This window comes from Oncorhynchus masou, chromosome 22 (assembly GCF_036934945.1).
Source record: "Oncorhynchus masou masou isolate Uvic2021 chromosome 22, UVic_Omas_1.1, whole genome shotgun sequence".
Taxonomy (NCBI): Eukaryota; Metazoa; Chordata; class Actinopteri; order Salmoniformes; family Salmonidae; genus Oncorhynchus; species Oncorhynchus masou.
In genome coordinates this window covers 47,918,153-48,206,510 of record NC_088233.1, presented here as the reverse complement: position 1 = coordinate 48,206,510, position 288,358 = coordinate 47,918,153, and the positions used below count along the sequence as shown (strand labels likewise).

The following is a 288,358-nucleotide window of genomic DNA, read 5'->3' as shown; positions in this document are numbered from 1 at the left end:
ATGTATTAAATTGTTTTTTTTTCACTCATCAATCTACAAACCATACCCCATAATAACTAAGAGAAATTTCTGTATTAAAAATAAAAAACTGAAATATCACATTTACTTAAGTATTCAGACTCTTTACTCCGTACTTTGTTGAAACGCCTTTGGCAGCGATTACAGCCTTGAGTCTTCTTGGGTAGGACGCTACAAGCTTGGCACACCTGTATTTGGGGAGTTTCTCACATTCTTCTCTGCAGATCCTCTCAAGATCTGTCAGGTTGGATGGGGAGCATCGTTGCACAGATATTTTCTGGTCTCTCCAGAGATGTTTGATCAGGTTCAAGTCCGTGCTCTGGCTGGGCCACTCGAGGAGATTGAGACTTGTCCCAAAGTCACTGCTGCATTGTCTTGGCTGTGTGCTTTGGGTCGTTGTTCTGTTGGAAGGTGAACCTTTTGCCCCAGTCTGAGGTCCTAAGCGCTCTGGAGCAGGTTTTCATCAAGGATCTCTCTGTACCTTGCTCTGCTTATCTTTCCCTTGATCCTGGCTAGTCTCCCAGAATCTGTTGCTGAAAAACATTGCCACAGCATGAAGCTGCCACCACCATGCTTCACTGTAGGGATGGGGGCAGGTTTCCTCCAAATGTGACGCTTGGCATTCAGGCCAAAGAGTTCAATCTTGGTTTCATCAGACCAGAGAATCATGTTTCTCATTGTCTGAGAGTCCTTTAGGTGCCTTTTGGCAAACTTCAAGCGGGCTGTCTCATGTGCCTTTTACTGAGGAGTGGCTTCCGTCTGGCCATTCTACCATAAAGGCCTGATTTGTGGAGTGCTGCAGAGATGGTTGTCCTTCTGGAAGGTTCTCCTGTCTCCACAAAATAAATCTGTTGCTCTTTTGTTTCTTGGTCAACTCCCTGACTAAGGGCCCTACTCCCTCGATTGCTCAGTTTGGCTGGGAGACTAGTCAACTCCCCAAATTCAGGTGTGCCAAGCTTGTAGCGTCATACCCAAGAAGACTCAAGGCTGTAATCACTGCCAAAGGTGTGGCCAGCTCTAGGAAGAGTCTTGGTGGTTCCAAATGTCTTCCATTTAAGAATGATGGAGGCCACTGTGTTCTTGGGGACCTTCAATGCTGCAGACATGTTTTGGTGCCCTTCCCCAGATCTGGGCCTCGACACAATCCTGTCTCTAGGCTCTACAGACAATTCCTTCGACCTCATGTCTTGGTTTTTGCTCTGACATGCTCTGTCAACTGTGGGACCTTATTATAGACAGGTGTGTCTTTCCAAATCATGTCCAATCAATTGAATTTACCACAGGTGGACTCCAATCAGGTTGTAGAAACATCTCAAGGATGATCAATGGAAACAGGATGCACCTGAGTTGAATTTTGAGTCTCATAGCAAAGGATCTGAATACTTATGTAAATAAGGTATTTCTGTTTCGAAATCTTTTATAAAATAGCAAAAATGTCATTATGTGGTATTGTGTATAGATTTTGAGGAAAACATTAATTTAATATATTTTAGAATAAGGCTGTAACGTAACAAAATTGGTTAAAAGTCAATACCTTAAAAAAAATAGATAGGGGCGTGGATCAGAAATCAGTTAGTATCTGGTGTGACCGCCATTTGCGTCATGTTGTGCGACACATCTCCTTCGCATCGTGTTGATCGGGCTGATTGGGGCCTGTGGAATATTGTCCCACTCCTCTTCAATGGCTGTGCGAAGTTACTGGATATTGTTGGGAACTGGAACACGCTGTTGTACACTTCGATCCAGAGCACCCCAAACAAGCTCAATGGGTGACATGTCTGGTGAGTATGCAGGCCATGGAAGAATTGGGACATTTTCATCTTCCAGTAATTATGTACAGTGTCTTGCGACATGGGGCTGTGCATTATCATGCTGAAACATGAGGTGATGGCGATGGATGAATGGCACAACAATGGGCATCCAGGATCTCGTCACAGTATCTCTGCATTTTAAATTGCCGTCAATAAAATGCAATTGTGTTCGTTTTCTATAGCTTTTGCCTGCCCATACCATAACCCCACTGCCACGATGGGGCACTCTGTTCACAACTTTGACGTCAGCAAACTGCTCGCTAACACGACGCCATCTGCTCAGTACAGTTGCAACTGGGATCCATCCGTGAAGAGCACACTTCTCCAGCGTGCCAGTGGCCATCGAAGGTGGGCATTTGCCATCTGAAGTCGATTAGGACGCCGAACTGCAGTCAGGTCAAGCCCCTGCTGAGGACGACGAGCATGCAGATGAGCTTTACCTGAGACTGTTTCTGACAATTCTTTGGTTGTGCAAACCCATAGTTTCATCAGCTGCCCGGGTGGCTGGTCTCAAACGATCCCGCAGGTAAAGAAGCCAGATGTGGAGTTCCTGGGCTTGCGTGGTTACACATGGTCTACGGTTGTGAGGACGTAATGCCAAATTTTCTAAAACTACGTTGGAGGCGGCTTATGCTAGAGAAATTCACAATTCAATTTTCTGGGGAAAAGTTCTGGTGGACATTCCGGCAGTCAGCATGCCAATTGCACGCTCCCTCAAAACTTGAGACATCTGTGGCATTGTGTTGTGTGACAAAACGGCACATTTTAGTGGCCCTTTTTTTGTCCCCAAGGTGCACCTGTGTAATGAGCATGCTGTTGAATCAGCTTTTTGATATGCCACACCTGTCAGGTGGTGGATTATCTTGGCAAATGAGAAATGCTCACTAACAGGGATGTAAACAAATTTTTGCACAAAATTTGAGATTTAAGCTTTTTTGCTAATGGAACATTTCTAGGATCTTTTATTTCAGCTCTTGAAACATGGAACCAACACTTTACATGTTGCATTATTTTTTTGTTCAGTGTAGATACAGATATTTGAATGGCTGCTGTGTTGGTGTCAAAAGTTCCAAGACAAGAAAACACTTGGAAATTGGATTGCGTCCTCATCTGTAAAATGTCAAAACAACTGGAAGCACATGTTTTTTTGTCATGTTATTGACACAAGTGTTACTTTAGCCACCACTCCTGCACCCTTTTACTAGCTAACTAGCTCTAAATAACTTTAGCTAGTTAAATAATTAACTAACCTGGCTAACTGTGGGGCGAAACATTTTAGCTAGTTAGCTACTGTACGGCTTTCTTTGCTAGCAAGCGTAACACTGCCTCCAAAACTGGTGTCTCCACTACTATTTACAGTTAGACTTTTGTGATGTCTCCACTTTCCCTAGCGTTCCAGTAAGATTTCTTTGTTTGAATGTAAATGGCATTGAATTTTTGGTGCTAACATGACCGACAGTTCAACCTAACTATATAGATTCTATACAGCTCTGAGTATCTTTGCTAACCGTTGAGCGCTCTGTCTGTGTTGGGGTGTTGAGTTAATTCCCCCATTTCCTCCCTCTGTCCCCCGAGGGACACACTGTTACACACGCAGCCTGAGGAGCTCACCCTCCTGCTCATTCAGCTCCGGAGGCATCAGGCAAAGATGGCCGCCGCTCGCCACCACACGCTAACCCAGCTGCAGCACTTCAACTACAGCCCTTCTGGCCCCCACTTCCTCACCACCAAAAACAACCCTCTCTTCTCCTCTGGCACTTCTTATCTGGGGCCCTTCCTAGGCCCCATGGGCCACGACAGCAGCAGCCAGGTGGGGGCCCCCAGTGCGCCTGGTCTTCTTTACCCCACCGATGTGAGCTCAACCTGGGCATGGCTGTTTGTGAGCGTTGGCCTGTGCTGGCTGCCCCCCCCCCCCCCCCATAGTCCCTTTCTATGCTTTTTTTGATTTGTTTCATTATTATAGTGTCTTGCATCTTCAAGATGCCCAGCCCAAATTAGCTTATAAAACACTGTATCCACAGTAGCAAAGAAATTGATCATATACACACGCAGAAATTACACTCATTCATCTACGGTGCCTTGCAAAAGTATTCAGGCCCTTTGGGTTTCTTGACATTTTATTGTGTTACAAAGTGGGATCAAAATTGAATTGTCTTTTTTTTTTGTTAATTAACAATCGATTCAAAATAGTCTGTCACAGTGCAAGAAAAAGTATTTTAAATATTAATAGAAATGAAATAACTAAAGTATAGTGTTTGCATAAGTATACAGCTCCCTGAGTCAACACATGTTAGAAACACCTTTGGCGTCGGTTACAGCTGTGATTCTTTTTTGGGTAAGTCTATAAGAGCTTTGCACACCTGGATTGTGCAATATTTGCCCAATTTTTTTTCTTTTAAAAATTCCTCAAGCTCTGTTAAGATGTTTTGGGATCCTGGCTAGACAACCATTTTCAAGTCTTGCCATAGATTTCCAAGCAGATTTAAGTCAAAACTGTAATTTGGCTACTCAGGGAAATCCACTGTCTTCTTGGTAAGCCACTCCAGTGTAGATTTGGCCTTGTGTTTGTAGGTTGTAAAGAAGACTAAAGCAGGTTTTTCTCTAGGATTTTGCCTGTGCTTAGCTCCATTCTGTTTCCTTTTATCCTGGAAAAACTCCCCAGTATTTGCTGATGTCAAGCATACCCATACCATGATGCAGCCACCACCATGCTTGAACATAAGGAGATAGTTACTCCAATGTTTTGGATTTGCCCAAACATAAGGCTTTGCATTTAGGCCAAAAAGTGTGTTCCTTTGCTGTGTTTTTTTTGCAGTATTACTTTAGTGCCTTTGTGTACAAGATGCATGTTTTTGGCATTTTCATTCTGTATATTTCTGTTCTTCATTCCACGCTGTCATTTAGGTAATCGTTGTGGAATCACTTCAATGTTGTTGATCCATCCTCAGTTTTCTACCATCTCAGACATTGAACTGTGTAGCTTGTTTTAAAATCACCGTTGTCCCGATGGTAACATCCCTGAGCAGTTTCATTCCTGTCCTGCTGCTCAGTTCAGAACGACGGCCGTGGCTCTGATGTGTCTGGGTGGTTTTAATATACAGTATAATCCACAGCATAATGAATAACTTCATGTCTGATTTTGTTATTGTTACCCAATCTACCAATCAGCGCGCTTCTTTATGAGGCTTTCGAAAAGCTCCCTGGTCGTTTGTAGTTGAATCTGCGCTTGAAATTCAAAACTGGACTGATGAATCTAACAGATGTTGTCTGTATGGGGGACAGAGGAAGACTTAGTTATTCAATAATCATGTCCACCGTTATTAGTCTATCTAACTTATGTGATTTGTTCAGCCAAATTTGACTCCTGATCTAATTTAGGCTGAATACTTATGCAACGACTATATTTTGGTTAGTGTTTTATTTTTTAAGTTTGTTTGGCTGAGATGTTGCTAGTTGGCTTCAAAGTGGCACCGTTTTTGGGCTTGTGATCTTGGAGCGGCTGCTTGTAGTGTGCTTCCATTTTGTATGTGCACGTCTTGCCTCTCTGGGGTTATAACATTGAGAAGCTCATAATAAATTCAATGTGCCAATACATACAGTTTTTCTCTGTGTGTGTGTGTGTGTGTGTGTGTGTGTGTGTGTGTGTGTGTGTGTGTGTGTGTGTGTGTGTGTGTGTGTGTGTGTGTGTGTGTGTGTGTGTGTGTGTGTGTGTGTGTGTGTGTGTGTGTGTGTGTGTGTGTGTGTGTGTGTGTGTGTGTGTGTGTGTGTGCGTGCGCGTGCTTTGGATGACAACATGAACATTTTCTCCATGTTGATATTTTACTCATCTTATAACAAGCCTAACGGATGGCAATCATCCAAAAGCATATTCTTGACATTAGGTTTACAATCATCTCACCCTTAATTCCTAATCCAGTATGGATCATTATAGATGATTATAGTAGAACGGACAAGTAATTATTATAGCACATCATGGTAGATTTGCCGTTAATGAGTAGCGCCATATAATCATATGTATTATCAGTGATTCATTCGGCAACTAATATCCACTCTACAGTTAGATCTATAATATGGAAGCGTATACCTGTCGAAATCCTGTGGGCTTCCATACTGTATTGCCGTAAAGCTTTGATTGACTCTTCTTTATCTCTCCACTCTGCCCGAAGGTTGACGATACGTACATGCAACTGAAGAAAGACCTGGAGTATCTAGACTTGAAGGTGGGATCTCTCTCTCTCTATCTATCTATCTACACTCAAATAGAGTAGGGTGAAGTTGCCCCAAGGCACTGATCTTGGATCTGTTTTGCATTTTCCCCCCTACAAATGGTTAATTAAGGTTAGGATTGGTGGAGGGGAAGCCGATCATGGATCTGTACCTGGGGGAAACATCACCCTGGAGCCAGGCCTAATGCCTGGCCAAAGCTCTCTAACATTAACACACTCCCCTCACTACTCGCTGGATGACCAACACACACCCTGCATCTCAGGGTAGAGCTGAGAACGACACGGCATAAATGGGGATGAACAAAACGGCAAACTTGGAAAAAGAACAAAGCGCATGGGATGTTTTAAAGAAATGTATGCGTGAATAAGTGTAAGAGGTAGCTGGTCCCAGCACAGGCAGCGTGGTCCCCTGGTCTTCTGGTCCCAGTGATGCTTAGCGGGGGGAAGACACACATGTACTGACAGTTTATTGATATTTTGGCTCTATATAACACACTGAGTGTACAAAACATTAGGAACACCTTCCTATTATTGAGTTGCATCCCCTTTTGCCCTCAGAACAGCCTCAATTTGTTGGGGGCATGGATTCCACATGGCGTCGAAAGCGTTCCACAGGGATGCTGGCTCGTTTTGACGACAATGCTTTCCATAGTTGTATCAAGTTGGCTGCATGTCCTTTGGGTGGTGGAACATTCTTGACACAGCGTTGCAGTTCTTTACACAAGCCGGTGCGCCTGACACCGACTGCCGTACCCCATTTAAAGGCACTTAAATATTACACATTCACCCTTTGAATGGAGCACATACACAATCCATGTCTCAATTGTGTCAAGGCTTTGAAATCCTTATTTAACCTGTCCCCTCCCCTTCATCTACACTGATTTGAAGTGGATTTAACAAATGACATCAATAAGGGATCGTATCTTTCACTTGGTCAGTCTATGCCATGGAAAGAGCAGGCGTTCTTAATGTTTTGTGTACTCAGTGTATGCTGGAGCTGCTTACCAAGACAACATTGGATTTCCTGAGTGGCCTAGTTACAGTTTTGGCTTAAATCACTGTCTACCATTGATCAACAACCAACTTGACAGAGATTGAGGAATTTTATTGTAAAATTCAGGTGTGCAAAGCTCTTAGAGACTTACCCAGAAAGCTGTAATCGCTGCCGAAGGTGATTCGCTGCCGAAGGTGACTCGGGTGTGAATAATTATGTAAATAGGATATTTCTGAATTTATTTTTCAATAAATTAACTACAATTTCTTCAAAACATGTTTTCACTTTGTCATTATGGGGTATTGTGTATAGATGGTTAAAAAATATACAATTTCAGGTTGTAACAACAAAATGGCGAATTAAGGCACTGTACATACAGTGCATTCGGAAAGTATTCAGACCCCTTCACTTTTTCCACATTTTGTTACGTTACAGCCTCATTCTAAAATGTATTAAATCATTTTCTTCCCCTCATCAATCTACACATAATACCACATAATGACAACGTGAAAACGGGTTTAAATTTGAGCAAATTTCTAAAATATAAAAAGAAGTACCTTATTTACCAAAGTACACTGCTCAAAAAAATAAAGGGAACACTTAAACAACACAATGTAACTCCAAGTCAATCACACTTCTGTGAAATCAAACTGTCTACTTAGGAAGCAACACTGATTGACAATAAATTTCACATGCTGTTGTGCAAATGGAATAGACAACAGGTGGAAATTATAGGCAATTAGCAAGACACCCCCAATAAAGGAGTGGTTCTGCAGGTGGTGACCACAGACCACTTCTCAGTTCCTATGCTTCCTGGCTGATGTTTTGGTCACTTTTGAATGCTGGCGGTGCTTTCACTCTAGTGGTAGCATGAGACGGAGTCTACAACCCACACAAGTGGCTCAGGCAGTGCAGCTCATCCAGGATGGCACATCAATGCGAGCTGTGGCAAGGAGGTTTGCTGTGTCTGTCAGCGTAGTGTCCAGAGCATGGAGGCTCTACCAGGAGACAGGCCAGTACATTAGGAGACGTGGAGGAGGCCGTAGGAGGGCAAAAATCCAGCAGCAGGACCACTACCTCCTCCTTTGTGCAGGAGGAGCACTGCCAGAGCCCAGCAAAATTACCTCCAGCAGGCCACAAATGTGCATGTGTCTGCTCAAATGGTCAGAAACAGACTCCATGAGGGTGGTATGAGGGCCCGACGTCCACAGCTGGGGGATGTGCTTACAGCCCAACACCGTGCAGGATGTTTGGCATTTGCCAGAGAACACCAAGATTGGCAAATTCGACACTGGCGCCCTGTGCTCTTCACAGATGAAAGCAGGTTCACACTGAGCACATGTGACAGAGTCTGGAGACGCCATGGAGAGCGTTCTGCTGCCTGCAACATCCTCCAGCATGACCGGTTTGGCGGTGGGTCAGTCATGGTGTGGGGTGGCATTTCTTTGGGGGGACGCACAGCCCTCCATGTGCTCGCCAGAGGTAGCCTGACTGCCATTAGGTACCGAGATGAGATCCTCAGACACCTTGTGAGACCATATGCTGGTGCGGTTGGCCCTGGGTTCCTCCTAATGCAAGACAATGCTAGACCTCATGTGGCTGGAGTGTGTCAGCAGTTCTTACATGAGGAAAGCATTGATGCTATGGACTGGCCCCCAGACCTGGGACATCATGTCTCGCTCCATCCACAGATCCAGTCACAGATCTGTGGAAGGGTACCAAAACATTTCTGCATTATTGAAGAGCCCCAAGAACGCAGTGGCCTCTTTCATTCTTAAATGGAAGAAGTTTGGAACCACCAAGACGATTTCTAGAGCTGGCCGCCCGGCCAAACTAAGCAAACGGTTGAGAAGGTCCTTGGCTAGAGAGGTGACCAAGAACCCGATGCCAAAAGCCAAAAGGCACCTAAAAACTGGCCATGAGAAACAAGATTCCTTATTCTGATGAGACCAAGATTGAACTCTTTGATCTGAATGCCAAGGGTCACGTCTGAAGGAAACCTGGCACCATCCCTACAGTGAAGCATGGTGGTGGCAGCATCGTGCTGTGGCAATGTTTTCAGCGGCAGGGACTGGGAGACTAGTCAGGATTGATTGAAGGATGAATGGAGCAAAGTATAGCAAGATCCTTCACCTTCCAACAGGACAACGACCCTAAGTACACTGCCAAGACAACGCAGGGAGTGGCTTCGGGACATGTTTCGGAATGTCCTTGAGTGCCCCAGCCAGAGCCCGGACTTGAACCCGACATCCAACATCTCAAGAGAGACCTGAAAATAGCTGTGCAGAGGTGCTCCCGATCCAACCTGACAGAGTTTAAGAGGGTCTACAGAGAAGAATGGGAGAAACTCCCCAAATACAGGTGTGGCAAGCTTGTAGCGTCATACCCAAGAAGACTCGAGGCTGTAATTGCTGCCAAAGGTGGTTCAACAAAGTACTGAGTAAAGGGTCTGAATACTTATGTAAATTTGATATTTCAGTTTTACATTTTTAATACATTTTCAAAACTTTCTAAAAAACCTGTATTTGCTTGGTCATTGTGGGGTGTGTAGATTGAGGGAGGGGGGAAAAAACGATGTAATCAATTTGAGAATAAGGCAGTAACATAACAAAATGTGGAAAAAGTCATGGGGTTTGAATACTTTTCCCGAATGGACTGTGTGTCATATTTGTTATTTTACTTTTGTCAATTTCGACCAGCCAACCCAAATAAGATGGTCCGGCCCTTCTGTCATTGGCCAGATTTGCCAGACGGCCAATCCGCCCATGCACAACACCACCATAATGCTGACTCACTACTGTTGTAAATATGACATAGGGCTTCCTGAGTGGCGCAGTGGTCTAAGGCACTGCATCGCTAGCTGTGCCACTAGAGATTCTTGGTTTCAGTCCAGGCTCTGTCGCATCCGGCCGCGACCAGGAGACCCATGGGGCAGCGCACAATATCCCAGCGTCGTCCGGGGTAGGGGAGGGATGTCCCTGTCCTATCGCGCTCTAGCGACTCCTGTGGCGGGCCGGCACAGCGCACGCTGACACGGTCGCCAGGTGCACGGTGCTTCCTCCGACACATTGGTGTGGCTGGCTTCCGGGTTAAGCCGGCATTGTGTCAAGAAGCAGTGCGGCTTGGTTGGGTCGTGTAGGACGCACGTTGCAGCGATGAGACAAAACTGTAACTACCAATCGGATACCACAAAATCGGTGAAAAAAAAGGGGTAATTTTTTTTTTTATATGACATAACAGTTGGTATACAAACAAGTATATTCAAATGAATGGTCAAATTGCTAACTTGCTCAGCGAATGGCAGCCATTTTGTAACAGTGGCTCTCCATCTCCTATTTGACGCAGATCAAAAGTTTAGAGCCGTTCATCCTCACGGCTCACAGTGTGCTACTGCACCTCACCGCCGGGCCTCTCGGGCCACTATGGAACGTAAGAACTGTGGACACACTGTGTGTGTGTGCGTATGTGTGCGCGTGCATGAGCGTGTATGTATACATGTTTACGAGGGAGACCATCCCATCGCTTAAAAACACTTTCTGTGTCCATGGCTGTGTGTGGGCACTAGCTTGGCATTGACCCCTCTGTCACCCCTGACTCTCGGCTCCTTTATGATGTGATTGGTGGTCCTGGCCTGGGATGGCTCTGCAGTGCGTGTGCTGTGGTGGCTGTGGTTGGTTCGGGGGTTGAAAAGCTAGCCGGTTGCACCATCCTCCTGTTGATCTATAAAACACATCTCCTTGATATATCCCCAGTACAACACAGCATGTTTACCCTAAACCCAGTTGTTTCAGAATATACTCTAGGAATACCCAAAAATATATATTTGTACAATTTATGTATTTCCAACACTGGGAGTATTGTAAGGAGTAGCCTAAGCAGTGTCTCATTTCATTTTTTTGTTTTAAAATTGGTTTGTTGTCCCATCTTTTTGTGATACAGGGACATAAATCTATGGAGATGTCTTGAGTGGCGTTCATGCAAAGAACTTCTTTGTCTCTGTGTCATATAGGCTGCATTTGTCAATGGCTACTTTCTTACTTTCTCTAAGTCATCATGGTTGGTTCACGGTTGGTTTCCTCATTGTGCTTTCAGTGTAACTTTTTAGTATCACCAACAGCCAATATCCCTACCAGAACAGGGGCCAGTTTATTAGGTACACCCATCTAGTACCGGGTCGGACCCACTTTGCGTACAGAACAACTAGAATTCTTTGGGGCGTGGAAACGTTGGTCAATTGGTATCAAGGGACCTAACGTGTGCCAGGAAAACATTCCTTACACCACCGCCACCAGCCTGTACCGTTGACACCAGGCCATGGACTCATGCTGCTTAGCCAAATCTTGACTCTACTTTCATCATGACGCAACAGGAACCGGGATTCTTCGGACCAGGCAATGTTTTCCCACTCTTCCATTGTCCAGTGTTTGATTGGATGCCCCCTGGAACCGCTTCTTGTTTGTAGCTGATAGGGGTGGAGCCCGGTGTGGTCTTCTGCTGCAATATCCCATCTGTGACGAGGACCAACGAGTTGTGTGTTCCGTGACGCCGTTCTGCACCACTGTTGAACTGCGCTGTTAGTGATCCACCTGTTAGCTTGTACGATTCTTGCCATTCTCCTTCGACCTTTCATCAACGAGCAGTTTCCTCTCCCAGGACTGCTGCTGACTGGATGTTTCGTTTGTCGCACCATTCCCGGGATAAACGCTAGACACTGTCATGCGTGAAAAGCCCATTAGGCCGGCCGTTCCTGAGATACCAGAACCGGTGTGCCTGGCAACGGCGATCACACCCCGCTCAAAGTCGCTTAGGTAACTCGTTTTGCCCATTCTAACTTTCAATCGAACAGAACCGAGATGCCTGTCTGCTTGCTTTATATAGCAGGCCACGTGACTCACCGTCTGTAGGAGCGAACCATTTCCGTGAACGAGGTGGTGTACCTAATAAACTGGCCACCGAGTGTACACAGAGCAACCCTATTTGAAAATGTATTTCTTTTCTGGTCCCAAGGTGGTTGGAAGTCAGACGTTGAAAGAAGCAACGAGACCCGTCAGAGTAGCCGAGAGTGACGTGGATGTGAGTATGAGCCAGCAGCATCCCGCATTGCTTACACATGCACCCCCACAAATGCGCACACACACACAGACACACACACTCGCTCTTTCTCTCTCTCTCTCTCTCTCTCACAACCCTCAAGGACATTTTCACTCCATCTCTTGTCCCAAGGAAAATGTTTAGAGTTTTAGCTTCAAACCTTTCTGGAAGGGTAGGTACAGAGATGAGACTGATACACTGACTACCATTAGATACTTAAGGGGATAGAGTGAGCGATAAAAATGTAATAAAATAAGTCATCTAGGATTTAGTGAGTCTTTCAGTTCTATATTAGCATTTTTCAAAGTCAATTTGTTCTCCTTTCAGAGTGTAACTCCTCCAAAAGGAGTTGAAGAGTGTAGCGTTGACAGCTCCGCACGTTTGCCCTTTAACAATTTATAAGGAGGCCAGGGTTTTGCCCCTATCCACACTGAATATTTCACAGCCTCAACCAAGCAATATTACTGCGCGTGAAGACATCACCACAAATAAATGATGCGCTCAACAGAGTGGCAAATGGAACGTAAACACTTATGCGTATGTTTTGTGCCTTTCGAAAGATACCATGCGACCATAATCTAGCTATTTTCTCTCGTTTTCAAAACCACAGACAATTATTATGCAACTTTGATGGACTACTATTTGTTCACGTCGAGGGGTTGTGTTTGATCTTTACTGCCCTCCAGAGATGACCGTTTTCCACAAATGGCCCGTAAATTGAGAAATGAAAATCAAGCTGATCCATCCTTTGTCATGTTTGGGTTTCTTACCCTGTGTCCCAAATGGCACCCTGTTCCCTATACATTGCACTCCTTTTGACCAGGGCCCCAAGTAGTGCCCTGTATAAGAACTAGGGTGCCCGTTGGTGACGCACCCTTAATCGGGGATTCATTTAGGAGGACTCAAAGGTTCTGAGACACTTTGAAAAAAGGGTAGCGTGGGGTGTGGCGTATTTGCGTAAAGGGTTTGCTCTGCATAATTATCAGCTAATGAGACAGGAGAGAGGGATACAGACACACTTATGCAGGTAGACTTGCACGCACGTACACACACACACACACACACACACAAACAGGTGAGAGGGGGAGGATATACATGTACATGGAGGAAAGTGATGCGCACACACTGTAGGAAACCGTAGGAAAGATTGGTCTGTAAACAGCCCTGTTTCTCTCTCTCTCTTGCTGTCTCTGTCTTGCTGTCTCTCGCTGTCTCGCTCTCTCTCTCTCTGTCTGTCTGTCTGTCTGTCTGTCTGCCTGTCCCTGGCCTACAGGTGAAACTCAGTCGGTTATGTGAGCAGGACAAGACCCTGAAGGAACTGGAGGTCCGGATCTGCTCACTGAAGGAGGATAAGGTACTGACACTTCTTCACTATACTCATGTGTGTCTCATTGCATTTGGGTCCGTTTTGAATTCATCAGCCAAGGAATCAATGTCAAGTCAATGTGTGAGGTAAAAAAATAATATTTTTTAATGATTCCAATTTAAAGGGTTTTATTTTGGGTCTTTTCTTCTGCTTTGACAAAAACATTTACATCGTCGTGCGCATTTCCCGAGTTGAACTGGAATTGACCTCGACTCTGCGGTCTCTGATATTGACCTCCTAACCCCTGACCCATCAGGACAAGCTGGAGTCTGTGCTGGATGTGTCCCACCAACAGATGGAGCTGTACAGAGACCAGGCAGCCCACCTGGAGAAGATAGCCTACCAGCAGAGACTCCTACAGGAGGACGTGGTGCACATCAGGGCCGAGATCTCCAGCGCATCCACGGTGAGATCATCCCAGACACGCCTGAACTTTAAGCCTGGGCCTTACCCGTGCCTGCGATGTTTAAGCCCTGCCTTACCCAGGCCCGATTTGCTTCTGCTAAATTTAAGGCCCCCTTGGCCGAAATCAGAAATAACTTAGCTGCTCTTCTCGGTCTGTCACAGGCTCGCTGCGTGCGGGTCATTCTGCATGCGCGCTGCTCATGACGCCTCGGGGAGTGTCTGAGTATCCATGGCAACGGCTCGGCTTGCTCTGCTAAGTGAAGAGACGTGAGAGCGCAGTTAGCGACTTTTCGTCACTCTAAACTCCGACAAAAACTCACGGAACATTATTATTTTCTATGGAATGTTCTCTCCTTCTCTTGTATTATGACGAGGTTGAAGCACTGCGTTATGATCTTAGTCAGATGTGACTGTATTGCCCAGTAGAGCACGAGCAGATGACTTCGCTTTCAGAATATTACTGATCAATTTAGTGATGCCCTGCCCGTACCCTGGTTATTGATGAAAAAACGGGCCCCACCTGGCCCTAACCCGATCTACGTCGGGGCCCGTTGGAGCTCGGGTGAGGTAGCAATCAGTCAATCGAATGTATTTATAAAGCCCATTTCAGCAGATGTCACAAAGTGCTTATACAGAAACCCAGCCTAAAACCCTAAACCGCAAGCAATGCAGATGTAGGTGTGTGGTTCTGGCCAACACATTCCACTGTATATGTTTACGGAAACTGTCTTCCCCTGCTGCCTCATGTTATATGTAGGAGATGGCCCGGGCCTGGGAGGACTACAGCAGGCTGGAGAGCTCTGTGGAGCAGTTGAGGGCCGTGCTAGAGGCACACATGAACCACAGCGCCACCCCTCAGGTCAGAGCCGGTACTGCACCTCAGTGCTGTGCAGTGCTGCTATTCCACTCGATGGGGACAATGTCCACAAGCGTAGACATGAACAGAACATTGAGTTGTTATTCACTGTTTTGAAGCGTGTACTGTAGATGGGGTGGGTCTACTGGGAAAAGCCTGTTTTGTGTGTGTGTGTGTGTGTGTGTGTGTGTGTGTGTGTGTGTGTGTGTGTGTGTGTGTGTGTGTGTGTGTGTGTGTGTGTGTGTGTGTGTATAGCACAGTAGGAACCAGCTAAGATGTGTGTGTGTGTGTGTGTGTGTGTGTGTGTAGCAGGAGAAAACAGAGATAAAGCGGGAGCTGTGGAGGATAGAGGACGTGATGGCAGGACTGAGCTCCAGCAAAGCCAACTACAAGATCACAATCGACTCAGTGCAGAACCCAGGTGGGAGATATCACAGACTGTCCAGACATCCACGCCCGCCCACTGTGTTTTACCATATTTTACTCAATTCAATTCAGATCAAACAACTTTATTCGTCCCCTTAGGGAGATTCCCAACTACAAAACACCACATGGGAGACAAAAGACTAGGGTAGCTTTCCATGGCAAAAAGACGAATCTAGTCTCTCCATACCATGTGCTCGTGTTACGAAACCAACTGCACCAAACTATCTCCATATCCTAACACTTAACCATGACAGACCAACCAGCACAGAGACCTTCATTTGTCTCCTATGTGTGAAGTTGCACATCTTCATTTGTCTCCTGTGTGTGAAGTTGCACGTCTTCATTTGCCCGTGTCTTTCTATCCTCCAGAGAGGAAACTAGTGGCTTCAGTGCCGGACCCAGCAGTGCCTTTGCAGAGCGCGATGCCCCCCGTAGGGGAGGTTAGGCCCCCTCCTCGCAGCTCCTACACGCTGCTTCACAACCCCGTGCCAAAATGGGTGAGTGGCAGTTGAGTTTGTAGATCTGGGTTTGCTGGGGGATGTTAACCTAGACATGGACCACAGTGGGTTAATAATAACAGCAGTTCGGCCTGAATTAAAGTGGATGTGTTCCATCAAAGTCGAGCTGTGTGTGGGTTTGGAACTACAGTACAAAGTGATAAAAAAAAATAATAATAATAATAAATGTTTGAAGTAAATGAGTTGAGAACACTTGACCGGTGCTGTGAAGGGTCAGAATGCATGAAACACATTTAACAGTAAAGCTGAACATGAAACCTAGAGAGCCCTGAGTAGAATGACTCCCTTCTAATCAGGGGATGTCTGAAAGCGTTTCCAGCTGACAAATCCTTGATTCCTCCCGCTTCAAGGTCCCTCCCCCTCAGGCTTCTTCCTCCAATGAGCTTTGAGGTACTTGACAATAAGAACCAATTGTGACTGACTTCCTGTATGGGTGTGGCTCTGGTACAGGCAGAAGATGAGGCTCCTCCCAGACCACCCCTGCCCTGCCTCTACGATTATGAAGACCCGCCCCCCGCCATCCCACCCCTCCCCAAAGAGGCGTCGGTGGTAGTACGACACACGTCGGTTCGCGGGCTCAAACGCCAGTCGGACGAGAGGAAGAGGGACCGAGAGAGCGGAGGGTGTGTCAACGGAGACTTTAAAGTCAGGACAAGCCTTTTATTTACACTTATTTTGTTATTGATTGTTAAGACGAGCCTTTGATGTGCTTGCTGTGCGTACAACAGTGCTTTTATCGGGTACCGCTTGTGAAGTTGAACGGTCCATGGCGGCACTTACGGTATCAAAACCAACACTGCTGTTTTCAGCTATTGCCATCGAAGCCAGTCTTATAGGGCAATATCATACTGTCACGCAGCCGTGTTAACGCCCTCATCATTGAAATCTCACTGAGATGCATCAAGGCTGCATTCTATTCCAAAAGCTGCCCTCTTCCCTCACTCACTAATCTTCATGCTTCTGAGAGACCTGAAGAGGCAACATAGCGGGAATGAGTGGCTAACACACCTTTTCCAGTCGTCTCTGAAGGAGGGTTGAGGGAAAGGCAACACCTTTTTTAAGTGGAATGCAGCCTTTACCTCATTGAGAGCAAGATGTATTGTATTGAGTAATAAGTTGACTCAAACCTCGCTGATCTAGTTTGTGACAACTGCAGTATGATTGTGTGTCAGGTGGAGCTGCGGTCATACCTGAGTGAACCAGAACTGCCAGGGACGGACCAGAGCAGCACAGGGTCTGAGGGGGGCTACCAGACCCTCCCAAACAAAGGTATTGTCAGCTAGCTTGCAATTCAGACCTGTGAATATGCTGACATTCCACTCTTTGTCACTCCGTGTCTCTTCGGGGCAGTGGTGCTGTGTCAGAATGGGTGTTCCCCCCGAGGCATACCACAACAGTGTTTCCTGTTTCCTGTCCGTAACAGGTCTGTCGGGCTCATCGCCAAGGCTGAACCAGTCCAGTAACATCTCCTCTTACGTGACCATGAGGAGGGGGGCGGCCGTCTCTGCAGAGAGGGTGAGTCACCAAACAGAGCCTGCTCTGGTCGAAAATAGTGCACTAGGTAGGGATTAAGGGGAGGGTGAGTCACCAGTCACGACACAGGGAAAGGAACGAGATATGAGCTTTATCCAAATCCATCAACCAATCAATCGGATTTATAAAGCCCATCAGCCGATGTCACAAAGTGCTTGTACAGAAACGCAGCCTAAAACGCCAAACAGCAAGCAATGCAGGTGTAGAAGCACGGTGGCAAGGGAAAAACTCCCTAGAAAGGCAGGAACCTGGGAAGAAACCTAGAGGGGAACCAGGCTCTGAGGGGTGACCGGTCCTCTTCTGACTGTGCCGAGTGGAGATTATTAAAACCCTATTTGCTATTCAGTGCACTCCGTTTGACCGGGGCCTATAATTCTCTGGTCAAACGGAGTGGACTATGTAGGGAATAAGGTGACATAAGCCGTGCGGTAACCTCTTCTTCTTCAGGAGAACATTCACCAGACCGATTGTCTGTCTGCGCAGTCCTGGGACGATTCGTTTGTTGTTTTTTTTTGCTTGCTGTTTGCGCGGTGTGTTATAGGGACCACCCCTCCGTTGGCGACTTCTGGCTGTCATAGAATCTGTTTGTAAATGACATCCTGCACTCTGTTCAGAGGTCCGTGGAGGCTCGACAAAACCTACCGGTCAAACCTACCGGCCTTTACACATACACTACAAACACCACCGAGTTGTGGAGCGTACGCCTAACTCGACTAACCTGGGAGCTTCATTTAGTACTTTATCCTGAGACTGAAGAGGAATTAGTGTTGAGGATTCATTGTTGTTTTTCTTTCTTCCTCCTTTCCTTTACCCCTCTTCATATCACACCCCTATGTCACGACCCATCTCTTTCACTATGTTTCTCTCTCCTATCTTCATCTCTCTTTCTATCCTATCCTTATCTCGCTCTCTTTCTCTCTCCTTTTCCCCTTCTTTCGCCCTCTGTCCCCCTCTCTCTTTTTCTCTCCCTCTTTCTCTCTCTCTTTTTCTCTCTCCCTCTTTCTCTCTCTCTTTTTTCTCTCTCCCTCTTTCTGTCTTTCTCACTCTTTCTCTCTCTCCCTCCTTCTCTCTCCTTTTCCCCCTCTTTCCACCTCTTTCTCTCTCCTTTCCCCCTCTTTCCCCCTCTCTCTCTTTCTCTCTCCTTTTCCCCCTCTCTCTTTTTCTCTCTCTCCCTCCCTCTCTTTCTCTATTTCTCTCTCTCACACACTCACTGTACCAGGAGAGACCTAAGAGTGCTTTGGAGCAGCTGTACTCCTCTGGCCAGCAGCCCCAGCCTCTGGCCCAGGCCCCCCGGGGCCGCATGAGCGCAGAAGAGCAGCTGGAGCGCATGAAGAGGCACCAGAGGGCCCTGGTGCGCGAGCGCAAGAGGAACCTCAGCCAGGGAGAACGCCACTCCAACACTGCTCATCGTACCTCCTCCTCCACCAGGGCTCTTTCCTCCACTGACCTGGGCTCAGTACGTTACCCCCGCAGCAGAAGCAGGGACCACTGCCACTGTCGCGCCCCCGCCGAACCCCCCACATAGGCGCCGCCGCAATTGCTAACATGCTAACATCCCCTACTCACCCTCTCCCCCATGTGTAACCAATGGCACTAACATGAGAAAGCGTTAGCATCGTGCTAGCACGCGCAGGGCCGGTGGGACTGGATGGGACAAAGCCGTGGCTGGCTGGGCTTATAGAGCGGTTGGACTGTGCGTGGTGGAGGCGGCTTGGGAGAGCAGGGGAGGGGATATCTGTCGAAGATGGGGACTGTAAAGACAGAGCTGTTTCCCATATTAAGGTGTATGGGTTGCGTTTACCCGATCACTGGCGCCCCCGTGCGGTACCTCACTGACACACACTGAATGTATTTCAAGGAGAAGAAGAGGGGGATTGGCTACAGGCATAGCTCTGCCTTCCCCCTCTGTCACGAGAAAAGAAAAGTCCATTCTATGTACATTTACACTTATGTACATTAGTATTTATTTACTGAAGGATATTTTCAGTAGCCTATACATTTGTAAAATTATATTTTATAGAGATTTGATAAAATGAGGGATGGGGAAATGTGTATCACTATTTGAACAAATCAACTCGGTGGGAAGTGGCACAAATCATTATCAAACCGCCCTCCTCCCTCCATCTTTCAAATGATATGAATCGAATGAAATCAAAGTGCCTTTAGTTCCCGGTGAATAATCATTCCTCTTCTCACAAGATTCACCTTCAGCCTCACCTTTTTCCACCCTGTTTGTCTTATGGCGTGCTATGGCTACCACAGAATCCCATTCAAATGAGCTTTCAGATAGTTGTCTTTACGTCTGTTGAGGTTTGTAGTGCTTGCCAACGTAGGAGAGTCAACCTTACGAAGACTAATTTAACCATCTAATATATTATCTAACACACAATCTTAACCAGATTGCTGTGAGATCATCAATACCCTCAAACTCCTTGCTACATTTGCCATCAACCCTTGTGTTCCCAAGCTCCTACTAACATTTGGCAACACGTAGTTCAACTCCTGCTGGTTACTAAATGTCATTTTGTAACGCTTCACCATAATAGCCAAGAGATTTTAGGCTCCCTCTTTTTTGGGGGGGGGGCATTTGAATCATCTTTTCCCCACCATGACACACTAAACAGTCGCTTATTCGCAGGATTTAGTTTTTAGTTTCTGCTACATCGACATTATCACAGCCTTTTATCACAAAGACTTTTGTACTTAACCGTGGTTGATTGCTACAACGGCCTACTTCTACGGTCAAGGTCACAGTGAGAGAGTATTAAGCCTATTTGATCTGCTTCACTGCAAATGAAAGGACAGGAGGGGGTAAAATGGCTGCCGCCAGCTTACCGTCAAGGCAGGTGTAAATCCCACCATGTTGCTTTTCCCCATCCCAATTGATTGATTGATTTTTTTTTTTTAGCAGCGAGGATGTACAGAAAATTGCACAGAGAAAGGAAGTCACTAGAGACACTAGCAAATGCTAAATTATACTGAGAGGCAACGCACAGCTCCATTCACGCCTGTTATTTTCCAATGTAGAGATTTGCGCTCGAGAATAAAATCATTTTGCTTCAAAAAAACAAATAAAATCACCTCTGGCTGTGTGTTTCCATTTTTGCTGGGGTTTGATGAATATGTAATGCATGTATTTCCCCTGTGGGGGGGGTTCCTCTGTCCAGTGAGCACAGTAACGCATGTGATGCACTTTCTCCTCACATCATGGGAGGCCTACACGCACTGGAGTGGCAATGATGCATGCATGGGTTTGAGGGCTAGGACACACACATAACAACACGCATACAGTACAAACAGATATTTACTCACAACACAAATGTGTTTATGTATGTGTTTGGAAAAGCAAATGTGTGTGTGTGTGTGTGTGTGTGGTAACAGGTTAATCAGTATCCTTTTGGTGGTTGCTTCTTTCTGTTCATTAATCTAATAATGAAATCCTCTTTCTGGTGATCCTGAAAACAATTAAATGCAATGAAGTTGCTGTTGGTGGAATGGAGACGCCGTAGGGACGTCCTGTGGTGACAATGCAGAAGCCAAGAAAGACAAGATTTCGGACGCATGGTCCTCACTCCTCAAGACTCCATTTGTCCCCGCAACACAGAAGCTGTCCATCCTCATGGGATTTGTGCTGTGAAATCAGCTCCAGATACAATATACATTACTTTACGTGGTTTTTTTCTCTGGGTTCTACACGGTGGTGGTGTTGTGTTGTCTCTTAGTGTGAAATAATAAGTCATTTTTAAAAATGTATTTTGCCTTTGAAAATCAATCAGATAAAGTAACTGTTGTGTTTGTCCCCGCCAGTGGTCAGATAAAGTAACTGTTGTGTTTGTCCCATCCAGTGGTCAGATAAAGTAACTGTTGTGTTTGTCCTCCCCAGTGGTCAGATAAAGTAACTGTTGTGTTTGTCCCCGCCAGTGGTCAGATAAAGTAACTGTTGTGTTTGTCCCCGCCAGTGGTCAGATAAAGTAACTGTTGTTTGCCCCTCCACTAGTGGTCAGATAAAGTAACCGTTGTTTGCCCCTCCACTAGTGGTCAGATAAAGTAACTGTTGTGTTTGTCCTCCCCAGTGGTCAGATAAAGTAACTGTTGTGTTTGTCCCCGCCAGTGGTCAGATAAAGTAACTGTTGTGTTTTTCCCCCCCAGTGGTCAGATAAAGTAATTGTTGTTTGTTCCCCCTCGTGGTCAGATGAAGTAGAAGTCTGTCTCCCTCGTGGTCAGATGAAGTAACCGTTGTTTGCCCCTCCACTAGTGGTCAGATAAAGTAATGGTTGTATGTCTCCCCCTAGTGGTCATATAAAGTAATGGTTGTGTCTGTCTCCCCCTAGTGGAGGCGAGAGCAGCAGGACTTTGATTTGCAGCTGGTGCAGAAAGCTCAGGTGGAAGAGCGACAGGTTGCCGAGGGCCAGAGCGATGAGGGGCGGAGCGAGCTGAAGGAAAGGGAGAGGATCCAATCAGACGAGTGGCTCTCGGTGATGGCCATGCCCACGATTGCCACACCCATGAGGGAGACGGACATGGAGCCCCTCGACTATGACCTGGATCTCAGTCGTGAGGTACGTTGACCGACGGCCCATCAGGATCTGGCGCCGAATATTCTCCTATCAATACTCTCCGTTATTGGTTGAATATTACATCCGTACACAAGTGGTTAAAGAGAAAGTTCAATATTTTAAAACTTAATGTTAGGTGGTTCCTGAAAGTAGTCTATGTGCCTGGAGAAACTGTGATCTATGCTTGTTTGTTTTTTTTAACTAAAATACTGAACTTCCCCTTTAATATTATGCAGTTATGGTTTTGTATTAGAGGAAAGACTGTAGCCTGCTGCACTCGTACTACTTCCCATTTACCACATACAATGACCTGATGCTTTCAACTACAATCACATAACCTTGCCTTTATGGAGCCTTCGTAACTATACAGAGCCGCAAAGTATACATTTATCTGACCCTGACAGTGTGACCACCGAAACAGATGATTGGTGAATATTGTTCTAAGCCTGAATACGGATTTGTTGGTTGACTGGACATCTTCACTATGATTTGGTCTATGTAGCTTTCCAAGCCTCAAAAGGTGTCTATCCCAGAGCGCTATGTGGAGTCGGACCCCGAGGAACCTCTGAGTCAGGAGGAGATGGAGGATCGTCAACGCAGAGCAGAACGCATCAAAAACATCCTGGCCAAATCCAAGTACTACTGACTTAGTTTCAGCCATTCAGTTCGTGTTTTGAGACAATGAGGATGATGACGACGATAATAATATATTTTGTTTGATATCAATTCTCCTTATTGGGAAAAGGGTAACACTTTATTTGGATAGTCCATCTGTAAATGCTCTACAGCAGGGATCGTCAACTAGTTTCGGCCAGGGGCCAATTTCTTTTCTTGGGCGTATGGTCAGGGGGCTGGAACATAATTCTAAATCATTTGTAGACCGCAAATTGACTGCAAGGAGCCCAAACAGATACAACATTTGACTAAAACAGGTTATACCTTGCTTACATTTCTATATCATCACATACATCTCTCTATTATGTATGGAAATACTTTGGAACAGATTTCCAAAATTAAAATGACTTGGCGCTGATTTGCTGTTCTTCTTATTTTTTTTAAGTCTTATGTCTCGGGCCGGACCGCCAGGTGGGGAACCCTGCTCTACAGATTATAAGCATAATTTCAACACCATGCTTGGGCCTTTCAGTAGCAACAGTATATATCACATCATTTTCAAACAAGGTAGTTTATAGTCCATCTATGGATGTTCAACAATCTGAAGACAGTCAGCAGCGTTTTAACAGAATGCCTTTAGTCCTTCAGTAGCATCTCCACTGTGTTTTCATCATTTCAACATGGAGATGACGTGTTACTGTTCGTCTGTAGATAGTTTGTAGAGCATCTACAGATGGACTATCCAAATGAAAGTGTTACCTAGAAAGGAAAACATTAACAGTATCGCATGCACCATCTCATGGGTCCCTGGATCCTGTGCTGTGGCTGATTTGATAAAAAATGTACGGATTAAAACAGGGGTTCTGAAAAACCGGGTCCTGACTTGAACCTTAAGCAAACTACAAAAGCTTTAGAACCCGTTACAAAAAAAGCTCACGCAATAATCACCTGTGTCCTAAATGGCATCCTTTTCCCTGCACTCTATTCCCTATGAGCCTTGGTCCAAAGCAGTGCACTATATAGGGAATAGGGTGCCATTTGGGACACTGGTTTCCTTTGTCCCTCATTGTTTTCCTTTGTTTCGGTCTCTCTTTTCTGTGATGTGTATTTCTCTTCCCACCGTGTGTGTCAGTTTTCAGAACATACACCCGTCGTCTGGCGCGTCTGTCCCACTGAACTTCACTGATTTGGACATAGCCATGCAGCAGCAGGAGAGGATCATGACTGTGTCCCACGCCTTGGCCTCGGAAGCCTCCGTTAAGAGCAAGCAGTTCACAGGTCAGCTCATACATGCACATGCTTTAAACACGCACACTGCAAATGTGCATATCGCCCAGTTCTCTCACACACACTCATAGGTGACTCTGTATACTCGCGCGCGCACACACACAAACAAATAAACAAACCCTTTTTCCACTGAACTGCCTACAGTATCTTTGATCCCAACATAACCATGAATTCCTTCATAAAAACACTCCCAATTCTAAATTGGCGTGAACAGAGAATCCTTTAATATTCTTATGCAGAGCCTTCGGAAAGTATTCACAGCCCTTGACTTTTTCCACATTCTGTTATGTTACAGCCTGAATTGAAAGTTGATTAAATTTCAAAAAAATGTTGTCACTGGCCTATACACAATACCTTAAAATGTGAAAGTGGATATCTGTTTTTAGAAATGTTTACAAATGAATTACAAATGAAACGCTGAAATGTCTTGAGTCAATAGGTATTCAACCGCTTTGTTATGGCAAGCCTCAATAAGTTCAGGAGTAAAAATGTGCTTAAGTCACAAGTTGCATGGACTCTGTGTGCAATTATTGTGTTTAACATGATTTTTGAATGACTACCTCATCTCTGTACCCCACACATACAATTATATGAAAGGCCCTCAGTCGAGCAGTGAATTTCAAACACAGATTCAACCTTCGCAAACACAGATTCAACCTTCGCAAACACAGATTCAACCTTCGCAAACACAGATTCAACCTTCGCAAACACAGATTCAACCTTCGCAAACACAGATTCAACCTTCGCAAACACAGATTCAACCTTCGCAAACACAGATTCAACCTTCGCAAACACAGATTCAACCTTCGCAAACACAGATTCAACCTTCGCAAACACAGATTCAACCTTCGCAAACACAGATTCAACCTTCGCAAACACAGATTCAACCTTTGCAAAAAAGGGCACCTGTTGGTAGAAGATAAAAAAAGCTGACACTGAATTTCCCTTTGAGCATGGTGAAGATATTAATTGCACTTCGGATGGTGTATCAATACACCCAGTCACTACAAAAAGACAAGCGTCCTTCCTAACTCAGTTGCTGGGGAGGAAGGAAACCCCTCAGAGATTTCACCATGAGGCCAATAGTGACTTTTAAAAAATTACAGTTTTAAGAATTGAATGGCTGTAATAGGAGAAAACTGAGGATGGATAAACAACATTGTAGTTACTCAACAATACTAACATAATTGACAGAGTGAAAAGAAGGAAGGAAGCCTGTACAGAATAAAAATATTCCAAAACATGCATCATGTTTGTAACAAGGCACTAAAGTAATACTGCAAAAAATGTGGCAAGGCAAGTCATTTTTTGTTGCACAATCCAGGTGTGGAAAGATCTTAGAGATTTACCCAGAAAGATTTACAGCTGTAATCGCTGCCAAAGGTGCTTCTACAAAGTATTGACTCATGGGTGTGAATACTTATGCAAATTAGATTTCTGTACTTCATTTTTAATATATGTGCAAACAATGCTAAAAACATGTTTTCACTTCGTCATTATGAGGTATTGTGTGTAGATGGGTGAGATTATTATTTTTTAATCCATTTTAATTTCAGGCTATAACACAAAATGTGGAATATGTCAATGGGTATGAATACTTTCTGAAGGCACTGTAAATATCTAGCAGGAAACCGAGGCTATCACTGTGCTGTTGATATATAGCCTCCCTTCCGAGAAGCCAAACTAGTTCACAGTAAACTATTTAGACATACTACTATGTGTGAGGCAGAGCCTGCGTCCTGATTCTCCCTTGTGAACTTGCACACTTTCTCGTATGGATTTATCAATGGTGGAAACTCCCTCCAGCCAATGCTTGCACACTCAAGTGTCATAGAATTGATGTAAGTGCGCACATAGTCTGTGAAGGGTACAGCACACTCCGGGGTGAAGTTTCCCTAGGCACAGATCTAGGATCAGCTTTCCCTCCCCCAATCATAACCTTAACACACTAGTGGGGAATATGCAAAACTGACCCAAGATCAGTGTCTAGGGGCAACTTCACCATACAGCACAGTAACCGGACCCTCTCTCATTGTCCCTGGTTGTGCAGAGAGCGAGATGCTGGGGAGATGAACAGATCTAGTGAAGGTACACCGCATCTCCTCTGAGTGTCGTGGCCTTAAGATGCCTCTCTGTGATGTTTGTGGTGGCATAACTGTAGTCTTTAGGTGTCATTTCTGCTCTCACTAGATTGGGTGTTTTGGTGGTTGCTTTTCTGAAGTGTGGTGGCTTTTCGCGTCCAGATGTTCTTGGCTCATGTGTTTTGAATGTGGAAAGGTTGTGCCTCATTGTTTCCACACAAACACGTTTGGATAATACTTGGGCTGTTTTAGAAAGATGGTTTAACTATAGATTGAAGGCAAAGTCTTTCACAAAGTCTGTATTTTCTTCCCCCCTTCCCCATTTCAGCTAAAGCTCAGCTGAGCTCTGACTGACCGTTGACTCACAGACGCCAAGGCACCAACAGGACCTCCGTGTGGATGAAAATTGTTTGTGGAGTTCACTGACAAAAGTGAAGTGATTTTGTATTAGGCTTTTTATTAGAGCTAAAACGAGATGTTTTGAAGAACCAAAAATAGTTATTTGAAACTACACTGCGTGTACCTAATGTTAAGGTTGAATTGGAGTTGTTTTTACATGCTTTTGCACTTATGGTGTGTTGTGTGGATTTATTAACACCTACTAGTTTTTGCAATAGAGAGTAATTAGCTGTTTTTTTTGCAGTGTGGTCTATATTTAACAAATTTAAGTTCAAAGCAATATTTTCTAAGGTCGCAGATAGGTAAATGTATTTATTTTGAGTAATGAAAGGATCTTGCACCAAATATAACTTTTTGTAGCTCAGCAATGCCACCTAATGCTTTGGCCAATCAACTGTATTATATCATTTAAAAAGGAAAGAAACCATACTGGTGTTTTATTGAAATAAAGGTTTTAACAAAACATGGTGTCTCTCACTATTTACGTTACATACTCTCCATGTGGGTCAAATGTACTCACCAAAAATTATACTGAGTTCATATAAGGAAATCAGGCCCCAATCTATGAAGTTTGACTGGGCAGGCCTATCAGAATGAGGTTTTTCCCACAAAGAAATACTCAGTTTCATCAGCTGTCTGGGTATCAGACAATCCCGCAGGTGAAGAAGCCAGAGGTCTTGGGCTGGCATGGTTACATGGCATGGTTACATGGGGTTGTGAGGCCGGTGGACATACGGCCAAATTCTTTAAAACGACTTTGGAGACATGGTAGCGAAATGAACATTCAATTATCTGGCAACAGCTCTGGTGGACATTTCTGCAGTCAGCATGCCAATTGCAACTGCACATTTTAGTGTCCTTTTATTGTCCAATGAACATGCGCAACACCTGACAGGTATATGGATTGTTTTGGCAAAGGAGAAATGCTCACTAACAGGGATGTTGAGAAATAAGCTTTTTGTGCATGTGGAACATTTCTGGGATCTTTTTCACCTCATGAAACATGGGCCCAACACTTTACATTTTTGTTCAGTATAGTTAACTATTTTCTCCCCCAGAATTCAGAACCTGAGAGAACTGTGGTGCTTCAGTTTGTCATTTTAAGTACCTTTTATTACTGATGGTGAGACATTGAACAGGACTGTAAAAGAGCTATCGAGCCAATAGGTTCAACCCAGTTTCATTCAATACAACTTAAAGCCTTTGCTTCATCTCAGATCCATTAAAAACACATCAGACCAGTCCCTCTTCCAGTTAGGAAAATAATGGGAAGAATGTCTCAATCAACGATTACATCACCACCTACAGTAGTACACTACTCTGCTGCTCAGCATTGAAACATAAAAAATAAAAAAATACATTCTTAAACCATGAAGTTACCAAGTACTTCAGAGACAAAAGAACATATTTACAAATCTGTGGTTCGACATTAGAAAAGTGATTTAGTTTTTCGCCCATTCTTAGGATGACTTCACAAAGGCCATTTTGTGTTTCTTGTCTTCTACCCTCTTGTCTTTTGCGCTGGGCTCTGTCCTGCCGTTTGGGCTCTGTGAAGGGGATTTCTCCGGTGACTCCTGGTTTTCCGAAGGGCTGTCTGGGGCTTTGGGACTGGCTGGTTGCTCTGCTTTGCTTTGGCTTTCTGCAGGTGGGGAAGGTGGGGCTGGGTCAGGCTGGGGGGGGGAACAGAAGAGAAACACAATTAATACCTGAAGACTGGGGCAACACGCAGATGTGTACATGACATTGACTGTAGCAATCATGCCCCTGTGACTTGAGCCAATCACAAACAGTCTTACAGAGCTACACATGTCAAATAACTTAATCTGCTGTCATTAATCTTACATGCAATTGAAAATATACAGGTCCAATAAGAAGCACTGCCCCTAACTAAGATCTCAAAATGTAGATCATCCATCAATCACTATAACATCGTGGTCTAATCATGTCATTCTAGCCTCACCTAGCTGTAACAGGCCAGAGTTGTGCTCATTCGGAAAACAAGTGTTTCTTAGTACCTCGTGCTTCAGCCATCGAACACCATAAATTATGAGCCTTTAAGCATCAGAATGTAACAATTTGTCATCTTTGCTAGGACCTGTTCTCAATCATCAACAGGAACTTATGGCAGAAGTGGCATGCACGCTCTGTATCGATGTTCAACCCGTCTCTCCATGATCTCTCACCTCACTGAAGCCCAGGCCGACGTGTCTCCTGTTTCTGCCTGACAGCTTCCCGTCCAGCCCCTGCTGGTACTGCAGCTCCAGCTCAGAGTTCATCCTCCTGTCCTCCGCCCCTGCAGAGGACAAGCTAGTGAAACAACAATCATACCCAATACAGTGCTATCCGGTCTGAAATAGTGCTGTATGGGATAAGATTAAATGGATACATCCCTAAATAAAGAGTGATCGAACAGAGTGCAGAATAGGGTTGTCACGATACCAGTACCATGACAACCCTAACATATAATTCAAAGAGGGTTCCTCACCACTGCGGACATGGGATGTTGACTTGTGATCTCCAATGACTAGGCGTCCAGTGTGCTCTTTCTGCAGAATCAAACACGTTAAACATTGGATTCTGTAATACCACAGTTCTGTTTCTCCTTTGACAAAGCTATATGGATAAGGTGTAGCCGACAAAATGTAATCTAATACTGGAATAGAGGTAAGTCAAAAACATTTGTCCAGCACCAGATGTTTTACATATGTTTTGCTCTAAAACTGCCACACTTGATTCAACTAGTCACGTACTGGGTGATTCGTTTACATTGAGCCAGGTGTGTCAGTGTAAGGGCCACAACAAATGTGAACACCTTGTGGTCCAGAGGGGTGGGAAACCTTGTAATAGTCTACATAGAACATGACCAAACCTTCCCTGCACCCATCAACCGCAAAAACTTCTGCTTTCTCTCACTGTCCCCCAGATCTGCAGCTTCCCATGGTGTAGGTCCATCCTGCAAGAAACCAACACAGAATTGGCTACAGTACACAACGAATGGGATCCCAGAATATAGCCTAGGTCTATTGCACCTTAGCCTCAAAGATCAAACTGCCAAATTAGCTACATCACATCTTAATCTAACGTTAGCTAGTTACATCATAGGCCTAGTAGTAACGGCATGGCGTTGATTCGTTTATCAAAAAATACATGTCAATCTGGCCACCTAACATGGTGACTAAATTAGCTAAAAACTAACGTTACTTTTCAAACGATTTGTTGACTAACGTGGCTATCTATACTAATTGTTGTTTACAATTAACTAAGTTAGCTAGCTGTTTTACCAACAATTTTTATAACTGGCTTTACGCTGTAGATATGGCTTTGTTGGGTTAGTTATGAGGACGCACACTGGCTGCATGCTTCTCTTTGCTGAAGCCAACAAGACGGGCCTTGCTAGCTACCTGAACCGCAAGGTAGTCACGTTTCAAAGACTTTAGCTAGTTAACCTACTTCACTTGGAGAGCCAGGTCTTTTTGTCCCGTGTCGATTCCCTGGAGAACTCATTTTCACAGCAACGCTTCAGCTGGCTAAGTCAACAAAATATTGACATAGCCCTTCAGACTGGCTAGCTATGCTACTGTCAACAAATAGCAAAGACCTGTGGCTGCAGTGTGTGAACGCGACCGGAACAAAGCGATTCGAACTTCCGGCTGCAGTGTTTTGATCTTCTTCTTTACGTTTTTATTGCAGACTACACCTATTGGTGTATTGCCACCCACCTACTGTACAGGGTATTGATTCCATTGCGGGGAGATGGGCTGGTGACCCGAAATAATAAAAATAATTTTAAAAATCAAACAACCATCCTACTTCAATCACAACCATAGGTGCATTCATCGACTGGATTCCGTGTAATGCCGCTGCAGAATGAACGCTCAGCCGTTTGCACGCTACTAAATCCACCTTCTTTTTTTCTAAATTTATTTAACTAGTCAGTTAAGAACAAATTCTTATTTTCAATGACGGCCTATTAGTGGTACATGAGCGCACATTTTCGTTTTAGCCCGAAATTTCACACCTGATTCTAATCAAAGACATGCTATTTGATTAATTTAAAAAAAAATGTATACTGAAAAGTATGCAATGGTTAATGTATCAATAATATCTGTCTCACAATTCTCATCACCCTAACAGACATTCCAAAACAAACAACCACAAATTCAAATCAAGTCAAATTTGATTTGTCACATGCACCGAGGACAACAGGTACCTTACCATGAAGTGCTTACAAGCCCTTACCAACAATGCAGAGTTAAGAAAATATTTACTAAATAAACTAAAGCTAAAAAAATGGAACAAAATTAAAGTAACACAATAAAATAACAATAATGAGGCTATATACAGGGGGTACCGGTACCGAGTCAATGTGGGGGTACAGGTTAGTCGATGTAATTTGTACATGTAGGTAGGGGTAAAGTGACTATGTATAGATAATAAACAGCGAGAGGCAGCAATGTCAATGCAAATAGTCGGGGTGGCCATTTTATTAATTGATCAGCCGTCTTAGGGCTTGGGGTAGAAGCTGTTAAGGAGCCTTTTGGACCTAGACTTGACGATCCGTCACCACTTGCTGTGCGGTAGCAGAGACAACAGTTTATGACTTACAGTGGGGCAAAAAAGTATTTAGTCAGCCACCAATTCTTCAAGTTCTCCCACTTAAAAAGATGAGGCCTGTCATTTTCATCATAGGTACACTTCAACTATGACAGACATAATTAGAAAAGAAAATCCAGAAAATCACGTAGGATTTTTAATGAATTTATTTGCAAATTATGGTGGAAAATAAGTATTTGGTCACCTACAAACAAGTAAGATTTCTGGCTCTCACAGACCTGTAACTTCTTCTTTAAGAGGCTCCTATGTCCTCCACTTGTTACCTGTATTAATGGTACCTGTTTGAACTTGTTATCAGTATAAAAGACACCTGTCCACAACCCCAAACAGTCACACTCCAAACTCCACTATGGCCAAGACCAAAGAGCTGTCAATGGACACCAGAAACTGTAGACCTGCACCAGGCTGGGAAGACTGAATCTGCAATAGGTAAGCAGCTTGGTTTGAAGAAATCAACTGTGGGAGCAATTATTAGGAAATGGAAGACATACAAGACCACTGATAATCTCCCTCAATCTGGGGCTCCACGCAAGATCTCACCCCGTGGGGTCAAAAATGATCACAAGAACGGTGAGCAAAAATCCCAGAACCACACCGGGGGACCTAGTGAATAACCTGCAGAGAGCTGGGACCAAAGTAACAAAGCCTACCATCAGTAACACACTACGCCGCCAGGGACTCAAATCCTGCAGTGCCAGACGTGTCCCCAAGCTTAAGCCAGTACATGTCCAGGCCCGTCTGAAGTTTGCTAGAGAGCATTTGGATGATCCAGAAGAAGATTGGGAGAATGTCAAATGGTCAGATGAAACCAAAATATAACTTTTTAGTAAAAACTCAACTCGTTGTGATTGGAGGACAAAGAATACTGAGTTGCACCCAAAGAACACCATACTTACTGTGAAGCATGGGGGTGGAAACATCATGCTTTGGGGCTGTTTTTCTGCAAAGGGATCAGGACGACTGATCCGTGTAAAGTAAAGAATGAATGGGGCCATGTATCGTGAGATTTTGAGTGAAAACCTCCTTCCATCAGCAAGGGCATTGAAGATGAAACGTGGCTGGGTCTTTCAGCATGACAATGATCCCAAACACACCGCCCGGGGAACGAAGGAGGGGCTTCGTAAGAAGCATTTCAAGATCCTGGAGTAGCCTAGCCGGTCTCCAGATCTCAACCCCATAGAAAATCTTTGGAGGGAGTTGAAAGTCTGTGTTGCCCAGCAACAGCCCCAAAACATCACTGCTCTAGAGGAGATCTGCATGGAGGAATGGGCCAAAATACCAGCAACAGTGTGTAAAAACCTTGTGAAGACTTACAGAAAACGTTTGACCTCTGTCATTGCCAACAAAGGGTATATAACAAAGTATTGAGAAACTTTTGTTATTGACCATATATTTATTTATTTTCCACCATAAATTCATAAAAAATCCTACAATGTGATTTTCTGGATTTTTTTCTTCATTTTGTCTGTTATAGTTGAAGTGTACCTATGATGAAAATTACAGGCCTCTCATCTTTTTAAGTGGGAGAACTTGCACAATTGGTGGCTGACTAAATACTTTTTTCCCCCCATTGTAGGTGACTTTGACTCTTTCACAATTTTTTGGGCCTTCTTCTGACACTGCCTAGTATATAGGTCCTGGATGGCAGGAAGCTTGACCCCAGTGATGTACTGGGCTGTACGCACAACCCTCTGTAGCATCTTATGGTCAGATACCAAGCAGTTGCCATAACACGCGGTGATACATCCGGATATCTTTCAATACACCCAGTCACTACAAAGATACAGGTGTCCTTCCTAACTCAGTTGCCAGAGAGGAAGGAAACCACTCAGAGGGCGATATGGAGGCGTCTCAGTGAGATTGAGATGCTGGGCGACCCATCCTCCCTTACCGAGGATACTACTCGCCGTTGTTCAATCATTAGTGAATAAACTTGACGAACTCAGAGCGAGGATCTCCTTCCAGAGGGACATCAGATGCTGCAACACTCTGTTTTTCGGAGACTTTACTTTCCACTGACATCCAAACAGACTATGTACAATCAGCGGGTTTTACAGTTCATCGATAGGAATGAAGTGGGCTTTCTCTCTCAGATAAGAAGTGGGCTTTCTCTCGCAAGAACGAAGGCAGTGGTGTCTGCTACATGACCAAGTGGAGTGATGGAAACACAGGAACTTGCGAGCTTCTGCTCTTCCTACTTGGAATACTTGGTAATCAAATGTCATCCGTTTTACCTTCCGAGAGAGTTCTCAGGGATTATCACCAAGGTGTCCGACACCGAAAATGCTCTCAAAAAGGATCTTCATTGGACCCTGAACAAACTGAAGAACGCATACCCAGAGGCAGCATTCAATGTCGCGGAGGTCCTTGCTCCCAAAATACTATCAGCACATTGACTGTCCAACTCGTGGAAATTCCACTCTTGACCACTGATACACGCCTTTTCAATAACGTTATAAGGCTCTCTCCAGTCCTCCTTTCGGCAAATCTGACCACAAATCCATTTTGCTCCTCCTCACCTACAAAGACTTGAGGGAAGTTCCTTCCAGTCATACCTTAAACTTCATGTGGATGTTGACCCCACTTGGGAACTTTCCCTAACACCCTCAGCTGGAATGTGGGGCATGGAACGCAAAAAATATTCTTAAAAATATTTAACCTCCACACATTAACAAGTCCAATAGCTTAAATGAAAGATAAACACCTTGTTTATCTACCCAGCAAGTCAGATTTCTAAAATGTGTTACGGCGAAAACATAGCACATATTTATGTCAAACCACCACCAAAGACACAGCTAATTTGCATAGCCAAGTTGAACAAAATATGCAATCAACAAACGCAGGATTAAAAGAAAAATAAATCACTAACGTTTTGAAATCTTCATCAGATGACAGTAATATAACATGTTACACAGTACATTTATGTTTTTTTCAATAATATGCTATATATATCCATAAATCTCTGTTTACAATTACGCATTGTTCAAAAAATGCTACTCAAATGTCCGGAGAAATGACGATAGCTCCGGCAGATAACGTCAGATAACAAGCAATACACATCATAAACTTTAACTAAATATGCATGTTCTACATATATATAGAAAGATACACTTCTTCTAAATGCAATCGCTGTGTTACATTTATTTTTAACGTTACATAATTCGTTCACTAGGCTATAATATGAGTCGGCGCTCAGAAATTAGCATGATGGCTCCTCTATCTTGGAGTCCACAGAAACCCAAATTTAACACATAAATATTCCCTTACCTTTGCTGTTCTTCCATCAGAAGACCTGGAAGGAATTATACTCACCAAAAACATCGTTTAGTTGTGAAGTCTGTGTCTTTCGGTTATCAAACACGGCATATTTCGGTTGAAATGCAGCCAAAAGTCAAGCGGATGCGCACCAAAACGTCGAATTTACATATTATATGTCGACTAAACTTGTCAAACTATGTTCATAACCAAGCTTTAGCATGTTATAAAGGTGCACAACAATTCTCAGGACGAACAGAAACACACGCGTCGTTTAATTAGTCTAGGAAAAGAGTGAGCATCGGCGGAGGGCGCGCATGAATGTGACCTTTTTTTTCGCGTGACCGAAAGGTTTCAGGCGGCCAAAACTCTCGTGAGCGCCCTATTCTCACAATGAGAAGCCCCATTGAAAGCAGACATCGCGCTGAAGACATAGAAACTGTTCCCAGGTCTGTAGGCACTTGGGAAGGGTGGGGGCGATGACGTCAAAGTTGGGCCAACTTTTATGATGACAAGAGAGAGTTTGGGAGAATGACTGCCCTGAGAGTTCTGCTTTACATACAGACATAATTTCAACGGTTTTAGAAACTTTAGAGGGTTTTCTATTCAATAATATTTTTTATATGCATATATTAGCAATTTTTGAAAGATGTTTTTTCTGTTTAATATGGGCACGCAATTACTCTAAAGGGGGCAGCAGACAGCCCTATCCTTAACAGGTTTTAAGGGAACATTTTGACATTCGCCATGTGGTTAGTGAGAATGTCCATATTGCAAATGTACGGTCTCTTAACAGACGTCCGAATACGTTTGTAAAATTTGCGGACGGTGTCGGGCCGTGCGGCAGGGCCGGATCTACCGGGAAGTCATCAAACGAACTCTCTCGGACATTCGGTTTCCATTTTATAAAATAATCAAATTTTGGTAATTTTTCCGCTGTCCCAATAAATCCCACAAGAAGTCAGTTCTTAACATAAAGACTTAAAACTCAAAATTCTATAATTGCCTACCCCAAGGAGGATATGTGTTCAATTTCAGCTTCCTGTGTAAACCGGAAGTGCCTTAAAATGGTGTCATAGGTGCTGTTTCGGAGGGTTAAAAGGTCAGATCTTTTCAAAACTTCATATGTGTCATTAGGAAAACCCCATGAACTGTAAGTCAGTAATTTCTCCCAACAGATGTCAAAGAAAAGCTCTCTCTCACACACACACACACACACACACACACACACACACACACACACACACAGCAAGGATGGAGTGACAAAGTGCGGTGCTTAAAGACACACAGAGCCTGCAATGGCATTTCCATATTCTCTAGGCCGTGCCGAGTTCAACGAGATGCCCCGCTTGACCGTAGCTCGCTCTGAGTGCAGCGACCGTGAAAAAAGTAGGCCCAAAATGAAGCCTGGCCCTAAATGTAATTTGCTTTTGGGTGACAGTGAGAGAACCGTTAGGGTGAGAAGCACTATTCGACCTCAGATACGTTCCTGAGGTCCTCCCGATCTGTGCAAGCCTAACCTTGACCGTGTGGCATTAACCCTTAACAGTAAAACAGTTTTTTTGATCTCACAGATTACAATGACATCTCTCCCCATAGGAATACATTGCCTGCTCCTCTAAAGTCAACCTGAAGCCTATGTGGGTTATGCATGCCTTATGAACCTGTCTTTGATGACCGTCCATCAGGACACTATGAGGTCTACCTGTGTTGATTCTAAGCTTCCTGAAGCAACCGGAAGTGGTTAAAATCACCCTAAATGTGTTTTTCCATACCCAACCAGCAGTTTGTGATAAATAGTGCATTCAACCCTGTGTAAATCGGTCAGTTCTTAATGTAAACACTTAAAACTTAGGATTCTGTAAAGGCATACCCACATGAGGATATGTGTTTACTTACAGCTTCCTGTGCCAACCGGAAGTGACATAATTGGTGTCACAGGGCTGTTTCGAAGGGTTAAAAAAGTCAGATTTTTCCAAAACTTCATATGTGTGATTAGGCAACCCCCATGAACTGTAAATCAGTCATTTTTCCCATAAAATTTCAAAGAAAAACTAAATCGCACACACACACAGCTTGGAAGGAGGGATGTATTGAGGCGTAGAGACAGACAGTGCCTGCAATAGTTAGCTTTGTTCGAGCTAAAAAAGAACCGTCAGATCTAGAGTTCTGAAACTTTAGAAACTTGTTCTTGACCTCAGGTCGATAGTGCGTGGTGAGTTACTTAGCTCTAGATGGTTCTCGGACCGAGAAACAGCCTCGTACATTTGCAATGACATCAATTCATTTTGACCATTACGAAAATGACGACATTTAGAAAAGTCTCAGAGACGCAAAACGAGGTGCATTGAAACCGGCTCGGCCCATAGAGACGGACCCCAATGTGTCTGTACGATAGCTCATTCAAGGACCCCGTAGCAAGGCTTGGAAAAAGTGGATTTTCAGCACCAATTAGGGTCTTGCTCGGGCACCGAATGACCTATCGAGCCGAAACTCGGGATTTGGGGTCGCCTCACATAGGCCTACACATAATGTCCGAACTGGACCCGCAGCTAGAATGTAACTATGTGTTTTACGTTTTTATTATGTTTTAAACTGAAGGCGCTGTGAATTATGGGCCTGCTCTGAAATATGTGATAGTTGGCTTCTAAATGAGTTGGAAAAACTGGGTTTGGTGTCAATTGATATCAGTTTGGTATCAGAATGACGTCTAATTGACTGATGGACACTGACTTGCTAGTTGACTTTTGTACAGTTGCAATATGTTTAAACAGTGAGGTACCATCACCAAAGTGACATTCTGAAATCAACCCTAACGAGCGATTGAGAGGAACCAGAATCACTGCCCAGCCATCCCGAGTTCATCGGGCCAGCCAATTTCGCATTCCTGCAGGATTTTTATAGCATGACAAATTTGTGATGGTAAATGCCCATTGAACCATATTGCAAATGCACAGTGAATTTGCAAAAGTGAGAAAACATTATCAAATGGACATAATGAAATCAACACAACGAGCGATGGAGAAGAACCACTATCAATGCCCGGCCATCTTGTGTTCATCAGGCCAGTCAATGTTGCATTTCTGCAGGATTTTTGAGCATGACAAATTCGTGATGGTGAATGCCCATTGAAACATATTACAAATGCACGTGCATTTGCAATATGATTCAATAGTGAAAAAAACATCACCAAATGGACATGATGAAATCAACACGAGTGATGGAAAGGAACAACTATCACTGCCCGGCCATCCCGAGTTCATCAGGCCTCATTTATAAAACTATGTGGAGGATTCACATCAAAATGTGGCATACGGAGGAAACAAAGAAAGTGCTTATGCACAAAAATATTCTGATTTATAACACAGTTCATACACATGTCCCACGCTGGTTTCCCTTTATAAATCACAATCAACTCCAAATTTGGCGTACGTGAGCATCTTGTCCCACCCTTTTAACGCACATAGTTGCCTATAAATAGTCAGTGAAACGTCCTTAATTAACATTTATTCATACTGACTGCATGACGACAATGATGGCAAATCCCAACAGAAAAGCTAAAAAATATATATTTCACCCCGTGTGAAATGGAAGTTTTGTAGGGGGAGTTGAAGCAAGAAAAATATATTGTTTGGTGGACACAGTGTGGGCGTTATAAATACCAAAAAGGCGTTAGTGGCAGCATGTGGCAGACGCTGTGAATGCTGCTGGCTCAAAAGGTCGGACCATTTCAGAAATAAAAATGAAGTGGTCTGACCATGTTTGTGCCACGGATGGGGGTAAGGTGACACCGGAGCTCAACCCCCTTGATGAGCGACTTGCCGGTATTATAGGGGAATCCCTCCCGAGTGGAGTAGTGTCGGAGGGGGACATGCAAAACGCACCAAATGCATTCAAGTTGTTTAAACATTCATTTACACAAACAATTGACATTTTCTATTGTTTATAATCGCTGTGTGTTCCAGCGGGGTCGGTGGTGTTGCAGCTGAGCAGGAGCTGAATGCGCCCAGCCCCAGCTCAACCCTTCAGCGGCCGTGTCCTCACAGATACAGTCCTGCAAACGCAAAGAGACACCATCGAAGCTTTTAACAAGGTTGCCAAGGAGTTGAAGTGGGACAGGCGCTCCTTGGTTTCTGCGGTTGCTTCTCTGTAGAGCTGGGCCGACTACAGCACAGAGATCCAAAAGAACAGCTCTTAGTAATCGGAACCGGCTCATAAGCCACTCGTCATCATTGGCCAGTAAATCTTGCCTGGTCTGAAAATTCGCTCTCTCCGAATTCTTCCATTCGCTAAATCTTCCTACAGTGCCAAAATAGCCATTGTGTGTCATTACGCATTGTAATTGCACGCCTTTTTATACCCACCCATTTGATTGTCAAAGCTACCCAAATTGTGTAACACCTTCAGGTGTGGTAATTAACCTGATTGTAGCTGACAATGACAGGGCCATTATCACAGTGATAGTTCTGCGCAACGAACATGTGATACAAATGCACAGTTTCATATATTTTTATCTGCCCGATTGAGGCATCGAAAACGGCATCAGTTTAAAGTAATTTGTCCTACTGTTCACCTTTATTATTTATGAGAATAAAATTCATAAAATGCAAGTATTGGTTAATAATTACAGAACCAATTAAATATGATTCCCAATTAAACTGTACAACATATGTGAGGGGTTTGTTTGTATTTATTATCCCAAATCATGTTTTTTGTGTGTTTTTTTTGTGTGCACTCCAGGGAACTCTTCATATACAGTGGCTTGCGAAAGTATTCGGCCCCCTTGAACTTTGTAACCTTTTGCCACATTTCAGGCTTCAAACATAAAGATATAAAACTGTATTTTTTTGTGAAGAATCAACAACAAGTGGGACACAATCATGAAGTGGAACGACATTTATTGGATATTTCAAACTTTTTTAACAAATCAAAAACTGAAAAATTGGGCGTGCAAAATTATTCAGCCCCTTTACTTTCAGTGCAGCAAACTCTCTCCAGAAGTTCAGTGAGGATCTCTGAATGATCCAATGTTGACCTAAATGACTAATGATGATAAATACAATCCACCTGTGTGTAATCAAGTCTCCGTATAAATGCACCTGCACTGTGATAGTCTCAGAGGTCCGTTAAAAGCGCAGAGAGCATCATGAAGAACAAGGAACACACCAGGCAGGTCCAAGATACTGTTGTGAAGAAGTTTAAAGCCGGATTTGGATACAAAAAGATTTCCCAAGCTTTAAACATCCCGAGGAGCACTGTGCAAGCGATAATATTGAAATGGAAGGAGTATCAGACCACTGCAAATCTACCAAGACCTGGCCGTCCCTCTAAACTTTCAGCTCATACAAGGAGAAGACTGATCAGAGATGCAGCCAAGAGGCCCATGATCACTCTGGATGAACTGCAGAGATCTACAGCTGAGGTGGGAGACTCTGTCCATAGGACAACAATCAGTCGTATATTGCACAAATCTGGCCTTTATGGAAGAGTGGCAAGAAGAAAGCCATTTCTTAAAGATATCCATAAAAAGTGTAGTTTAAAGTTTGCCACAAGCCACCTGGGAGACACACCAAACATGTGGAAGAAGGTGCTCTGGTCAGATGAAATCAAAATTTTACTTTTTGGCAACAATGCAAAACGTTATGTTTGGCGTAAAAGCAACACAGCTCATCACCCTGACCACACCATCCCCACTGTCAAACATGGTGGTGGCAGCATCATGGTTTGGGCCTACTTTTCTTCTGCAGGGACAGGGAAGATGGTTAAAATTGATGGGAAGATGGATGAAGCCAAATACAGGACCATTCTGGAAGAAAACCTGATGTAGTCTGCAAAAGACCTGAGACTGGGACGGAGATTTGTCTTCCAACAAGACAATGATCCAAAACATAAAGCAAAATCTACAATGGAATGGTTCAAAAATAAACATATCCAGGTGTTAGAATGGCCAAGTCAAAGTCCAGAAAGGAATCCAATCGAGAATCTGTGGAAAGAACTGAAAACTGCTGTTCACAAATGCTCTCCATCCAACCTCACTGAGCTCGAGCTGTTTTGCAAGGAGGAATGGGAAAAAAATACAGTCTCTCGATGTGCAAAACTGATAGAGACATACCCCAAGCGACTTACAGCTGTAATCGCAGCAAAAAGGTGGCGCTACAAAGTATTAACTTAAGGGGCTGAATAATTTTGCACGCCCAATTTTTCAGTTTTAATTTGTTAAAAAAGTTTGAAATATCCAATAAATGTCGTTCCACTTCATGATTGAGTCCCACTTGTTGTTGATTCTTCACAAAAAAATACAGTTTTATATCTTTATGTTTGAAGCCTGAAATGTGGCAAAAGGTCGCAAAGTTCAAGGGGGCCGAATACTTCCGCAAGGCACTGTATAATACATGAGAGGAAATATTTTATATATAAATTTCAAAGTGTTTCTCAAGTTCCATCCTTCTGCCATCGCAGTCGCAGTTTCTAATTTCTCCAGTTTATGTGCATACCTATGGGTCAAAGTGTCCGTGGAGGACCTGGCAGTCTCCTGTCAAGTTTGTTTTTTAAATAAATCCCTAAGTTCGCTTAGAAAGTTGTGTAAGCCTTCTTTTGTGCCTACACAATGTTTATAAATGAGGCCCCAAGTCTGTACAACTCTGGTGTGACCGCTCCAAGTGTTTTGATCACGTGGACTGGAATATGTTCCGGAGAGCCTCTGGGAATAACATCCATTGATATGCAGACTCTGTCACCGGATTCCTAAAAGAATGCATAGGGGATGTGATTCCAATGGTGTCTTTACAAAACTCGAATCGAAAACTGTGGATTGATGGTAGCCTTGGCAGGGAACTGGAGAGAGATGCTGCTTATAAACATAGCAAGGTGACCGGGGACAATTGTGTGGTTAAACAGTACAAATATGACCCATGCAGATCGATCAAGATGGCGAGACAAGTCTCGGGACAAAGTGAAAGAGCAATTCAGCAGGTCGGACACAAGGTGTATGTGGCAGGGGCTTCTAACGGTCATGGATGACAAATAGAAAGCCAGTCATGTCGCGGGACAATGGGCGAGCTAAACAGATGTTTCTCATGCTTCGAGCATAACAACTCTTGAGGTGCTTACGGAGGACGTATGTAAGTCATTCAAGCATGTTAACCCTCGCAAGACTGCCGGCCCAGACGGTATCCGTAGCCGTACCATCAGAGCATGTGCAGATCAGCTTGCCGTTGTGCTTTCTGACATCTTCAGTCTCTCTCCAGATCAGGTTATTATCCCCACCTGCTTCAAGATGTTCACTATCCCTGTGCCCAAGAAAGGGTAAGTAATTGAATTGAATGACTACCACTCACCTCCGTCATCATGAAATGCTTTGAGAAGCTTGTCAAAGACCACCTCACCCCCCTCCTACCCGAGACACTCAACTCTCTCCAATTCACCTACCGCCCCGTCAGATCCATGGATGACGCAATCGCCATTGTAATGGACACTGCCCTCACCCATCTGGATAAAAGGAATGCATGTGTGAGGATGCTGTTCATTGACTACAGCTCGGCCTTCAGTACCATATTGCCCTTCAAGCGCAAAAACAAAGCTCACAGCCCTGGGACTGAACTCCTCCCTATGCAACTGGGTCCTGGACATATTGGCGGGCCATCCCCATGTGATGGAGGTAGGCATTACCTCCTCCATACTGATCCTCATCACGGGGCCTCACAAGGGTGTGTCCTCAGTCCCCTCCTGTACTTCCTGAATAGCCACGACAGTGTGGCCTCACACAGTTCCAACTTTATTAGTCAGTTCGCTAACGATAGTAATAAGCCTGATTACCAACAATGACAAGACGGCCACAGAGAGGAGGTAGGCACTCTGACGGCGTGGTGCCAGGTAAACAACCTCTCAAAACAAAGGAGCTGATTGTCGACTTCAAGAGGAACCAGGCTGGGCATGCCCCGATCCTCATCAACGGGGCTGCCGTGTATACGGTCAATAACTTCAAGTTCCTCAGTGTACACATGTCTGAGGAGCTGAAATGGTCAAACCACACGGACACCGTGGTGAAGGAGGCACATTTTGTGACACTTCAACCCAATTTGGCCTGTCCCCGAGGGCCCTCATAGTGCTCTACAGGAGCACCATCGAGAGCATACTCGGGCTGCATCACAACTTGGTATGGCAACTCCACCGCCATTGACAGCAAGGCCCTACAGAGGGCTCTACTCTCAGCCAAACCCCCCCAACTGACATTTACCCCGCCCCCCCCCCATTAACATTTATCATTGTACAGTTGTAAATCTGTATATTATTTTTATTATTGTTTCATTCACTTTTCACTTCCCCCCTGCTGCTCCCCTATGAATGTTCCCTCAGGAACATTCTACTGCCCCCACCCCCAATGTTTGTAGATATCTATATATTATCATTTTTATTCACTTCTCCTTTTGACCTGCACTGTTGGAGCTCAGAGCTTAAGAATTTCACTGTACCCTGCAATGACTGTCCAGGTTCACTTAGTGGACTTGTGTACCTGGGATACTTGAAGAACACATACGATTGTGTCACTATTGTTATTGGACGTGTTGTGGAAGTGTATACTACATCCTGTATGTGCTAAAAGTTGATATTAGCTCTTCTTACCATTTATGTTCCTTTTTCGGGTATAGCTTCACTATGTTCATTGAATGTTATTAGGTAACATGTTTATTATTAGCATGAGAGCCAGTTGTGACTCTTGTGTTACTATGTGATGCATGGTTATTTAGATACAGTCCATAGCTCCAGTTGTTCTATTCATTATCATTTCTTCACGCATAGCTTATCCCATTCTATTGCACTCTGCACATATCTATGCGGTGTATTTATCTCCTGTACAGCATGTTGATTATCTCTGTCTCGGTTGTCCCTTTTTACAGAACAATCCCTATGTACATCCCCGTGTTCGTCTTCCTCGGTGTGTGTAAATAAAGTTCCCTGTGTGTGTGTCAACTCTTGGACTGCCTTTATTCCCCTCCAACCGGGGGTGGTTGTCAGTGGGCCACAAGCCAGTAGAATAAATAGAGCCGGTTCGCTCTCTTTCAGACTGTAATTTAGCCATTTCCAGTGGATTGAATGTATTAAGTTCACTGTGTCTGGCACAAAATCCAAACAAACCTCCAATTCTACGCTCTTGTTGTCTTCCTCTTTTGTGTTTGTCAGCAGGTAGCGAGCCCCAACAATGGGACAACCGTGCTGCCAGCTGAATAGATAAAAACAAACATGTCTTTTGAAGGGTGAGATGGTGAATGACAGTGTACAGTCGTGGCCAAAAGTTATGAGAGTGACACAAATATACAATTTTCACAAAGTTTGCTGCTTCAGTGTCTTGAGATATTTTTGTCAGATGTTACTACGGAATACCGAAGTATAATTACAAGCATTTCATAGGTGTCAAAGGCTTTTATTGACAATTACATGATGTTGATGCAAAGCGTCAATATTTGCAGTGTTGACCCTTCTTTTTCAAGACCTCTACAATACGCCATGGCACGCCGTCAATTAACTTCTGGGCCACATCCTGACTGATGGCAGCCCATTCTTGCATAATTAATGCTTGGAGTTTGTCAGAATTTGTGTGTTTTTGTTTGTCCACCCGCCTCTTGAGGATTGACCACAAGTTCTCAATGGGATTAAGGTCTGGGGTGTTTCCTGGCCATGGACCCAAAATATCAATGTTTTGTTCCCCAAGCCACTTAGTTATCACTTTTGCTTCATGGCATGGTGCTCCATCATGCTGGAAAAGGCATTGTTCGTCACCAAACTGTTCCTGGATGGTTGGGAGAAGTTGCTCTCGGAGGATGTGTTGGTACCATTCTTTACTCATTGCTGTGTTCTTAGGCAAAATTGTGAGCGAGCCCACTCCCTTGGCTGAGAAGCAACCCCACACATGAATGGTCTCAGGATGCTTTACTGTTGGCATGACACAGGAGTGCTCACCTTGTCTTCTCCGGACAAGCTTTTTTCCGGATGCCCCAAACAATCGGAAAGGTGATTCATCAGAGAAAATGACTTTACCCCAGTCCTCAGCAGTTCAATCCCTGTACCTTTTGCAGAATATCAGTCTGTCTCTGATGTTTGTCCTGGAGAGAAGTGGCTTCTTTGCTGCCCTTCTTGACACCAGGCCAGCCGCCAAACATCTTTGCCTCACTGTGCGTGCAGATGCACTCACACCTGCCTGCTGCCATTCCTGAGCAAACTCTGTACTGGTGGTGCCCCGAAGTTTAATTGCTATATTGTAATTACTTTGCACCATGGCCTATTTATTGCCTTTACCCCTCTTACCTCATTTGCACATACTGTATATACATTTTTCTACTGTATTATTGATTGTATGTTTGTTTATTCCATGTGTAACTCTGTGTCGTTGTATGTGTCGAACTGCTTTGCTTTATCTTGGCCAGGTCACAGTTGCAAATGAGAACTTGTTCTCAACTAGCCTACCTGGTTAAAAAAAGGTGAAATAAAATACATGTAAAAAAAATCCCGCAGCTGAATCAACTTTAGGAGTCCTGGCGCTCGCTGGACTTTCTTGGGCGCCCTGAAGCCTTCTTCACAACAATTGCACCACTCTCCTTGAAGTTCTTGATGATCTGATAAATGGTTGATTTAGGTGCAATCTTGCTGGCAGCAATATCCTTGCCTGTGAAGCCTTTTTTTGTGCAACACAATGATGACGGCACGTGTTTCCTTGCAGGTAACCATGATTGACAGAGAACAATGATTCCAAGCACCACCCTCCTTTTGAAGCTTCCAGTCTGTTATTCAAACTCAATCAGCATGACAGAGTCATCGCCAGCCTTTTCCTCGTCAACATCCACACCTGTGTTAACGAGAGAATCACTGACCTGATGTCAGCTGGTCCTTTTGTGGCAGGGCTGAAATGCAGTGGATTTTTTTTGAGGGGGGGGATTCAGTTCATTTACATGGCAAAGAGGGACTTTGCAATTAATTGCAATTCATCTGATCACTCTTCTTAACATTCTGGAGTATATGCAAATTGCCATCATACAAACTGAGGCAGCAGACTTTGTGAATATTAATATTTGTGTCATTCTCAAACCTTTTGGCCACAACTGTAAATAGTGTACAGCTGAATCATGGAATAGCTCATCGACTACACATTTTCTATCTGTATTATTGTCTGTAAATGTCTTAGTCTGTGCTTGATTATGTGTTTGAATTATGTGCATAGAGCTACAAACAAAATGTCTCCATGGGTATAAGTCATTATCTTATCTTCCATACAGTACATTTTGGGAAAACTGTCTCGTTCTCAACTATCTCAAATGTTTAAATAAAGGTGAGATAAAATACATTTCCCTGCATCTCATAGAACATCTGACCTCATCATGACCTCAGTGTCCTCCATGGTAGGCACGGCCCCGTGTTACTAGTTGCTCATAATTGCTGTTTACCTCTCCACGATAAGGTATAGCCAGCAGCCTACCACCCTGCATCCCACTGCACTGCTGGCTTGCTTCTGAAGCTAAGCAGGGTCGGTCCCTAGATGGGAGACCAGATGCTGCTGGAGGTGGTGTTGGAGGGTCAGAGGAGGCACTATTTCTTCTGGTCTAAAAAAAAATATCCCAATGCCCCAGGGCAGTGATTGAAACGTTACCCTGTGTAGGGTGCTGTCTTTCGGATGGGATGTTAAATGGGTGTCCTGAATCTCTGTGGTCACTAAAGATCCCATGGCACTTATCGTACGAGTAGGGATGTTCACCCTGGTGTCCTGGCAGAATTCCCAATCTGTCCCTCACATCATCATGGTCACCTAATCATCCCCAGTTTACAATTGTCTCATTCTTCTCCCCTGTAACTATTCCCCTGGCCATTGCTGTAAATGAGAATGTGTTCTCAGTCAACTTACCTAAAATACAAAAAATATACAGTGGGGCAAAAAAGTATTTAGTTAGCCACCAATTGTGCAAGTTCTCCCACTTAAAAATATGGTGTAATTTTCTGTAATTTTCATCATAGGTACACTTCAACTATGACAGACAAAACGAGGGGAAAAAAATCCAGAAAATCACATTGTAGGATTTTTAATGAATTTATTTGCAAATTATGGTGGAAAATAAGTATTTGGTCACCTACAAACAAGCAAGATTTCTGGCTCTCACAGACCTGTAACTTCTTCTTTAAGAGGCTTCTCTGTCCTCCACTCGTTACCTGTATTAATGGCACCTGTTTGAACTTGTTATCAGTATAAAAGACACCTGTCCACAACCTCAAACAGTCACACTCCAAACTCCACTATGGTCAAGACCAAAGAGCTGTCAAAGGACACCAGAAACAAAATTGTAGACCTGCACCAGGCTGGGAAGACTGAATCTGCAATAGGTAAGCAGCTTGGTTTGAAGAAATCAACTGTGGGAGCAATTGTTAGGAAATGGAAGACATACAAGACCACTGATAATCTCCCTCAATCTGGGGCTCCATGCAAGATGTCACCCTGTGGGGTCAAAAATGATCACAAGAACGGTGAGCAAAAATTCCAGAACCACACAGGGACCTAGTGAATGACCTGCAGAGAGCTGGGACCAAAGTAACAAAGCCTACCATCAGTAACACACCGCCAGGGACTCAAATCCTACAGTGCCAGACGTGTCCCCCTGCTTAAGCCAGTACATGTCCAGGCCCGTCTGAAGTTTGCTAGAGAGCATTTGGATGATATAGAAGAAGATTGGGAGAATGTCAGATGAAACCAAAATAGAACTTTTTGGTAAAAACTCAACTCGTTGTGTTTGGAGGACAAAGAATGCTGAGTTGCATCCAAAGAACACCATACCTACTGTGAAGCATAAAGGTGGAAACATCATGCTTTGGGGCTGTTTTTCTGCAAAGGGACCAGGACGACTGAACCGTGTAAATGAAAGAATGAATGGGGCCATGTATCGTGAGATTTTGAGTGAAAACCTCCTTCCATCAGCAAGGGCATTGAAGATGAAACTTGGCTGGGTCTTTCAGCATGACAATGATCCCAAACACACCACCCGGGCAACAAAAGAGTGGCTTTGTAAAAAGCATTTCAAGGTCCTGGAGTGGAGCATTTCAAGGTCCAGTCTCCAGATCTCAACACCAGAGAATATCTTTGGAGGGAGTTGAAAGTCCGTGTTGCCCAGCAACAGCCCCAAAACATCACTGCTCTAGAGGAGAACTGCATGGAGGAATGGGCCAAAATACCAGCAACAGTGTGTGAAAACCTTGTGAAGACTTACAGAAAACGTTTGACCTCTGTCATTGCCAACAAAGGGTATATAACAAAGTGTTCAGAAAAACTTTTGTTATTGACCAAATACTTATCTTCCACCATAATTTGCAAATAAATTCATAAAAAATCCTACAATGTGATTATCTGGACTTTTTTTCCTCATTTTGTCTGTCATAGTTGAAGTGTACCTATGATGGGAATTACAGGCCTCTCTCATCTTTTTAAGTGGGAGAACTTGCACAATTGGTGGCTGACTAATTAAATACTTTTTTGCCCCACTGTCTATAAAGATTGGAAAGCAGCTGCGGTCATCCCCCTCTTCAAAGGGGGGGACACTCTTGACCCAAACTGCTACAGACCTATATCTATCCTACCATGCCTTTCTAAGGTCTTCGAAAGCCAAGTCAACAAACAGATTACCGACCATTTCGAATCTCACCATACCTTCTCTGCTATGCAATCTGGTTTCAGAGCTGGTCATGGGTGCACCTTAGCCAAGCTCAAGGTTCTAAACGACATCATAACCGCCATCGATAAGAGACAATACTGTGCAGCCGTATTCATCAACCTGGCCAAGGCTTTCGACTCTGTCAATCACAACATTCTTATTGGCAGACTCGACAGCCTTGGTTTCTCAAATGATTGCCTCGTCTGGTTTACCAACTACTTCTCTGATAGATTTCAGTGTGTCAAATCAGAGGGCCTGTTGTCTGGACCGCTGACAGTCTCTATGGGTGTGCCACAGGGTTCGACTCTCTTTTCTGTATACATCAATGATGTTGCTCTTGTTGCTGGTGATTCTCTGATCCACCTCTACGCAGACGACACCATTCTGTATACTTCTGGCCCCTCCTAGGACACTGTGTTAACTAACCTCCAGACGAGCTTCAATGCCATACAACTCTCCTTCCGTGGCCTCCAACTGCTCTTAAACGCAAATAAAACTAAATGCATGCTTTTCAATCAATCGCTGCTCGCCCGTCCAGCATCACTACTCTGGACGGCTCTGACTTAGAATACGTGGACAACTACAAATACCTGGGTGTCTGGTTAGACTGTAAACTCTCCTTCCAGACTCACATTAAATATCTCCAATCCAAAATTAAATCTAGAATCAGCTTCCTATATCGCAAACAAAGCATCCTTCACTCATGCTGCCAAACATACCCTCGTAAAACTGACCATCCTACCGATCCTCGACTTCGGTGATGTCATCATGGTGCTTGCCTACGGAGCTGTGAGGGGAACGGCACCGCAGTACCTCCAGGCTCTGATCAGGCCCTACACCCAAACAAGGGCACTGCGTTCATCCACCTCTGGCCTGCTCGCCTCCCTACCACTGAGGAAGTACCATTCCCGCTCAGCCCAGTCAAAACTGTTCGTTGCTCTGGCCCCCCAATGGTGGAACAAACTCCCTCACGACGCCAGGACAGCGGAGTCAATCACCACCTTCCGGAGACACCTGAAACCCCACCTCTTCAAGGAATACCTAGGATAGGATAAAGTAATCCTTCTCACCCCCCCTTAAATGATTTAGATGCACTATTGTAAAGTGGCTGTTCCACTGGATGTCAGAAGGTGAATTCACCAATTTGTAAGTCGCTCTGGATAAGAGCGTCTGCTAAATGACTTAAATGTAAATGTTAAATGTAAATCTATAAAATAGCCTCCAACACTCTTAACAAACTGGATGCATTCTATCACAGTGCCATCTGTTTTGTCACTAAAGCACCATACACTACCCATCATTGCGACCTGTACGCTCTCGTTGGTTGGCCCTCGCTTCATACTCGTCGCCAAACCCACTGGCTACAGGTTATCTACAAGTCTCTGCTAGGTAAAGCCCCACCTTATCTCAGCTCACTGGTCACCATAGCAGCACCCACTCGTAGCACGCGCTCCAGCAGGTATATCTCACTGGTCACCCCCAAAGCCAATTCCTCCCTTGGTCGTCTTTCCTTCCAGTTCTCTGCTGCCCATGACTGGAACGAATTGCAAAAATCTCTGAAGCCGGAGACTCACATCTCCCTCACTAGCTTTAAGCACCAGCTGTCAGAGCATTTTACAGATCACTGCACCTGTACTTAGCCTATCTGTAAACAGCCCATCTATCTACCTACCTCATCCCCATACTGGTATTTATTTATTTAGTTTGTTCCTTTGCACCCCAGTATCTCTACCTGCACATTAATCTTCTGCCGATCGACCATTCCAGTGTTTAATTGCTATATTGTAATTACTTTGCCACCATGGCCTATTTATTTCCTTAACTTACCTCATTTGCACTCACTGTATATAGACGTTTTGTTTTATTTTGTTCTACTGTATTATTGACTGCATGTTTGTTTATTCCATGTGTAACTCTGTGTTGTTGTATGTGTCAAATTGCTACACTTTATCTTGGCCAGGTCGCAGTTGCAAATGAGAACTTGTTCTCAACTAGCCTACCTGGTTAAATAAAGGTAAAATAAAATAAAATATATATAAAAAAATCCTTACATGAAAACAATTCATTTCTTTAAAGGTTCTGAAGGACTTCTTCTGGCAATTTGAAGGTTCATTCAGTAAACACTTTGATGCATTTCAAAACAACAACCCCCATTCATATGCCATTCACATGCTAATTCTAGGCTGAGCTGGAACATTTTCAAGTGTCTTTCTGAGAGGGCAGCCCTCTTCCCATATTTAGAATCCCCATTCACTGGGGTTTCCAACATTCCTCTGACCTCCTCTGAGGTTAAGAAGTTTGATAAATGTTTACTGTGTTTTAGCTCATTGGGGGTCTTAAAATACATTACTAGATAAAGTCGTAAAATGTATTAGAAATACATCAAAACACGATCATGGACCCTGCCAACTAATTTGCCTATCTGAAATATTGCCTAGTGTCGCATCATTCTGTTACCAAAAACTCACATATCTTTAAGATATTGTTTAGCTTCTCTCCCTCATGAGGAGGAAGGATAATGAAAGTTAACAGAAGTAACAAGTAAAGGTAGACCTACCAATTAGTTATAGGGTTTTAAGTGATTAAAACGTGTCACTCTGTTACCAGGTCGGTAACAGAATGACCGAAAAATCTGTAACAGAATGGCAGCAATTGGGCACAATGGGAAATCATCGTAGTCACAAACCACAATTGCAGTAGAGCACCGTACAGTACAGTAGAGCATAGAGTACAGTACAGGACAGTAAAGTAGAGTACATTTACATTTACATTTCAGTACAGTAAAGAATGTAGAGTAGAGCACACTAGAGTAGAGTTCAGTACAATGTACTGTATTGTAGTCTACTTTGGGACAGAGTGGAGCAGCGGTCTAAGGCACTGCATCCCAGTGCTAGAGGCGTCACTACAGACCCAGGTTCAATCCCGGGCTGTATCACAACCGGCCCGTGATCGGGAGTCCCATAGGGTGGCGCACAATTGCCCAGCGTCATCCGGGTTAGGGGAGAGTTTGGCCGAGGTAGGTCGTAAATAAGAATTTGTTCTTACCTGACTTGTTAAATAAAGGTTAAATAAAATAAAATGAGACGTCTGTACTGAACTCTACTGTGCTCTACTGTATTACACTTTACTGTACTATACTGAACTATACTCTTTTCTTTACTGTAATTTATTCTACTGTACTGTACTGTACTCAACTCTACTCCAGGGCTTCTGAAACCTTTTGAAATTACCTTGTTTTTGAAAGAAAAGCACTTTTTGTCCATTTAAAATAACATCAAATTGATCAGAAATACAATGTAGACATCGTTTATATTGTAAATGACTATTGGCAGATTTTTTATGGAATATCGACATAGGCGTACAGAGGCTCATTATCAGCAACCATCATTCCTGTGTTCCAATGGCATGTTGTGTTAGCTAATCCAAGTTTATCATTTTAAAAAGTCTAATTGATCAGAAATAGAAAACCCTTTTGGAATTACGTTAGCACAGCTGAAATCTGTTGTTCTGATTAAAGAACCAATAAAACTGTCCTTCTTTAGACTAGTTGAGTATCTGGAGCATCAGCATTTGTGTGTTCGATTACAGATTCAAAATGGCCAGAAACAAAGACTTTCTTCTGAAACTCATCAGTCTATTGTTGTTCTGAGAAATTAAGGCTATTCCATGCGAGAAACTGCCAAGAAACTGAAGATATTGTACAACGTTGTGTACTACTTCCTTCACAGAACAGCACAAACTGTCTCTAACCAGAATAGAAAGAGTGGGAGGCCCCGGTGCACAACTGAGCAAGAGGACAAGTATATCAGAGTGTCTAGTTTGAGAAACAGACGCCCCACAAGTCCTCAACTGGCAGCTTCATTAAATAGTACCCGCAAAACACCAGTCTACACGCCAACAGTGAAGAGGCGACTCTGGGATGATGGCCTTCTAGGCGGAGGGAGTTCCTCTGTCCCGTGTCTGTGTTATTTTGCCCATCTTAGTCTTTAATTATTTTGGCCAATCTGAGATATGCCTTTTTCTTTGCAACTCTGGCCAAATTTGTTTCATCTGTTGTTGTTAGTAATATTCATAAAAAATACAAATACATATATCTGGCCACGGACCCCCAGCACCCCACTTTCAGAACAGCTTGCTTTGCTCTGCTTTGGATATGGACCCCCAGCACCCCACTTTCAGAACCCCTGCTTTGCTCTGCTTTACTCTACTCTGCTTTGCTGTACTGCACTCATGTCCAAACTTAGACATAGACATACAGGTGTATAGGATTTGGACAAATTTGGTCCGGTCTGGACGGGTCTATACGGACATGCCTGGTGCACTAAACTGATGAAGTACAGTGCGTTCAGAAAAGTATTCAGACCCCTTTACTTTTTCCACATTTTGTTACATTACAGCCTTATTCTAAAATTGATTTAGTCATTTTACCCCCTCAATCTACACCCAATACCCCAGAATGACAAAGCAAAAACAGGTTTTTAGAAATTGTAGCAACAAAGAAAACAACGTAAATATCACATTTACATAATATTCAGACCCTGTACTCAGCACATTTGGCAGTGAATACTGCCTTGAGTCTTCTTAGGTATGACGCTACAAGCTTGGCACACCTGTATTTGGGGAGTTTCTCCCATTATTCTCTGCAGATCCTCTGAAGCACTGTCAGGTTGGATAGGGAGTGTTGCTGCACAGCTATTTTCAGGTCTCTCCAGAGATGTTGGATCGGCTTCAAGTCCGGGCTCTGGCTGGGCCACTCAAGGACATTCAGAGACTTGTCCCGAAGCCACTCCTGCGGTTTGGCAGTGTGCTCCAATCAAATCAAGTTTTATTGGTCACATACACATGGTTAGCAGATGTTATTGCAGTGTAGCGAAATGCTTGTGCTTCTAGTTCCGACAGTGCAGAAATATCTAACATGTAATCTAACAGTTTCACAACAACTATCTAATACACACAAATCTAAGTAAAGGAATAGGAATACATACATATTATCACGTTTCAGGTAAGACCCAGATGCAGACAGTGTCGAAGTAACAAAAGTGTATTACTAGTACAGGAGCAGGCAAAATGACAGGTCAAGGGCAGGCAGAGGTCAGTAATCCAGATAGGGTGCAAAAGGTCCAGAACGGCAGGCAGTCTCAGAGCAGGCAGGGGTCAGTAATCCAGTGTGGTGTGGCAAGGTACAGAATGGCAGGCAGGGTCAGGGTAAGCAGAATGGTCAAAACCGGTAAAAACTATAAGACAGGAACTAGAACAGACAGGAGCAAGGGGGGGGGTAGGTTTCACAAAAACTGAACAAACCGGCAACAGACAAACAGAGAACACATGTATAAATACACTGGGGATAATGGGGAAGATTGGCGACACCTGGAGGGGGGTGGAGATAAGCACAAAGACAGATGAAACAGATCAGGGTGTGACACATAAATATTTGGATGGGTAATGACAGAGTGGCATAGGCAAGATGCAATAGATGGTATAAAATAAAGTATATACAAAGGAGATGAGTAATGCAAGATATGTAGACATTATTAAAGTGGCATTATTAAAGTGACTAGTGATACATTTATTAACGTGGCCAATGATTTCAAGTCTGTATGTAGGCAGCAGCCTCTCTCTGTTAGGGATGGCTGTTTAACAGTCTGATGGCCTTGAGATAGAATCTGTTTTTCAGTCTCTTGGTCCCAGCTTTGATGCACCTGTACTGACCTCACCTTCTGGATGGTAGCGGGGTGAACAGGCAGTGCCTCGGGTGATTGTTGCCCCCCGTGATGCGTTGTACAGACCACACCACCCTCTGTAGAGCCTTGCGGTTGTGGGCAGTGCAGTTGGAGGTGATGCAGCCAGACAGGATGCTCTCAACTGTGCATCTGTAAAAATTTGTGAGGGTTTTAGTTGACAAGCAAAATTTCTTCAGCCACCTGAGGTTGAAGAGGCGCTGTTGGGCCTTCTTCACCACACTGTCAGTGTGTGTGGACCATTTCAGTTCGTCCTTGATGTGTACGCAGAGGAACTTAAAACGTCCCAACTTCTCCACTGCTGTCCCATCGATGTGGATAGGGGGGTGCTCCCTCTGCTGTTTCCTGAAGTCCACGATCATCTCCTTTGTTTTGTTGACAAAGGGTCATTTTCCTGTTGGAAGGTGAACCTTCGCTCCAATCTGAGGTCCTAAGTGCTCTGGAGTAGGTTTTCATCAAGGAACTCTCTGTAGTGGCCTCCCGATGTGCCGCAGCGGTCTAAGGCACTGTATCGCAGTGGGGTTCGATCCCAAGCTGTATCATTACAGGCCGTGACCAGGAGTCCCATAGGGTGGTGCACAATTTTCCCAGCGATGTCCGGGTTAGGGGACGGTTTGGCCGAGAGGCTTTACTTGGCTCATCGCGCTCTAGCGACTCCTTGTGGCGTGCCGGGTGCCTGCAGGCTGACTTCGATTGTCAGTTGAATGGTGTTTACTCCGACACATTGGTGCGGCTGGCTTCCGGGTTAAGCGAGCAGATGTTAAGAGGAACGATTTGGCGGGTCATGTTTCGGAGCACACATGACTCGACCTTCGCCTCTCCCGAGCCCAATGGGGAGTTGCAGCGATAACATAAGATCGTAATCCCAGACGCTGAAAAACTTCCCCCCACCATGATTCTTCCACCGACCATGCCTTTTGGCAAACTACAAGCGGACTGTCATGTGCGTTTTACTGAGGAGTGGCTTCTGTCTAGCCACTCTACAAAAAAGGCCTGATTGCTGGAGTGCTGCAGAGATTGTTGTCCTTCTGGAAGGTTCTCCCATCTCCACAGAGGAACTCTGGAGCACTGTCAGAGTGACCTCCCGGACCGAGGCCCTTCTCCTCCAATTGCTCAGTTTGGCCGGGCGGACAGCTCTAGGGAGAGTGTTGGTGGTTCATAACTTCCATTGACGAATGACGGTGGCCACCTGGTTCTTGGGGACCTTCATTTCTGCAAGTATTTTTTTGGTACCCTTCTCCAGATCTGTGCCTCGACACAATCCTGTCTTGGAGCTCTACGGACAATTCCTTCAACCTCATGGCTTGGTTTTTGCTCTGACATGCACTGTCAACTGTAGGACCTTATATAGACAGGTGTGAGCCTTTCCAAATCATGTCCAATCAATTGAATTTACCACAGGAGGAATCCAATACAATTGTAGAAATGTCTCAAGGATGATCTTGTTTTGTCATTATGGGGTATTGTGTGTCGATTTATGAAGATTTTATTTAGTACATTTTAGAATAAGGCTGTAACGTAACAAAATGTGGAAAAAGTCAAGGGGTCTGAATACTTTCAGAATGTTCTGTATGTCGAGCTGAGTTGAATGGAGACAAACATATGGTTCAGTCAGTCGGGCTAATGAGCCATCCCCAGGGCATGCGAGGTTGGTAAACAACAACGTAGCTAAGTATTTAGCTGGTCTTTCGAAGAATGACCGTCGGCTCATAGCTTTGAGGATTGACACTCTTGCAACTGTTAAAAGCTATTAAATTAGGAGCCATGCCGAAGTCAAAGAAGAACAAGAAAAGTAGGAGCAATGATCATCAGACAGGCACCCAAACACGGCATTTGAGAGGGAAGCCTACCATGGTGGTGGTCAAGAGATGCAAAGGAAAAGTAGCAGTGGAAAAAGGTGGAGACATGTGGAACAAGGAGTCCGAGAGTGAAAGTGATAAGGATTTTGCTGAAAGTGTCATTCCAAGTGTGTTGTCGTTGAGAGATGGCTGGAAGTCGGTTATATGTTTTCCGATGAAGCTAGCAGTAATGAGGGAGACTGGGGCGTCGAGGATGATTGGGGTCAAGTACAAACAGAATGAGCCATACTCCAATAGCTCTGGAGGTGAATTGGAAGAGAGTAAGGATCAAGTACCTGCGGTGGCAGGTGTGGTCAAGATCTCAGAGCTCGATGGTCCAATGGTCAAGTGTTACGGATACCAGTATCCTGTGTGTGTGTGTATCCTGTGTTCTTTTCTCTCCTTCTCCCCTCACAGGTGAAAATCATCACTCCCCAATCAGTCAACAATCAATCATCAATCAGAAGACACACCTCCTCCTGTTTCCTACCCAATCACAGTTCCTTTCCCTTGGTTTAAAAACCCTGTCAGTAGTTTGCTCAATCTCTCTGTAAATGCCATGTCTGTAGGTCTCTGAGTGTCACTCTCTCTTTGTGTATTAACCTCTCTTTAGTTTGAGCACCTCCATTGCATTTTGTCCTCACCTGTGAGTATTGTTTTTGGTTATGGTGTTTGTTTGTTTGCTGGTGGGAAAAGGGGAAACCAAGACAAGTCACCCATGGGCATACACTACCCGTAGGTAGACTTTGTTAAATACACTAGTTAGAACTGGGCGGACCACCCACTGTATTTTTGGTTAGTTAGTTAGCTGTTGTTAAAGTAGTCTAGCTTAGGGGTGTTTTTGAATACTTATTGTTTCTTTCCTTGGGTCCAGCTCAGCCCCTTTCCCTGTCCCCCCCCCCCCCCCCCCCATTAGTGTGTTTTCAAATAAACCTTGACTTTGATGGTAGATTTCAGTTGTCCTGGTTATTTCGTTCATACTTTTACTTTGTCACTATTATAAATTGCCTGAGTTATGTTACGGGTCTCATTACCATCCCCCCTAGACTGTCGGGCCAAAAGGGATTCGTAACATCAAGATAAAGAGGAATCTAGTCCAGTTATTGGAGAAAGTGGACCCCTGCCTTTTGGCTGAGCCATATGTTTTCTCAGGGTGAAAAAAAAAATTGTTGGCTACTGTTGCGTTGGTGAAAGTAACCCGAAGTGGACTTGTGATTATTTGTTGTGCTTCTTCTGTCCAGAGGGAAATACCTGTTACTTGCTTTGCTCTCAGGAACAGGGTGGCATTTAAAGGAGTGATTACTGGTGTGAAGGTGGATCAACTGAAGTTGAAGATTCCCGGTGTCTCGGACGCCGGCTGTTTGGTGCAACGCAGACCCGGTGGCAAAACAAAAGTCACTGTCAGTCCTTTACCTGACAAAGTCATGTTAGGATATATCAGTTATCGCGCAATAGCTTTTTTTCCGAAACCGCAGCGGTGTTTCAGATGCCAAGCTTGTGGTGATGTTGCAGCAGTGTGTAGGAGGGAGATTCCTAGATGTGAGAAGTGTGCAGGAGGGCATGGTACAAGGAATGTGTCGTTTCGGCAAAAGAAGCGGTATGTGTTAACTGTAGGGGTGCCCATGTTGATGGGGATCAGAAGTGTCCGGTGTGAGAGAAGCTGGTTGTGGTTGCCAGGGTCAGAGTAGTACAGAAGGTGTCCTATGCTGAGGCAGTGATGAGAGTGGAGGAAGATGGGTCAATGTTGAGGGATCAGCCTACAAATGAAATCTTTAGTAAGGTTGGCTTTTTAGTGTTCATCACTAAAATCTAAAATCGACAGTAATGTACATCGTACCAGCTCCTTCCTGGCCTCAAAAGAAAAACAAGCCTTATGCCGGTAATAAAATCCTATTTTCAGCTTGAGCTTCCTTATCAAGTTCTCTACATGCACAGTGAAGCTCAGCTTCTCATCAAGCCACACACCCAAATATTTGTACACTTTAACTTGCTCTATAGTATGTCCAGCCAATGGAGCAATGACATGATTTGTAACATGCATTTTGTTTTACCCGAATTTAGAATCAGCTTTAAATCACACTGATTATGTTATATGATGTTAAATGCTCTTTGGGCATTTTCAAAAGTTTAAGATAAACTACTACCACTTGAATAAAGAACAGTATCATCTGCATAAAAATGAACATCCGCTGTTTCAATAAGATCCCCAATTTTGTTGATATACAAAATGAACAACAGTGGGCCCAAAATATAACCTTGCGCAACACCTGAGCACACCTCTATGAACTCAGATTTACAACCATCCGCCATTACACATTGTGTATGATTTGATAGGTAATTTATAAACCAATCTAGAGCATGACCAGTAATTCCACAACATTTTAACCTTTGCACTAACACAGCATGGTCCACGGTGTCAAAAGCCTTCGACAAATCAATAAAAACAGACACACAATGTAACTTCTTATCAAGAGAACAGTGGATGTCATTTAAAACCTTCAATGTTGCTGAAACAGTGCTGTGGCCAGACCTAAAACCTGATTGCATTCCATTTAAGATGTTGTTTTCTTGGAAGTAGGCCTTATAGCTACCTGATAACTAAGGACTCCAGTACCTTTGACAGTACAGACAATTTTGATAAGGGTCGATAGTTGTCAAGTAGCGAGGGATCTCCGCCTTTCAGGAGAGGCTGTACAAAAGCAGATTTCCATAACTTGGGGATTTCCTTAACATCAAGTGTGAGGTTAAAAATACATGGGGGGAGCAATGATGTCTGTGGCTAGGTGTAGGAGGCGGGGGTCTAGTTCATCAGGGCCAGGGGAGTTTTAAAAATCAATTTCTTTCAGGGCTTTACACACTTCTGAAACAGAGAAGGATGAAAAGGAGAACCTGGTGAAGGAGTGCACAGGGGTGTCAGGTACATTTATAGGGGGCTCAATTATACCTTTGACCTTTTCAAATAAACTGCCATCTATAAACTGGCATCTAAAAAAAAGTAGATTTCAGGTAGTGGTCTGCTTTCAATTTACGGATCATAGCCACACCCATATTTCAAAAACATATTAAAGCCATCCAATCATCTGCCAAACCTGTCCCTCTTGTTTTAGCCCACATAGCATTTCGTTCCCTGATGATTTTTGTATGTTCCTTAGTAAACCAAGGGCTCTCTCTGCCCTTAATGCTGATTTTTTTTTTTTAAAGGGGCATGCCTATTGCATACAACCTGGAATGCGTTGTGGAAGTAAGAAAAGGCTAGTTCAACATCAGAGACTAATTCCATTCTATTCCATTCAATGCCAGATACATCATGTAAAAAAACCTTGAATATCAAACCACTTCCAGTTTCTTTTCGTAATAACACGTGGCGATTTCTTAGGAATTTTACCATCTCTCACACAGGCAATAGCACAGTGATCACTTATGTCATTTGCAAAAATACCAGAAGCATTAAAACGATGAGGAGTATTGGCTAAGATCAAATCAATCAAAGGGGATTTCAGAGGATATTTTATATTCAACCTAGTTACACTGTTGACAATCTGAGTGAGATTGTAGGTATTGCACAGAATTTTAAGGTGATCAGAGCTAGATGTTAACCAGTCCTGATTCAGATCACCCATCAGGACAAACTCAGAATTGACATTCTGTGATAACAATTTGAAAATACAATCCAGAGAGCCAACAGTAGCAGATGGAGGTCTATAACAACAAGATACACCAATATTTAAAGATGAGCCAATGTTTAGGTTCAAAGACAGATATTCAAATTGCTTAGGTTTAGTAACAGAAGTCAGATCGACCACTGAGAACTTTTCTTTTACATATACAGCAACACCACCACCCTTAGATTTACGATCTGTACGAAAAACATTGTAACCATTTATGCCAATATTTTTTTATCTGTAATAGATTTTTTAAGCCAGGTTTCAGAAAGCATAAATACATCCGGGTTGGCAGTTTTTATCCATATATTCACAAAATCAGGCTTTGGCAGAAGACTTCTTACATTCATATGCAAAAACTTCAGGCCACTCTGACTACTTAATTCGGCAGGGGTAAGAATGTCAGGACCTGGATTAGACTGGACATTTCCAGACTAAAGAAGCAGCAAGATAATGGCAAGTCTAGATTGAGGGTTACAACATTTGGAGTTACAGACAGCAGTTGAACGAGAATCCATAGTCACCAGAGTCTTTAACGCCACATATTTCAGGAGATGTGTAAAGTCCAGAGACATGGTTAAGTACCAAGAGAACAGTCCTGACATGTAAGCGCAAGATTCCGATTTCTCCCATATTGTTCGGGAGAAATGTGCATTTCCGGAGCAAGCGTGGGGTTTCTCACAATACTCGAGGGAGAAACAATCATATTGTAATGAAACAGCAGGGAGCAGGTCTCGAACCCTCGACCTTCTAGCCCGAGGTTCCGGCGTGCTATTGACTCTGCCGCAAAAGCATACTCGTGCGGCAGGGTCGATTTCCGTGCTTATAAACCCAGGGTCGTTACAATATATTTCCTCATTCACAGTGCAACAGGCTCTAAATGTATCACCAACATTGTAAAAGCCAAGGGTAGACACCAGCAAAATGAACAACAGCATCATGTTTGTTAAATGCCCTAAAAGTCATTAATCAAATAGTTCAACCGCTGATCAAAAAAAAGTAAACGATGTATGCGTATAATGTAGATGAGCAAAGGTCCGAGAGAGAAAGTGGCGAAGGCACCTGTACAATAATGGTAGAGACAGACCAGGGCAGGCGGGGAGAAGGCAGGCAGAGAGCTCTGGTCAACAGCGCACATGGATCCTTGGTCGGCAGGACCATTGAGTGCTCATGTTTGTTTGTTAAATCGTGCAAGTCGTTGTACGTCGTTTGATACTGGAGCTCCAAGGCAAGCGTCGAAATTGCAATAAAGCAGCTTGGCTAAAGCTGATGAAAAAAGCCCAAGCCTCTGGGTAGAAGTAGTGTAACACTCACACACACTGTGCACATTTGTTGATATAGTTAGCGAGCTATTAGCCCAGTTATTGATAAGTATACATCAGCAATGGGGAGGTACTGTTTCCTACAAGAGCACAAAATGTGTAGGCTACATTTCATGATGCAATCTCAATCGCACTGCCCTTCCAACCTGGGCAAAAGGAAGGAACACCTATGTAAGAGTGCTGTTCATTGACTACAGCTCAGCGTTCAACACCATAGTGCCCGCAAAGATCATCACTAAGCTAAGGACCCTGGGACGAAACACCTCCCTCTGAAATTGGATCATGGACTTCCTGACGTCTCCCCCCAGGCACTAACACATCTGCCACGCTGATCCTCATCACGGGGGGCCCTCAGGGGTGTGTGCTTAGTCCCCTGCTGTACTCCCTGTTCATCCACGACTCTGTGGTCAAGCACGACTCCAACACCATCATTAAGTTTGCTGACGACACAGTGGTAGGCCTGATCACCGACAACGATGAGACAGCCTACAGGGAAGAGGTCAGAGACCTGGCAGTGTGGTGCCAGCACAACAACCTCTCTCTCAATGTGAGAAAGTCAAAGTAGCTGATCGTGGACTATAGGAAAAGGAGGGCCAAACAGACCCTCATTAGCATTGACGGGGCTGAAGTGGAGCAGGTCGAAAGTTTCAAGTTCCTTAGTATCCACATCACCAACAAACTATCCTGGTCTAAACACACCAAGACAGTCGTGAAGAGGGCACAACAACACCTTTTCCCCCTCAGGAGACTGAAAAGAGTTGGCATGGGTCCCAGATCCTCAAAAGGTTCTACAGCTGCACCATCGAGAGCAACCTGACCGGTTGCATTACCACCTGGTATGGCAACTGCTCAGCATCTGACCTTAAGGTGCTACAGAGGGTAGTGCGTACGGCCCAGTACATCAAAGGGGCCAAGCTTCCTGACATTCAGGACCTATATACAAGACGGTGTCATAAGAAGGCCCAAAAAATTGATTGTCAAAGACTCCAGTCACCCAAGTCATAGATTATTCTCTTTGCTACCACCCCACATGCTGGAAAGGAGCGCCAGGTCTAGGACCAAAAGGCTCCTTGACACCTTCTACCCCAAGCCATAAGACTGCGGAACAATTAATCAAATGGCCGTCCGGATTATTTACATTGATACTAAATCACCATACCAAAATTAACTGGAAAGCACACTGGGTATTATTATTGGCCTTGTTTTGGGGTCATGTCTAGATGGGATACAGTTGAACCTTATTCGTCTAACCTGCTACGTTAATTCTCCTAGTCTGTGCTACAGGACAGCAGTAACAACAGACACCTCATTCTTTCTGCAGACATTTTTTAAGCTGAGTTCTGAGTAGATATTCAAGTGTGGTCACAAAAAACAGGGACATTTTTTTTATTCTGTTACCAAACTTGAACCGCTCCTCAAGTAAGTGTTTCAAAAATACCCACGCTATAGGCGCGCAAAGCACAGAGACGACAAACGTGTTTAAACTAACCAAGCTTCTCACCACATAGAACCCCCCCCCCCATAATTTTCTGCGGCACAACCAACCCCAATACAACACACTAGGTTCATTTTCTGATCCAAATCCTATGATTGGATGGACAACATGTCAGTTCACACTGCAAAAGCATTGATTGGTTGGAGGACGTCCTCCGGAAGTGGTCATAATTACCATGTAGGTCTATGGAAGGGGGTGAGGCCTACAAGCCTCCTAGGTTTTGTATTGAAGTCAATGTAGCCAGAGGAAAACGGAAGCTAGCTGTACTCCGGCTACACCATAGTGCTACCCCAGAAAGTGTTGTTGAAGGTACTATAGACCTTCATTGCAAACAGTGTGTTTAAATAAATTATTTGGTGACTTATGAATATATTTAGTATAGTTTTTAATGAAATTTCACTGAGGAGTATAATCCTCCCCTTCCTCTTCTGAGGAGCCTCCACTGGTGGAATTCCCCTACTACTTGAGCAGAGCATGGGTTGGGCCTCACACGAATCAAAAAAAGTAATTAATAGTATTATTTTTTATTTATAATGCCGTGCTCATGAGGCCCTTTGATGTGAGGCCTGATGGTAAGTGCACGCTTTCTCAACATGACAATGGTTGAAGAGGATCAAGGCATGTTTGATCCATCTACATGGTTTTTTCCCGGCACATTATTGTAGGGAAAACTTCCATTTTTATGACTCTTGTCATAAATTATTCTCTTTTCTGGCCATGAAAAGCTACGCACTCATTGGATTGGTGAGCTTTAGAGAACAGCCATCCTGCGCCTTGTTAAATAATGTATTGATCTGTAATCTTTTGCATAACTTTTTCATAGCGTTAACTCTGTCATACTATTTTCTGCACCGCCGCACAGTGGTTTTTGGCTGATGGTGCATAATACATCTGAGTGGTATGACAGCTGTCCTCGTGAGCTCTCAAGATGACTTGAAACCTCAAGGCGACAGAAAGATACGTGGGTTTTTTTGCCACAGCATCCACGAACTAAGAATAATGACTTCCAGGTGTGTGCAGCTTTCCTTGGTGCAAAGCTGGTGTTGAGTGGCAGTGTTGGTCGTGATTGCTATGTCCTGCTCAACCTGGGACAAAGTGCTGTTAACCAAGCCACTGCAGGACTGGTGTGACCCTACAATTGTTGAAGGATCTATGCCGAAGGAAAAAGTACTGCTCTCCCGCCCTCGCATCTGCTCCGGTTATGGATGCATGTGCAAAGTGGCTCGCAGAGCCGCTGTGGTAAGCCAAGTAAACAACCACCATGCCTGTAGCACTATAGCCTTCTACCTCTGCATGTTTGTAATACAGCTGCTGCCATTCATCTATAGTCTAACCTCTATACTACTACAAGAGCAAACTATGTCCTTTCACTTGTCTCAGCAATGGAGTATCCAGCATGTCAGATTTCTGGTGTTGCTCATGTTGCCTCAATGCATCAACCCTGTTGTCTGTATACTCCGCAACGACGTGGTGAAGAATGCACTGTTCCGTCTCAACAAAAGCAGGTGGAGACGGCATTTTAAAAAAGGCAGGTGCAGGCGGCATTTAGGAGGAGAAAGATTGGGAAGAGGAGACAGCTTGGGAGGAGTGGAGAATTCGGGAGGAAAGGAGCGACTCCTCTCTCTCCCAGAGGCGAACACAGAGGGTTGGATGAGAGCAAGAAAGTGTAACCGGACCCCTCTGTCCCTCCATTTTTCCCTGCCTCAAATTGAGGTGTGATTTAGTAATCTTGCAGAGTCAGAGGAAAATGTCTCATAGTATATTGCATAGATGCCATATCTGTTACGTCTCTCGTCAGAATGAGGATCGGACCAAAGCCCATTGTGGTAGGTGTTCATGATTCTTTATTACTCAAAACACTCGAACAAAATAACAAAGAGAAAAACGAACCGTTCTGTAAGGCAAATCAACTATACAGAAAACTACCCACTAAAAACCAGGTTAGAAGGCTGCCTAAGTATGATTCCCAATCAGACACAACGATAGACAGCTGCCTCTGATTGGGAACCACACTCGGCCAAAAACAAAGAAATAGAAAACATAGATATAAAGAAACTGGAATGCCCACCCTGGTCACACCCTGGCCTAACCAAAATAGAGAATAAAAGCCTCTATGGCCAGAGCGTGACAGTATCTGACAGATCTGGCATGAGAGATTAGTTAAACTCTTAAATTGGTTAGGGTGAAAATGTGTTTCTGGAATCATTTAAATAATACATTTTTGTAAGATATTTTCGACATTTAGAAAACATTGTATTTTTTTTACTTGATTACCTCTGCCTTTCTTAAGTGTTTGTGATTGAACAATTTCATGTAACATATTGATTGGTGTCATTCCACAAATAGAGTGCCTTTTGGGTTGTTTTGTAAAGAAATTATATTTATTTAATCTAAGTTTAACCTTCTGTCATGAAGTGCACATTTAACTTCATAACAAACATGTTTTCCCATCTCAAGAGGTTAAATAAAGACAAATGACTATAAAAGTTGTGTTGATGGTAAATATGTTTGACAATTGGAAGCTTGTTGTATGCAACAGTAGTAGTGCAGTAGTAGTGCTAATCACATTAAATAAGTAATTTAAAATAATTTATACAAAATGAATAAATAATTTCTTGAGAGAACTTCATCAAAGCAAAAAAATAATTAGGGCTTTGCAATGGGGGAAACTTGGCAAAATCATGTAATGAGACAAACATGACGAGGTACATGCCAAAATGTGGATTTTCGGGGGGGGGGGGTCATTTATTTTAATGAAAACATTTTTTACATGGTTTAGTTAGAGCAGATTTATTTGATCCAAATGCCAACTTGAGTGTTTGATCAAAATGTAAACGCATAATGTCTGAGGGACATAAAAGGAACTCAATTTGTGAAACAACCCATTGAGTGAAATGTTTCATTAGTAACATGTTTGAAATGTGCTTCTCTGCTGTTATAATACTTTACCACTTGCCATTACTTTTATTTTATTAAATCCAGAAGCTCGAGCTCTTAAACTGCTTGTAGAAAATTCCCTTCACATACTGACTTCTACCAATCACCCCTTCCAGTTTCCTGCAGGGGCAGGACTTCCTTCTCCAACACACCTTAAGTAGCCTCACCTGCTTCTAATCAAGGCAGCTGGGAGATGCACGGATGATGGCGGAAATGGATGTCATGTTTGAAACCGACGATGCTTTGTGTGAAGATGAGAGCACAGAGAGTGAGAATGAGTGGGGTTACAGTGGTGAAAAGGAAAGAAAATGAGAAGTAAAGGTGTAGTGAAATCCAAGTCTAGTCTAGTTTTTAGTTAGTGAGTTTTTGGCCCAATGCTACCTGGGAGATCTGTTGGACATCTCAAGGAAAATCTGGGATGTGTCAAAGGATAATGTGGCGTCGGTGAGAGTAACAAGAAGTGGTATTATTTAGATTTTGTCTGCGGAGCAGAGGAAGCTAGTTTGCGCCTGAAAAAGAAATCGGAGTGTAAATGCCTATCAAGGGGTGGCAAGTAGCCTAGTGGTTAGAGCGTTGGGCCAGTAACCGAAAGGTTGCTAGATCAAATCCCCAAGCTGGCAAGGTAAAAATCTGTCATTCTGCCCCTGAACAAGGCACTGTTCCTGGGCTGTCATTTTAAATAAGAAATTGTTCTTAACTGACTTGGCTAGTTAAATAAATGTTAAATTAAATAAATTAAATAATTCAAGGGGGTTATCTCTGGGGTGGCTCATGGAGCAATTCAGGAAGTATTCAGACTCCTTAAATTTGTCCAAATGTTATGTTACAGCCCTCTAAAATGTATTTAAAAATATATATATATTCTCAACAATGTTCTTAAATGGAAGAAGTTTGGAACCAACAAAACTCTTTCTTGAGCTGGCCGCCCGGCCAAACTGATCAATCGGGAGAGAAGGGCCTTGGTCAGGGAGTTGACCAAGAACCTGATGGCCACTCTGACAGAGCTCCAGAGTTCCTCTGTGGAGATGGGAGAATCTTCTAGAAGGACAGACATCTATGCCGCACTACCAATCAGGCCTTTATGGTAGAGTGGCCAGACAGAAGCCACTCCTCATTAAAAGGCACATGACAGCCCACTTGGAGATCATGCCTGACCATGAGAAACAAGCTTCTCTGGTCTGATGAAACCAAGATTGAACTCTTTGGCCTGAATGCCAAGCGTCACCTCTGCAGGAAACCTGGCACAATCCCTACAGTGAATTATGGTGGTGGTGGCAACAGCATCATGCTGTGGGGATGTTTTTCAGCAGCGGGGACTGGGAGACTAGTCAGGATCGAGGCAAAGATTAACGGAGCAAAGTACAGAGAGATCCTTGATGAAAACCTGCTCCAGAGCGCTCAGGACCTCAGACTGGGGTGAAAGTTTACCTTCCAACAGGGCAATGACCCTAAGCACACAGCCAAGACAACACAGGAGTGGCTTTGGGACAAGTCACTGAATGTCCTTGAGTGGCCCAGCCTGAGCCTGGACTTGAACCCGATCAAACATTTCTGGAGAGACCTGAAAATAGCTGTGCAGCAAGCACCCCATCCAACCTGACAGAGCTTGAGAGGATATGCAGAGAAAAATGGGAGAAACTCCCCAAACACAGGTGTACCCAAGAAGACCCGAGGCTGTAATCGCTTCCAAAGATGTTTCAACAAAGTACTGAGTAAAGGGTCTGAATATATATGTAAATGTGATATTTCCGTTTTTTATTTTTGAATAAATTTACTAAAAATCTAAACTTGTTTTTGCTTTGTCATTATGGGGTATTGTGTGTAGATTGAGGGGGGAAAACTATTGAATCAATTTAAAATAACCTAACAAAATGTGGAAAAGGTAAAGGAGTCTAAATACCGTGTAACAGTCAGATGTTAGCATGTCTTGGGACTATGATATTTGTGCATCTGTAATTTTTTCACTCATCATTATTCACAATTCATTCAGGATGATCTGTAATCATGGTAGCATCCACATTAATGTAGAAGTGTTTGAAACATATGCTATGCTTATTTACAATAAAAGTGACTTCAAAATTACACAACACATTATTGACCCTTCATTTCTATTGGGCACAAAATAATCTCAAACACATCCAAATCTAAAACACAAATTAATCCAACTCATTTGTAGTCACAAGCTTGATGTATTCATTCTGTGCTATGAATATGGGACGAAATTCTTAACATTGTACTACTTTAATACACATGAAGAATGACAATGAAGAAAAAAAATACTTGAACTGACACATGTGAATTTGTCCCAATACTTTTGGTCTCCTTAAATGAGGGGACTATGTACAAAAAATGCTAGAATTTCTACATTGTTCACCCGATATGGATGAAAATACCCTCAATTTAAAGCAGACAGTCGGGGCTTTAACCTCATAGTCATATCATTTCAAATCCAACTTGTGGAGTACAAAGCCAAAACCACAAAACGTGTCACTGACCCAATACTTTGAGCTCACTGTGTATTTGGTCATGGTTATTTTCAAGCCTGTCACGCCTAATCCCGCTCCCTCTCCAGCGCTCGATTTCGCAGGACCACCGCTGCGGAGCCAGGCACCGCCAATCAGAATGAATTTTTCTCCAGAAAAAGAGCTTCATTACAAACAGAAATACTCCTTAGTTTCATCAGCTGTCCGGGTGGCTGATCTCAGACAAGGATATGGGTTAAGGTTAGGGTATGGGGCGTCCCAAGGATTCCAGATTGCATTGACCGTTTTGATACATCACCCAAAAGTGTGCATTACTGGCAGTCTGTGATCGTAGACACTGGTGAGTTTGAGCTGAGCTGTCTACGTTTACCACAGGGTGGCGTAAGAGGAACTGCATTTTTGTCTGCAATTTTACCAGGCATATCTTTCAAAGGCACTCATATTTAAAGTTTCAACTCCAAAATGTCCCTATCAATAGTCTAGTCAATCCATCATCTTTGAAGGAAATAAATAACACATGTCTCGTATTTTAAGATGGGATTGAATAGGTTGACAACCAAAAAGCCTACATGTCCGTTTTTAATAGGCTACAATTAATTTGACAATTTATACGAATATCAAATTTATATAAATTCGATAATTGCTCATAGGCTATAGGCTGATTTACAAAAGCTTTGATCGTGAACATGCATGCATTTTAGCATATTTATCTTATTCGTTAAGGTACATTGTTCTGAAATGTTACTAATTTAGAATATAGCCAAACATTTAATCATGCAATAGCCCTTTCATTCTATTAAAATAGGGATATAATTATTCAACAGACATTTAATCAAAAATGTCGTCGACATGTCATGATATTCTTAATGCTTGATAGAATTACATTTTGATCCAAAAGTGAAACGCCTTCATTTGTTTATCTTTTATAAACAGCGTCATACAAACTAATTAATTAAACAAGTCACCCGGGAACCAATATTTGTTTTAGATAGCCACTCAACGAATGTGTGCCATGAAAGTCATTGACATTAGACAACGCACGGTTGGTTGCATTGACGTTGCTAAAGTGGTGGTAGTCTGATTTCCTTGCCAAATCGTTTCGTTTTTATAAGAAGCAGATTATACACTTCACATATTAAAAATAACCAAAATGAAAACTTGTTTTACTGAAAGCAAACGAGTTATGCACTGTGGTCGTTGTATTTTGAAGCAAACAAGTGATCATTATCATTATAGAAATACCAATAGACCAATTTATTAAACGTGACACACTCTCCCGCTCTCTCTCTCTCGCTCTCTCTCGATCCTTCTCAATGCTTTCATTCTCAGTTTCTCTCGTTGCATCCATTAGGGAGAATGAGTACTCTCCGTGCACGACAACAGTGAACACTCACTCACTTCGCCTCACTTTCAAATTGTTGCACGATCGGAAATGCTTAAAATAGTTATGGGTAGCCAAGATTGACTAGTTTAACAAAGTTACCAAAGAGCCTCTTAAGCGAACCTCACTTCGCGCACCAGAGTGTTAAGTGGCCCATGGCCACACAAGTTGCCTGTATTGCTTTCTCCACTGATACAGACAACATTGTCCTTTGATAATACAACGTGATGCCCACAGACTGGATACACCAAGCCAAGGTAAGAATAGCCCTATTGCTATATCCCAACATTTATATTAATGTGGTGCTTTGTCTGGCCGTGGCTGTGTGTTGCTTTCCAGTCGAAGGCCAATGTGTAGCTTAAGTCCCTGCATCATAGGTTATTAAGAGGTTATTACTGTTTTGTCATTGAGATTGATAGGCTACTATGCCTACACTTACATGTTATTATGAAAGGGAAAATGTCAAATGAGGCGAGTTTGGTCAGTGAACAAATTTCACGTAGCCTAATGATTTGCAACATACGCCTATTGTATTTGTCATTTGCATATAACATTAACAAAATATTGTGCCTACATTGTATTTCAGACTGAACTACTTTGCTAAACTAAGTGTTGTTAAATGCTTATTGTAAAACGATGTCTGTAGCTTAAAGTGATATAATTCCGTACAAGCTGGTTTATGTCAGCACGTTTCACTGTAATAGGCCCACAATCCGTTTAATACAAGTCGTTTTTTCTGCATTCCCCGTTAACTTTGTGAGCGAGCCCCGCAGCATGAAATATAGCTGCCCGGTGGTATTGCAAGCTATTGTAATAGGACGTAGTTTCATGTTCGTCCACATAGTGGTAGCCGGCTACTATTCATCGAAACGACGTGCGCTTTTCTGGCCACAGGGCCACCACCTCAACTGTAAATGCCGAGCCTTTCGGAGTTTGTTCACTGTGCGCTCGGTTGACTTCGGCGCCATGTCCAAATCAGAATTAATTTGATTCAGTTGTAATCAACTGGAAAATGGGAATATTGTCGACGCTGCCGAGTAGGGGATGTCTCTCTCACAAGTTTACTCTCTCTCGGGTCATGGAAACGGACCTTAAAAGAATGCGTGGTGAGTCATAAATTAAAATAGACGTAACCCTTCGTTCTAAAACGGTTCCATTGGGAGACAATACAGAAGAAACAAGACGTTGGTCCCAGCGAGAACACGGTGCGAAGCAAGGGGAACTTCTTGAAGTAAGTTGTTCTCAATTGGAATTCTGATTGCCTAGACTATAGCCGACATTGAATTTTTTTTTTTTCGTGAACGTTTTCAAGTTGAAAACAGCATGTAGCGTAGCCTATAGACTAGACTACTTGTCTCTATATATTTTCTTTTGACTTAGGCTGTTGTTATAGATGATTGCCAAGGCAATACCTATTATGGTGGACAATTACGAAATGTCATTTAATTAATTGTCATATGAGCGTAGCGATTTAGGAGGAGCGTTTATTTAGCCATGCTTCATACACTTCGACTGACATTTAGAACTGTACGTTCTGCCTTGCACTTAACAGTATGGACTTTTTGTAGTCTATCTTGTGAAAGAGTGAACGTTTCTTTGAGGTTTCGTGCGGTGAACTTAATGATACGTTTTACTTGTCAGTGTATAGGAGGACAAGGCGCACTGAAGCATCATAGCCTTTCTGGAAAAGCGAGATAGGTCATCACTTTAGGGAGTTTCCCACATTTACACGCACACACGTTCTCAGATAATGCGTCTCGGAGTGCTGCACGCCGGGTGATAACGTTTTGAAAGGGAGCCCTCGCACGCACTGGCGGTCGAAATGAATTCACGTGCCAGTGACGCGGTTTTAAAACAACAAAAACATTTATTAACTGGATTGTGGTAATATCCGGATCAATGCCACACATATTTATTTATTTTTGATCCCTCTAACTTGTTGACACTGAGAGTGACATCCAGGTAAGAAGGACACGCAACGTTCCACCCCATTTTTCTTCTAATTAACCTAGCATATAATTGAAATGCAGCAGCCTCATTGCTATTTGGACACATTTCAAATCCATGATCTAGAATTTAAATAGTGCCTTTATTCTTCAGTTTAAGTTTAATTGTCTGTGCTCTCTAGCTAGCCAATAGAGAAGCACATTCCCGTTGTAAGCGAGAGTGTCCGTTTGAAAAACAATCCGACGACGGGACCCTTCGCTGGGGTGAAGTTGATCTCGTATGCCAATTTGTTTTGAGCAGGTGCTGTGGGTTAAAGTTCCCTCATAAGGTAAAGTGGCATTAGAGTGCAGTCCACGTTCAAATGGCAGACTTATAAATAGGCTGCCAATTCAGCACATTGTCCCGGGACGTGCTACCCACTGTCTGAGCAACCATACAGTCGCGGCGCACCTGTAGCTCGCCTGGATTTAGTTATGGACCGTTCATTTGTCGTTTCAGCGCACAAATACCGCCTCCCGCATCGTTCACACTAAACCTTTACAGTATATAGCCTATTCATTATGTCAGTCCCATCAAACACGTTCATATAGGTTAGCCTTCTAAGTGCCCCCAACTATGTAGGCCTATTAAAACACAGAGCTAATATGATAAATACCTTCAAGAAGTAATACAAAAAAACACAATAAACCTTGCATTGAGAAAACTGTGACTCATTGTCATTTGATAATTAGGCTATGATTAGCACCAGGCCTGGAATTTTTTGATTTTAGGGGCAAGGCCATTTTCCATCAGGGGGTTCCTAATCTGCCAGGTCACCAAGGTCATCTGCTGGGGTACCAAGACCATTAACAAACATAGGCAATTGATTTGATTTGATTGATTTGAAAACCAAAAAACGTACATAAATAGTTAGCCTACATGTCAAAGTGTAGGTGATAGACATTGGCTACAACCTGTCATGTCCAGACTTATGCTGACATGAGGGAGGTGCTTGAAAATACATGTTGGGAGCCAGGCCCAACCAATCAGAATGAGTTTTTCCCCACAAAAGGGCTTTATTACAGACAGAAACACTCCTCAGTTTCATCAGTTGTCCGGTTGGCTGGTCTCAGACGATCCTGCAGGTGGAGAAGCCGGATGTGGAGGGGGTGGGGGGGGGGGGGCGTGGTTACACCTAGTCTGCGGTTGTGAGGTTGGTTGGACGTACTGCCGAATTCTCTAAAACGATGTTGGATGTGGCTTATAGTAGAGAATGATCATTCAATTCTCTGGCAACAGCTCTGGTGGACATTCCTGCAGTCAGCATGCCAATTGCATGCTCCATCAAAACTTGAGACATCTGTGGCATTGTGTTGTGTAACAAAACTGCACATTTTAGAGTGGCCTTTTATTGTCCCCAGTGCAAATTGCATCGGTATAATAATCAGCTTCTTGATATGCCACGCCTGTCAGGTGGATGGATTATCTTGACAAATAATAAAATGCTCACCAACAGGTATGTTAACATTTTTGTGCACAAAATTTGAGAGAAATAAGCTTTTTGTGCTTATGGAAAATGTGTGTGTGTACAGGTCATGTGTGTGTATGTAAATATATATATAGATAACTTAAGATGCAATTTGGTTTGTGATTGTGTAGATAATATCATATAAAACAACGGTTATTATATATATTTTTTAGATTCTCTGCACTTGACCTTCAATACACTTTGCTTTTCAGCATTTCTTCACCAGAATATATCAGAACTTCAAAATAATTGAAACAGTTTTTGAAGTTCAATCTATAGTGCTAAGTGACTTGTACATTTTTAAGGCTCAAGTTGTCTTTTAAGAAAATATATGATAAATGCTGATGTCAAATGAGTTGCTATTGGCAGCAGAGTGAAAGAGTAGATCCTGTTAGCTTTCTCTTTCATCTAGGGTGACATTCTCTTGGCAATAGGAAAAGGGGCAAACGGTTGCAGGCGACTTACAGGTGAGGGCATTTGACAGCTGAGAGAGAGGGGGAGAGAGAGTGAGAATGTGAGTTATGGACTACTTAGAGATTGGTACAATTGGCTGCACTCATTAGCAGCTTGCCTGCAGCCTTGTTGATGGTTATAACCATGGTAATAACATAGAAATGGCCACAGGTGTATTTCATTAAGACACAATAGTTTTCGTAGTGCCTAAAACACATGTGTTAATGAATACATATTTATTAATGTTGCAAGTTTTTTCATCCTTATTCTGACCCTGTTCTTTTGTTGTCATTTTGTTTGGCTTATCCTTATTTGATTAAGCGCATGCTGCTACTAAACACTATGCATTTAATATATTTGTATTACTTAAATTACGTCCACATTTGCACTTTTTCCCTCTGCGTGTTGTTTTGAGATTAAAGGTGTCATTCAGAAAGCTTTATTCTTGTTAGTGACAGAGCCAGAAAGTCATAATTATTGGTTGTTGATCTCTTTCAAAGGACACCAGAACCCAAATTGGACATGTGTTGTACAAACAGACATTAAACATTTAGCAGTAAGTATTTCTCTCCATCTCGTAAGTACATATTAGCCAGCCTATACTTATCTGCGGCTGTACGACACACCCAAATTGCAGTCTTGCTGCTGAAAAAGAAAGGATGAAGCTCTAGTGAATGAGCACTTGAAGTACAGTGGCACATGCCTGTACCTTCTTTACCCACAATGCCAGTTGAGGGTGGATTGAATTGCTTTCTATTTTCCCTCCACCATATAACCTTGGAACCCGATTTCCCATTTTGCCAGTTTTATTTTTCCTGCTCACTTTCACTGGCTGTAATGACCCATACTTTTTGTGGGTGCTGCTCTTCAGAAGTAGGATCTTAATTTGATCATTCAGTTGCAGGAGAACTTTCTGCAATGGAGGAAATATAAAAATTGTAGTGTATTTGAGGTTTATTAAAAGAGAGAGCTTTGTATTAGAGGTTGACCGATTATGATATTTCAACGCCGATACGATACCAATTATTGGAGGACCAAAATAAGCGGATACCGATTAATCGGCCGATTTTTATATATATTTTTAACTATGACTAATTACAGATATACTGAATGAACAATGAACCCTTTAATTTTAACTTAATATAATACATAAATAAAATCTATTTAGTCTCAAATGAATAATGAAACATGTTCAATTTGGTTTAAATAATGCAAAAACACATTGTTGGAGAAGAAAGTAAAAGTGCAATATGTGCCATGTAAAAAAAGCTAACGTTTAAGTTCCTTGCCCAGAACATGAGAACATATGAAAGCTGGTGGTTCCATTTAACATGAGTCTTCAATATTCCCAGTTAAGAAGTTTTAGGTTGTAGTTATTATAGGAATTATGACGCCTCAACTATTTCTCTCTATACCATTTGCATTTCGTATACCTTTGGATATTGGATGTTCTTATTGGCACCTTAGTATTGCCAGCCTAATCTCGGGAGTTGATAGGCTTGAAGTCATAAACAGCACTGTGCTTCAAGCATTGCTAAGAGCTGCTCGCAAACGCAGTAAAGGGCTGTTTGAATGAATGCTTACGAGCCTGTTGCTGCCTACCACCGCTCAGTCAAACTGCTCTATCAAATATCAAATCATAGACTTAATTATAATAAGCACACAGAAATATGAGCCTTTGGTCATTAATATGGTCAAATTCGGAAACTATAATTTTGAAAACATAACGTTTATTCTTTCAGTGAAATACGGAACCATTAATCTAAAGTTGCGGCCGGCTGCAACAGAGCCTGGACTCTAACCAGGATCTCTAGTGGCACAGCGATGCAGTGCCTTAGACCACTGCACCACTCGTGAGGCACGGATAACCTGCTTTTTAAGTACACCGACCTTGCTGAGTACACCGACCAGTACACTGACCAGGAAAAAATGTGTACTTACATCTAAGTACACCGACCAGGCAAACCAAATCTGTTTTAATATAGAAAAGCTGTCAGGTGAGTCGGGCGGCATTGATCTGTCCCAATCCAACAGACAGATGTTAAACTCAACTCCCCGGCCCATAGGAATCTGGACACTCGCAAAGCGTAGGAGATTGGGGAGGCAGTCTGGCCACCCTTCATCTATCCGAGAAGATCCGATCCAACTATCAAACAGCTTTGCCCTGCTTGAGAAGGACCTACCAGCCCCCAGGAGTCAGCACGGATCCTGGGTGTATACCAACAGCCGGCTGCCGCCCAGTGGCCCCCTCCCCCACGAGCACGACAGTTCAGCAGGTTGGTGACTCAAAACAAAAGGGTCTCGGGCCATCCTCCACCTTCCTGGGGTTTCCGACGCCATCCTCTGTGGCTGGCGCAAAGAGTCAGGCTAGCCTGGCTTGAAGCCTCCATCCCCCCCTGCCCGAGTCAGTCCCAAACCGCTCCCCCTCTTCGTTCCCCATCGGATTCCATCATGACCACCATCATTGTGGGCAGATCAATGATAAGAGATTTTAGCCTGCCTACGGTCTGTAGACCGACCAAGGTCCACTGTCACCCAGGAGCCGGTGTCCATGACAGGAACTCCCTCTTCTGGCCAACTACTCCAATATTGACACCATCGTCACTCACATAGGTTTTAACGACCTTTGTTTTAGGCAGTCTGAGGACTACCAAAAAAATGTCAACAACCTGCTAGCACAGGGTAGATGATTATCTCTGGCCCCTCCCATGCTACTGATAGGGTTTGGAACTTTTCAGCCAACCCGTTGTTAAAAAAAAGAGATTGGATTCACCCTAACCACAGGGATTCCCGGATTATTTCCAGTAATATCACAAACTGTTTTTGAGATTGACATACAGGGTCTGGTAGTTCTCCAGTTCTCTCTGTCAGAATATGCAACAGAGGACTTGGAAAGCATATTAACTCCTGTAGAAATGGCAGTTATTGTGAGTAACCTCTTTTATGTTCCTTTAACTCCACCTTCTGGTGAGTTTATACAAACTGTCATCTCCTACTATTCTGATAGATTAGAGACTGTCAGAAAGTGTGGTAGTACCGTTAATAATTCGTTTGTTATTCCACTGGTTACCTCGAGGCAGATGCCTCAGGGGCAGAGTGGCCCACCCATGGTGCTTTTACATGTTAGAGCAATCACTAGTAAAACCTTTCTCGTGAATGACCACATTACTGAGCGCAATGTTGATTGTATATTTCTCACTGAAACATGGCTGTCTTCAGGCTGTAGTGCCACTCTTATTAAAGCCCCCCTCCGGACTACAGCTTTTCATACTCTATCAGAAAAGGGAAAAGGGTGGGGTGACAGCCTCTATTTTTACTAATGATCTCAGCTGTAAGGACATTTCGTTTGGCGATGTCACGTCCTGACCTGATATCTCTGTATTCTTTAAATTTTGGTTAGGTCAGGGCGTGACGAGGGTGGGTACGCTAGTTTTTGTATTGTCTAGGGTTTTTTGTATGTCTAAGGTTGTTTTTATGTCTAGATTTTTGTAGGTCTAGGGCATTTGTATGTCTATGGTGGCCTGATATGGTTCCCAATCAGAGGCAGCTGTTTATCGTTGTCTCTGATTGGGGATCATATTTAGGTAGCCATTTCCCTTTTGGTGTTTGTGGGATCTTGTTCTATGTTTAGTTGCCTGTCTGCACTATTCATATAGCTTCACGTTTCGTTTTGTTATTTTGTTCAGTGTTTCATTCTGTAAATAAATAAGAAGGTACGCATACCACGCTGCACCTTGGTCCGATCCTTATAACGAACGTGACAGAAGATCCCACCACAAAAAGACCAAGCAGTGTGTTCAAGAGGAGTGGACATCCTGGGCTTGGGAGAAAGATGAGTGGAGGACATCCTGGACCTGGGAAGAGGTAATGGCAGGGGACAAGATCCTGCCATGGAAGCAGGTGGACATAGCACAGGAGGAATGGCGATGATACAAGGGGACATGGCTAGCACGGAAACCCGAGAGGCAGCTCCCCACATTTTTTGGGGGGAGGCACACCGGGAGATTGGCAGAGTCAGGGGTTATACCTGAGCCAACTCCCCGTGCTTACCGTGGTGAGCGTGTGACTGGTCAGACACCGTGTTACGCAGTGATGCGCAGGGTGTCTCCAGTTCGCATTCATAGCCCGGTGCCCTCTATTCCAGATCCTCGGGCTAGAATGGGCATCCAGCCAGGATGGATGGTGACGGCTCAGCGCTCCTGGTCTCCAGTACACCTCCTTGGACCCGGATATCCTGTGCCGGCTCTGCATACTGTGTCTCCGGTGTGTCTGCACAACCCAGTGCTTCCTGTGCTAGCGCACCGCACTTCCTGGGCTCAAGTGAGCATCCAGCCAGGACGCATTGTGCCAGCGCTATGCTCCAGATCTCCAATATGCCTCCACAGTCCAGTACGTCCTATACCTGCTCCCCGCACTCGCCCCGAGGTGCGTGTCACAAGCCCGGTACCACCTGTACTGGTCCCACGCACCAGGCCTCCAGTGCGCCTCCAGAGTCCAGTACGTCCTGTGCCTCCTCCCCACACTTGCCATGAGGTTCGTGTCCTCAGCCCTTCAGCCATTTCCCTTTGGTGTTTGTGGGATCTTGTTCTATGTTTAGTTGCCTGTCTGCACTATTCGTATAGCTTCACGTTTCGTTTTGTTATTTTGTTAGTTTGTTCAGCGGTCCATTCTCTAAATAAATAATAATGTACGCATACCACGCTGCACCTTGGTCCGATCCTTATAACGAACGTGACAGGCGACTTTTGGTCTTTTGAGCATCTGTTTGGCCACTCTACCATAAAGACCTGATTGGTGGAGTGCTGCAGAGACTGTTGTCCTTCTGGAAGGTTCTCCTGTCTCTACAGAGGAAATCTGCAGCTCTGTCAGAGTGACCATCGGATTCTTGGTCACCTTCCTGACCAAGGCCCTTCTCCCTCGATTGCTCAGTTTGGCCGGGCGGCCATCTCTAGGAAGAGGCTTGGTGGTTCCAAACTTCTTCCATTCAAGAATGATGGAGGCCACTGCTATTTGGGACCTTGAATATTGCAGAAATGTTTTGGTACTCTTCCCTAGATCTGTGCTCGACACAATCCTGTCTGGGAGCACTACGAAAATATCCTTTGACCTCATGGCTTGGTTTTTGCTCTGACATTCACTGTCAACTGTCTGTCCTTATATAGTCAGGAGTGTGCCTTTCCAAATGATGTCCAATCAATTGAATTGACCACTGGTGGACTCCAATCAAGTTGTAGAAACATCTCAAAGATGACCAATGGAAACAGGCTGCACCTGAGCTCAATGCTTGTGTAAATGAGATATTTTAGTTTTTTATGTTGAATTCATATTAAAATGTATTTTCACTTTGACATGATAGAGTATTGTGTGTAGATTGATGAGGAATGTTTTTAATGTTTTATCCATTTTAGAAAAAGGCTGTAACGTAACAAAATGTGGGAAACATCAAGGGGTCTGAATACTTTCCGAATGCACTGTATCAAGGCAATTAGAAATACCAGACCGGGCTAATTTTTCTAAGTTGATCACTAATAATCAGAAGTGTGCTCTTCTCGACCATTGATGGTCTACCCCCGCAAACCTATGTGAACTTTCCTCAAAATCTAAATGTGATTAGTTTGCGGCATATTTCAGAGATTAGATAACAAACACTAAGTTAGGTATCAGTCACGCAAGATGAGAAGTTTGATGATATGTGCCCTACCCTAACACGCAAAGGCACTATAGATTTATTTTCCCAGGCTGATGCAGACATGCTCAGGAAAGTGATCACAACTTAAGCCTTCTACCTGCCTTCTCGATCCTATCCCCACCACCTTCTTCAAAATGGTTTTAAATGCAAGCTATTGTTAATCACAGGCACTTTCCTCACTGCACTAAAAAATGGTGAAATGGTGAAACCCCTTATGAAGAAAAGTCATCTAGATTTTTCAGCTGTTAGCACTTTTGGGCTAATCTCCAACCTTCCATTCTTAATCAAAATTCTGGAGAAATTGGTTTTCGGACAGCGAAATGATTTTGTGCCAACTGTATTTAAAAAAACAAAAAATCCAATCTGGTTTTCGTGCCCACCACAACACAAGACACAGACTTAGTTAAAGTGATACATTATCTTATAGCCGACATAGATGCCAAACAGCTCTCTGTACTCTTGGATTTAAGTGTTGCATTCGATACTGTTGACCATGAATTCCTTCTGGACAGACTGGAGAGGTGGGTTGGCCTTCACAGATAAATTATTAGACTGTATTAGTGATTTAAATACTTGGATGGCTCACAACTTCCTCCAACTAAATCAAGACAAGACCGAGGTACTTATTGGTTGAGCCAAAGCACAGAGCGAGAATCTGGCCGCACATTTTAATTTGCGGGCAATAAAGATAAAACACCAGGTAAAAAAAACTAGATGCCATTTTAGATTCTGAACTCAAATTCAAATCACACATTAGGAATGTGACCAAAATAGGTTTTTACGATCTGAGGAACATTGCCAAGGTGCGGCCGTTTCTCTCTCAGGCTGATACAGAGAGGCTCATCCATGCTTTTAATTCAAGCAGGCTTGAGTACTGTAATGCTCTCCTGTCTGGTCTACTCAAGAAAGCCATTGGTCAACTGCAAAACATATAGAATGCTGCAACTCGGGTGCTGATCTAGATCAGACAATGAGCACAGATTACACTTGTTTTAAGGTCTCTGCACTGGCTGCCTGTGAGTTTTAGAATACCTTTTAAGATTCTTCTATTGGTTTTTAAATCAATCCATGATTGTGCACGATGTCAGACATGCTTTTAAGTTGTATTCCGAGTTGGTCCCTCAGGTCCTCTGGCACTGGCCTTTTAACTATCCCAAAGCCTAGGACCAAGAGGCATGGAGAGGCAGCCTTTAGTTATTATGCCCCCAGCCTGTGGAATAACCTGCCAGAAACCCAGAGGGGGGCCCAAACTGTGGACATATTTAAAATAAATCTTAAAACATACCTTTTTAGCCTTGATTTTCTTTAGGGTGCTCTTTACTCATTCAGTGTTTGTCATTATTTTGTTTTTTTATCCTCTTGTGTTTAATTGTTTTTATTAGTTTTTTCCTGTGAAGCACATTGCATTGCATTCCATGTCTGAAATGTGCTGAGTAAATAAAGCTTGATTTGATTTGATGAAAAGGCTTCTGAAGTTTGTCATTGCCACTTTGAAATGTCAGACTTGATTTTCCATTACGGAAAATATATCAACCCCTACAAAAATGTCCATTAATTATAATCCCTAAATTCACATTTCCTGTTGCTACAGGATTATTTTCCTGCTGTAGCAAACTGGCTCAAATTAAGATCCTGCTCCCCCCCCCACCATCCAATTATAAGTCTGAATGGGATCATACCTGACAAACCAGTAATAATGACAACCTAAACTGTTTTTGGGCCTCCTTCTGCGAGAGTCACTTAAGTGCGTTTGCGCCTCTCTCCTCAAATGTACTTTGCTATTAGACATCGAACATGCCCCTTGAACTCACCACAGCAATCAAACCAGTACTTTTCCGTCCCCCAATGTATGGCAGTAGTTCTCCTGCGTCTCATTTATTTCTCCTTTTTGTGATCCCCTTATCTCTCTCCTTCACCCCCTGTCTTCCTTTGAAAACATTGAACCCATGGTCATCTTGTCTTTAAGGGAATCCTCCAATCTATTCTAAGCATCCCTGAAGCTAACCGTGGCAATGGGCTGCACCTGCAGGCTGCAGCATAGGGCGAATAAAGCAGTACGTTTGAGTGAGTGGTTTTAGACAACAGGCCTCAACAAAGGACCGTGGCAGTATCAACACAACCTTTAAATCGTGACTTCCACCACCACCCAACAGGGAGAAAACCGCTGGATCAGCAGCCGTCTTAATTATCAGTTTATTTAGGCTTGTCAAAGATAATACCTGGAGGATTCCATGTAAAGCCCACAGGAAATGACATCTTGAACCAGCAATGAAGGAACCCAAAGCCAATCCAATGATGAGTAAAAAATACAACTAATAATCTTACCCTACAAGGTACTGCTGGTTTTCTCTTCTACCTGATAGTTAATTGCACCCACCTGGTGTCCCAGGTCTAAATCAGTCCCTCGTTAGAGGGGAATAATACTGAGGGGAATAATACTGTGTGATTCCAGATTTGAATTTGAGGAACATCTAGAGGCACTCAAAAACCCTCTGAGAACCTGCCCATTCCATGTACTGTATCTCCCAATGCATCCTGCCTAGACAGGCAGCACATAGTCTGATGCTTGCATGGGGTATGCAAAATAGATCAGTGTCCCTTGTTTATATTCACCACTGTACTGTCTATAGCTCCCGTCAATGTAACTTTATTAGTACATTTTTTTCAAAGACTGAATCGTTGTAAAAGAGAAACAACATAATTCTGCCTGGGATTTTCTCGATCGTTCGATGACTGACTTCTAAACGTGGTGGTACAGCCGAAAGGACATGTCAAGGAGCTGTCCTCTGGAAGTACACTGTAGGTAAACTGCTGACAATCTTTTTTTTTTGGGGGGGGGAGGCTCCTTAAAAGCCAATGGAGTGCTGACTTTTGGATCATTGACAGAGTGAGATGGCCTAGTAGTGACTGACACTTGTGCTTCAGTTGTCCCTCTTATTGCACTGCAGCAAATTCTTTGTTTATTAATGGAAGCCTCGAGGATTTACCACAGTGGGAAGGAACACCCGCTAGGCTAGCAGTTTTGCTGATATCCAATAGATCTATTACTCCCCCCCCATTTACTTCCCCTTGTAATGTTTCAATGTTTTGCTTTCCCTCCCTCTCGTCTTTCACTTTTCCTTATTTCATCTTACCTCGTTTTACATCAGAGATTTGTTCGTTTGGTACGTGCGTTAAAGCCTTAATTAACCTTAATTAGGAGGTAATTGGCTAATAATTCCTCTAGCTGTTTAGGAGGCGGAAGGCGGCAGCATGTTTAGTTCCAAGAATGTTGCTTAGCATCTTCAACTACTAGTCAATGTAATCGTAAAGGATGAGACCTGCAACATGAATGGGTTATGAGCAGATTCTAAAACAGACTATGAACAGGCTATGAATGGTCTCCAGACCAGGAAGCTTACAATCTCCGAAGCTGTCTTCCACGAGCACCCCAGCCACAAGGACGCACAAAGGAAAACTAGGAAAATATGAACACTTGACTTGGATCGAAATGGGATAAAACAAATCATAATGAAGTTAAGCCTGGCTTTCTTTCCGGTGTGTCAAGGGAGAGAAATGGCCTTCCTTCACGAAACAAAAGACGCGCCACAGAGGAAAGCTGTGAATGAGTTACCGTATGAAATAACAAAACATAGACCAGCTTTTGTTAGGCTCCACTCCCACACATTTCATTGTGTGCTTTACGCACGGTCAAAAGGCTGACACCAGACGTGGCGAACAAAAGGGTGAGAAGGTGTTGATGCTTGTCTGTCTGCGCCACATTGCCTCTAGGTGAGTATGTGTGTCACCTCGAGTTCTCTTGGGTTGCTGGGTCACGTGGCCTTTGGCTCGATCGTTTCACACCACAGTGTTGACCACCTGCGAGACGGTCTAAGAATTATTACCAGTTATCATGTTTTTTGCTAGTGTTACTACCGTTTTGTTTAAGAACAATGGTTTGCAAAAATGTTGAGTTAAGAGCTTGAGTTCATGAATGTGTTCCCAGAATCCTATTGGCAGAGCTGGATTTGAACCTCCAATCAGAGTAAAGTGCACAATTAACAAACGCCTTGACTCTTTTATGAGATTCTGTGATTTGTTCTCTGTGGTATTGACATACTGTACATCTACAGTTTGTCTTATTCTGGATGGGGTTGAAAAAGGGAAATGTGCTGAAATGTTGTGGTGAGGGCTTGAGGTTTGGCCTCCCATGCAGTTCCCATGAGCCTCTCTGACCATCTGAAAGGGCTGCTGAAACTGGCACACGCCACAGACATACAGATGCACTGGCATAACACACTTGCACACACACACTTGCCCTCATACACACACGTATACATAGCACACGCACACACACTTGCACACATACACCCAAGCAGGGTATACTGTATGTATTGATATGTATCACAGTATGGGGTCATGTCGAGATGTTGTGTAACATATTTTGGTGCCTGGATGAAATGCTCCAGCCTTCAACTCCCATGAGACCACACTTCACCACTCTCACAGAGGCTGCTACTAATGGGGCGTGGCGGCAACGCTCGGGGCGTGAGGCCTCCGTGGTTGGACCGCCAGGGGAAGGACAGTGGTCCCATCCACCCATGACCCTATAGCCGACGCTAATTGGTCGGTGGCCAGCAGCTGTCGACGCAGGCTGTTCCCGTGGTTTCCAGCTTGGAGAGAGGCCTTTAATCAAACTGTCGTCATTACGAGGTGGTGGTGAGAGTTGGGCCCACAGTAAGACTGGCTCTGTTTGGAGGCCTGAGAGGGGAAGTGAGACCACGGGGAAAGGGATGGGGCCCACAGTAAGACTGGCTCTGTCTTGGAGGCCTGAGAGCGGAAGTGAGACCACGGGGAAAGGGATGGGGCCCACAGTAAGACTGGCTCTGTCTTGGAGGCCTGAGAGGGAAGTGAGGCCACGGGGAAAGGGATGGGGGTAAGACTGGCTCTGTTTGGAGGCCTGAGAGGGGAAGTGAGGCCACGGGGAAAGGGATGGGGCCCACAGTAAGACTGGCTCTGTTTGGAGGCCTGAGAGGGGAAGTGAGGCCACGGGGAAAGGGATGGGGCCCACAGTAAGACTGGCTCTGTCTTGGAGGCCTGAGAGGGGAAGTGAGGCCACAGGGAAAGGGATGGGGCCCACAGTAAGACTGGCTCTGTTTGGAGGCCTGAGAGGGGAAGTGAGGCCACGGGGAAAGGGATGGGTTCGGGAAACCCAGAATAGAAATGCACTCGTACGCTTTGATTGACAACCCTGAAATCTCTTCATGTGAAATACGGTTGAGCGTTACAAGGTGTGTAACATGGTATTCTGTGTTTTAAGAGTCCAACCACAGTTCAAGAGACAAGCAATGATGAAGCGTTAAAAATTATCAAGGCTACATGTTTCTCTCACATTGCCTTATTTGTGTACAGTGTACTGTACAGCCTTGTTTAAGCAGGAATCCTATTCGCTGGGCTGCTGAGGCATACTGTTTCTGGATGACGGAGTATTGAAGAGTGACTTTGGCACCAGTACTGACTGGGTTGGACTGCTGCAGGACTGCATGTGACCTCATGTAATCTAACAGGCTGTGTACGATATGACCGATAGCAGTTAAGGTTCACTGACATCTATTGAAGAGTTTCTCAAACGCTCCTCTCGTCTCGCAACTGTAGCGATGTGTACAGCAGCCCACCTGAAGATAATTACAGACATTTCACGGGACCCACCTGTTGTGCAGTCAGCACCGCTAACGCAGCCCTCATGCTGCCAGGCCTTTCGGCAGTAGTCGCAACGCTAGCCTTGCGTTAGCATTCGCAACTCACCTACAACCACAGAGTTGTTAACCCAATAACTCAAAATTGATGATTGCAACTGTTTATGTCAAAGTATGTCAAAGTGTTTTGTGTTCTAGTTGTAGCCCTGGTTGTCCTGAAAAGAAAATGGTAAAACACTTCACTTTTCTAACGAAAAGCAGAGTCAGTCTCGGGACTGATAGGGTTATGAAGGGAGATTTGGTCGGTCTGGCTTGCCGGACTTACGCTGATTTATAGAAGCAAGTGTAGCCAGAGGAGAATAACCTTTCTCATGGCTCCCGACTTATTCTTTCCCTTTCGTAAGGGCCTCCCTTCAGTAGAACTGGAAACTAGCTGCCTCAGCAGGCTGTGGTCATGTGTAGTCTCCTTTTCGCAGAGCTTACACGGTGTCCCCCTTTTTAATATGGCAAATATAGGCTGACTTGTGATGTCAATTGTTATTGCTGGGTCCATGCTGTAGGAAAAATCTCATTTGCTTTACTTAAGCTCCTGTCATAAAGGCGCTATTGTGGCACCCATGGCCCACTTGTTGAAGTGTTGCTGGCTCTATTCGTACCATACATTGTTAAACTTCACGTGTGTTTTTACCCCGCCAGCGTGCCGCCAGTCTCAATGCACAATGGACTCTGTGCCTGTTTTGTTCACGGTGCACACCGGATAAGGGTTAAGTGCCAACCTCTTTACGAGACAGATTCATGAATGAGAGCAGCCATGGAAGCCGCGCAGATGATTGTATGTTCTTGTGCTCGTTTGTCATCGTGTTCTTCTATAGTACTGGCGTACTTCTATAGTACTGGCGTACTTCTATAGTACTGGCGTACTTCTATAGTACTGGCGTACTTCTAACACACTTCTATAGTTGGTGGTCCGGATGAAAGAGAATAACGACGAGTGCTTTCGATGGTGTCGAACGACTTCAAAAACACATACACCCCCTTTCTGCCAGGTAGGTTTGTCATGGGCAATTGACCCCCCCCCGCCAAACAGCCAATCAAGTTGAGAGGAGAGAACTCACCGCGTTACACGTGCACAGTATTAGGATCCGCGGGAGTGACGAAGGTAGCTGAAGCGGATGGGTTGTGGATCAATATGTATCTTTGTGTCTTTCTTTGCTTCTTTTCTAATCATGCCTTCTCAAGCACAACCATTCCTGTTTAACTTCAGGTTACGGGGACGTTCTGCTGAATGTGCATTTCACTTGATTAAAGCAGTGGTCAGCACGACAGAAGCTTGTCTCTGGTGAAAAGGTAGACGAGACAGTTAAGAGACAATGGAGATCCGATTAAACCGTTCTCACCCTTTTCCCTGATCTAAGAAAGCAGCTTCAGCACCCCACTGTGAAGACGAGGAGGACTTTTGGAGTGAGCACGTATGGTTGGACATTTCCTGACTTAAAGGAAAACACCACTCAAAAACAATCTTTTGGTATTTGCTCCATTAGTCCACATGTCCGCAACAAGTTTTCAAGATATGGAACTTTAAAAATACAGAAAGTGTCACGGTATGATGCGTTTTGAATCATATGAAAGTAACTTTGTGACGAGTTGATGCAAAACGCATCATCATGATGATGTGGCAAGATACAATTTGCTTTTGGAAAGTCCTATAACGTGATTTCTGACACGCAAAACATTTAGGGACTCTATCAACAGGGGACCAATGAAAAACAATACCTAAAGATAGTTTTTGAGTAGATTATTCCTTTAAGAGATTAAGAGAGACCTGTCTAACTCCCCAATCTCAATTCCACAACACACTGTACACCTCCTTCCTTGAGTTCCATCATATGATAGATTTGTGTTTCTCCACTAAATCATTTCCCTCTCTCGTAGATTAAGCCCCCCCCCACCGTTTCCCACTGGATTCATTTACTTTTACGCACGCAGCAATTAATTATAGACCTGAGCTGCCCTTGTAAATTAAAGCATGCCAGTTGCTATGTTAATTGCCCTGACAGTTTAAATAGTTGGTGGGGCCATGACACAGTCAACATCAGGTTGATGCTGTGCAACTGTTCAGTACAGTGCTGTCAAATCTTTAGAGTTCTGATACTGCTCTGGGATCAGTCCCCTTGGTTCTGTGTTTTGTCGCCTTCATGGGTTCTTACGATATCTCCACACAGGTCAGGAACTGTTTCTTTGTGTTTTTCTCTCTCCGACTTTGTAAGTTCAGGGCCGCCAGAAAAATTGCGGTGCGGCGGCATTTGCCACAGCACTTTCCAATCGGGTGTGGCAGCTCCACACCACTTAAAATCTATCGACGCAAAGCATTAAAGTGCTGTTTTTTTTAATTGATTTGCCTCATGATTTGTCAACTCACGTACAGTTTCTCTATCCTTCACACCGGTGTGCTGCTGCAGGCTCTTTGCTTGACCAATCAGATTCACAGAAATCGCGGATTGGGCGGGCCGGGCACAACACACAAAGCTCAAGGCATGCTCGCCAATTTCCTCCAGGATATTTATTTCGCAAGCGTGATAACACACCACTCCCGACAGACACAAGCAAAAACTCTTACATAAATGAACCTGCCTATACATCTAAACATTAGCGATCTGATATGCTGTATTGCATGGAAACAATACTATTGTTCAGTCTGATCAACAGTAGGCTGCTAACAACAGTAGCTGCATAGTCTAGCCTACTATGTGTTATGTTTGTTCCTTGTATAATGACAAACTGGGGTGTAGGTTTAACTACTTTTAATGAACATATACTTCAGCTAAAAAACTCCTTGTTTAGCCATGCAAGGCATTCTTCAACCAGCCGATATAGTGTTAACCAGGTCTTTTGTGAGCCAGCACCATAGCATTTCAGTTATGCAAGGCATCCCTTACCTTGTTCCCCTCATGAATGTGTTGACTTGGAGTTTTCATCCATACTGACATCTGGGTCGTTTTCAGTAGGTACGAAACAACAGAAAGCAGCCCGAAATGGGGAGATCCTATTTGAACCCCATATATAAAAAAGGCTTCTTTTCTGAAAACATTTTGCTACAGTTTGTCCAAATGAACACAGCCCTGGTGTATTTATAGCCCATTTGTTTGTGAGAAAATGCGAATGGGAAAAAATGTGGTTTATACTCAGACTTGGGCTGACTAGGCTACCTAGAACTTTTCAATCCAAATTGATGAACTGGAATGAATCAATAAACACAATAGCTGTTTTTTTATTTTTAAATTAGGCCTACAGCTGCATGTGAGTTTTATTGTCCAATCATGTTGCTTTCTCCATGTCTGTGCGTAGGAACCCCCTAGGCCTACTTTGAAATATAATTCATATAAACAAGTACAAGGTTGCTGCAGTTCGACAGGATTTTCATCTTCCTCGAGGCCAGGAGTTTTTCCAGGAGTTTAAAAAAAAACCCATGTGACCTGATTAGAGAAACTCACGGTATACCGTATAAGGTCCAGAGTTTTACCTGGTTAGGTTACCAGATCAGGAAAAACAATGGGCCCCAGAATTATTTTTTTATTTTTTAACACCTCACCACTCTTGGACCTGTGGTATATATCTGTTTTGGTAGTGTTATGACTGTTGAACTTTTCATTTACGGTCTCTACGAGCTCACAGGTCTGCCTTTCGGGGTCTGTCAGGGGTCTGTTTTCCGAGAACATTGTCTAGGCCCAAGAAGGCACTTCTTCTCACGATAGGTATTTTCATGCGAAGACCGTCGGGCTCCTCGACTCCCTCGACTCCCTCGCAGGGCCTCCTTTCTTCTCTCTCACGCAGTGACGTGTTTGTGCATACCAACAAAAGAAGAGAAATCCTATTCATGGCTCCCTCTGACATTCACCCTTGTTTTTACAACGTTCAGGGAGAGTTTGCAGAGTGGAACAGGCTTTGTCTTGAAAACCGGGAAACAATGGTAGCGAGCATAATGTAATCTTGCCTAAGTGTACCGAGCAAGGGTGAGGTTGAGACTGATGTGTTGCCACTTGCCCCCTTTCCCCTCACCTCTGCAATATTTCATGTTAACGACGGCTTCAATAATGCTTGTTGTCAGTTAAGTCGATTCAGTGTTAATAACCAGGTCTTTTGTGAGCCAGCACCATAGCATTTCAGCCATGCAAGGCATCCCTTACCTTGTTCCCCTCATGAATGTGTTGACTTGGAGTTTTCACCCATACTTACATCTGGGTCGTTTTCAGTAGGTACGAAGGAAAAGAAAGCAGCCCATTAAACTTAACTTGTAAAAAAAACAATCAATCTTAACATAATCACTAGTTAACAACACATGGTTGATGATATTACTAATTTAACTAGCTTGCCCTGCGTTGCATATAATAAATGTGGTGCCCGAAATTGTGTCACTTCTCTGGCGTTCAGTGTAAGCAGAGTCAGGGTATATGCAGCAGTTTGGGTCGTCTGGCTCGTTGCGAACTGTGTGAAGACCATTTCTTCCTAACAAAGACCGTAATTAATTTGCCAGAATTTTACATAGTTATGACATAATATTGAAGGTTGTGCAATGTAACAGCAATATTTAGACTTAGGGTTGCCACCCGTTCGATAAAATATGGAACGGTTCCGTATTTCACTGAAAGAAAAATCGTTTTGTTTTGGAAATTACAGTTTCCGGATTTGACAATATTAATGACCTAAGGCTCATATTTCTGTGTGTTTATTATATTATAATTAAGTCTATGATTTGATATTTGATAGAGCAGTCTGATTGAGCGGTGGAAGGCAGCGGCAGGCTCGTAAGTATTCATTCAAACTGCACTTTCCTCCGTTTGCCAGCAGCTTTTCGCTATGCTTGTAATACATCACTGTTTATCAACTCCCGAGATTAGGTTCGCAATACTATAGTGCCTATTAGAACATCCAATAGTCAAAGGTCTATGAAATACAAATGGTATAGAGAGAAATAGTCCTATAATAACTACAACCTAAAATGGCTTAACTAGGAATTTTTAAGACTCATGTTTAAAGGAACCACCAGCTTTCATATGTTCTCATGTTCTGAGCAAGGAACTTACACATGAGCTTTTTTACATGCCACATATTGCACTTTTACTTTCTTCTCCAACAATGTGTTTTTGGATTATTTAAACCAAATTGAACATGTTTCATTATTTACAGTTGAAGTCAGGAGTTTACGTACACCTCAGCCAAATACATTTAAACTCAGTTTCACAATTCCTGACATTTAATCCTAGTAAAAGGTCCTGTCTTAGGTCAGTTAGGATCACCACTTTATTTTAAGAATGCGAAATGTCAGAATGACAGTAGAGAGAATTATTTATTTCAGCTTTTATTACTTTCATCACATTCCCAGTGGGTCAGAAGTTAAACCTACACTCAATTAGTTTTTGGTAGCATTGCCTTTAAATTGTTTAATTTGGGTCAAACGTTTTGGGTAGCCTTCCACAAGCTTCCCACAATAAGTTGGGTGAATTTTGGCCCATTCCTCCTGACAGAGCTGGTGTAACTGAGTCAGGTTTATAGGCCTCCTTGCTCGCACATGCTTTTTCAGTTCTGCCCACCAATTTTCTATAGGATTGAGGTCAGGGCTTTGTGATGACCACTCCAATACCTTGACTTTGTTGTCCTTAAGCCATTTTGCAACAACTTTGGAAGTATGCTTGGGGTCATTGTCCATTTGGAAGACCCATTTGCGACCAAGCTTTAACTTCCTGACTGATGTCTTCAGATGTTGCTTCAATATATCCACAATTTCCCTGCATCATGATGCCATCTATTTTGTGAGGTGCACCAGTCCTTCCTGCAGCAAAGTCAAATCAAATTCAATTTATTTATATAGCCCTTCGTACATCAGCTGATATATCAAAGTGCTGTACAGAAACCCAGCCTAAAACCCCAAACAGCAAGCAATGGTGGCTAGGAAAAACTCCCTAGAAAGGCCAAAACCTAGGAAGAAACCTAGAGAGGAGCCAGGCTATGTGGGGTGGCCAGTCCTCTTCTGGCTGTGCCGCTTGGAGATTATAACAGAACATGGCTAAGATGTTCAAATGTTCATAAATGACCAGCATGGTCAAATAATAATAATCACAGGCAAAACAGGTGAAACTGGAGCAGCAGCACGGCCAGGTGGACTGGGGACAGTAAGGAGTCATCATGTCAGGTAGTCCTGAGGCATGGTCCTAGGGCTCAGGTCTTCCGAGAGAGAGAAGGAAAGAGGTAATTAGAGAGAGCATACTTAAATTCACACAGGACACCGGATAGGACAGGAGAAGTACTCCAGATATAACAAACTGACCCTAGCCCCCGACACATAAACTACTGCAGCATAAATACTGGAGGCAGAGACAAGAGGGGTCAGGAGACACTGTGGCCCCATCCGATGACACCCCCGGACAGGGCCAAACAAGGAAGGATATATCCCCACCCACTTTGCCAAAGCACAGCCCCTAGACCACTAGAGGGATATCTTCAACCACCAACTTACCATCCTGAGACAAGGCCGAGTATAGCCCACAAAGATCTCCGCCTAAGCACCCCCACAACATGATGCTGCCACCCCATGCTTCACGGTTGGGATGTGGTTCTTTGGCTTGCAAGCCTCCCCCTTTTTCCTCCAAACAGAACGCTGGTCATTATGGCCAAACAGTTATATTTTTGTTTCATCAGACCACAGAACATTTCTCCAAAATGTACGATCTTTTTTCCCCATGTGTAGTCACAAACCATATTCTGGCTTTTTTATGGTGGTTTTGGAGCAGTGGCTTCCTCTTTGCTGAGTAGCCTTTCAGGTTAAGTGGACATAAGATTTGTTTTACTGTGGATATAGATACTTTTGTACCTGTTTCCTCCAGCATCTTCACAAGGTCCTTTGCTGTTGTTCTGGGATTGATTTGCACTTTTTCGCACCAAAGTACATTCATCTCTAGAAGACAGAACGCATCTCCTTCCTAAGCAGGTATGACGGCTGTGTGGTCCCATGGTGTTTATACATGCGTACTATTGTTTGTACAGATGGACGAGGTACCTTCAGGCGTTTGGAAATTGCTCCCAAGGATGAACCAGACTTGTGGAGGTCTTTAATTTTTTTCTGAGGTCTTGGCTGATTCTTTTTGATTTTCCCATGATGTCAAGCAAAAACTGGTTCTGCACTGAGTTTGAAGGTAGGCCTTGAAATACATCCACAGGTACACCTCCAATTGACTCAAATGATGTCAATTAGCCTATCAGAAGCGTCTAAAGCCATAATGACATTTTCTGGAATTTTCCAAGCTGTTTAAAGGCACAGTCAACTTAGTGTATGTAAACCTCTGACCCACTGGAATTGTGATACAGTGAAATAACTGTCTGTGAACAATTGTTGGAAAAATTACCGAAACTATAAATTGTTAACAAGAAATTTGTGGAGTGGTTGAAAAACGAGTTTTAATGACTCCAACCTAAGTGTATGTAAACTTCCAACTTCAACTGTATTTGAGACTAAATTGATTTTATTTATGTATAATATTAAGTTAAAATAAAAGTCTTCATTGTTCATTCAGTATTGTTGTAATTGTCATTACTACAAATATTTATCAGTATCTGCTTTTTTTGGTCCTCCAATAATCGGTATCAATATCGGCATTGAAAAATCATAGTCGGTCGACCGCTAAACTGGGGTACAATTATGTACCTGTAATTAAAAGTTCAAAGGAGGACCTTACAGGGTGCTGCCCCTGTGACAAGTGGCTGTACCCCTTTAGGAACAAATCTTAACATTTCTTTCTGAGAGTGTAGCACAGTCAGTGAGTGCTCAGTGAATCCACTGACCTAAGCTCGTCATTTCCGGATCAATTGACCTCTATTGTAGTTTAATTGACTGTTGCTGTAAAACAGTATCTGAGTAGTGCTGTGTTTAGTACTGCATTGACATCGCAACACCGAAGCTCAGGGGCTACAAGTGTTATTGAGATGCTCTCTGTCTCACAGTGTCTCTTTGTCTACTATTGAATGTCTCAGTGTTTTTTTTCTGAGCAGAATTGACAACTTGGGATGAAACAACACATGAATGTTTTGGTGTGCCGGCAATGTACTGTATTCATGTGTTTGTCCAACTGCATGCCTTGCACCATGTGTGTATTTCTCCACATATTTACCCTGGTTGTACCCCTGTACCGTCTTTCGTTGGTCAATGTCTCTCTCTTGACTCACGATAGGTATTATCTCACAAACTACCTGACATTTTGCCAAACAGGTTGCTAGCTACCCTATAATTGAACCCTTTTCAGATCCTCACTCAAACAGGTATGTTCTATAGCTGCCTGAATGTTCGCCTAGCATGGACAGTAATATTTGACAGCTGATAGAACACTTGCCAAACAGGTAGCAGCCTTTTCCCAGTTCTTAGGGAGGGCCTGGTACGTGTATGTGTGGATGGGAGAGACTTGTTGTCGGTGTGTGTGTGTGTGTGTGTGTGTGTGTGTGTGTGTGTGTGTGTGTGTGTGTGTGTGTGTGTGTGTGTGTGTGTGTGTGTGTGTGTGCGTGCATTATGTGCACAGGAGAGTGTGTATGTTTGTATGGATCCTCACTTTTTGCCCAATGCTCCCACCAGCTGTGCAGGAGTTGGACTGGATGGGGCCCAGTAACTCAATGACCTGGTGGATGTTCTCTGAGGGGAAGGCCTGTCTTTTGTTATTCTTCTACCTCAGTGACAGACCTCTGTGTTTTCCTGAGCAAATGTATAGACCTCGATTAGTTAGGTTATCGTGGCAGGGTCGTGAGCCTCTCACCCTCGCCTCTATGCACGGACAGAGCACTGACCTACACAGCAAGATTTATTTCAACACACATGTACATGAACGCACATGAAAACACATGTGTGCCTGCACGCACACACGCAAATGTCTTCGAAGCTGAACGCGTCTTTTGAGCATGTCGCATGCCATATACTGTGAAATGAAGGTATTTATGTTAAGGAGTGTGTGCGTGTGAAGTGTGTGAGGGCTAGTGCACGTACGTACGTGTGTGTGTGTGCTCTAATGTGCACACGCATGTGTGTTAAGTGTGTTCCGTGGCTTGTTCTTGTCCTCTCCTGGGTAGCCAGCTGTCTTTCTGATTACCCAGCATCCTCCAGGTGTTGAGGCCACCAGCTGCAGATGGGAGAGTGGCGAGGGTGTGTGGACCGGCGGAGAAAAAGAGAAGGAGAGAATGGAGGAGAGGAGGGCTAGAATAACTGGTTCTGCAGATATCTGGAACGTGTTCAGACGAGCTAACGAGAGAATGTGAACGGATCTTGAGAGATCCCGACCTAGTGTAAGGTTTTTTTTAAAGGTGGGGTTGACTCTGTGGTGTTATGGAATATCTTATGGGGTGGCAGTGGTTGTTCTGCAACTGACTGTGTAACAGTCAGAAACAGGCTCTGGGGTGAAGTTTCGCTTAGGTACAGATCTAGGATCAGCTTCCTAGATCTGGGTTGTTTGGTCACTTAGTTGGGTTGTTTTCTTTATTGGTGCTACGTGTAGGTTATTGAGACATGACCCTGCATGTTAGATCAGAAGACCGGAGGTGTAGTTTAGTAGGGGTGTGACTTTCAGATGGTTCTTTTTAGCCACCCGTGAGAGTAAATGTCCTTCCTGTTCATCTGTTCTGTTGTACTATTATCAGATGTTAAGGTCGAACATTGACGTTTTTGTTGCTTCAATGAGACTTACAAAAGTGTATGAGTTTTCTGAAAGCCTATGTAAATCTTATTGTTGGGATATAATAAGGTGGAATACTTAAGTGATAATGCCCTCGAAGTCGGTGTTTGGAGGATATATTGGCACCGGTGTTGTTAGGCCCGAGACTAATTTGAGGGCTGGCTTCAAGGGCATGATCACAGTTATTGTTATTTTTCCTTTTTTTAACCCCCCTTTTCATATTCAATTTGCAATCCAGTCTCATCGCTGCAACTCCCAAACGGGCATGGGAGAGGCGAAGGTCGAGTCATGCGTCCTCTGAAACATGACCCCCCAAACCGTGCTTCTTAACACCCACCCGCTTAACCCAGAAGCCAGCCGTATCAATGTGTCGGAGGAAACACCTTTCAGCTGACAACCAGGTCAGCCTGCAGTCACACGGCCCGCCACAAGGAGTTGCTAGAGCATGATGAGCCAAGTAAAAAATGCCAGCTGATTCATGATATCAACAAGTTGAGAAACGCTGCCTGCCTGTCTGTCTCGTCCCGACTCCCGACACGTTCATTACTATGGGACAACTGGAGATTGAATTTGAATATTGAAACAATGTTGCAAATGTCGGAGAGACAGACATCAAGGTTTATACAAATCTCCGCTGTTGAAAACTGAATGTTAGTGTAAAAGAAATGTGAGATAATGTCTAGATGCTTTTTATAGTAGAGAACAAGTTTATAAATTGCTTGGCTGGGCTGGTGAGACAGTAGATTACGCAGTCAGATGGAACAGAGTAAATAAACATTTCAACATCATAGATTTAGCCGTGGAGTAGACACCGGCTGGAATGCGGTTTTAACCAATCAGCAATCAACCCACCCATTTGTATAACTTGTTGTAATATGTAATAAATAATCGTAATATTATAGAAGAATGCGTCAAATGCATTTTTTTTGTATTTATTTATTTTTTAGGAATGGAGGTATGAATCTTACGGGTGGCCAATAAGATTTATCTGAAAGCCGCACCCGTAATAAACCACGCCTCCTGGAAATACTTGAAGGATTATATTCAAAAAGACCATTGAGACTAAAAAAAAAATTGAATTATTGCTAAATTATCCCATGTTTGGGTAATCCTTAACAACCCAACTTGTTGGGTTATTCACACAACCCAACTGGCTGCATCAAAATGAACCCTGTGTGTGTTCTGTCCAATATAAACCCTGTGCTGGGTTACCAAATAACCCAAATTGTTTTTAGTTTTTTTAGTAGGGGCAACTTTACCCTATTCCATAGAACAGGGATATAAGTGGATGATTCTAGCTCAGTGGTGGTGTTTTCTGCTGAGTAATTGTTTAGTTGTGTAAGGGTTCTGGTTGTTTTTGTTGGAAATGCTCTTAATTGTACCCTCAAAGAAAATAATATGGTTCTACTAGAGAATAATTGTCTTGATTAAGCCATGAATAAAAGATCTTATGTGCCCCGTATTAGCTTGTTTTCTTCATTGTTCTCAATTAGCTTCAAATTGTAGAATCAAAGGCATGTTTGTTCCGACCGTTTTGACTCTCTCTCTCTCTTTCTGTGTGTGTTATGTTCACATGCCATTTTCGTTAAATTTTGTCCTGACTTCATCCTACCAAATTATTAGGTTCACATCTTCAGTATGTACAGTGCATTCGGAAAGTATTCAGATCCCTTGACTTTTTCCACATTTTGTTAACAGCCTTATTCTCAAATGGATTAAATAAATGTTTTTCCTCATCAATCTACACACAATAACCCATAATGACAAAGAGAAAACAGGTTTTTAGAAATGTTTGCAAATGTTTGTTTTTTTAAGTATTCAAATCTTTCGATATGAGACTCGATATTGAGCTCAGGTGCATCCTGTTTCCATTGATCATCCTTTGTAGTAGAAACATCTCAATTCAATTGATTGGACATGATTTGGAAAGGCACACACACGTTTATATAAGGTCCCACAGTTGACAATGCATGTCAGAGCAAAAACCAAGGACAATGCCCCCATTCACAGGGCACAATGTAAACCATATGCCATGGCTGTCTCAGTCACCAGATCTCAACACTTATGGGAGATTCTGGAGCTGCGCCTGAGACAGTGTTTCCTACCAGCAAATGATTACATTTTTTTGTGGAAGAATGGTAATTCCAATAGAGTTCCAGCCACTTGTAGAATCTATGCCAAGGCACATTGAAGCTGTTCTGGCTCGTTGTGGCCCTAATAAGACACTTTATATTGGTGTTTCCTTTATTTAGTCAGTTACTGTACCTGTAGTTTGGTCTCAACAGACACTGCTCTAAGGTGAGAACATACGACATATCAGGTTAAAGGCCCAGTTCAGTCAGAAATAAATATTTGACAAATTTCCACAATATGAGTTGGAATAATACTGTGTGAAAATGATCAATTGTGAAAATTATGGTAATGCCCTTTTAGTGTAAGAGCTGTTTGAAAAGACCAGCATGTTTTGTTGGGATGGAGTTTTGACTTAATCAAGCGGTAAATTATTTAATAGACCAATAAGAAAGAGAGTTCCAAACCTCTCGGCCAATAACAGCAAATGTTCAGTTTTCCCCTGCCCACTCAGACCACTCCCAGACAGTCCTAAGACAATTCTTGCTTAAGAAATTGCTCATTGCTAAGAAACTATTTGTTTCTTTTTCACAATTTTAATTCAAAACAATCACAGTAAGGTACTTAATTGTTACCCAGAAATGAGTTGTTATCGAAATTAAAAACATTTCGCAATGGAAAGCAGAAAGTCCCATTCTCTCCTATTAGGTGTCTAATGAGCTGGTCTGTCCATTTCCTTTCCTGTTACCATCGTCTCACCCCTACTGGGCCTTGAAGTTTTCCGGCAGCAGCTCCTGCTTTATTGTATTTATTTGTTGCCGTCGTGCCACAAACCCAGGTAGTTAGGGATGCTTGTGGATCAATTAAGGTTGACTCACGGTAACTGACAGTCACAGGCAGGAGAATAGGCTCTTTAGAAGCTAAGTAGCTTGTGAGCGATCACCCCCCTGCGTCCCAAATGGCACCCTATATTCCCTATGCAGAGCACTACTTTTTCCAGGGCCCATAGGTTTCCTGTCAAAACTAGCTCACCGCATAGGGGATAGGGTGCCACCGCCTTCTTCTCCCTCCCAAGTTTTACGAGGACAACATGTCCTACCTCAGCAGCGTCCACAATAATCAGGATAACGACAAGTCTGCCAACTTCAAAGCAGCGTTCAATAATTGTGATGTTGTGTTTCCGGGTTTGTGTGCCTGCGTACAATGTGCCCTAACGTTCATGTGGTGCCGTGTGTTGCGTCATAACTTTACACGGCCTCTCCCACATATAGGCTCTCTGTTGGATAGGCAGCAGGTATGAAAAGCACATTGCATGCCTATATGCAAGGGAGGGGGACAGAAATGCACAGCACTATGCTAGAGATGGAGACGGTAAGATAACCAACCCGAATAAGCATCATTTATTAAAGATGCCCTGACCTCTTTGTTTTTAGGGGCAACACATTGAGCGAATCGTGATCATTCACACAGAACCTAATGAGATATTTCTCATTGCAATCAAAACAACAGCAGCTTAAGTGGCAATTACGCGTGGACTAGAGGTCAGCTCTGTAGCCTGCAGCATATCTACCAGTGTCAGCGTGGGTTCGAATGTGACACTCTTCTCCTATCTCTTCTCTGTCCAATAAAAACATTTGTGGGAATTCACACTCCATAAAAAGCTGAATACATAACATTGGCATTTATGTGTGCAAGATATGACCTTGTAATCATTACGCTGTCCATATGTGTTTACATTGTCCCCCCCCCTTAATCGCAATGTAATGATGACCTCTTGTTTTTGCTCTTTTTTTTCCAGGTGACGTTCATGAATCCAAAAACTGAGCCATAATTGAGCTGAGGGTGTTGGGGTTGAAGTCTCTCTACTGCGGTAAGTGTTGAAGGCTATTCTAACTTCTACTGTGGAAGACATCATTTTTAAGAGAGAGTTCCCTTTTTTGAAGTTAAGCTTATTCTGGACGTTGCTAAATAATCTGCTAATTCATTTTTTTAACGGTTTGGAGGAAATCGACAAGGCCAAAGGGAAGTAGAAAATAAGTAGAACATTTAAAAAAGTGAACTTTCACTTTAAATCTTGGAATTCTTAAGTGCATATGTTGTGCTATAAAGAAATGTGGCGGTCTTGTAGAACTGGTAATGTCGGTGGCGCGCACACCTTTTCAGGTCTGCGCTTTAGGTGAACAAACTGTACCTAAAATCAAAAGAAGGGGACCTTCGTGCTCTCTCAGAAGTGTGGTTGGTGTATAAAACCTGTAAACTCAGATAAGCAAAAAGGTGTGATGGGTCCTCACTCAAAAAGGTGTGATGGGTCCTCACTCAAAAAGGTGTGATGGGTCCTCACTCAAAAAGGTGTGATGGGTCTGCACTCAAAAAGGTGTGATGGGTCTGCACTCAAAAAGGTGTGATGGGTCTGCACTCAAAAAGGTGTGATGGGTCTGCAAAAGGTGTGACTCAAAAAGGTGTGATGGGTCTGCACTCAAAAAGGTGTGATGGGTCTGCACTCAAAAAGGTGTGATGGGTCTGCACTCAAAAAGGTGTGATGGGTCTGCACTCAAAAGGGTGTGATGGGTCTGCACTCAAAAGGGTGTGATGGGTCTGCACTCAAAAAGGTGTGATGGGTCCGCACTCAAAAAGGTGTGATGGGTCTGCACTCAAAAAGGTGTGATGGGTCTGCACTCAAAAAGGTGTGATGGGTCTGCACTCAAAAAGGTGTGATGGGTATGCACTCAAAAGGGTGTGATGGGTCCGCACTCAAAAAGGTGTGATGGGTCTGCACTCAAAAAGAAGTTGCATAAGGCTTTGCACCCTTCAGTGTGTAAGGCATACATCTTTTTGTTGTTGTTCAAAACAGCAGGAAACACAGGTGAGCAACCGATGAGCAGCAGCATGTGCTTCTAATCGGGGATGCCACTCATCCGCCAATTAGGGATGTGGCTTCTCTAATCTGCCTCCATACAAGTTACAATCGCAAAGGTAGACAGAGAAGACTTATAGGGTATGGGAGGGGGCGTGAAGGGCAATTAGGGGTATCAGGTGTGAGCCTTTCATGAATCAATTGGCTTAGGTGTCTGTTCACTTGGATACATTATATCAATTGATGAGTGCTTTCCACACAGGTCATTCTTAAATATGTGGGGCTAACTCATAAAAGATATGCAAAATATGGTATGGACCGTGGAGGTGAAATCTAGTTATTTGTTTAAACTGTGTTGGGATACGGAATTAGATGTATATATCCAAAGCAAATTGGCCAGTGTGACCTATTGTTCATTTTGATGTTGGTGTTAATAACCAGCGCAGGTTGAATGCAGGTTGCGGGTGAATACAAGTTCCAACTGTTGGCTGTGCCAACTCTGGCTGGATTCCAATAGGAGTTACACATACATTTTCAAGCTAACATAATGTGACCATGAGTTTTTAATTTTTTTTTTTACCCTAAATACTTGTGTTGTGTTTAATGACAGCTTATTTGCTTAGAATCTCACTTGGTGAAGGCCACAAGACAAACCAAGTCTCTGTCACCTAACAAATACAGTCATGGTTGGTAACTCAGCAGAAAGGCAAAAACGAATACAGCTTCACATTATTAAGCAGTGTGTTAATCTAACACAGAAAAGTGTGGACCCATATGGACAGGTGTTTAAATTACACACGGTCAGTGTTTAACACCGGAGAATTGCTGTGTCCTCGTGGCTTCTCTTTGGAGTCATTTGTTGTTGTAATCACCTCTGCGTGGTGGAGGAACTTTCTAGATCCTGACGCAACATAATTCATTATTAGAGTGATTTTGTTTTATGAAGTGTCTCGCAACTGGCGAGGTGATATCTTGACATCTGATAGCGGATTTATGTTCTCTAAGGCGTACTTTCAAGGCATGGGATGTTTTTTCCCACTATAAATCTTATTGCAAGAAACACAGTAACACATACATAACTTCTCTAGTAATGCAAGTTAGACATTTATTTAATTGTTCCTAGAAGTCTGAGGGCATACAACGCTAGTACATTTTGTTATGGTGCTACATGAGGTTCGTGATCTACATGGGGAAACATCCTTTTATGAATGTTAGGTTTGGGCGATATACAGTTTATACCATATACCGCGGTATTTCGAAATACCAACGGTGTGAGTTTCAATACCCTCACTGGGGGTGCGTGCTGCGCCTCTGCTTGTAGTAAGTTAAGTGTAACTCTAATAAATCTAAGATGTGTCAAATAAATGATATCTTTGCTAGATATCTTTGCAGGCTAAGTAGCTAGATGGCAATATCAAAATTCTTGGTTACTGCAGAGACATTCAATTCCCCCTCCTGGATCAAGAGCCCTGTTACCTAAATTGTTTTGTGCAATTGTTCAATTTTAATTCACGTATAACCATGGTCACACTCTCAACACTCAGAGGCAGTAGGGATGACGAGGGATGTTGGCCAGTGTCTTGATAAGTGTGTGAATTTTATTTTCCTGTCCTGCTAAGCATTCAAAATCTAACTAGTACTTTTGGGTGTCAGGGAATATGTATGGAGTAAAAATTCTCTCTTTGTTTTTATAGTGAAGTAAAAATATAAATGGTAAAGTACAGATACCCCAAAAAACGACTAAAGGATTTTTATTTAAGTGCTTTACACCACTGGTAAATACAGGTGAATTCTGGAAGGCAGAATTTAAGGAGGAGTCTAATGATATATGCCAGTGCTTATTGACAATAGATGTGATGCTAGTATAGCTATTATTGAAAGTAAGTACAGTCCATTCCTAAAGTGTTCAGACCCCTCAACTGTTTCCACATTTTGTTACGTTATAACTATTCAGACCCTTTGCTATGAGACTCAAAATTGAGCTCAGGTGCGTCCTGTTTCCATTGATTATCCTTGAAAGGTTTCTTCAACTTGATTGGAGTCCACCTGTGGTAAATTCAATTGATTGGACATGATTTGGAAAGGCACACACCTGTCTATATAAGGTCCCACAGTTGACAGTGCATGTCAGAGCAAAAACCAAGCCATGTGGTCGAAGGAATTGTCCGTAGAGCTCGGAGACAGGATCTGGAGAAGGGTACCAAAACATTTATGCATCATTGAAGGTCCCCAAGAACACAGTGGCCTCCATTATTCTTAAATGGAAACCACCACGACTCTTCCTAGAGTTGGCTGCCCGGCCAAACTGAACAATCGGGGGAGAAGGGCCTTGGTCAGGGAGGTGACCAATAACCCGATGGTCACTCTGACAGAGCTCCTGAGTTCCTCTGTGGAGTTGGGAGAATCTTCCAGAAGGACAACCATCTCTGCAGCACTTCACCAATCAGGTCTTTATGGTAAAGTGGCCAGACGGAAGCCACTCCTCAGTAAAATGCACATGACAGCCCGCTTGGAGTTTGCCAAAAGGAACTTAAAGGACTCTCAGCCATGAGAAACAAGACTCTCTGGTCTGATGAAACCAAGATTGAACTATTTGGCCTGAATGCCAAGCGTCACGTCTGGAGGAAACCTGCCACCATCTCTACGGTGACGCATAGTGGTGGCAGCATCATGCTGTGGGGATGTTTTTCAGCGACAGGACTGGAAGAATAGTCAGGATCGAAGGAAAGATGAACGGAGCAAAGTACAAAGAGATCGTTGATGAAAACCTGCTCCAGAGAACTCAGGACCTTAGACTGGGGCGAATGTTCACCTTCCAACAGGACAACGACCCTAAGCACACAGCCAAGACAATGCAGGAGTGGCTTCGGGACAAGTGTCTGAATGTTCTTGAGTGGCCCAGCCAGAGCCCGGACTTGAATCCAATTGAACATCTCTGGAGAGACCTGAAAATAGCTGTGCAGCAATGCTCCCCATAATAAAAAATAAAAAAATCTGTTTTAGAATAAGGCTGTAACGTAACAAAATGTGGAAGAAGACAAGGGGCCCTTCTGTTTTGGTTAGTATTTATTAAGTAAATAATAAAGGAGAGAATTTGATTATTTATCATATTCTTCCTCAGTGATTGGCTAGTCACTCTTGATGTTTCATTGCTATACACAAATATTCCTCATGATGGAGGTATAGAGGCTCTCATATTCTTCCTCTCCAACCAGGAAAGCGATGTGCCTGTAAATTATATAATTGAGCTTACGCAACTAGTGCTTAATAAAACTATTTTAGTAATATTACCACCTACAGACCTTTGGAACAGCGATGGGAACCCCATTAGCTCTAACTACACACATTTCCTAATGGGGAAATTTCTATTTGGATTTAATTTATGAAAATAATCCTTACAAAGATTATGTGAAATATTCAACCCGCTACATAGACAATTGAATAATGATCTGGAGGGGTTCTGAAATTTAAAAAATAAATGTTAACTACATTAACTCTAGAATACAATCAAATAAAATACTATACTAACAGCTGATGGATACAAGGCAGCCAACTTCATCGACTGCGTCGCATCTGACACAGAGGAAGAATATGATAGACAATCAAATTCTCTCATTGAGCGTTTCCACTCGAGACAATACCCCGGTACCTGGCTTGATAAATATATTTTTTTTACAAATTAAAAGCTTGAACAGAAGCCATCGATTACTCCACGAAGCCCAACAAAAACGATGTACTTACTTTCAATGATAGCTATAATATCATCAAGTCTATTGTGATAAAGCGCTGGCATATACTATCATCAGACTGGTCTTGAAATGATGCCTTCCGGAATCCATCTTTATTTACCTAGAAACGATCAAGATATCTATCAAACATATTGTTCAAATCAGATGTGGTTGTAACTTGTATGCAGGTAAACCAGAGAAGCAACATCCCTGATTGGCAGATGAGTGACAACCCTGATTAGAAGCACCTGCTGCTAATCGGTTGCTCACCTGTGTTCCCTATCAATGCTGTTTTGAATGAAAAAGAGTTGTACCTACACACTGAATGAGACTGCAAAGCTGAAACGTCTTCTGTGCGCTATCCCTGATGCAGTGAAAATAATAATAATATGAATAATATGAAAATGAAGTAAGCTGTATGCGACATCTTTCTGAGTGTCGGCCGGATCATTCCTTTTTTTGCTTATCTGAACAAACTGTACCTGACTTTTTGGGTGTCAGTTAGTTTTCCTTCATCGTTCACATACAGGGTTCCTTTGACAGCTTCCCTCATGCGGCTGTAGACCACTACTCTGGTCAGTGTGTTTCTCTGTATTCACTCAATAGGAGCATTCAGTATGATGTAGAAAGGCCGCTTTTTAAAGACACACAGGCAGGCAGCACCCCAGGAGCCTTTTAGCACTATGTTACAGTATGCCCTTTAATGGACTTTATCTCTGTTCGCAATAAAGAGTCAAATGTCGTTGTAGTTAACAAATTAAGACCGGCAATACTGAAGTCATATAGATTTAAAGGGTTTTGCCAGGGGGATAGGAGAAACATATGAAATGTGAAGATGGGAAAAGTTAAAGAAGTGTCAAATGGTTAATCACACTTTTAAAGTAATTATAGTTGTTATAATAGTTGTCTTCATGTCAGAGGGGGAGGGAGTTTATAGTATTCAGTAGGTCATCAGGTACCTGATCCCCATTGGCCCACAACTTGGGCAGGCATTACTGATTTACTGTTTGATGATGGGCTAATACATGTCTACTTTGTTGGCTAGGGCAGGGAGCTCCATTTCAAAGGCTTTGTTGTTAACGAGGTGTGCACTTCATGTTGTACCCCGAGCCATACTACTTAACTCAATTGTTGAAATCACTTGAGTAAAGTTAAAGTCAACTCTATTTCTTTAAATTTGGCTGAGAGGCCTTTGAAATTGTCTACACCTGGAGAAAGTCTTGAAGGGCCGTTATAAATGTCAGTTAAAGGAATAGTACACTCTAAAATCAAAGTTTGTCAGATGTTTTCAAACCTCCATCGTAGTCTAATGTCAAGATGAGTTCCCATCCCAGCCCATTGGTTAATGAGATGCAGCTTCAACCAAAATGAACGGAAAACACAAGCACCGCAAATCTGAAGAAGAAAACAAGGTGCTTATCTCTTCCATTCATTTTGGATTTTGCCACATTTGGAAATGCACAGGCCCAGGATGGTTATCTGAAAGAACCATTAACCGATACAGACCTATCCTAGATCTCACTGTCTCCACATTTGATGTTTGAAGTACAGAGCCGAGGCATGGCGGAAACAAGACCACTTCAGTTTTAAATGCATAAATCGTCTCCAAATCCTAATTTTATCAGGTTTAGCGGGAAACTTTAAATTAAATTATTCTCTTTTTAAGATGCCAATTGCCTTTCCAATTGAATTACACGGCGGAAAGAGGACAAAATGAACGCTCATAACACAATTACAATGTATGAATCCTGTCATGACAGACATCAGTTCACGGTTTCTTCCTGACCGACCAGCTCGATTCAGTCTTATGTAGCTAAATTTGAAAGTGTGTTTTTTACAGTGGCTAAAAGTAGAAACTCCGAGCTAGAAAATGGAATATCATACACTGCAGTTGAGGAACAACGAGAAAGTAATTCTGCTTTGAAAGTTGATAAACTTGTAACTCCACTTTTGAGAAAATGGCCTGTGAATGGTTTTGTGCACCTCCTGGAGAGCTCTTCTTTGTCTACACCCATTCAGTATCGTTCACACCCTCTTAAGCCGTAGCCCCACCCACCTCTTTAAGGATTCACAGTGTAGGAAACAACCAACGTTTTCAAGACTAAAAGTGATGAAAGTAGTAGAAAAAAGTAATTGTAAAAATAAACTATATCAGGTCCTTGGCCTATATCCTGATCTGACTTTGGTGCAGGTCATGTTTGTGTTTCACATTACCCACTCTGGTAAGTAAACACACACTATATCAAATAAAATCTTAAGTTACAGATGGTGTAAACAGTAAAGTGAAATGGTTACTTGCATAGTGAAGTCTTTTGTTTTACCTGTAGCGAGCTAGCTAAACAATGAACCATAATCCCCAACACTAATGCTGCGTTCAAAACAATTGGGAATTTGGGAATAAAACAAATGTATTTGAACGGTCATTCAACTTGGAATTCCACTAGGCTTGTCGTCCCCTAGAGCTCCTACACAGATCATACACGTAACGTTAGCTAGCGAGCCAGCCGTCTAACATTAGCTAGCTACCTAACAGTACGCTTTAACTTGAAATGAAAACGACTTTCTGACTAAATTAGAAACGTATAATATCTGAAAATGTAGCTAGACTCTTACCCATATACATGGTTGAATGCTTCTCCCTCTGTCATGGGTGCCATGGTTGCCCTTAGTTTGAAGATGTAATCTGGAGACAGGTGTTTTATACAACAGTCTTCATTCTGTGTTCTCTTTTTGAACTCTACACATTTGGCAATCATCTCTCTGCTTCCACCGGGCATTCCACTGATTTCAAAACTTGGTCAACTTCTTCCGCGATGACACCATTTCTTCCCCACCATTGTCATCAGAAGACTCTACAATGTCTGGTTCAATGAAAAATGTTTTTAACTACATTTTTTCCACTAATGCCGTTATTTGTGTCATTTGTGCATTCATGGCAAATCAGAGTTCATTTAATCTTGACAGCACTTCATCTGTTTTTTAGGAAGGACACAAGGAAACTCCTTACAACTGTTTGTTTCGCAATTTGTCTGTCTTGAAAGAACTGTATCCCTCCTGGGCTGCATCCCAAATTGGACCCTATTCCCTACATACTGCACTACTTTTGACCAGAGCCCAATGGGCCAGGTCAAAAGTAGTGTGCCATATAGGGTGCGGCCATAGTGTTCTTTCAAGACAGACAAATGGCCGAACAGTTGTAACTAACTATTATTGCTATCCCCATTGCTATTCCCCATTCCCTATATAGTGCACTACTTTTGACCTCACCTGAGCCCTATGAGCCATAGTCAAAAGTAGTGCATTCTATAGGGAATAGGGTACCACTTGGGACACAGCCTATATCCCTCCTGGTTTCTCAGTTGTTAATAATGACAGTCGTTTCAACAGAGTCAGAGAGAACTGACCTGGCAAGTCGGCGCCCTTTTGGATGGATTTGTGGTAAGCTAATGAGCTAACAAGTTAATGAGGCCTCTGAGTTTGCTGGCTTGGCTTGCTCTAGGATGAAGTTTCCCCTGGGTACAGATCTAGGATTAGCTTCACCTCCCCCAATTTTAGCCATTAGTGGGGGGAAAACTCAAAAATGTCCCAAAATCAGCTTCGAAAGGCGCCTTCACCATACTCTCCGGTGGGGCACCCTTAAAACCGAACTATCCGAACTAACCGTACTGTGTTCTTCTGAGTGCCCTCCGCATCCTTCTACTTTGTCTTTCCATTTTGTCAAAGGGAAGGGAACACTGCCGCGACTTCGCTATCCAATCGAGGGGCGTCAATTGAGTTGCCGACAGAATGAAGAGAAATTTCAGAAACTCTTGGTGCACAGTAGAAGTTGATGAAAGTGCTTATTTTATTGTTCAACGTAAAGCCAGCGCATTTCGGTCATTAGCCTTCATCAGGATTTTTTTTATTGGTATTTTGTCAAATGCAAACTTGGTAACAAGACTCGACAAGTCTTCCGCAATGCTGGTCAGGGTGGAAGTTCAGTTATCATTTTGCATCGGTTTGACTTGGAGGTTATGTTATAGGCTCTTTTTAAGTAGAGGCCACATAAATAAAAACATATTTCAATTGAAATGCCTTGCAAGTCTGTGGTGATGAGGGACCCATTTAGCCGGCAGTGTGAATGAGTATCAGATGTCTGTGCAAGCTCAAGAGGGAGTGTGTGTGTGCGAGACCGTGTTACTATCCCGCCCGAGGTCCATATGGTTCAGTTTTGAATGCGCACATTGGTTGCAGATGGAGAGGCTATAGGTTGGGCCCGGGATGTGGTTCCTAACTTAGGCTGGATCAGCAAGCGGCTCAGAGCCAGTGAGAGAATCCACCAGCCTCATCCCACAGCCTCTTCACAAAACCACCAGCTCTATCCCTCTTTCACTTATATTACCATTGAAATTAGGCCTGTTCTAAATATTATCTCCTTCTATTTTATCCCTCCGTTTATGAAGGACTGGAGAGAAGAAAGGAGCCACGCGGCTTAGTCACTTTTTCCCCCTCTCGTCCTCCAAACCACAAGCGACGGCAGCTTCCCCTAGATTAGTACTTTTGTCTGTTCAAAAACCACTGTGGCTTTAGGGCGATCCTCCTTCCATGAGGTCATGCAGTGAGAGATGGGGTGATAGAGGGAGAGATATATAACAAAAAGGAGGTGGAGGGGGAGGGTGAGAGTATGACTGGAGCGGAGAGTTGGAGAACGGAGTAAGGACGTACTGCTTACTGTACCATGAGTGTTCGTGGCACAAAGTATGTTGTTGTGCTCACTGCCATGCCAATTGATAGGAGCAAATTGTCATCATCGTCTTTATCGTCATCACCATTGTCATCACCATTGTCATCATCATCGTCTTAATCGTCATCACCATTGTCATCACCATCGTCTTAATTGTCATCACTATTGTCGTCATCTTTATCGTCAACCCCATTGCCATCATTATCGTCTTAATCGTCACCACCATTGTCATCATCATTGTCATCATCGTCGTCTTAATCGTCATCCCCATTGTCATCCCCATTGTCATCACCATTGTCATCATCATCGTCTTTATCGTCATCATTGTCATCATCATCTTCATGATCTTCATGATCATCATTCCTATCCTCAGTGATGACTGACGTCCTTCGGACATCCTTCCTTGCCTCGCCCCTCTCTCATCCTCTCAGATGTCTTCAGATGCACAGTGATATATGTCACAGTACACATAACTCCCCAAGGGGAGACTCAGACTCTCGCCATACTGAAGTGGATGCATTTAATCTGTGTCCCTCTTCTTCAGAATACACTATGTACATTATGTGATCTGTACCAAGGCAGTGCCAAAACGCCAAGGCAGGAGATTGTATTTGTTTTGGTGAAATGCTCTTTCCATTCGGGTAGCGCAGGTTTCACCTACCATTGCATGTGCATGACGGTTCTGTTGATGTCAGAGAGCCTAGATGTTGCTTTGGGGGCCTTTGCGCCCTGTCTGTTCAATTAAACTAGGGAGGACTGTGTGTGTGTGTGTGTGACTAAGAGTGATCTAATTCATTTATTCTCCTACTGGATCAGAGTAGATTAAGAACAGGAAGGTTGACAAGGCAAATAGGCTCTCTTTTTCGTCGTTTACCCCTCTCTTCTTCACTATGGCGTTTCCACCAACTAAATATAGACCTAAGAACTTGAACTTAACCCCCATAATCGGTAAGTAATCTTATAGGCTCAAAGTTCACCTGACCTGCGGACTAATATGGTCTTAACATTAGAACCGCCTGGCCTTTGAGCCTATAAGTACCCGCTACAGAATGTTGAGAACGTTTCCGGGCGTCTCCTTTAGCATACTGCATCAGTTGCATATCAACCAGCAAGGTACGCAAACATAAGCACCAAGGCATGATAAATAGTGCATCAACATGGGAATATATCCATGTAAAAATATAACAATAGTTGCTTAGATATACTTGACTCTATGTTTTGTATAATTCTACAAATTCAGATTGAAAAACGTATGACTAAAGACAATTTTGTACACTTTCAGTCTATGACGCACCAACATTCTAGCAGTCTAATAAATTTCATATATGCTATCAGAAGAATAATAATTTGGTTGTTTTTGTAAGGTCTTAGGTAACATTTAAAATAAAATAAAAAAAACTATTCCAAAAGAACTTAATAGCATTTTCATTAGTTTATGTTACTCTGTGCTGTAAATAATAACTAAAAACCACTCATTCAAGTCCATCACAAAGAAGTCTTTTATCAATTTGTTTTGGCAGGTCTAAAGAAACTTTGTGGAAATTAGAAAATACAGTACCAGTCAAAGGTTTGGACACACCTACTCGTTGTTGAACAATAGTGAATACATCAAAACTATGAAATAACACATATGGAATCATGTAGTAAACAAAAAAGGGTTAAAAAAAATCTACATCTATTTAGATTCTTGAAAGTAGCCACTTTGTGCAAAGCTGTCATCAAGGCAGTCTTGGCATTCACAGCTTCATGAGGAAGGCTTTCCCAACAATCTTGAAGGAGTTCCCACATATGCTGAGCACTTGTTGGCTGATTTTCCTTCACTCTGTGGTCCAACTCATCCCAAGCAATCTCAATTGGGTTGAGGTCGGGTGATTGTGAAGGCCAGGTCATCTAGTTATCAGCAGCACTCCATCACTCTCCTTCTTGGTCAAATTGCCATTACACAGCCTGGAAGTGTGTTTTGGGTCATTGTCCTGTTGAAAAACAAATGATAGTCCCACTAAGCTCAAACCAGATGGGATGGCGTATTGCTGCAGAATGCTGTGGTAACCATGCTGGTTAAGTGTGCCTTGAATTCTAAATAAATCACTGACAGTGTCACCGGCCAAAGCACCCCACACAATCACACTTCCTCTTCCATGCTTCTCGGTGGGAACCACACACTTCGGAGGTCATCTGTTCACCTACTCTGCGTCTCACAAAGACATGGTGGTTGGAACCAAAAATCTCAAATTTGGACTAATCAGACCAAAGGACAGATTTCCACCGGTCTAATATCCATTGCTCGTGTTTCTTGGGCCCAGTCTCTTCTTCTTATTGGTGTCCTTTAGTAGTGGTTTCTTTGACCATGTTGAGATACTGGTTGAGAGAATGCCAAGAGTGTGCAAAACTATCATCAAGGCAAAGGGTGGCTACTTTGAAGAATCTAATTAAAGAAAATATATTTAGATTTATTTTTGTAACACTTTTTTTGGTTACTACATGATTCCATATGTGTTATTACATAGTTTTGATGGTTTCACTATTATTCTACAACGTAGAAATGGTACAAATAATGGTACCAATAAAGAAAAACCCTGGAATCAGTAGGTGTGTCAACTTTTGACTGGCACTCTATATTTAAAAGAAAACAGAATAGCATATCGCAAGTGTATTATGTTACTAGTCTCTGCTTAGTAGCCAGAGAAATGCTGCAGCACGAGTGGTCATGTGTTGAACTCATGGACACTGCAGATATTCCTGGAACAGGTGGAAGTTGGAAAAAGAGCTGCACAACCTCTTGAACTTTTGAGTTATTTAATGAAAATGTTTTACCTGCATGTGACTCTGAAAGAGGATTTGATAAAGTGATGCTCCTTTCCCTGCATCTGTCAATTACAAGCTGTGTCCATCTCTTCATGTACAATTTGACAAGTGATAATATGTCACGCAGACTATTGTGATTTTACTCCGATGTGTGAAATTAGTTTTGGTATAGGTTAGGTGGAGTTTTGAAGGACCTGTTGCGCAGGCTGAGTGGTTTCATTTGTTTCCCCGCACTCAGAAACTTGGATAGAGTCAAGACTATGTTTGGCATTATTCTAAAAGGCCTAGTGCATTGCATAGCATGTTTTCGTTTCCCTTACAATACATGTGATAAGTAATAGTTATAATACATCAAACAGTCCTGTAACATTATTTTTACAAAGTAAAATGCAAAAGAGAATGCTAACAATCCGGAAGGCACGGTCAAACGATCAAATGATTAACATGAGCGCCAACGCTGATAAATAGGCGTAACACAAACTCATCATTACATTATTGTTGTTCGAAATTATATCAACTTCTTCACCCTCCTTATCATTCAGTTAGGCCTAATTGAAATTCCATTGTGAAGTAATGTGCACAATTATCGCCCATTCATCCATATGTCATTCAGTCGGTGAGCAGAGAGCAACACGTTAGCAGCTGGCTGGGCACCGTCGTCCTACAGCGCATTGTCTTGGCGGGTTCGGTTGGGGAATGGGTGTGAAATCAAATGGTGAAAGGGCTCTAAATATGATTCTGTTTATGATTTCAATATTCTGACAAATAGTCTATGTAAAATACAACCATTTAGGAACATCTGGGGAAGAAGCAGGATGTAGGTATTTTTGGGGGACTATTGTTATTTACTAAGTCAAACATCAGCGGCCATTGGCCTACCATGCTGACTGACACACAAGGGGAAAGAGAGAAAGAGGGAGAGAAAGCAAGAAAGAGAGGGAGACAAGACATCAAGGGTCGAATTAGGATTTGGGAAAATGGGAAAGTTTAAAAAACATTTTTTTTAAAGGTCCCAGGGTGACATTTTCCTCAGCTGTTCTGTGTGCAAACGAGTGAAATGATAATATGCTGTAACCTTCCTCTGACAATATCAGTGAGGAGGACGTTTGGTATTCACGCGGTACACGTAATGCAATCGCTAGCTGCAGTATCAGATCTCCTGTTTATTTAAAACGCTACTTGTACTCACATTGTCTGTAGGTTTGCTAGAGGAAAATGCCCCTCCCTTATGCTTGCTCTGTATGCCACTGCATCCTATCCTATGAGATAATTCTCTTTATTCACTCCCAATTGAACATTTGGATGCCATGTGAATATGCACCAGTAGTAGTTTTGGGTGTTCATTTGTTCTCACTGGTCAAGTGCCACTCCATGTGTACACAGTTTGCAGAACCCGTGCAGAACCCCCACAGAACCTGTTCAGCTTTGAAAAATGTCACCGTGCCATGTGCATTACTTTTTTCAAATCCGATCAGTCTTCCACGTTGATTCAACGTCATCACAGATTTTTGGGGGTTGAAATGACGTGGAACAATGTTGATTCAACTAGTTTGTCAGTGGGGAAAGAAAAGGGTAGAATGGAGGGAGAGTATGATAAATGGACCAGGATTAGACAGAGCTTGCATCCCAAACCGCACCCTATTCCCTACTTTTGACTAGAGCCCTAAAGTAGTGCACTACATGGGAAATAGGGGGCCATTTGGGATGCACAGAGAAACAGAAGAGCTCCACACTGCCTTGAGCACTGCTCTGTGCACCCCTGGTACTGAACTGACTGTAAAACAAACACAGAACAGATATATCTTTGAGATTAGGTAGGCAAACAGCTCTGGCGTGTATAAGGAAAAGCTTAGGGAATAAATTATTGTGACGCTCCAGGTTGTTTCGTACACTGCTCACTGTATCGTGACTAGTAATTCATAATATTATATTATTAGATTTTACATATTTAGATATTTAATTACCTTGGAAAGCAGTCTACGGGCAAGAAGTGACTGCTTTCAAGATAAGAAAACAGACATCTAAATATGTAAAATAGCTGAACTGTCCCTTCAAGTGGTTTACTGTTGTATTATCTACTCAATAGACACTATCAAATAAAATAACATTTTATTGGTCACATGCACATGGTTAGCAGATGTTAATGTGAGTGTAGAGAAATGCTTGTGCTTCTAGTTCCGACCGTGCAGTAATATCAAACAAGTAATCTAACAATTTCACAACTACCTTATACACACAAGTGTAAAGGAATTAATAAGAATATGTACATATAGATATATGGATGGGTGATGGCCTTGTGTCATAGGCAAGATGCAGTAGATGGTATAGATTACAGTATATACATATGAGATTAGTAATGAAGGGTATGTAAACATTATATAGAGTGGCATTGTTTAAAGTGACTAGTGATACATTTATTACATCCAATGTTTTATTATTAAAGTGGTTAGAGATTGAGTCAGTAGTTGGCAGCAGCCACTCAATGTTAGTGATGGCTGTTTAACAGTCTGACGGCCTTGAAATAGAAGCTGTTTTTCAGTCTCTCGGTCCCAGCTTTGATGCACCTGTACTGACCTCGCCTTCTGGATGGTAGCGGGGTGAACAGCGAGTGGCTCGGGTGGTTGTTGTCCTTGATGATCTTTTTTGCCTTCCTGTGACATCGGGTGGTGTAGGTGTCCGGAGGGCAGGTAGTTTGCCCCCGGTGAGGCGTTGTGTAGACCTCACTACCCTCTGGAGAGCCTTACGGTTGTGGTAGGAGCAGTTGCCGTACCAGGCGGTGATACAGCCTGACAGGATGCTCTCGATTGTGCATCTGTAAAAGTTTGTGAGTGTTTTCGGTGACAAGCCACATTTCTTCAGATTCCTGAGGTTGAAGAGACACTGTTGGGCCTTCTTCATCACACTGTCTGTGTGGTTGGACCATTTCATTTTGTCCGTGATGTGTACGCTGAGGAACTTAAAACTTTACACCTTCTCCACTACTGTCCCGTCGATGTGGATAGGGGGATGCTCCCTCTGCTGTTTCCTGAAGTCCACGATCATCTCCTTTGTTTTGTTGATGTTGAGTGTGAGGTTATTTTCCTGACACCACACTCTGAGGGCCCTCACTTCCTCCCTGTAGGCCGTCTCATCGTTGTTGGCAATCAAGCCTACCACTGTAGTGTCGTCTGCAAACTTGATAATTGAGTTGAAGGCGTCCATGGCCACGCAGTCATGCGTGAACAGGGAGTACAGGAGAGGGCTGAGAACTCACCCTTGTGGGGCCCCAGTGTTGAGGATCAGCGAGATGGAGATCTTGTTTCCTACCCTCACCCCCTGGGGGCGGCCCGTCAAAGTCCAGGACCCAGTTGCACAGGGCGGGGTCGAGACCCAGGGTCTCGAGCTTAATGACAAGTTTGGAGGATACTATGGTGTTAAATGCTGATCTGTAAGCGATGAACAGCATTCTTACATATCAATAACCATATATGGTTAATGGTGAATAGGTGGTGGTAAATGAACTTTGACGTATGGTCATTTATGTTACTCCATCACTAACACAAAAGGTTTTGGGGGGTATAAATCATGTAAAACACACAAAACACACACACACACACACACACACACACACACACACACACACACACACGAGAATTTAATATACTCATGGTTGGCTAATATATGGTGGTCGCCTAGGGACCAGCTGTGAGTGTTAGTAAACCACGCTTGACTAATGAACTGCTTAATACTACTACATATCTAGAACCTCGATAGAGAAGCCAAGTGAAGTGGTAGTGTTGCTGTCCCCGGACCACAAATTCCCCTGGAAGAAGCGGTTGGATCCCCCGTTCTGCCACTCACTTTCTTTGCTGTATCCATCTCCTCTATTTCCCCATCTTCATATTTATACTAAATCTTTCAATACAATTTGAAAATACCTTCAAAATAGACGTTTCTTATTTTTTGAAGAGAATCCTTCAGTGAACGGATGGAGAGAAAGAGAGCAGCGTGACGGATTTAGGGATGGGTTGAATCGGAGAGAGAGAGACCGATTTGAGCAGAGATGCATGCTGTACACTGTTCAGTGCAGTTCAGAGGTAAAGACCAGTTCAGCCCGTTATCATCAACATCGTGGCATAGATGCCAGCAAACAAAGTGCTTAAGAATGCCTTTCGTCCAAGGAGGAGTCCCAAATGGCACTCTGTTCCCTATGGGCCTTGGTCAAAAGTAGTGCACTACCCAGGGAATAGGGTGCCATTTGAGACCCAAGTCCATCTATGACATTCCTCACATCTCGCCAAGTCCATGAGGGCCGGAGAGGAGATTTGTTAATATGATTCACTTTAATTTGATAGAAATCCCAACAGCTGTAAGATTGTTGCTCCAGTCAAAGAGTGAGTCGACAACAAAGACGGAGCCTATTTATACGCACAGTGGAACACAGGTGTTACTCAATACACAAAAGCTGTATTTTCCTTGTGGGACATGGGAAATAATTTGATGAAGCAAGCCCTTGAGACTTTGCTGATGTTGATGGTGATTTCAGGTTTTAGCCCTATGTGAATAAAAAGGCTACGATTAGCTAAATTAGTGCCTAAGGCCTTCCTTTCCCTATGCAATGTCCGTGGCAACATGGGACAATGGCTACCTTGTGTAGGATGGATTGGTTTACCATTTTAATATTTACTGTACACCTCTCAAAACCAGGCAGGATTTAAGTGTTGTGTGTGTGTGTGTGTGTGGGCGTGGGCGTGTTTTTGGCGGTAGATCTATCTGTGTTGTATTTGAGGGAGTGTGTGTGTTTGTCTGTCTGTCTGTACTGTATGTCTATGCTAACAAATCTAAATGTGGGTCTGTGCCAGCCTTTTGCCCCATAATAAACCTTTAACGTGCCCCACAGACAGACAGACAGACAGACAGACAGACAGACAGACAGACAGACAGACAGACAGACAGTGTGGTGGAGGTGGGGGCAGCAGGGGGGGGGGGGTCATACCATGTCCTGGCTTGGTGGGGGGATACCTCGGAGGATTAGCTTGCATTCTGACAGCTGGCCATGCCAAGGGAACACTGCTGACGTGCCTGCAACCCGAAAACAACTGCTCTGGGAGGGGAGAGAACAACAGTTTAAGGGGCTACGGGCTCTTCTCTGATTGCTACCCCAGCATTCCCTGACCTCCCTCCCTCCCCTCCTCCACTGCCCTCAAGTCATCCAAGAGCTATTCTAATTCTGCTTACATACGCCATCAGTGGATTTGCACCATCATCTACTCTCGCTCTCTCCGTCTAGGTTTTAGCCTGTGACTGGGGATGAGGAACTCTGTTTGGAACCTGAGCTTGTTTCCCTGTGAGTCTCCTCTCCCCTGTAAGAAAGTGTGTGAGTCACCTCTTCTTGGTAGGAAGCAGTACCGTATTCTAATGCTATGGGCCTGTATTCGCTCGAGCCCTGATTTTCTACCAGCAGTATGCATTCAAAACTCTTGGACTGTCAGACTGGTTCTGTAGCAATGTACTTTAAACACACATCCGTCTCCCCAGTGGCTCTCTGTTGTGTATCGTGTTCCCTGCAAAGCCCGTGACGCTCCTCGCATCAAACTATTAATACCCAAACTAAGTTCATTATTTATCGTATAAAAACTCAAACAAATTTACAACGTCTCGAATCGGGAGAGCCGAGTTAAATCGGGCGACCATCTGCGGACGTTATGCTTTCATGCTTTTCAATCATTTAATACGGATTTTTGTTGTTGTTCATCTCCAGTCAGAAAGACATTTTGTGGTGAATAATACAGCTGAAAGACGCATACGGACTTAGAAGTGTCATCGTGTTAGAACAAAGAGAACAAAGTGTGCTGCTGCGGGCGGAGAGCTAGGACACAGCCAGGGACTACAATGAAGGTGTACTCCCAATCCAGCGAAGACCTGTCAGTCTTAATCTAGGATTTTGAGGTTTAAGTGCCATCGAAAAGCCACCTGTTTGTATGCTTGTTACAGATTATCTCAGCACTATTAGATGCACCCGTAACATGGATTTGGCTCCAGGTTAATGTGCAGAGTGTGGTGAAGAAGTGTAAACATCGCTGTAGTATCGTCGTTGACCTTACATTTGTGTTGTCATGGTCTTGTGTTTTCCACATAGGCTATACAAATAACAACACAAAGCCATAACTTGATTTAACTCAGCAGCAGTGAGAATAGCTGATTTAACTCAGCAGCGGTGAGAATTAACATATTTCCACTTCAGTTATCTGTTGCCCTATCTTGACTGAGTGGGACGTGGGTCCTCTGTGGCCCTGAATGATACATAGGGGTGTGTGTGTGAGTATGCACGTGTCTGATGACCACAAATGCAAAATGCACCACACAACATCTTTGATTTAGCTTCACAATGAACACTTTGTGATTATTTTAACTTTAGGGAGATGTCTAATGATTTGTTGAAGCTCACTTTGTCTGGTCTTTAGCCTCGGGGCTAATGCAGTCTCTCGGAAATATGTGTGGAGGCAGCTGTTGCAATCGCACGCTGACAGCCTCCCGATCACTGTCTATACTCACGCTCTCGTCTCTATATCAGTCGCCCAAATCGAATTGGCTAATAACACGTTTACCATTCTACCACATTATAGTACAGACTCGGGTATTGCTCTAATCAAATAATCATGATGACATTTTAAGACTCTCGTTTGGAAGTGTTTTTTTTTGCTAACACCACTTGGCTTCTATATTTATATACGCCGTTTGACTCATTGCATTTACATTTCAGTCACTAGCAGACAGTCCAAAAAGGTACCTCTGAGAGAAGGCAAGGCTTTTGTTAGTGGTAGAGCTAATAGGATTGTCCCCTGTTCACTCCTTGCTGTTAAGTTAAGGTCTCCCAACAGGCTTACACTTGTGCAACGTACTTAGTTGTGTATCCGAAATGGAATTGTGTTTAGTTTAGTTTATTAGGATTCCCATTTAGGTTCTAAACATGCAACAGCTATTCTTCCTGGGGTCCTCATAAAACATGCAAATACATAAGAATATACACTACCAGTCAAATGTTTGGACACACCTAGTCATTCAAGGGTTTTTCTTTATTTTTAATATTTTTGACATTTTAAAATAATAGCGAAGACATCAAAACTTTGAAATAACACATATGGACTCATGTAGTAACCAACAAAGTGTTAAACAAATCAAAATATATTTTCTATTTGAGATTCTTCAATGTAGCCACACTTTGCCTAGATGACAGCTTTGCACACTCTTGGCATTCTCTCAAATAGCTTCACGAGGAATGCTTTTCCAACAGTCTTGAAGGAGTTCCCACATATGCTGAGCACTTGTTGGCTGCTTTTCCTTCACTCTACAGTCCAACTCATCCCAAACCATCTCAATTGGGTTGAGGTCGGTTGATTGTGGAGGCCAGGTCATCTGATGCAGCACTCCATCACTCTCCTTCTTGGTCAAAAAGCCCTTAAACAGCCTGGAAGTGTGTTTTGGGTCATTGTCCTGTTGAAAAACAAATGATCATCCCACTAAATGCAAACCAGATGGGATGGTGTATTGCTGCAGAATGCTGTGGTAGCCATGCTGGTTAAGTGTGCCTTGAATTCTAAATAAATCACTGACAGTGTCACCAGCAAAGCACCTCCACACCATCACACCACCTCCCTCATGCTTCACGGTGGGAACCACACATGCAGAGATCCTTCGTTCACCTACTCTGCGTCTCTCAAAGACACGGAGGTTGGAATCAAAAATCTCAAATTTGGAATCATCAGACCAAAGGACAGATTTCCACCTGTCTAATGTCCATTGCTCGTGTTTCTTTGCCAAAGCAAGTTTATTTTTCGTATTGGTGTCCTATGGTAGTGGTTTCAGCAATTTGACCATGAAGGCCGGATTCACACAGTCTCCTCTGAAAAGTTGATGTTGAGTTGTGTCTGTTACTTGAACTCAGTGAACCATTTATTTGGGCTGCAATCTGAGGCTGGTAACTCTAATGAACATATCCTCTGCAGCAGAGGTAACTCTGGGTCTTCCTTTCTTGTGGCGGTCCTCATGTGAGCCAGTTTCATCATAGCGCTTGATGGTTTTTGCGAGTGCATTTGAAGAATCTTTCAAAGTTCTTGAAATGTTCCATATTGACTGACCTTCATGTCTTGATTTGTTTTTTTTGGTTAGTACATGATTCCATATACGTTTTTTCCATATGCGGTTTCTACTATGTAGAAAATAGTAAAAATAAAGAAAAACCTTGCAATGAGTAGGTGTGTCCAAACTTTTCATTGGTACTGTATATATTTGTAAAACTTGAACAAAAATATAAACGCAAAATGTAAAGTGTTGGTACCATGTTTCATGAGCAGATATAAAAGATCCCAGAAATGTTCCATACGCACAAAAAGCATATTTTTCTAAAATGTTATGCACAAATTTGTTTACATTCCTATTAGTGAGCATTTCTCCTTTGCCAAGATAATCCATCCACCTGACAGGTGTGGCATATCAAGAAGCTGATTAAACAGTATGATCATTACACAGGTGCACCTTGTGCTGGGGACAATAAAGGCAACTCTAGAATGTGCGGTTTTGTCACACAACACAATGCCACAAGATGTCTCGAGTTTTGAGGGAGCATGCAATTGCCATGCTGACTGAAGGAATGTCCACCAGAGCTGTTGCCAGAGAATGTTATGTTAATCTCTGTACCATAAGCCGCCTCCAATGTTGTTTTAGAGAATTTGGCAGTATGTCCCTCCGTCCTCACAACCGCAGACCACGTGAATGGCCTCGTGTGGGCGAGTGGTTTGCTGATGTCAACTTTGTGAACCAAGTGCCCAATGGTGGCGGTGAGGTTATGGTATGTGCAGGCGTAAGGTACGGACAATGAACAGAATTGCATTTTATCGATGGCAATTTGAATGCACAGAAATACTGTGACGAGATACTGAGGCCCATTGTCGTGCCGTTCATCCGCCATCAAGTTTCAACATGATAATGCAGAGCTCCATATCGCAAGGATCTGTACACAAGTCATGGAAGCTTAAAATGTCCAAGTTCTTCCATGGCCTAAATACTCAACTGACATGTCACCCATTGAGCACGTTTGGGATGCTCTGGATCAACGTGTATGACAGCGTGTTCCAGTTCCCACCAATATCCAACAACTTCGCACAGCCATTGAAAAGGAGTGGGTAAACATTCCACAGGCCACATTCAGCAGCCTGAACAACTCTATGTGAGGCAAAGAGGCAAATGGTGGTCACAGCAGATACTGACTGGTTTTGTGATCACCCCCCTGACTTTTCTTTTAAGGCATCTGTGACCAACAGATGCATATCTCTATTCCCAGTCATGTGAAATCCATCGATTTGGGCCTAATGAATTATTTTCAATTGACTCTCAGTAAAATCGTTGAAATTGTTGCGTGTTTTGTTTATATTTTTGTGAGCTCTAAGTATTGGGACAGCAACGTTTTTTAGTTGTTGTTTTGGGTCTGTATTCCAGCACTTTGAATTTGAAATGATTTGAAATTGATAGTGTCATTTTGGAGTCAATTTTATTGTCAGTAAGAATAGAATGTTTCTAAACATTTCTACATTAATGTTGATGCTACCATGGTTACGGATCATCCTGAATGAATCGTGAATAATGATGAGTGAGAACGTTACAGACACACAAATGTCACACCGCCAAGACACGCTAAACTCTCACCATTACAATAACATGGGAGGTTAGTCTTTTTTGGGGGATATGATATTTGTGCGTCTAACTTTCTCACTCATCATTATTCATTATTCTTTCAGGTTTATCTGTAATCATGGTTGCATCCACATTAATATAAAAGTGTTTAGAAACATATTTATTCTTATTTACAATAAAAGTTGCTCCAAAATGACACAATGCATTACTTACCATTCATTTCTACTGAGCACAAAATCATCTGAAACACAACCAAAACAAACAGCAAATGCATCCAACAAATTTGTAGTTTCAAGCTTGATGTATTCATTGCATGCTATGAATATGGGACCAAATACTTTTTACTACTTGAATACACATATACAGTGGGGAGAACAAGTATTTGATACACTGCCGATTTTGCAGGTTTTCCTACTTACACAGCATGTAGAGGTCTGTAATTTTTATCATAGGTACACTTCAACTATGAGAGACGGAATCTAAAAATCCAGAAGATCACATTGTATGATTTTTAAGTAATTAATTTGCCTTTTATTGCATGACATAAGTATTTGATCAACTACCAACCAGTAAGGATTCCGGCTCTCACTGACCAGTTAGTTTTTCTTTAAGAAGCCCTCCTGTTCTCCACTCAGTACCTGTATTTACTGCACCTGTTTAAAACCTGTTACCTGTAAAAAAAGACACCTGTCCACAAACTCAATCAAACAGACTCCAACCTCTCCACAATGGCCAAGACCAGAGAGCTGTGTAAGGACATCAGGTATAACATTGTAGACCTGCACATGGCTGGGATGGGCTACAGGACAATAGGCAAGCAGCTTGGTGAGAAGGCAACAACTGTTGGCGCAATTATTAGAAAATGGAAGAAGTTCAAGATGACGGTCAATCACCGTCAGGCTGGGGCTCCATGCAAGATCTCATGTCGCGGGGCATCAATGATCATGAGGAAGGTGAGGGATCAGCCCAGAACTACACGGCAGGACCTGGTCAATGACCTGAAGATCTGAATGACCTGAATGATCTCTGTAATTGCAAACAAAGGTTTCTGTACCAAATATTAAGTTCTGCTTTTCTGATGTATCAAATACTTATGTCATACAATAAAATGCAAATTAATTACTGAAAAATCATACAATGTGATTTTCTGGATTTTTGTTTTAGATTCCGTCTCTCACAGTTGAAGTGTACCTATGATAAAAATTACAGACCTCTACATGCTTTGTAAGTAGGAAAACCTGCAAAATCGGCAGTGTATCAAATACTTGTTCTCCCCACTGTAAGTGAATTTGTTCTAACACTTTTAGTCCCCCATTTTAGTGGATCATGTACAAAAAGTGCTGTAATTTCTAAACGGTTCAACCGATATGGATGAAAATACCCTAAAATTGAAGCTGTTTGCACTTTAACCTCATAGTCATTGTAACATTTCCAATCCAAAGTGCTGGAGTACAGATCCAAAACAACAAAACATTTGTCACTGTCCCAATACTTTTGGAGCTCACTGTATATAAAAGATAATAGGTATATATTGGAAAGACACCAAGACACAACACATATACTATTTACACACTATTTGTATATTCATATTCTTATACACAGTTCAATTATAGGAGAGTGATACAATATGTTTTTTTTTATCTGTTTTTTTTTCAAGCTAAACTTGCTTTTTGCCTGAGTAACCTCTGGTGGCAGAGCATTCCACCATGACATGGCTCTATACACAACTGAGCGACACATTAAATCTGTTTTTGTTTTGCGTACCGTGAAGAAACCCATAGTGGCGTGTCTGGTGGGGTTTGCATGTCTGTTCAAAGTGTATGCAAATAGATTATACAAGTGGTTAGGCATTTTCAACGCACAAAATGCTTCTTGAAGAAAAAATCTAGAAGAGAGGTAGTCAATTTCTCTTCAACCCTCAACCATGAAAGACTTTCATGCATGTTGTTGGTGTTAGTTTTGGGTGTGCAGTTAAGGGCAAGGAGTGCTGCTTTGTTTTGAGCCAGCTGCAGCTTGTGTTGACTTTTGAAGCCTCTTAGGGACGTATGGGACAGTTGGGTGTGTGGTACTGTACCCGTCCCAGACAGAGCATTATACTGCACACACAGGCCTGCACACACACACACACACATGGGTGTGTTCCAATGCCAAGAAAGATAAAAACGCAAGGGAGAGTGTTGGTCAACAAGACCACTCCTGAATTCGGGGGGGGTCTGCTGTTTAGGTTCAGCCTGACTTTGGGAGAACTAGCACAGAGAGACCCCTGTATCAGAGGGCATGTGTGAGTGAGGTAAAACTAATGATTCAGTAATTAAACCTTTTCAAGGGTTCCATTCTATGTTCACTGAGATTTTCCTTTTAGAAGACTTACGAATCCACATGCTGGTGCCAGACGAAGGTGTCCATTTGATGTGATTCACAATTTCAGGCTATGCACACTTTTAAAACTAGAATAATACTCATAGAAAATGTGTTTTGAAATGCAGAACAACGGGATACACCGTCTTGGGTGGGTAAAATTAGAATTCGAACTTGGCATCCCTGAGGGCCAGAGCAGTTTTGTCTTTTAGATCACAATTAATAAGATTACGTGGAATGGAGGGGGGACCTGATCCTAGATCAGCAGTCTTACTCTGAGATGATTGATACAGCCCCGGGTTTATTACAATACACAAACAGCACTCTACATAGAATGTGGACTTTGCTACCAAGTATTGATTCAGCAGCCATTCACTTTCCCCTGCCACCCCTCCTGCAAGCTGTCAGCTTTCAACACACTGTCGACCAGGCCCTCCATTCACTAGGGGCCAGATGAATTGGTCCTTGCGATAGGTCGGAACTCCTTTACCAATAAGGTAAATACATAGAGGTCCAATTGAAACACACTGTTGACTATACACCAACTTTCCATTGACCTATAGAATGATGAATGCAACTCCTGTGGTTTTTAAGTGTTTCATTGAGCTATCACCAAATGCACAATATTCGAGCAATTGACGTATCCGCCATACACTATATCCGCTTGCTTCACAGGTTTCTTCAATGTGTCATGAAAGTACCCCCAGTTGCATCTAATAAAATGCAACACAAAATGCATTGTATCTGTAGTGTTACTTGAAAGCCGCCACGCAGCTACCCAGAGAGTCACCCCATAATGGACACAGTGCTAAAGTACATTTCCTCCAGCACCACCCCCTTCCCAGAGAAATCCATTTATGGGAATAGAATGACAGGAAACACAACTGCTTTTCTTGTCATTAGGGCACTAGCTTTCAAAATTGGCCTGTTTTCGCTATGACTGATTGGTTGCTAGTGAAGTTTTGTATTTCGGTGAGAATTTAAAGAATCTCTGTGGAGAAAGCCGGGTCTGTGTGTGTGTGTCTGCATTCCAACGTATGTGAATGACAGTAGCCTCTGTTTGGGCCTCTCAATTACCATTTAACGAGGGACCAAACTGACTAATGGGCAACTTATGGATCTGGGATGCATCCCAAATGGCACCCTGTTTCCTGTATAGTGCACTATAGATGGGGAAAGTAGTGCACTATATAGGGAATAGGATGCCATTTGGGATGCACAATCAGACACTCTGGGGGGAACACGGTAGTAAGAAGAGGACCTATATGTTTGAACGGTTTGTAGTGCTTAGCCTGTTGGACCAGAATACACATTGGGGAAGGTTGAGTACTGACATATTTGTCCAAAAATCTCTAATGGTCGCCCCCAGCGTGAGTTGATTTATGCACGTGATGTCAGAATGCACTCACTGTTCCAAAATGTGATTGTTACACAACAGGATAGTTAACCCGCGCTGCCTGCTAATTATCTAGAGGCTATGTTTCAGTAAATTTTTGAACAAGTTTTTATTTTCTGACAACAGTTTGAATTGTGGTGTGCTCCGTCTCCTCGTTAATTCACATAGAAGTAGCCCATTTCACTGTTGCGGACAATATGTTTTAGGCGTTACTGAGCCGGACAAACTACTCTTGAGGAGAGCCCAAGCACTTCCCCAATGTTTCCGCAGATCAAATATGCATACAATGGCACAGTCTTGCACATACTTTCCCCCCGTGGTACATTTTCTGGTTGGCACTCGCATTGCCTTTGTTGTTTTCCGTACAAATAATAACTTTGGACATGTGTGCGTTCCTATCAAAGTAAGTGCCTTATTTTCTGTATATTGTGTTGTCATTTCTACTGTTGTCACGCGGAACTAGGTGTGTGTGCAGGAATCAGACGCAGAGAGAGAGAGTAACGGAGTAAAGTGCTTTACTATTGCACACCAAACTGATAAGCCCAATACAATACAGGGCGCAGGACACTATACCAGACAACCCAAAACCACAGGGTGTCCAGTATAGAAAATAAAATACACTACGACCTAATATGTACACACGTAACAAAAGACAATCCCGCACAAAACAAGGGCGGGTCAAACTACTACATATAGAGAAGCTAATTAAACCAAAATACACACAGGTGAAACTAGTAAGAGAAAACCAACAGACAAACGAAAAAGGGATCGGTAGCGGCTAGTAGGATGGTGACGACGACCGCTGAGCACCGCCTGAACAGGCAGGGGAGCCAACTTCGGCGGAAGTCTTGACAACTGTAGCATACCGTATGTATGTATGTATGTATGTATGTATGTATGTATGTATGTATGTATGTATGTATGTATGTATGGAGCATAATGTATTTACAGTTTTATTCACGTTCAAGTACTGGTGATTATTGCATACATATTTTTGTATTTTACTCCTTTTTTCGTGAACTTGTCTCACAGCTGCAACTCCCCAACGGGCTCTGGAGAGGCGAAGGTCGAGTCATGCTCCCTCCGAAACATGACGAGCCAAACCGCGCTTCTTAACACCTACCCACTTAACCTGGAAGCCAGCTGCACCGAAGTGTCGGAGGAAACACCTTTCAACTGACAACTGAAGTCATCCTGGAGGCACCCAGCCTGCCATAAGGAGTAGCTAGAGCACGATGAGCCAAGTAAAGCCCCCCGGCCAAACCCTCCCCTAACCTGGACGACGCTGAACCCTGGCCCCCTTAGACCGCTGTAAAATAGGTTGTACTGATTATGATGAGCTAATGCTAAGTTATTTGCCAGCTATGTGTGAAGACATTTTTGCTGACATTATACACTGCATTCTGGGTGTCACAGAATTGTTTGTCAGACCAAAGATGTTATAATGAGGTGAAGAAACGGTTCACTCATCTTTCGCGTAAACTTCCGGAAGTGAATGATCGTCGACGACACACCCCCTTCAATATACATACTGCAAACAGACAAAACTCATCGTGTCTCCTCTTCTCATCTTTGGTTGATGCGGAAAAACAAACATGGTTGCGCACCCAAACTACCCATTGTTGGATTACTTTACATTTTTTGAGAGTGTTTCACTCAATTATTTCGATCAGTTGTAAATAGTAGTTGCTATTAGCTAATTCATATTGTGGTTTATGTCAGCCAAGAGTTAGCTACATATGACCGCTTGTGTTACGTTTCCTCAGTTAGTGCTAGGACTAACGTAGCCTACATTTACCGGTTTGGATGACTATGTTATGCTGTTGCTACTTCTGTGAATGTCTGAACATTGCATCCAAAAAAAACTGGTCACATTCAGGACAGTAAGGGCTGTGTTTGTGCCAAATGTTTTTGTGAAAAAACAGTCCGACCAGTTCAGACGCTGACTGTTGCGTCAATCAAAACTGGACGTTCTAAATAAGCGTTCTAATCTCACTGGTTTGAGTGTACGTTGCAGAGACCCCTTTAGAAGGATCACACCCATTTGTTAACACGTGTCAAAGGGTTAATAAGGCTTACACAAAATTTTGAGTTCCTTATGTGCCTATGCATATCCAATGTTGAGATAGTTACCACTTTATAATATTTAAATAATGTTATGAATGTTATATTCAACTATGTAATGAGAAGGAACATATTTATTTGCAGTGTACAGACTCTACAGGATGAACATAAATTACACCCGTGAGAGTAAATGTAATTCATGTTCATGTTATGTTTGTACACTGCAAATGTAAATTTGCCTTCAATATTTTAATATACAATTAAAAACATTATTATTTAAATATCATTAAGTGGAAACTTTCCCAACATTGGGATAAGCGTAGGCACTTGAGGAACTCAACTTGTTCAAGCCTCATTAAGCTACAAAAGTGTCAGTTCTCAACCTTAAGATGTGTTGACAATACAATAGAATAGATGAACCGGAATGACATTTACTCTCACAGGTGGCCAAAAATAACTGAAATCCACTCCACTACTAAGCCACACCACTAGTATTTTGATATGACCTGTTGGATCATAGCTCAATATCCCAACTAAGTGACCCAACTGGCTGGGTCAAAAATAACCCAACTTATTTTCTGTCCACTATTTACCCAGCATTTGTTGTTTTTAACCCAACATTTTTTGTGTGCTTATTGGGGTTGTCCAGTTGTCCAGGAGACCAAGAAGATCCAGATTCTCTCTTTTTTTGTGACTTATTTTTCTTAATTCTCTTTCTCACTCTCTCTCGCTCTCCTTTCTCTCTCTAGTGCCCTTTCTTTTTGCATTTCCCATTTCCTCAGCTCCCTTCAGGAATTGCTGGAGATTTTACACCCAATTGGGCGAATCAGAGGCCTTTATTGCCGCCCTCATCACTCCACAAGTGGCAGAGGGGACTCTGGCTGCTGAATGGTGTATTGTGTGCTGTTTTTCTAAGAGGGGCCCTCGCTCTACCTCTCATCTGTCACGGACAGGTCCTTCTGCCTCCACGTTCCACAATGGCCTATTGTTTCTCTGGAATAGTCAGGTTTCCATGTTCCAGGAGAGGTAGTGAATGGTGAACTCCTGCCAAATTCTGACCCCCCATTTTCTTTCGCTTGAGCTCACGAAGGGATTATAAATAACCCTCAACTTTGGGGGGGGGTAAAAATGCTCCACTAACATGCTCCTCCAGCAAACAACGTCCATTGATATAGGTTGGGTGAGTGTGTTTTTGGAAATACATTACCCAAAAGTCTTTTATACATTTTCTATGGTGAGAGATGGAAGAAACTACATTAACCAGAAGCAACCCCTAATGTAGAACGGCGAAATATGCCTATATATATATGCAAATAGAAATATGCCCCCTTGGCCTTATTATGGAAAGAAACTACATGCAGCTATTTTGTATCCAGAAGCTAAATTAGATTGAATTACTGTTTTCTTTTAGCTACTTGTTTTTGTGTAATATCCATTAGCCATTTTACTCATCATGACTAAAGTGATAAAAGGCATATGTGATTGACATGGTCACACAGTGTCTGATCTGTTTCCTTATCAATCTTGACAACTCTTGTGTCATGGATATACAATGCATTTGCTACTTTGGCTCGTCGTTCCAAGAAAAAAATCTTAGACATGAACGCAACTTCGAGAGAAGCAATTTGATTTTGATACTCTAATAGTGTGTAAATATTGGCCTGGAAACGGGTAGTGGTCGTTCGGGATGTTGCCCTAGGTTGGCCTAGTCGGTTTGGAGCCACATGACCGGTAATCATGTGAAACAAAAATGAATAGAGTGTATTGTTAGAACCACTGTCTCATCATGGTCTCATCAGAGTCTCTCCAGGAAGCCAGAGTCACTCTTTTGTTGGGCTCCCAGCGGGAACATTCTCTACTTCAGGGAAAATGTCTGCCACCGCCTCGACTGTAATTACTCCATTTCTCCATTCCTCTCTCCTAAGGCTTCCTCCAGGCATCTCAAACTGTAGTAATATTTAGTTTACAGTGAAGTAAAGGTTGATGTCTCTGGGGGTTTCTCTATCTCTTTCGCTCTGTGTGCCTCATCAGATATATAGTAACAGCCATTACACCAATGTAAGTTGAGTAGGGTGTGTGTGTGTGTGTGTGTGTGTGTGTGTGTGTGTGTGTGTGTGTGTGTGTGTGTGTGTGTGTGTGTGTGTGTGTGTGTGTGTGTGTGTGTGTGTGTGTGTGTGTGTGTGTGTGTGTAGATGGGAGAGTACTTCATTCATGCTCCTTTGTGTACAATTATTGATTTTCTGTTCATCTTTCATCACATACATACTACACAGCCAAAGGTATTCGGGCACCGCTTCTTAGACTTGCTTTCAATGAGAATGGCATTCTCATTGATCACACAAGAAGTTACATATCGCAGCTTTAAAACCTTCACTGAATGGTTCAATAAGACTGCTAGCTTATTTGGGGTTAAGCACAGATAGGACACGTGGAAATTAATTTCCTTCGGCATTAATCGCGCAAATATGTATTTTATTATTATGAAACGGCATCAGGGAGATTCAAACCTACACTACATTACCAGGAGTATGGGGACACCTGCTCGTCGAACATCTAATTCCAAAGTCATTGGCATTAATATGGTGTTGGTCCCACCATTGTTGCTATAACAGCCTCCAATTTTCTGGGAAGGCTTTCCACTAGATGTTGGAACATTGCTGCGGGGACTTGCTTCCATTAAGCCACAAGAGCATTAGTGAGGTTGGGCACTGATGTTGGGCATTTAGGCCTGGCTCGCAGTCTACGTTCCAATTCATCCTAAAGGTGTTCGATGTGTTTGAGGTCAGGGCTCTGTGCAGGCCAGTCAAGTTCTTCTACACCGATCTTGACAAACCATTTCTGTATGGACATCGCTTTGTGCACTGGGGCATTGTCATGCTGAAACAGGAAAGGGCCTTCCACAAAGTTGGAAGCCCAGAATCATCTCGAATGTAATTGTATGCTGTAGCGTTAAGATTCCCTTCACTGGAACTAAGGGGCCTAGTCCTCCTCCACCAAGCTTTACAGTTGGCACTATGCATTGGGGCAGGTAGCATTCTCCTGGCATTTGACAAACCCACATTTGTCCATCACTTCACTTTTGGCCTACCACTTCGCGTCTGAGCCGTTGCTGCTCCTAGACGTTTCCACTTCACAATAACAACACTTACAGTTGACCGGGCCAGGTCTAGCACGGCAAAAAATCTACGAACTGACCTGTTGGAAAGGTGGCGTACTATGACGTTGCCACGTTGAAAGTCACTGAGCTCTTCAGTAAGGCCATTCTACTACGAATGCTTGTCTATGGAGATTGTATGGCAGTGTGCTCGATTTGATACACCTGTCAGCAACGGGTGTGGCTGAAATAGCCAAATCCAATCATTTGAAGGGGTGTCCACATACTTTTGTATATATAATGTATCTGCAACGGTTGGGCTCTTCATTGATGGACCTCAATGTAAGCCTGAGATAATTTGAACGAAATTGATGAAAAATGGTTATTGTTAGATTAGACTATAGTGCCTGTTTGAGGACTAAACAGCAATTCATTCTTGTTATCATAGTTTTATTTTTGTCGCTTTAGCTAACATAAACCAAACCCTTGCCTCACTCAATTATACTGGGCCTGATATTGCCAATGGAGATTGCTATTTTCTATGATTGGGTCTGGCTAATGCTAACTAACTACACACGGTCTGTAGGTCTCATTAACACTAGCAAACAGCTCAGGGTCTGTTGCGTGATGATACTATCAGTGGCAGCGATTTTATGAGGTCCAGGCATTCCAGGCCAAATGATATCTCAGTTCCAAGAAGCTAGCTAGCTCTTAAGCTCCCATGAACACAGCAGGCGGCAATATTGTCAGCTAAATATAGGCCACCTTCTTTCTTCTCTCCTTTTTCCTCAACCCCTCTTCTCCCCTCTGCCCCCCGCCAAAATCGATTAGCAACACGCTTATCGATTCGCTTGGTGTGTTAGCCGCTGAAGCGTTGTAGTAAATTTGGATTGTTATCTGGATTGTCTGTCTGTCTGTCTGTCTGTCTGTCTGTCTGTCTGTCTGTCTGTCTGTCTGTCTGTCTGTCTGTCTGTCTGTCTGTATTCTGTTATGCAGTGGGCGTGAAAGTTCATTTAGCTAACTCTGACTGGAGGGCCAGACTCTTTGGTTCCTTACATGAAGCATTGTGATATTGTATGGCATTGGGAGATAGCGCATACTACTGGGTTTGTTGTTGGTTGTGTACAGTTTTTATGCTAGCCTACGGGCATGGGTTAAGTGTGTATTCCATATCAGTTGCTTACTAACCTTTGCCTGCTCATATTTTTGTTTTATCACATGATGCACATCAGATGATGTCACGAGTGTCTCCAGATGATGTCATCAGAAACACTTATCTTTTTCTATCTTTTTAACTACAGAACATAGAAATTTTCACATTTTCACATTGCGGTGGTGCTGGAGATTATGCATTTTATGTTGAAAAAGTGTGAATTTTCCTTTTTTAAATCTAAATGTAGCCTTTCTTTAACTTGGCAAGTCAGTTAAGAACAAATTCTTATTTACAATGATGCACCTACACCGGCCAAACCCAGACCACGCTGGGCCAATTGTGCGCCGCCCCATGGGACTCCCAATCACGGCCGGTTGTGATACAGCCTGTAGGGAGTGAGCATGATAGCAATACAGAGGAACACAGTAGATGGATTTGGTGGGTTAATTAACCGATGCTATCGTCAGTGTCACAGTCGGGTCAGGGCTGGCGTCAGATGTCATCTTTGCAAGGATGGCCGTGTGACTTTATGCAAGGGGCCTCTCCTGTCCAAGTTTGGCTTTGCGCACAATCACACAACCATCTCACACCCCTTTGAACGCACACATACATGCAAGCATACACATACTCACACCAACACACACAACGTTAGTGCTGGTGACAGTTGCAGAACGTCCACCTCTGATCATAAGCTTCCAGACACCTGCTACTGTGGGATACCTGCTACTGTGGGATATCTGCTGTTTTGTTCTCTTTCTTTCTCAACTTTCCTCTCCCCTTCTTTCTCTGACTCTGTCTGTCTGTCTGTCTGTCTGTCTGTCTGTCTGTCTGTCTGTCTGTCTGTCTGTCTGTCTGTCTGTCTGTCTGTCTGTCGTAGATATTTGAGTAAGGGTTGGATTTACGTGTCAAAGGGCCCAAGAGACAGAACACTTCAAAGATAAATCGTCCTGCGTGATTTATGGAGTGCTAATACTGTTCTACTTCATAGAATCTTTGGGCTTTGATTGTCTTTGGCGTGAAACACAACTCTCATGTTCCCACTTTATAATCCCATTTGGCTTGAGGCCCAATTCGCCACCCTTCTCCCAGAGTGTGCGCTTGCACACTCTCTGTCATGGATTTGGTATCATGTGATCGGTGTAAGCGTTACGCCATTGTTAAATCCATGACAGTAAGTGTGCAAATGTACAGTTTGGGAGAAGAGTGGAAAATTGGCATGCAGCTTTTGTATTGGCAATGAACACTTAACAATAGTTTTGAGCGGGTTTGTGTGTAAAGTAATTGCAGCAAGTGATTTATTGACTTGGCACGGTCAGGTGGTGGCATGAGGCTTTGCGTTAGGAAATACAGGTTTACACAGAAGGCCACTTTGAATCAAGCCACTGTATTTCCTTGATATTTCATTACTTTAGCAGAACATTTCCCAAAAGTTCAAATATGGTTACATTACATTTAATTTCAAGTTTGGTAATGTTCTAGGAATGTTCTCCAGCTGGTTTGACATTGGGAATGTTCTCATAGTTCAGAGAACTTTAAGAAACAATGTTCTTCTGTGTGAATTCCAGTTCTTCAGCGTTAAGGTTCTTACAGGTTTTCTCGTGGTTCTATTTAAAGTCATGTTGTCAAATTGTTCAGAGAACGTTACGAAAACATTCCATAAAAAAAAACACAAGAACACTTTAATGACAATTAGAGAATGTTCAAAGAATATTATTTAAAAACATATACATTCCATTTTCAGCATCAACAAAGCTCTCTCTAGCCTCTATCTTAGTAAGTGTGTTCAGGTGAGTTGGCTGTACCCACTAATTGGCCACACCTGATCTTAATGATTGCTTGTTTCCTTATAAAATGGGTTATTTTTGAATAGACAAAAATTGACAGCTTTATGCGTAAAAAACAATAACATTGCTTGCTAGCTCCAACCTGGTGGCACGGTGGACCAATTCCATTGATACACAACAGACAATTATAGTTTTGAATATCCCTAATGCCTTTCACAATTAAAAAGAAATGTGTTTGCGTGATTAATGCCTAAGGAAATGAATTTCCACGTGTCCTATCTGTGCTTAATACCAAATAAACAGTCTTATTGAAACATTCAGTGAAGGTTTTAAAGCCACAATATATCACTTTTTGGGCGACTAATGAGAATGTCTTTCTCATTGAAAGCAAGTCTATAAGCGATAGATATTTTCTAAGCACGTTATTTCTATGCTTCCCGCTCTTAAGTTGTCTTTTGTGTCTTTTAATTTCGGTTTTGTACACCAGCTTCAAGCAGCTGAAAATACAACATTTTGGGTTATTGAAAATATATTTCACAGCGGTTTAGATGGTACAATGATTCTTTACATTATGCATTGCTTGTTTTGTCACATGAAATGGCAGAGCGATTTCTGTTTATTGCACCTTTAACGAAGTTAATCAAAAACCTCAAAATAATCTATAAATTCCACTGGAGAAGGAGACAGAGAAACCCCTCTGCACAGCAGTGCTTTTAACTCCAGATGCTAGTTTTGGCAGGAACAACTAGTTTTATAAAAAAACAAGTGTAAAAACCACACACTAGAAGGACTTGTTTTGCAGTGTAGTCGTGATTGTCTTCCTGATGATGGACCTCAATACTCGACTTCTAGGAATCAGTAGGCGATGGAGTCACACCACTGATAAAACCCACATCAGAGTTTGGGTCTTTATCTCCATGCGATCTGCCATCAGCAACATCCGCTTAATCCAGGAAGTCTTCCTGTGGTTCACAGTTTCTTTCTGTCTTTCTCTTCCAGTATGAGAGCATTCTATCATCCTGCCATCCACCCTAATCCTGGAATTCATTTATAGGGGTTGTTTTGGGTTATTCCCAGCAGGTGCATATCTGTTTGAAGATTGAAAAACTGTAGATATGCCTGAATATTGAGGAAATTCATAAATGTTTTCCCTCTCCCTGTTTCCTTATAGAATGATGTCGTCCAAACGAGCCACACCTCCGTTTCCCCCGGCGACAGAGGAAGAGGAAGCGATAGGTCAGGACAGTGTGGGCTGGGCCAATGAGGACAGAGAAAGCCATGACCAGCCAGTTACGCCCCCTCTGCACGGCAAACCCTTCCCAGAGGAGCACCAGCCAATCAGAGACAGCCAGCCTGAGTCGGACTGGGAGAGTATAGGCCCTACTCAGACAGTGAGACACACACAAACACACACACTCTCCGTCAGATTGACACACTGCAACTGAGCCCTATTACAGAGGAATCTTCCTCTTTAAGACAAATGCCTCTTGGAACAGTTTCAAGGAGGTCTTAAGATGTCGCTGTTAGTCAAAGACATCTAAAGTTCTTGGAGACCCCCCCGCCCCCCCGCTCTGTAAGAGGAGGAGAAAACATACAGGAATAAACCTCTCGTCAGGCCACCTGTGCTAAAGTGTCTACTGATGGACAATGTGCATTCAATACCAAACAGTATTTTTGCGTCCCAAATGGCAACCTTATTCCCTATATAGTGCACTACTTTTGACCAAAGCCCGTAGGATCTTATGTATCAAAATTTGAATTTGTTTTTCACTTTGGATAAAATTACACCTGTTCAGCATCGTTCACACCCTTTTAAGCTTCATCCCCATCCATCGTTTTAAGGGTTGATCCGAGCGTTCTGTCCAAGCTAACTGGCTAACGTTGGCTAGCTAATTACAGACACAAATGACAGAACAGCTCACTCTGACCATTTTACTCGCCCTAAGCAGAACAGGTTAGGCTGTTTCTATGTTATCCAGAGTATTGCTAACTGCAACTGTGCTGCTGTCAACAATTTACGCTTTTTTGCCCACGTTTACTGACACTGGCCATGTGTGAGCCAATTTACCATATAAGTCTATCAACAGCTGTCATATCACAGTGACATCATGAACATTCTATTAAAATGGATACTTGCATAGTGGAGTCTTTTGTTAAGACATGTAGCTAGCTAGTTAAACAATGAATCATAATTCCAACTCATGACGTTACTACCCTGCGTGAATCTGCAGGTAGCTATCCAACCAGGTGCAATGTTAGCAAGCTAACATTCGGCTATAACTAGCAAAGCAAATGGCTCTGAGATACATATAATATTACTACACAGATCATTCACGTAACATTAGCTAGCGAGCCAACAGTACACTTTATCTTGAAATGAAAATGACTTTCTGACAATATCTGAAAATGAAGCTAGCTAGACTATCTTATGTATACATGGGTGGACGCTTCTCCTTCTCTGTCACGGATGCCATGGTTGCCCTTAGTTTGAAGATGTAATCCGGAGACAGGTGTTTTCTCCATCTCTTTAGCTAATAAACTCGAATTACACTGATTTCAAAACTCGGTCCTTCAGAAGGTGGAGAGCAACACTTATGCAGTTCTACTACGGGATATATATTTTTTAAAGCCGTGTTAGACAGGTTTACCTACACATACTGACCAGCTGAAATAGACAGAAGCATGGCAGACCGGTCTGAACTCAATATCTCAGACAATCGTGGCTAGCGGGAAGTTTGCTTTCTTTTTCTGTGGCTAAACCAACTAGGCTCATAATTTAACAATTGTATTCATATCTACAGATGGCATAAATATTTGTTATTTAGGCACATGAAAGTTCACATGTTCCAGAAGGCATTTCTGCCCCCCAAAAAACACATTTTGATTAAAATAAAGAAGTTTCCGTACTAATTGCTCTCCTGTGGAGTAGTGACACATGACATACACCTAGTATCCTGAAACGAGTCACATATGTTAGCTGATGGAAGTTTATTCAGTGTCACAAAAACTCATAGTTAGCTGGCCTTTTCAGGTTAAAAAGAGCTATCTCCATGCATGACAGTTGTAAAAATGTACCTCTCACCCTTGCCCCACAGTCTATGTATGACCGGTGTCATTCTTCTGTATTGAGTTGCATTCGTCAATCACAAGATGGAGTGAGGGGATATCCGTAACCGTGTTCTTGGTACAAGCCCGAAGGGGACTGTCTTTGTTGCGAAACCGCTGAGTTATGGTGTCTGTCCCAAATGGCACCCTATTCCCTATATAGTGCGCTACTTTTAACCTGAGCCCTATGGGTAGTGCACTACATAGGGAATAGGAAGCCATTTGGGACATATATCTCAACTTGACCTTTTCCACTGCCATGCCAGTCCCTCTGTGCCACGGTGTCACTCTCTGGCTGCCAATACAGAGATTTGCAACCTGGCCTGAGTCTAAGTTCTGCTGTATGAAGATGATTGCCATGATTTATGCAACAATTTAAACAACACCCACAGCAACAACACCCACAGACATTAGTCTAGGGATATCAATAGAGAGGTGATGAAAAGTTCAAAGTTGTTAGAGAAATAGATTGTAAGTTACACTTAACTTTGTGGCGAGTGATAAGTTGAAATAATGGCCATAACCTACTAAAGAAAAAATGAAAAAGTCCTAGTATTGTCATTCCACTAATTCCAAAACACCCCTGTTTTATTTGTTCCTATAGGACAATGCTAGTAGCAAGGGCTGTTCCTTGAACTCCTACCGGAATAACTCTATATCTCCACCAAAGCCTGAGGAGTGTTCCCAGGATTGCGGCGAGCTGCTAGGCGGATCCGCCTTCAGAACACCGGAACGCCGCAAAGGAAGCCTGGCCGACGTGGTGGACACACTGAAACAGAAGAAACTAGTAGAGCTGACAAAGACAGAACAGGATGGTAGGAGATCTCCTATAACCCCCCTCTTCTCTATGTGTGCATGCGTGTGTGAGCTCTCTTGCACATGTGTGTGCATGCCCGCCTGCGTAACCACAGTATGTTCAGCCTTTACTTTGTGTCCATATCCTCTTCGGACGGATCTTTTAAACCTTTCAATGAGCGACAAATCCCCCCCCCACCCATAGATCATAGATCTGTGAGAAGTGAAACCTCACATCAGGGTAGTGGTTGACTCCCGTTGCATGCCCCTGCATGCGCCTATTCCCCAAAGCTATGGAGTTCTATCGACTCTCTGTACTGTTATGCTACACATTGTAATTGTCATGATATCACTGGCCCCACTCGTCTTAAATGCTTCACTTTATTGATATAGTGAAGTGTATAGTAGTGATCTCTAGAGCCGGATAGCCAAAGGCATCACAGTTTTTTTGCAATGTCTTCTGTACTGTAGATCAGGGTTTCTTAAACTAGGGGTCGTGACCCAAAGTGGGCCCTAAGCATGTAAGAGGTGGGTCGCAAGTTATGAGAATGCATCTACCGTATAATCAAAAACAATTTGTTCTTCATTTGGGTCAATGGAGGACGATTTGGGTCAGGGGATTTTTTCATTTTGGGTCTTGAGCTGAAAAAGTTTAAGAACCCCTGCTGAAGTCTTCTGTTTACTGTTAGTGAACCATCACATGATCCAGAAGGCATTTCTCCCAGAAAACGTATTTTGATAAAAACACAAAATAAAAAAAACGTTAAAATGCCTCTCCTCACGTCTAGTGACATGCTGCATATGCCTATCTTCTTGAAACGGGTCACATATAATGATATTGAAAAGATGCCCAACAATTGAATGGAGCAGTAGCTGAGTTTCTGTCTGGATCAAGTGCCATTAGAGGAATTATGATAATTGCATGGGGGCTGACATCTATATGCACCTAATCTGACCTGGATTTCACTGCATCACATGCAGTGAAATTACGTATCAATTTTTTTTGCAGTGATATTGTTTTGATATTGAGTATCGTGATGGTATCGAGAATCATGATACTAAACCTGGTATCAAAGTCAAAATGATGGTATCATGACAACACTAACTGGTAGTAGGATAGCCATGTAAACAGGGTTGAAAAGTGACTGACAGCAGGAATATATAAATACTCATGGTGTTATACTAATGGTAATATATACAGTGCCTTCAGAAAGTATTCATACCCCTTGACTTATTCCACATTTTGTTGTGTTGGTCAGGGAGGTGACCAAGAACCCAATGACCACTCTGACAGAACTACATAGTTCATTGACTGAGATGGGAGAACCTGTTAGAAGGACAACAGTCTCTACAGCACTTCACCAATCTGTGTTTTATGGGAGAGTGTCCAGACAGATGTCACTTCTGAGAAAATGGCACATGACAGCTGGCCTAGAATTTGCAAAAATGCACATGAAAGACGCTGAGAGCATAAGGCAAAATATGTTGTGGTCAGATGAGACAAAAATGTTACTCTTTGGCCTGAATGCAAAGTGCTATGTCTGGAGAAAACCAGGCACAGCTCATCAACCATCTAACACCGTCCCTACCGTAAAGCATGGTGTTGGCAGCATCATGTTATGTTTATGTTTTTCAGTGGCAGGGACTGGGAGACTGGTAAGGATAGAGGAACAATGAATGGAGCAAAATGCAGGCAAATACATGATGAGAGAGCGCAGATGAACTTAGACTGGGGTAAAGATTTACGTTCCAACAGGACAATCACCCTAAGCATACAGCCAAAGCAACGCTGGAATGGCTTCAGAACAAGAATGTGAAAGTCCTTGAGTGGCCCAGCCGAAGCCCAGACTTGAATCCCATATAAAATCGGTGGAAAGATTGCTGTTTACCGCCAATCCCCATCTAACTTAACAGAGCTTGAGAAAATCTGGAAGGAAGAATGGAAGAAGATCCCCCAACTCCAGATGTGCAAAGCTGATACAGACATACCAAAGCTGGCTCAAAGCTGTAATCAAAGGTGCTTCTACAAAGTTTGGACTCAGGTGTGAATACTTATGTATTTGAGATGTTTATTTTTCAATAAATTTGCTAAAATGTAAAAAAAAAACATGTTTTCACCTTGTCATTATGGGGTATTGTGTGTAAATGGGTGAGATTTTTAAAATGTTATTTAATACATTTTGAATTCAGGCTGTAACACAACAAAATGTGGAATAGGTCAAGGGGTATGAATACTTTCTAAAGCACTGTACGTCCTGAATGGCTTGGAGCTCGCCCCAAGTGATATGCTGGGCTGTCCGCACCACTTTCTGTAGGGCCTTCCGGTTGCAAGCGGTGCAGTTGCCATATCAGACGGTGATACAACTAGTCAAGATGCTCTCGGGTGCAGCTGTAAAAGTTGTTTCAGCCTCCTGATGTAGAAGAGGCATTGTCTTCTTTACTACTGCTCAGGTTTGAGAGGACCATGTTAAGTCCTCAGTGATGTAGACACTGAGGAACTTCAAGCTCTTGACCCTCTGCACTGCGGCCTGTTAATGTTGTGTTGTCTGAAAACTTGATGATGGAGTTGGAGTCGTGCATGGCCACGCAGTCGTGGGTAAACAAGAAGTACCAGGAGAAGGCTAAGCTTACACTCTTGGGGTGCCCCGGTGTTGAGGGTCAACGTGGCAGAGGAAGTGTTGCCTACTCTCAGCACCTGGTCGGCCCGTCAGGAAGTTCCGAGTCCAGTTGCAGAGGGAGGTTTTCAGTCCCAGTTTCCCGAGCTTGGTGACGATCTTGGAGGGCACTATGGTGTTGAACACTGAGCTGTAGTCAATGAATAGCATTCTCACATAGGTGTTCCTTTTGTCCAGGTGTGAAAGGGCAGTGTGGAGTGCAATAGATTGCGTCATCTGTGGATCTGTTAGTGCGGTATGCAAATTGGAGTGGGTCTAGGGTTTCTGGGATAATGGTGTTGATGTGAGCCAGCATTCTCACATAGGTATTCCTCTTGTACAGGTAGGAGAGGACATTATGGAGTGCAGTTGAGATTGCATCGTCTGTAGATCTGTTGTGGCAGTATGCAATTTGGAATGGGTCTAGGGTGCCATGACCAGACTTTCAAAGCACTTCATGATTACAGATGGTAGTGCTACAGAGCGATAGTCATTGTGGCAGGTAGCCTTAGAGTTGTTGGGGGCAGGAATGAAGGTGGTCAGTGTTTGAGACATGTGGAGATTATAAACTTGGACAAGGTTTGAAAATGACCACGAAGATGCCTACCAGCTGGTCTGCACATGCTCTGAGAATGCGCCCTGGTATACCGTCCAGCCTCGCGGCCTTGCGAGTTTTGACCAGATTGAAAACCTTACTCACATTGGCCTCGGAGAGCAAGATCACCCAGTTCACTCGTGCACAGCTCAGTGTTGTTTTTGTAAAAACTTGCATAAAATGCTTTGAGTTCTCTGGTAGAGAGGCATCGTTGGATAAGTCACGACTAGGTCTACCTTTGTAATCTGTAATGGACTGTAGCCCCTGCCACATGCGTTGAGTATTGTAGCCGGTGTTATAGGATTCCTCCTTGTTCCTATATTGTCCCTTTGCAGTCCATTAAGTGGCAGCTTGTTGTTCTCCTGAGGTGGAATATATACGATAACAACCTCTCGGGTGATAGAACGGTCTGCATTTTACCATCAGGTATATACTAATGGAGAGACGATTTCCCTGAATCCACTGTCCTGTCCAGAGGCTACAACAAAACATGCTAACCTCTCACCATTACCAATAACAGGGGAGGTTAGCATTTTGGGGGGGTATGATCTTTGTGCCTCTGTAACCTTCTATCTCATCATCATTCACAATTCATTCATGATTATCCATAATCATGGTAGCATCCACTTGGATGTAGAAATGTTCAGAAACATCTTCTATTCGTACTTAAAATAAAAGTGAATCCAAAATGGCACACAACTTTATTCACCATTCCGTTCATATCAGACAAATCTTAATCTTAAACACAACCAAAACATACCGTAAATGCATCCAACAAATTTGTAGAAACAAGCTTTATGTAGTCATTGCGTGCAAGGAATATGGGACCAAATACTACATTTTTGACTACTGTAATACATAAAGGGCTTATTTTTTTGATAATAAATCAATCAATAATTAATACCTAATATCTTAAATCTACTTTCCAAATACATATGGAGGGTGTATCAAATCAACAAATCAAAATCAAGTCAAATGTATTTGTCACATGATGTTTATGTACACGAGCAGTTTATTGTCTCACCTAGGGCTGTAGCGGTCAAAACATTTTGTCAGCCGGTGATGCTGATGGTCTCTGTCGGTAACTGTCGGTCTCACGGTAATTGACCGTTAATTAATGGAAACACATTAAGCATCTCCTGGCTTCTACACATAGCCTACAAGCCACTGATACAGACCTTTGGAACATCTACATTTTAAAAAGTCTAATAAATCCATGTAATATAGCCTACACCTTCAGAATAAATCAATTATTTATTTTAGACAGAACTAAAGAAACATGATATTTCAGAAGAACAGAATAGCATACTCTGAGTTGTCGTTATGTTAGGTCCTGATCTAACTATGCCATATGGCTGTGGGCTACACTAGTTCATTTATTAGACAAGATTTGCTTAGAATTCCGTGGCATTATTTTACATTAGTTTATAGTATGAAGAATACAATTGAACAAAGCTAAATAAAATAGAAAGGATATTTTCTCCAAACGATTTGAGGGAGTGAGCACATTTGGCTATTCTGTGTTGAGTGGTTAATGAAGATATATGTACTCCTATATGTTTAATTTAGAGTTATTCATGTAACTTTAGTTGCTCTACAAACGTTGGGCTATATGTTTTGATTTGTAATACATTGTCAGGCTGCATGATGCGACGAATGATGATTTGAAAAAAGTATCTTGAAAGGCATGAGCTCTGCTTTGTTTTTTTGCGCAGATTGTACACACTTCGTCAGTCTCACATTCACATTTTGAGAAGCACTTGATAATTCCTCAATTTTCCCCTTTGTGTGGCCATAATGCACCCTAAAAAATCCATGCCTTTTGCAGCCCTTCTCCCTGAGTGCTGTTTGCTCCAAAGCACCTCTCACCTCACTCACATGGCTTCCCAACACGTGATCGTGTCTTTCTCACAGGCTACAAGTGAAGACAGACACATCCTTATCCAATTCCGAGGTGCATATTGAAGATATTGGAAGATGTCATGTCCTGACCGTAGAAAGCTTTTATTTTCTATGGTAGAGTAGGTCAGGTCGTAACTGGGGGGTTGTTCTAGTTTATATTTTCTATGTGGGGTTCTAGGTTCCTATGGGCTAGGATACATGAGGTGTGCGACTATGGTTAGAAAACGTCACAAAATAAAGACATAGTTTCTTGCCTTAAACTGGGCATCATTCACAAGTGATAATATATAGTGATAATATATAATTCACAAGTGATAGGCTAATATTATCAACCATCAGACTATTATTGATTTAATCTTGTCTTTACATACTAAATAATATATGCGTGAGATTACATAGCCTATAGAAATGTTGGTCCACATGAGCTCATGGGCTCTTATGAAGTGTGTGATTAGATTTTCGATCACATTTGCATTGATGTCAGAGTGATTCGAGGTACAATAGAGTGCTGAGTACCAGGCAGTTAGCAAGTTTGATAGGCTACTAATAACCATCAGCAGCATTAGAGCTTGGAGAAGCCTAATTACTTTGACGTGGTCACGTGGAATTTGACTCAAGACCAGTCACCGCAACAGCCCTAGTCACATACACAGTTTACTTCAGGTGTAAAAGGTGCAGGGGAATGCTTATGTGCTATCTCCCTCAACAATGCAGTACATTCATCACTAATCAAGTCAAAAATAATAAGTAGTGGAAGTAATAGAATAGGTCATATGCAATGTAATAATGGACTGTATTTATAAATATAAAGTGGGTAGTGAAGTCAATAGTATATATTAGAACAGCAGCTTTGACTGTGTGTGTGTGTGTGTGTGTGTGTGTGTGTGTGTGTGTGTGTGTGTGTGTGTGTGTGTGTGTGTGTGTGTGTGTGTGTGTGTGTGTGTGTGTGTGTGTGTGTACGTTTGTGTGTAAGGTATACAGTATATTTTAATACTCGAAAAGTAGTTAACAGAATTCTATGCGTCAAATTAAATTAATTAATATAATCAAAACACTAATGGTGAAATATACAGTAACGGTACGTTGTTAATGAATTTAAAGAAAAACAGGCCTATTGTTTCACTCCTAATTAGTATGACTGTAGTCCCCAGGGACCCACCAGTCGCATTGATCGCACTGAGAGCACTTAGCCAAGGCAAAATGAATGAGAAAAACCAATAACCCAAACACTGTGTTGTAGATTAGGATTCAACCATCCATTGGCTACAAGTAACATCTTTCTGTTTTAGCTCCCTTTTTGAATTTTGAGATCGCGATGACATGAATTACAGCAATGATGCCTCAGGGCACTGTACTGTAGCCGTTAGAATTTCAGTTCCTTCACTCGTACATTAAATATGGTTCTATATACATTTTTGGCATTTGACCACTCCCATTGAGCTTAATAGTTGGGTTGATTTCATTCAATGTGTTTGGCTAAAGAGAGCAGGGGATCAATAAATCACTAAGGCTGAGAGATGGATGTCGTCCCTTCTTAATGAATGCATTGATTGGCTCTGAGAACATCTCTCCACAAACTCAAATGCAGCCATAAACATATAGATCTAGATTGATGTGGATTGAAGTGCTGCTATATACTGATCTCTTTACAGAAATGCTTTTCTCGAACTACTGTACTTTTGTTTCCTTTTTTTCTATTTTTTTTTCTTTTTGAAGGGTTCTCTTTTAAGAACAACTATTCATAGTTTTAGACACCTACGCTACCGTTCAAAAGTTTGGGGTCACTTAGAGGTGTCCTTGTTTTTGAAAGAAAAGCACATTTTTTAATAACAGCAAATTGATCAGAAATACAGTGTAGACATGGTTAATGTTGTAAATGACTATTGTAGCTGGAAACAGCAGATTTTTAATGGAATGTCTATATAGGTGTACAGAGGCCGATTATCAGCAACCATTACTCCTGCAAAACACCAGTCATTTCTAAGTGACCCCAAACTTTTGAAAGGTTGTGTATATACAACAACTGGAAGGTGTTATTTCTATAAAATGTCAGTATAATGCTGTATTCTGATTTCAATTACTGTACAACCTTGTACTGTGACCACATTTGGGAGTCAGCCTTAAATGAAATTTGAACTCATAACTTCTTGGTCGCTAGCAAACAGAAATGTCCTGCTATAGTGCAGCTACATCACCAGATCTGTGAGCGTGAAAGAGATATGGCCACATACTTATTGGCAAGAATGCACTTCTGCACTTTGCTAAAAGCTGCCCAGATTCAAGTAAATAATTGTCCAATTATCACCACCAACAGAAAACTAGCAGTGCTCAAGGACACTTGACATAGAGTATACATGCATTCTTTGGGGATTTGAACCTTTTAGTTGGAAGTGCATCAATGTATCTGCAGTGCCACCAGGTTCATACGAATTGCTTGGAACATACTGTATATTAACACACTCTTAAAAAATAAGGGTAGGGTTAGGGTGTACTACAGTGTCGTTACCTGGGGTACAACCAGGTAAAATGTCAACTTTACAGGTGCACTCACATGGTACAGTTTGTCAACATGTAGGTATAATGGGACATTTTTCTACCTAATATTTGGAATATAAGACACGATCATCACTGCATTTTGATAGGTGGGAGCAATATACTGGCTTATTAGCATATTTGGAGGTGTGGTGAAATATGTGTATTTGTGCCAACCGCCAGTGGAAGTTTTGTAGCAGTTTAAGTGTTTGATTGTTATGCCAATGCAAATCCTTTGATACTGTTCATTCTGCAAATGCTGTAAGATAATGTGTCGGCAATGCGCAGCCCTGAGCTGCACCGTGAAGAGGTTATTATGAATGTTCCAGTAACTTAATGTGAACTTGTTGCTGTGAATTACTAATTTCTTAACTGGAAACTACTTGGCAGTAAGTTATTTTAAAAGTCACAGTAACTTGCTGCCACCAGCAATCTTGACAATAACCTACGGTGCCTTTACTGACTCTTCTGTTGACAACATGCACATCAGTTGCTGATTGGCAGCATACTGTAACAGCACCAGCCTATCAGAAGATTGCAGGCGTGGCTTTCAGATAGCTTTTTTGGTCTCCCATAAGGTAAGGTTATCCCAGTTAATTTGCTCTGTTTATAAACATTAAGCTTGTACACTGTCAGTTCTTCAGCCTTGTTAAAAGGCTGACAAGTGCATGTGATACCAAAGAACCATACAATAGCTAATTTATGACTAGTCACCATGTAATTGTAATACTCACTTCCCTTCCCGACCATCAAGTCAGTGAGTGTGATGGATTAGCAATAATCCACTTGTAATTAGTTGACCATAAATTACTGAAAATTAAACATGAACTTTCTGTGAACCAACTTCCATTAAGCTACTGGAAATGCACAGTAACCTCTTCACAGTGCAGCTCTTGATTTTCACAAGTTTTTAAAAAGATTGCAGTACTGACAATATCAAAAGAGGTGCTCAACCTTCATCAACATAATGATAAAACCACGTAAACTGGTACAACATTTCCACTGACGGTTGGCACAAATACAACATATTCTAGACCATGCCCCCACATATGCTAATGAGCCCCCACCAGCACAATGCCCCACCTACATTTCAAAGTGCAGTAGTGATTGTACCTAGTGGAAAGTGGGAATTTACCACATACGACTGGCAAAAATCCACTTGTATGACCCTCCAACTGTTAATAACTAGTAGGAAACATGTTTATCATCCCTGAGCTCTGAATTATCCTACATGCTTACCTCTGACAAATGGTTGCAATTTCAAATCCAGAGAGTATTTATGCACGTTTAGGGCAATATTCTATCATATCCACGCTAGTGGACACCCACATAGCGATTGTTTTGGAACTGCGTTAGAGCTGTCAAATCCACAAGTGTCTCATGCCATTATACTTGAAGCAGAAAAGGCTATTGTCGGCATAGAGCTGTGTTAAGGGATCCCATGTAGCCTTACAAGTTGGAACACTGGAATGTGATATGTAATCTACACCTAGAAATCCTCATTATTGTTAGCTATTGTTTACGCTTGATCTCATTGACTCTAGGTCTTAATGTCAAGTGTCCCTCTGCACTTAAACTTTTTAGTTGATAATCACACAAATATTGACTTGTTTCCGGGCAACTTTTATCGAAGTGCAGTAATATATTCTTGCCAATAAATCGGGCCTTTCACATGTGAAAGCATTTGTATTTGGAACACTTCACATGTGACATTTCCAAAAACACATGTCTTCACATGTGCAAAACATGTGGAAATGTCTTGTGAAGTCATGTGGTTTTTCCGTAAGGGGTGGTATACGGCTTGTAGTGGCCCTTGCAATGATTTTTCTTGTGTGGTCCAACAGACTCTCATATCTCCTCAGCTAGTTTGGCCTAGGCCAGCTCTGCCTGCAGCCCTAGGTTGTGCTTAAAATGGCACGCTATTCAATATATAGTGCACTACTATGACCAGAGAGCTATTTCCCCCTCGTTAAAAATAAGGCACTATATAGGAAATGGGGTGCCATTTGGAACCCATCGCAGGCCTGGGGATCCGATCACAACATCTAATGGCTTAACCAGCTGGAGGGCAACATCAAGGGAGTCCAACTTCGCTTAACCCCTGTCTGTGACAATAGACTCATTGTGTGCTTCTCCACTTTGTTCTCTCGCAGCGATGATAGGCCATTTCAGCATCTCTGTCAATGCCACTCAAAACGCAGAGCGGGTTTTCCCTTGGCACTATTGTTCCTGAGATAGATCGAGGGAGAGAGAGAGAGTGTGTGTGTGTACATGTGCACTCGCGCTGATCCCAATTAGTCGACTGGTCGATTGTTTGGTCGTTAGGCTGTTGGTCGACCGAGATTGTTTTAGTCGAGCAGTAACAAATATATATATATTTGCGCCAATCCCATTACGGACGCCTAGACTAAAGAATAGATAGTGAAGGATACAGTGTACAGTATACACATATGAGATGAGTAATGTGAGATATGTAAACATTCTTAAAGTGACATTGTTAAAGTGACTAGTGTTCCATTTATTAAAGTGGACAATTATATCAAGTTTGTAGGTAGGCAGCCGCCTCTCTGTGCTAGTGGTGGCTGTTTAACAATCTGATGGCCTTGAGACAGAAGCTGTTTTTCAATCTCTCTGTCCCAGTTCTGATGCACCTGTACTGACCTCGCCTTTTGAGTGGAAGCGGGGTGAACAGGTAATGGTGGTTATTGTCCTTGATGATCTTTTTTGCCTTCCTGTGACATCGGGTGTTGTAGGTGTCCTGGAGGGCAGGTAGTTTGCCCCTGGTGATGCGTTGTGCAGACCGCACCACCCTCTGGAGAGCCCTGTGGTTGTGGGCGGTGCAGTTGCCGTACCAGGCGGTGATACAGCCCGACAGGATGCTCTCAATTATGCACCTATAAAAGCCACACTTTTTCAGATTCCTGAGGTTGAAGAGGCGCTGTTGGGCCTTCTTCACTACACCGTCTGTGTGCGTGGACCATTTCAGTTTGTCGGTGATATGTACACAGAGGAACTTAAAACTTTCCACCTTCTCCACTGTTGTCCCGTCGATGTGGAAAGGGTGGTACACCCTTTGCTGTTTCCTAAAGTCCACGATCATCTCTTTTGTTTTGCTGACATTGAGTGAGAGGTTATTTTCCTGACACCACACTCCTAGGGCCCTCACCTCCTCCCTGTAGGCTGTCTCGTCGTTGTTGGTAATCAAGCCTACCACTATAGTGTCGTCTGCAAACTTGATGATTGAGTTGGAGGCGTGCATGGCCACGCAGTCGTGGGTGAACAGGGAGTACAGGAGAGTGCTGAGAACGCACCCTTGTGTGGCCCCAGTGTTGAGGATCAGCGGCATGGAGATGTTGTTTCTTAACTTCACCATCTGGGATCGCCCTGTCAGGAAGTCCAGGACCCAGTTGCACAGGGCGGGGTCGAGACCCAGGGTCTCAAGCTTAATGATGAGTTTGTAGGTTACTATGGGTTGAATGCTGAGCTGTAGTCAATTAACAGCATTCTTACATATTACAGGTATTACAGGTATTCCTCTTGTCCATATGGGATAGGGCAGTGTGCAGTGTGATGGTGATTGCATCATCTGTGGACCTATTGGTGTGGTAAACAAATTGGAGTGGGTTTAGGGTAACAGGTAGGGTGGAGGTGATATGATCCTTGACTAGTCTCTCAAAGCACTTCATGATGACCGAAGTAAGAGCTATGGGGCGATAGTCATTTAGTTCAGTTACCTTAGCTTTCTTGGTAACAGGAACAATGGTGGCCATATTGAAGCATGTGGGGACATCAGACTGGGATAGGGACTGATTGAATATGTCCGTAAACACACCAGCCAGCTGGTCTACGCATGCTCTGAGGACACTGCTAGGGATGTCTGGACCGGCAGCCTTGCGAGGGTTAACACATTTAAATGTTTTACTCACGGCGGCCACAGAGAAGGAGAGCCCACAGTCTTTGATAGCATTTCATTTGTTTGAAAACAAGACGTCGATGTCCTCGACGGGGCTAGTTTTCTTTTTGTAATCCGTGATTGTTTGTAGACCATGCCACATATGTCTCGTGTTTGAGCCGTTGAATTGTGACTCCACGTTGTCTCTTTACCGATGCTTTGCTTGTTTGATTGTCTTACGTAGGGAATAACTAAAGTGTTTGTAATTGGTCATGGTTCCAGTCACCTTGCCATGATTAAATGCAGTGGTACGTGCTTTCAGTTTTGCGCGAATGCTGCCATCAATCCATGGTTTCTGGTTAGGGTAGGTTTTAATAGTCACAGTGGGTACAACATCTCCTATACACTTCCTGATGAACTCGCTCACCGAGTCAGTGTATACGTCAATGCTATTGTCTGAGGCAACCCGGAACATATCCCAGTCCACTTGATCAAAGCAATCTTGAAGCGTGGAATCTGATTGGTCCGACCAGCATTGGATAGACCTAAGCACTGGTGATTACTGTTTTAGTTTCTGCCTGGAGCAACAAGATGGAGTCATGGTCAGATTTGCCAAAAGGAGGGAGGGGGAGGGCCTTGTATGCACTACGGAAGTTAGAGTAGCAGTGGTCAAGTGTATTACTCGCTCATGTACTGCAATCAATATGCTGATAGAATTTATGTAGCCTTGTTCTCAGATTAGCTTTGTTAAAATCCCCAGCTACAATAAATGCAGCCTCAGGATATATGTTTCACATTTGCATAAAGTTCCTTGATGGCTGTCTTGGTATCTGCTTGCGGGGGGATATACACTGCTGTGACAATAACCAAGGAGAGTTCTCTTGGGAGATTTGCAGTGGTCTGATACTCCTTCCATTTCAATATTATCGCTTGCACAGTGCTCCTTGGGATGTTTAAAGCTTGGGAAATCTTTTTGTATCCAAATCATACCCCTGCTTTAAACTTCTTCACAACAGTATTTTTTTATCGCGGACCTGCCTGGTGTGTTCCTTGTTCTTCATGATGCTCTCTGCGCTTTTAACGGACCTCTGAGACTATCACAGTGCAGGTGCATTTATACGGAGACTTGATTACACACAGGTGGATTGTATTTATCATCATTAGTCATTTAGGTCAACATTGGATCATTCAGAGATCCTCACTGAACTTCTGGAGAGAGTTTGCTGCACTGAAAGTAAAGGGGCTGAATAATTTTGCACGCCCAATTTTTCAGTTATGTTTTTTTGATTTGTTAAAAAAGTTTGAAATATCCAATAAATGTTGTTCCACTTCATGATTGTGTCCCACTTGTTGTTGATTGTTCACAAAAAAATACAGTTTTATATCTTTATGTTTGAAGCCTGAAATGTGGCAAAAGGTCGCAAAGTTCAAGGGGGCCGAATACTTTCGCAAGGCACTGTATCACCAGTGGTAGATTTACTGTTAATTCCTATCATTTCTAATCTACAGTGTTTGTTACTTTGGTTACGGTAATTTATTTTAATGCATTCAATATTATTATATAAGTCTTCCAGTTCTCATTGTCTGAGTGGACACATTTTTTGCAGAGTGCACAACCTATGCTTCACTTGTGAGAAACAAGTTTTGGTTTATTTGGTTTTGTCAATTTAGCCATTGTCTTTTGTTTGGAGCGCTCCTGCCAATGTTGAGTAAGGACGCGCACGCATATAAGTAGGCCTATAGGCTACCTTGTCTGTACGCAAATGTAGGCATATGAATTTGCCCATTTGGGGATCTGATAGTATTTCTGATTGGCTTAACACACCACCACTAATGACCAGTGGAGCTTCTCAAAGTCATGTTTTCTTCACCTCAAACAGCAAGGGAACTAAGTATGTTTTTTTCGTCCATTGAGAGTTACAATAGTTCCTCAATGTGTTTGGAAAATATTTCAGGCTCTCTCGCTTTCAGCGTGAAAGGGAAAAATGTCATGCTCTGATCCAGTGGAAATGTAATAAAATAGGCCTCTTATCAGTTGTAACGGTTCTCTTGAGTTGAAGGAGAGGCTGACCAAAATGCAGCGTGGTTTCTATTCATGGTTCTTTAATAAAGAAAACTATACATGAATAGACTAACAAAAACAATAAATGTGAGAAAATCTAAACAGCCCTATCTGGTGCAAACACAGGGCGGAAGCTCTGGACAGAGGGGCGGGAGCTCTGGCAGCGCTGAATAGGCGGGAGACTCCGGCTGCGCTGGAGAGGAGGAAGGCTCTAGCAGAGCTGATGGCCGGAGAGGCGGGAGACTCTCGGCTCCAGTGCTGAGGGGAGGAGTGGAAAGGACTCCGGCTGCGCTGAGAGGAGGAAGGCTCAAAGCAGCACCGGAAGGCGGGAGCACCTGTAAGGATGAGACGGAGAGACAGCCTGGTGCGGGGGGCTGCCACCGGAGGGCTGGTGCGTGGAGGTGGTACCTGATAGACTGGACCGTGCAGGCGCACTGGAGCTCTTGAGCACCGAGCCTGCCCAACCTTACCTGGTTGAATGGTCCCGGTCACCCTGCCAGTGCGGCGAGGTGGAATAGCCCGCACTGGGCTATGCCTGCGAACCGGGGACACCGTGCGCAAGGCTGGTGCCACGTAAGCCGGCCTAAGGAGACGCACTGGAGACCAGATGGGTAGAGCCGGTTTCATAGCACTTGGCTCGATGACCACTCTAGCCCGGCCGATACGCGGAGCTGGAATATATCGCACCGGGCTATGCACCCGCACTGGGGACACCATGTGCTCTAAAGCATAACACGGTGCCTGCCCGGTCTCTAGCCCTCCTGTAAGCACAGGAAGTTGGCTCAGGTCTCCTACCTGGCTTCGCCATACTTCCTGTCCCCTCCAAGAAATTGTTGGGGCTGCCTCTCGGGCTTCCTTGCCAGCCGTGTTCCCTCATATCGCCGGCTCCTCTCTCCGGCTGCCTCTGCTCTCCTAGCTGTCTCCACATGTTCCCATGGAAGGCGATCCTTTCCCACCAGGATCTCCTCCCATGTGTAGCAACCCTTGCCGTCCAATACATCGTCCCATGTCCATTCCTCTTTGAGCCGCTGTTGCTGTTGTCCGATACCACGCCGCTTGGTCCTGTTGTGGTGGGTGATTCTGTAACGGTTCTCTTGAGTTGAAGGAGAGGCGGACCAAAATGCAGCGTGGTTTCTATTCATGGTTCTTTAACCTCTCTGGCTCACCCGGGACGCAACCGCACCCATTTCCAACAATAAATGCAAATGCACTACGCCAAATGCTAATAGCATTCGTTAAAACTCAAACGTTCATTAAAATTCACATACAGGGTACTCAATTCAAGCTACACTCGTTTTGAATCTAGCCAACGAGTCAGATTTGTAAAATGCTTTTCTGCGAAAGCATGAGTAGCTATTATCTGATAGCAGGCAACGCGCCGAAATATCAGAAGGGGACGTAAACAAAGCGTAGCCGGCGCTACACAAAACGCAGAAATAAAATATAAAACATTCATTACCTTTGACGAGATTCTTTGTTGGCACTCCTATATGTCCCATAAACATCACAATTGGGTCTTTTTTTTTATTAAATCGGTCCTTGTGTACCCAAAATGTCAATTTATGAACACCGTCAGATCCAGTAAAAACACATTTTTTTAAACGCGACGTTATTTTTTATAATTAAAAAAGTTGCCTATAATCTTTGACAAAACACTTCAAACTACTTCTGTAATCCAACTTTAGGTATTACTAAACGTTAATAAACGATCAAATTGATCACGGAGCGATCTGTATTCAATGAGCACGAGTTTGGGTAACGTAACTAACTTTTTCGGTTCCATTGTTTACATCTGTGGACTTGACAACCAGATGTGGCTATTACTCAGATGACCAAGGATTTAGTTGAATCGAAATCACAACACTGGCGACATCGTGTGGAAGCTGTAGGAACTGTAATCTCACTCTTAATTATTTTTCCTTCCAATAGACAATACATGGGCTGGCGGATTGATTTTTTCTTCGTCGATTTAGTGACCAGGTTTTCTGGCGATTTTGACCACGGAACTCGTTCTGTTATAGTCACAGACACCATTGAACCAGTTCTAGAAAGTTCAGAGTGTTTTCTATGCACACATACTAATCATATGCATATACTATATTCCTGGCATGAGTAGCAGGACATTGAAATGTTGCGCGATTTTTAATAGAATGTTGAAAAAAGTAGCCCGATCTCTAAGAGGTTTTAATAAAGAAAAACTACACATGAATAGACAAAAACAATAAACGTGAGAAAACCTAAACAGCCCTATCTGGTGCAAACACAGAGACAGGAACAATCACCCACAAACACACAGTGAAACCCAGGCTACCTAAGTATGATTCTCAATCAGAAACAACTAATGACACCTGAACCATACTAGGCCGAAACATAGAAATACCCAAATCATAGAAAAACAAACATAGACTGCCCACCCCAACTCATGCCCTGACCATACTAAATAATGACAAAACAAAGGAAATAAAGGTCAGAACGTGACATCAGTGCTGACTTAGACTGAAGTAGGTTCCTGTACTCATTTATTTTGGGTGCTGGTACTGTTTATATTTAGGTGCAGGAGCTTCACAATACTTTTGAGCTAATATTCTATAAGAGAAACTGGAGCTCAAGCAGTAGAAAAATGTGAGGTGCCGGTACTCAGCTCCGGTGAGCTCCTGCCCAAGTCAAGCTCTGCTTCTTATCCCTTGCGCAAATAGTCTACAGGTGTCTGTCCGGAGCTTAGTGGTGCTAGAGGGCCCTGAATATTTTATACAATGTTGCAAGATCGTTAGTGCAAGTTTTGGGGCTGGACCCAACTTAATAGTTCATGCAATGTTTCAAGTTCATTGCAGACAGGCCATGGTGTAGCCATAGGATATTTATTTTTATCAGGATATTTTCTACCTGCAGGCTGCAACGTTTTTATTTGTTTGCTTTATGTAGGCTATTTTTACATAGTTGACAATAACAATATAAGTTCATTTGTACCATTTTCATTTAGATTTGGATAGAATTTTGATTAACCACATGACAAGGATTTTGAGATATGAAGACATTATTATAAATCCAATGAAACTGTTTTACGAAAATGTGCATATGAAAACCTTAACTGGCACGCAGATCGGTAGAAATGGTAAGGTAAATTGGCATTCAACATGAGAAAGGTTGCCGACTCCTCGTGTAGCCTTTTACCGGCAACTTCAGGAGAGTAATGGCAGAATCTGTGAAAGCTATCAGGAGCGGGAGGAGAATAGTTGGGTCAGGTTAAGATCTCTGGCGCCCTCTTGAGACATTTGTTTTATTTTATTTGTAAGCTTAAAGCATCAGACAAGCTCAATGCATATAGGTGATTTTATTAAAATGCATCGATATATGTCTATATATGGAAAAAAATACACGTTTAAAGATATCGACCAATTGATTGGTTGAAAGAACAGACGAATTTCGGTCTACAAAGATTTTTTTTAGCCGGGGACAGCCTTAGTCTGTGTACACGTGTGTGTGTGTGTGTGTGTGTGTGTCTTTCAGTGTATCCGGAAATACCTCTCTAAAAAGAGGCGTGCAACTATTCCGTCTAGCCTGCCTGACAATCTGTATAATTAAGCGCTCCTATTCAGTCACCCTCGTACCTTTCTATTTCTTTACAACTGTACCAGTCATGTCACTAGCAGTTATTTTCCTCACTTAGGATTCATTATGTTTCATAGACCAATCATCTTTTCTCATATCATAATCCTCTTTTCTCATAAAGCAAATCCCCATTTAGGTGTTACCTGATGGCCATGGTAGCTATTGTCGGCTACACGCTTAGGCCGAGTCGCAAAGGGCACCCTATTCCCTATGTGGTACACTACTTTTGTCCAGAGTCCATAGGGCTCTGTTTTAAAAGTAGTGGACAATATAAGGAATAGGGTGCTATTTGCGACACAGCCTCATCGTAAGGGGGCGGGTAATGCAGAGATTAAGTGTCGTCTGAATGAACAGTGATCCTTTGTGGAACCCACATTCTAATATGTGAAGTGTGTGTTTGTGTGTGTATGTATGTTGGTGCTTGTGTGGGTGCAGGCAGGTGGTAGTAGTGGTGGTACAGTGGTAGGTAGAGGTGGTGCAGAGAGAATAAGGTCAGGCTAAGGGTTAAGCCTGTAGGCTAATTATACAAGGTATTTGACTCGAGGCTTGGCATTGCCACTGCGTTTGCCCTTCTCTACAGGATTGGCAGCTTGCATGCGCGCGCGCGCGCGTGTGTGTGTGTGTGTGTGTGTGTGTGTGTGTGTGTGTGTGTGTGTGTGCGCGCATACGTACATTTGAGTGTGTGTATTTTCCAAGTTTGTGTGATTGTACCTCTTCCCATCCTCCTCTATATCGTTGTCTGTTTCCCTGCTTTCCCCATAATGAAGAGGGATCTCTGCTGTAATGATCTGTGGCAGAGTGCCTTAACTACATCAAGCCACGGGATGCCCAGTAGCCTTTTCCATGGCTTGGCAGTTGGCCAAATGATCATATAGTCCTCTTTGATAGACCTCATCCAGTCCCGCACACACCTCCCTGGAGTTTTTGAAACAACTGTTTTTTTTTTACCAAAGACATTTTGTATCCCCCAATTTTCAAAGAGTAGCAGGCCTCCAATTAAGCATGTGGCATAAAATACACAACATATAGTGGTTCAGAGTTTGTTTTAAAGAGCGGGAGGCTGTAACAGTGTCTGTGAGAGGGTTTCATAATCACCCCCCATTACAGATGATATATAATGAACCAGCTGCTTGTGTGACGTACTTGTGTGCTATTCTCTCTCTGTGCGTCCGGATGTCTTTCCAAGCCCCTCGGATGTCTTTCCAAACCCCTCGGATTCTCCTGGTTCGGATGCGTCGACAGCGGTGGGGGCCCGTGGGTAGACATACTAGGTCGGCCTCTCACTTTCTAAAGCACTCAGCTGTCGACCCCAGCAAGAACCCCCCCCCCCTCCCAACACCTCTTCGACCCCCTGTGAATCCAACCACTCCCACCCCAACCTCCTGTTACCCTATGCCCCCCCCCCCCACAACAACACTTCTATTGTGTCTCCGCCTCACATGGTGTTGGGGATAGGGTTTCCTCAAATCACGAGTAAAGTGCAAACCGAATCCAATGGACTTTTTGGATGAGTGCGGGGGGGTGAGGTATTCTGAAACATGACAGGGGTGAGACGTTCTCTTTCCTCTGAATTGTATTTGCACTGAGAGACTTCAGGTGTGATAAGCAAGTACTTTGGTCCTCTGTAGCTCAGTTGGTAGTACAGGAGGTTGGTGGCACCTTAATTGGGGAGGACGGGCTCATTGACTTGTGCGGAATGAGTGGATGAGTGGAACAGTATCAAATACATTGGAGGGAAAAAAAGACGGTTTTGCTCCGTTCCGGCCATTATTACGATCCGTTCCCAGGATTACCCACACGTGCAATGTACGCACGCATGAATGTAAGTCGCTTAGGATACAAGCGGTCTGCTTGTATACAGTCGGGTCCGAAATGATTGACACCCTTGACACCCATTTTTATCAAGGCTGTCAATCATTTTGGACCCCACTGTATAAGTCGAGGCTTAAAATCTTAGTATTACGTTTCTTCATACTATAATTGTGCTACTGTACGTTTGACCGCCGTGACTGTCACACAAATAACCGAGGTCTACCCAGAACAGGATGACATTCGTTCACTGGGGTTCAACTTTACAGAAGGTTCAGCGAGAAATGTACTGTACGGTATTAGAACAGATTTGCCTCGGTCGTGTAGACTATGGACTCATGTCAGCTCCATGCGAAACATTTCTATCTGCAACTGCCAATGTAGCCGCACCCAACGGGATGAAGCACAGCAGCCGTTTTATACCAGAAAACTGTGTGTGCGTCCCAATTCCCTACATTTCTACCCTTCTGGGCACTTTTTCCACTTCCCTTCATATACCTAATCCAACGGGATTGAAGTGCATACTTCAGGGGAAAGAATTGGAACCTGAAGAGAGGGGAAGTGGAGAATGGCTATAGGGTGGAAGCTTGTGGGTCAGATGCTGGTCAGTTGATGAGGTCATACAGGGAGGCTAGTATGCTTCTAGCCTCTTTCATCCAGCCCCCATCCACCCTCTCTAAAGGAGCAGCTTGCAGGCAATCACCAACCCAACATTTAGACCAGGTTGAAGTTCACCCAAGATGCTGATCTTGAGTCAGTTTTGTATTTTTTCCCCACTAATGGTTAAGGTTAGGATTGGGGAGGCCTAGCTGACCCTAGAGCTGTACCTAGGAGAAACTTCACACTGGAGTCCGTGGCTGGCAGCTCGAACAAGAGAGAGAGGCAAAGCAGGTGTCATCTGACAGATGAAAATAGTGTCTCTGTAATGGACACGGCGCTAACACACACAACACACATCTGACTCAGACTCTAATGGTTTTACAGCACTTAGCTCTTGTAGTGGCTAGCTGGCTTCAGTACACACATTTACTTGAATCCTTAGGCTACTTGTGTGTGAGAGACAGAACAGAGCTGTGTGTGAAGTTTGGTTGTATCTCGGTGGGGGGGGGGGGGCACTTGTGTGTGTGTGTGTGCGTGTACTGTATGTTAGTGGCTGTGCTGTATGTGCTAAAGAGAGGATCTCTCCTTTCCTCTCTGGCCTCTCTTGTGTTTGGACATATGTTGAGTTTTATTTCACTCCGACATAAATCCTCCTGGCCAGCTGTTCAGCCCAGCTGCTCTCTCTCTATCTCTGTCTCTCTGCCACTCACTTCACTCTCTGTCCTCTCGCTCTCTGTCTTTCTCTCCTTCTCTCCAACTGCAGTGCAACATTGAGTACTGACCCCCCCCCCCCCCTTCTGAACTAGGTATAGTGCATGTGACTGATCTGCCCTCTTAAATAAGAAGTGGACTAACAGTAAATGGTAGCTGAGCAAACGTTGTTAATTCGTTGCTCTACCCACTCCATTTGCTGTGGGTTGGAAGAAGAGTTGATATTGCTCATTCGTGTATATTGATTGATTTAGACTTGGGTGGGGGGATCTCAATGGTTCTCTTATTTAAGCTTCAGTGCTGTAGGTATCATGCATTAACTGTTGGGAGGATAAAAAAAAATGAACCTTAAATTAGCATTTAGGACAACTGCTAATGTGTGTGTGTGTGCATGCATGCGTGAGTGTGTGTGCATGCGTGCATAAGTGCGCGCGAGAAAGCAAGGGAAAGAGAGAGAGAGAGAGGAGAGATATCATTATTTTCTTTCCAAGTGGTGACCTCATGCTAGGCTACTGTAGACAGGCTCCTAAACTCCTGGCAGTGTCCTCCCTCCACGACTGTTGACGCTTGCCTGCCGCACACCATTACACGCCTGGGGTTTCTGTTAAACACCATAAACACTTGCTTTTGGCACAACGCTGAGACAGCCAGGTGATAAAAAGTCTGTTTACACTAAACACAATCTCTGATACTTGGCTGGCTGGCTGGGCTCCACAGATTTACAATGACAACGTTGTCTGTGTGTGTGGTTTAGCAACTAATAGAAGCACCGTGGGGCTTTCCTCCCACCTTATTCTCCTCTTTCTTCTCCTCCTCTTTCTCCTCTTCTCCTACCTCTTCTCACCCCACTCTCTCCTTTTTCCTCTTCTCCCCCGCTCCCCTTCTCCATCCTTCCCGTTCTCCCTCACTTCTCTGGACCTTGTTCACAAGTCGTTCATCATTTGAATACTATTAGGGGAAGGAGAGTGAGTGTGGAATTTTTATCCAGTCCCCAATCTAAACAGCACTTGATCCCCATTCTGTAGGGTTAAGAAAGGAGGGAGAGATAGAGACCCATCCAGGGTTAAACACACCATTTCCTCCTCTCTTCTCCTCTCCATTCCTCTGCCTCTTCCTTCCTCCTTCTCTTTTCAGATGTGTTTATCAGTTTGAGGGTTATAAATCGTGGATAACCATCACACACACATGCGGGTGCACGTAATGCACACACTGTAAAACGTCTCCCTTTAAATGTACAGCATTATACTGGCACCAGAGTTGCCAGCTCAATTCTGTAATGCTGTAAACGTACAGTGACATTCTCCCTAGTGCTGAGCAATTAACCACAATTTCGTTTTTTAAACAGCTGATTGGCCCAAGTCGGTTAAATTATTTTAATTCCATTTCGTTTTTTTTTCTTCTTGTGAGCTCAATGCGCAAATTGCACAGTTTCTCTAAAGATAAATCAGATCCAGCTTGAACTGGGCGATGTAGTAGGGAGTTGTAGTTTTCAGCAGGCCGATATTCTACATAGTTTAGTGCATCAAATGTGGTCATTAACTACAATGACCATAATCCTTTGCACATCTACTTGTCTGGTCTGTGTTTTTTTTACGCCTGTTTTGGAGGAGACAGAAGATTGCACAATCGTGAGGGGATATAGAGGGCAGCTGTAGCTTCGAGGGGTATCTCTACCTGAAAATACACGATCTAAGTGATTGATAGTTGGTATTCAGCAGTCATAAAAGTATCCCCTATTTACTTTGAAGAACTACAAAATATAGAGATGTGATTTCTTGGAATTCAATTATAAAGTCATCAAATAAAACAACTGTTATGTACACAACTGAAATATTTTATTAAAGTAATGTGAATAAACGATGGTTAATAAGTGAGTAATGGGCAGTCACTACCGTCATGGGACTTTTTTGTTGTTGTGTGTGACAGCATTCAACCCAAATAATCAAAACCGAAATCAGGGATGATGTTTTAATAATAGAACCGAAACCAAACCGACTGTAAATAGCACTAATCGCTCAGCACTACTCAAGTCGTAAAATGTAAGAAAACAATACATTTGTACATAAAATGTGTTTATTCAAATTGGCAACAACATTAGCAACAAAGTAAACAACCGACTTGACAATAGAAGTATAAACGGCTAACACATATGACAGCATCATTGCAACACGAATCTAAAAAAGATATTGTGTGGGCGGAGAGAGAGAGAGAGAGAGAGACAAATCGGGAGAGGGAGTTGAAATTAGGATTGGGTACAATCCTAGATCTATGATCAGGGACAACTCCATTTGAGGAACAGAGCATCCAGGAGAGAGAGAAGGCGACATGGCATCAGCTGCTCTTCATGGGTCTCCATAACAATCCTCCTCAGTTCGGATTTTCTCAGCTATTTCTCACCCCTAGGACAAGCATAGAAAAATTCAGAATAGAATCAGAGACCGAGCACACCTGGGCTGTTACTCTGTGGGTAAAAAGACAGGGGACATATCAAGCTGGTGTCGTGTGTGTGTGTGTGTGTGCGTGTGTGCGTGCGTGCGTGCGTGCGTGCGTGCGTGTGTGTGTGTGTACTTATCTCACCAGAGGTCTTCATTCATTCAAACTCTGCGAGCTCTTGGTAGAATGGGGCAAGGCAGCGGTTAAGAACAGCTGACTTCCTCTGGGCCACCTTGTCAAGCACTGTCCCATCTTCAGGGTTCATCTTCTTGGGTTGATTTGAGAACTAGGAACCTGTACAGCCATACGACATCAATTGAGTCGTTGAACAAATACAAGTAAGACCGCTATACAGACCTACTTCAAATCCTAGCTAACTAAATAAATCATTGCAAAAGCCTTCACAATATCCCAGCTTATTTTACCCGGCTCACAACATTTTCTTTTCTTTCCGTGCCACCAAGCGTTTGCATTCGATTAGTAAAGTGAACAGGTTTAGCTAATACTGTCACATTATGAAACAGTGCTGTTTAAATTAAAGAGGAGAGGCTATACGGACACTCCTGGCCTGAAAAACTATGACGTATGTCGGCACAGCTGAGAGCAGAGTGATCCAAATCACAGGAGGACACTGTGTCCCGGTGTTGTTGCCGTTCATGCTCTCCCCATTCAGTAAACTGTTTCATGGTGACATCTAGATGGCTACCAACATTAGTTATTTATTATGTAGGCTGTTTTCCTACTTGAGATATAATGTAAACAATTGGCCATTTTACGAGCTACTGCCAGCAACACTGTGTTACAGCTGCCCAGTGTGGCAAGCACCTTAGGTCGGCAGGTACCTCAATACGACACCGGTGCACTGGTCATTAGTATCGACGTTAGCGCTTGCGTGTAGTTTAACGGCCCATGGCTTGGCTCATGTGTAGAATGCGTCAATCTGAGAACCCCCTCCCCTGTTGCAGCAATATGGGTAATATCTTTTGAACCATATTCTCTGTGGTAATGGTAAAAACATAACGGTCACGAATCTGCGCTCAATTTATTCTCTGTGGCACTAAGAGGTGTCTAAAAGCTTATCATCACAAGGATTATTATCTTCTTCTTTTTCTGGGTCTCACAGCGAGATGTTTACGAGCAATTTAGAGCCGACTGAAATGGCTTGTGTCAACTTGCGCTAGCTGTCTCAAACGTTAGCCATCTAGCTAGGTTAGCTAAGAAAACATGCAGCAATTCAACGTTGGCCAGCAATAAAGAGACTTATAAAACAAGTCAAGGTTCCGAACCACCAGCTGCTGAAAATATGCTTCCACTTCACAGCCGTTTCAAGAAGATATTTACAAAAATAGTCTGAGCTTCATGTATCACCTAACAGCATGAGGTTGGCGCCTGAAACTGATCATTTGAATCTACAGTAGGCATAAGCTGTTACTGTAAAAATAATGTGTTAGAGTCATTTTTACAGGATTCTTAGTTAATAACAGTATTTTCCAGCATTGTTCCCATAATACAGTGCTATCTACAGCATTAATGCTGTAAAACAACATGTACAGCATTTTACTGTGCATTTTTACAGTGTTTTACTGTTGAGATTACAGAACAGTCTTACAGTGCAGGTATGCACACACAAACACGCACGTTTCCCTCGTACAGCATCGAAGCACGGATGCAGAGTAGAATTATTAGATTGTATGTTATTCCCTAAGTGAGTCAATAAATCCTCCCTCTAATTCTACTTTTTGCAAAGCCTAGCAGGCTGTGTGTGTTTAACTCTCATAGTGAGGGAAATACATTCTCTTCCCTTGGTTGTAAGTAGTTAAAATTACTACCAAATATAAACAGTACATATCAAGCTAGGCATACTTTCAGTTTGAGATTTTTTTTCACTACTTCCGACAATGCCTAGTGGTCAGATGACAAACCATCCACAAATTACGCAGGATTTTGACAGCACAATTGTATCAACTATCTTGTTATTAGGGATCAGTCTTGGAAATTCCCTGTTTTGAGTATACAGGGTGGGAAAGGCTTTTGGAATGACATTTTGAAAACCTCTTTTGTAAGCATTTACGTTCCGTCGCTGTTTGTTATGGGCTGCAAATGGTACCCTAATTCCCTGGTCAAAAGGAGTGAACTATGTAGGGAATAGGGCACCATTTGGGACACACACATTGCCTCCCTATGTTGACCATTGCTCGTGTTGATCCCATGTGATCCATGAACTTATTTACAATAATCATAATCCAGTGTAAACATGCTAGGCTTTAATGGGACTGAATAACGGTATGACTCAAATGGTACCCTATTCCCTATATAGTGCAATTCTTTATTTTGTTTACCAAGGCCCATAGGGCTCCAGTCAAAAGTGGTGAACCACATAGGGAATAGGGTGCCATTTGAGACACATGCTAAGTAAGTTGTGTTCCCCCGGCAAGGGCCTCATGACCACAATAGCTTACACGCACAAACCTCTCAAACCAACCATTAAGCCATTCACAATGCTCATATGCTTATGAATGCTGGTCCTTTTGTTAGGATAAATTCTCACAAATGAGCCATTGTCCACTTAACCATTTTTCATCTAGAAAGCCTTTTTTTTTTTTAATGCTGGAAGCGAAAAATGCCATCCTGACTGCTAGACTTCTCCGATCTCACTGAGGAATGAAACTGTCCTCATGGGGTTTACGACTGTGATAGGATTCTCTGGAAGATAGACTCATGCACACAGATACACAACAGCATGTATCCACGAACACACACACACACACACACACACACACACACACACACACACACACACACAAACACACACACACACACACACACACACACACACACACACACACACACACACACACACACACACACACACACACACACACACACACACACACACACACACACACACACACACACACACACACACACACACACACACACACACACACACACACACACAAGCCTCTTAGGGGTTATGTCAGGTGAAAAGTTTAAAACTGGATGCATAGAGATGAAGGCTAATCACAATATTCTTGTCTTGCCTCAGAGAAGCAAAAAAGTCCCATTGAAAGATTCAGAGTGGTGTATTAGTTCCCATTGCATTCTGATTAGGGTATAACACGTGCCTTGTTTGAAAGAACCAAGTTACTGACTTGCGTGTTCCTCTCTCCTTCCGTAGAGTCTACCTGTGCGGAGACACTTCTGTCCAGGGACTGGAAAGACAGGAGGGACAGACTGAATGCCAGCGAGCTCCTAGGAGAGGTCAAAGGTGAGCTGTTATTCACAGGCTGCGTCCCAATAATACCTCCTTTCTCCTGAAATGTGCACTCGTTCACTACTTCCGACAATTCTAAAAGCAGTGGATGGTGGAGGTGTGGACACGTGGGTGATGGTACTGGCAGGTCAGAGTTTAATGAATGGAATGGGGGTGTGATATGTTGTATATCTTAAATGTATACCTACATTCAGATTCACACTGAACAAAAATAGAGATGCAACATGCCACAATTTCTCAGATTTTACTGAGTTTCAGTTCATATCAGGAAATCGGTGAATTTAAGGCCCTAATCTATGGATTTCACATGACTGGGAATACAGATATGCATTTGTTGGTCATGGATACCTTTAAAAAAGGAGATAGGGTCGTGGATCAGAAACCCAGTCGTTATCTGGTGTGACTGCCATTTGCCTCATGCAGCGCAACACATCTCCTTTGCATTGAGTTGATCAGGCTGTTGATTGTGGCCTGTGGAATGTTGTCCCACTCCTTTTCAATGGCTGTGCGAAGTTGCTGGATATTGGCGGGAACTGGAACACGCTGTCGTACATGTTGATCCAGAGCACCCCAAACATGCTCAATGGGTGACATGTCTGGTGAGTATGCAGGGCATGGAAGAACTGGGACATCTTCAGCTTCCAGGAATTGTGTACAGATCCTTGAGACATAAATGGGGCCGTGCATTATCATGCTGAAACATAAGGTGATGGTGGCGGATGAATGGCACGACAATGGGCCTCAGGATCTCGTCACGTTATCCCTTTGCATTCAAATGCCATCGATAAAATGCAATTGTGTTCATTGTCTGTAGCTTATGCCTGTCCATATCATAACTTGACTGTCACCATGGGGCACTCTGATCACAACATTTACATCAGCAAACCGCTCTGCCTCATGATTCCATCTGCCCGGTACAGTTGAAACTGGGATTCATCTGTGAAGAGCAACGTTCTCATTTAACGTGTATAGAACATTAATATGTTATGTCCTGATAACATTGTAACCACGTTCTGGGTAAGTTATATTTGATATATTGAAAACACACAGGAACATTCCTATGAAAATGTTAGTTAATGACCTAATTAGATATATGGGAACGTTCTCTAAAGCTGTGAGATAATAATGAGTCATTATGAAATGGTCAACTAAAGTCGTCAGCATGTTGTGTCATGGTCCCCTGAAAGTTTTTTTTCGACTTCCCGCTTTGTCCCGGGGACGTCACCTGATGGTTGCAAAGAAACATTCTCCCCGCCCATTTTTTAAATTATTTTTTACACAGGGCATGGTCACCCTAGTTTGATTACCTATCACCCTTTGTTACTTGTTGCCAAGCCCATCAAAGCCCTGATTGGTGAAACACAGATGCAGTCACAGCTCTTTGTATCTTGGCAATGCTTGGGACACCCACAGTGCTTTTAACATACATATTTGACCCACGATTACATTGTGTATGTTTATTCATACAGTAATTATTATTTAACATGTACTCACATGGGATTCAAACACGCAACCTCTTGCTTCTCAGTGTTGCGATTTTCCTGCTACGCCACCATGTCAATTAATGATTTCAGCTGCAGGCCTATTTCTACACTTTGCAGTTCAAAGTGCGTTCTCAGCTCTGTTAAAAATACACTGAAGAAAAACTATGATGTTTATCACAGTGACTCGGGAATAACATTAAAACGGAATAATATGCCCCACCAATATTACACAACTAACATGAAAACCCTAATTTAAAATGTCTGAAATTGGTCAGATTAGAGAATAGTCAGGTTAACTGATTACTAAAATAGCAGTGCAGTTGGCACTCTTTTGCTGTGTGCAGAGATGCATTATAGGTCATGAATGTGTAGGGGACTTGTGAAATTCTACAGCGTTGGTGGCGCAGCAGAAAGATCAATATACCCCCAAATCCAGAGGTTGTGAAATCTAATCCCTGGTGGGGTGATATTGAAAATCAGTACTAAGTGATCATGCCAAATGTAATCATATTGTCATTGATGAAATATTTCAACACAGTTTTAGCTGAACAGTTTACCACTAACATTAAAACGCCCATACCATTTAATTACTTTGCCTGTAATGGTTTGGGACACATGTGACCATCACGGACCATGACACAATGTCCAAAGAATGTCCTAAAAACATCCTTTGCAACCAACTACAAACTATACAAAACCTCCCAAGAATGTTCAGGGGTCCTTCAGGAAACTTTTACAAATACAATATAATGTAAGAACTTCTTATCAAGACAGAAGATTTCTCCTCTTGCTTGGTGAAAGCTATTACCATTATGCATGTATTTATCCATATATAGGGAAACAGTCTAACCACACACCTATTTCCCACAATTGTTTGAGCAGTAAACCTTTTTCTGCCCAGGTTGTAATTGTAACTTTGAGTACCTGTACAAAAAAGCTGTCCACTTTCTAATGTTTGTATGCATCAGCAATAACTTTTACGAGCATATAAATGAGGTGGGGTAAATGTACTTGTTTTCATTTTGGTATTGGTATTTTATTAGACGTTTTATTATAGTCGGCTGATCGAAAAACGTATCGTAATGACTGTCTAACAGAACACAGAGGGTCTTCTTTAATGGAAGCCTGTCCAACATAATCCAGGTAGAATCAGGAATTCCCCAGGGCAGCTGTCCAGGCCCCTTACATTTTTCAATCTTTACTAATGACATGCTACTGGCCTTGTGTCTATGTATGCGGATGACTCAATACTATACACGTCAGCTACTACAGTGAGTGAAATCACTGCAACACTTAACAAAGAGCTGCAGTTGGTTTCAGAATGGGTGGCATGGCATAAGTTAGTCCTAAATATTTAAAAAACTAAAAGCATTGTATTTGTGACAAATCATTCACTAAACCATAAACCTCAACTGAATCTTGTAATAAATAATGTGGAAATGAGCAAGTTAAGGTGACTGGAACTGCTTGGAGTAACCCTGGTTTGTAAACTGTCATGGTCAAAACATGTTGATACAACAGTGGTGAAGATGAGAAGAAGTCTGTCCATAATAAAGCCTCCTCTGCTTTTTTAACAACACTATCAGCAAGGCAGGTCCTACAGGCTCTAGTTTTGTTGCACCTGGACTACTGTTAATTCGTGGTTATGTGCCACAAAGAGATACCTCAGAAAATTACAATTGGTTTAGAACAGGGCAGCACGGCTGGCCCTTAAATGTACGAGGACAGCCAACATTAATAATTTGTATGTAAACCTCTCATGGCTCAAATTGGAAAAGAGATTGAATTCATCACTACTTGATTTTGTAAGACGTGCTGAATGCACCGAGGTGTCTGTTTAAACTACTAGCACACAGCTCGGACACCCATGCATACCCTACAAGACATGCCACCCAAGGTCTCTTCACAATCCCCAAGTCAAGAACAGACTAGGCGCATAATATTACATAGAGCCATGGCTACATGGAAGCACCTGCCGATATGACTGGGCAATAATCAAGATGGGATAAAACTAGAGACTGCAGGACTTGCTTTGTGAAGTGTGGTGTCAAATAAGCAGAGCATCTCTTTATGACGGACAGACCTCTCCCCATCTTTACAATCATTGAATCAATATGTTTCGACCATGACAGTTTACAATCCAAAGTTATGTAGGCTTCTCAACCAGCTCAGCAGCCACATTATGCATGATCAGATTCATCTGAGGTCTAGAATTTAGGAAACGATTTGTACCAATTTCAATTGTTTTAGAGATGTTCAGGATTAGTTTATTACTGACCACCCATTCTAAAACTAACTCCAATTCTTTGTTTAGGGTTGCAGAGATTTCACTAACTGTGGTTGCTGAAATGTATAGTGTTGAATCATCAACATGCACAAGCTTTGTTTTAATGCTAGTGGTTGGTCATTAGTTAAAATAGAAAAGAGTAGCGGGCCAAGAGAGCGCCCCTGCGGTACAGCACTCTACATGTTTAACATTAGAGAAGCTTCCATTAAAGAAAAAATCCTCGGTGTTCTATTAGATAGACAGGTCTAAATCCACAATATGGCAGAGGTTGAAAAGCCATAACACATAAATATTTTCAATAACAGGTTATGGTCAATAATTTCAAAGGTTGCATTTACAGCTCCCACAATCTTCTTATTACCCATTTCTTTCAACCAATCATCAGTAATTTGTGTCAGTGAAGTACATATGTTCCCTTCTCTATAAGCATGCTGAAAGAGAAATAGCATTGTATCTGGTCAAACAAATAAAAATGTAAAGTTTGCTAAGAGTCGGCAGTAAGCTGATTGGTCGGCCATTAGAATCATAGGATGCTTTACCATTTTCGGGTATCGGAATGACTTTGGCTTCCCTCCAGGTCTGAGGATTTTTAAAAAATCTCATTTTTTACCAGATTGATTAAAGATATGAAAAATAGCAGTGGCAATGTAGTCTGCTACCATCCTCAGTAGCTTGCTATCTAAATTGTCAATACCTCACCGACACTTAAATTACAAAATTCATTATTAGGTATTTTATGCATGAATATGATGACTCACAGTTTATTGTTGGCATTTATTTCCTAAATTTGCCTACTTTGCCAATGAAATAGTAATTAAAGTAATTGTCAACAAAAGGTTTTTGTGATAAATGAGCCATCTGATTCAATGAAAGATGGAGTTGATTTAGTCTTTCTGCCCATAATTTCATTTAAACTATTCGAAAGACTTTTTCCATCATACTTTATAAAATGTATCTTGGTTTCATAATACAATTTTTTATTAATTTAAAAACATTTTTTGTCACATCAATTTACAGTAAGTTTGCCAATCAGATGTGCAGCCAGACTTTTTCACTACTCCTTTTGCCTCGTCCCTCTCAACCATACAACTTTTCAATTCTTCATCAATCCACGGGGCCTTTACAGTTCTAACAGTCAGTTTCTTAATAGGTGCATGCTTATTAATAACATTAAGAAACAATTTCATAAATACACTAAGTGCAGCGTCTGGATGCCCCTCATTACACACATCAGACCAACAAATATTTCTTTACATTTTCAACATAGGAATCAGTGCAAAATTTTTGGCATGATCTCTTATTGTAGGCCGAGCCTTTGTAACTTTATCTTTTCTAGATACTATATTATGGACTGTACATCCAATGCATATGGATACAGCTTTGGAGCAAAGTTCTGCAGCATTGGTAAAAATGTGATCAATACACGTGGATGATAAAGTGAAAGTATAGTTCCTGTACTGTTTGTAATCACCCTGGCAGGTTGATTAATAATCTGAACCAGATTGCAGGCACTGGTTACAGTTTACAGCTTTCCCTTGAGCGGACAGCTTGATGAAAGGCAGTCTATATTCAGGTCACCCAGAAAATAGATTGCTCTGTTAACATCACACACATTATCAAGCATTGCAAATATGTTATCCAGTTAAGGAATGTTAGCACTTGGTGGCCTATAGCAGCACTCCAATAGTTGAGGCTTTACATGTTTTTATTATTATTTTTATTTTTTTCACCTTTATACAACCAGGTAGGCTAGTTGAGAACAAGTTCTCATTTACAACTGCGACCTGGCCAAGATAAAGCAAATCAGTGTCGACACAAACAACAACACAGAGTTACACATGGAGTTAGAGTTACACAGAGTTACACGTGCAAATGAGTTAAGATAAGGGAGGTAATGCAATAAATAGGCCATAGTGGCGAAATAATTACAATTTAGCAATTAAACACTGGAGTGATAGATGTGCAGAAGATGAATGTGCAAGTAGGGATACTGGGGTGCAAAGGAGCAAAATAATAAGTAACAGTATGGGGATGAGGTAGTTGGATGGGCTATTTACAGATGGGCTATGCACAGGTGCAGTGGTCTGTGAGCTGCTCTGGCAGCTGGTGCTTAAAGTTAGTGAGGGAGGTATGGGTCTCCAGCTAAAAGTGATTTTTGCAATTCGTTCCAGTCATTGGCCTGCAGAGAACTGGAAGGAATGGCAGCCAAAGGAGGAATTGTCTTTCGGGGTGACCAGTGAAATATACCTGCTGGAGCACGTGCTACGGGTGGGTGTTGCTATGGTGACCAGTGAGCTGAGATAAGGCGGGGCTTTACCTAGCAAAGACTTATAGATGACCTGGAGCCAGTGGGTTTGGCGACGAATATGAAGCAAGGGCCAGCCAACGAGAGGACACAGGTCGCAGTGGTGGGTAGTATATGGGGCTTTGGTGGCAAAACGGATGGCACTGTGATAGACTGCATCCAATTTGCTGAGTAGAGTGTTGGAGGTTATTTTGTAAATGACATCGCCAAAGTCAAGGATCGGCAGGATAGTCAGTTTTACGAGGGTATGTTTGGTAGCATGAGTGAAGGATGCTTTGTTGCGAAATAGGAAGCCGATTCTAGATTTCATTTTGGATTGGAGATGCTTAATGTGAGTCTGGAAGGAGAGTTTAGAGTCTAACCAGACACCTAGGCATTTATAGTTGTCCACATATTCTAAGTCAGAACCAACCAGAGTAGTGATGTTGGACAGGTGGGCAGGTGCGGGCAACGATTGGTTGAGTAGCATGCATTTAGTTTTACTTGCATTTAAGAGCAGTTGGAGGCCACCGAAGGAGAGTTGTATGGCATTGAAGCTCATCTGGAGGTTAGTTAACACAGTGTCCAAAGAAGGGCCAGAAGTATACAGAATGGTGTCGTCTGCGTAGAGGTGGATCAGAGAATCACCAGCAAGAGCGACATCATTGATGTATACAGAGAAAAGAGTTGGCTCGAGAATTGAACCCTGTGGCACCCCCATAGAGACTGCTAGAGGTCCTTGACAACATGCCCTCCGATTTGACATACTGAACTCTGTCTGAGAAGTAGTTGGTGAACCAGGCGAGGCATTTGAGAAGCCAAGGCTGATGAGTCTGCCGATAAGAATGTGTGATTGACAGAGTCGAAAGCCTTGGCCAGGTTTATGAATACAGCTGCACAGTATTGTCTTTTATCGATGGCGGTTATGATATCGTTTAGGACCTTGAGCGTGGCTGAGGTGCACCCATGACCAGCTCGGAAACCAGATTGCATAGCGGAGAAGGTACAGTGGGATTCTAAATGGTCGGTGATCTGTTTGTTAACTTGGCTTTCGAAGACCCTAGAAAGGCAGTTTAGGTCTAGAGTGTCTCCCCCTTTAAAGAGTGGGATGACCGGGGCAGCTTTCCAATCTCTGGGGATCTCAGACAATACGAAAGAGAGGTTGAACAGGCAAGTAATAGGGGTTGCAACAATTTCGGCTGATAATTTTAGAAAGAGAGGGTCCAGATTGTCTAGCCCTTCTGATTTGTAGATGAAGCAGGTGAACCTGCAAACACAACACTTCAACAGCTTTATACATACGATTATCTCTAAGCTTTACAGGAATATGGCTCTGAATATATACAGCAACACCTCCCCCATAGGCATTCCTGTCTCTTCTGTAGATGTTATATCCTTCTATTGCTACTGCTTTATCATCAAATTAACGATCTAAGTGAGTCTCAGAGATGGCCAATATATGAACGTTATCTTATGTTAGCAAGTTATTTAATGAACCTTTTTTCTAAATCTACATACAGTATATTAATGGGGCATTTTTATTCCATTCCTGGGTAGCTTATCAGAGATAGACATAATATGCAGGGAAACAAAATGAACAAACAAAGAATGAAAGAACGTTGTTCGGATAATAGTCAACCAAGCACTCGTGCACTCGTGCATGTCAGTGGTGGAGGAGCGATACGTAGAATTGCACACAGGCCCGTTTAAGTGGACAGGATCTACTTTAGGGGTTGCAAACTTGAATACCATATCAATTATGCTCTTTTTTCTCTCTCTCTCTTTCTCACAAACACACCCTCAAATACAACACAGATATATTGATCCCGACAAACACACGCACACAGGCACACACACAGAGAGAGAAAATGCATCATCGTCCTTTAGTTGGCGAGGCACAGGGTCTATGTATTGAGACCCACAGCATGTTGATGGATAAATCAAAAAAGTGCTTTAGTGTGGATATAGGTTAACATCTAGTCCATTCTATACATGCTTATAGGAGTGGCTGTGAGGCTGTGCATTGCATGAAAGCTGACTTACAGAGGTGACAATATGTTTTACAGAGTGTTTTATAGCCTTGATTATCACACACACACACACACACACACACACACACACACACACACACACACACACACACACACACACACACACACACACACACACACACACACACACACACACACACACACACACACACACACACACACACACACACACACACACACACACACACACACACACACACACACACACACACACACACACACACACACACACACACACACACACACCCATCTATATTGGATACTGGTTACATCTATTGGATATTGGATACTTTGATTTGAAACAGTTCCCTTTTATTTCACCATATTCTGGGCCTCCTCAGTGTCTGAGTGACTGCAGGCTCTGTCCAGACACACTTATAACATCTGATAAAATTATTATAAACCACAGGAAAAAAACTGATATCCAGCTGAATAATCATACAAAACTCTAAAAACATGCTACACAACACGTTCTGGACATTTATATGCGCTGTTTTTGAGAAACCCTCCTGGCTTTAACATTACGGCCATGTGTCCCAAATGGCACTCTATTCCCTACATAGTGCACGGGTCCTGGTCAAAAGTTGTGCACTATGTGGGGAATGCAGTAAAGGTGCCATTTAGGACTCACACATGATGAGCTATCTGAGTCCAGCCCTCTCATTCCTCATCAATCTGCTCCTTCTTAGCGGCACTCTGAAAGCGTCATTTAGATTGGCCCCTTAGAAATGGCAAGCATTTCCTCAGTGGAAAGCGTTAAAAAAATGCACAGAAACACTCATGAGTGGGAACAGGACTGACATTTAGCCTCCTCACTTCAACTCTCATGTTTAAGCAGCTGGAGCTGTCTCTCTCTCTCCCTTTTTCCTCATGTATACTCTCTCTCCCTCTTATCTCTCTCTCTCTCTCTCTCTCTCTCTCTCTTCTCTCTCTCTCTTTCTCTCTCTCCCATGCAAATCAAATGTTATTTGTCACACACGCCGAATACAACAGCAACCTTACAGTGAAATGCTTACTTTACAAGTCATTAACCAACAATGCAGTTTAAAAAAAGAAGTGTTAAGTAAAAAATAGACAAGTTAAAAATAACAAATGGTTAAAGAGCAGCAATAAAATAACGGTGGCGAGGCTAGATAAAGGGGGTACCGGTACAGAGTCAATGTGTCGAGGTATTTGAAGTAATATGTACATGTACTGTATGTAGAGTTAAAGTGACTACGCATAGATAATAATCAGAGAGTAGCAGCAGCATAAAATAGGGGGGGGGACAATGCAAATAGTCTGGATAGCCATTTGATGAGCTGTTCAGAAGTCTTATGGCTTGGGGGAAGAAGCTGTTAAGAAGCCTTTTGGACCTTGACTTGGCGCTCTGGTACCGCTTGCCGTTGCTGGCCATATAGCCTTAAACCTGAGTCCTATTCATTAGTGTAAAATGTAGCAAAATGAAAACTAGTGTTCCTTATTGGACAAGATCAGGTAGACCCTCCATGATTCAGTAAATATTATTCCATTTGGTGCCTAATGAATACAACCCTGGTCCCATCAGAGGGAGCAACATTATGGTATTTTCCCACACAGTGCAAATATGTGGGCTGCATTCAGTACGGCTCAACGCTGTGGAACATTCAGCTAGAAATAGTTAGTGTAGAACAGACATGCCTCTCTGACATGTAGAAAAGGAATCGTGTAAACTCTATTCACTACATTTCTATCTGCACCCTGCGGAAAGCAATGCCGGTCTATCCCCCAACCCCACAGGAAGCGACTATATGGACTCTCCACATGCACACACACACACAGAAATGCACGCACACACACACTCTCTCTCTCGCTCTCTCTACACAGAGCGCTCTCTGTTCCACCAGCTGTGTCCTCTCTCCAAAACACTGTGATTAATTTCAAACAGCCGACTCACTTCTTAATGGCTGACATGGAACGGGGCCTAACCACTGAGAGAGAGAGATAGATAGATAGATAGATAGATAGATAGATAGATAGATAGATAGATAGATAGATAGATAGATAGATAGATAGATAGATAGATAGATAGATAGATAGATAGATAGATAGATAGATAGATAGATAGATAGATAGATAGATAGATAGATAGATAGATAGATAGATAGATAGATTGATTGATAGATTGGTTGGTTGGTTGGTTGGTTTGGTTGGTTTGGTAGGTTAGGTTAGGTTAGGTTATTTTTTTAAACATTTCATGGACAAATCAGATAATATCTTCCCAGATTTTTCCTCCTGTCAGCCTGAGAAATTCTGTGATAGTATGTCTGTTAAATTCAGTCTACTGTACCACTCTTGGGTTTTTAATCTGTGCTGTTTTGTTTTTTTATTGATAAACATTTGGGGCTGGGAAGGAACCTGTGCAGTTGAAGTTCATTGACTTACATGTATTGAAGAGGTGAGCTCATATGAAAAAGGTGCATATCATCTGAGCTAGAGTTCCTCAGCTCGGCTCCCAATTGAAACATTGTGTTAGTTGTGACAGATTTTATTTATTTTATTTTATTTTATTTTCATTTCACCTTTATTTAACCAGGTAGGCAAGTTGAGAACAAGTTCTCATTTACAATTGCGACCTGGACAAGATAAAGCAAAGCAATTCGACACATACAACGACACAGAGTTACACATGGAGTAAAACAAACATACAGTCAATAATACAGTATAAACAAGTCTATATGCGATGTGAGCAAATGAGGTGAGATAAGGGAGGTAAAGGCAAAAAAAGGCCATGGTGGCAAAGTAAATACAATATAGCAAGTAAAACACTGGAATGGTAGATTTGCAATGGAAGAATGTGCAAAGTAGAAATAAAAATAATGGGGTGCAAAGGAGCAAAATAAATAAATAAATTAAATACAGTAGGGAAAGAGGTAGTTGTTTGGGCTAAATTATAGGTGGGCTATGTACAGGTGCAGTAATCTGTGAGCTGCTCTGACAGTTGGTGCTTAAAGCTAGTGAGGGAGATGTGTTTCCAGTTTCAGAGATTTTTGTAGTTCGTTCCAGTCATTGGCAGCAGAGAACTGGAAGGAGAGGCGGCCAAAGAAAGAATTGGTTTTGGGGGTGACTAGAGAGATATACCTGCTGGAGCGTGTGCTACAGGTGGGAGATGCTATGGTGACCAGCGAGCTGAGATAAGGGGGGACTTTACCTAGCAGGGTCTTGTAGATGACATGGAGCCAGTGGGTTTGGCGACGAGTATGAAGCGAGGGCCAGCCAACAAGAGTGTACAGGTCGCAATGGTGGGTAGTATATGGAGCTTTGGTGACAAAACGGATTGCACTGTGATAGACTGCATCCAATTTGTTGAGTTGGGTATTGGAGGCACTTTGGAAATGACAGCCAGTTTCTGGCTAGCTTCTTGGAGGATTACAGATTTGAGGTAAATAATACTTTTTTATAAATATAAATTGGTGAGGCGGGTTGCAGGAGAGTGTTTTGAAGATGAGTTTATGGAAAATTAAAATGTATGTGAAAAAAGTTGTAAATAATATATATATATATATATATACGGGACACGACAAGACAAGGACAAAAGACGTCTGAACTGCTATGCCATCTTGGATAGAATCCAAGATGTGGCGAACATGTTAGTTTTTGTGTGGCGCGATGGTACGTGGGCCAGGTGTCTGGGTCTTTTTGTTGTGTGCTACTGAAGGGAGGTTAGTCATAACGTGGAATGCAATAAGCTGACACACACAGGAGTTCCTTTGACATGATGATGATGTTTTTGGCAAGACGAACGGGGTCTCCCGCCACGAACATATTCATTTCATCATCATTACATTTACATTTGAGTCATTTAGCAGACACTCTTATCCACAGCAACTTAAAGTTTGTGAAGGTGGGACAACCAGCCATAGTAAAAAATAAAAGTACAAGTACGTCATTGTGTGTGTGTGTGTGTGTGTGTGTGTGTGTGTGTGTGTGTGTGTGTGTGTGTGTGTGTGTGTGCGTGCGTGCGTGCGTGCGTGCGTGCGTGTGCGTGCGTGTGTGTGTGTATGTGCGTGTGTGTGGTGTTTCTGTGTGGTGTGTGTCTTTGTTTGTGTGTGGATTAACGTTTACATGGTTTTCCGTTTTTGTATTAATGCAAAATTGGTCAAGGCTCTCTTGTTGTTTTCAGAAAAGGCTGAAATTATTATTATTATTATTGTCAGCTATATTTGATGAATGTCCAGCATGTGTATTTGCGCATGGCATGATAAATACATATACTGTATGTATATATGTATATGCATGTCTATTATTGTCCTGTGACTGCACCTGGCATTGAAATATGCACTTTAGGGAATGTGTGTGTGTGTGTGTGTGTGTGTGTGTGTGTGTGTGTGTGTGTGTGTGTGTGTGTGTGTGTGTGTGTGTGTGTGTGTGTGTGTGTGTGTGTGTGTGTGTGTGTGTGTGTGTGTGTGTGTGTGTGTGTGTGTGTTGGGAATGGCTACCTAGTTAGCGGTGCGCACTCGTAGTGTTTCAATTGACGACAACCTTGAAATTGTTGCTTCCCTTGTTCTGAGTAATAGGTAACGATACTTCATGGGAAACAGTTCAGAGGGTCCCTGGGACAAGCCCAGGTCGGGGCAAGGAGAAGGACAGAATGAAGGAAGACCGTTACGTTGATGCTGTTAACCCAGATTACTCAGTTGGGCTCTGCCCAGCTGCTGGGGTTGCTGCAGAGAAGGAGGAGGTCAAAGGTTGTGTGTGACCGGTGTGAAATGGCTAGCCAGTTAGAGGTGTACACTTGTAGTGTTTCAATTGGTGAAGTCACTCACTCTGAGACCTTGAAGTATTTGTTTCACTTGCTCTGTAAGGGCTGCAGCTGTTGTGGAGTGATAGATAGTGAATCTTCTTGGATGACTGTTGTTCAGAGGGTCCCTGGTTGAGCCAAGGAGAGGGAGGGAAGCAATATTGGTGTGTGTGTGTGTGTGTGTGTGTGTGTGTGTGTGTGTGTGTGTGTGTGTGTGTGTGTGTGTGTGTGTGTGTGTGTGTGTGTGTGTGTGTGTGTGTGTGTGTGTGTGTGTGTGTGTGTGTGTGTGTGTGTGTGTGTGTGTGTGTGTGTGTGTGTGTGTGTGTGTGTGTGTGTGTGTAGGTTGGGGGTGATTGAGTAGGTTGATTGTCCAACACCAATTGTGTGTGTAAACTACCGGTCAAAAGTTTTAGAACATGTACTCATTCAAGGATTTTTCTATTTCTATCTACATTGTAGAATAATAGTGAGGACATCAACACTACGAAAATACACATATGGAATCATAGTGTCCAAAACAGTGTTAAACAAATCTAAATATATTTTAGGTTTGAGATTCTTCAAATAGCCACTCTTTGCCTTGATGACAGCTTGGCACACTCTTGGCATTCTCTCAACCAGCATCGACCATGAAGGCCTGATTCACACGGTCTGCTCTGAAAAGTTGATGTTGAGATGTGTCTATTACTTGAACTCTGTGAAGCATTTCTTTGGGCTGCAATTTCTGAGGCTGGTAACTGTAATGAACTTATCCTCTGCAGCAGAGGTAATTCTGGGCCTTCCATTCCTGTGGCGATCCTCATGAGAGCCAGTTTCATCATAACACTTGATGGTTTTTGCGACTGCATTTGATGAATCTTTCAAAGTTCTTGAAATGTTCCATATTGACTGACCTTCATGTCTTAAAGTAATGATGGACTGTCATTTCTCTTTGCTTATGTGAGCTGTTCTTGCCATAATATGGACTTGGTCTTTTACCAAATAGGGTTATCTTCTGTATATCACCCTTACCTTGTCACAACACAACTGATTGTCTCAAATGCATTAAGAAGGAAAGAAATTCCACAAATGAACTTTTAAGAAGGCACACCTGTTAATTGAAATGCATTCCAGGTGACTACCTCGTGAAGCTGGTTGAGAGAATGCCAAGAGTGTGCAAAACTGTCAAGGCAAAGGGTGGCTACAAATATTAAATATTTTTTTATATGTTTAACACTTTTTTGGGTACTACATGATTCCATATGTGTTATTTCATAGTTTTTATTTCTTCACTATTATTCTACAATGTAGAAAATAGTACAAATAAAGAAAAACCCTTCATTGAGTAAGTGTTCTAAAACTTTTGAACGGTAGTGTATGTGTGTATGTGAGTGTGTGTATGTATGCAAGAGTTTGGGGGGACTGCTAACGGGGACTGCTGACTGGAAAGCTAAAGGCTCAATCCCAATTCCGCCCCTTAGCCATCCCTCTCCATTTTGCGAGATCCCACGAGCCACGTAGATTCAGAGTAGTGTTCCAATTCAACTTAAGGAGTAAGGAGACTGAGTACGCACCCCTGAGGGGCCCCTGTGTTGAGGATCAGCGTGGCGGATGTGTTGTTACCTACCCTTACCACCTGGGGACGGCCCGTCAGGAAGTCCAGGATCCAGCTGCAGAGGTAGGTGTTTAGTCCCAGGGTCCTTAGCTTATTGATGAGCTTTGAGGGTACTATGGTGTTGAACGCTGAGCTGAAGTCAATGAATAGCATTCTCATATAGGTGTTCATTTTGTCCAGGTGGGCAAAGGCAGTGTGGAGTGCAATGGAGATTGTGGATCGGTTGGGCCGGTTTGCAAATTGGAGTGGGTCTAGGGTTTCTGCGATGATGGTGTTGATGTGAGCCATAACCAGCCTTTCAAAACACTTCATGTCTACAGATGTGAGTGCTACGGGTTGGTAGACGTTTAGGCAGGTTACCTTAGTGATCTTGGGCACAGGGACTATGGTGGTTTGCTTAAAACATGTTGGTATTACAGACTCGGACAGGGAGAGGTTGAAGATGTCAGTGAAGACACTTGCCAGTTGGTCAGCGCATGCTTGGAGTACATGTCCTGGTAATCCGTCTGGCCCTGCGGCCTTGTGAATGTTGACCTGTTTAAAGGGCTTACATCAGCTGTGGAGAGCGTGATCACACAGTCTTCCAGTAGTTTAGCTCATCTGGTATGCTTGTGTCACTGGGAAGCTCTCGGCTGTGCTTCACTTTGTAGTCTGTAATGGTTTGCAAGCCCTGCCACATCTGACCAGTGTCAGAGCCGGTGTAGTACGATTCGATCTTAGTCCTGTATTGACGCTTTGCCTGTTTGATGGTTCGTTGGAGGGCATAGCGGGATAGAGTCCGGGTTAGAGTCCCGCTCCTTGAAAGCGGCAGCTCTAGCCTTTAGCTCAGTGTGGATGCTGCTTGTAATCCATGGTTTCTTGTTGGGGTATGTACGTATGGTCACTGTGGGGACGATGTCATCGATGCACTTATTGATGAAGTCAATGACTGATGTGTTGTACTCCTCAATGCCATCAGAGGAATCCCGGAACATATTCCAGTCTGTGCTAGCAAAACAATCCTGTAGCTTAGTATTGGCTTCCTATGAACACTTTTTGATTGATCTAGTCACTGGTGCTTCCTGCTTTAATTTTAGCTTCTAAACAGGAATTAGGAGGATAGAATTATGGTCAGATTAGCCAAATGGAGGGTGAGGGAGAGCTTTGTATGCATCTCTGTGTGTGGAGTATAGGTGGTCCAGAGTTCTTTTTCCTCTGGTTGCACATTTAACATGCTGATAGAAATTTGGTAAAACAGATTTAATTTTCCCTGCATTAAAGTTCCCGGCTACTAGGAGCGCCGCCTCTGGGTGAGTGTTTTCTTGTTTGCTTATGGCGCAATACAGCTCATTCAATGCTGTCTTAGTGTCAGCCTCTGACTGTGGTGGTATGTAAACAGCTACAAAGAATACAGATGAGAATGCTCTAATGGTAGGTAGTGTGGTCTACAGCGTATGGGCACATTGTTGTTCTGCTGTTCTCAGTTGTTGCTCGTATGGTAGTAAGTGCATATTTGTTGCATGAGAAATATATGGAAAGCTAATACTGTCGCTAGTACAGGCATTGTGAAAAACTCGTGGTCAATGAATGGTGGTATCCATTGGCAGTTTCTGATATGCGTGAGGGATGTCTTGATGTCGTGATGTCCCATTCCCTAGGCCTTATTTAGCTCTCCACCAGTTGCTCTGCCACTCCCCCATCAAGGGACACTCAAAAATGAGGGCGGGAGGGAGGGGTATTGGGATTAAGCCTTAGTCACATGTGCAGCCCCTTGGTTGATCTCTATGCAGCCTGGTGGTAACATCATTATCAGAGATTTTCTGTCTGTGTTTGATATGATTGGCCCTTGTCCTAATTTATTTACTTGGAACTGACTTGCCTTTTGTAATTACCCCTGAGGGGATAAATAAAGTTTTATTATATTTAAAAGATATATTTAGCATCAGAGCTGGTATGGCTAACTAGCCATTTAGCATCAGACCTAGCATGGCTAATTAGCCATTTAGCGTCAGCGCTAGCCTACAATGCCAGACTGTTCCGCTAGTCTTTTCTACTAGCCTTCTCTGCTTGCCAGTGCTAGCCTTTCTGTTGGTTACATTCCACTAGCTGTTGGAAAAAATATATCTGAGCAGTGAGCAAACATGCATTAACTTGTGTTTTTTTGCTTTGATGAGAATATAACATTATTGGAAACCGAACACCTTGAATTAAGAAAGGATAAGAGTGATAAAAGGGGGAGCGGGGAGAGTGGAGGGAAGGTGGAAGAAAAGTGGATGGAAGGAGGAGAAGGAAATAGTGTTAATTTTGGGAGAATACAAACAAGGGAAGAGAGGAGTGTGAGAGAGCCAGAGAGAAATGGGCCCTGGTCAAAAGTAGTGCACTGCATAGGGAATAGGGTGCAGTTTGGGACGCAGGCCAAATCAAGTTACAGTAGATGGAACAGAGAGTCATCAAGTATATTCCACTCTTGGGCTTATTGTAGATACGCTATTACTGTAGTTAATGCATACGGATAAAGCTATTGATAAAGCTATTGATATTAGCCTGCAATTCAATAGCATACATATATAATTGAAAATGAGCGGACCAAGGCGCAGCATGAGTATAGTTCCACGTATTTTGAATCTCGGTGAAACAACCAAAACGTGAAGTCATGACGTGCATACATGCAACTAAACACAAACAATATCCCACAAACACAGGTGGGGAAATGGCTACCTAAATATGATCCCCAATCAGAGGCAACGATAAACAGCTGTCTCTAATTGGGAACCATATTAGCACCAACACAGAAATAGACGTACTAGAACACCCCCTAGTCACGCCCTGACCTACTACACCATAGAGAACCAAGGGCTCTCTATGGTTAGGGTGTGACAAAAGGGAAAGGTATTACTCTTTACTTGGAAATACATTGTAGTCAAGTACCTTGGTGAAAGCAGTGATGAATGCATGGGGATGCAGACCAACTGTAGGAAGCAGAGGTCAGGGCCACTCAAGTGGCACGATTCAGAGATGGAAGACCTTGTAGATGAAATGAATATAACAAATTGAAGATGATCATGTATACATTTATATCTCACTTATATGACGGCGATTTCGTCGACATTTCCACCCCCCCCTCTCCTTCTCCCTCCATCCTTCTAACCCCCAACTCTCGCTCTCCATCAGGTACCCCAGAGAGTTTGGAGGAGAAGGAGCGTCAGCTTTCGACCATGATTGGCCAGCTCATCAGCCTGCGGGAGCAGCTCCTGGCGGCCCACGACGAGCAGAAGAAGATGGCCGTCTCACAGATGGAGAAGCAGAGGCAGCAAATGGAGCTGGCCCGTCAGCAGCAGGACCAGGTGTGAGGGAGGGAGGGAGGGGCAGGGAGGGAGAGAGAGAGGCAGGGAGGGTGGGTGGGTGGGTGGGAGAGAGAGAGGCAGGGAGTGAGGAAGGGAGAGAGGCAGGGAGGGAGGGAAGGAGTCAGGCAGGGAGGGAGGCAGGGAGGGAGAGAGAGAGAGAGGGAGAGAGAGAGAGAGAGAGATTATGTTTGGACAAGTACTTGATTCCCATCACCCCATTATGAGACAACATTCCATCACAAAAGAAAAGTGAGTGTGATTAATAGACAGATTTCTAAATTGGCCTGCTATTTAGCTGTTCAGACATGACGGGGTAATGACCTATATTGACGCCACTGAGAAGCCTTGCCTAAATGAATCTTGACACATGTTCGGATGAGCGACGTCCCATAATGGACAGCCTGTAATTATATAAATACAAATATATATCAAATAACTTTTCAAAAATGGGGCAGCTGTTTTGTATTCTCGTTGAGTGAATATACACTCCGCTTTTGGATAATTGCAACTGTCTGTCACTGCCTTGGCTCCGCCCCTGGCGACAGGTAGCCAAGGAGGAGGCAGGCTTGTGTCAGTCAGGGTCGTAAACATGTCAATCTCACTGCTTCACTGTTGACTGATAGCGTCGCTTGAGCACGTGCTACTGCCAGTGTTGATTTGGGTTATATAACCCACTCTGTTCTCTCTTGTCTCCCAATATTTCCACCTTTGTCAAATGTTTGGACTCACCCAGTCTCAGCCCTTTCCCTCCTGTTGCTTCTCATGTTTCTCACTGAAGTATCCCGTCTCTATCTTCTGTCACCCAATGTCAAAAATAAAGATATGTTCAAGCTTAAATTCTCTTCTTTCCCGTCATCTCATCCCTTTTGTCTCACTTTGTTCTTTCATGTCTTGTTCTTGTCTCGTTCTTGCCTCACTCTGTTCTGTCTGTCTTGTATGCCTAATCTTGCTATGTTCAAACTCAAAACTCTCACCTTTTCCTCGTCACTCTGTATTTTCCCTGTATTGTCCACTCCAGCGCATCGTCGACATCTCATTATTTTCTAATTGTCGTCTCGTCCTTGTCTCACTCTGCTCTGTCTCCCCAGATTGCCATGTTCAAACTCAAAACCCGAGCTTTTAAAGGATGTTATTCCCTCTCTTCTGTCGTTGGTCAATACCTCGATATCTCCTCTTCTCACTCGTGTCTCATTTGTGCCTCCCTCCAGATTACGACACAGCAGCAGCAGCTCCTGCAGCAGCAGCATAAGATCAACGTTCTCCAGCAGCAGATACAGGTCAGTGCCCACTGCTTACTGTGGCCGCGCTCCTTCTCTTCCATCTTAGTCATGTGTTCATACGCACACACACACACACACACACACTTACACACACGTATGCATGCACACGTGCACGCACACACATACACACGCACATGTGCGCGCACCCGAATGTGTTCGGGCACATACACACACACACACACACACACACACGATGGCCCCTGTAATTGACCTGTTTATGGGATCAATTGCTGGGTCATTGATCATGCCTAGATCAATACACTATCCCCGGAGACCGTACTATCGGCTTCTCTCTGCTACCTCTTCCGTTTATCAACATCTTTTTTTCCTTCCTTTCTCCACACTTTCATTCCTCTAAATTCGCTCAATCATACTGGTCATCTATTTTTCTCTAGCTACTTGCTACCCCCTCCCTCCCTCCCACTCCATGTCTCTCTCCTCTTTCACTCTCACCTATATCCACCTCTTTTCTCCTTCATTCTCGTTCCTTCTATCGTAACGCGTGACAGAGTTCTCGCTCATATTCCCTCTTCACCAGACTCTAACTTTTCCCACTGTCCCGTCTTCACCGCTGGCGCTGACTGGCTGCAGAGACACTGACCCAGACAGGGGAGCTTCTTCCCTCTCACACACCCCAGAAAAGAGACGCCGTGGCTGGGGAAGGCAGTGAGCCAGGGCCCCTTGTGCTCTGCAGCCCTGGAGGTGTTCTGCTTTTAACAAGCCCCCCCCCAATCTCTGCTTTTAGTAAACCACAGATCTGAGTTCATTAGGACCGGCTCTCGGGAGAGTCTGTGTGTGACAGCAAAACTACTAGTCTTTATGATCACATGACCTCAATGTGTCCTTAGGTTACAGTTTGTTTTGGTGTTGTTGAGAGAAGTAACGTTTTGGCATGTCTGCTGCTGTTAAGAAGTGCACACATGATCGGCAGACCACGGTTCAAATGCTGTTTCGAAATCTTTCAAACACTTTGAGCCTTTGCTTTAAGTCTGGCTGGAGTGTCAAGTGGGTGGGGTTTTACACTTCAGACTTTTCTATTGGTTCCATTGCAACAAGCAAGCTCAGTGAAGCACAGATCAATTATTTGAAATGATTTCAAATAGTATTTGAACCCATGTCTGGCATACAGTGCCTGTCAATGCATTGTAAATACCCTTAAACATGCTAAGTCCTTTCGAAAGAGCTAAGTTGTCACGCCCTGACCATAGAGAGCTTTTTATTCTCTATGTTGGTTAAGTCGGGGTGTGACTAGGCTGGGTCATCTAGATAATTATAATTATGTTGGCCTGGTATGGTTCCCAGTCAGAGGCAGCTGTTTATCATTGTCTCTGATTGGGGATCATATTTAGGCAGCCATTTCCCCTTTGTGCTTTGTGGGATCTTGACGATGTATAGTCGCCTGTGAGCACTATAGCAGCTTCACGGTTCGGTTTGCATTTATTGTTTTCTTTGAGTTTCACTACCTAATAAAGAGGATGGAACCATACCACTCTGCATCTTGGTCCACTCTTTATAACGAGCGTGACATAAGTAAGCTTTGGTTGCTGTGTACAACGAATGCCCTTGTGTGTCTTGAACAGTGATTAGGAATAATCCATTGTGATTATTATTATTGCTACCAGTTTATACCAGTCGTGACTCTAGTGGAGTGTAATAGGGGATAACGACTATAGGGAAATTGCGTTCATTGACTTCTAACGCAATGCATTTCATACAAGCAGCGGCCGATGCTTAGTTAGGAAATAAAAGCTTATTAGGGTCCATGGAAATCACTGTATAAAATGTGTCATTATTAGAAAGAACATTATTCTAATGAGTGGGATTACTCCTATTCTATTCTCGAAGTAGCCTATATATGTATTATAATCTTAACTCCAGCTGTAGAACACAATGCCTTGAAATATGGATTCACTTTAGAGCCTGGCCGCTGGGGTCCTGGCTGTTTATGCAGTGTTGAAAGTGTTTTGGCCTTAAACATACACGCAGCCCGGCACCACAAGAACAGTCCGTCTGCTTCTACTGATCGACTCCAGGCCTGCTTCTCCTTCCAGGCTACTGGGGACCAATGCTCTGAAGGGACTGACCAAGGGCTACTGTTTGGGGTTCATTCCCCGGCCTGCATCCCAAATGGCACCCTCTTCCCTATATATAGTGCACTGCCTAGGGAACAAGGTGCCATTTGGGACGCGGAGGCCCCACACTATACTTCTGGGGTGGACAGCGTTTCACTGCATTTTGACGAGATCAGCATGATCCCGTGTGTTAAACGATGTTCCCCGGGTTCACACCTGTACTTCCCAGGTTGGAGTAAATTCAATTGCCCAAGTCCTAAATCCCTAGCATTTTGGAGGAATGGAAATGACCCAATATTTCCCATTTTGCGAATCCAAAAGTACAACCGCTTATGTCAAAGTTTTTTTCCTTTCTTTGGTTGTAATGTTGTTTGTTTTTTTACCAGTCTTGCGCTTTACGGTGAGGGAGAGCCCAGTTCAAAGTGACACTGGTTTCCTGTCATGTGGTTTTTAAATGGCCTGTAGAAGCAGCAGGGAACTTCCAAGGGTTAACGGAAAGCTTCCGACAGCCTCATGGTGAAATATTTGGTTACACATGCGCACACGCACACACACACACACACACACACACACGCACACACACACACACACACACACACACACACACACACACACACACACACACACACACACACACGCACACACGCACACACACACACACACACGTACACTCTGGGTGAGTGAGGGTGCCCCTTCCTTTGTTCGTCACGGTGGTTGACAGGCATGTGTCTTTGTTAAGTGAGCCCTTAATGTGTCTCATATTATCTTGGTTTCCGCAGGGCCACAGAGGCAGGCCCAGACTACAGAGCCCGGGCAAAAGCTAACGGGCCTAATTAATGACTGCAAACCCACACTTCATTCTGTCCCCCTCAGTTCTTCAATCATCTCCTCTTGCTTTAATTTTTCTCCCATCACTTTAAATATATATATATATTTTTTTTCTCCTCATCTCTCCTCATCCCTCTCTCGTTCTTCACCTCCTCGAGGAGGAAATGCATCTTGCTCCTTGCCTTTGAGCGCTCCTCACCTCCGCTCACCTCCGCTCACCTCCGCTCATTTGATCCTCTTCTCCACGTTACTGTTTTCCCAAGGGTTTCTTTTTTTTAGATTCCTTATCAAGGCATTTTCCACCCTTTTTTTTTTACTTCCACGCCTTCTCCTCTCGCGCGTCGCGCGTCACGTCGCTTTTCAAAGGTTTTCTTTCGTTACCTTTTTCAAAAAATGTTCTATTTTACTTCCTCGTTCTCTTTTCTCCCTTAAACCTGACCTTGTCCCTTCTGCCCAGTAGCTAATGCCGTCGCTCTTTAACAATTAGGTATAAAAAATGTCTTGTTCAATAGCCTCAGCAAGCAGGACGGGACACAATGGCTCAGAAAGCCAGTGGCCAACTGTAATGTCGAAACAAATTCAGCTATGGAAAATGACAGGAATTAAAGTGTGAGCCGTCATGGTGATTGGCTGGTAAGGGATTTGTCTGGAGCTAATGTTGCTGGCAATGCGCACAGAGGATATTTACACGTGTTCGGGAAATGAGTAACGCACGTTTGTTACGCACACACACACACGCGCACATACACCACATTAGACAATGGTGAGTTCCTTCGGAAAGAAACACCATTTCTGGGGTTGGATAAATGTGATTTCAGATCGAAACCACCTCTGCACTTACAGCGGTGTTTCCCAATCCTGTTCCCGTGGAGCCGAAGGGGTGCTAACACACCTGATTGAAATCTGTAATCAAAGGCTTGACGAGGATTTAAATCAGGTGTGTTAGTGCTAGAGTTTAAAAAAAGAAAAAGAAAGAAAAGAAACGTGTGTCTCTTTGGGCCCCCTGGACCAGGAGCTGGAAACACTGACTTAGAATATGTCTTAAAAGCTGCTGATATGAATGTGTGGGTGTAAAGCATACAAACAGTAACTCTGCCTACCAGCCTAAACTAGACCCCCCAAAAATGCAGACGGACAGGAATCTATCTCGCAGACACATATGCATACTCCCTCTTTCTTTCTCTTCATGTTTCTCACTCCCCCCCCACCTCTCTCACATACACATTCACACTCTCTCAGTCCCCAACCTTACACACACACACACACACACACACACACACACACACACACACACACACACACACACACACACACACACACACACACACACACACACACACACACACACACACACACACACACACGTTAATGCCCCCGCCTCCCACCCCACCCTTTACACAGTAGGACCATTAATACCATGTATGCATGTGCGTACATGTGTGTGTTTGTGTGTGTGTGTCTGGTGGGTAGTTGGGGAAGGGGGCCCTATGTTTTTCTTATGGCTCGGGGAGAGCAGGGCAGTCCATTCATCCCTCTCTCCCCCCGAGAAGAAGGCCTGCGCTTTGTGTTTGTACTGGTAGAGGGGAGTCTAGGCATTCCCAGAGGAACACAATGAATGGAGCATTCAGTCCCGCTTTCCCCCTCCACTTGGACACGCAGACTCGTTTTTCTTCCTCCCGTCATTCTCGCCCTGGTGTCTCGGTGATGTCACAAGACGTCTGTGTGTGTGTGTGTGTGTCTTTGTGTCTGGGCCTCCTGTGTGTGCAGTGAGAGGGAACCTTATAGGGCCTTCCAAGAGATGGCAATCAAGAAAAGCGCTCCGCAGTCTTTGAGAGAAGCACACACACGCTGCACAGACACAGTCAAGGCCGGGTTGTTTGTGTCTGCTCTCCTGTTCACCCATGCTCTTTGAGTTCACACCCTAGAGACACGCCACTCATTTAACAAAATCAGCCACACATGTTCCCCTTATATTTTCTCCACTTCTACTTCTGCCTGACTGGACCACAACGTTACTTTCCTTTTCCAGCGATAATTTCAGGTTAAAAAATAAAATAAGTAAGGTCAGATAATCAGAGAGTGTCACTGATTATGATGATGATGATGGTGAGAGAGAGAGAGAGAGAGAGAGAGAGAGAGAGAGGGGGAGAGGGGGAGAGAGAGAGCTCATTAACTGTGCATACATATAGTACTAATAGATTACTCAAAAGAGAAAACCCTCAGGCTTGTCTTTGATACGATCTAGTCGTCCATTCAATACCAACCTCATTACTTTAACTACTTTGATGCTAACTTAAACCCCCACTTTGAGAGCTTTCAGGGTCAGATAAAATAAACTACACACACACACAGCATTATGTTGACTTTCCCAGGGAAACTGCTGTTTTTTTCTTCCTCCCAAGTTGACCCTTCACTCCTCTGCTCCTGTGTTTGTGTGAAGGTCTCTGTGTCAGGCCCCCTTTGAACTATACTCTGTGTGTGTGTGTGTGTGTGTGTGTGTGTGTGTGTGTGTGTGTGTGTGTGTGTGTGTGTGTGTGTGTGTGTGTGTGTGTGTGTGTGTGTGTGTGTGTGTGTGTGTGTGTGTGTGTGTGTGTGTGTGTGAGAGCGCGTAAGTGCCTACTCTCATACCTCTGGAAGATATGAGCATGTGAATTGTGGGCAATATGCTTTTTGGATGTGATGATAGTGCTGCAGAATCAAAATACTCTTCTATCTTTCTCCCTATCCCCCTCTCTGTCTCTCTGTCTCTCTCCCTCCTCTCTGTCTCTATCCCCACTCTCTGTCTCTCTCCCTCCTCTGTCTCTCGGCCCTCCTCCCTGTCTCTCTCCCCCCTCTGTCTCTCTCCCTCCTCTCTGTCTCTATCCCCACTCTCTGTCTCTCTCCCTCCTCTCTGTCTCTCTCCCTTCTCTGTCTCTTGCCCTCCTCCCTGTCTCTCTCCCCCCTCTCTGTCTCTCTCCCTCCTCTCTATCTCTCTCCCTCCTTTCTGTTTCTCTCCCTCCTCTGTCTCTCCCTCCTCTCTGTCTCTCTCCCTCCTCTCTGTCTCTCTCCCTCCTCTCTGTCTCTCTTTCTGTCTCTCGCCCTCCTTTCTGTTTCTCTCCCTCCTCTCTGTCTCTCTCCCTCCTATCTGTTTTTCTCCCTCCTCTCTGTCTCTCTCCCTCCTCCCTGTCTGTCACCCCCTCTCTGTCTCTCTCTCCCTCCTCTCTATCTCTCTCCCTCCTTTCTGTTTCTCTCCCTCCTCTCTAGCTCTCTCCCTCCTCTCTATCTCTCTCCCTCCTCTCTATCTCTCTCCCTCCTTTCTGTTTCCCTCCCTCCTCTCTAGCTCTCTCCCTCCTTTCTGTTTCTCTCCCTCCTCTCTGTCTCTCTCCCTCCTTTCTGTTTCTCTCCCTCCTCTCTGTCTCTCTCCCTCCTCTCTGTCTCTCTCCCTCCTCACTGTCTTTCTCACTCCCCATCTGTCTCTCCCTCCTTTCTGTTTCTCTCCCTCCTCTCTATCTCTCTCCCTCCTTTCTGTTTCTCTCCCTCCTCTCTGTCTCTCTCCCTCCTTTCTGTTTCTCTCCCTCCTCTCTGTCTCTCTCCCTCCTCTCTATCTCTCTCCCTCCTCTATCTCTCTCCCTCCTTTCTGTTTCCCTCCCTCCTCTCTATCTCTCTCCCTCCTCTCTGTCTCTCTCCCTCCTCACTGTCTTTCTCACTCCCCATCTGTCTCTCCCTCCTCTCTGTCTCTCTCCCTCCTCTCTGTCTCTCTCCCTCCTCACTGTCTTTCTCACTCCCCATCTGTCTCTCCCTCCTCTCTGTCTCTCAATAACATTTCATTGCTTTATTGGCATAATAAAAAAAGTATTATTATGAACAATTCAACATTGGAAACATAAACACACTAAGAAACATTTATTAGAATCAGAAACAGAAGAAGAAGAGAAGACATATAGACATATTAATCAGAATAGTCATTAGTAGAACAAAACTATTAAACTCTCTCTCTCACTCTCTCAGGTGCAGGGTCACATGCCACCTCTGATGATCCCAGTGTTTCCTCACGACCAGCGCTCTATGGCGGCCGCTGCCGCACAGCAGGGCTTCCTCTTCCCACCGAACATGTCCTACAAGCCAGGTACACACACGCAGACACACACACACACACACACACACACACACACACACACACACACACACACACACACACACACACACACACACACACACACACACACACACACACACACACACACACACACACACACACACAGACACACACACGAATGAAATATGTCCGTTCTATGTGTTTGTTTCAAGTTAAGATGTGGCCCTTAGTCTCTCTCTCTCTCTCTCTCTCTCTCTCTCTCTCTCTCTCTGTCTCTGTCTCTGTCTCTATCTCTCTCTCTCTCCCTCTCTCTGTCTCTCTCTCAATTAAATTCAAGGGGCTTTATTGGCATTGGAAACATGTGTTAACATTGCCAAAGCAAGTGAGGTAGATAATATACAAAAGTGAAATAAACAATAAAAATGAACAGTAAACATTACACATACAGAAATGTCAAAACAATAAAGACATTACAAATGTCATATTATACATATATATACAATGTTGTAACAATGTACAAATGGTTAAAGAACACAAGGGAAAATAAATAAGCATAAATATGGGTTGTATTTACAATGGTGTTTGTTTTTCACTGGTTGCCCTTTTCTTGTGGCAACAGGTCACAAATCTTGCTGCTGTGATGGCACACTGTGGAATTTCCCCCAGTAGATATGGGAGTTTATCAAAATTGGATTTGTTTTCGAATTCTTTGTGGATCTGTGTAATCTGAGGGAAATATGTATCTCTAATATGGTCATACGTTGGACAGGAGGTTAGGAAGTGCAGCTCAGTTTCCACCTCATTTTGTGGGCAGTGTGCACATAGCCTGTCTTCTCTTGAGAGCCAGGTCTGTCTACGGCGGCCTTTCTCAATAGCAAGGCTATGCTCATTAAGTCTGTACATAGTCAAAGCTTTCCTTTAAGTTTGGGTCAGTCACAGTGGTCTGGTATTTTGCCACTGTGTACTCTCTGTTTAGGGCCAAATATCATTCCAGTTTGCGCTGTTTTTTTGTTAATTCTTTCCAATGTGTCAAGTAATTATCTTTTTGTTTTCTCATGATTTGGTTGGGTCTAATTGTGCTGCTGTCCTGGGGCTCTGTGGGGTGTGTTTGTGTTTGTGAACAGAGCCCCAGGACCAGCTTGCTTAGGGGACTCTTCTCCAGGTTCATCTCTCTGTAGGTGATGGCTTTGTTTTGGAAGGTTTGGGAATCGCTTCCTTTTAGGTGGTTGTAGAATTTAACAGCTCTTTTCTGGATTTTGATAATTAGTGGGTATCGGCCTAATTCTGCTCTGCGTGCATTATTTAGTGTTTTACGTTGTACACGGAGGATATTTTTGCAAAATTCTGTATGCAGAGTCTCAATTTGGTGTTTGTCCCATTTTGTGAAGTCTTGGTTGGTGAGCGGACCCCAGACCTCACAACCGTAAAGGGCAATGGGCTCTATGACTGATACAAATATTTTTAGCCAGATCCTTATTGGTATGTTGAAATGTATGTTCCTTTTGATGGCATAGAATGCCCTTCTTACCTTGTCTCTCAGTTCGTTCACAGCTTTGTGTAAGTTACCTGTGGCGCTGATGTTCAGGGCAAGGTATGTATAGTTTTTTGCGTGCTCTAGGGCAACAGTGTCTAGATGGAATTTGTATTTGTGGTCCTGGCGACTGGACCTTTTTTGGAACACCATTAATTTGGTCTTACTGAGATTTACTGAGTTCTCTGTCTAAGACAGGTTCTCTGTCTAAGATCTAGGTTTTTTTTTTTTCTCTCTCTCTCTCTCTCTCTCTCTCTCTCTCTCTCTCGCTCTGTCTCTCTCTCTGTCTCTCTCTCGCTCTCTCTGTCTGTCTATCGCTCTTTCTCTCTCTGTCTCTATCTCTCTGTCTCTATCTCTCTATCTCTGTCTCTATCTCTCTATCTCTGTCTCTATCTCTCTGTCTCTTTGTCTCTCTGTCTCTCTCTCTCATCCTCCTGCAGTATTTCACACTCTTTCTCCGTATCTTGCTTGTACTTCTGTTGCCCTTGAGATCAGCAGAAACCTGTGTGAGACAAGGCTCACTTCCTGTTCACTTCCTGGTTGGTCATTTAAGGAGCAATAGATTGGCTATAGTGAACAGTGGAATGTTGCTGGTCATGATGCGCTGAAAGCATGTCAGTTGCACAACACATGTGTGGCATAAATTTTCACACACACACACGCGTGCACACACACGCACACGCACACACCCACCACAGACTCCTTCTCCCTGGAGTACATGGTATTCCCAAGGCAGTATTCTAGTCACCACCTGCTTTCCATTTTCTACTCTTCCTTTTCCACATTCCATTCTTTCACACATTCCAAGTCCCAGGATTTGTCCCGAATGGGCACCCTATTCCCTATATAATGCGTTACGTTACCTTAAGACTTCTAGTGCACTATGTAGGCAATTAGGGTGCTATTTTGGGACGCAGTTCTAGACACTGCACACGCATACAGATGTGGGGTCCTTAATTTGACCAGTTACGTCACAGGAGTAAAATAGTCCCATCAGCAGGAGGATATGATTATCTTCAATCAAAGTGCTAATTTCTAACAGGAAATGAGTTTGAGGCTCTTGTAGGCTGTAGTTTAGCTGTGAGATCTAGCGAAAGAAATAGAACTACGGATTTTCCGTGAAGTCACGAGGTTCTTTTGAATTCCCCCCCCGGGAAGATTCTCTGCGACAACAGAGTGATCAAATGAAGATACGACACCTGTACAGATGTTACTCATCAACATGTTAATGAATAGATCAGAGATCATCGACGAGGGGGGGCGTAATTGCAAATAATGAGTAGACTGCAAATTGACTGCAAGATACACAAATAGATATTTGACGAAACATGATAATTTCGAACCTTGCTTATGTAGACGATCACGTGTCTCTCTATTATGCGTGGGAATACTTGGGAACACATTTCCTAAATGTTAATCACTTGGAGATGATTTCCAATTGTTTTTACAGCAAATATGGGGGCCAAATAAAACCACCCGTGGGCTGGAATACTTTATGGGGCTCAAAATAATACATTCTAGCGTTTTTAGAGTACTCTTGTAAAACCTAGCGCAAGAACATAAGACATCTTTGAGAGAGGAGATGGAATAAAAAATGATAAAATTCAGTAATAAAGTACTTTTTTTTGTGACAGTATTTTAATTGTATTTTTTTGTTGTGGAGTAACTAGACATTTAGGGAAGCCACCTACAGGAATGAGTCAAACAAACAAACAAAAGAGAGAGAGACCCAGAGTGAGCAAATAGGTCTGGAGTGGGTAGGGGTGCAGGCTTTCTCTCGGTGTGGTAAACTCCCTTGTCTCATCCCATGCTGTGTGTTGTGTTGTCTCTCCCCTCCTGACAGGTGATAACTACCCCATGCAGTTCATTCCATCCACAATGGCAGCTGCAGCCGCTTCAGGACTGAGCCCACTCCATCAGGTAGGCCCATGTGCTGTTCCTGCAGTGAAACGTTTCCCGTAGGATCTAGGACCAGCTTCCTTAACCATTAGTGGGGGGGGGGGTGCAAAACTGACCCGAGATCAGCATCTAGGGGCAACTTCACCCTACACCCCCATGTGCTGCTCCACAAAAGAAAGATGCTGATATGCTAACACGTATTTAAAGTGCCAGATTTAGGCCTACCAAATATCTGCACCAGGTGCAAAAGTTGTAAATGTATTTTATTTATTTTATTTTTTCCCCCGCGGAGTGAATTACTTCGAGAGGGTAGATCCCAATAAGCCAATGTTATTATCAGTTTGTGAAACAATCGAACCCTAGCAAACTAACTCGGCCATTAGCGACAATGCTAACTAATCAACCCCCTATAGACTCCCATGTTTACCAAATCCTATAGACTCACGCTATTAATCTCTGAAACATGTCGGGGAGAGTCAAACAAAGGCCAATGTGATAAATCACTTTGGTATTCCAAGTTCCAACCCACCAGCACAGCACCTGGCCTAGGCAATTCGTCATCTTTTTTTCTGGATGCTTGACACCTGTGGTTTGCAATTGGCACGTATAGATAACAGCTATCATAGAACATGGCTACACAAGAAGACAAGGGAACAGGACAGTCTTCCTTCGAATCACGGCGAGGACACAGTGAGATGACAGCGAGACATAGCCGGCAAAAAAAGAGACATCGTGTGACGCAGTGGGACACAGCGAGACACTTTGAGACACAGAGACACAAAGGTTGTGGCAGACCAATTCGGATCTCCCTCCCCCCCACACTAATTGGTCTTTTGAGCAATCACATCAGATCTGTTCACATCAGATCTTTTTCAGAGCTGATTTGATTGGTCAAAAGAGCAATTAGTGGGGGAAAAATATCAGAATTCGGCTAACTGTGTAAACGCAGCCAGAGAGACAAATTGACACCTCGTCAAATGAAAGATAGACACTGTGAGATGAAAAAACGACACAAGCGAGATACAGAGAGACACACAGACAATAGGTAACAGGCCTCAACAGCTCCATTTGTCATAGCAGTACGAAACAGTTTCTACAACGTTGAGAAAAATAGTGTGTTTTTACTCTTATTGTAGTGTTCGAGAGTCAAAGAGCTGCGGATGAACGTGTGTCAGTGTCATTGTCTAATGTATGTATCGGGGACAAATGTAAGCATACATCAGCTGGAGTGAAAGAAAGAAAGAAAGTCAGCCCAATTTTCCGCTAATTGCTCTTTTGACCAATCAAATCAGCTCTGAAAAAGATCTGCTGTTGAAAAGATCTGATGTGATTGGTCAGAAGAAAGAAAGACAGAAAGAAAGAAAGAAAGAAAGAGGAATACCAAATCCACTACACACCTATAAAGTTATGCTTCTATTTAAAACTCTTTAAAGATGGAAGACAAGATCTGATCTCCACGTCTCTTGCATTCCACACCCTTTATTGATTTTACGTCAACAATAAGTTGCGCTTATGGTAAAGTCATATGAAGGGAACTAGAATACAGCTAATTCACTCATCGTATTTCCTGTTTTAGTAGCCAGGGGTATGCAACCCAAGTGGCACCCTTTAGAAAAAAATAAAATATATATATAGTGCACTACTTTTGACCAGGACCCATAGGGTTCACGTCGAAAGGAGTGCACTATATATGGAATAGAGTGCCATTTGGAATGCAAGCCTAAATGTCCCCTTGCCACCGTGGGAGCTTCGTCATACAATTGTTTCCAGTCCTTACGGCTGGTGTCTCGCGTCTGCAGCTGGTGTCTCGCGTCTGCAGTCTTGTTCAATCAAAGAATAATGCGAGTGCGATGGAGTTGCTTTGCAGACGTTCCTGTTGTCGTCACGAGACGTCGTGTTTGCAGATCTTTGTGTCCCACTGCATGTGATTTCCTTCATGGCAGGACATAGGAGAGTTTATAGGAGAGTCAAGTCTAAATGTTTCGGGGCATTGGCCCAGCTTGAGAAGTGGTGATGTGTTCTCAATGAGGCTCAGCTTTGAATGTACAGTATGAGAGAGCATACCATATGTGTGCAATATATATATGACAAGTTTAATGTGAATGTTTACACTTGCGTTTACACACGCATACACACACACACACACACACACACACACACGCACGCACGCACGCACGCACGCACGCACGCACACACACACACACACACACACACACACACACACACACACACACACACACACACACACACACACACACACACACACACACACACACCAGGAAGTGTTTCATTTAGCCTTTCCTTAGTTAGTGTCAGGCAGACAGGCAGTCCATTTCCCCCCTTCTCTCCTTGCTAACCTGCTGAAAAAGACAAAACCCCATTTGTTTTCCTGATCAATAGAAACCTAGCTAGCTAAGGGGATTCTCCCACTCCCCCTAGGGGCAGATCTAGGATCCATGTAGTCTTATTCATTATTATCTAAAAGGAACAAACGATCCTAGATCAGCCCTCAGATTCAAATCTATAAAGCACAATAACATGCTTTCTCTTGCGTATTATTTCACAAACCTGGCTATCAAAACCAGCATTGATGGAGGAAAATGACACTCATCGTTTAGTTTCAGTCAAATTAGCACAAACTGCCAGAGCTCCCGTCCAATAATCAGGCAGCGAGGGGTCTTTTTGAAGACTGTTTGTCAATTTGTAATTTAGAAAGTCACTGCATTGTCTTTCCTCAGGGTTTACTGAAAAGCGAGAGGTCCGATTGGCGTTGTTTACGTTGCACATTGGCTTTTAGCCCGGCCATCGATCCCACAGTGTTTTTTCTCCCGGGAAAAGGGAGAAAAAGGCATGTTTTTTACGCTTTTGTTTGTTAGACAGTTCCTTAAACGGCATTTTGTCAATTGGCAAGGATAGGGTCGATGTCAGGTAAACAATAGTCAAATTGTACATTTACAAGACTCAATGTGGCTAAGAATGACTGTGGAAATCTGCACCGTTTGACTCCCCAATTACAGTCAACTACGGCCGTGTTTGTCAGATCTACAGTGCATTTGTAAAGTATTCAGACCCCTTGACTTTTTCCAAATGTTGTTGTGTTACAGCCTTGTTCTTCTCTTCAATCTACACACAATACTCCGTAATGAAAGAAAAAACAGGTTTTTAGAAAAAATACAAATGTATAAAAATGTCAAACTATTCAGACCCTTTACTCAGTACTTTGTTGAAACACCTTTTGCAGCGATTACAGCCTCGAGTCTTCTTGGGTATGACGCTACTAGCTTGACACACCTGTATTTGGGGAATTTATCCCATTCTTCTCTACAGAGCCTCTCAAGCTCTGTCAGGTTGGGTGGGGAGCGTCGCTGCACAGCTATTTTCAGGCCTCTCCAGAGATGTTCGATCAGGTTCAAATCAGGGCTCTGGCTGGGCCACTCAAGGACATTCAGAGACTTGTCCCAAAGCCACTCCTGCGTTGTCTTGGCTGTGTGCTTAAGGTCGTTGTCCTGCTGGAAGGTGAACATTCGCCCAGTCTAAGGTCTTGAGCGCTCTGGAGCAAGTTTTCATAAAAGGATCTCTCTGTACTTTGCTCTGTTTATCTTTCCCTCGATCCTGACTAGTCTCCCTGGCCCTGCCGCTGAAAAACATCCCCACAGCATGATGCTGCCACCACCATGCTTCATCATAGACATGGTGCCAGGTTTCCTCCAGAAGTGACGCTTGACATTCAGGCCAAAAACTTGGTTTCATCAGACCAGAGAATCTTGTTTCTCATGGTCTGAGAGTCTTTAGGTGCCTTTTGGCAAACTCCAAGCGGGCTGTCATGTGGCTTTTACTGAGGAGTGGCTTCCGTCTGGCCACTTTACCATAAAGGCCTGATTGGTGGAGTGCTGCAGAGATGGTTTCCTTCACGAAGGTTTTCCCATCTCCACAGAGGAACTGTGGAGCACTGTCAGAGTGACCATCGGGTTCTTGGTCACTTCCCTGAACAAGGCCTTTCTCCCCCGTTTGCTCAGTTTGGCTTGGCGGCCAGCTCTAGGCCAGCTCTAGTCTTGGAGGTTCCAAACTTCTTTCATTTAAGAATGATGGAGGCCACTGTGTTCTTGGGGACCTTCAATGCTTCAGAAATGTTTTGGTAGCCTTCCCCAGATCTGTGCTTCAACACAATCCTGTCTCGGAGCTCTACGGACAATTCCTTCGACCTCATGGCTTGGTATTTGCTCTCACATGCACTGTCAACTGTGGGACCTTTATATAGACAGGCGGACTGCAATCAAGTTATAGAAACATCTCAAGGATGATCAATGGAAACAGGATGCACCTGAGCTCAGTTTTGAGTCTCATAGCAAAGGGTCTGAACTGTTTTCGCTTTGTCGTTTTGGGGTATTGTGTGTAAATGTATTTATTGATTTTTGATTCATTTTCGAATGAGGCTGTAACGTAACAAAATGTGGAGAAAGGGAAGGGGTCTGAATACTTTCCGAATACACTGTAGGTGTGAAGCTCTTGTCTGATGTTATTTTGGCAGCCATATTTAAAGGGGCGGGGCATTCCTGTTTTAGTTTGTGTGGGTGTGAGTGTACTTGGGTATAGAGGCCCATAACTCAAACTTCCGGTGTCTAACTGTCTTACTCATTCCCATACATAATTCGTGCTCAGTAGAGAGCGAAACAGTGTGTGTGTTTGTGCATGTGCAATGGGCCTCCGAGACATTCCGCGTCGATACCTCAATCCCAGCTCTCCTCTCCTCCCCAGTAGTATGAACAGCAGCCATGCACCGCGGCGAGTAACGCTTGCGGCCACTAATGATTGACGTGTGAGGCCCCACCAGTCATTCAAAGCACATTCTTGCGCAGATCTCATATCGCCAGAGGCCCGGGCGCTCCTCGTACACTCCAAGGAAAATAAGCGGTGTGACATCAGGGCTTTGTTTCATTGCGGCGAGGGCACCTTCTGTTTGTGTTTAATATCGGCTTGGGAGAGGGCCGTCCAACTCACTGCCTGAACCCCAGAATAAGACGGCGCGGCGGTCCTCCGCTCCGCTGCGGTGGGTCTCGTGTGTCTGCCGCCCTCCTCCCGGACCTCAGAGCTCCCAGGAGGCCTAGCAGTTTATACTGAAGTGAAATTAGATCTCACAACACTGGGGCCATGAGAGACTGGGGAGAGAGGAAGGAGAGGGGTGGGGGGAGCGAAGAGTGGGGGTGGGGGGGGGAGGGAGGGAGGGGGGAGAGGAGAAGAGAAGATACAAGAGAGAAGGAGAGAGAACATAAAATTAAAGAAGAGTGGTGAAAGGGAGAGATTAGAGGAGAGGAGGAGGTAGGGAGGAGAGTGAGGCTGGCCAAGTTTTACTGAACACAAGCCATTTCTGGGTGGTTTTCCTGCAGGATTGGGGCTTTGATATGTTGTCAAGTCCTCAGACGGAGGTTGACAGCGGTTTCAGGCAGTGGTCAGAGCTTTGATTCAGACTGCTGGACCTCAGACAGAGACTCTGTTTCTCTTTGCTAGATTGTTTAAAAAAAAATATATTTACCAAGTGTCTTGGACAGAATTGAGGTTGATTCTCAAGAGTTATTCTGTGAAGAGTAAGAAATATATATATATGTGTACTCTGTCATTTAACTTTTCAGCATTTCTCTGACTTGAAGTTTTGAGGAACACTCAAAACCTCAAACTGGATCCAAGCGTTGATATGAATCAATACGCCCCTCTGTTCCAAGCATCAGTTGAATGAATTGGCATCGTAGATACACTGTCGATGATTTGAGTTAAATGTGCTTTCTCTGGAACCCAACCTTGGTAAACAAACATATTCTTCCAACAATGTTCACAGTTATCTTTTTCATTCTAGCTTCAACCCGATCAACTAAATACAAGTGCTCTGTGTTTTCTCTCAGAATTGTGTGTGTGTGTGTGTGTGTGTGTGTGTGTGTGTGTGTGTGTGTGTGTGTGTGTGTGTGTGTGTGTGTGTGTGTGTGTGTGTGTGTGTGTGTGTGTGTGTGTGTGTGTGTGGTTGGCTCTGACACACACATCACATTGTAGACAGGAGCTTTGCCAAGCAGGGATAAGAAAAAGATGCACTGAGTCATAAAAAGAGAGGAGGCGGGAAGTAAGTGTCCGACTAGCGGCTGGCTGCTGATGTTAATAACTTGTCGGTTTCTCTATTTCCTCCCTTTGTAGCAGCTGTACGCTGCCCAGCTGGCCAGCATGCAGATCTCTCCCGGAGCCAAAATGGCCTCCCTGCCGCAGCCTCAAAACTCCTCAGGCCCCCTCTCGCCCTCTGCCTTGAAGAGTAAGAAGAGAGCATCGAGTCCTGTCACTCACATTAAGGTCAGCTGTCCCTTTATGCTTGACTTTGTGTGTTTGGTTTTGGACCTTGGTTATCTATGGATCACTGGCTACGGCAATGATTCAAGTGAAAGGGAGTGAACATGTATGCGCTCATACGGAGACACACAGACACACGCTCATGGAGTCATTGGCACTGGCTGCTGCTTGGCATGGGCTCAGACCTCTTTCACTGGAGCGAGCTCGAGACCATACTCGTAATCCTGACTCGACAAGGCAATAATGGGAGCCATGTGTCTATGTGGGGTCGCTGCAACCAGCATCACAATAGACCAGAGTCAGAACTCACCGCAGCTGTACAGTAGTACTCTGGCCTTGGAACGTCCACCCTTCCCTAACCCCTTTCCACTCTCGCTAACGCCCACACTGGCATCCCACCCGTCCCACCCAGCCTCCCAAATCACGTTCCTTCTCCTCTCCTCAAGACCGGTTTCAAATTAAATCCATGTTTGTTAGCGTATCCTTCACCACACAAGAGGCTTCCTTTTTTCCAGTTGTTGTCCCCTTCCAGGGATTTCTCACAAACTCAATGTGAGGCGATGTGGTCATGAACCTTTGATTAGGAAAGAGAGGATAAGACACCACAACAAAAGTCCCATTTGCTTTTTTTCAACCCTACTGGATGATGAGATAGTTAAGGGACTTTCAATTTGAGCGCTGGAGTGGTGAACAGTACAGCCCTGTATTTTTTGATTGAATTGATCAAATGTATTTATAAATGGCCACAACCTGAGAGGGGGGATAATTGAGTAAAGACCTGATCAAGTAGCAATCTGAGGTTGAAAATATAGCTGTGTAGCCTTATTTTTCCCATCCTCTGAATAATGTGCTGTCCCAACACATTGCCCTGGCGAACACCACAAAAGGCTTAAAGCACCCTCGCACTCTAAAACACATTATACACACTCTCCAACTAACAGCCAAGTTTTCCACCAGGTCTTCACTTAAAGCAGTTTGTTATAATACCTTCATAACACCGTCAAAATACTGGTGCTTTCCCATGGAACAGGGCCATGGTGTGTTTTCAGCCTTCGCTTAGTTCTGTGCCCACTCTTTCTTCTGTCTTCCCCAGGAGGAAGGATCGACACAGCCCCTGAATCTCTCAGCCCGACCCAAGACTGGCGAGCCCCACCACTCCCCATCCTCGCCGTCACACGGCCTGTACCCTGGCAACAAGAGCAGGCCCATCAGCATGGGGAAGAGACGCATCCCCAGCCCCCTCTCCAACATGGGCAGGGGCTCACTGGGTGGGTGCAGGGAACATACACATGCATGCGCAATCACTCACATTAGGTACACATGTAAATGCACACAAACCCCTTCACACTGCACACAAGCAGTCCTAGCATCCTCCCCTAGTTCAAGTCACGAGATTTCAACCCCAAAGGAGACCTGTTTTTTTTTTTTTTTTTTTACGAGAGTCTAAAGCCCTGTATTTAGCCCCCCTGAAAGACCCAGTTAGCGGAAGCAGTGAAACCCAGCACACGTTATTTGGTTTCAAGAGACTTCCTAACATCATTGTCTGCCCTGTAACATAAACCGTTATGCTATCTGTGATTAAGCCCAATCTCAAGCCTCTCATTACGGTGAAACTATTTTGCTAGGTCTTCTAGAGCCACTTCACTCGTGTTTCCTTCCCATGTGCTATTTTTTCAACCTTTTTTGACTGGCCACCCGTTAGAAAAGGAAGGCAATGGAAAGTTTGCACCCCACGCTGTTGTTTAACCCAAAATAAACCCCTAGCCTCAACCACCTAGGTACATGTGTTCATCTGAAAGAGCCGGATATGTACAAGCGATACGGTAACAGCTCCACCTCACCTTCGGACAGCCGAGGCACAATTTTCAAAGAATAGGAGCTACGGTCGGTGTCCCTTTGAATTCCGACGTTTTTCCTGTGAGTTCACGCACAGCAGTGATTTCAGATCGGTCTGCTGCTCTGTCCGTCACAATCAGACCACTGACAGGGGCTCAATGCTTCCCGCCCACAGACATCCTGTCTAGCCTGAACCCCACGCCACTGTTTGGGGACCAGGATGCGGTGATGAGCGCCATCCAGGAGGCGAGGAAGATGAGGGAGCAGATCCAGAGAGAACAGCTTCATCACCAGCAGCAAAGCCTGGAGGCCAAGCTCACGGCCCTGAGCGGCATGAGTTTCAGCAATGGCAGCAAGGTCAGAGTCACGGCACCGATAAAGACGCACACACACACACATACACACGCACACACACACACATACACACACGCACACGCACACACACACACTAGCTACTATCTAATTAGCGGTATTAGCCTCACAATGCAGACAGAAGCCTGAACAATGTACACTTGTCTTCTCACGTGCGCACCTGTAACGCCATTCTTAGATTGACACAGGGCAAGCCCAATTCTGTCATTCTGTCACTTTCTCCTCTCAAGTCATGCATGTACTGTAAAGGGAAAATTGTTATGTCTACTTTTTTTTGTTGCTCTGGATCCCTGGCCAGTGCTCTTGAGATCCTAACTTCGTTCATGTCCACATGGCCACCCAGAAGCCCCGACTGCTTTGAACAGCCAGCAGCTGGGCCGTGTGTGTGTGTCCGTCTGTGTGCGTGTGCCTGTGTGTGTGTGCCTGTGTGTGTATGTGTGTGAAGCGGGGGGGGGGTGTTGAGTCCAGCAGCACCTCTTGGCCCCCCCCACCCCTAATCCTACACCCACGGGGACCCCCATGTTAAAAAATATCTTCAAAAATATCAATCAGGTCTGTCAATCATGGGACAGGAGCAAGGGAAAATACATTTTGAAAAGAGGAAATGATCCTGCCGTCTTCCGAAGGGATTGATTGATCCCCATGTTGGCAGAGAGGAAGGAGGAAAGCGAAGATGAATCATGAATATTTCAGCGATGCATACTTTGAACCCCTTCTCCCACAGCCCCAACTAGGCCAAGCTTAATGTACATATTCAACTAGGATATCTGCTTTTGATTGGGAGTTGTTTGTTTCGCATTAAGTGGTTGAAAACATTCAAAGTGGTGAAAAATATTCTACTATTTATCAATGTTTTGAATGTGTTTTTTTTTTGTAGATGGGTTTACATGATCATAATCGAAACGTCTAAATGTATCAATTATCTTAAAAGGTCCAATGCACCCGTTTTTTTAAAATCTCAATATCAAATATCACATTTCTGGGTGACAATTAAGTAACTTCATGTGATTGTTTTCAATTAAAATGGTAAAAAAAAGAATAAAATGGCTTCTTAGAAATTCTCAAGCAAGAATTTAGCTATGACTGTCTGGGACTGGTCTGAGTGGGGAGGAAAAAACTGAATCTAGCTCTTATTGGCAGAGAGGTCTGGAACTCTCTTTCTTATTGGTCTATTAATTATGGTCACCGGGCAGGCCAAAACTCCATCCCACCAAACAGCTCTTACACTAATAGGGCATTAGCATCATTTTTACAATTTTAAGGTATTATTCCAACCTCATAGTGTGGAAATATACAGTACCAGTCAAAAACACAGGACAATCACATTTTTGACTGTACTGGGCCTTTAAATGATCAAATGAAGCTTGGTTGATTGTGAACAACAGGTTTTTAGGTGAGTTTCTTATGCGTTTCTCTGTTCCCCTCTCACTTGTACCAACACTATATTTTCTGACTTTATAAGAACAAACCCGAGAGATGCAGCAATTTACTTTATGGCTCCATACCTTCTAATAAAACTTTGGAATCCCTCAAAGTAATTGTTTCCGGTTCTAAAACAGGGCAGGCCAGTGTTTGTAGTTCAGTGTTATTCGTTACCTAACAACAGTTCCTGGAGCGTGCTTTTCTGAGCTTTAAAAGTATCCCTTTTCTGTAAAAGGAAGTTTTTTCATGTTAGACACTCATAGGATTATATCTGTCTTAGTCCATTCATGACTCACCTCCTCCGTTCTGCAAAATGGTACCACTGTACAAGTAAATGCAGATGCTACACTCGTGTATTTCCGTCTGAGCGTCATGCTTTCTTGAAAAGCATTTTCTAGCAATATTTGTTGCTATTTTGGGGACATTTTATAGACATTCTTTTGATGGGCATTAGATTAGACAGTCTGAAACGACTCAAACACGTGATCCTCCTCTGACCTCAGCCATAAAGGGATGTGCGGCGTAACTTTATATGAAGCTATGCTGATGGTGTCTGTGTGTCTGTATGCATGCATGGTGCTGGCCGCCTCCATAATGTATAATGTCATTATAGCTCCCCTTGTTCACAGACGCTATAGCGCCGTCCAGCAAGTGGCCTTGTGGAGTATCGCGTTATGCTTATGCTGCTTCCAACCGGGCCCGTGGCTGCCAAGCAAGCACACTGAAATAGCACTGAGTGTAAGTGGGTGGGTGTCGTGTGTATGAGAGAGAGACTGTGTGTGTGTGTGTTTGACACTGTGTGTTTGACACTGTGTGTGACACTGTGTGTGTGACACTGTGTGTGCGTTTGTGAGAGAGAGACTGTGTGTGTGATACTGTATGTGTGTGTGTGTGTGTGTGTGTGTGTGAGAGAGAGAGAGACTGTGTGTGTGATAGTGTGTGTGTGTGATACTATGTGTGTGACACTGTGTGTGTGTGTGTGTGTGTGTGTGTGTGTGTGTGTGTGTGTGTGTGTGTGTGTGTGTGTGTGTGTGTGTGTGTGTGTGTGTGTGTGTGTGTGTGTGTGTGTGTGAGAGAGAGAGAGAGAGACTGTGTGCGTGATACTGTGTGTGTGATACTATGTGTGTGACACTGTGTGTGTGTGTGTGATACTGTGTGTGTGTGAGAGAGAGGCTGTGTGTGTGATACTGTGTGTGTGATACTGTGTGTGTGACTCTGTGTGAGTGTGTGTGTGAGAGAGAGACTGTGTGTGTGATACCGTGTGTGTGATACTGTGTGTGTGATACTGTGTGTGTGACACTGTGTGAGTGTGTGTGTGAGAGAGAGACTGTGTGTGTGATACTGTGTGTGTGTGTGAGAGAGAGAGACTGTGTGTGAGAGAGAGAGAGACTGTGTGTGTGAGAGAGAGAGACTGAGGGTGTGTGTGTGTGTAGGTGTGTGTGTGTGGAGTCAGTTTAGGCCAGTTTTGAGCAAGCGAGCTGCCCCTGCATAGAGCGTTAATGCGTCCTACTCAGGAGAGGACTAGTGCTTTATTTGAACGCCCCTGTCACTAAACCCACTTAACTCTGTCGGTAGTTGACATCAGCTGTCGGGACTACTCAACTACGTCACACCAGCTCTTTAGTGTGCCACACTGCAGGGAAAGGAGGGAAGGTTGAGGAGAACATTAGAATGGGGAGTCAAGTCCGGCCAGTCACCACACAGCCGTCTCTTTTGCCTGTTGTGCTATTCACAGGGTGTGATGGCGCGCGTTGTCATTGGTAGGACGCGTCTCATCATTTTTTTGGAGCTAAGTCATGTATAAGTACTTTTGCGTTAGCGTTGATGTTAAAATTCAAGGCCTATAAATGCAATGCCCGTCATAATTATTTGGACAGTGACAATTTTGTTGTTGTTTTAGCTCTGTACTCCAGCACCTTGGATTTGAAATGATACAATGACTATGACGTTTAGGTTAAGTTCTACTAGACACAAAATCATCTGAAAAATTAACCAAATCAAACAGGAAATGCATCCAACGAGTTTGTAGAGTCCCAAGCTTGATGTAGTGATTGTGTGCTAGGAATATGGGACCAAATACTATACTTTTGACTACTTTAATATGCATATAACTGAATTTGCCCCAATACTTTTGGTCCCCTAAAATGTGTGTGTATGTGTGTGTGTGTGAGGGGGGGGGGAGCACAAAGTGCTGTAATTTTGAAATGGTTCAACCGATATGGACGAAAATACCCTCAACTGAAGGCTACCAGTTGGCATATTGACCTCATAGTCATTATATCATTTCAAATCCAAAGTGCTGTAGTACAGTACAGCTAAAACAACAACAAAATTGTCACTGACCAAATAATTATGGAGGGCAGTGCATTTATTCAACACTCTGTGTACTATTTTTTAAATAGGGTGGGCCATGAGCTCCTTTAGTTTCAGTGGGCAACAGGGCAAGACGTCTGTATTGAGAGATGACAGGCAGAGTGAGGGACAGAGGGAGAGGGGAGAGGAGGAGTAGGAGAGAGGGAGGGTTACTTCACTGCTCCTTCAGTTTCAGTGGGAAACAGGGCAAGACGTCTGTATTGAGAGATGACAGGCAGAGTGAGGGACAGAGGGAGAGGGGAGAGGAGGAGTAGGAGAGAGGGAGGGTTACTTCACTGCTCCTTCAGTTTCAGTGGGAAACAGGGCAAGACATCTGTATTGAGAGATGACAGGCAGAGTGAGGGACAGAGGGAGAAGGGAGAGGAGGAGTAGGAGAGAGGGAGGGTTACTTCACTGCTCCTTCAGTTTCAGTGGGCAACAGGGCAAGGCGTCTGTGTTGAGAGATGACAGGCAGAGTGAGGGAGGAGGGAGAGAAGGAGGAGTGAGGGATTTCACTGCTCCTGGAGGAAGCAGTTAACATTCGTGGGTCGGTGAGAGCAGGGTTTGCCCGTATGTGTCGCCGCGGTAATGAGCTCAACACGACGCTGATAAAACTGCTCGGCCGGCGCTGTGTTTATAGGGCTGCCATAGCAACCCGTTGAAACATGTGGCCAGGAGAGCCTAGCCAATAGAGGAGCTCTGTGTCTTTTTTAAGTCGAGATAGATCGAGTTAAATGTTGGACAAGCCTCAGTCCCATAAAGTAACAATTGTATATTTTTTAAAACGTTCTTTTATGGCTTTGAACAATGTAGCTAATGTCGATTATTCATCATTGTTGTCATTTACGAGCGAGCACGTTGGACTTCTGACTGTAGGCTTGCTGCCATAATAAGTACGGGTGCAGATTAAGTCCCAAATGACTTTGTGGGGGACTTTTGGGTGAGTCCTGATTTGAACTTGAGTTAGTCCTGTCGACGATTTCCAAGTGTTCTGTGAGTCTTGGAATTGAAAATGGCCCCTTCAGTTTCTCTGCAGGCAGAGACTGGCGCGTTAAAAAATCGTTACAAGTCATTGTCTCTTTATTGTCTGTATTCGTCTCCTATAGGTCTTTAGGTGACTCGAAATCCCCCGTTGAAGGTTTTTTGGCAAAAATATCCTGGTAGTTCATGATGTCGTTAAGGGCCCCGGGGCCTGTAGAATCAGAAACAGCCACATAACATCAAAGATCCACCGACATATTTTTACAGTAGGTATGGGGTTATTTTCGCCTTATGCCTCCTGATTTCGACACTAAACCCACCACTGGTGTGCGTGGTCAAATAACTCTATTTCAAATCAAGTTTTATTTGTCACATGTGCCAATTTTTCGGGCCTTCCTCTCTGACACCGCCTGGCATTGAGGCCCTGGATGGCAGGACGCTTTACTAAGCAGTGATGCAACCAGTCAAGTTGCTCTCATTGGCGCAGCTGTGGAACTCTTTAAGGATCTGAGGTCCCATGCCAAATCTTTTCAGCCTCCTGACTATGTTGGTGTGTTTGGACCATGATAGGTCCTTAGTGATGTGGACAGCAAGGAACTTGAAAGCTCTCAACCCGCTCCACGACAGCCCCGTTGATGTGAATTTCCATGTAATCAATCTGACCAGAGCACTAGTTTCAATCCAAGTGCCAATGCCGTTTAACAAACTCCAGGATGACGTAGAGCTTTTTGGCCATGCACACCAGTGGTGGGTTTGGCATTTAAATGACAGTACATAAACAGATATCTAAGTACCCCATTCCTGCTGTAAAATATGGGGGTGTATCTTTGATGTTATTGGGCTTTTTTGGTCCTGGGGCCCTTGTTAAAGTCAACGGCATCATGATCTTGACCAAGTACCAGGACATGGTTGCCTCTGCCTGAAACTTGGCCGCAAGTGGATCAGTTACCCGAAGTACACATTAAAATACACAAAGAAAGCATTAATTGACCACAAAATCGCCAGAATTTAAATCCCATTGAAAACCTGCGGTTTGAATTGAAGAGGGCCGTCCATACGCCCAGACGAAGGATGTCAAGGATCTGGAAATATTCTGTATGGAGGAATGGTCTATAAAACATTTTAGAAAAATGTTCAGTGCCATTATTAAAACAGGGGTGTCAAAATCTCTTTCTATGAGCAATTGTATTAGTTCAAAATAATATAATGTTTTTGATCATACAATATAGCTCAGTATTTGAATTATTTATTTTATACAGTCATTTTCCCTCATCTTTATCAAGGGTGCCAACAATTTCAGACCCCGCTGTGTGTGTGTTTTATTTATATATATATATATAACAGTCTATATATATATATAAAACAGTCTTTTCCACCACAGTTTTGGAGCGTGGCAGACTCATTTGACGGAGCGGGTGGAAGGGTGGACAGTGCAGGATAAGCAGAGACTCAGTAGGCAGGATGGGTGGGGAGCATCGAGTCAGTGGCAGCTTACATGGTAGCTCTGCGCTGGATAGATCTGGCGAATGATCTTGTTCTGTGGCCATAAATCATTTTGGTGGGGATTGGGGGGGGGGCATTCTTTGTCTTTCTTGCTCTCGCACTTGCATGCTCTCTCTTAATTTTTCCTGTATTATTTGACTTAATTTATTCTCCTGTTCTCTTCTCTTCTTCTTTTCTATCCGGTCTTTTCTCAAAAACCTCCTCCCCTACCTCCCCTAACCTGGAGTGGCTGTCTTTAAACTCTTACCTCTCGCCAAAAGCAGCGTGTGAGAAAATACGATTGCCACACGATCATTAGCGCAAACCTACTCATATAGACCGCCTCTAAGATCACAAAGAAGAGCAAAACCTTTGATCCGAAGACAGCCAAATTACAATGCAAACAGCTACGCATCGAAGACCGAAACTTGTTTGCTGTGTACGTTTGCTAAATTGCGGAATTTCTTTGAAAATGTGTGTTCTGTGATGTGATGATTGTGTTATTCTCTCTGAGCCCTTATACCAGAGCTTTACAGGCCTCTTAATTGGACTCTTAATAGCATTTTCACGCCATTAGGCAGACCCAAACTGTACTGTGCTGGCTTGGATATTTATTTTCAAATTGTTCTTTCCAGCATGGTTCCGACAACTGTGGTGCGTGCGTAAACCAGGTCAGCTCCGTACAGCTCGGCTCGGTAGTGTGAATCAACCCTTATTGACCTTTGACCTCTCTGTGTTTTAGGAGCGGATGCACTTTGAGAGTTTGAGTCAGCACCTGGGCAACCTGGGAGAGGATGGAAAGACAGGCCACAGGGTCATTGACCTCACCAGACATGAGGATGTTGATGGTGAGTTTCCTCTTCTTCCCCCCTGCCTTTCTTTCAAAATGTCTCAATAATATGTTCCTTCTTTCTTTCAAAATGTCTCAGTAATGTGTTCTTTTTTTCTTTCAAAATGTCTCAGTAATGTGTTCTTTCTTTGTTTCAAAAAATGTAAAAAAAACAACATTTTTCTCCCTTTCTATCCCATCTGCTGAAAGTTCTACATACACATCTCTTTCAGTGCTCCATACGTTTACGTAAGTGCATACTGTACAGTACAGTGTGTTCTGGTTCATGTTTATGACTGTGTGTATGATTGCCATCCGTGTTTATGTGAATGTGTATAGAAGTACATTGCCGCTGTATGGTTTGGTGCGTAATAGTAGGAGACCAGAGGAGAAGAGAGAGGGTCAGACGGATCTTTAACAGACAGGAAAAGAGGTTGGGTTCGAGGCAAAAGTGGGCACATCCTGCTCAGGCTAAATAGATGCCAGTGACCCTTCACTTGGGGCCCTTGTTTAGATAGCGCCACTTTTGGGGCCTCTTTCAACTGTGTTCCCTATGGCAGAGACACAGAGAGAGAGAGATCGTCTGCTCTGCACACAGGTATTCACCAGACCCAAATATTTATTGTGTTCTCCTCGGATCGCCTCAGTAAGTGGACACTTGAATGTCCAGGCACAAACCCCTGCCTTGCACCAATAAGGCTCTGTGATATTTACAGTTGTTCAATACCCCCATCACAACCCCTGAACTTTATAGCAAACCAAATGACGGGGCTTCCGTTTAGTTTTTCAAATTAAGGACCTTTAATACGACACAATTGTTAAGTGGGCTTCTTCCTGTACGTCGACGAGGAACAAGAAGCGGTGTTCTAGATTCTCCCCCTCTTTCCAACCAACCAAACACTGTTTGTGTCTCAGACAATTCCACCCTGCCGAAGTATGCAAACAGAAGCAAGGCAGTTAAAAACGGAATTGGTTTTTAAAATATTTTCTGGCCCAGAAGCCCACCTGTTTTCTATAAAAACCCCAGTGTTTACAGGTTACGGTGGATTGGTAAGCATTCATCATGATGTGGTTTGAAATCAGAGCTGTAAACACGGGACCGTAAAACAGAGATGTTATCTTTCTGATAATCAGAGCGTCGTTGATGGCGACCGCAGCCAGGGGGTCCACCCCTATTTCTGCGGCCTCTATGCTCTTCTGTGTAGAGTAGACACAGACCCCATCCTTACTGTAAAACACAAGTGCACACACACACACACACACACACACACACACACACACACACACACACACACACACACACACACATACACTTTCAATTGTCCCCTCCCTCACTGTCTGGAAGCCACGCTCTTAGACATACTGTGCAATGTATGTACTCTGTGGCTTAAAAGTTTTTTTACACGAACGAACGAGTGAGTGATTGAGTAAGTCATGAAATGGCCCTCCCTTCCCACAGGTGTCTCCTGCACTACAGAGGCCCGGGTCTTCAGGGAGACCAGGGGCAGGAACAGTACTGAGCCCCACATTAAGAGACCCATGAATGCCTTCATGGTGTGGGCCAAGGACGAGAGGAGGAAGATCCTGCAGACCTTCCCCGACATGCACAATTCCAACATCAGCAAGATCCTGGGTAAGATGTGCTGTGGTCAAGTGGTAATTCTCCCTGGCATGTGGCATATAAAATTCCCCACTGGAGACCAGGGTTCAATCCCCTCCTTCTCACTCTTTCTCCCACATGCCTGTTTGATTTCCTTACTGTCTGAATGAAGTGTCAAAAAAATAAAGATATATATTAAATATGCCCTCCATATACCGTGGCCTTGTTATGGTCATACAGATTCTTTCAGTTGCAAAAATTAAGTGGATTGATCTACCACAGACAGCAATTGCCCTCAGACGAACCATCAAACAAGCAAAGCGTCAATACAGAATGAAGATTGAATCCTACTCAAATCAAATCAAAGTTTATTTGTCACGTGCGCCGAATACAACAGGTGTTTACAGTGAAATGCTTACTTACAGGCTCTAACCAATAGTGCAAATAAGATATTAGGTGAACAATAGGTAAGTAAAGAAATAAAACAACAATAAAAAGACAGTGAAAAATAACAGTAGCGAAGCTATATACAGTAGAGAGGCTATAAAAGTAGCGAGGCTATAAAAGTAGCACCGGTTAGTCGGGCTGATTGAGGTAGTATGTACATGTAGATATGGTTAAAGTGTCTATGCATATATGATAAACAGAGAGTAGCAGTTGCATAAAAGAGGGGTTGGGGGTGGTGGGTGGCTGGACACAATGCAGATAGCCCGGTTAGCCAATGTGCGGGAGCACTGGTTGGTCGGCCCAACTGGGGACCCATGCCAAATAGCTACACCGGCTCTGATGCTCGTCGGATGTGGCAGGGATTGCAAACTATTGCAGACTACTAAGGGAAACCCAGACGCGAGCTGCCCAATGACGCGAGCCTACCAGATGAGCTAAATGCCTTTTATGCTCGCTTCGAGACAAGCAACACTGAAGCATGCACGAGAGCACCAGCTGTTCTGGATGACTGTGTGATAAAGCTCTCGTTAGCCGAAGTGAACAAAACCTTTAAACAGGTCAACATTCACAAGGCCGCTGGGCCAGAAGGATTACCAGGACGTGTACTCAAAGCATGTGCGGACCAACTGTCAAGTGTCTTCACTGACATTTTCAACCTCCCCCTGACCGAGTCTGTAATACCTACATGTTTCAAGCAGACCACCATTGTCCCTTTGCCCAAGAAAGCAAAGGTAATCTGCCTAAATTATTACCACCCCATGGCACTCATGTCGGTAGCCATGAAGTGCTTTGAAAGGCTGGTCATGGCTCACATCAACAGCATCCTCCCGGACACCCTAGATACCGCCCCAACAGATCCAGAGATGACGCAATCTCAATCGCACTCCACACTGCCCTTTCTTAGCTGGACAAAAATAACACCTATGTCAGAATGCTGTTCATTGACTACAGCTCACCGTTCAACACCGTAGTGCCCACGAAGCTCATCACTAAGCTAAGGACTCTGGGACTAAACACCTCCCTCTGCAACTGGATCCTGGACTTCCTGACGGGCCGCCCCCATGTCGTAAGAGTAGACAACAACACGTCTGCCACTTTGATCCTTAACACTGGGGCCCCTCAGGGGAGTGTACTTAGTCCCCTTCTGTATTCCCTGTTCACCCATGACTGCATGGCCAAACACGACTTCAACACCATCATTAAGTTTGCTGACGATCACCAACAACGATGAGACGGTCTATAGGGAGGGGTGAGAGAACTGGCAGTGTGGTGCCAGGACAACAACCTCTCCCTCAATATGAGCAAGACTAAGTAGCTGATCGTGGACTACAGGAAAAGGCGGGCCTAACAGGCCCTCATTAGCATCGACGGGGCTGTAGTGGAGCGGGTCGAGAGTTTCAAGTTCTTTGGTGTCCACATCACCAACGAAACTATAATTTATTTAATTTTTATTTCACCTTTATTTAACCAGGTAGGCTAGTTGAGAACAAGTTCTCATTTGCAACTGCGACCTGTCCAAGATAAAGCAAAGCAGTTTGACACATACAGCAACACAGAGTTACACATGGAATAAACAAACATACAATCAATAATACAGTAGGAAAATCTATGTACAGCATGTGCAAATGAGGTAGGTAAAGAGATGTAAGGCAATAAATAGGCCGTGGTGGCAAAGTAATTACAATATAGCAATTAAACACTGGAATGGTAGGATATGCAGAGGATGAATGTGCAAGTTGAGATACTGGGGTGCAAAGGAGCAAGATAAATAAATAAATACAGTATGGGAACGAGGTAGATTGGATGGGCTATTTACAGATGAGCTATGTACAGGTGCAGTGATCTATGAGCTGCTCTGACAGCTGATGCTTAAAGCTAGTGATGGAGGTAAGAGTCTCCAGCTTCAGAGATTTTTGCAGTTCGTTCCAGTCATTGGCCTGCAGAGAACTGGAAGGAGAGGCGGCCAAAGGAATAATTGGCTTTGGGGGTGACCGGTGAGATATACCTGCTGGAGCATGTGCTACGGGTGGGTGCTGCTATCGTGACCAGTGAGCTGAGATAAGGCAGGGCTTTATCTAGCAGAGACTTGTAGATGACCTGGAGCGAGTGCCAGCCAACGAGAGCATACAGGTCGCAGTGGTGGGTACTATATGGGGCTTTGGTGACAGAACGGATGGCACTGTGATAGACTGCATCCAATTTGTTGAGTAGAGTGTTGGAGGCTATTTTGTAAATGACATCGCCGAAGTCGAGGATCGGTAGGATGGTCAGTTTTACAAGGGTATGTTTGGCAGCATGAATGAAGGATGCTTTGTTGCGAAATAGGAAGCCGATTCTAGATTTCATTTTGGATTGGAGATGTTTAGTCTGAGAGGAGAGTTTACAGTCTAACCAGACACCAAGGTATTTGTAGTTGCCCACATATTCTAAGTCAGAACAGGCAGGCAGGTGCGGGCAGCGATCGGTTGAAGGGCATACATTTAGTTTTACTTGCATTTAAGAGCAGTTGGAGGCCACGGAAGGAGAGTTGCATGGCATTGAAGCTCATCTGGAGGTTAGTTAACACAGTGTCCAACAAAGGGCCAGAGGTATACAGAATGGTGTCCTCTGCGTAGAGGTGGATCAAAGAATCACCAGCAGCGAGAGCGACATAATTGATCAGATAAGGCGCTACAGAGGGTAGTGCGAACGGCCCAGTACATTACTGGGGCCAAGCTTCCTGCCATCCAGGACCTATAGTATAGGCGGTGTTAGAGGAAAGCCCATAAAATTGTCAGACTCCAGTCACCCAAGTTATAGACTGTTTTCTCTGCTACCGCACGGCAAGCGGTACCAGGTCGCGATTACATTGACACCCCTGCCTTTTGTACACTCGCTGTTTGTTTGTTACCCTACGCATTGTCACTTCGCCCCCACCTACATGTACAGATTACCTCAACTAACCTGTAACCTCGCACACTGACTCAGTACCGATGCCCCCTGTATATAGTCTCGTTATTGTGTTACCTTTATAATTACTTTTTTATTTTAGTCTACTTGGTAAATATTTTCTTCTTCTTGAACTGCGCTTTTGGTTAAGGGCTTGTATGTAAGCATTTCATGGTAAAGTCTACACTTGTTATATTCTGCTTATATGTGACAAATAAAATTTGATTTGATTTAAGCGGTTTTGAGTGTGAAAACATTTCAAATCTTTCCAGAAGGCCCTGTGAACAAGTGATAGTGGAGGGCGGCAAGCTCTAGGAAGAGTCTTGGTGGTTCCAAACTTCTACCATTTAAGAATGATGGAGGCCACTGTGTTCTTGGGGACCTTCAATGCTGCAGAAATGTTTTGGTAGCCTTCCCCAGATCTGTGCCTCGACACAATCCTGTCTCGGAGCTCTACGGAGAATTCCTTCGACCTCATGGCTTGGTTTTTGATCTGACATGCACTGACATGCACTGTCAACTGTAGGACCCAAGCGTTTTCACCTCGTCATCGACTGTGTGTCGATTGCTGAGGATCATTTTTTTTTCAATTCCATTTTAAAATAAGACTTTAACGTAACAAAATGTGGGAAAAGTCAAGGGGTCTGAATACTTTTCGAAGGCACTGTAGAAAATGTCTTAAGAGGGTGTGTGCCTCATTTAAAACAACACTGCCGTATGAAACAGAAACTGAATGTGCCCCCACCATGTCCACCTGAACGTTCAATGATGTATTCAAAGTATTATAAATCGGTCAACTACCAATCGATCAATCTGATCTTAGTTTATCATTCATATTAGAATAAATAACATCTTTATAGAACTCACACACACCCATATAACTCTTTAATAAAAAAATATGTCTTGTCACTGGCCTACACACAATACCCCGTAATGTCAAAGTGGAATTTTGTTTTTAGATGTATTTAAAAACTTTTTTTTTTTACAAATGAATGAAAAATGAAGAGCTGTAATGTCTTGAGTCAATCAGTATTCAACCTTTGTTGTGGCTTAAATAAGTTCAGGAGTAAAAATGTGTTTTAACAAGTCACATAAGTTGCGTGGACTCACTCTGTGTGCAACAATGATGTTTTAGCTGTTCTCCAAATAGCATTTTAGAGTTTTCAAATGTTAATTATTAAAGTAAGGTAAAGAAACAGACAACACTTTGTTTTAAGTTTAAAGCAGTATGCCTTTCATAAATATTGATTTCAATCAAACCTTCCATTTGCCTTATACTACGTTTATTCTGCATTTCATGATTCCATTTATTGTGGGGCTTGATGTGGGTGTTTCAGTTAATGAGTTGCTGAATGAATTGAGGCAACCTAAACGCTGTATTAAAGAAATAACATCTTTGCACTTTGCTCCTCCGTCGTATACATAGACCATTGTTCAACATCACTGAAGTTATCATTCTAAAGCAGGATTATTCTGACCCTATGAGATCCGGAGCCTGCTGGTTTTCTGTTCTACCTGATAATTAATTGTACCCACCTGCTGTACTAGGTCTAAATTTGTCCCTGATTAGGAGGACAACGATGAAAAAGTGCAGTGGAACTGGCTTCGAGGTCCAGAGTTGAGGGTTCCGAAGCATTGGATAGCTCAAACCTCATCACTCAAAGTTGGAGTCAAATTGAAAGGGTCAGAGGTCATCTATCACTTCCACCTATCCGGCGGAGACCAAACATTCTGGATATTTACTTAGTTAGCGGTTTGTTTGTGATGACACCAGGGAAATGTCAGACCTGAGAGGCAATCAGGAGACGATGGAGTGTGTGCTGCCCAAACACAATAACACAGCTGGAGACGAGGGACACGATGCGGCCGCTTTAGTCCGTAAAAAAAAAGTGTCTTCACTGTTTCCTTCGTTGAAAAAGAAGGGAGTCTCGATAAACGTCGGTAAACAGAGTCCTGAGCTTGCGCCCCAATTGGCACCCTTTTCCATAAATAGGGCACTACTTTTGAACAGACCCCAGGACAAAGTAGTGCACCAAATAGGGAATAGGGTGTCCGTTGGGACACAGGTCCTAGATTCCTCCCTGTGTGTGTCCAAGCTGTGGTGTGTGTGTGTGTGTGTATAATGGGTTGTCAGAAAGCCACGCAGATGTGCTCCATTCCTGTGGTAATGGTCCTGTCCACTTGTTCCGTCGCTGGGTGCTTATAGTAGAGACTTGATGAGAACCAAACTGTATCAGGGATCCTAAAGTGGGACAGATCCCTGTTTTCAAGCACCCTTCAACAATGTAGATGCACCAGTAGTCTCTCTCTTATTACAAGATCCTTCTTGAAGAGATTTCCTGCTATGATATAATTAAGACGGCATAAATTTTGTGCAGTGGAAGCTCTGGCACGTACGGTTCAATGGCTAATTGAACCACATGATAAGATAGGGGTGGGAATTACCAGGGACCTCACAATACAATATTATCATTCTATGTTATCACGGTCTGTATTGCGATTCTCATTATTCTATATGGATTGCGATTCGAAACTGCGTTTTTATTGCGATTTGATGTTCCAAACATATTGCTCACAATATCTGCTGCAGAGGGACGAGAGAGAGCAGGAGAACATTTGTTTTGATCAGTCGGGGAACTAAATGTGGAGAACAAATTTTGTCTCACTATTTAAAAAGAAAATGAAAGAACAAGCTATAGGGTGAAAAATACCAGAGTTTTGGCGCGGTCTAACGCTAGTTTAAAAAAAATCTATATAGTCAAATATCGATAAAATATCGTCCAAAAATTACATTGCGATATGTAAATGTTATTATTAGCAGAACATAAACAAGCAATTTACATTGTAATCCACTAAACTGTGAAAAGATTTCTAGTTACAGGACTCATACTTGTCAAAACTTTGACTCCTATACACTCTTTGAACACCAACTCCAATACTCTCTATGAACACCAACTCCAATACTCTCTATGAACACCAACTCCAATACTCTCTATGAACACCAACTCCAATAGTCTCTACGAACACCAACTCCAATACTCTCTTCGAACACCAATACTCTAATAGTGTCGTGTGTGTGTGTGTGTGTGTGTGTGTGTGTGTGTGTGTGTGTGTGTGTGTGTGTGTCCTTACGCTGTAGTTTGGGTTCCAACCCTGACTCTTGCTATGTGTGTGTGTCCCGCTATCCGTGTGTAGGCTCTCGCTGGAAGTCCATGACCAACCAGGAGAAGCAGCCATACTACGAGGAACAGGCCCATCTCAGTAAGATCCACCTGGAGAAGTACCCCAACTACAAGTACAAGCCCCGGCCCAAGAGGACCTGCATCATCGACGGCAAGAAGCTACGCATCGGCGAGTACAAGCAGATGATGCGCTCGCGGCGACAGGAGATGAGGCAGTTCTTCCAGTGTGGGGTAAGAAGAGAGAGACACTCTACTGATCTGCTGTTGTGCGGTCTTTAGGCTAACTAGGCTAACTGTTAGTATTCTTCAAAATCAAAGCTTGTGTTTTCAAACCTCAAAAGTGGTCTTTTGTTGAGGTAAGTCCATGTCCCAGGCCATTTGTTTTGTAGATTAGGCCTTACGCCACAATCCATAATAAATGGAAGAGATAAGCACCATGTCATTTCCAGAACAAAGAGATATTTTTCATTCATTTGAATATAGCTGGACATACACAACCGGTGATGTGGTACGTGGATCATCTTGACTTTAGGCTACTTTTGAGGTCAGAAAACATCCGACAAACTTTGATTTTGAAGTAGTCACCCTTTATTAAAGTAACTGTCCAGTGAAAATCTCCCTTTTAAAGGTTCATATTCTGTTATCTCATACCCAAATAATGTGTCTGACTCATCCTATACTTTAATTAGTGGGGGGAAAAAAACACTTCAAAAACATCACATTAAACAAAACAATGCTTGCTATTTCCTCATATAGTGTGATGTCACGTTGCCTCATTGACTGAGCTGGCCAACCAACCATTACTTGTCATGTATATTTTTTGTGACCGGTATATACCAACATCATTCTGTTTTTGGGGTTGCGCCCACACCATGCAAACACGGAAAAACAGATTTTTAACATACTTAATTAAAAACATTTTGAAGTAGGTCACTTTAATACTAAGCTAATAGAGATAAGGGAACTGATGCTGGGGTCAACTATCTCTTCAATATTTTTGTCATGGACGGCTCCCATTTTTGGATTGGAATACTTGAATCGACTGCTCCTAAACATTTTGTTAAGGGGAAGTTGTTCTTTGTAAGGCTAATTCTCTGTGCACCCAGTATTTCCCTTCAAGTAATAGTGCTGAGCTATAGGCTGAATTTGTAATCCAAACTACTAGTTTAAAGATAACAAGGTCCCTTTATCATAGCACTTTTCGCATCCTCTCACGTCAAACTGCAGGCAATGCTGAAAACAAAGGTTGCATCCCAAATGGCTCCCCATTTCCCTAAATAGTGCACTACTTTTCACCCAAAGCCCTATGGGCCTTGGTTAAAAGTAGTGCACTATTATAGGGAATAGGGTGCCTTTTGGGATTCAGCCGAAGCCAGTGGCTGGCTCTTAATAGAAAACAGGCATAGATGTGATTAAAGTCATCGCGACAGGCCACGTTTTAATGGATTTACCAGGGGCACTGCTTTGAATTGGAGCGATTTTTAATAGTTGTCATTTATTAAATTAGGACAATGGCAGGCGCTTTGCGGGCGGTAGAAATATGACACAGAAATTATACTAGCAGATGTTTGAGAGAGAGAAGAGAGAGGAGAGAGAGAGAGAGAGAGAGAGAGAGAGAGAGAGAGAGAGAGAGAGAGAGAGAGAGAGAGAGAGAGAGAGAGAGAGAGAGAGAGAGAGAGAGAGAGAGAGAGAGAGAGAGAGAGAGAGAGAGAGAGAGAGAGAGAGAGAGAGAGAGAGAGAGAGAGAGAGAGAAGAGAGAGAGAGAGAGAGAGAGAGAGAGAGAGAGAGAGAGAGAGAGAGAGGGGCGGTACAGTGCAGACGTCACAGGTTTAACTCTGTAATTTAGTGTGTGTGGTCAAGCGGAAGAAAAGCCTGATTCGCCATTGCGGCTGGAGTTTCACTCAGGACTGAGTCAGATAACTGGTGGGGGGGGGGCTATAAATTGAGGTATGACCAATTTTGACCCGGCACCGTATAATGAAACAGGGTCGTTTTTAAGCAGTTTAATGTGAAAATTAGTTTGTCAGAGGTTCTCTGCGGTAATTATTTCTAGAAGGGGTGAACTGTTAGATGAGGAAACTGACATCAATTTTCTTGGTTTATGTGCTTCATTTGAGGGCAGAGGGCTTTGTTTGATATGTGTTTACCTTCATTCCATCCATTACCCAAGAGGCTATTTAGCATTGACAGGGCTACTGTGTGCTGGCAAAATCTCTGTGTTAAGGTTTTCCCGAAAGACAAGAGTTAGCTACCGTTCAACTTGTTCTAAATAGCTGTTCAAAAGCAGGCCAGGAAAGAGTGAATCTGTTTTTGTAAAACACCCTCTGTCCCTCTTACACGCTCCCTCACTCTCCGTCTCTTGCTCTCCACTTCTCTCTCTCCCTCTTTCTTTCTCTCTCTCTCCCTCTCCCTCTCTGTCTCTCTCCACCTACCCCAGGCCACAGCCTCAGATCCCCATCAGCAACAGTGCCGGCGGCCTCTACCCGGCTGCCATCGCCATAGCGACAGCCACGCCCTCACCGCACCTGACGTCGGACTGCTCCAGCGCCTCGGCCAGCCCCGAGCCCGCCATCCCCGCCACCCAGAGCACGTTCGGCGTGGTCAAGCCCAAGCCGGTCGCCATGGTGACCGGCGATCACCCGGTCATCGGAGAGGACGAGATAGACATGTATGAAGACTTTGAGGACAAATCGGACTACAGCAGTGGCCATGAGACACGGGAGCCTGTCGGCGCCAACTGAGCATGCTCAGAAGAACCTCTGATTTTTTTTGAACTTTTTTTTTTAAAGCGGGACAATGTGACAGAGACAGAGTTCTGAGCAGAACAACTTTTCAACAGTACGACGGGAGCTGAGCATGTGCTCGAAGCAGCTGCGTCCGGGATACGATGCACCACAGACTGAGCATGTTCAGATTGACTCTCGACAGGAAGTGACATAAACTAAACATGCTCAGATCTCACAGAGCATGTTGTTCAAAAAAGACCTTTTTAGACGAGAGTGCTTCTTTTTAGCATGCGCAAACGTCTCAGAAACGATCCCGTACAGAGGGATTGGGCAAAGACAACCTCCAGACAACCTCCAGACAACCTCCAGACAGTCTACCAGAAAGACAGTGAACATACTCACAAGGCAATTACAATGCAACATGGACAAGAGCAAGTAAGAGTCAGTAAGAGGTCGATGAGAAGAGAATGAGATTAAAGAACAAAGAGATAGCCTACACATTTCCCGCGTGTGTATTTTTTTTTATAGGAGCGTGCATGTATTTGACTAAAACATCAGGAATTGGTCTTCGACAGCGGTCAGTCTTAAATGTTTATTTTAAGTGTGATGACGTTTTTTTTTTTGTGTTTTTAAATTTGATTTCCATGGACATGTTCCTTGATTAGGTTACTTGCCTGTAAAACCTTGGATTGTCAGGACTTGAAAATGTGAAAGGTAATGTAAAATCCTTAGCTCTTGTAGTTTGACATGATTATTTCTCATGAGTACAGTACCCCTCCACCTTTCTCGACAAATGCTTACAATATGTTACATTACTGTTTATGATGGGGTTTGATATCCTTGCTCAGGTATGCTGTGCCAGCTTGTGAATGTGTTTTTGATTTCATATGAGAGAATGGTAGGACTTTTCAAACTGACAACGAAACAGGGGAGGAAAAATCCCTTTTATTATTATTAATATTATTATTATATTTTTTTTTTAATTTTTAGATATTGTACAGTTTTTCTTGAAATGTGCCAAACCTACATTCACATCCCTCTAAAATACTCTAGTCTTAATTTTGATGCTGCAAAATGTCTTATACAATATTTTTTTTTATTGCTGATGTGTCCATATTAGGAAGAATCTCCCCGACCCCCCCCCCCCCCTTTGGACCATGGGTAGGCCCAGCACTCTAGGACACCTTGTGCTGCGCTACAGGGTCATGTTAATTAGGTACCAAATGAAAGACAACCGACATTTGAAGCGTTTTCCCTTGCATAACCCAGTAAACAACCCAGCTCTCATCGCCAAACACAATGCCTCAGGATTCCTCAGGATACTGATCTCTGGCACCACCTCTGGCAATGACACAGACCAGTAGAGAGATTAATCGTAGAGAGTATCAATCTGGGGATGTTTAGCCCCAAGTACCTTCCCCTCTCTTTTCTTAGCCCACATCTTCTACGGGACGTTAAAGGGGTCGTTCATGATTTTACAACGAAGGTTTGTATTGGCTGTTTATAGAAAACCTTAACCATGTTTTACATGTTTATTCTGGCCCATAGACTATATTCAAGGTGAGGAACCATCTAACATCAAGTTGTAAAATCCTGAACGTCCACTTTAATTCACCCATAATGCATAGAGGCCAAAAATGATAAAATTAGTTGTTTTGGCACACTGTTACAGGACATTGACTTTCAGCTTGAGTGGCTTTTTTGGTTGGATTTCTTTTTTTCTGGCTCAAGTTTGTGTGTAGAGTTTGTGAGTATAACATGTGTTATACAGACTCAGCAAATGTTGTTAATGACACAGTACATCTTAATAGGCACAATAAGTCTTAAAGTTAGACTCTTAGTTCTATGGTCATTCCGAATGACAGGAAACTGCAGAGGAGCGGTCCAGACAGTCATTTCGATAGTAGGGACACCATATATTTAGGGGTTTAAAATGTACATTTTCTTTACTGCGTTATACCGAGGTACAGAATATCAGATTTTGTTTCTGTGTATTGATCAGTTTACAATTATGTTGACGTCAGAGGTGGTTTTCAAAATACAGACCAATGTTTTTTTTTTGTCAAATTGGTACGTTGTCAAAAAAACTAAAACGTGGGTCAATATAACCTTGAGCATTTCAAAAGGTACATGTATATTTTGAAAGGGATGTTTAAAGTAAATTTAAAACGTACCCATAAAAGTCCTATTTTCATAATTCTCCACTTTGCAAATATGTCTACTTTTACAAGCTCTATTTTAGGGTTTGTGTTACTCTGTTTGCTGGTTGATTTGTATGTGATTTGTAACTCTTTTTGACCATGTCGAATGACATTTTTGCAGGTTGGTAGAAGAAAAAAAACACGTTTTTTTTTTTTTTTTGGACTGAAGTTTGATTGAACTTTGCATTACCACAAAAAGGAGAGTTATACCGCTTGCCTCGTGCGTGGACATAGTTCCCAGTGTTCTAAGCATCACACGCACTGGATATTAATGTTCTCTTCTCAGTACTGCCTAATGTGAAGTTGTCGTTAAAAAAAACGACAAAATTCTGACAAACAAAAAAAGTCACCTGTTTTGACTTGAGAGGAAAACCTCACATTTCCAGTTTAGTAGTATTTTTTAAAGATTTATTTATGCAGAAGTCATTGTTTTAACTCCAGTGCTGCCTGAGGTGCTTTGCCCTTTGACACAAGTCCAAAGGTCACTCAGACCACCGGTCTGTTTCGACCTACAGAAGCAGATGTCTTTTTTTTTCTCCTGGTCACACACATTTTGTGTTGAGTATTGTATTTGAAATTAAATTGTGCTTTTTAAAATTTCATTGTATTTATTAGCTGGTGTTGGCTCTAAAAGTGTCAGTACTTCTTTGTGAGGAAGACAATCAGAGAAAGAAATAAAGACAGATTTCCGTACAAATTCATCATTGACATGTATGAAGTGTTTATCAATGGACAAAAGGCAGCCCTTTTTCGCTGTATGCTACTTATTGTATTTTTTTGTTTATAACACTAACAGAGTATCCTCAACAAGAGACTAATACCACGCTGATAGAAACAAGTAAAGTAAGTAGACACACAGAGAAGCAAGTTAGTTGCAGCAAGATGCTTTCTATAGTAATGCTCGAGGCCAGGCCAAGGGTACATACGTCCAAGCGTACAATGACATTTGAGTAATTACCAGGCCATATAAAATATCTTTTGCTTTTTTTTGGTTGAGTGAGAAATAAGCGAGCAGAATGTATACATTTGAGGTTAGAGAAAATGTTAGACATTTATTGATTTAAAACGTGTTCTCAAAAATAATATTGAGCTATTATTCCCAGTGGTTAAATTGGGATTTCCGTGGAAGAACCCCCTTCAAAACGGGTGGTTTTTCCATAGTGGTCCTGCAGAAATATGTCAAATAAAAGGCTATTGGTTGCGTACTCAGTTTAGCAGATGTTATAGCAGGTGCAGCGAAATGCTTATGTTACTAGCTCCTAACAATGCAGTGAAATGTCTAACAAGAACAAAAATAATAATTAGAAGAAGAAACAACAAGGAATGTTGGGACGAATCCAATTAACAACCCAAATAGCACTGTAACAGTAATCCAAAGGCAATCTACACCAGATGAATTTATACAAGATATACTAAGAATGATGTGTATAGCCGTAAATATATTAGTAAATGTATACATAAATATGTGCTGTGTATAAACAGTGTAACTAAAATGCAATGTACAGTAGTAGAAATATTAGAATGAGTTGTCGAGAATATAGTAAATACACAGTACAAAATACAGTATAAAATCACATGGGAAAATGGATAGAATTGCAGCCAATAAGTGTAACGGCTTTCTTTAGGTGAAGGAGAGTCGGACCAAAATGCGGCGTGGCTATTGAGATTCATGTTTAATAAAACAAAGGAAACACGAATCAATACAAAAACAATAAACGTACCGTGAAAACCAAAACAGCCTAAACTGGTGCAAACTAACACAAGAACAGGAACAATCACCCACGAAACACTCAAAGAATATGGCTGCCTAAATATGGTTCCCAATCAGAGACAACGATAAACACCTGCCTCTGATTGAGAACCACTTCAGGCAACCATAGACTTTTCTAGATAACCCTACTAATTCACAATCCCAACACCTACAAAAAAAACAAGACAAAACACACCACATAAACCCATGTCACACCCTGGCCTGACCAAAATAATAAAGAAAACACAAAATACTAAGACCAGGGCGTGACAATAAGCTTCCCGACTAGAGTCTGGAACATATACTGAACAAAAATATAAACACAACATGTAAAGTGTTGGTCCCATGTTTCATGAGCTGACATGAAAGATCTCTGAAATTTTCCATACGCACAAAAAACGTATTTCTCTAAAATGTTGTGCTCAAATTTCTTTACATCCCTGTTAGTGAGCATTTCTCCTTTGCCAAGATAATCCATCCACCTGACATGTGTGGCATATTAAGAAGCTGATTAAACAGAATTATCAATACACAGGTGAACCTTGTGCTGGGGACAATAAAAGACACTCTAAAATGTGCAGTGTGGTCACACAACATAATGCCACGGATATCTCTAGTCTCAAAGGATTGTGCAATTGGCATGCTGGCTGCAGGAATGTCCACCAAAGCTGTTGCCAGATAATTGAATGTTCATTTCTCTACCATCAGCCACATCCAACGTCATTTTTAGAGAATTTGTCAGTACGTCCAACTGGCCTCACAACCACAGACCACGTGTAACCACACCATCCCAGGACCTCCACATCCCGACTTGATCACCTGCAGTATCGTCTGAGACCAACCACCAGGACAGCTAATGAAACTGAGGAGTATATCTGTCTGTAATAAAGCCCTTTTGTGGGGAAAAACTCATTCTGATTGGCTGGGCCTGGCTCCCTAGTGAGTGGCCCTGGCTCCCAAGTGGGTGGGCCTATGTCCTCCCAGGCCCACCCATGGCTGTGCCTCTGCCCAGTCATGTGAAATCCATAGATTAGGGCCTAATGAATTTATTTAAATTGACTGATTTTCTTATATGAACTTGTAACTCAGTAAAATCGTTGAAATTGTTTCATGTTGCGTACATATATTTTAGTTCAGTATAAATATGCACTGTATGTACACTGAGTGTACAAAACATTAAGAACACCGGCTCTTTCCATGACGTGGACCAACCTTCTCTGAGTCAAGATCACTTTCTGAGTCAAAATGCAAGCCGGGATCTACCGCTCAGATTTTTTTAAACATCATTCAAACAACACTAACCAATTAAAACACGTCTGTAAACTATAGACCCTGCCAATGTATATATATATTTTTTTAAATGGTGTATGATCACACTGGTAATAAATCATTTTTTGATTACTTGTAAGGCACTGCTGAGTGAGCATAATAATTGTCTTACTGTTTGTTTTACTGGACAGATGGCCTGCATCTGATGGTCAGTCTGAGGGGAGGAAGGGAGCAGCGTTGAGGCTGCCTCTCACCCGACTCACCGCCCCTCTGCCCTCCTTCCCTCTGCTGAGAAAAGGGGATGCTGTTTTCCAGCTGATGGCAAAACTCAGGTCTCACGGCATTAATTCTGCCTCATGCACCAATTCATGTTGTTACTCCAATGACATTCCAATGATATTCCTCGATTTAAAAAAAAGAAGGCACAAGCCTCTAATAATAACAACGCAAGTTTGTCGGGAAAACTTTGCTCTACTCATTCATTGCAGCTGATTGTAGCGTGAGTGGAAGTATGGAGAACGCATGTTTTATGGCTTATAAAAGTGTTGAACGGTGTTGAACAGGTCTGAAAAACAACTTAAACATGAACTTACTCATAAAAACAGTACAGTATCAACTTTGCTGTGCGTTCAAGGGTTATTTTTTATAGTCTATAGCTCGAGGAAACTGTGCTATCTGATCGGCCAGCGGTAGTCCTATAGGTGCTGTTGATTTTCTCTCTGGGCCTGCCAGGTAGGCAGAGTTCTACCTTCAGACATGAAATGGTTAAAAATGTGTACACTTTATCTTCATGGCACTAGGGCTGCTGAATACCGCCAAAATAGGATTTATCACTGGGTTTTTTACAAAAATGTTTGGTGATCGACTGAATGCCTTGGAGATCGATCAGTCGATCTTCGGTTGGTGACCACTGACATAGAATGACCAGGTGAATCCAGGTGAAAGCCATAATCCCTTATTGATGTCACTTTTTACATTAACTTCAAACAGTGTAAATGAAAGGGAGGAGACAGGTTAAAGAAGGATTTGTAAGCCTTGAGACAGTTGATTGTGTATGTGTGCTAGGTCCTTGATGATCTTCTTGGCCTTCCTGTGACAACGGCTTCTGTAGATGTCCTGGAGGGCAGGCGGTGTGCTCCCGATTACTCTGACAGGATGCTCTCGGTGGGGCATCTGTAGTTCAATCGAGTACAGGCTTATCTGAATGACAACAGAGACAAAATAAAATATGTAATTTTATTGAATAGTTTGGGGTAGGCCTCATCTCCGAAGAATGCGCCTCATAGCCTGATGCTGATGATAGGTTCCCCTATGCTGGGGGTTAATGTTATAGACACTACCTTATAAATACCTGCTCACTACCCTGTGGTGTGTACACAGTCCTAGCCATTCACTCTATTGTAATTCCCAAATTGACTGTACCCTATGAGGGGCGCCGGGAAGTTTGTCACACTGCTCTGTGTGTGTGCATGTGTCTGTGTCTGTGGCTCCCAGGAGATGAGCCTGCTTGAAGTCAGACTTGTGCCATTGCCATCTTAATCTCGTTAAATAAGTCAAAATCATTTATATTTCCTTTTTTTCCCCCCCAATGTTTTTATAGGATGCACAGTTTGTCGTACACCAGATAAATAGAAAGGATCAGTTGTGTGTGTGAGAGTGTGTGGGGTTACATGTGTGTGTGAATGTGTGTGCGTACTGTATGTGTGTTTGTGTCTATCAGAGGAGGCTGGTTGGAGGAGTTATAGAAGGACAGGCTCATTGTAATGGCTGGAATGGAATTAATGGAACAGAGTCAAAGGTGGGTTCCATGTGTTTGATGTGATTGATACCTTAATGTATTGCTCTGCGTCTACAATGGACTCTCCTGTGCTGACTACACAGTTAGGGGAGAGTTCTAGAGGAGCTTGCGTTTGACAGAGCTGGGTTGTGTTCATTAGGCACCAAAACGGAAGTAAATGGACTGAAAGGTGGGGACCACCAGGACTCCCAATAAGAAATGCCTATTTGTGTTTTCTGTTGCACATTGTTTTTTTAATTATTTTCCGTTGCTTGCCCTGATGAACGTGACCGAGAGTGACATTTCCGGTCCGCTTCAAAGGGTAGCTTGCGTCTGATGAGGTCATTACAGTAGAAGGTTTGGTCATGCTAACATGCTCTTGGAGAGGCTCTCTCTTCGCGACGAGGCATCAAAAGGTAGCTTGCGTCTGATGAGGTCATTACAGTAGAAGGTTTGGTCTCTCTCCAAGAGCGTTGTCTCATTAGTTGTTTTTGTTACACCTAGACGTGGCGGTACAATAAACAACTATCAGTTCATCGATTCAGTCAGGTCCCAGTCCTTTATGTTGTTGTTGCACATCACAGCACAGACCAGGATGCCTCACTCACCAGGGGATAAATATTTAACTTAATTGAATGACAAAAACAAATGCCACAGAAATGAAATGATTTTGTGACTGCCTTTTTACTCACAAATTTTGACCCGGGTGACTGCGACATGCTTGGCTGTGACGCGTTAAAAAAAAACGGAAACTGTAGGTCTAGTGTCCCCATGACTACGCAGTAGCAATCATCCCCAGCTTGGATAGAATGGCCCACAATAAGCCACTGTAAAAGTTGTTAAGAAAGTTCAGTTCAGGAATACTAGTAATTAAAATACCAAGAGGTCAACCTTGGAGATACTAAAATGCTAAATGCAAATCACAGAAATAAAATAAAATGTTGAAACATTGCCTTTGTGAGACAGGCTTTAGAATTCTGTACTTATACATCAAACCTTTTATTTCAATTTAAAAAAGGAAACATTCAAAGGAAAATGGTCAATGGACAAAAGGGCAATTTTTCCTTTCTTCATTCAAAGTCCTTGGACGCTTTCACATGCTCAGTTCATTAATTAAATATGCTATACTCAATCAATGTTCGTTTGAAAGCTTGTCAGATTGTGTGAATGAAAGGCGTTATTGCAGCCTTGATCAGTGGAATTGTGTGCAGCTGCACTTCTAATGATGTAACAGAATTCATTGCCATATGTCCAAGACTTATGGTACAAAAAATAACAGCCCCTACATCAATAACCATTTTACAATCACTTTTGTATTCGCATCTCTTTTAATAATGGATAAAGACACGAAAAAATTGACCAAAGACAAGAGCTGTCAATGTCTTTTCTTGGTGTGTTTCCCTTACAAAAAAAGGAATGTGTTGCTGCAAACGTCCCTTAATTAAGGTTGTGGCAAATTTTCTGCAAACTAAATAGTGTGCCAAAAAATGTTGCCAGGAGTTTGCAAATGTTTGCCACTAGTGGTGCATCTGCGGCAACAATCATATGTAGTAGTAGCAAACAGTTCGCCAGAGTTTTTTTCTGGAAAAAAATTATCTCGAGATTCTTCTATTTCAATCTGTGGCAAACCTGTGGCAACAATATTTATTGCCACTTGTGGCAAACAGTTTACCAGAAGTCGTTTCTGTTGAACACAGGAGTTCCAAGACCAGTTCCAAGACCAGAAAGTCTGTGGAAGAATAAACATTTGTTGGAAATGGAAACCAAATGACCTACCTAACAAAGTTGTATGATGAGTGTCTAACTTATTAATTAAACTTCCCAATAAACAAATAAATTATATATATGTTAGCTAATTGATGTCTAGTAAGCGATGGAGTTTTATGGGATGGAGAAGCAATACTCCAAGCCACAGCTTCATAGTACTTTTCAAACATAGAGAATTGATACTGTATACTGGTTATTGGAAAGACAGTTCTGTGCAATATCAAGGAGCCATCAACTGCTGCTCGATCAGCCTACTTTTCCAACCTGAATGAGGAGAATAAAAACAATCCAAAATGTATTTTTGATACTGTCGCAAAGCTAACTGGAAAGCAGTATTCCCCAAGTGAGGATGGTCTTCTTTGAATCTAAAAGTGGCAGTAATAAAGCCTCTCCTGAAAAAGCCAAACCTTGACTCAGAAACTATCAGCCTATATAGAAACTCCCTTTCCTCTCAAAAATGTTAGAAAAAGCTGTTGCGCACTAACTCACTGCTGTCCCGAAGACAAATAATGTATATGAAACGCTCCCGTCTATTTTTAGACCTCCTCATAGCACTGAGACTGCACTTGTGAAGGTAGTAAATTACTTTTCAATGGCATCAGACAGAGGCTCTGCTGCTGTCCTCGTGCTCCGAGACCTTAGTGCCGCTTTTGACACCATCGATCCCCACATTCTTTTGGAGAGATTGAAAACCCTAATTGGTCTCCACGGACAAGTTCTTGCCTGGATTAGATCTTATCTGTCGGAAAGATATCAGTTTGTCCCTGTGGTGGCTTGTCCTCTGACAAATCAATAGTGAGTTTTGGTGTTCGTCAAGGTTCCATTTAGGACCACTATTGTTTTCACTATATATTCTACCGCTTGGTGATGTCATTCGGAAACACAATGTCAACTTTTACTGCTACAGTATGCGGACTACACACAGCTGTACATTTCAATGAAACATGGTGAAGCCCCAAAATTGCCCTCCCTGGAAGGCTGTGTTTCAGACATAAGGAAGTGGATGGCGGCAAATGTTTGACTTTTAAACTCGGACCAAACAGAGATGCTAGTTCTAGGTCCCAAGAAACTAAGAGATCTGCTGTTTGATCTGACAATTAATCTTGATAGTTGTACAGTCATCTCAAATTAGACTGTGAAGGACCTCAGCGTTACTCTGGACCCTTATCTCTCTTTTGACGAACATATCAAGAATATTTCAAGGGCAGCTTTTATCCATCTTCTTAACATTGCAAAAACCAGAAACTTCAATGCTTTTGTCACTTCTAGATTAGACTATTAAAATGCTCTGTTCTCCGGCTACCCGGATAAAGCACTAAATAAAGTTCAGTCAGTGCTAAATATGGCTGCTAGAATCTTGACTAAAGCCCCAAAATGTGATCATATTGCTCCAGTGCCAGCTCTCTACTGGCTACCCTTAACTAGCTTCCTGATAAGGCTAGGTCTGATTTCAAGGTTTTACTGCTAACCTACAAAGCGTTACATGGACTTGCTTCTACCTCTCTGATTTGGTCCTGCCGTACATACCTACAAATACACAAACCCGTAGATCCTGGGCCAATTGTGTGCCCCCCTATGGGACTCCCAATCACGGCCTGATGTGATTACAGCCTGGAATCTAACCTGGGACTGTAGTTACACCTCTTGCACTGAGATGCAGTGCCTTAGACCACTGCGCCACTCGGAGCCCAATTACGGGGTTCACTAATACTCTTCAATGCCGTCCCTCCTAGGGACGGCATTTTTCCCGCTATGGTCGACTTGAGTGGGTTGAGCCACTAACTTGATCTTCCTGTCTGGTTTTGCTCCCCCTCGGGCTTGTGCGGTGGAGGAGATCTTTGTGGGCTATACTCAGCCTAAGTTGGTGGTCTGTTGATTTCCCTTTAGTGGTGTTGGGGCTGTGATTTGGCAAAGTGGGTGGGATTATATCCTAGGTTCCTGCCTTTTCTAGGGAGTTTTCCCTCGCCACTGTGCTTCTACATCTGCAGTGCTTTCTGTTTTGGGTTTTTGGCTAATCTGCTGATGTAAAAAGGGCTTCATAAATAAGTGTGATTGATTGACTGGGGTGGAATTGGCATGGGTGTGGGGGTGCTCATGTCTTAGTCATTGGTAGGAAGAAGTTTGGTCCAAAGTAGATGCTGAATCCTATAAATTAAAATGGCCAATTTGGGTGCGATCCATTACCTTAATTTCTCAGAGATTTCAACAAAATGTTTCAGGAATGCTAATCGTATCTGTTACAAATTACAGAAACCATTTCAGAGCAATCTGAGGGTGTCGGAAATCCTTTTTCTTGTGCTTTTTGAGGTGGAACTGGATTGGGAAAAAGTTGCATCAACACCCTGGAAAGATGTTTGTGGTGCAGTCACTCATGACACCTTTTTTTTGAGTGATTAATGAGTGAATTGTCTTCAGCTTGATAAGGTCAAAGCCAAACCTGCCCATTAAGCCCTTGAGTCGACCTGTAAAGATGCCGAAATAGAAAATGTTTTCAGTAACTGTTTTCAGTATCTTAATGTTGTTTTTGTTTTGTGTTTTCTGATTGCTCCAGTGCATGCATTCAACTTACCTTTCTCCTCCCCCCCACCTTGCAGTCTCACCTTCTTCTGATCCACCTCAGACAAATGTTGAAGTTACATTTTTTTGACTCGTTTGGATCCAAAATACCTGGCTGTTGCCTCGAACAAATTCTGCTCTCTGAATTTGTTCACTGCTAGCTTGAATTTGATGTCGTGTTTTCTTTTTGGTGGCGCCCTGGCTACCAACGATGACGCAACAAATAGGAATACTTTTATTGCACATGACCGTGGGAATCTCAAAGATGTGTCCATGGTAACCTCGTGAACAATTAAATTACACCTGGTGTTTATTTGAGGCGTTTATTTGCTGAAATGTGTGCTGATGCCCGGCTATTAAAAGGGACAGGCTGTTAAATTCGTCACACTTCCACTTATCTGGACATGGATTTGAAGGACCTCCTCCAACCCGAAAAAGCAAAGCACTGTAACTTTATGCCTTTTCACTGCAGTCGCTGTACTCATAATACACAGGAGAACTATCACCTTAAGATGAGTATAGCCGAGTTGCTCGGAGAGAAAAGGAAATAAGTCATATAAGGAAATAAGTCAGTTGAAATCAATTCATTAGGCCCTAATCTATGGATTTCGAATGACTGAGCAGGAGCGCCGCCATGGGATAGGCCCACCCATTGGGGAGCCAGCCGATCAGAATGAGTTTTTCCCCACAAAAGGACTTGATTACAGACAGAAATACTCCCCTGTTTCATCAGCTGTCCGGATGGCTGGTCTCAGACGATCCCACAGGTGAAGAAGTCAGATGTGGAGGTCCTGGGCTGGCATGGTTACATGTTATCTGCGGTTGTGAGGCTGGTTGGACATACTGCCAAATTCTATAAAACGACGTTGGAGACGGCTATGGTATAGAAAGGATTTCTTTGGCAACAGCTCTGGTGGACATTCCTGCAGTCAGCATGCCAATTGCACGCCCCCTCAAAACTTTAGACATCTGTGGCATTGTGTTGTGTGACAAAACTGCACATTTTAGAGTGGCCTTTTATTGTCCCCAGCACAAGGTGCACCTGTGTAATGATCATGCTGTTTAATCAGCTTCTTGATATGCCACACCTGTCAGGTGGATGGATTATCTTGGCAAAGGAGAAATGTTCACTAAAAGGGATGTAAACAAATATGTGCACAACATTTGAGAGAAATAAGCCTTTTGTGAGTACGGAAAAGTTTGCAGATCTTTTATTTCAGCTCATAAAACATGGGACCAACCTTTACATGTTGTATTGGATTTTTGTTCAGTTTGAAAGGACACACACAGGTGTCTTTAATAATGGCCGGCTATAGCTTGATTTCATTGGTTGATTTAGAGATATAAAAAAAGCATGCATCGATAACACAAGGCCTACAAACATTCTTTACAATGAATAGCAAAAACACAATAACCCCAAGAATGGCTTCAGATAAAAATCTACGTTGAGACTGAAGGGAGAAAGGGTCAATGTCCCTTGCTCCCTTCGGTCTAAACGTAGAGTTTGATTTGAAGCCATTCTTGTGATTGTTGTGTTTTTGCTATCCATTGTAAATCATGTTTGTAGGCTGACAGTGCGTTACATTACAGCTTTATTCTAAAATATATATATTTTTTATTTCCCTCTCATCAATCTGCACACAAAACCCCATGTTAAAGCAAAAACAGGTTTTTAGACATTTTTGCAAATGTATAACAAATAAAGAAGTATTCAGAGCCTTTACTCAGTACTTTGTTGAAGCACCCTTGGCAACGATTACAGCCTTGAGTCGTCTTGGGTATGATGCTAGTTTGACCGATGTGAAATGGCTAGGTCGTTCGCAAGGTGCGTGCTAATGGCGTTTCAATCGGTGACGTCACTCGCTCTGAGATCTTGAAGTAGTTGTTCCCCTTGCTCTGCAAGGGCCGAGGCTTTTGTGGAGCGATGGGTAACGATGCTTCGAGGGTAACTGTTGTCAATGTGTACAGAGGGTCCCTGGTTCGGGACGAGGAGAGGGACGGAAGCTAAACTGTTACATTGGTGCCATAACTCGGATCACAGGTTGCGGCGGAAAAGGAGGAGGTCAATGTAACTGATGTGAAATGGTTAGCTAGTTTGTGGGGTTCGAGCCCAGGTAGCGGCGAGGAGAGGGGCGGAAACTAAACTGTTACACTACAAGCTTGGCACACCTGTATTTGGGGAGTTTATGCCATTCTTCTCTGCAGATCCTCTCAAGATCTGTCACGTTGGATGGGGAGCATCGCTGCACAGAGATTTTCAGGTCTCTCCAGAGATGTTTGAATGGGTTCAAGTCTAGCCTCTGGTTGGGCCACTCGAGGACATTCTCATAGCAAAGGGTCTGAATACTTATGTAAATAAAGTATTTTAAAAAAAAAAAAATTATACATTTGCAAAAATGTATAAAAACTGTTTTTGTTTTGTCGTTATGGGCTATTGTGTGTGGGTTGATGAGGAAAAATGTATTGAATCCATTTTAGAATAAGGCTGTAACGTAACAAAATGTGGAAAAGGTGAAGGGGTTTGATACTTTCCTGAATGCACTGTATCTAGCCAAATTGGATCTATGATATTATGTTATCCATTCATGATTTTTTATATGTTCCATTTATATCTCTTAATCAACCAATGAAATCAAGCCACAGCCAGCCATGATTACAGACACCAGTGTATGGCCTTTCAAACTATATAAACTAGTGACCCGCAGTGTTTGTTATTATACCCTGATGAAGACAACTTGGCTGTCGAAACGTTGGTTATAAAATTATTGCATTTGAGCTCCTAGAGGGTACAGCTCTCCTTTTTTGTTCAAGTGTTCTACTCCTCTCACCTAAACATGTGTGCGTTTATTTCACCTCCAGTAGTGTTTATCCCCCTGCACAGTCCCCGCAGCCGGACCATTTTCTGACGGCTGTGGGGCATTCTCAACCGGTGTTGCTCATTTAGCCGATATACATTTTCAATCGTTTTTCCCAGCTAAGCAAGAGTCAGAGCCCGAGCCTTCCCACGTCTTTCCTCCACCTGTTACGTGGTCTGAGTCGCCGAAGCCTCCCGCCACTAGCTCTGACAAATTGAAATAGCCTAGTCATTGGTGACTCCATTATTCGCAATATTAAGACATACACATAATCATCCAGCGAACATGCATTGGTTACCAGGGAGCAGGGCTACTGACTTAAAAGGCTAATCTGAAGACGGTGCTGGCTGAGGCTAAAATTGGCGAGTGTAGATGGCATAGGGATATTGTTATCCATGTCGGCACCAACAAATTATATTAATCACATGCGCCGAATACAACAGTTACCATGAAATGCTTACTTACAAGCCCTTAACCAACAATGCTGCTTTAACAAAATAATAGTTAAAAAAAATATTTAGTGAAGAAACTATATACAAGGGGTACCGGTACCACACTGAGTCAATGTGCGGGGGTACAGGTTAGTTAAGCTAATTGAGGTAATATGTACATGTAGGTAGGTAGGGGTAGGTAGGGGTAAAGTACAAAGATAATAAACAGTGAGTAGCAGCAGTGTAAAAAAAAGTGGGTTAATGCAAATCCATGTTTCCGTCAGTGCCAAGAAGTCTGGAGGGAGGTGCTGAGATGAACTCTGCCTTGTTCAGTCGGAGTCTGGTTGGCCATTTGATTAATTGTTCAGCAGTCTTATGGCTTGGGGTAGAAGCTGTTAAGGAGTCTTTTGGACCTAGACATGCCACTCCGGTACCACTTTCCATGCAGTAACAGAGAGAACAGTCTTGAGTGGCTGGAGTCTTTTACAAGTTTTAGGGCCTTCCTCTGACACCACCTGGTATAGAGGTTCTGGATGACAGGACTCTTGGCCCCACTGATATACTGGGCCGTACGCACTAGCCTCTGTAGTACCTTATGGTCAGATGCCGAGCAGTCACCATTCCCGGCTCTCGATGGTGCAGCTGTATAACATTTTGAGCATCTGGAAACCAATGCCAAATCTTTTCCGTTTTCTGAGGGGGAATAGGCATAGTCGTGCCCTCTTTCACAACTGTCTTGGTGTGTTTGGAACATGATAGTTTCTTGGTGATGTGGACACCACAAGGAACTTAAAGCTCTTGACCCGCTCCACTACAGCCCCGTCGATGTGAATGGGGGCATGCTCAGGCATTATTTTCCTCAACTCCACAATCAGCTCCTTTGTGTTGCTCACATTAAAGGATAGGTTGTTGTACTGGCACCACACTGCCTGGTCTTTGACCTCCTCGCTATAGGCTGTCTCATCGTTGTTGGTGATCATGCCTACCACCGTTGTGTCTTCGGAACACTTAATGATAGTGTTGAAGTCGTGCTTGAAGTCGAGATTGAATGATCCTTGAAGACGAGGATCAGCATGGCAGATGTGTTGTTGCTTATCCTTACCACCTGAGGGCATCCTGTCAGGAAGGCCAGGATCCAGTTGCAGATGGTGTTTAGTCCCAGGGTCTGTAGCTTAGTGATGAGCTTTGGGGGCACTATGGTGTTGAATGCTGAGCTGTAGTGAATGAACAGCATTCTCACATTGGGGTTTGTTTCTTCCAGGTGGCTACAGACGTGAGTGCTACGGAGAGATAGTCATTTAGCCAGGCTACCTTGGTGTTCTTGGGCACAGGGACTATGGTGGATTACTTGAAACATGTTGGTATTACAGCCTCGGTCAGGGAGAGGTTGAAAATGTCAGGGAAGACACTTGCCAGTTGTTCCGCGCATGCTCTGAGTACAGGTCCTGGTAATCTGTCTGGCCCCGCGGCCTTGTGAATGTTGGCCTGTTTTAAGGTCTTACTCATATCGGCTATGGAGAGCGTGATCACACAGTTGCCTTGAACAGCTAGTGCTATCATGCATGCTTCTGTGTTGCTTGCCTTGAAGAGAGCATAGAAGGTATTTAGCTCATCTGGTAGACTCGCGTCACAGGGCAGCTCGCGGCTAGATTTCCCTTTGTAATCCGTAATAGTTTGCGAGCCCTGCCACATCCGACGAGCGTCAGAACCGGTGTAGTAGGATTCAATCTTAGTCCCGTATTGACACTTTGCCTGTTTGATGATTCGTTTGAGGGCATAGCAGGATTTCTTATAAGCGCCCTGATTAATGTCCCTCCTTGAAACCAACAGTTCTAGCCTTTAGCTCAGTACGGATGTTGCCTGTAATCCATGGCTTCTGGTTGGGATATGTACGTACGGTCACTGTGGGGATGACATCCTTGATGAACTTGCCGATGAAGCCGGTGACTGATGTGATATATTTTGATGTCTTCACTATTATTCGACAATGTAGAAAATAGTAAAAATAAACAATCTAAGGTAACCCCATCTAATTTAGTCTCCTCAACTTCTTCAACAGCCACACCATTCATTATCAGATTCAGCTGAGGTCTAGAACATGACATGGATTGTGTATTTGTGTCATTCAGAGGGTGAATGGGTAAGACAAAAGCTTTAAGTACCTTTGAACGGGGTATGGTCGTAGGTGCCAGATGCACCGATTTGTGTCAACAAGTGCAATGGTGCTGGGTTTTTTCACGCTCAATAATTTCCAGTGTATATCAAGAAGGGTCCACCACCCAAAGGACATTCAACCAACTTGACATAACTGTTGGAAGCATTGGGTGTCAACATGGGCCAGCATCTCTGTGTGAAAGCTTTTGACACCTTGTAGAGTCCATGCCCAGACGAATTGAGGCTGTTCTGAGGGCAAAAAAAGGGGTGCGAATATTAGGAAGGTGTTCCTAATGTTTGCTATTGTCACACCCTGATCTCTTTCACCTGCCTTGTGCTTGTCTCCACCCCCCACTAGGGGTCTCCTGTTTTTCCCTGTGTATTTATACCTGCATTTTCTGTTTGTCTGTTGCCAGTTCATCTTGTCATGTCAGGTCTTACCAGCGTTTTTCTCCTGTTCTCAAGTTTTGTTTTCTAGTCCTCCCGGTTTTGCCCTTTCTGTCTGTCCTGACCCTGAGCCTGCCTGCCGTTCTGTCCCTGATTGACTCTGCCTTGGAATACGAACCTCTGCCTGCCCTCGACCTGCCCTTTGCCTGCCCCTTTGTTATAATAAATATTCTGAGAATCAAACTATCCGCCTACTGTGTCTGCATCTGGGTCATATCCTGAGTCTTGATAGGTATACCCTGTGTATATGGAAGTAGTTTAGTGGCCAAGAAAATAGGTTAAATATGTTTTTTCTTATACCTCCCAGTTTAGGACAGATAATGTAAGGTAATGTAATGTAATGTAATGTTTTTCAACAGAATCGGCGTAATGAATACACCCCTGAGCAAACGCAAACACAGTTCACTTTCATAGCAGCCACATACAAACAGCTTGTTGTATATATCATTCCTTCTCAAATCTATCTACGTGCTCTTTTCCTCTCACCTTTTCCCTTTGCATGTGGACTTCAGTGCATGACACATCAGCTGTCTATGACCAGGTGAAAAAACCTTTCCAAGCCAAACCTTCATATCATGACCACTAACCTCTAAACACAGCCCACATCAATGTCACGTCATAATCAACATAGCTATTAGAACTAACGTGTTAGTAAACCTGCTACAATCATGCAGCACAGTGTACAGACAGCAGCAAGCAGTTACACCAAAGGCTTACCTTGACTTGGAAGAGTTCCAGTGTTGGATAGCCATAGTCAGCTAGCTAACATAACATCCCTCTCTTTGAGCTGGGTGTTTGAGTAGGCTAAACTAGCTAACTGCATTTGACGCTAGCTAAGTAAGTGAAAGTGAAAGCCAAGAATATAGCTAGCTCTCTCTCTCTTGCTTCTCCTTAATTTTGGAAGAAATTAATTTGTTCAAAACTGTTGAAGTATTGTCTTTCTCTCTCTTTGAGTCAACTACTAACCACATGTTATGCACTGCAGTGCTAGCTAAATGTAGCTTATGTTTTCAGTACTCGATTCAATCTCTGATCCTTTGATTTGGTGGACAACATGTCAGTTCATGCTGCAAGAGCTCTGATAGGTTGGAGGACGTCCTCCGGAAGTTGTCATAATTACTGTGTAAGTCTATGGAAGGGGGTAAGAACCACGAGCCTCCTAGATTTTTAACTGAAATCAATGTACCCAGAGGAGGTCCTCCAGTTACACCATGGTGTTACCCTACATAGTGCTGTTGAGACTACTGTAGACCTTCATTTCAAAACAATGTGTTTTAATCAATTATTTGGTGACGTGAATATATTTAGAATAGTTTTATCTAAAAAGGAAAGATGTTTCACTTTTTATTTTTATGAAATTCACTAAAGAGGATGGTACTCCCCTTCCTCCTCTGAGGAGCCTCCACTGCACTGCACTTAACAGTTATGATTTTTTCCCGAGGCCTCCCCTTCCAGTATAAGCGCTTGGTCCTACCATGTCTTGAAGGGGACGAGATGGCCTGGTTTGAATTAGACAACTGTTCTGTTGAGGTGACCGTCAGCGCTGCGGCCACCTCTTGATTTCCTTAACCAGCCCTTAGCACGCCTCACATTAGCATTGTCCGACTTGGAGAATGGGATCATCAGTTAAAGAGGCCTTTCTCGGTCCAAAACGATTTGGCTCAGTGCCCCTCTTGTTGTTTTTTTTGTTGTAAGACATCCCACTTCTTTTTGTGATCTTTGGGATCTCTTCTTGGCTTCAATCTGATGTTTAGGTATAGGGCTCTGGGGGTAGGATGTACTGTAGTAGCACATTGCTGACTACAGTTAGTAAATTTGTGTGTTTCATTTGATATTGTTATTTTAAGTTGATTAAGGAACTTTCTCATTTACAGCAACAGAGAAGAAATGCACTTTTCAGTCACACGACTCTTAAACTTAAAAAAAAAGAGAACTTTTGCCGGTGCTTTGGGGTGCTCTTGAGGCAAAAGGGGTCCTCCAAATGGACAGCGATATTGCCCAGAAATTACCTTTCCACACCCATGAGCAAAAGCATAAATGTTTTTGCCCATATCGCATATAATAAAGCATATATGGCTGTGTTTACACAGGCAGCCAAAATCAGATACTTTTTTCACTCATTGTCCTTTTGAACAAATCACATCAGATTTCTTTTCAGAGCTGATCTGACTGGTCAAAAGACCAATTAGTAAAAAAAAAAAAAAAAGTTAGAATCGGGCTGCCAGTGTGAACGCAGCCATGGTAGAGATGAATCCATAGATGACACTCCCTCCAGCTATCAAGAGGGATAGATAAATGGATAGGCAACACTTTATTTCTAAAATGCTTTTTATGGAATTGTTATGATTTGTACTGAAGTGGAGTCCAGCAAAAACACTTGCCTATGCATGCTGCAGTATATAATGTACAATGTACTGTTCGATGTACATTGTATGAACAATTTATTTATCTAATATTCATATTTTGGGCAACAGAAGAGAGCAGTCTTATAACAAAACAATTGAAACAGAGCATGATGGTAATACCATCTTGAAATAATACAACACTGAAAATCCATGCCAGGGGACATTTAAAAAAAAATCTCAACTGAGTTTAATGTTGAATAAGCCTGGAAATAACCCTCATGATTTTAATATTAGTTCTTGTTGCTTTGAGTAACTTGGCTAAATGTAAATGAACATCTTTCTGGCCTGGAAGCCATGTCAATTTGCCAAATGAGGTTATCTCCAACCTCACTGTGATAAAACAAATATTTGACGAATCAGTTGAAATTACACCATTCTTTTTTAGGAAACTGTAACAATCAAGTGTACATTTTCTGGAAACACACATGGTTATATTGCCCGCATTCTTTTGCAACCTTTCAGCATTGTGTCGATAAAAATACTCTCTTAAATTCAAATAAAGATGCAGCAGACCTGAACTGTTTACATTTCTTCAGGCTCGGTTCTCTAACTGAGAGTCAATCCAAAGTATTCTTCCTTCTTCTCAAAGTAGTAGTCGAATCGGGTTATGGCGTACCTGCAGATAGAGGATAAGAGATGAACGACCATGAGGTGTTCCATGCGTACGATAATAAGGCTGGGATTCAATCCGAGGTGCATGTATTGCGCATCGCAAGAGACCGCCATCAAATCGCCGCTTAAAGGCATTTTACGGATATCTTATTCACGGTAAGTGCATGTCGGCTCATGTGTAAATGACCGTAAAATGTATGTTGTAGCGCTCTGCGTTATAAAGCACCTTGGATTAAATGCTGGCTTTAAATCGAACTCCCGTCATGAACACAGGTGGAAAGACATTGGCGGAAAAACACATTTCTTTGTTTACCGTCAACAGTTTAACATAGTGAAGTACAGTTAAATAATCATATAATTTATACGCCGTAAAACACAAAGGAATGAAACATCTGGTGTTTATTCAAAGAAAATGTTTTCACCTGCTCTGCTAATTAATATTTAAATCATGGATTGACATTCTAATGGGTAAAAAGATGATAAATACAATAATTTAAAAAAAAAGTGTTGCATTGCTCTGCGAACTACAGTATATCCATTCTGTCAAACGCATTTGGAACTGTATAGGAGATGATTCGGGATCAGTCCCAGTCTTGTTTGGCTGGCCCGGATTGCCTTTTCAGCGCTTTTCTACACTCGTGAACTGTGCTTCAGACTCCAGCGTAGAGACTTATTCATCAACACAAATGTGGTGTGTTGCCATAATGCTTCCTTTCAGGGGAGGATAAAAACATGATTCATTTGATAGCCGTTATCCCAGTTCTTTCAGTGACACCAGCTAAAAGTGGCTTGTTGCAGTCATGGAAAGGAAGCAATTCAGTGAATGCACTTTAAATCTTCCTCATTCTACGCTGCCTTTCCTTTCGAGGGGGGGGGGCATGAGAGAGCGCTTAATTGATTTTGACAAATGACAATGATGAAATAAAAATGACATGTTTACAAAGATTGGGATTTATACCAAATGTCATCCTATATTTCATATCCTGTAGATAAGCTGATGCTAATGGGACTTGACAATCAAATAATCAAACAATACTGATTAGGAAAACTAAGGTTTTATAATCAATATATTACACATTTTCTTTATTTCAAGGGCAATTTCTCCCTCTTACTTTGGACAAACTGTTTTACCATTTTATTTTCCCCAAAATGTCTTTTTTTTTCAGAAAAACTGCGTTAATTTTGCTGAACCCCAGGAAGAGTTGCTGCTGCCTTGGCAGTCGCTAATGGGGATTCATAATAAATACAATAGCATGTTGTATCTTCACAGAAGTTGTCCCAAAGTGGCATTGCTTTGTGTACTTGCCTTTCATTACATTAAGTTTGTTTTGACTTTCAACATCTGAACAAAGTACAGTTTCTTTTAAAGCCTAGACATGTTTCAAAAGTTTACCAAGAGTAAAGTGGTTTTTACGTTTGTTTGAACCGTGTTGTTCAACACTTCGACACATCTAATGTCTGTGTGTGTGCTCTTGCCGTTGGCTATTGTTCTCGCCTTTGAAACAGAGTGAAGTTTCAAAAGAACGGAAAATGGAGACATAAAGGACATTATCGTTAACCCCTCAATGCCTAATCAGTGCATAGTGTGAACGTTACTGGACAGCGTCTTACCTCAGTGATGAGAAGACTCCTTTAGACACAAACAACAGTTGTGTTACATGAATCTCTGTTCCAGTTCTGTCACTTTACCCCCTTAGCATTGTGTGCGTTTTGATGTTGTTTTGTTGTATTTGTTTGTATGAATCTTTCACTCTGTTAAAATGGTTAGTTTGGGCCTGAAATTGGCAACGACATAATGGAAAGGATGGTAAAATTGTTTCCATTGTTCAATTTGAGAAAAAGTTATTTATCTGAAAAAATGTGGAACTTGTTTTAGAGTCGTCATCTGACTTCTAATAGTAACTTGGTTAATCAGAAAACGGTTATTGTTTACAAATATTTCATTCGTTTTTTTCTTCCATTGAGCAAGCTGTTGTAATTTGCATTTTTTCCCCTTTTGCTTAAAGATGAAATAAGTCTACGGTTATATGATGAAGGCATACTGTTCGACACGTGACCTCATTGACCACGTGAAGCGCAGTAAAGAAAACCTACATTTAACTTCTCCAACAGTATTAAACGAAAATGAAAGTAGAAAAAAAAGAACCCATGTCATCTTACAATAAAATCTCAAATAAAAACATTTTCCTATTTACTATTTAGAAAAGAGGGGCAAATTCACACACTGAAAAGCAGGTAAACCATTCCACAATGTGCTTTTGTGCAGGTCCCCATTTTCTTCACTCAAACCATTCCAAACAGTGGGCCTCTTACTCATTTCCTCATAATAATGTCTTCGTCAAATTGGCTTTGGAAGCATGGAATAACCGCGGCCTTGCCAATACATCCACAAACTCAACCGCTGCCTAGCAGATACAAGTGAAACAAAAAATAAATAAAGTCAATATCAACGGTAGAGTGGGAGGCAGGGAGGGTGGAGATCATGCATTCCCATTGCGTCTCCCTAATATCGCATGCACATGTGGCTTTGGTTAAGTGTGAGTTCTAGCACTTGCCTGTCACTCGTTGAGTAGTCAGCAGAGACTCGTCTCAGAGGGATAACGCAACAAGTAAATGAGCATAGAGAGGAACACCCCAACAAATCTCCATCGTGAGGACCCTCCTTCTCCAAAGCTAGGACATAGGCACCCTTTTGGAGTCTCTAGAGGGGGACTTTAAAACCCCTTAAGTGACTGGTGCAAACTCACTGTTGTTTTCCACCTTGTTATGGTTAACCTTGGATTTTGGATATAGGGATGTAATCTGACTCTTGCGACGCACATTGGGGCAACTTGTGCCTGGAGCTTAGTGGGGCCAGACAGGCTAACAGCCACATATGGCCGAACCAGGGGTGAGAGACAGACAGGTAGGACCAATGAGGCTGGAACAATACTGGCTCTGTTCCATCTGCTCCTGCTGGATCGCATTTCCTCCAAAGTTCCGATATAAAGTGGCGGGGCCCCTGTCACTGATCCACAGAGCCGACAGCGAAGCCACACATAGGGGTGGGTGCCGTGTGTCAATAGTGATTAGCGTCAGCTTCTGTGGGGTACAATGGGGCATTGGAGGAGAGGAATATTTTCTGCTCAGAGGACTATGCTGTTTATAATACATTTTTGTCCCCCTGAAAATACAAATATTTGTTACTGGGGCTAATGTGTGATTCGATTAAAGTTAATGCATTATTTTTCTCATTTCTCATAACGGTTGTGTGAGTGTTGGGCGGCAGGGATCTGAAGAGAGGAACGGCTATTCATAGTAAAGCTATGTAAACCCTTGTAGATTGGACTTTGTATCAGCATTTAGAAGCAACGCACTGGGGAAAGACATCAGTTCAACATCTAGTTTTGATTTACATTTGGTTGAGTTGTCAAATAATGTGAAACACGAAATCAACAAAATAATTCACCATGTCATTGGATTTAGGTAAAAAGTTGAGTGAAAAAAAACCTGAAATGCCGTTACGCTGATGAATTTTTACAAATCCAATCAGTTTTCCACATTGATTCAATGTCGTCATATACATATGGGGGGGTTGAAATGATGTGGAAACAATGTTGATTCAACCAGTTTTGCCCAATGGGAAAATCGGTCACATTCAAGACTCTAGAGATACAGGTCACTCACCTTTCAAAGTCAAAATCAATTGAGGAATATCTGGCCTGCAGGATTGCCCAGAGACCCCATAAAAAGTTGGAGGCCTGCGAATAGATGGAGAAAAACAGAGGGATAAGGAGAAAGCGAGGGAAAGCAAAAGTTAGGATACAGGTTGCCTACTTGATCAGGCCAGGGTTGCACTTGACCTCGTCTTCTGTATAAATCTAACGCTTTACCTGGTGACTAACATAAAACAAATGTTGTATTACTATTGAATAGGTTTCAGAGTCTTGTCCATCTTAAAGTTCTGAAATTGAAGTACCCACTGAGTGGTCATATCGAGACATTGTAGCCTGCTGTTGAATCTGAAGTGCTTTTGATGCCAGAAAACAATTTTCAAAAATCCTCTCTGGTTATTGTCTTGTCCTGTATGTCCCCAGCGGCCTTTGTTGAACATTGCTGTGGTTTTGAGGATGTGCCTCTTATGGTGAAAGATTGTGTGCCCACCGGACAGAAATGTAATGAGCTTTCTTATGCCGCGTCCCGGGCAAATCATGATGGCAGGACAGAAACAGATGTCATTGTTTTCAATGAGACATCGACGACAAATGCTGCAACGGCTGCGAAGGAATTTGAGGCAAGAGCTGAAATAGAGGCCCGGACTCTAACTTGCAAGATGTGTATTGTTTTGGGATGTTATTTAGGAAACATTTTCATGACAGGCTTTTGTATACCCATAAACCACATGTGAATTGTGGTTTTGCTTTCCCTGTGTTTTGCTTCTGAAAAATATGAGGAAAAGTCTATAGGTTCCCACGCCTCCATACATTTCTGTTGTCATCCACCCTTATTGTAATTCTCTATGGTGGGACCACTAATCATTTCCTAACGAGTTCCAGGCAGACCTCTGTGCTGTGGCCGAATGATATAATCACATTTTTATTTGATAATCAAATAAAGGGTGGAATGAAATACTGGAGCAGTATGTGGTTTCCCCTCTCGTTTTTTTTCTCCTGCCACATGTTCATATGCAACGTCTCTCCTCAGCTCTACATGGAGATTGAGTGCAGTTTTTTTTGTGGCTATGATTAATAACATTAAGATGTCATTAGCCTAACTCTAAGCAGAGATGGCCAATGACAGGGAGCCATTCAGAAAAGCCCAGAGACGAAGCATGCTACTAATACGAAATAGAGGAGCCATCACAGAGTCACAGTCTTTGGCCCTTCAGTACCTGGGAAGAGGTTCCCTGATGGGGACAAAGAAGATGCCACCAGGGGGGGAAAGCATTTCGTCATGTGCTTAAAAATACGGTACATAAAACATGAAAACATAGAAATTACACATTGGAATTCATTCAAAGTGCTATAGCTACACATTGAAAGTGCAATATGCTGTATACTCGAGGGACCAACAGACTATCTATTATACACGCTGTTGGGAAAAAAAGAGTCCCATATCTATCTGTTTTGATTTTCTTTTGAAAAAGTCTCTTTCCCCTTGTCCGACTGCTGCTGTGACTGCGTTTTGAGTAAAGGGGATGAGTACTGTCCTGTGAAATACTTTCAAGTTTTAGGAGAATGACTTTTGTGTACAGGTTGGTGGCTGATTCTTGATCTATACCAATTATCCTTTCCACCATCTTGATCAAGCTTGACTTGGTTTCCATGCATGCATATATGACCAAAGGACTGCACATTCTGCAGGACAGATTTATAGAACACTTTTTAGATATGGCAGTCGATATTAAAATTGTTCAGTTTGCGTTAAAAAAAGACATTCTCTTTTGCAATTTCTTTATGTGCCTTGGCTCGCTCTGTCTGGGCTTAAGATGGGGAGAGGAGCAGTAGAGAAGCTCCCATCCCAAGAACATTGGCGGACCAGCACTCCTTAGTGATGCCACAGAGACGATCTGTCTATTAAAGGGCTCTAGGAAATATCAAAACATAACCCAGCAGTTCAGGGGGCATCAATATCAGTTCTTTCTCTTTTTGTGATTGATGGAGGGCAATTCCACAGAAATGGATAACGGTAACAAGCCATACAACTCTATGCACAGGGACTACTTTGAGCAATTTCCATCGAAAAATTCACAAAAACACAATTACTGGAAGAACTGTGCAGATGCAAAATTTGGTAAGAGAATCGCGGTAAAAATTCCCAGTTGGTCAGACGTTTACATACACTCAAATAGTATTTGGTAGTATTGCCTTTAAATGGTTTAAATTGGGTCAAACGCTTCAGGTAGCCTTCCACAAGCTTCCCACAATAAGTTGGGTGAATTTTGGCCCATTCCACCTGACAGAGGGGAGGCAGGGAAGCCTAGAGGTTAGAGCGTTGAATGAGTAACCGAAAAGTTGCATGTTCAAATCCCCGAGCTGACAAGGTACAAATCTGTCGTTCTGCCCCTGAACAGGCAGTTAACCCACTGTTCCTAGGCCGTCATTGAAAATAAGAATTTGTTCTTAACTGACTTGCCTAGTAAAATAAATAAAATAAAGAGCTGGTGTAACTGAGTCAGGTTTGTAGGCCTCTTTGCTCACACACGCTTTTTCAGTTCTGCCCACACATTTTGGATAGGATTGAGGTTAGGGCTTTGTGATGGCCACTCCAATACCTTGACTTTGTTGTCCTTAAGCAATTTTGCAACAACTTTGGAAGTATGCTTGGGGTCATTGTCCATTTGGAAGACCCATTTGCTACCAAGCTTCAACTTCCTGACTGATGTCTTGAGATGTTGCTTCAATATAGCCACAAAATTTCCCTGCCTCATGATGCCATCTATTTTGTGAAGTGCACCAGTCCCTCCTACAGCAAAGCACCCCCACAACATGATGCTGCCACCCCCGTGCTTCAAGGTTGGGATGGTATTCTTCGGCTTGCAAGCATCCCCCTTTTCCCTCCAAACATAATGATGGCAATTATGGCCAAACAGTTCTATATTTGTTTCCGCAGACCAGAGGACATTTCTCCAAAAAGAAAGATATTTGTCCCCATGTGCAGTTGCAAACCGTAGTCTGTCTTTTTTATGGTGGTTTTGGAGCAGTGGCTTCTTCCTTGCTGAGCGGCCTTTCAAGTTATGTCGATATAGGACTCGTTTTATTGTGTATATACAGTGAGGGAAAAAGTATTTGATCCCCTGCTGATTTTGTATGTTTGCCCACTGACAAAGAAATGATCAGTCTATAATTTTAATGGTAGGTTTATTTGAACAGTGAGAGAATAACAACAAAATCCAGAAAAACACATGTCAAAAATGTTATAAATTGATTTTCTGGAATTTTCCAAGCTGTTTAAAGGCACAGTTAACATAGTGTAGAAATATGCAATATCCTAATTTGCATATTTGGATATTATTACATTTGGTTGGTTTACAGCGGACTAAATCTGAACCAATCGTAGACGTCTATGTTTCATAAGTTTAGACATCACGGTACAGCACAGTAGGGTAAAGTAGATTACAGTACAGCACAGTAGAGTAGAGTATAGTTCAGTACAGTAAAGTATAGTTCAGTACTGTACAAAACAGTTCATTAAACTGTACTATAATCTAGTGTGCTCTACTGTACTATACTGAACTCTACATGCATTTACTGTACTGTATTCTATTGAAACTGTGCTGTCCAAACTTGTGAAACATAAACATCAATGATTGGATTAGATTTGGTCCGGTCACCAATCATTGTTTGGGCCAAGTCAAGGCCGGTCCGGATGATAAATCAAAGTCTGTGGTTTCTGACTACACATGTACTATGATTTCCCATTTCCCAATTTGGTAACAGAATTAAGAGATTTAATCACTTCTTAATTCATAAACAAAATTGATATCAGTAAAAACACCACAACTAATTGGTAGGTCTACTTCTACATTCCTCTGGGCACCAACTGGTTGAATAGAAGTTGTTTCAATGTAATTTGTCAACGTATTGTGCTGCGGAATCTATGTGGAAAATACATTGAATTTGAAAAAAAGTTAACGGTTGTTTTGAGGGTGGAGTTTCAACCACAGGATTGTGTCATCATTGTAACCAATTTTCAACATAGACAAACCTTATATAAAATATGTTTAATTTGTACCTTTGAACCAACATCAGATCCTCAACGTTATATGCACCTCCTACTGGATAGTTGATCTATCTAAAGCTATTAATTTGGTCCCCCATCCAGGGTTTTAACCAAGCCCAGTGCTGCTTAGCTTTGATATGTGCCACTGACCAATAGTACCAATACACTATCGTGAGAATGATTGCATGATCCCTTAATAACTAAATACATTACAATCTCCCCCTCAAAGTCAGCAAAGCAGAGTAGCTGATCGTGGACTACAGGAAACGAAGCGGCGAGCACACCCACATCCACATAAATGAGGCTGTAGTTGAGCGGGTTGAGAGCTTCAAGTTCCTCCGTTTCCACCTCACTAAGCAATTAACATGGTCCACACACACCCACACAGTTGCGAAGAGGGCACGACAGCACCTCTTCCCCCTCAGGAGGCTGAAAAGATTTGGCATGGGCCCTCAGATCCTCAAAAAGTTCTACAGTTGCACAATTGAATGCATCTTGACTGGCTTGGTATAGCAACTGCAAGGCATACGACCGCAAATGTGCTAGAGAGGGTGGTGAGTACGGCCCAGTACATCACTGCCATCCAGGACTTCTATACCAGGCGGTGTCAGAGGAAGACTCCAGCCACCCAAGCTTTAGACTCTCTGCTACTGCCCGGCAAGGAGTACCAGTGCACAAAGTCTGGAACCAACAGGACCCTGAACAGCTTCTACCCCCAAGCCATAACTGCTGAACAAGACTGCTAAATAGCTAATCATATGGCTACCCGTACTACCTGTATTGACTCTTCTTTGCACTAACTGTCTCGCACTGACTCTCTGGCACACACTGGACTCACTACCCACACACTCACACATACTTACACTGACACCCAAACACACACACTCACACACACTACATACGGGCCACACACACATAAAGCTATGATCCCTTATTGATGTCACTTGTTAAATCCACTACAATCGGTGTAGATGAAGGGAAGGAGACAGGTTAAAGAAGGATTTTTAAGCCTTGAGACAATTGAGAGATTGATTGTGTATGGTTTTTCATGCTCAAAACGTTCCTTTGTGTATCAAGAATGGTCTACTCCCCAAAAGGACATCCAGCCAACTTGACACAACTGTTGGAAGCGTTGGAATCAACATGGTCCAGAATCCCTGTGGAACACTTTCGACACCTTGTAGAGTCCATGTCCCGACGAATTGAGGCTGTTCTGAGGGCAAAAAGGGGTGCAACTCGATATTAGGAGGACTTTCAGTGTAGGCCTAGAGTTTCAAGCTTTGTGGTTGAGTTCAAATGTAATCTTCAAGTTAATCATTAATATGTTGGATTCAAGGCTACATCTCCAACACAAATACAAGTTCAAGAATAGGACTAAATCAAATCAAACTTCATTTAAAGTGCATTTAAAGTTTGATTAGATTGTGTCCTATTGTACTGTACAGTACACTCTTTGGAGGCGTAAATCCAATATATCAATTAGGAATTTGTCAAACTGGATATTGAATAGTGTTTTCGGTTGTTAACTCAACCAAATATTAACATTTGAAGGAGATATCTTCCGCTTGGATAGTTCCATCTTTGTCATTAGGTTTCTAGGTAATACTGAAAAACATTCCTTTGATATTACAAGAATGTTGACTGAACAGCCTTTCTGAGTTCTTTTAAGGTTCCCAGAACATTTAATTAGGTCGTGGGAACAATGTGGATACATTACAAGACATAGGTTACCAAAACACCAAATATATTTTGATTTGTTTAACACTTTTTTGGTTACCTCATGATTCCATAAATGTTATTTCATAGTTTTGATGTCTCCACTATTATTCTACAATGTAGAAAATGGTACAAATAAAGAAAAACCCTTGAATGAGTAGGCGTGTCCAAACTTTTGACTGCTACCTTATATGTTTCATGATTAACTACTCATGGTGTGATGTGGTAACGTACAGCAACTCAAGTTATTTTGTTCTCCCGATCTGGAATACTTCACCATCAACCGTATTTCCTCCCGAGATCATTTTCTTTGGTCATTGTCAAGGCCGTGTATACCCCCTCCCCAAACCGGAAATTGCATATCCTGAGGCCGCATTTATTGTAGATGGGGACTTTAATAAAGGAAATCTGAGGAAAATGCTACCAAAGTTCTATCAACACATCTCCTGTTTTACTCGCGCATCGAGCACTCTTGACCATTGCTACTCCCCCTTCTGGGATGGCTACAAGGTCCTCCCCTGCTCACCTTTCAGGAAATCAGATCACGCCTCCATTCTGCTCCTCCCCTCCTATAGGCAGAAACTTAAACAGGAATTACCGGTCGTAAGGACTGTTCAATGTTGGTTCGACCAATCAGAATCTATGCTTCACGCTTGTTTTGATCACGCGGACTGGGAAATGTTCCGGGTTGCCTCTGAGAATAGTATTGATGTATACACTGACTCGGTGACTGAGTTCATCAAGAAGTGCATAGAGGAGGTTGTTCGCACTGTGACGATTAGAAGTTATCCTCCCAAAAAAATGTGGATAGATGGCAGCATTCGGCAAAACTAAAAGCGCGAACCGCCGCATTTAACAACGGCAAGGTGAATGGGAACATGTACTGGTACAAACAGATTAGCTATGCCATCTGTAAGGCAATCAGAGGCAAAACGAGTGGAGTTGCAATTCAACGGCTCAGACAAAAGACACCTTATCTGACACCCTAGACCCACTACAGTTTGCATACCTCCCCAACAATCACCATCGCACTGCGCACTGCCCTTTTCCATCTAGACAAGAGGAATACCTATGTAAGAATGCTGTTCATCGACTACAGCTCTGCCGTCAACAACATAGTGCCCTCCAAGCTCACTAAGCTTGGGGCCCTGGGTCTGAACCACACCCTGTGCAACTAGATCCTGGACTTCCTGACGGGCCGACCTAAGGTGGTGAAGTTAGGCACCAACACCTCTGCCACACTGATCCTCAAGACAGAGGCCCCACTGGGGTGCGTGCTCAGTCCCCTCCTGTACTCTCTGTTCACCCATGACCAGGACACCTCCACAAGGGGATAAAAGTGTGTAGGGGGGCTATGGAAAGCTACTGGGGTGGTTAGGTGTGACTCCCTTGGGTTTTCATAAAAAACGGGGAAAAACATTACTCATCTGTGGTAGGCTAAGTGAATAATGTGATTCACCTGTAATATTTGATTTTGATTTATAAGGGCGGGGTCACGTTTACTGTTGAAGCTGCTTAACCCAACTCTACCTCATGCCCCACCACTACAGCGTTTAGTTAGCTTCTTAGCTAGCTGTAAGAAAATGTTAGGGTTACTAGCCTTAGCCTATTTAGCTAGCTCAAGCCAACTAATCTATCAGAAATTGGCTTCACCAAAGTACCTAAGCAAAGCCAAAAGTAGGAGAGCAGTGTTGAAAAATTACCCAATTGTCATACATTACTAGAAATATAGATACATCAATAGAAAGTTACTCAAGTAAAAGTAAAAGACACCTAGTAAAATACTACTTGAGTAAAAGTCTAAAAGTGTTTGGTTCTAAACCTAAGTATCAAAAGTACATCTAATTGCTAAAATACACTTAAGTATCAAAAGTAAAAGTAGAAGTATAAATTATTTCAAATCCATTCTTTTAAGCAAAGCAGATGGCACCATTTACCAAAGATGCATTTGTATTTAGTGAGTCCGCCAGATCAGAGCCAGAATGGATGAGCATGTGTTGTCTTGATAAGCACTTGAATTTGTCCATTTTCCTGTCCTGCTAAGCATTCAAAATGTAACGAGTACTTTTGAGTGTCAGGTAAAATGTATGGAGTAAAAAGTAAAAAGTATTTTCTTTCGAAATGGAGTGAAGTAAAAGTAAAAGTTGACAAAAATATAAATAGTAAAGTACAGATATCCCCAAAAACTACATAAGTAGTACTTTAAAGAACTTTACATCACTGAAGGAGAGCGATGAGCGGCATCAAACCACAGAGGCCGCTGCCAAGCCCTGCAGCAATGATTTTGCCGAGCTCCAGCTAGGTCCCAGTGCAGAGCCAACCCCCCCAAACCAAATGCGCCTCCAATAATGGCTCCACAGCCCCCTCCGCCTGTTCCTGACAATCTTGGACCAGAGGAGGCAGGTTAGCCTAGAATCCTACCCTAGCCGCAGGTTTTCTGTCCAAAAATTGTAATTTAATAGCAACTGGTTCATAGGAAGAGTGGCTGACATACTTGGTTACTGCAGAATTCAATAGAATGCCAATGCAAGAACCCAAATGGCATCCCTAGGTATAGCTACAGTTGAAGTCGGAAGTTTACATACACTTAGGTTGGAGTCAATAAAACTCAGTTTTTCAACCACTCCACATATTTCTTGTTAACAAACTATAGTTTTGGCAAGTCGGTTAGGACAGTTAGGACTCAGTTTTTCAACCACACCACATATTTCTTGTTAACAAACTATAGTTTTGGCAAGTCTGTTAGAACATCTACTTTGTGCATGACACAAGTAATTTTTCCAACAATTGTTTACAGATAGATTATTTCACTTATAATTCACTGTATCACAATTCCAGTGGGTCAGAAGTTTAAACAGCTTGGAAAATTCCAGAAATTATGTAATGTCTTTAGAAGCTGCTGATAGGCTAATTGACATCATATGAGTCAATTGGAGGTGTATCTGTGAATGTATTTCAAAGCCTACCTTTAAACTTAGTGCCTCTTTGCTTGACATCATGGGAAAATCAAAAGAAATCAGCCAAGACTTCAGGAAAGAAATTGTAGACCTCCACAAGTCTGGTTCATCCTTGGGAGCAATTTCCAAATGCCTGAATGTACCATGTTCATCTGTACAAACAATAGTACGCAAGTAAAAACATCATTGGACCATGCAGCCGTCATACCGCTCAGGAAGGAGACAAATTCTGTCTCCTAGAGATGAAAGCACTTTGGTGCAAAAAGTGCAAATCAATCCCAGAACATCAGCAAAGGACCTTGTGAAGATGCTGGAGGAAACAGGTACAAAAGTATCTATATGCACAGTAAAACGAGTCCTATATCGACATAACTTGAAAGGCCGCTCAGCAAGGAAGAAGCCACTGCTCCAAAACCGCCATAAAAAAGACAGACTACTGTTTGCAACTGCACATGAGGACAAAGATCGTACTTTTTGGAGAAATGTCCTCTGGTCTGATGAAACAAAAATAGAACTGTTTGTCGTTATCGTTATGTATTGAGGAAAAAGGGGGAGGCTTGCAACCCGAAGACCACCATCCCAACCTTGAAGCACGGGGGTGGCAGCATCATGTTGTGGGGGTGCTTTGCTGCAGGAGGGACTGGTGCACTTCACAAAATAGATGGCATCATGAGGTGGGAAAATTATGTGGATATATTGTAGCAACATCTCAAGACATCAGTCAGGAAGATAAAGCTTGGGTCTTCCAAATGGCCAATGACCCCAAGCATACTTCCAAAGTTGTGGCAAAGTAGCTTAAGGACAACAATGTCAAGGTATTGGAGTGGCCATCACAAAGCCCTCATATTCGAACGTGTTGCTGCATGGTTTCCCATGTTTGAAGTGGACTTTTATGCCTATTTGTTTGACGAGCCAGTTGTGCATGGCTGCATCTCACTTTAGTAGTGGTCATTTGGAGCTCCATTCGCCTTTTGTTGACTGTTTGTTGACTGTTAATGGAACTAGCCTAAATATTGATTGTGTCAAGCCTTTATCGGCTAATATTTTGTTTTACTAGGCCTACTTGGTACCGCTGTTCTGTTCAGTTCACATTCATTCGATCGCATTCGCAGTTGAGTCGTTATTCTAAGCCAGTGGTTCCCGAACTTATTCCCACATTTTTTTGGGGGGGGGGGGCTCAGTCAGTTACTCTTGAAAGTTGTAATAATAGAATACACTAGCAGAATCCTCTTGTCATGTCAGTTATTTCATACCTTAGAGTAAGGTTTCCAAAAATCGGTCCTAGGGCCCCACCGGGTGCACATTTTGGTTTTTGCTCTAGCACTACACAGCTGATTAAAATAACCAACTAATCATCAAGCTTTGATTAGTTGAATCAATCAATGTGTAGGGCTAGGGTGACACAGATCCCTCCGGAACTGTGTCATTACCCACACCTGGTCACCATTCCCACTGATTGTAATTGTATAAGTGTGCCCTTTGGTTCAGCATTATGCTGTCGATTATTGTTCCAATGTCTGTTGTGCCTGTGACTACCTGTGCCTTGTTTTGACTCTGGTGGTGCTTGTATTACACAGATGATTACGGGTCTCGTCCCATGTGGTATTATTGTGCGCTTGTGTACTTATTTGAGGTACTCCTTGCTCTTTTGTTTGGGTTTCGTCCCCGTGCTTTTACATGGCATGCTGTAATTTGAGTAAGTAAAAAACCCTATTACGCATTCCTGCGCCTGTCTCCTGATCCCTTTATACCAACTTTGGGGGCTAATAACTAGGCTACTACTTTCAGCATATAGTTTGAAGGATTGAGGGAAAGATGAACGGAGCAAAGTACAGAGAGATCCTTAATGAAAACCTGCTCCAGGGCGCCCAGGACCTCAGACTGGGGAGAAGGTTCACCTTCCAACAGGACAACAACCCTGAGTACACAGCCAAGACAATACAGGTGTGGCTTTGGTGCAAGTCTCTGAATGTCCTTGAGTGGCCCAGCCAGAGGCTAGACTTGAACCCATTCAAACATCTCTCGAGAGACCTGAAAATTGCTGTGTAGCGAAGCTCCCCATCCAACCTGACAGAGCTTGATAGGATCTGCAGAGAAGAATGGGATAAACTCTCCAAATACAAATGTGCTAAGCTTGTAGCCTCATACCCAAGAAGACTCAAGGCTTTAATCGCTGCAAAGGTGCTTCATCAAAGTACTGCGTAAAGGGTCTGAATACTTGTGTAAAGGTTATATTTAAGTTTTTATTTTTAATAAATGTGCATTCGTTTCTTAACACCTGTTTTTGCTTTGTCATTATGGATTATTGTGTGTAGATATATTGAGGGGAAAAAACAAACAATTTAATCCATTTCAGAATAAGGCTGTAACATAACACAATTTGGAAAAAGTCAAGGGGTCTACTTTCCGAGTGCATTGTACTTATTTGGAAATTGTGGAACAATGTTCTGTGCAACCTATGTGAATATCACAAAAAATATTATTGCAACATTCTAGACAATTTCCATAACTTAATTAAATGTTCTGGGAACCTTGTATCAGGTGTTCCGTCAACATTATAGGAATGTCTTCTTGGAGGAAATGTGTTATGGGAATGTTCTTGTAACATCAGTTGAACGTTTTCTGCACCCTAAATTAAACATTTTAGAATCATCCGCACAACTGGACAGTTTTTGTGTTTTGGGCAAATACATTTTGTGATGTCCCTCCATTATGGCTGATTTTTAAGATGGAAAACGGTTGAAAAATGTTGAAAAATGTATCTATGCCTTCATTTTCCAAAAAAACTCTTTATTTGACACCCAATTTGATATGCTCCTACGAACTTCACATGTTGGTGCTCATGGGTCCTTTACATGGAAAGGCCATGGACAAAATAAGCTGCCTTTCAGTGGACCTGTAGGGTTTCCGATTAACTGGCATTACACTCTAAAAACACTGGCAAACTACAAACAGCCTGTCAAATAACTAAAGCCCTTAGTATAGGAGGGATATTGGGATTTTTCTAGTCATATCTCGAAATCAGATTTAAAAGGTCCAATTTTTATCTCAAAATCAAATCATTTCTGGGTAACAATTAAGTACCTTACTGTTGTTTAAAATCAAAATGGTTCAAAAACGAATTGCTTCTTAGCAAAGAGCAATATGTCTGGGTGTGGTCTTAAAGAGGCGTCTAACTGGATGAGTCTAACGGGAGGGATATGTAACCTGAAAACTAGCTGAAAACAGACAGGTTTGAAAATCTCTATGTTATCGGTATTATTAACTTATAACGCCTGGTGATGTTGTCAGGAATGCCAAAACTCAATCCCACCACAACAGGCTGAAATAACAGGCGGCCTTTTCAAACAGTTCTTAAACTATAAGGGTATTATCATAACTTTCAAAATTTCACAGTATTATTCCAATCTCATAGTGTGGAAATATATAGAAACTCCCTAAAAAGAAAATCACGTTTTTGACTGCACTGGGCCTTTAAATGAAAACCAGCTACGCCAAACGTTTTTTCTCGTGATTGTTTTGATCAACAAGCATAACCACCATCTCCACGCCAGACTTGTAAATGACTTGGACTGGAAACTTGACACAGCCATTTGTTGTCAGTGAGTGAGTGACTTCTCCCACTTCATCAATCCAGAGTTCTTGGTTTGTCACAGAAATCTGATTTCAATCAACAAGATGTTATCGCTGCTCTTATTCATTTCCAGGCCATAATTTTTTCTTCCTCCCTCCACGTTTAGAGGAAAAGAAAATGCCTTCTCATCATTTCTGGGCTATTTTGAGACATCGACACTACCCCAAAGATTACCAAGACAATCTTGCATATTGTGTCGAGTTATGAAAGCAGCATTAGTCTAGTCCAGCTCCACTCAAGCCTCCAACGACTGGAAATTGTGGTTGTAATAAAAAAATATAAAAAAATCTCGACTGCTGTCTGTCATTTTTTTCTTGCAGTGGTTTCAAATCAACTCCGATAGAGTCTGTCAAAGCGCACAGAGCGGTAGGACGATCATACTTTGGTTTTTGGGAATCTGGACCCGTAAACGGACATAGTTGGATGTTAGTTTGAATTTTGAACTATAGTGAAATTCAGGCTCCCCTGCACAAACTACTACTTGTCTCTGCATCAATAAATACTCATTAAATGGATGTCAGCCAATGAACACAAAAAAATATATGCGAGTTAGAAAGTAGATATCAATGCCGGATAATGGGTGCTGTGCCTTTGACTCTCACCAGTGAGAACTTGCAGACTTGAACATAGAGCTTCTGAACCTCTAGTTCTGTAACTGTAGCCTCCAGACCCACACTGTGCTTGTAGCTCTCAAGGTAAGCAGTCAACCAGTCCCTCTGCAGTTCAGGTCTGGGATACAGGCTGTAGTCAGTGTCACTCGTACCTTGGGGGATGGATCAAACACACAGATTAATGAGAACTTGTCAAACCATAGGGTTTGATTACACAGCCTTAAAGGGACATTTTACTCATAAATGTAACTTGTCAGTTTAACTTTTCTATACATTCGGGGTGGAGGCATATACTGTAGATGGTCAGGGGTCGTATCTTGACATTAGACTTAGAGATCTGAAAAATACTTATTTAGAGGTCTGAAAACAAACTTTGAAAGTGTAATGTCCATTTAATGAGCTTGGTTAGTACAAGTTCAATGTTGAAGGCAAAATTCAATATTGAAATACATTTAAATAAAAACATTTCAAGTTCCCTCTGATTCACCGTCTGTGAGAGAAAGCCTAGTGACAAACAACAATAGCCATTACACCTGTCAAAAAGTTTACTTACTTATGTGATTTTGCAGTTTACACAATACCGATCTCAGCTAAGGCTTCAAATAGAACCAGCTAACGTTAGCTAGCTAGTTAAGAAGCCCTTTAGCAAGCGCTTTAGACCAATGCCTGAGACTGATGGGGCTAACTTGTTGGCTAGTGAGATTAAATAGTCTACTGAGGCCTTCTAGCTAGCTATCTAACATTACATGTTTGTACTGGCTATATTTGTTGGGTTTGTTTAGTTTTGCACAGTGACATTGATAATCTACTTTTGGCATTAAACTATGCAGTTAACCCGGTCCAGTTAATGAAAATAAGTCTCAAGTTCCTCCGAGATACACAGAAATAAAACAACCAGTCACAGATCAGGGGCCACTCCATATGAATTATAAACTGAAGTAACGTACCTGCAAACTCATTGAAATGGTTGCCTATGTCGAAGGCCTGGTAGTTAAAATCAGCATACTCATAATCAATGAATCTCACCATGCCTAAAGGAGTAGATTAATGTAGGGTTAATGCAGCTTATTACGATGACACACATGCACATTAGTAAACTGTTCTTTGGCACTTCAGTAATAGACGTATTTGAATCCAGATCTGGGTTTCAAATACTTGTAAAAAAATCCATTCAAATACCTTACCTGGGCCTGTTGGCGCTTGCCTGGCTTAATAAATCAAAGTCCCAAAACTGTCAACTCCACCCACCAGGCAGACTTCAAGTATTTGAAACCCAAGTCTGTACTCTATTCATGTTGCTATAATTGATAGTGTGCTTCTGAAAGCTTCAACAAATAGTAATTTTGGGGGTGCTTATATTTGTCGTGTTATACACTTGTACACGTGTTCATCATTCCAAGTTTGTAATGGTTAATGTGCTTCTTGCGAATCCAAACTCCCCCTGTGACACCCGGATGGAGTGGGGTCATGGCCAGGGTCACCATTGTCCAGGGCCCCTGGAGCAATTGGGTTTAAGTGCCTTGCTCAAGGGCATAGCGACAGTTTTTTCAAATTGTCGGCGGTGAGATTTGAACCACCAACCTTTTGAGCCTAACCTCAAGGCTACCTGCCGCACCTTAGTCAACACCCAAAAGTCAATGATACATTTCCTCAATTAGATAAAATGAAATTATTAGATTATGTTCCAGTATCATAAGCTTTCAGTTTGTGTTTTACTGTTGCAACTACAAAGTCCCTGACAAGATTCAGAGAAACATTAATAATTTCCTTATCATAATCGTGTGCCTTACATGCATCATAACAATGTTCGTATGCATAGCAACATAAAGGAAAGCTGTGGGATAGATCAAGACTGTTTTGTGAACAACATTTTGTCAAAGTTTTAACTTAAATTCAACTTAAATTCCAGGCACTAAAACACATCATACACCCTCACCCACCCTCTTTGTTGTCGTAGATTATATTTTTAGTCAGGAGGTCGTTGTGACACAGCACGGTTGGCGAGCCGATCTGAGAGAGGTGTCTTTTCAGCGTCTCTATTTCATCTGACAGGGTTTCGATGCTAGGGATCTCTTGCAGCAGCTTGGAACTATGTGGGCAAAAAAAATCAATGCAAATAACAGTTACTCATTGCAGGCACTGAAAGTATCATCACATTCAAATGTATTTCATGCTATTACACATGCTGTTTTAACACAGATGAAGGAAGGTATAATGTATATTATAATGTATTAAAGATTCTTGTGCTGTAGCCTTTCTTGTCACCGGCTATTTTAATTCTGCGTCATTAAGACACGTGATGCCAAACTTCCAACACATCTCCTTCGCCATTAGGGGCGATAAAGTCCTAAAACACTGTTACTCTACCCACAAACAAGCGTACAAGGCCCTCCTCCCTCATCCCTCATCTGCCATTCGGCAAATCAGATCATGAATCGGTATTCCTGCTTCCCTGTTTACAAGCAGAAGCTCAAACAGGAAGTACCTGTGACTCACCCCGTTGAGAAATGTAATCAAAATCAGAGATTATGCTTTGCTTGCGCCAACTGGAATATGTTCTGAGACTCCGTCGATAACATTGACGGAGAGTGAAGGTTCGCTGCTTCGGAGCCGGGCAATGTTCCTGGGCGCATTCTCAGAGCATGTGCTGATCAGCTGGACTGAACTTCTCCATCTGCAATTGGATCCTGACGGCCCAACTGCCACGCTGCCCCTCAACACATGGGCCCCACTGGGGTGTGTGCTTAGTCCCCTCCTGTACTCCCTGTTCACCCACGACTGTGTGGCCACGTACGACTCCAACACCATCATCAAGTTTGCTGACGGACACAACGGTGGCAGGCCTGATCACCTACAGGGAGGAGGTCAGTGACCTGGCAGTGTGGTGGTGGGACAACAAACTCTCCCTCAACATCAGTGAAACCAAGGAGCTGATTATGGACTACAGGAAACGGGGGGCGAGCATACCCCCCATCCACATCGATGGGGCTGCAATGGAGGGGAGCTTCAAGTTCCTCTGTGTCCAAATCACTAAGGACTTAAAATGGTCTACTCACACAAGTCGAGAGGTTGAAAAGCTTTGTCATGGGCCCTCAAATCCTCAAAAAGTTATACAGCTGCAGCACTGAGAGCATTTTGATTGGCTACATCACTGCTTGTTATGGCAGCAGCACCGCCCTCAATCGCATGGTGCTACAGATGGTGGTGCGGACATCACTGGGGCCGATCTCCCTACCACTTCTATATCAGGTTGTGTGAATGGAAGGCCCGGAAAATCGTTTAAAGATTCCAGCCACCCAAGCCATCAGACTGTTCTCTCTGCTTCCGCAGAGCAAGCGGTACCGGTGCATCAAGTCTGACGCCAGCATGCTCCCGAACAGCTTCTATTCCCAAGCCATAATTCTGCTGAATACTGTAGCTGACATAATGGCTACATGGACTATCTGAGTTGACCCTTATACTGTATTTAATTTTTTGCACTGTCTCTATGCACACTCACAGAACTCTACACACTCACGGGACTCTACACACTCACGCACACTGACAATCCAACACACACATAACATGCACACACATTAATGCAGACTACACACCCGCATACACACACACTCACACACAAATCATTATTTATGCTGCTGCCACTGTTTATCATGTATCCGGATGCCTAGTCACCCTATCCCTATACATATCTACCTCTACCACTTCAGCATTCCAGCACATTGTTAATATGGTCCTGAACTGATGCTGTATATAGCCTCTTACTTTCTTGTGTTATTCTTATTGTTTTTGTTCTACCTTCTGTTATTTTTAGTGCTACGTTGATATTGAATACTGCATTGTTGGGTTTGGCGCGCGCAAGGCGTTTTACTGTACTTGTGACATTAAAACTTCAATCTTGAAACAGTAAACAGTATATAGTACACGTGCAGGGCTCAGTGCCTTCAAAAGACTTGACCACTGACTGAATACAGACATTTTAAAAGAAAAATATTCTATATTAGACTTATTTCCACGTTTCAAGTTGTTGCGTCACATCAAGTCCATGTCGGCCATTAATCTATCAGTAGATACAGAGACAAATAAAGTCCATTACTTCCTGTGCCTGCAAAGACTTGAAGGAAGACTAGAAGAGGAAATTGTCTGGCCCGGTCTTTTATTCTACCAGGGGGAGAATTACTTAATGCAGTAGTTCGCCAACCTGTAGATGCATTCTCCAGGCCTGCATGCGTTTACATCGAAACAAGTTGTTTATGACACTAGACAGCACAACATATCATCCGGAGAGGTCACAATGTTTTGTTTTTCCTTCTTGGGAAAGCTCTATCAATCAACAAAGGTCTTATTTTCACAGACGCCACTCGAAAATGCACCTGGGAAATGCTGCGTAAGCGTTGTGCCGCTCAAATGATTTTTTTTGGTGTGTCTCTTTTCAATCGCCAAAGGGTAAAAAATCCAAGAAAGTCCTTTAAACACTGTTATACCTATTTATGCAAAGGGACAAACAGTTGTGGTGTTATTATACACAGTTGTCGACATAATTTAGTGGGGTCTGTTTGGAACGTACAATTAAAGCAGAGACGTAGGCCGTTGTTTACAGTCATGACAGAGCTCTTTTCCCCTCCTACAGACCCTGCACTATTTTCTCAGACCCACAATCACTCATTTGGATGGAAGAATATCTTGTTCAGCTCCGTTGAATAATTTTTCATTGTAGTTGCGAATGGACACTTTGCTCATCACTCATAAATGCTTTGGGCCCTATTCAGTCAAAATTGTTATATGTATTTCTGGGATATAGCCTACATTGTAACACAGTTTTGTTCTTACAACATGTGTTCTTGCAATTTTAGAATAACCCAGTTTTTTCTTAGTTTTTTACTTTCCCAGAAACTCTTTAAAATAGCCTAGTACAGGGGGTGGGAGGTAGCCTATTGGTTAGAGCGTTGGGCCAGTAACTGAAAGATGGCTGGATCAAATCCCTGAGCTGACAAGGTAAAAATCTGTCATTCTGCTCCTGAACAATGCATTTAACCCACTCCCTGGTAGGCTGTCATAATAAATAAGAATTTGTTCTTATCTGACTTGCCTAGTTAAATAAAACAGTATGATATTAGTATTTCATTCATATATTAGCTCTTGATTGGCAATTTATTTGTCTATCAATATTCATTAAAATATGTCCTATTAAATGTGGTTCGCAAATTCCATATCTCTTTCAAAATGCAAACTCATTTTTTATTCTGTTTGCAGAATAACAAGTACAGAAGAAAACAAATGTTTGTTCAAAGGCAGAATCTATGGTAAAAAAGAAAACTGGATTAATTCCGATCAATTATTCTATCTTGAAAATAAATTCAAACAACAAAAACAAGCTCCCAAACATTTTACATCGCTACACCACTCTGCTATCTTGAACCCCCCCCCCCTTCTCTTGCCCAACTCCTCTGCCTTTCAGATGCAGGCGGTCTTGAAGTATGCTGCTAGTCTCCCGGCTCCCACTCCTCTCATTTCTTTCAGTGAAGTTTCTAGAGAGCTAGCTACAGTAATTAGAGGAATTTCCTCTTCTGGCGGCTCGTTATCAATGCGCCTTATTTACAGCTGATTACCAGCTCCAGTGGAGCAGCAGTGATTATGGCAGTATTGTGTGGTTTGTGTTGAGTGTTAAATGGAAGAATTAGCAGGAGGGCTTTGAGCAGAGCAGGAGGCTGCTCTCTCCGGCTTCGCCACTCTCCTCTGGAACTGTAGTGCAGCTGTATCTCTCCTTTCCTCTCCTCTCATGTTCTCTCTCTGTCCTGCTCCGTCCTGTTCTCTCCTCCCCCACTCTTCTCCTGTTCTGCCCCCCCCTCCCGCTCCTCAACACCACAGATGTATCTCCTCTCCTGTTCTCTCCTTCCTCTCCTCTGCCTCCCACCCCAGCGGGTGACTGTCTGACGCTGACTGAGGGGGCTCTTCTGCAGGTGCAGCCTCTTCCTGCTCCCTGTCTACCTCCGTTTCCTCGGAAGACACTCTTTCACAAGCACTTTTACATTCCCCAATTACAAAAGTCTCTCTGATGCTTTTGTGTGTTGTCCGGTTCTCAACCTCTCCCTCTGTGGCTCCTTTTAAATCACACACAAAACCACGTTACAAACAAACATTCAAAGCAATAATTTGAAATGTATATTTTATGGACGATTGACTGTAAGAGCCAATAGATTGAGAGATGTGAAAAATATAAACTAATTTGTTTGGCACAGAAATCACCCATATTTGATTATGTCATGCACTATGTATACAAAAGCATGTGGACCACCCCTTCAAATGAGTGGATTCAGCTCAGTGACTTTCCACGTGGCACTGAGTAGCCCCTGCTAGAGCAGTAAGTGCTGTTGCTGTGAAGTGAAAATGTCTATAGTAGCAACAACGGCTCAGACTCAAAGTAATAGGCCCCACAACTTCACCGAACGGGACTGCAGAGAGCTGAAGCTCGTAGTGTGTAAAAATCGGCGACCCTCGGTTGGAACACTCACTACCGAGTTACAAACTGCTTCTGGTAGCAATGTCAGCAAAATAATTGTTTGTCGGAAACTTAATGAAATGGTTTTCCCTGGCCGAACAGCCTAACATCACCATGCGCAATGCCAAGCGTTGGCTGGAGTGGTGTAAAGCTCGCATTGGACTCTGGAGCAGTGGAAACATGTTCTCCTGAATGATGAATCACATTTCATCATCTGGCAGTCCGATGGACAAATCGGGGTTTGGCGGATGCATAGTGCCAACTGTAAAGTTTGGTGGAGGAGGAATAATGGTCTCGGGCTGTTTTTCATGGTTTGGGCTAGGCTCCTTAGTTCCAGTGAAGGGAAATCTTAATGATGACGATTCTGTACTTCCTACTTTGTGGAAACAGTTTGGGGAAAGCCATTTCCTGTTTCAGTATGACAAAGCCCCCGTGCACAAAGCGAGGTCAATACAGAAATAGTTTGTTGAGATCGGTGTGAAGAACTTGACTGGCCTGCACAGAGCCCTGACCTCTACCCCATCCAACACCTTTGAAATTAATTGTAACACCAACTGCGAGCCAGGTCTAATCGGCCAACATCCGTGCCCAACCTCACTATTGCTCTTGTGGCTGAATGGTAGCAAGTCCCCGCAGCAATGTTCCAACATCTAGTGGAAAGCCTTCCTAGAAGAGTGGAGGCTGTTATAGCAGCAAAGGGGGGACAAACTCCATATCAATGCCCATGACTTTGGAATGAGATGTTCGACGAGCGGGTGTCCACATACTTTTGGTCATGTAGTGTATAAACGTACATTTAAATATTGATCTAGACATCCAAACAGTGGAGGCTGCTGAGGGGAGGGCGACTCATAATAATACCTGAAACGGTGTAAATGGATTGGTCTCGATGTATTTGATACCATTCCACCTCTACATTTCCACGAGCCCGTTCTCCCCAATTAAGGTGCCACCAACCTCCTGTGTATCCAAATGTCTGGAGACAATGTTCAACCTTTTAGAGGAGCCTTTCTTCCTTTCTATTTGCTCTTTTTTTGTCCTATGAATTTCATTTAGAGACAACTGTGGGTCGACTGATCCAGGTTTAAAAATGTATCACAATATAGCTCCATCTATTGGACGTCCGAATGCGGTGCAACTGTGGTTAAAGCGGGTGTACGCTCTGCAAAATGAATAACGCCCTTCCTGTAATGAAATTGCCTACAGGTTAGTAATTGCCTATACATACTTGGGTTTAACATCATCTTGGTTACTTCTAAGATTCTTGGAAATTGTTTGCTTATACGCCCATTATCATATTGCAAATACCACGACCTGTGTCATGCCACATCATGTATACGTCTAAGGAAAAGCGTGAGCTGGCGCACACCCAGAGAAATGATTTTGAGTAGAGGTGCTGACTAACGGCGAGTAAACTGTAAGCTATCAAAAATAAATAGAGAGTCGCACGCTATATATAAACTTCCTGTAATTTCTTTGGGTAAACCACCGACGTTTTGGCATCACTGTGCCTTCCTCAGAGGAACGTTGTGAATGATTGAGCCAGGTTATGTCGACAAACAGTGCAACTAGTGCAACCAATGACAATAGTGAGGGGGTGTGTCATAGTTACTAGGTTGATGAGAATGAATTGAGTGAAACCGTTACAAGACAATAGTTTACAGCATGTTGAATATATTAGGCTATCGTCATCATATGGCAACATAATTAGATATTGTACATCATATTAGCATCAACATACATTATTGTTGAATTTTATTTCATATATATTTATTTGCTTCCATTACATTTCATTTTTGTTACATGTCATCTTTTGGTTCAACCATAATGTATAATAAGCACGCTGATAGGCTGTAGAAAGAATGTATTCATTTATAAGACGGGGAAATGTTCATAAGAAGGGCTTGAGAGCAACGTCAATATTCAGACCACTAGGGGTCAGTGTTTTTAGACAGGATATCCTGTAGGCCTCCCTGTGTAGTAGTAGGGTCTCGATGTTACCTCCTCTCCTAGGTAGAGTAACAAATCAAATCAAATAGTATTAGTCACATGCACCGAATACAACAGGTGTAGACCTTACAGTGAAATGCTTACTTACAAGCCCCTAACCAACAATGCAGTTGAAAAAAATTGAATAAGAAATAAAAGTAACAAGTAGTTAAAATAACAGCAGTAAAATAACAACAGTGAGGCTATATACAGGGGGGACCGATACAGAGTCAATGTGCAGGGCACTGGTTAGTCGAGGTAATTGAGGTAATATGTACATGTAGGTAGAGTTATTAACTATGCATAGTTGACTATGCATAGATGATAACGGAAAGTAGCAACGGTGTAAAAGAGGGGGGGGGGGGGCAATGCAAGTAGTCTGGGTAGCCATTGCTCAATACCTGTGTATTTGAGGGAGGAGATAGAATGGTCAATGTTCTTACACCTGATTGAGCTGCGGTGTTCAGTTATGCATTGTTTAAATTGTATTTTCATTTGACCTATCTATGCTTTCCCACATGAACAGGTGATGAGATAGATTTCTCCCTTTGTCTTGCATGAGATGATACCCCTAGCAGAGATTTTTCGACCTGTATGTGGGTGTCTGAAGAAGGATGTTAATGTGGTGCTATTGCACTGGGTGCATGAGCCACATTCGTAGTTCCCACTTGGAATGGGTGTCAGGGTGGGCTCAGGGGGCAGGTCAGATCTCACTAAGCTATCCCCAATACTGTGGCCATGCTTGTAGACCACCAGTATGACACGCCTCCTCACTATTGTCATTGGTGGCACTAATTGCACTGTTTGTCTACATAACCTGGCTCAAGCATTCGCGACGTTCCCCTGAGGAAGGCACAGTGATGCCAAAACGTCGATGGTTTACCCGATAAATTACTGGAAGTTTATATCAAGCGTGTGCGACTCTCTTTATTTAAAATAGAACTTATATGGGATGTTACATATCCCACATCACATATAAGTTAGCTGTTAGTTGTCTGCGTCTTGTCATAGCAATGTTAAAAACTGCTGACTACATCTCATATGTATGCAGAAAGCTGCTTCTATCTTATCATGGGGATCCCAATCTCCCTATCGTACTTCTACGTTAAATAGATGACCCACTCCATAGCTAATTGCCCCACCTAAATCACAAAAAAACCCCAGAAAGAACATACTTGACTAGTGTGGTGATATTCTTTCAATCTGAAAAACTAAAGCAGACCCAGTACTTTGGGACTCGAGTTTGATTCGAGTTTGCATGGACTTCCGACCCCTCTTAGCTAATGTAAACAACCCAGCACATTTGACTGATAAGGTAGAGAGCGTTTCAAGGAAACCGAGCCAATGTCTGCTTTTATTTGTAGTGTCTGGAAGTTCCATCTCACTTTTCACCCTGTGACCCTGGCTAAGATAGCACAATGGTATTACCACAGTCGCTACTCCCCCACCTCCTCAATTGGCCAATCACTTCTTCTCATCTTGGTGTCCCCACATAGCAAGAGAGAGTGAACTAATGCTGCGTTCATAACAAAGAAGGAAGCTAGTAATTTCCACTTGTCTTAAAGCTACAATATGTAACTTTTTGGGCAACCCTAGCAAATTCACATAAGAATATGAGTAATAGATCTTTCATTGAAAGCAAGTCTAAGAAGCGGTAGATCTGTTCTATGTATGCTATTTCTATGCTTCCCTTTCTGCAGTTTTGTTTTTGAGTATTTTACTTTGGTTGTACAACAGCTGAAATATAAATATTTTTGGTTATGGAAATTATGTTTCACACCGGTTTAGACGGTACAATGATTCTCTACACAATGACTGCTTGTTTTGTCATGCAAACTGAAATTAGGCAAACTATTAGAATTTTAGCAACCAGGATATGGCTGAGTGATTTCTGCATAGTGCTTCTTAAAATACGAGTTGAATGCATTCACATGCTTTGAACCAATTGAGAAACACAAATTGGCTGATGGCAAAAAAACTGTGTCAACCCAAATCTAAAAGTACACATTAAGCTCACAAACAAATGATAGGGTTTAAAAACCATATGAATAGATTGCTTTTTATAAATAGTGTTTTGTTGCTGCATTTAACTGCCGAAAATGCTGTTATCGAGGTATTTCCATTATATGTGATGTCAAGAGTTCAGAATGTAGGATAAATCGGAGCTCAAGTATGATAGACTTATTTACAAATAGTAATTACCAGTTGGAGGGACATTCAACAGGATTTTTCCCAGCTGTATGTGGTAAATACCACCTTCCCACTTGGTTATGAAAGCAGCATAATAGCAACAGTAACGACTGGCTAAATGAGTTAGACTGCACCATCAATACAACTCATAAAGGAGGAGGAAAGTGAACAACTATTACAAATCTTTGGTTTACAAAAAACATTTAACAAACAATAAAATGTCTAAGTTTCTAAGTAGATAGGGTTGTGTTAACTCACCTATGTGGTGTTGTTGTGTTGCTCAGAGCATTATCGACAAGTTTGAGAAACTGGGCCATCTTCTTCCACAGAATATTCTCCACAGGGTTGTCCGATTCAAGCTTGATCGAGTGGATTTTTCCCATTTCTGTCGCAATCAATCTACAGAAGGGGGGAAAAAATGTATAATTGTATAACATAACTACAAATGAGACTGAACCAAGATATTGCACGCAAAAAAAAAAACAGACTTGACGTCTTGACCCGTTTCACTTGGCTTGGACCAAGTCAGCCCTCCACTCCCACAATTAAGAAGGTAAGAGACCTTATTTAAAAATCTCTGTGAGGTACTGTCCGTTTTCCAGCCGAGTCTTAATGGTGAAAGATCCTTTGTCCTCCTCATCCACAACATTTTGGGGTTCAATTTGGCAGAACTATTTTCCTGTAATGATTAATCTGGCCGGTGAACAGTAGGATTTAACTAAATTGATCCAGAGTTGACCTACAATCACATGTAGAACGTAAGGAACCTAAAATTGATCAATGGGAGTAAAACCTAAGGAAGCTGGTTCAGGGGATCAAAGGAAATGTATCCAGTGAGTAAATCTAAGGAAACTGATTTACATTAAATAATAGGCATAATATATATAATTAAATACAAGCACAATATACAGTATATAATGGATTTGCACACATGAGAGGTAGTGAATTGAAGAGTGAGCATATTTAATGAGGTTGGTAAAAGTAAGTCAGAAGGTTGAAAGTCATAGACAAAATTTTGACTGTAATTGTTTGGTTGGTATTAGTACAGTTTTGAGTCCAACAAACATACTCTTTACTCTGGTACCCACTGAGAAATCATTATCCAGACCGACCCAAATCTAAATCAGCGCCCCAAACTCACACTCAGAGACTTACATAAAGTAAAAAAACAAACAAACAACACACACACACACACACACAGCCAGCAGGTGCTACTCTAAAGAAAACCCTCTAAGAACCGGTTTTGTTCTCTGATAGCTCAGCGACGCTATCCTCTCCTCTGATACTCCTAAAAAACAGAGTACTGCCATGAACCCCCCCCCCATCCTGACTCAGATCCAATGTGAGACCCACTGGATTGACACTGCTACTGCACCCTATGAAAATGACGCGTTCCTACGTCATACTTCCAGGTTCATGTACCATAATCTCTTGACTAGACTTCAAGATGATATATAATCAAATTCACAAAAAACAAAGTCATTTCAGATATATATATAAAACTATATTCGAATTTGTGTATTGATTCAATCCCACCTGATGCTTTTTATCAAGATATTTGATGCTCAAGACATAAGACACTTCGCTGAGAGTTAGAACATTTGCATTGGAACTACAGTGCCTTCAGAAACTAGTCGTACCCCTTGACTTATTCTCAAGTTTGTTGTGTTACAGCCTGAATTCCAAATGAATTAAATATTTGTTTTTCTCACCCATATACACACACAACACCCCACAATGATAAAGTGTTTTTAGAAATGTTTGCTTATTATCGAAAATGAAATATTCCATTTACATACACTGGACAAAAATATAAGCGCAACATGCAACCTTTTCTAAGATTTGACTGAGTAACCGCTACAGTCCATATAAGGTAATTAGTCAATTGAAATAAATTCATTAAGCCCTAAACTTTGGATTTCATGTGACTGGGAATACAGATATGCATCTGTTGGTCACAGATACTGTACCTAAAAGGGTAGAGGCGTGGATCAGAAAACCTGTCAGTATCTGCTGTAATGTGCAGCACGACACATTTCCTTCGCATAGAGTTGATCAGGCTGTTGATCGAGGCCTGTGAATTGTTGTCCCACTCCTCTTTAATGCAAAGTTGCTGGATATTGGCAATAACTGGAACACGCTGTCATACACGTCGATCCAGAGCAACTCAATGAAACTGGGTGACATGTCAATGGGTGACATGTCTGGTGAGTACACAGGCCATGGAAGAACTGGGACGTTTTCAGCTTCCGGCAATTGTGTACAGATCATTATCATGCGTTATCATGCGGAAACATGAGGTCATGGTGGTGGATGAATGGCACGACAATGAACCTCAGGATCTCATCATGGTATCTCTGTGCATTTAAAATGCAATTGTGTTCATTGTCCTCATCCTGCTACTCTGCCCTGGATTCCCCACACCTCTCGCTCCAGCCTCAGTCTCCGCACCTGGTTTCCTGCAACCCGTCCAAGCTTCCCCTGGCCTGCACTTCATCTTCCCCGTGTTCCAATAAATACCTTGGTTACTTCCTCCTAGTTGTAATGGGGTGCGTAACTGGTGGCAGTGAAGTCAGACGCAGGAGAGCAGAACTAGGTAATAGCTGGAGCAGTTTAATTTCAAAACCAACGGAATAAAGAATAAACCAATGGGTACAAAACCCGACGCGCAAAACAGTTCCACACAAAGACATGGGGGGAACAGAGGGTTAAATACACAACACCAGTCGTCCACCACAGGATACCAAGGAGCCAGAACCGGCTGATACCCCAGTACGCACTGGAAGGGGGAGAGGTTAGTGGAGGAGTGGCGGAGCGAGTTCTGGGCCATCTCTGCCCAGGGCACAAACGCCGCCCACTCCCCCGGCCGGTCCTGGCAATAAGACCTCAGAAAACTACCCACATCCTGGTTAACTCTCTCCACCAGCCCGCTACTCTCGGGGTGAAAACCCGAGGTAAGGCTGATCGAGGTCCTCCAGACCCTCGGAGTGAACTGGGGATCCCGATCAGACTCTATATCCACAGGCACCCCGTAGTGCCGGAAGACGTGCGTAAACAAGGCCTCCGCAGTCTGTAGGGCTGTAGGGAGACCGGGCAGAGGAAAGAGACGGCAGAACTTAGAGAAATGATCCACAACAACCAGGATCGTGGTGTTTCCCTGGGATGGGGGAGATCGGTCAGGAAATCGATAGACAGTTGCGACCATGGCCATTGTGGAACGGGTAAGGGGTGTAGCTTACCTCTGGGCAGGTGTCTAGGAGCCTTACACCGAGCGCACACATTCTTGGCCAAAGTGGGCCACCAGTACTTCCCACTCAGACAGCGCACCGTCCGATGGATGCTTGGATGACCAGAGGAAGGTGACCCAATAGATCAACCGATCACGGACAGCAGACGGAACATACAGATGCCCAGCGGGACACTGGAGGGGAGCGGGCTCTGCATGTAACGCCTGCTCAATGTCCGCGTCCAACCCCCATACTACCAGTGCCACCAGGCAGGAGGCCGGGAGTATGGGGTGGGATCCATGGGCCGCTCCTCTGTGTCATACAGCCGGGACAGTGTGTCTGCCTTCACATTCTGGGAACCTGGTCTGTAAGAAAGTGAGAAAACAAATGGAAAATGAAAAGTGGATCGACAATGGCTAGAAGACCGGCGATGCCGACCACTGCCCGAACAAGGAGAGGAACCGACTTCGGTGGAAGTCGTGACACCAGTCTCCTCATCTGAGTCTGGTCTTGGGTTTCCCTGTTCCACTCTGTGTAAACACATTGTCCGTAGCTTTTTGCTGCCCATACCATAATCCCACCGCCACCATGGGACACTCAGTTCATAACGTTGACATCAGCAAACCACTCGCCCACACAACGCCATACATGTGGTCGTGAAGAGGTCACAACAGCGCCTATTCCCCCTCAGGAGACTGAAAAGATTTGGCATGGGTCCTCAGATCCTCACAGTTCTACAGCTCCACCATCGCGAGCATCCTGACTGGTTACATCACCGCCTGGTATGACAACTACTCGGCCTCTGACCGCAAGGCACTACAGAGGGTAGTGCGTACGACTAAGTACATCACTGGGGCCAAGCGTCCTGCCATCCAGGACCTTTATACCAGGCGGTGTCAGAGGAAGGCCCTAAAAATTGCCAAAGACTCCAGCCACCATAGTCATAGACTGTTCTCTCTGCTACCGCACGAAAATGGTACTGGAGTGCAAAATCTAGGTCCAAAACAGCTTCTACCCCGAAGCTACCCCGAAGCTATAAGACTTCTGAACAGCTAATCAAATGGCTACCCGGACTATTTGCATTGACACCCTTCCCCCACCCCCATTATTTTATGCTGCTGCTACTCTGTTTCTTATCTATGCATAGTCACTTTACCTCTACCTACATGTACTTATTACCTCGGCTAGCCTTTGCTTTAATTATTTGTTATTTTTCTATTTTCTTCTTTTATTATTATTTATGTATTTTTTTGTAAATACTTTCCTAACACTTATTTTTCTTAATTAACTGCATTGTTGGTTTAGGGCTTCTAATTAAGCATTTCACTGTAAGGTCTACACCTATTCGGCACATGACAAATAGAATTTGATTTGATGAGGCTGGTTGGACATACTGCCAAATTAAAATGACGCTGTAGAAAAATGAACATTACATTCTCTGGCAACAGCTCTGGGCATTCCTGCAGTCACCATGCCAATTTCACGCTCCCTCAGAACTTAAGACATCTGTGGCATTATGTTGTATGACAAATTGCACATTTTAGTGTGGCTTTTTATTGTTCCCAGTACAAGGTGCATCTGTGTAATGATCATGCTGTTTAATCTGCTTCTTGATATGCCACACCTGTCAGGTGGATTGATTATCTTGGCAAAGGAGAAATGCTCACTAACGGGGATGTAAACACATTTGTTCACAACGTTTTTGAGAAATAAGCTTTTTGTGCGTATGGAACATTTCTGGGATATTCTATTTCAGCTCATAAAACATGGCATGGGTCCTCAAAGTTCTATAGCTGCAACATCAAGAGCATCCTGACTGGTTGCATCACCGCCTGCTATGGTAACTGACCAACACTTTACATGTTGTGTTTATATTTTTCTTAAGTACATGTATTCACACGCCTGAGTCAATACATGTTCGAATCACCTTTGTCAGTGATTACAGCTGTCACAGTCTTTCTGGGTAAGTCTCTTAGAGCTTTGCATACCTGTATTGTACAAAAGCTCTGTCAAATAGGTTGTTGATCATTGCTAGATTTCCATTTTAATGTCTCACCATAGATTTTCAAGCAGATTTAAGTCAAAACTGTAACTCGGCCACCCAGGAACATTTGTTGTCTTCTTAGTAAGCAAATCCTGTGTTGACTTGTGTTTTAGGTTATTGTCCTGCTGAAAGGTGAAATAATATCCCAATGCCTGATGGAAAGCAGACTGAACCCTGAATCCTATAGGATTTTGCCTGTGGTGAGCTTGATTCCATTTATTTTAATGATTTTATTTTATATATATATATATATATATATACAGTGCCTTGCGAAAGTATTCGGCCCCCTTGAACTTTGCGACCTTTTGCCACATTTCAGGCTTCAAACATAAAGATATAAAACTGTATTTTTTTGTGAAGAATCAACAACAAGTGGGACACAATCATGAAGTGGAACGACATTTATTGGATATTTCAAACTTTTTTAACAAATCAAAAACTGCAAAAATGGGCATGCAAAATTATTCAGCCCCTTTACTTTCAGTGCAGCAAACTCTCTCCAGAAGTTCAGTGAGGATCTCTGAATGATCCAATGTTGACCTAAATGACTAATGATGATAAATACAATCCACCTGTGTGTAATCAAGTCTCCGTATAAATGTACCTGCACTGTGATAGTCTCAGAGGTCCGTCAAAATCGCAGAGAGCATCATGAAGAACAAGGAACACACCAGTCAGGTCCGAGATACTGTTGTGAAGACGTTTAAAGCCGGATTTGGATACAAAAATATTTCCCAAGCTTTAAACATCCCAAGGAGCACTGTGCAAGCGATAATATTGACATGGAAGGAGTATCAGACCACTGCAAATCTACCAAGACCTGGCCATCCCTCTAAACTTTCAGCTCATACAAGGAGAAGACTGATCAGAGATGCAGCCAAGAGGCCCATGATCACTCTGGATGAACTGCAGAGATCTACAGCTGAGGTGGGAGACTCTGTCCATAGGACAACAATCAGTCGTATATTGCACAAATCTGGCCTTTATGGAAGAGTGGCAAGAAGAAAGCCATTTCTTAAAGATATCCATAAAAAGTGTCATTTAAAGTTTGCCACAAGCCACCTGGGAGACACACCAAACATGTGGAAGAAGGTGCTCTGGTCAGATGAAACCAAAATTGAACTTTTTGGCAACAATGCAAAATGTTATGTTTGGCGTAAAAGCAACACAGCTCATCACCCTGAACACACCTTCTCCACTGTCAAACATGGTGGTGGCAGCATCATGGTTTGGGCCTGCTTTTCTTCAGCAAGGACAGGGAAAATGGTTAAAATTGATGGGAAGATGGATGGAGCCAAATACAGGACCATTCTGGAAGAAAACCTGATGGAGTCTGCAAAAGACCTGAGACTGGGATGGAGATTTGTCTTCCAACAAGACAATGATCCAAAACATAAAGCAAAATCTACAATGGAATGGTTCAAAAATAAACATATCCAGGTGTTAGAATGGCCAAGTCAAAGTCCAGACCTGAATCCAATCGAGAATCTGTGGAAAGAACTGAAAACTGCTGTTCACAAATGCTCTCCATCCAACCTCACTGAGCTCGAGCTGTTTTGCAAGGAGGAATGGGAAAAAATTTCAGTCTCTCAATGTGCAAAACTGATAGAGACATACCCCAAGTGACTTACAGCTGTAATCGCAGCAAAAGGTGGTGCTACAAAGTATTAACTTAAGGGGGCTGAATAATTTGCACGCCCAATTTTTCAGTTTTTGATTTGTTAAAAAAGTTTGAAATATCCAATAAATGTTGTTCCACTTCATGATTGTGTCCCACTTGTTGTTGATTCTTCACAAAAAAATACAGTTTTATATCTTTATGTTTGAAGCCTGAAATGTGGCAAAAGGTCACAAAGTTCAAGGGGGCCGAATACTTTCGCAAGGCACTGTATATATATTTTGTATTTCACCCCACTTTTCTCCCCAATTTTGTGATATCCAATTGCGATCTCATCGCTGCAACTCCCCAACGGGCTTGGGAATGCGTTCCCCAAACATGACCCACCAAACCCTGCTTCTTAACACCCGCCGCTTAACCCTGAAGCCAGTTGCACCAATGTGTTAGAGGAAACATCGTTCAACTGACGACCGAAGTCATCCTGCAGGCGCCTGGCCCACCACAAGAAGTCACTAGAGCGCAATGACCCAAGTGAAGCTCCCCCAGCCGACGCTGCACCAATTGTGCGCCACCCTACGGGACTCCCAGTCACGGCCGGTTGTGACACAGCCTGGGAACGAACCCAGGTCTGTTGTGACGCCTTAATTACTGCAATGCAGTGCCTTAGACCGCTGCACCACTCGGGAGGCCCATTCTGTTAATTCTATAATCCTGAAAAACTACCCAGTCCTTAACGATTACAAGCATATCCATAACATGATGCAGCCACCACTATGCATGAAAATAATGGAGAGTGGTACTCAGTGATGTGTTGTATTGGATTTTTTTAAACACTTTGTATTAAGGAGAAAGAGTTAATTGCTTTGACACTTTTCTTTGCAGTATGACTTTAGTGACTTGTTGGAAACAGGATGCATGATTTGGAATATGTGTATTCTGTAAAAGCTTCCTTTTCAATCTGTCAATTATGTTAGTATTGTGGAACTACAATGTTGTTGATCGAGCCTCAGTTCTCTCCTATCACAGCCATTAAACTTTGTAATTGTTTGAAAGTCACCATAGGCGTCATGATGAAATCCTTGAGGATTTAACAAAAAAATTGTGTTCTTCAAATCTGTACTGTAAATGTATGTATAAGACATTTAGAACTTTTCACAGATACCTATAGATGGCAGGCTGTGTGAGCAGTGTGTCGTCCAACACGGTCCCCCTCACAAACTCATAGCAGATGCCGTTCCGGAAGCTGCAGTAGATCTGCGGGCCGCAGTTGTGAGTGTGGAGTATCTGGAACATCTCCACCTCTCTCTCCCGGTCCACATAGAGCTCTGTCATCCTCCCGTACACACGCACCAGCACGGCCCCTGACTCTTGGAGCGAACCCACGAAGCAGCCCATCAGCTGGTTGGTGATGCCCTCTGTGAACACCTGATCACAACACAACAATATCAGGATAGTGTCGATAGCGGTTACAATCTTTTCCATTTTTGACCCCTTTTTCTCCCCAATTGGTAGTTACTGTCTTGTTCCATCGCTGCAACTCCCTTACGGACTCGAGAGAGGCGAAGGTTGAGAGCCGTGCCACAGGAGTCGCTAATGCGCGATGGGACAAGAACATCTCTGCCGGCCAAACCCGGATGACGCTGGGCCAATTGTGCGCCGCAGCCGGCACCGGTAGGCGCTCCGGGCTGCGACAGACCCTGGACTCGAATCAGGATCTCTAGTGGAACCTTTAGACCCCTGCGCCACTCGGGAGGCCCAGTAACGATCTTGATTCTCATCCTCATATTAACCCTCTCGTGAGCTGTAGGTTCTCTGCTCTGAGGTTTCACAAACAGCGCAAGCTCAGCTGCGATGTCACAGCCCACCCATGTGTATACGTGTTTTCTAGGGCTGGGAATTTCCAGGGACCTCACGATATTATATAAGATGCCGAAACAATATGTATTGTGATTTTCACGATTATGTATGTATTGCAATTTGATACTGTGATTATATTACGATTCCATGTTCCAAACATATTGCTCACCATATATGTCTGATGCAGAGGGACAAGAGAGAGCCATGAGAAAACAAGTTTTGATCAGTCATGGAAATAAAACTGCTGAAAGCAAATGATCTCCCTTTTAAAAATAAGATGGAGAACAAGCTATGAAGAAAAAATACTGGAGTTTTGGTGCAGGAACAGCCAACTAATCCCAAACAATAATATTGCGAGATTGTCGAAACGATACAATTTATTGTAAACAATTATATCCCAATATGTAACTGTATCGATTTGTTTGAGTGTCTCCCACTCCTCCTGTTTTAAATCAGATTATATCACTTTTACTGTCACGTTCGTTTAATGGAGTAGACCAAGGCGCAGCATAAGATGAATACATACTTTTTAATGAAGACAAAGAACACTTAACAAACTATACAACCAACCGTGACGCTATATAATACGAGTGCAGACATAGACAATAACCCACAAATTACCCAAAGAATATGGCTGCCTAAATATGGTTCCCAATCAGATACAACGATAAACAGCTGCCTCTGATTGAGAACCAATCTATGCAACCATACACATACAAAACACGGTATTTTGACAGGTCGCAATAGTTTATGACCTCCAACTTTACACTACAATAAGAATAACAATGTTATGATGATTGAGCCCATGATTAACCAAAGAGAGACAATCCCATCTCTTATTCAAAGCAGGTGGAGACTCGTCCAGCGAGGGAGAGGGGTATGGTCCTACTCATTAAAGGGATGGTTCACTAAAATTCCATACCATTACCGTCAAGAATTTGTTCTTAACTGCCTTGCCTAGTTAAACAAAGGTAAATAAAATATAAAATAAATACAAATTCCCTGTAGAAAGTGGCCAGATAAACAAAACCATAGCATTGACTGCTGTCTTACATTGTCCATAGACTGCTTACAGGGTAAGGAAACTAATATGTCATTTTGTAATTTAAGTGAAATATCCCTTTAATTTGAGGAACTATTAAAATGAAACATTAAAACATCCTGCTTGTAAGCATTTATAGTCACTCCAGTGTATTATGTAACTGAGTGGGACAATTTCAGGGACAAATCCTACAGACCACATTCATTACTGAGCATCGACTGGAAAATGTTCTGTGTTTATGATGTGGTCATGGTAAGCAATATCAGACCCTCCACATGCACATCAATGCACGTTTGTTTCCATTCACTGCCTGCTCAGCGTTCTCTCACTCCCACTGTCCTCCAAGGGCTCCTCAAACCCTGAAGGGACTGCATCTAACACAATGTTTCATCGAGAGTGGCAGAGAACAAACATGGTCACCTTGACCTTTGATGAAGTATTCATAGTGCTGGATTGAGATCCATTTGAACAAAGATGCCACAGCTAACACAAGATAGGCTATTGTAATAAAATGTGACAGGCTTTGTCAACTGGGGTGGTATGTGGGACAAAGAGAGCAAACCCGTAACCTATTCTTGAACATGAAGGACCATGCATTTACAAACTGTTTGTGTGGGCATGTATTCTAGCGAGAATCTGCCTTTTGTTGGAAAGCAATCGCAAATGTTGTCGCAAATATGTATGAGAACCAGTAAATGAATTGGAGTGCTGTAAGAATTCTTCCATATTTGCCACAGAAAAAGTAGATTAAGACTAGGTAGTCCCTCCTGGTTTCAGGATGTTTTGTTCAGTTTCATGTCTAATGAACACAACCCAGTCAGTGAAACTAGATGTCTTGGTCTAAGCTCGGCTGAGGATCACTTCTCTATCCAAATGACTGAAAAGTCTCTCTCCCTAATTTATTCTGACTCATATCTATTCAACTTGGCCTCTGAATTATGTTGAACCATGTCTGTCTAGGAGTTGAGATTGACAGAGCAAAGAAATTTGAGCCAAACAGAAAAGGTTCAATTCAACCCAGAGAGTTTGAGAGGCTATGCTACCTACTTTTTGAGAATTTCTCGGAGATGTCTATATATCCACTTTTCTCTCGTTTCTGAACAGGTTCGTCTTTATGAACCAAGAGTGTATATTTTTGGTTTCATATTTTTTGCTCAGAGTCCCCACCAACCGAGACACAGTAGTGATTGAGAGGGCTTGAGGGAGAAATCTGGGGGTTATAGCGTTCATCTCTCTGTGTGCTTAAACTAGACCTGTTCTAGATTGAGAGGTCAGTCCCGCTCCACTGTGATCCTGACAAACATAGATCCTATTTCTCTGGGAGATTGCCCCACTGTTCGCACACACGAATGGAGACCTCAAGAGAATCTATGTTAGCTGAGGACAGACGTTCTACGTGATTCCTATGGTTTTCTATGACCTTATTCCTGAGGTTGTTACCTCTGAGTGGTCTGTTTGAAGGTTGAGGGGAATGTTTTTTCATTGAAACATGTTCAAGGTCTGATGCGCACGAGAACAAAACTAGGGGTTAATACTACTCACTTCTCAGAATACTAATTCTTCTCGCTTACATTCCAATGGGCAAATCATCTGCATTACAATGTCATTTCAACCAGTTTTGCCCATTGGCATACTGATGTGACAATTTGATACCTTCACTTACCTTCATCTTGATGTCCTGTGGCTTCCACTGGGGCCTCAGTCTCCCGAGGAGCTCTAGGACACCGCCGCGAGGCTTCTGCTCATCCACACACACATCCAGGTGCAGGAGCTGACCCCTGGGGCATTTAGAGCCACCATCCATGACCCCCTGAAGCAGGGTTACTACTCAAGATGGGTCAGGGTCTGAAACTTGGACGGAGGAAGTCGGTCCAAGCTGGTTAAGTCGTTTTTAGACCACGTTGACCGGTAGCCAGACCAAGTTGAGTGGTAGTCCAACCAAGATAGTGTAGTGGAGTAGTATTTAGAACAAGTTGAGCGGTGTTCCGACCAACTAGTAGTCGTAAGTCCCGAGTTGAGTGTCGTTCAACCAAGTGATGTAAAAGTGATGTCCAAATATTCTCAGTCCAACATGCGCTTTTCAGGCAGTGTTCAGACACAGCGTTGTCTTGCGGTGGTGTGGGCCCAGTCAAACTGTCATTATGTGAGCTAACTTGTCACCTATTTGTCCAGTCGTGTGTCCAGTGACTCAGCACGCAACACCAGCTGGCTTATCAAAGCACATCTCCACGAATCCAGGTTCAGTTAGTTTGTGGGGGTTACACATTAACCATCAAACTCACAGACACTAGTCACAACCAAAGCTAAAACATACTATAGATATGGGCTAAATGTTAACAATTTGTGTGGCCGCCTGTCTAGAACATGTACCTTTGACTGCAGGCGGAAATCACTAATGTGCTGCAGATTGTGTGCGATGGGTGAAGAATATCTTTGATAGAGTTGGCTGGGGTAATTACAAAGATGTTTTACCAAGGGAACTGTCTGAGTAAATAAATAAATAATTTTTTTGCTTTGGCACTATGGTGTTGAACGCTGAGCTGTCGTCAATGAATAGCGTTCTCACATAGGTGTTCCATTTGTCCAGGTGGGAAAGGGCATTGTGGAGTGCAATAGAGATAGCATCATCTGTAGATCTGTTGGGGCAGAATGCAAATTGGAGTGGGTCTAGGGTTTCTGGGATAATGGTGTTGATGTTAGCCAGGACCAGCCTTTCAAAGCACTTCATGGCTACAGTGAGTGCTACGGGTGCTACGGGTCGGTAATCATTTAGACAGGTTACCTTAGTGTTCTTGGGCACAGGGACTATGGTGGTCTGCTTGAAACATGTCAGGGAGAAGTTGAAAATGTCAGTGAAGACACTTGCCAGTTGATCAGCACATGCTCGGCGTACACATCCTGGTAATCTGTCTGGCCCTGCGGCCTTGTGAATGTTGACCTGTTTAAAGGGTTTACTCACAGAGAGGAGAGCGGGGTCACACAGTCGTCTAGAACAGCTGATGCTCTCATGCACGCTTCAGTGTTGCTGGCCTCGAAGTGAGCAGTTTAGGTAATTTAGCTCATCTGGTAGGTTCATGTCACTGGGCAGATAGAGGCTGTGCTTCCCTTTGTAGTCTGTAATAGTTTGCAAGCCCTGCCACATCCGACGAGCGTCAGAGCTGTTGCGGTACGATTCAATCTTAGTCCTGTATTGACTCTTCGCCTGTTTGATGGTTCGTCGGAGTGCATAGCGGGATTTCTTATAAGCTTCCGGGTTCGAGTCCCGCTCCCTGAAAGCGGCATCTCTAACCTTTTGCTTAGTACAGATGTTGGCTATAATCCATGGCTTCTGGTTGGGGTATGTACGTACAGTCACTGTGGAGACAACATCATCGATGCACTAACTGATGAAGCCAGTGACTGATGTCATCGGAAGAATCCCGGAACATATTCCGGTCTGTGCTAGCAAAACAGTCCTGTAGCTTAGCATCTGCGTCATCTGACCAATTCTTTATTGACCGAGTCACTGGTACTTCCTGCTTTAGTTTTTGCCTGTAAGCAGGAATCAGGTGGATAGAATTATGGTCAGATTTGCAAAACGGAGGGCGAGGGAAAGCTTTGTACGCGTCTCTGCGTGTGGAGTAAAGGTGGTCTTGATTGTTTTTCCCCCTCTGGTTGCACATTTAACATGCTGGTAGAAATGAGGTGAAACAGATTTAAGTTTCCTTGCATTAAAGTCCCCAGCCACTAGGAGTGCCACCTCTGAATGAGCATTTTCCTGTTTGCTTATGGCCATATACAGCACATTGTGTGCACTCTTAGTGCTAGCATCGGTTTCTGGAGGTAAATAGACAGCAACAAAAAATATAGATGAAAACTCTCTTGGATAATAGTGTGGTCTACAGCTTATCATGAGATACTCTACCTCAGGCGAGCAAAACCTTGAGACTTACTTAATATTAGATTTCGTGCACCAGCTTTTTACAAATATACACAGACCGTCACTCCTTGTCTTACTGGAGGTGGCTGTTCTTGCCAATGCAGCATAAACCCCGCCAGCTGTATGTTGTTCATGTTGTCATTCAGCCACAACGTGTGAAACATAAGATATTACAGTTAGTCTATTTTGTTATCCAATGATTGTACGTTGGCCAATAGGACTGATGGTAGAGGAAGATTACCCACTCGCCGTCGGATCCTAACAAGGCACCCGACCTACGTCCTGATATCGCCGTCTCTTTCTCATGCGAATCACAGGGATTTGGGGCTTGTCGGTGTCTGAAGTAAATAAATAAAAAAACACACACAATAGTACAATTGGTTAGGAGACCGCAAAATGGCAGCAATTCTCCTCCGGCACTATTATACATAGCCATCTCTGTGGTGTTCTTTAAAACTTATTTAAACATCTTTTAGCATCCTTTCAGCATGACTAATCATGCAAGTTCACTGCCATGGAATATGTTAAATGGGAAGTTTTTACTACTTACATTTACATTTACATTGATGTTAGATGGTTCGGTTTTCTGTTTAAAAAAAAAACTGAACCATGCATTACAGCTTCTCCTTTTAGGGTGAGGAGTCATCTAACATCAAGTTGTAAAAACCTAAACTTCCCCTTTAACATTCTATCATATTGAATAACAGTCTGTTTACATTTTTAATTATTCAGAACGTGGTCCAAAGTTTTACATTTACATAATTACAGTAATTGCTTAGAAGTCAAGAATGTGCTGATAATCATGAATTCAATATTTCCTATGCTTTTAGACGCAAATTAAATTCAGTTGTCATCAAAGGGCATCAAAGAAGTTGTGTACTGAGAGATATGAGTGTACACATACATTATTTAGAAGAACAGTATAAAGGGTGCTGGGGGGCACACAGACACAGATACAAAGACAGACAGACAGACACACACTTTCTTTTCTGTCTTTCCTTCACTTTTTCTCACAGACTTTCACTTCGTCACTACCCCCCCTCTCACTGAGGAGTCGATCAATGCGATTACAACCTATACTCACCCTCTCAAAAAGGCAGCTGAAAGTTATCACTATGCTTTCAACAATTCAAAAGCACAACCAAAGTCCAATGGAAAAAAACGCTGTCTGATTTTTGGTATAGTTGTCACCCAAATGTCTTTCAATGCGTTTTCAACCATTTAAAAACACAGCAAAGTTCAAATGGGAATATGTCAGATAACAGATTGTTATCACTGTGCTTCATCTAGCAAAACCAAATGACCTAGAATGCAGTTGAGATTACATTAAAAAGACATTGTGCAAGTGATCAATGCCGTTCGAGATGTTGAGCGGATTGTTACAGCAGTTGTGAAGATTTCCACAAAACTGTGACCTATGCATGCCATGCTATCTTGAACATGCACACTTTATATGATTACATAAGACATTTTTAGTTACAGTAACCTCAAAAGGTGGCCATGAATGTGTTACGCATTTTAAGGTTTAATATTACATTTGTGTTTAAGATAGCCTTTAAACTGTAGGCTATTTACTGTATTACAAAAGTTATATTGAATTGTGTTTGGTTGACAATGCAACCAAATCTCCTATACAGTCGTGGCCAAAAGTTTTGAGAATGACACAAATATTAATTTCCACAAAGTTTGTTGCTTCAGTGTCTTTAGATATTTTTGTCAGATGTTACTATGGAATACTGAAGTATAATAACAAGCATTTCTTAAGTGTCATAGACTTATATTGACAGTAACATTAAGTTGATGCAAAGAGTCAATATTTGCCTCTCTGTTCTTGGCCAGATGCAGTTTTTCTTCTTTGCAGCACCTGACCATATGGCTGGACAATAATCAAGACCAAATAAAACTAGAGCCTGCAGGACTTGCTTTGTGGAGTGTGGTGTCAAAAAAAATCTGAGCTCTCTTTATCAGAGATCTCTTTATCTCGACAGACCTCTCCTCATCGTTACAACCATTGAATCAATAGGTTTTGACCATGACAGTTTTCAATCCAAGGTAACACCAAATCATTTAGTCTCATGAACTTGATCAACAGCCACATTATTAATTATCAGATTCAGAGGAGTTCTAGAACTTTGTACCAAATACAATGCTCTTAGTTTTAGAGAAGTTCAGGACTAGTTTATTACTGGCCACCCATTCTAAAACTGGCTGCAACTCTTTATTTAGCAATGATTTCAAGAGCTGTGGTTGCTGACACGTATAGGGTTGCACCATCAACAAACAAAGACACACAGGCTTTGTTTAATGCCAGTGGCAGGTCATTAGTAAACATAAAAAAATAGTAGAGGTCAGGCCTCCCGGGTGGCGCAGTGGTCAAGGGCGCTGTACTGCAGCACCAGCTGTGCCATCAGAGACTCTGGGTTCGCGCCCAGGCTCTGGGGGGCAACGCACATTTGGCCTAGCATCATCCAGATTTGATTTATTTTACATTTGTTTGGTTACTACATGATTCCATATATGTTATGTCATAGTTTTGACGTCTTCACTATTATTCTACAATGTAGAACAATGTAACTAATACAAGTAGAGCCCGATCAAGATGTGATTTTTGGTTCTGATACCAATTTTAGATTGGGAATATTCGCTGATAACTGATATATATGCCAATATTTGTATTATTCTAGCTGGAATGAAAAAACTGCATTTTCTGTATGGATTGCACTTAAAACAGCCCTACAAAGTTACTCAGAAAGCTTTCTTAAGAAAGATGAGGAAAAAACATTAATGTCAGCCCCAGATAAAATTTAGGAGCACCAGAAAGACAACATTTTTTTAATGGAAAAACTTACTCTAGTGAAGGGAGGATAAACTGCACTGATTCCAGGAAAATAAATGGTCCCAGGCTCTGAAGACTGAGCCACCTCATGCTAGCCTGTTGGAAAACAATGACATAGGACACATTTTCAATGTATTGATATTGAGCAATGTTTTCATTGATTTTAGGGCTGTAGCCACAAAAATTCTGGTAGTTTTCACTTGTAAGGAAAAACATCAATCACAGAATTCGCCGCTGTCACAGCGCTGCCTCTCATTCCAAGTGTTGACTCAGTGAACGGTCCTTACTATCTGGGTTAAGTAAGGGTTGTGGTTAGCATAGGGGTTAAAGTTAAAAATGTAGCTATGAAGCGCTACTTTGTAAACTGCCATGATTATTTAGTGTCTCTGAAAACATTTGAATGACAAGAGCTTGAGGAATAGGTTACACTTTGCAAAAATCTAAAATAACACACTAGATTCACTAAAGGGCTGTAAAGTTAACTTTACCACCGAACACCCTACCATGACACTTCATGTAACAGTAGCCTACTGTATATGGCCAATGCACATGTTTTGCCCTGGTGTAGTTGCATTGGTTTATAGTGTCCACTCTTGCTGTAGCGCACCTAGGCAAGATAGGCTAAAAGCCATGTATTGAGTGCCCTCTTCAGGACAAATAATCAGTGGTGTACTGATGCTTGGAGAAGTGGGTATACTCTAATTTTGCCAACAAAAAATCAAAAAGGCCTGCGCCTGGCAATGAAAAGGTGCCCGGTGGTGAAAACTTTGATGAGAAACGGTGACATACACTCTGAATGACCTAAATCAGATAAATTATTCTGTCAGCTGAGACAGAAATTCACAGTTTTCATATTTCTTTTTACAGGTTTACTTCTTTGACTGAAAAACAACACAATTGTATGTTCTAAGTCATAACAGTGCTTAAACCTGATCAGCAGACCACTTTTGAGATCTTGGACAAATCTAAGAAATGTAGATTTTTTTAGTGTAGCACACTTTAATTCAAGTGTGCAGGCACCTAGAACTGTTGTAATATAGGTGTTTCTGTAGCACATGAGATGGAGTTTGCAAAATAAATGGCCACTGGATTGATGCAAATAATCATGATATCATTTTAACAGGTAGGCATCTTTAAATCCCCCTCTCTGTTAGAGAGTTTTCCTACAAATTGCACTTTAGAACATTCATGATCATGAGTGGGCCTATTGCAATGTGTAGATTGCTGCAACTAAAATGTGAAGAAATAGTTTATCAATATTTTAAGCTAAACATTCTGATTCTGACAGCAACCTTATTAATTGATATGGCAGATACAGTGCTTTCGAAAGTTCTCGACTTTTCCCACATTTTGTTATGTTACTGCCTTATTCTAAAACTGATTAACTATAAAGGTTTCCTCAGCAATTTACACATAATAACCCAAAATGGCAGAGCAAAAACCAGTTAAGAAATGTTTGCAAATGTAGAATTTATTTTCAACAAAAAGACCTTATTTACGTAAGTATTCAGACCCTTTACTATAAGACTCGAAATTGAGCTCAGGTACATCCTGTTTCCATTGATCATCCTTGAGATGTTTCTACAACTTGATTGGAGTACACCTGTGGTAAATTCAATTGATTAGACATGTTTTGGAAAGACACACACCTGTCTATATAAGGTACCACAGTTGACAGTGCATGTCAGAGCAAAAACCAAGCCATGAGGTCGAAGGAATTGTCCGTAGAGCGCCGAGACAGGATTGTGTCGAGACACAGATCTGAGGAAGGGTACCAAAAAATGTCTGCAGCATTGAAGGTCCCCAAGAACACAGTGGCTTCCATCATTCTTAAATGGAAGAAGTTTGGAACCACCAAGACCCTTCCTAAAGCTGGCCGTCCGGCCAAACTGAGCAGTCGGGGAGAAGGGCCTTGGTCAGGGAGGTGACCAAGAACCTGATCGTCACTCTGACAGAGCTCTAGAGTTCCTCTGTGGAGATGGGAGAACCTTCCAGGAAATCAACCATCTCTGCAGCACTCCACTAATCAGGCTTTTATGGTAGATTGGTATCATGACTGTCCACGAGATTCAAATAGGTCAGATCAGGTTTGCAATGAATAACTTCAATCAGACCCCCTTTCACCCATAGAGGGAGAAGGAGAGAACTAGTGGGAATTAACAAATCAAGTCCTCTTGTAAATCAAGGGAGAAGATCCAGTCATGCACTCTCCAAATTCACTGAAGGAATGTGCTTTGTCTCAACAGACCTTTTTCCCTCTGAATCTCTAACATGTTCAAAAGCAAATACTGGAACAATATTTCTAATGAGGAATGTGGGGAATGGTCAAAGGTGAACACTATCTATAGAACACTAATGTCATTTTGTGATGTCATTAAAAATGTTGTAAAGGAAATACTGTAACTTGGAAAGTCCAGCCATTTCTGGACCTGTGACCAGTGGGCCGGAGAACTACAAAGATTACAAGCGTGCCACGAAAAGGCCCAACCCCCTTTCCAAGGTTGCCCTGTTCACCAAGAGATCCCCGGTGAACCCAGGTATTTCACGAAAATACATGAAGTTTTGTGTTTTTAAAATTTTTGTTCAGTGTATAAAACGCTCTTAGGCCTCACTCACCCCTATCTGAGATACCCACTGCAACCTTCATCCTCCACATACAGCACCCGTTCTGCCAGTCACATTCAATTGCTGTGAGCGATGCTGTCTGTCCCAGGATCCTGCCAGGTTCTGCATAGGGGGAGAGACACGAAAGCCCAGCTAACTAGTTAACTAGCTAGTCTCAAATGGAGGCCGCTATTGAACATTTCCAGCATTGCAGGAGCTGTGTTTACTTTGCTTTGCTCTGGGACAATGTGGACCGAGCTGACTTTCAATGTAGCAACTGCTTGCTTGCGGAGAATTACAGGAGCGAAGTAGCTACTCTTAGCAAGCATGTAGCAAACCTATACTAGCTACTGGGGAACCCACGCATGCCTACTTTTTCATTTTCTTCCACCTCAGTAGCCTCTCTGGTTTGGTGGAAGTTTTGCAGCCGTATCGGGTATCCACATCCGACTGGCCGTTGCTCGACAGGGTTCCATCCCCAAAGGGGTCTCCACCTTCCCTGGAGAACGGAGCTGCTCTCGACCCAACCAACCAGCCATAGAAGTGCATCACTCGCCGTGGAAGTCAAAGAAATTGCATCCTCTGGCAACGTGGGTCTCCATGGTTTAGATCCTCGGAGCTCCCACCCTCATCAGACCGTGAGGCTGCCTGAGAGACTGGCCCATTCAACATCACCAGCTGTCATCATAGGCAGCTCTATGGTGAGAAACATCTCGGTTCCCAAGGCAAAAATCATGTGCTACCCAGGAGCATGAGTACAGGACATAACAAGCCTGCTTCCGACTGTTCTACCACAGATGCCGGGAGCTGACACTGTCGTAGTCCATGTGGGGTCAAACGACATCAGGAGGGCTAGCTCAGAACTGATTTTTGTATTAAAAGACTCAATAATTTCAGGTCCAGTACCATCGTTAGGCCGCAGGTGTGATAGATTCAGCAGACTGCTGGCATTACACATCTGGCTAAAAGACTACTGTAGCTCTGCTGGAGTCACTTTATAGACAACTTTGACACCTTCTGGAAACAGAAGATACCCTACAGGAATGACGCAGTCCATCCAAATCATCTTGGCTCCCGGACTCTGTCCACGCTTTTCAAGGCTGCATTGAAACAATGAATGGTCAATGATCCAAGATCAGATCAGTTAATCCCTACCATTGTGACAATGGGTCGTCATAATGCTGCATCAAATGTACATTATCCATTGGCAAACACAATGTAAGTAATTTAATGTATGTACCCTTAATTGCACCGAATACTTCTGTTTATCCTACAGCTATTGTATGCAGTAATCATGAGACTATGAATCAGAGTTACACTGTTAGCACTGAGGTGGTGTGCCCTAGTAGGAAGAACACTTTGTGCAGCTCACCCTGCACTATCAGCTCCAATGTAAATAACATGAGTAAGTCTACCTCTGATAAGCTTCCCAGTAAAGCCTTAAAAACAATCAAGCAACCCAGAAAAGTGCTAAAATAGCTCATATTATCTTCTTCGATATAGGGGGCGCTCTTTTAATTTTTGGATGAAGAACGTTCCCGTTTTAAACAAGATATTTTGTCACGAAAAGATGCTCGACTATGCATATAATTGACAGCTTTGGAAAGAAAACACTCTGACGTTATAGTCTGTGAGTGCCACAGAACTGATGTTACAGAAAAACCCCAGATAGAAATGCAATCAGGAAGTGCCGCATTTTTTGAAACCGCCTCATGGCAATGACTCCTTATATGGCTGTGGAGGAGCTAGGAGTCAGCTTACCTTTTCCACGTTTCCCCCAAGGTGTCTGCAGCATTGTGACGTATTTGTAGGCATATCATTGGAAGATTGACCATAAGAGACTACATTTACCAGGAGCGTAATCATAGCCTCAAGCTCATTAGCATAAAGCAACGTTAACTATTCATGAAAATCGCAAATGAAATGAAAGAAATATATTCACTCACAAGCTTAGCCTTTTGTTAACAACACTGTCATCTCAGATTTTCAAAATATGCTTTTCAACCATAGCTACACAAGCATTTGTGTAAGAGTATTGATAGCTAGCATAGCATTAAGCCTAGCATTCAGCAGGCAACATTTTCACAAAAACAAGAAAAGCATTCAGATAAAATCATTTACATTTGAAGAACTTTGGATGTTTTCAATGAGGAGACTCTCAGATAGCAAATGTTCAGTTTTTCCAAAAATATTATTTGTGTAGGAGAAATCGCTCCGTTTTGTTCATCACGTTTGGCTAAGAAAAAAAAACGAAAATTCAGTCATTACAACGCCGACCTTTTTTCCAAATTAACTCCATAACATCGACAGAAACATGGCAAACGTTGTTTAGAATCAATCCTCAAGGTGTTTTTCACATATCTATTCTATGATAAATCATTCGTGGCAGTTGACTTTCTCCTCTGAAGCAAATGGTAAAATGCACGCAGCTGGAGCTTACGCAATAATTTCGACGGAGGACACCAAGCGGGCACCTGGTAAATGTAGTCTCTTATGGACAATCTTCCAATGATATGCCTACAAATACGTCACAATTCTGCAGACACCTTGGGGAAACGACAGAAAGTGAATTCTCAATCCTGGCGCATTCACAGCCATATAAGGAGACATTGGAACACAGCGCCCTCAAAATCTGGGCCATTTCCTGTTTGAAATTTCATCTTGGTTTCACAGATAATATCTTTGCAGTTTTGGAAACGTCAGAGTGTTTTCTTTCCAAAGCTGTCAATTATATGCATAGTCGAGCATCTTTTCGTGACAAAATATCTTGTTTAAAACGGGAACGTTTTTTTATCCAAAAATTAAAAGAGCGCCCCCTATATCGAAGAATTTAAAGCAGTATCCAAATCCATAGGATGTACAGTAGTGATCACAATATAATAGGTATATCAAGGAAAACCAAAGTTCCAAAGGCTGGGCATATTATAGTGTATAAGCCGTCATACAATAAGTTTTGTTGTGATTCATACGTTGATGATGTAAAGAATATTTGCTGGTCTGTGGTGTGTAATGAGGAGCAACCAGAAGCTGCACTTCTGACACATTTATGAAATTGATTATTCCAGTTACTAATAAGCACACACCCACTAAGAAAATGACTGTAAATTGACAACAGACTTTCAGCACGCTTATAGGGAAGGGCACTCAACAAGCACAGCACTTAGCCCCCACAATAATTTTATCATCAATTTCTCTCAGCCAATCATCAGTCATTTGTGTGTCTTGTTAGACTACAGTGCAGCATTTGACATTATCAATCATAGGCTGCTGCTGGAAAAACATATGTGTTATGGCTTTTACACCCCCTGCTATAATGTGAATAAAGAGTTACTTGTCTAACAGAACACAGAGGGTGTTCTTTAATGGAAGCCTCTCAAACATAATCCAGGTAGAATCAGGAATTCCCCACGGTAGCTGTTTAGTCCCCTCGCCTTTTAAATTTTTTACTGACAACATGCCACTGACTTTGAGTAAAGCCAGAGTGTCTATGTATGCGGATGACTCAACACTATATAGGTCAGCTACTACAGCGACTGAAACGACTGCAACACTTAACATAGAGCTTCAGTTAGGAGAGTTGTATGGCATTGAAGCTCGTCTGGAGGTTAGTTAACACAGTGTCCAAGGAGGGGCCAGAAGTATACAGAATGGTGTCATCTGCGTAGAGGTGGATCAGAGAATCACCAGCAGCAAGAGCAACGGTTTGCAACTGCACATGGGGACAAAGATGATACTTTTTGTAGAAATGTCCTCTGGTCTGATGAAACAAAAAATTGAACTGTTTGGCCATAATGACCATTGTTATGTTTGTAGGAAAAGGGGGGAAAGCCCTGACCTCAATCCCATAGAAAATTTGTGGGCAGAACTGAAAAAGTGTGTGCGAGCGAGGAGGCCTACAAACCTGACTCTGTTACACCAGCTCGGTCAAGAGGAATGGGCCAAAATTCACCCAACTTATTGTGGAAGGCTACCCGAAACATTTGACCCAAGTTAAACAATTTTAAGGCAATGCTACCAAATACTAATTGAGTGTATGTAAACTTCTGACCCACTGGTAATGTGATGAACGAAATAAAAGCTGAAATAAATCATTTTCTCTACAATTATTCTGACATTTCACATTCTTAAAATAAAGTGGTGATCCTAACTAACCAAAGACAGGGACTCTTTACTCTGATTAAATGTCAGGAATTGTGAAAAACTGAGTTGAAATGTATTTGGCTAAGGTGTATGTTAACTTCCGACTTCAACTGTATGTGGTAGTGATGGAGTAGGGGCCTGAGGGCACACAGTGTGTTGTGAAATCTGTGAATGTATTGTAATGTTTCTAAAATTGTATAAACTGCCTAAATTTTGCTGGACCCCAGGAAGAGGAGCCTTGGCAGCAGCTAATGGGGATCCATAATAAATACAAATACAAATACATTTATGAGCTGAAATAAAAGATCCCAAAAATGTTCCGTACGCACAAAAAGCATATTACTCTCAAATGTTGTGCACAAATTTGTTTACA

At 42.9% G+C, this 288,358-nt stretch overlaps 4 protein-coding genes across 21 annotated transcripts in view; 2 read left to right on the top strand and 2 right to left on the bottom strand.

The window, feature by feature from the left end:
- Positions 1-26,645, top strand: part of LOC135509634 (pleckstrin homology domain-containing family A member 7-like) — a 202,004-nt gene extending 175,359 nt beyond the window's left edge. For 6 of the 13 annotated variants that reach the window (XM_064930443.1, XM_064930440.1, XM_064930446.1 and 3 more), the window contains 16 exons: positions 3,427-3,639; positions 5,996-6,049; positions 12,057-12,122; positions 13,414-13,494; positions 13,763-13,912; positions 14,669-14,770; positions 15,077-15,188; positions 15,563-15,690; positions 16,162-16,356; positions 16,884-16,980; positions 17,135-17,226; positions 18,464-18,700; positions 21,576-21,803; positions 22,303-22,436; positions 23,548-23,693; positions 26,112-26,645. In XM_064930443.1, coding sequence (XP_064786515.1) covers positions 3,427-3,639; positions 5,996-6,049; positions 12,057-12,122; positions 13,414-13,494; positions 13,763-13,912; positions 14,669-14,770; positions 15,077-15,188; positions 15,563-15,690; positions 16,162-16,356; positions 16,884-16,980; positions 17,135-17,226; positions 18,464-18,700; positions 21,576-21,803; positions 22,303-22,436; positions 23,548-23,693; positions 26,112-26,137 — 2,061 coding nt within the window. In that variant the 3' untranslated portion in view covers positions 26,138-26,645. Of the gene's footprint in view, positions 1-3,426; positions 3,640-5,995; positions 6,050-12,056; positions 12,123-13,413; positions 13,495-13,762; positions 13,913-14,668; positions 14,771-15,076; positions 15,189-15,562; positions 15,691-16,161; positions 16,357-16,883; positions 16,981-17,134; positions 17,227-18,463; positions 18,701-20,724; positions 21,804-22,302; positions 22,437-23,547; positions 23,694-25,752; positions 25,791-26,111 lie in introns of those variants that run through there. The other 7 variants (XM_064930441.1, XM_064930452.1, XM_064930442.1 and 4 more) reach the window with 7 other exon arrangements.
- Positions 26,604-29,830, bottom strand: LOC135509640 (small acidic protein-like). Its single transcript, XM_064930462.1, has 5 exons — positions 29,633-29,830; positions 29,052-29,135; positions 28,668-28,728; positions 28,366-28,475; positions 26,604-27,852 (listed from the first exon to the last, which is right to left on the bottom strand). The coding sequence occupies exons 1-5, from the start codon at positions 29,684-29,686 to the stop codon at positions 27,643-27,645; spliced, it is 519 nt and encodes a 172-aa protein (XP_064786534.1). The 5' UTR covers positions 29,687-29,830; the 3' UTR covers positions 26,604-27,642.
- Positions 29,831-68,570: 38,740 nt separating this feature from the next.
- Positions 68,571-220,082, top strand: LOC135509608 (transcription factor SOX-6-like). Of its 4 annotated transcripts, XM_064930404.1 has the most exons (17): positions 69,503-69,820; positions 97,430-97,501; positions 132,431-132,650; positions 134,969-135,179; positions 161,137-161,226; positions 178,842-179,014; positions 180,223-180,291; positions 187,182-187,299; positions 190,644-190,720; positions 196,877-197,026; positions 198,117-198,291; positions 199,035-199,216; positions 206,211-206,316; positions 207,757-207,930; positions 214,468-214,685; positions 216,016-216,020; positions 216,892-220,082. In XM_064930404.1, exons 3-17 carry the CDS (start codon positions 132,432-132,434, stop codon positions 217,193-217,195), a joined length of 2,271 nt encoding a protein of 756 aa, XP_064786476.1. In that variant the 5' UTR covers positions 69,503-69,820; positions 97,430-97,501; position 132,431; the 3' UTR covers positions 217,196-220,082. The 4 variants fall into 4 exon arrangements, with proteins under 4 accessions (XP_064786473.1, XP_064786476.1, XP_064786475.1 ...); XM_064930401.1 differs by lacking the exons at positions 69,503-69,820; positions 216,016-216,020; positions 216,892-220,082 and adding an exon at positions 68,571-68,846 and having other exon boundaries at positions 214,468-215,032; XM_064930403.1 differs by lacking the exons at positions 69,503-69,820; positions 216,016-216,020; positions 216,892-220,082 and adding an exon at positions 70,359-70,551 and having other exon boundaries at positions 214,468-215,032.
- Positions 220,083-236,778: 16,696 nt separating this feature from the next.
- Positions 236,779-283,955, bottom strand: zgc:113516 (uncharacterized protein LOC541449 homolog). 3 transcript variants are annotated; one of them, XM_064930398.1, is made up of 10 exons: positions 283,858-283,955; positions 281,255-281,337; positions 278,647-278,743; positions 272,750-273,012; positions 264,957-265,097; positions 255,964-256,112; positions 254,971-255,054; positions 254,015-254,175; positions 241,071-241,144; positions 236,779-237,408 (listed from the first exon to the last, which is right to left on the bottom strand). In XM_064930398.1, the coding sequence occupies exons 2-10, from the start codon at positions 281,329-281,331 to the stop codon at positions 237,339-237,341; spliced, it is 1,116 nt and encodes a 371-aa protein (XP_064786470.1). In that variant the 5' UTR covers positions 281,332-281,337; positions 283,858-283,955; the 3' UTR covers positions 236,779-237,338. The 3 variants fall into 3 exon arrangements, with proteins under 3 accessions (XP_064786470.1, XP_064786471.1, XP_064786472.1); XM_064930399.1 differs by lacking the exons at positions 278,647-278,743; positions 281,255-281,337; positions 283,858-283,955 and adding an exon at positions 276,150-277,770; XM_064930400.1 differs by lacking the exons at positions 278,647-278,743; positions 281,255-281,337; positions 283,858-283,955 and adding an exon at positions 275,534-275,813.
- Between the last annotated feature and the right edge of the window lie 4,403 nt (positions 283,956-288,358).

What these genes read in the sequence shown, in the direction of transcription:
- LOC135509608 (XM_064930404.1), top strand. Translation starts at nt 132,432, where the DNA reads ATGATGTCGTCCAAACGAGCCACACCTCCGTTTCCCCCGGCGACAGAG. An exon ending in CATGGGCAGGGGCTCACTGG is followed by an intron (nt 198,292 to 199,034) that starts GTGGGTGCAGGG and finishes TCCCGCCCACAG; the next exon opens with ACATCCTGTCTAGCCTGAAC. An exon ending in CAGACATGAGGATGTTGATG is followed by an intron (nt 206,317 to 207,756) that starts GTGAGTTTCCTC and finishes CCCTTCCCACAG; the next exon opens with GTGTCTCCTGCACTACAGAG.
- zgc:113516 (XM_064930398.1), bottom strand. Translation starts at nt 281,331, where the DNA reads ATGAGGTGGCTCAGTCTTCAGAGCCTGGGACCATTTATTTTCCTGGAA. An exon ending in TTTATCCTCCCTTCACTAGA is followed by an intron (nt 278,744 to 281,254) that starts GTAAGTTTTTCC and finishes TATTTACTTCAG; the next exon opens with ACACCGACAAGCCCCAAATC. An exon ending in AATCTACGACAACAAAGAGG is followed by an intron (nt 255,055 to 255,963) that starts GTGGGTGAGGGT and finishes CTACTCCTTTAG; the next exon opens with GCATGGTGAGATTCATTGAT.
- LOC135509640 (XM_064930462.1), bottom strand. Translation starts at nt 29,686, where the DNA reads ATGAGTTCTCCAGGGAATCGACACGGGACAAAAAGACCTGGCTCTCCA. An exon ending in GACCTGGCTCTCCAAGTGAA is followed by an intron (nt 29,136 to 29,632) that starts GTAGGTTAACTA and finishes GGTTTCTTGCAG; the next exon opens with GATGGACCTACACCATGGGA. An exon ending in AACATCCCATGTCCGCAGTG is followed by an intron (nt 28,476 to 28,667) that starts GTGAGGAACCCT and finishes TGTCCTCTGCAG; the next exon opens with GGGCGGAGGACAGGAGGATG.